Source organism: Aulonocara sp. 'chitande type north' Nkhata Bay, linkage group LG6 (genome assembly GCF_057382095.1).
Source record: "Aulonocara sp. 'chitande type north' Nkhata Bay isolate Kocher_YH1m ecotype deep benthic linkage group LG6, A_spYH_male_GT1.1, whole genome shotgun sequence".
In the NCBI taxonomy this organism is placed as follows: Eukaryota; Metazoa; Chordata; class Actinopteri; order Cichliformes; family Cichlidae; genus Aulonocara; species Aulonocara sp. 'chitande type north' Nkhata Bay.
In genome coordinates this window covers 31,397,407-31,684,189 of record NC_141349.1, presented here as the reverse complement: position 1 = coordinate 31,684,189, position 286,783 = coordinate 31,397,407, and the positions used below count along the sequence as shown (strand labels likewise).

The window sequence follows — 286,783 nt, the reverse complement described above, 5'->3', positions numbered from 1 at the left end:
TTTCGTCACTCATCCAAGTGACTTTTTCAGTCTCAGCTGACTGCGGCTTTCCCCAAACTTATAAACAGTACATTTGCACAATGACTGAAACTAGCACCACTGACTAACAATGAGGTCAGTTTCATGATCATTAATATGCAAAGTTTTGTGACCATTGATCAATTGATCTGTACCATTCACAGAGAGCTGGGGAATAGCTGCAATCACAGCATTGTAGGATACTAAAAGATGTACCCTTAGGCCCCCTCCTCGATTCAAAGATGGTCGCATTCCTCCCTGTCCAGGATGTGGACATCCTCATCAGTGAAACAGTATCCACTGGCCTGTAGGTGTAAATAGATTGTCCTTGCCTAACAATTTAGAGTTTGTTTGGTTTCCCCAATGTAAAAAATCATTGCAATCCTCTTAGTGTAGCATTTCATCTCCACTTTAACAGCATACACTATATTACTCTGTTTGTGCTGGAGAATTGGATCCTTGGGGTGGACCAATTTTTGGCGCGGGAGAAGCGGTGTTTAGAGAAAATGCGTGTCAGTTCCGATACTCGTGACATATAAAGGACTGCTGGTGGTGCTTGTTTCAGTCATTATGCAAATGTACTGGCGTTCAGCCGAGAGTGAAGAAGTCATTTGGATGAGCGACAAAATGTTTCTCCCTCTGAAAACGCTTTGTCCAGATAAACAGAATCCAGTTTTTGGGGAACCACTTATTTCTCTACAATTTTCTTCCAAAGGAGCCAGACTTTCTTGTAATTGTTGTGGGTGAAGTGGTCTTGAGTAATAGTTATCCAGACTTTCTGAAGTTATTTTAAAGATTTTGTGCATTGGTTGCTTTTTCACGTTTTCAGCCCAGTCCTTATACCTGACCATTGTTAGAGGAACGCTTTTTTTTTTCTTTTTTAAATTATTTTGCCACCTAACACATACATATGAATTACTCAACCTTAAAAAGGCAGCGTACATAATGGTTGAACCACTATTGTGTCTCCAAAAACACACAACATAGCAAAGGACTAACTCTTAAATTGTATCTTTAGGCACTTCTAGTAGCATCCTGCAATAAACCGCATATGTTTGTTTATAAAAATGCCAAAAAAAACACCAAACACAGTTTGGCAGACATAAAATAGTTTTTGCACCCACAAAGGTATTCCCATCCCCTGCATGTTGTGCACTGTCCATAAAAAATTTGAGGATACTGGGCAGGTGGAGGACAAACGAAGTGGCAAGCATAAAACACGATCCACAGCAAATGAACATTATCTGAAAGTCATGTCCTTAAGAAATAAAATGTAGTGAAGACCTGACACAGAACCTGAGAGGTGCTGGTTCTTCAGTTGAACCAATTGAATCTACCAGCACTGAAGCTTCACTGGAAATAGAAGAATGGCTATCAAGAAGTCTTGCTTAAGGAAGGGAAATAAGAAGAATAGGCGGACATATTCTAATTTAAACAAGAACTAGAAATCAGTGTGTAACAGCAGCTCTGGTGAGGAAGGAGTAGCTAGCAGGTTTAGCGGGCATGTGATGTGGAGGTTACCCGGATAACTCAAAGCTACTCAGTTAAATCAAACAACAGACCTTTATTTGACGTTAGCAACATAAGACCATACAAGCCAGGTCTCCACAGCTCTACTCGGTCCGTACATGCATGCGCAGAGGATGGTAGTCGCCGATGCCTGCCCGTTACAATGGTGAGGTCCCTCTGAACAGACACACAAGCAGCATGTAATGGCTGCCACACACTATACTCACACACCCACTTGGGTTGTTACAAGTGGAAACAGGTTTCAAGGAGTGATCGATCCAGATTTTAAATCGTTGGTTCAAAATGTGATCAGTGTTTACAGAGTAGGTCAATAGAGGTACAACAGTGAGTGTCTACAGCCATCGGTCGATCAAAAGCACAGAATCTGATCCACAGTGCCATCTAGAAAGGATCTGATTGTGAGTGGCTTCACTTTTCTGCATGACAATCAACCCATACAGTCTACCTGGATTTTTTTTTTTAATCACACAATGGTATATTACCAGTCATGGATTCCCCCACTCCCCACATAGCCTCATCTCAACGTTATTGAAGCAGTGTAGGATCATCTTGACAGCATACAAAACAAAATGGTGCCTGTTGGGTCTGCGCTTCCACAGGCCCCGCTGGTTTAGGGACTTATTCCCGTTAACGAAGCAAGACGAACAGCAATTGATCGATTTTACTTGCTAGCAAGGGAGGCTGGTCGGAACCAGACTCTTTGAGCTGAACGCTCCTCACCTGTTTCCTAGCCAACTTCAAATTTGCATTTATCAAGACTTTTAACCCCAGATAGGCCAATTATGGATCTTCGGATCCACATTATGTGAGCAACTATTCTCTACCGTGAACTAGGTTAAAAACAAACGCCGCTCACGCCTCACAGATGACAGCTTACAGTCCTGCGTAAAGATGAAAGTGATTTTGTACCACGGCTTTTCAGCATCTCTTTATTGACCACTTTACACATACGGTTGCTGTACGCATACACCCGGCTGTAGCTTTTCAGCTCACAGCCCGACAACACAACAGCAGAGAGTGCACAGACTTTAAGGCGGCGAGGCATGATTGCAGGTGCAGCTGAGGTGCGTCCGACTCCCATGCAGCGGCACTGCAGACCACGCCCCGCCACACACATTAACCAGGTAAAATACATATTTAGGCAGAATTTTGGAAGTATCTATTTTTCATTTTTTAGCAGCATAGTGCTTTTTTTCCAATTACTTTTTAAAAGTCAGGTCAAGGCTCCAAAAGCCCAAAGGCGATATAATGAATGAAAAGGGGGAAAAAAACCCAAATTGCTTGGACACTGCTAGCACAGGCGCCTACAGAAACACAAAGCAGGAGATGATGCATAGCTGAATATGTTTCCAAACCAACTTCATTCTAAGCCAAAGACTAGAAAATATGGTGAAGCATATCTGACCTTTGGTCTCACCTGCACAAGTGCCAAGGCAGGTCTTCCCTGCATAATTGGTTTTCCCTTCGTTGGGAGCAGCGCTGGGCTCTTCAAATCACGGACAAACAGTATCCCACATTCGTGAATTTTTGGTCACAAACACTTGTAATGACTAACTACTCCTGACATTTTGGAGATGTTAGCTTTTCATACAGTAAAGTTACAGCAGGATACAAATAATATCAGGATGATCCTGCCACAATTTGTTCCCTGGTTCAAATCACGGACAAACAGTATCCCACAGTTGTTTATGTTTTCGAACCTATTTTGCACAGAGAGGCATTTTTTGAAGGTGCAGACGTAGCATAAAAGAGTTAGTAGTTACTTTCTTACTACCTGTAATTTATTGCAGATTACTTGTATTTGCTTAATTGTTTACTAAATGTTTGAGATGTGAAATAAACCGCAATGGAGCAAAATATGGGTGTGTGTGGTTGGAGGATGTGTTTGTGCGCACACGTGCGTGATCATTTTTCTTGTAAAACAAAGGGGGGCCTAGCACTGTCCTAAACAAAGTATAAAGAAATGAAAAGTGGATCAAGGCTTTTTTCACTGCATTGTATAATATGTTCCAAATTAAATCTAGCACTTGTAAAAGTATTATGTATTTCTAAGACTTAAGGTTATGGAAACAATGTCTAGATAACCAAGTCTAATTACCTACTTCAAACACATTAGTTCCACAATGATTTTTATGAGTTATTACTTGTGTAATGATTGACTCTGAGTCAGTGTATTGACTTTTACTCTTCTAAAGAAGGCCCTTTTAAATGATACACAATTATAAAAGTGTAATGTAGTCATGAAATAATGTAATAAAGATATCAGTAAAAAGCTGCAATACTTGCTTTCATGATGAAATTGTATTTTCTGGGTTTGCACTTCGTTTTTTAGGTGTGTGTGTGTCTCAATTTGACTGAGCCAACACAATAACGTAATTCCTTTTTCTTTTGAAGTGTCAATTTTTTGTCAATTCTATTCCTTTCTCAAACATTCTCGAGTATTAATTTTTTCTTTCGTTTGGTCTTCCTCACCTCTTGTCCAGCCCTGTGGCCTCTCATCGAGGTCTCTCTGTTAATATTCTGAGGATCCCATCAGGTCTGACCTCAGGGCAAGCCTCTGAAAAGATTTCATTTTTACTGGAAGCTTGCAATAATTCCTTCATAAGGTTGTAAAATAAGGCCAGAAGAAAAAAAATATTAGGACAGGCAAAACCCACAAAAAAATACAGTGAATAAAATACAAATAAGACATGTTTACTAATACATGCTGCATATTGCAATAACGCACCTTCGACCACTTGAGCCTGTGAGTGTGAATGAATATAATAAATCTCCTTAACATCAAAAGCACTAAAGGAAGCTTTTCAAAATAAATGCAGCGTGGTTACTTCCATTTGAAAGAATTTATTGCACAATAATGCAAAGACTATTGCAGCAGATAAATTTAAGGAAAGCTGGACTGTTATCTATGAGTGCTTTCTTGCTGTTGTGGTAGGCCTGCACGAGGACTGAAAAACAATGACTTCAAACAAGATGAACGTTTCTCTCTGAGATTCTGTTGTTATTGCTCTCCTCAAGACCTCGTTCCTGCATACAAATACTAACTGGAAAGTGTTTGCTTTTCTCTCTGAACATACTGTGTAAGCATATAATATACTGCATGAAAAGTGGTCTGTAAGTAGCACTGTGAATTACAGTAGAAGTACAGATTAATAGCAATTCATAAAAATTTGTAGTCAGCACAGAAAACGTCCAAGAACTGTCAGGAGCAGGTCTGCCAGTTTGAAAAGCAAAAAAAGCTGGACAGGTCATCTAAGATAAGATAAGATAAGATAAGACAAGATAACCTTTATTAGTCCCACACGTGGGAAATTTGTTTTGTCACAGCAGGAAGTGGACAGTGCAAAAGTTATGAGGCAAAAATTAGGATACAATAAGAATAAATACAGTACACAACTGTACAGAATAGAATAAAATAAAATACTATATACAGTAGAATAAAATAAAATAAATATACAATAAGATAAAAATAGAATACAAATACAAATACTATATACAACTGAGTAAAAATACAACGATGACAGAAAAGATTATTGCACTTAGTATTATTGCATATGTGTGGATGTGTATGTGTGTGTTTGATCAGTTAAAGTCTTTATTATGGAGTCTGACAGCAGTGGGGAGGAAAGACCTGCGAAATCTCTCCGTCCCACACCGTGGGTGCCGCAGTCTCCCACTGAAGGAGCTGCTCAGTGCTGTCACAGTCTGCTGCATGGGGTGGGAGATGTTGTCCAACAGGGATGACAGCTTAGCCGCCATTCTCCTGTCACTCACCACCTCCACTGGGTCCAGAGGGCATCCTAGAACAGAGCTGGCCCTTCGGATCACCCTGTTCAGTCTCTTCCTGTCCCCGGCAGAGATGCTGCCGCCCCAGCAGACCACACCATAAAAGATAGCAGAAGCCACCACAGAGTCATAGAAGGTCTTCAGGAGTGGGCCCTCCACTCCAAATGACCTGAGTCTCCGCAGCAGGTACAGCCTGCTCTGCCCTTTCCTGTAGAGGGCGTCTGAGTTATGAGTCCAGTCCAGTCTGTTGTTCAGATGAACACCAAGGTACCTGTAGCTGTCCACAGCCTCAATGTCCATACCTTGGATGTTCAGTGGTTGCAGTGGAGAATGCTTGTGCCTGCGGAAGTCTACCACCAGTTCCTTGGTTTTACTGGCATTGATCTGGAGGTAGTTCAGCTGGCACCAGTCCACAAAGTCTTGGGTCAGTCCTCTGTACTCCTTGTCGTCCCCATCAGTGATGAGGCCGACTATTGCAGAGTCATCAGAGAACTTCTGCAGGAAGCACTGGGTGGAATTGTGGGAGAAGTCTGCAGTGTAGATGGTGAAGAGGAACGGAGCCAGAACCGTTCCCTGTGGGGCCCCCGTACTGCAGACGACCCTGTCCGACACACAGCCCTGAGTCCTCACATACTGTGGTCGGTCGGTAGTCCAAAATCCAGGTAGTGAGGTGATGGTCCACTCCAGAGTTCTCCAGCTTGTCCTTTAGAACCGAGGGAAGAATGGTGCTGAAGGCACTGGAGAAATCAAAGAACTTGATTCTCACAGTGCTTCCAGCGGTCTCCAGGTGAGCGAGGGAACGATGTAGGAGGTGAATGACGGCATCATCCGCTCCAATGCCAGGCTGGTAGGCAAACTGAAGTGGGTCCAGTGATGAGCTTATTAGGCGCCGAAGCTGAGCCAGGACCAACCGCTCCAGGGTCTTCATCAGGTCAGAGCCACCGGTCTGTAGCTGTTGAGTTCTTGGGGCATGAAGTCTTTGGCACTGGTACAACACAGGAGGTTTTCCAGAGCTGTGAGACTCTTCCCAACCTCAGGCTCAGGTTGAAGAGGTGCTCCATCACCCCACACAGTTGGTCCGCGCAGGACCTGACGACCCTCGAGCTGATGCCATCTGGGCCCGCTGCCTTCTTGCCATTAATCCTCCTCAGTTCCCTCCTAACCTGGGTGGTTGAGAGAGACAGGCTGGAGGCTTGTGTTGAGTGTGTATTGGATGCTGTTGTTGGGGGTGGGGAGGAGTGAGCAGGGTGGATAGAGGAGGTGTGAAGAGTCTGAGGTGTCAGAGGTGGAACAGCAGCAGTGGGGGTGGGTGAGTCTGCAGCCGATGTTGCAGACTGCCTCATGGCTGAATCAAATCTGTTGAAGAAATGATTCAGTTCATTTGCCCATCTCACATCCCTCCCAGGCAGAGAGTTCTGCTGTTTGTGGCCCGAGATGGTTCTGAGGCCTCTCCAGACTTCACCAATGTTGTTTTGTTGAAGCTGGTTCTCCATCTTCTGCCTGTAGCTGTCCCTCCCATTCCTTATCAGTCCCCTCAGCTCTCTCTGCACCCTTTTCAACTCCTCTTTGTCTCTGGATTTGAAGGCCCTCCTCTTCTGCTTGAGGACTGTTTTAATTTCTGGGGTAATCCAAGGTTTGTTGTTGGAGAAACACCGTACAGTCCTGGTAGGTACGGTGTTATCCACACAGAAATTTATATAGTCAGTAATGCAGTAATCTACCATCCTCATGCACAAGGGAGATGTTTGTGTGTAGCTAAAAACAGTTGTACAAATTATAATCCTGATAGTAGGGGGACACACTGCTCCAGAAGTTGAACCATTTTCTAAAAACTGCAGGCATAGATCAGACTCAGTTTAATTAAACATGTAAACTGTGGCTTAAATAGATTTGCCGTATTTATTTACGTCTGTTTCGAATGATCTTATGTGTTACTTAATGTGGTTTGATAGGTAGAGATCACTTGAAAAAAATGAGAAATAAATTAAAGTAAACAATATGATTAATAATTATTAAAATCTAATTAATCCACATAGCATGGTAGAAGCCCAACAATGGCAGGAAGTAAGACCCAGAGTCTAGACACTGATAGTGTTGGAGATGATTAGGGCATTTGAGTACCAGGATGAGGTAGAGGTGGAAAGGAGGAGAGCCATGTAAGCAAATTACTGAATCATGTGATGACGACAGGAATCAGTTTGACAGTGTGGGAAAACAGAACTGCCAAAACTGATAGACCACCAGGCTCAAACACCCAGCACTGCTGGACTGAACACAGATCTTATATTGAACTCATGCAATATAATAAACAATATAATAAACAATAAACAATTTAAACAATTTGCATGTTTAAATAGTTTTTTAAACATGCAAAAGGCCCTATAAGTTATTCTGGCGCTTTATATTTATTACAATTCATAAGTACTGTTATGGCTAACATTTAGGGACTTGAATATCACACTGTTTCTGTATTTGCTGTGGATATACAATTGTGAAAAACAAAGTACATGTTCTTTCAGTTAAAAGGGTTTTCCATATCAGGACAAAATAAAAAAAATCATCTTATTTCTTGCAGGTTTTAAAAGTTCATCCATCTTCATCCGCTTTATCCGAGGCCGGGTCGCGGGGGCAGCAGCCTAAGCAAAGAGGCCCAGACCTCCCTCTCCCCAGCCACCTCCTCCAGCTTGTCCGGGGGAATACCAAGGCGTTCCCAGGCCAGCCGAGAGATATAATCTCTCCAGCGTGTCCTGGGTCTGTCCCGGGGCCTCCTCCCGGTGGGACATGCCTGGAACACCTCACCCAGGAGGCGCCCAGGGGGCATCCTTGTCAGATGCCCGAACCACCTCAGCTGGCTCCTTTCGATGTGGAGCAGCAGCTGCTCTACTCTGAGCCCCTCCCGGATGGCCGAACTTCTCACCCTATCTCTAAGGGAGAGGCCAGCCACCCTTCGGAGGAAGCTCATTTCTGCCGCTTGTATCCGCGATCTCGTTCTTTCGGTCACTACCCACAGCTCGTGGCCATAGGTGAGGGTAGGGACGTAGATCGACCGGTAAATTGAGAGCTTCGCTTTTACACTCAGCTCCCTCTTCACCACGACGGACCGGTGCAGCGTCCGCATTACTGCAGCTGCAGCCCCAATCCGTCTGTCGATCTCCGGCTCCCTTCTCCCATCACTCGCGAACAAGACCCCGAGATACTTGAACTCCTCCACTTGGGGCAGGAACTCATCCCCGACCCGGAGTGGGCACTCCACCCTTTTCCGGCTGAGAACCATGGCCTCAGATTTGGAGGTGCTGATCCTCATTCCCGCTGCTTCACACTCGGCTGCGAACCGTTCCAGTGCGAGCTGGAGGCCTTCACCCGATGAAGCCAACAGAACCACATCATCTGCAAAAATCAGAGATGAGATTCTGAGGCCACCAAAGCGAAAGCCCTCCGCCACTTGGCTGCGCCTAGAAATCCTGTCCATAAAAATTATGAACAGAACCGGAGACAAAGGGCAGCCCTGGCGAAGCCCATCACCCACCGGGAACGAGTCCGACTTATTGCCGGCAATGCGAACCAAGCTCTTGCAACGGTTGTATAGGGATCGAATGGCCCGTAGCAATGGGCCAGACACCCCATATTCCCGCAACACCTCCCACAGGACACCCCGAGGGACACGGTCGAATGCCTTCTCCAAGTCCACAAAACACATGTAGACTGGTTGGGCAAACTCCCATGCACCCTCAAGTATCCTGGAGAGGATAAAGAGCTGGTCCAGTGTTCCGCGACCTGGACGAAAACCGCATTGTTCCTCCTGTATCCGAGGTTTTAAAAGTATTTAGCAAAATCCTCAGATTAACAACAAAATGTAAGATATTACACTGTGCCATCATTTATTTAAGAAAATTAACCCAAGCTACAGACGCAGTGTATAAAAAAAGTAAACCATTACTGCTTAATTAAGTGAGTAAGCAGCAGCTAAGTGTTGTTAATAAAATGTACCTGATCAACTGATCATTACTCAGCAGATGTTTTGGCAGTTTGCTGCTCTGGAGCATTCAGGTCCGTGTTAACAAAATGGCAAATAGAAAATACATCAGCAATGATCTTAGAGAAGAGCTGATTATCCAGAAATCTGTGAACGGTTATAAGGCCATTTCTAAAGACTCTGAAGGCCATCAATCTACAGCGAAACATCCAAGACATTTGGAAATCTTCACAGTCGCTATTCCAGCAAAAAACAAGAAGCTGCAAAATATCCGAGAGCTGCATTTCAGACTCTACAGGCCTCAGTCAGCATGTTGAAGTACACGATAGGCTACAGAGCTTAGGTTACAATTTTGAAGCTAGAGGACCTGAACACCTGGCAGTCACTGAGTGGATCATGAACTTGATAAGGACCAGAAGAATTTGGTCCTGGTATGTAAAAACCTTAGAAATCCAAGAGGATTCCATTTTTTACATGAATATATTGTCTTGCGAAATTCTCCATGTGACTTTCATCTTGTGTGACTGGGAAAGTTTGAGCTCCTTGTAGGGCAAGCAGCAAATGAGAGATGAGATGCTTTGGAAGTGCTAAACTGCAGGTCTACTATTAAGGAGAAGACATGAATGGCACACACCTACTAAAATTGCAGTAAGATTTTTTGATAACCTTTGCATTTTGACTAGAACAGAGAGAAAAGTAACCCTAACAAAAGAGACAATGCTGAGAGGAAGGGCAGGTAGTTTCTTCACAGAAGGCACTTTAAAAATAGGCTGCATGGAATCTGCTCCAACCTTATTAAAGCTACAATTAAGTGTGCTAAGTTGTGGGCTATAATGGCGAAACAGCGTACAAGATGGTAAAATATTATATCTAACATCTTTTTCTTTTGCAGCATTTTAAATTGTGTAGTGCAGCCTTCTACAATGGAGAAGCATTGTTGCCGGCCATGTCCACAAACAAAATATGTTTTGGGTTTTTTTTTACATGAAAAGAACAATCACACCTTCCATTGTTAGCTATACCACATCCTGCTTTTTCTTCATGTTTTGATGATGCCGATTTTGACAGTGACAGTCAATTATATTTTTCAGTTGAAAAACTAAGTGGGGGAAAAAAGCCAATCCTCATTTAAAGAAAAGAGTAGATTCCTATTAGAGTCTACAATGTAATGGTCAGACATGGAGTGGGAAGAGACAATAAGTGTGTCTGCATTTGTGTGTGTACGTGGGCGTTTAGATGGGTATCACTGTAGGCCGTGAAGGCCTGGGCCGTTTATTTAAAGAGCCACTATAAATGTTGAAGCTGTGATAATGGCTGTGGGGCTGAGGGATGACATTTTGACAAACACTGCTTATTATAGAAATGGTTTTATCAATGTGTTTACAGTGCCATCCAAGTTGCAGATTGTGTGTGAGCCCGTGTGTGTGAATGTGTATGAAAGGATGTGTGTAAGCGAAAATGTATGTACTGAAGTGTGACAGAGTATCTTAGCTTTGCTGTGCGTATGTGTGTGTGTTGCTAGACCTCTGAATTGCCATAACTGGGGAGTGAGAAAGACAATAACCACTAAATGTGCTTGTTTTCTTTCATTTATTTTCTGAAGTGGGAAGATGGAGGGGGAGGAGATGAAGAGAACAATCTTACAGCTAAAAGCAAAAGATAAAATGAGGGAGGAAGAGAAGAGGAGGGGATGGCCAAATGAAACTTAATAACTTTTATACATCTTGTTTCGCTGTCTGTAACTTTCCTGCTCCTAGTTTCTGAAACTAGTAGGCATCAATTGTTTAGGCACAGTCCTGCATGCAAAACACCCAACCTCTCTCACACACATACACACACACACATACACGCACGCCTGCACAGACACACATTAGGCATGCCGGCTGTCACGTTCAAAAATATGGAGCACAGATCTCCCACTGCTGCCAGCTCGCAGTGAGAATGTCAGGTCATTTTAACTTATCCATTGTGTTTATATTTACAGGAGGTGAGTCAAGATGTTCTTATGATAGTCATCTCAGTGAATGACCATTTATTACTCTGCCATGTTAGAGCTTACTTTGTGTTTGTTTGTGTGTAAATGCAAAAATATGAATTAGTCCATCTCGGTGGAAAAGCTGATTTGTATTGTGACTGTCATGATTTCTCCTAGCTTCCCATTTGCGCTCTTCATTCTGACAGTGTATTGCCTCAGGCCTTTATTGGGCCAATAATATGTGTACGTCCATGTGTAGCCTTCTCTTTCCAATCTGTCACTTATTTTCCTCCACAAGCATTCACTGTCTGTGATGTCACTTGATTACCTTCACAAGAATTCGCTGCCTGGGAATGCTTTAAAAAACAGTGTATCATCCTTAAACACTAAGCAGGTTTATTATCTCTGGGATCATTGTGGGCACACAAAACCATTTTCAGCATCTCAGATCTGACAACAATCTCTGGAGCTTAATGAGGAAACCCAAAACACACTGTATTGGCAAGGAAGCAGTACTTATGGCTGCACCGACGACTGAGAAGAGAGGCTTGTAAGTGAAACGGTGGCTTAAAAGACTAAAATAACAACTTTGTGCTATAATAATGCTCAAGAAGGCATCTCAAAATACATGGACAAACAGGGTTTTGATTAAATAAATAGAATGGAATATAAATAGATATATAAATAAATAAAATAAAGCAGCAGCAAAGAACAACAGTTTGTGTTTCTCAGTGAAGAAGAATGCACCCAAGTTTAAAAAAGAAAAGAAAATATGGTTTCACTTTCACTTTTGTTTTGTGTTTTTGTTTTGTTTTTTTTGCTTAACTGAGTGAGTGGTAGGTAATCCTGTCTGAGGTTTAAATAATGTTGTGCCATAGGGTAGGTATACTATTACCATCAGTCCATAATAAGCATATTATTTTCAGGCAACAATCCATCTTTCTTAATATGCTGTGCAACAAAACTTTTTGTAGACGGCAAGTCTTATGAAAACAGTGCAGTGATACACATGGTTCCCAGCCTCCTTGTTGTTGTGTTTCCATGACTTTCCTTTTTTTTCTAAAGAGTTTTTAATGAGGTATTTGTACCTCAAATTAACTCATACCTTATCTCAAGGGGGGGGGGGAATTATCTCAGCGACCAGCTTCATCAATATAGATTGTCAGCTTTATTCAAGTAAGGAGAATGTGCAACAAATTATTGATGTTAATGACTCACACTTATAAAATAAGTAAAGCATCTGCAATGCAGACAGCAAGATGACAGAGAAAGACCTCAAGATAAAAGACACCAGAATAACATCCCTGTTTAGATGACAGTAGAGGCTGAAATAGTTATTACACCTTTGAGAGGAAATAAAAAAGACAACAATATTGCCTTAAAGGAGTTAGATGGTACTTTGAAGAGATTCCCGAGTTCTTTCATTGGCTGCAGCATAAAATGAAATTAATAGGAAAGATGTTGATATGAACTGACCTCACAGCCCATTCTTCATTCAGTGGGCTGGTTTCAGTCATTATGCAAATATACTATTTATAAGGTTGGGGAGATCTGCTGTCAGCTGAGACTGAAGAAGTCACTTGAATGTGTGACAAAACGTTTCTCCCACCGACAACACTATGTCCAGATGAACAGAATGAACTTTTTGGGACTTAACAAGTCATGCCACAAAATGAAAACTACTTCTAAAACACAACTCTGCTTGAGCCAGATGTTGCTAAATGCACCTGCTTCAGCAATGAAAACTCTTTTCTTTCTCTCATTATTAAAGGTCCTGGTATGAGATGGTAGTGTGTTGACAATCACTGCTAGGAGCTTTGCAGACCCATTTCTATGTGCCACAGCTGTGTACTGTCACTTAGGGGATTAGAAAGAAATAAAACAGTGAAAGTAACTATTTTTGTTCATGTTTGCACTGTTATTTGCTCTTTAGCTTTGCCTATAAGGGAGAGGAAAGTTCTATTCACTGTTTATTGTTGTTTTTCTTTTTTGTGGTAAACCCTGTTTCTATGCAACCAAATGTATCTATTGAACATCAAAATTGCTTAGAGAAGGCTTGGGAGAAAGTACTGTGGTCACATGCGTCAACTCGAACCACCGTATTTGGAGAAAGTGAAATGCTCCAAAGAGAATTAGTCATTAGATGTGTGAAAACCAGGAGATCATGTACCTGGTGAACAGGAAACAGAAGATGGGTGATGGATAGGTCTTCAGCATGACAATGACCCAACACATACCAACAAACCAACAAAGGAGTGGCTAAAGAAGAGGCACACTGAGGTCATGGAGTGGCCTAGACAGTCTCTAAATCTCAGTCCTATAGAAAATCTGTGGAGGGAGCTGAAGCTGCCAAGTCAGTGGAGATTATTGTGGACTTCAGGAAGCACACAGTCATCCTGACTGACACCCTCATCACCTCTGTGGACTTATTCCGCTTCCTGGGTACCACCATCACCCAGGACCTGAAGTGGGAGCCCACCATCACCTCCGTCATAAAGAAAGCCCAGCAGAGGATGTACTTCCTGAGGCAGCTGAAGAAATTCAACCTGCCAACACGGACGATGATGCAATTCTACACCGCAATCATCGAGTCCATCCTCACCTCCTCCATCACCATGTGGTACGCTGGAGCCACTATCAGGGACAAACAGAGACTGCAGCGTGTTGTGCGCTCTGCTGAGAAGGTGATTGGCTGCAGACTCCCATCTCTGCAGGACCTGTACACCTCCAGGACACTGGGCCATGCAGCCCGGATCACAGCTGACCCTTCTCACCCTGGACACAGTCTGTTTGACCTGCTTCCCTCAGGCAGGAGGCTCCGGTCCATTTGCAATGAAATACTATATTTCAGATCCAAAGTTGTTGTTCCCAGAGAAGCACAACATCCTGAAATATATTTACATATTCTAGTTGGAAGCATTACTGTCATGGCCTTGCTTTAAAGTCACTTTAAGTAAAAGCTGGCACAACTCACCCCACTCTCCCCCACTGAGAAACTCATACAGCATGTAGCTGTAACTTCTGATCAAACCAAAAGAGGTTTACGTTTGGGTTTTTAAGAGCAATATGTTGACTAGAAGATTGACTACCATAGAATTCAGTACACACTAATGCCCTTTTTAGATGTACAGGGACACTTTTGTCTAAATTTTGTTTGTGCTACATTCTTTGGTTTTTAGTCAAATTTTGATACTCTGTTGTTTTTCCCATGTTGTGTGTCTCACCTCACTCGCACGTCTGTTGTCAGTCTACTCCAGTGATCTTCATGGTGCCAAAACTATTAATGTAATGTCAGTTTTTTGAACTTGCTGCTATTTTGTCTGCCTTTCACACGATTTACATAATATCCTGTCAAATATGATTTGTACGTTTTCACTGTTGTTTCTGAATTATTCACTTAGCACTGCACTGTGCTACACCTGATATACTAGAGTTGTAGGCTAGGGCTGTGTGTAGTCTAAACAAGTCATTAAGTGCTTCTTAGAGAATCATTTATGTCTCTAACTAACCATAATATACAAAATAAACTTTGTATTTTTTGGTATTTGATATTTTAATCTAGTGATTGAAACAATAAAATTATCTGGAAAAGTAGTTACTGAGGTCACAGAGCAAGTGAGTGAATCCAGGTTTAAGGTACTTTTGGTAGCTATATCTACAGTCAGGGAAAAAGTTATTTGAGCCCCTGCTGATTTTTTTTTCCACTAAAAAAGAAATGGTCAGTCTATAATTTCAATAGTAAGTTTATTTGAACAGTGACAGACAGAACAATAACAGAAAAGAATCCAGAAAAATGCATTTCAAAAACATTATAAATGAATTCACATTTTCATGAAGGAAATAGGCAATTGATTCCCTATCAATCAGCAATCAGCAAGATTTCTGGCTCCCATCTGTATTTTATACAGGTAACAAGCTGACATTTGGATCCTTCTCAACTCATTACCTTTATAAAAGACAGCTCTCCATGGAAGCAATCAATCTATCCAAATTTTAAACTTGCATAATGGCCAAGACCAAAGAGCTTTCCAAGGATGTCAGGGACAAGATTGTGGACCCACACATAACTGCCAATCTCCCTCGTTCCAGAGCTCCATGCAATATTTCACCTCATGGAGTTTCAATGATAATGAGGACAATGTGGGACCAGCCCAGGACTACTCAGGAGGAACTTGTCAATGATCTGAATACAGCTGGAACCATAGTCACCAAGAAAACAGTTGGTAACACACTACACCATGAAGGACTGAAATCCCAAGGGCCCGCAAGGTCCCCCTGCTCAAGAAAGCACATGTACAGGCCCATTTTAAGTTTGCCCCTGAACATCTCAATGATTCAGAGGAAGACTGGGTAAAAGCGTTGTGGTCAGATAAGACCAAAATCAAGCTATTTTAGCATCAGCTCAGTTCATCGTGTTTGGAGGGGGAGGAATGCTGCCTATAGCTCCAAGAACACCGTCCCCACTGTCAAACAGTTAGGTGGAAATAATATGCTTTGGGGTGTTTTTTCCCAAGGGGACAGGACAGCTGCACTGCATCAAAGGGAGGATGGATGGGGCCAAGAACCATCAAATCTTGGGTGACCCAAGAAAATGGGTCACGGGTGGGTATTCCAGCTTGACAATGATCCAAAACACACAGCCAAGGCAACCAAGGACCGGCCCAAAAAGGAGCGCATTAAGGTCTTGGAGTGGACTAGTCAGTCTCCAGACCTTAATCCCATAGAAAATCTGTGGAGGGAGCTGAAGGTTTGAGTTGCCAAACATCAGCCACGACTTTAATGACTTGGAGAAGATCTGCAAAGAGGAGTGGGACAATATCCCCCCTGATATGTGTGCAAAACTTGTAGCTAACTACCAGACATAGCTGACAGCTATGATTGCACACAAAGGTTTTGCCATCAAGCACTAAACAGCTTTTTCAAATTGATCAAATACTTATTTCCTTCATGAGAATTGTGAATTAATTTATAACTTTTTTGAAAGACATTTTTCTGGATTTGTTTGTTTTTTCACTGTCTCTCACTGTTCAAACAAACCTACCACTGAAATTATAGACTGATCATTTCTTTGTTAGTAGTTGAAGTGGTTCAAATAATTTTTTCCCTGGCTTTATACAGTCTTTTGATTTACGCCAACACCACTGCCCAATCTCTTCTTATACTTTCTTTAACACCAGTGTGTATTAACTTTAATTACAAATCTACAATAGCCATCCAAATACAGCCATTTATGAATGCACAACTGTATTTTTAACTATTTACAAAGATTAATAACTTGTGCGGGATTTTTACACATACTTTTTGTCAGACAGACAAGAGTAGTTTAATATGCTAACTACATTTCTAGCTATACCGATTGCTTGTACTGTTTAAAGCTCTTCAGAGTGCTTGCCCAGCTTGTTCTTAACTTGTGGTAGACACATAGACAAATGTTTTAGAGTTTGGGTTTTGGGTTTTTTTTTTCAGTTATTTGCTTCCAAGGACAACAATGCAAATGGTTCTCTGTAATGTGTCACATTACTTTTTCCAGGCACAAGTCAAACTTATATAAATTACAATATTTGGAATACAATTTTAAATGTGTCATATGAATGGGGTGTCCTTCTAAAGTGTCAAAAATTCAAATCATCTCTCAGTGACTGATTCTTTCAGCACTTGTTGAATTGACCGGTAGAACCATTTACATTTACTGAACCAATGCACTCTAATCTCAGGCTAGGCAATGGCTCACTGTCTCTAACAAATAGCAGCAAGGTGGGGGAATGGAGAGAGAGAAGGAAAGTGTCTGTTTTGTTTCATGGGTGACTGCAATTCCGCTTTTGTTTCCTGCTCTAAGCCCGGTGGATTGGAAATACATTTTAACCCAAGAGTCTTCAACTCCCCGAAGGCTCCTATACAAGCACTCACTCACACACAAGCCACGCACAGAAATGCCTGTCAAGAAAAGAATAAGAAAGAAAGAAAGAAAGAAAGAAAGAAAGAAAGAAAGAAAGAAAGAAAGAAAGAAAGAAAGAAAGAAAGAAAGAAAATACTTACACACAAAAATTCACTTTACTCTTTTCCAAACTTTCTAGGACAGTAGGACACACTGTCTCTCTACCTGTCTTTCACATAAATAGCCAAAGGCCAGTAGTAAACAACTACTTATACTGGCCTGCCATCCTGATAATCAACCTCTTATCAAGGGTTTCTTGAATCGTTAAGAATCTTTAACGCTTGTTAGGGCTCATTGACACTGGCGTTTACCTCCATCGACATCGAGAAAAGGCATTAAAGGTGCGTTAAATGTAATTTTGGTTGGACTATAAATTCATATTATCATATAAAAGCCAGTTCTTTAATCATTTCATAGGGTATAATCATCACAAACAAAAACACATTAAACACAAGCCTCCATCATATAATGTCCAGGAAAGTTAAGCATGTAGCACTATTTTGATAAGTTCAATATTCAATCCAGCAGTTTTTCCATATAGTTTCCCTTCAAAGGTTTTACACCTCTTACATTTTACAAGAGCCCATGTTATAAAATGAAGGCTATCTCACACTGGATGACTTGAAATTAAAACATAAAGGTTTGACGTTGTATTAAAACAATAATGTGGCAACTTTAATATGACAAATGAGAGTTTAAACTATAGAATTGCTACAGTGAAAAAACAACAATTTGTTTTATAAGTAATCAAATGAAGGCTTGCTGCTTTCTTCTGAAGTAAATGTAGTAAATATATGTTTGAGTAAATACTCTAATTTAGATTAAAAGATTATAAAACAGGTTTGTGTGGAAGAAGTACAAATTTTAGAATGTGTCACAAGCAACCATTTTGCATTCATAAATGGCTGTATTTGGATGGCTATTGTAGATTTTTAATTAAAGTTAATACACATTGGTGTTAAAGAAAGTATAAGAAGAGATTGGGCAGTGGTTTTGGCGTAAATCAAAAGATTGTATAAAGCCAGGGAAAAAACTGTCTTTTCAAGATCTGCCGCTCCAGTGATCCTGGAGAAGAATGTGCAATATACATGAATAGCCCGTTTTTGGTTAAATGTGCTCTGCTATCAAGATGGAGGCTGTCTATGCATAAGGCTGTTTTGTATGGCCAAACTTAATTAAATACTTCTGCGTAAGACAACCTAGTCCACTAAATATCCTTGCTGAGGGAGCTGACCTAGTCTAAAATTTCCTTTATAATATGCATAGTCAAACCACAGCGTGCCTAAATGACCAAATTACACTTTAATTATTATGTGAAAATTTTCAGTTTGCATATTTCAGTGTAATACAACTTTTTTGCAGTCTTATGCAAATCAAAACAAAAGCAGACAGAAGCACATGCTTTCTTTTCAACGGTTTCCTAATCCACTTACTTTAATACCTATAACTAAATTTAACTTGTGTTCTCAGCTGACACCATTCCCAGTAACGCAGACAAAATTACCGCATACCACGAGACAAACTCTTTCGACACAAGCAGTGAATGCTTTGAGGCCCTATTGTGTTTCTGTATTCTGAACCAGTGGTGCAGAAGACAGCAAATGAAATCATTATGCTAATTACAAATGCATATTTAAAATGTCCCCAGCTTGAGTGCAAACGTCAACAAGCAAAATCACAGAGCTGATGACAGTCTTAACTTTATAAATTCTTTGACTCTTATAACCTTCTCAACAACACTGGGCTTAGGCAACTCGCTGAAGATCTAAATAAAAATGAATTACAAAGCAGGGGAAAGCTATAATTAGAACAAATCAGCAAACTTCCACCTTACAATTTCCTGAAAGGAATAGCATTTAGAGAGAAACTGCAAGAACAACAACCTTTTTACTTTTTAATAAAAAAGCAAAGAAAGCCCTGATATCACTGGAAAGGAGTAGTAAATTTTACCTGGCAAAGACTTGGTGCTGCTTCCCTGGATGCACAAACAGAGCGTCAATAAATCATAGGGCATTTCTATGATGTCATAGGATATGTTAATGTGTAAATCTGCAGAAGGACACTGGCATATTTTCTTAAATGCCTATTCTAATATACTTTTAATATATGTGCAAGTGGATAAAAAGAATGGCCATTGCAAATATAGATTTTGTAGATTTTGTGTATCTTTTGTGTTCACTGGCTCACTTACTTTGGCTTTATTTTTCCAATTTAGAAGTATAAGGCGTCTTGCAAGCAATGTTATAAAACTCAGAGCACGAATTTGTTTATTATTTAAGTTTTTAACTGTAGCTACACCAAATAGTGCCATTACTGGGTCTGGGGGGAGTTGTTTTTAAAAAATATCAGACAGAGTTTTAAATATTTTAGACCAGTAGGTAGCGATATTAGGACATGTCCAAAACATATGTGACAATGAGGCAGAATTCTGGCCACATCGATCACATCTTGAGTCAGCCCCTGGAAACATCCTTGAAACCTTCAATTTCAAGTTGAGTGTGGAGTAAGTGCATATGAGAGCATGAGGGTGGGAATGGATGTTTGTATATGTGTGTGCCTGTATTTCTGTGTCTATATGTCAGGTTGGGTGTCAGGCGCCACCTCTCTGGGGACATCTTAGGCCCTCCAAGGTTTGGAGGCCTATCTCCCCCTACCACCACTTCCCCTGCCAGTGGCGGACTCCCTCAGACATCGGTGCGTTGGTGGTTCTTTGTGTCCGGCTCACTCCTTGGAGGTCGCTTATCGGGGCCTGGAGCCTGGGGCTCGCTCGGGCCACTTCGGAGGTGGGGTGCCCCCGGCCTCTCGGCCTGGGGCTCGGTCACTCAGGCACGGCTGGCTGCACTGCAACTCCCCCTGGCTTCTGCTCCGCGGCTGCTGAGTGAGCCCTCATCTGGGACTCTCCTCAGCTCTTTCTGGGACAGTGGCGCGGCTGCCCCTGTGTTGGTCTTCCTTGGTCTCTTGTGTTCTGGGGGCCTCTGGATGTCTGGAGTTTTGATCTCCGCCATACCTGCTTCATGCCCTGGAGGACAGGGCTGTGGCCCCCCCACACCCTCTAGCAGATCATTACATGAAGGAACCTTTAAAAAAAAAAAAAACAAGCGCGTCCATGCTCACAGATGTACACACGGGTGATCACACCCACAAACTACACCCTTTTTGGCTCCTACCTCAAAGCACACTGTGTTCTGTTGATCTTATGTGCTGCACAATAATGTTTAACATTTAGTATTTACTGTCATATTCCCATATATCATTGTGATGTTGTTTATTCTATTACTCTTGTTCTCTTCTGCTTGTTTTCTTTTTTCTTTCTCAGCAGGTGATCCAGGTGATTGATATATGCATTTTTTTCTTTTTTTTTTCTTCTGCTCATTCTGTTGGTTTTTGTCTTTTGCCCTTCTCCCCCGTCCGTCTTCTCAGCTGTTTCTCTTTCCCTCTTTCTTTCTCCCCTTCTTTCCCCCAGTCAAGTCTGTCCCGTAATCAGTAAGTGAAAATAAAATAAACAATAAAAGGTGAATCAAATGGACCATTACGGCAAGGCTGGGATGGTCAGTTTGGTAAAGTAAATCCGTTGGGCATCTTTCTTTGCCTTTAGACAACAATTCTGAGGGCAAAAGAGCCAAACGGGACAGGCCAAAAAAAAAAGAAAAAAAAAAAAAGAAACCTTCAATTTAGACAGATGGAGCCTATGCAAGACCTTAAATTGTAGTAGTCCGTGCCTGCAGCAGACAGAAGTGGAGTGAACCAGTTCTTGTGCCTTAGTCCATTGATCTTTAGTGATGTTAGTAGCCAGTTCTTCACTCCAAGCATTTCTCAAGTGGTCCAATGTAGTTGTACTGTCTATTTGCAAAAGTTGGTTGTAGATCCTAGAAATAGCTCCTTTCTTTAGCGGGTTCATTAAGAATAAATCATCTGAAACTAGCTTTTGTGGTTCATTGGGAAAGGATGGAAACGTTTCTTTAATAAAATGACGTATTTGTAAATACTTGAAAAAAATCTCTGTTTTCTATGGAAAATTTTTGCTGAAGTTGTTGAAACGAAGGAAAAAGATTATCAATAAACAGATCCTTGATTGTGTGTATCCCTTTGGAAGTCCATAGCTGGAATGTTGATCCTGAGAGCAATGTGTATGCTTGATTATGAATTAATGGTGTAAAGATTGAACATTGACGCCAATGAAAATGCTTTCTAATTTGAGACCAAATTTTTAGTGAGTCAGACACTACCGGATTTTTACATTTATGCTTACCCAGATCTGAGTTTGAATGAACCAAAGATTTAAGAGTATTGGAGAAAAAAGTCATACTTTCCATCCGTTCCCAATCAGGTCTATGTTCCCCGCCCCAGAATGACATTCAACGTATATTACAGGCCCAATAATAAAACTGAAAAGAAGGCAACCCCATTCCTCCTGTAATCTTGGCTCTTTGGAGAAATATCTTTTTTATTCTGGGTGTCTTTTTGTTCCAGATAAACTGAGAGATTAACTGGTCTATTTTCTTTAAAAAAGTTTTTGTGATCAATATTGGGATACATTGAAACAAAAATAAAAATGTGGGTAAAGTGCTCATCCTAATGATATTTACTCGGCCAGCAAGCGAGATGGGCAGTTTAGACAGTCTTTCCAAGTTCTGTTCAGTTTGATGGTATAAATTAATAAAATTATGTTTAAAAAGGCCAGAGAATTCACGGGTTACAGTTATTCCAAGACATTTGAAGGTATTTGAGATTGTATAAGGAAACGAGATCAATGTAGCGCTATCTAATTTTTCTAAAGAACTAATCGGAAACAATATGCTTTTTGTTAAGTTGATTTTGTATCCAGAAATTTTCCCAAATTCAGTTAAAACTGTCATAATTTTTGGCAATGATTTAGTAGGGTCAGTGATATATAGCAACAAATCATGTGCATAGAGAGACACCTTATGTTCTACACCAAATCTCCTTATTCCTTTATAATCTTTTGTAGAGCGTAATTGAATGGCAAGAGGTTCTATGACAAGTGCAAATAGCAATGGGGACAAAGGGCACCCTTGTCTTGTAGAGCGGTGGAGGAGGAAAGGACTAGAAGTTATATTATTTGTATTAACCAAGGCCTTAAGTTTTGTGTAAAGCAGCTTAACTTTGACAGGGTCGAGAAGAGGAAATCCCACTCAACTCTGTCAAAGGCCTTCTCTGCATCTAATGAAAGTAATATTTCAGATTGATCAGAAGTATTATGCATATTTTTTTTTAAGTATTATGTGTATATATAATATTGAATAGCCTTCTAATATTAAAAGATAACTGTCTACTCTTTTACAAATCCCGTTTGGTCCTCCGACACAACTGTTGGGAGAGCTATCTCTAATCGCATAGCCAGAATTTTTGCCAATATTTTATTATCTACGTTCAATAGACTTATTGGTCTGTATGAACCAGGTTCCAAAGGATCCTTACCAGGCTTGTGGATTAGAGAGATAGTGCTATCATACATGGTTGAAGGTAAGCATCCTTTAGTTAGAGCTAAAAATTTTGTTACTCTTTAAACATTATTTCATAAAGCTTTGTGAAGTTTGTTTAAAACAAAATCCCTTATGGCTTTTTAGAACTCAGCAAGCCAAACTTAATGCTAACGCATGTGTATCACGTTGAGGCCTGGCCAGTGCACACAGGGGTGCTCAACTAATGGCCTTTTAAGCTTAATGACTTAAACCAAGCAGAACTGAATGTTTATAAACCTCTCATTTATCACTGGAGTTTATTCAGCCAATCCTAATAGATGTCTTCCAATGCCATGCTAAATGAGGTGGTGGTTCTTTAATTCTACTGGGTAAATGGTATTCGCATCTTGGGTTAATGCAAAGTGAAAGAGGAATTGTTTGAGTCATTTCCTTTGTTTGTTTTTCTCCCAATAATTTATTAGCAAAACGTTTCACTGAGAAATTAGGCTGTAGATGCCAGCGAGCAAAGTGAAAGAAATGTAAACGGGGAAAAGAGAAAAAACTTGATAGAATTTAATATATGAACAAACTAGAAGTTATATTGAAATGGGATCAAACTAACTGTGAGTGAGTACTCAACACACACCACAGCCTTCTTTAAACTCTTCATTTATTTTAATTTTAACTACACACCTACAGCTGTGATCATAAGTTTACATACACTGAACATGGGCATGAATGTCATTGTAACTTGAGGGCTTTAATGCTTTATCTGAACTCTTCTTTTGCCAGGAGGAAATGATGGTCCAGCATCTCTAATGACTCTAAAACAACAAGAATTGGCTAAAGTATACATGCAGGCTCAAATATCTAGTCTTAAAATCACTTTGATATTTTAATAAGTGATGCTGAAGGTTTTAGAGTGTCTTTTAAATTGGCAAGGCCGAGGCCTATTAAGTTCTCATTAGTGATCATGATTTAATACAACTAGTAGTTGCTCTTTGTCATCATAAATAGTATTTGTTTGACAGCATTTATTAGCTAAGGTGTTAGAGCAGGTCACCTACTAATCAGAAGGTTTGTGGTTTGATCCCCATCTGCTCCGGTCTGCTTGTGCAAGATACTAACCCCAAGATGCTGTCTGATGCATCCATCTGTGGTGTTAGAAAGAAAGCGCTTGCATAAAAAAAGTGTTTGTGCGAATGGGTGTTAATAGGTTAATGAGGTAAGTTGTGTAAAGTGCTTTGAGTGGTCAGATAGAGTAGAAAAGGGCTATATAACAGAGGTCCCCAAACCCCAGGCCACTGACCTTTACCGGTCCGTGAGTCGTTTGGTACTGGGCCACGAGAGTTGAGGCTTATCAGTTTTTATCGTTATTTTTTTTTTACTCGGTTTCCCTAGGTCTGTTCCTCTGTGTTATGAATAAATCTTTTTTTGGTGCTGGTACTGGTTTTATTCTGTTGTATTTACAGTATCCACGACACCTTAAGTGAAAATATTGTCGGACATAAACCGGTCTGTGGCGCAAAAAAGGTTGGGGACCGATGCTATATAAGAAACAGTCCATTTACCATTTACCAATTAAAAAAACAGTGTAAAGGTCTTGGTGTAGTTCTTAAAAGGACAACTATAGATTTACAGAAGTTGTGAATGCCTCCTGGAGAGAGTTTCAACTCTCATCTGAGAAGCTTCTTCAGTTCTAATAGCAATTGGTGAAGAGTCCCAGGTTTTAAGCCCTATGGGAGTGTCCCCAAAAGGGTCATGGACTCCCTACTGATCCTCTGCCTAATCACACAAGCCAAGGTGTGAAAACGGGTGTGGATCACAATCAGCCAAGGTTTTGGGTGGACCCATGGTGAAATCTAGCCCCACCCTATCATGTGATTTACTGAGGTCAAATGCCGCAGAACATGAATGAGCGTTAAGGCATCTGGGAAGGGATCTCAAAACTGGATTATAGAGGGCAGACAGTTGCTGTGGTAAGGCACCACTTCTGTTCAAAGATGGTCATTCACAGTGGACACAGATGGCTTCTTTCACTCCTGATTCAAACCATCTCTCTTCTCTGTCCAAAATGTGAACATTGGCATCCTCGAAAGAGTGTCCTTTATCCTTTAGATGCAGATGCAGACGCTTTTCTCCTTATACTACGATGCCCTGTATGACTGAGAACCTTCACAGACAAGACCTAAATTGCTTTCTCAGATGAGAAAAAATTGGTTATGATTCAGGAAAAACCCAGGTGACCTGCATTACTGTCCACAGCATTACTGTCCACATTGAGTTTTCCATTGCCATGGACTGAGAAGGTAACCAAGAAAGAAGACCCTGCTCCAAAAATGGAACTTTCAAGCTTGACTGAAATATGAAATTTGCACCTCTAGGTAATCTTAATTTATGCTATTGTATCATTGGAATAACCTTCCAGTTGATACTCATATGTATGTATTGATTTAATTCGTAAATTATCTTCTGATACTCATATATTTAACTTGCATTCCTGGGTAATTAGAGCCTTCCATCTGTCAGTGTATTTTGTACTTTGCAATTGCCCCATATGTAATTCAATTTAAATTTATTGTATTATTGAGAAGCACTTTGGTGTACCTTTGGTTTTTAAATGTGCTATATAAATAAAGTTGTATTGTATATGCAGTTGCTTACATTGATGAGCCAAGACTTCTAGAGAAAGGATTTAATGGTCAGATATGAAAAACATTGAGCTATGAGGACATTTGCTATCACTGCTATGCAGATGATATTTGGTTATATATCTCTTTTACATCCCAAGATGTTTCTAAGCTGCATAGGTGCTTTGACTCCATTAAATGTTGGATGACTGACAGCTTTCTCCAAATTGATGAAGAAAAAACTTAAACCCCCTCTTTGCTCCCTGACTGATTTGAGCCTGGGGTAATGTAAGCTCTTGGTCCCCTTGCGACATTTGCTAAATCATCTATCAGGAACATTCGGCTAATTTTGACTCTGCTCTCACATTGGATGCTAATGTCAACATCATCAGGGAATCTACCCTCCCCTCCCATGGCCTGTTCTCCCTCCTGCCATCTGGCAAGAGGTATATGAGCATCAGCTGCAGAACCAGCAGGATGCTGGAAGGGTTCTTTGCACAAGCTATGAGGTTGATAAATGGACTGTTCCCACTCCCCATTCACACAGCCACTCACACAGCCAGACTTTAAGACCCACAAAGGACTGGGACCCCCCAATCCATACACACACACACATACAGCATACTCCTCATATACACACACTTAGCCAATCTTATATCAGCAGTCCTCTTAGTGAAAGTGGTCAAATATTCATCCAGAACTGTGTCTAGTAGAGGTGCAACTAGGTAAGGGTCATTTATGTATGTAAATCCAACACCAAAAGAAATCTTTTTTTGCACCTATTTTTTTTTAAGTTATTTAAGATGTATGATGTACAGTCATTTCAGACTGGAAAAAGAACATTTTAAAAAAATATAATTAAAAGCCCAACATTACCATGATATCAATCCCCATGATTATTATGTGTAAACCTCTGACTACAACTATATAAACTTTTAGGACTGCATGTTGAATGTTGGGATGGTATTGAACTGACACAGTCTGATCATAACCAGACAACTGTCAAATCTCTTACTCACAAATAATTTGTGCCATACTCACAAAATGACTCACAAGAAGAAAAATATACCAGTTACACCATTATGGTTGGTTAGAAAAGTGTTAGGCGAACCCTAAGTGTGCATGCTACCAATTGTAACGTAATTTTGCAAAGGCTGTTACAAGACTCCTGGGGCAATAGGTTGTGCCCAGCACTACCCCTTTCCGAGTCTTACATAACGTTTTAATTCATCAAGTAAGAAGAAAAAAATATATACTGCTTTATTGCAACCAAAGGGGATAAAAGAGATGTATGTCTGAGTAAATGTAGAAATCCAAAGCAAAGAACAGCCTTTTCCCTCCAAAGCGTCATGGTGAGAGTCTTAACAGGATTTCATTGATTTTAAGCCACTCTCTGCTGCGTGCAGTCAGGGCAATGAGCTACAAACAAGTTACTTTCTTTTCTTTTCCTTTTAATGGAGTTTCAAAGGGTAAACGGGTAAATCAAAGCAGAAAAAATGTTGGTTAAAAAAAGTAGTTATGGAATAAATAAAAGATCTGGGGAAAATAGCAAGTTTAATTGGGTTGATGAATCATCGTTGTTTTAAGATAAGATAAGATAAGATAAGATAAGATAAGATAAGATAAGATAACCTTTATTAGTCCCACACTTGGGAAATTTGTTTTGTCACAGCAGGAAGTGGACAGTGCAAAAGTTATGAGGCAAAAATTAGAATACAATAAGAATAAATACAGTACACAGCTGTACAGAATAGAATAAAATAAAATACTATATACAGTAGAATAAAATAAAATAAATATACAATAAGATAAAAATAGAATACAAATACAAATACTATATACAAATACTTCAGTATTTCAGTGCATTTGGAACATATTTCTTTTTTTTTTGTTTTTCTCTGTTTTAGATTTTCTTCCAAACAAGATATGCATAAATAGAGCAACAGAAACATGGACAGGGTGTTATATAGGAAACTCCAGGACTCCACTTTGTAACAAGCTATAAAATCTCCCTGTGCTTTCCTCTGTTTCTGTTTCTGCCAGTCTGAGTGTTTCAGTCAGTCACTGTATGATTTCGTTCTTTTTGCTTGTGAGGGCTTAGACAACAATCCCAGGACTAACTGACAGAAAAGCTAATAATATAGCTTGTGCTGCAGATGACGGCTGTTTAAAAACAATATGGTTATAATAACTTTAGCATTGATTCCACAGGCCTAGGAAATGATTGAGGTAACACACAACTTTTTTCTGAAAAATAGTTTTTGAAGGCTGATATTTTGTATATATAATTCTATCCATTGCATACATTTATTTTTTAACTAAGATTTGAATATTTTTATTTTTATTCATTAGGAATGACAAAAATTTAACTCATGAGGAAGCATTACAATTGTATTGATGTATTTCTTGGACATGTGGAATGCAGTGGTTGAAACAGAGGTTGTGGTATTGCAGTGCAGTTTAGTACTTCAAAGCCTCAGCTTGTTATTCAGCCTCTCCTCTGATGTTGACTGGATAGCATGCTCTCTATAGGTTTGCTAATGATAAGGTCATGAGGTTATGTTTGGACTGCACCGGCATATGAAGAGGGCAAGTATCTTGTTTGTTGCACCAGGACTTCAGTGTTTTTGAGAAATGTCTAAGGGATGAACTTAAGGGGATAAATAAAATCTTCTTTCCATTTTCATTTTGCTGAGTACAAATTTCCAAAATATAATTAAATATAACATTGCTACTGTAGAAGACTAATGGTCAGCTGTCTTCGTGTGTCATTTCTATGTGAGTGCAATACATATCCATATCGCTCTCTCTCTCTCTCTTCAATTACGCCAATTTTTCCAGTTATTTATTGCAATTCAAATCATTCAAGGGCTGAACTGCCAGCCACTTGATTATGGTGTTTCATTTGTGCCCTGCCTGCTAGCATCTTGCACCCTGTGAATTGTCTCAGTGGCATCTTTACATAGCCTGCACCTGGGGTCTTGCCTGGTGTGGCAGATCTCAGCCTCTATGGATTTTGTGCTGAAAGCTTGTTCCTTTGCTGCCATGATTAATACCCCTGTGCTTTCTTCCAGTCTAGCTTTGTCCAGCCACAGGTAGGATTTCTGGATGACAGACACTTCCTCTATCTGCTGGTGGTGGGGCCTATCCTTCCATGATGGCTCCTCTTGCTTCTCTTTCTTGGGTTTCTGCTGCCTGAGGTATTCACTGAGCATGCGGTTGGTCGTGGCCATCCTTCTGATGTACTTTGTAACAGCAGTCTGGCAAGAAAGGAGCTGGTAGCAGGTCAGATGGGCATATGGTGTGAAGGTTAGTGGGATAACTCAAGCCAGTCAGCTAAATCAAACAACAGACCTTTATTTGACGTTAGCAGCATAAGACCATACAAGCCAGGTCTCCACGGCTCTACTCGGTCCATACATACATGTGCGGGGATGGGGAGTCACCGGTGCAAGCTGTTACAATGGTAAGGTCTCTCTTGGAACAGACACACGAGCAGCATGTAATGGCTGCCACAATATACTCACACACCCACTAGGAGACTCATCCAACTACTACAATAGTAGGGCAACCCCCCCCAGTGGTGCTATAACAGAATAAGGGGTTGCTACAACTTGTGGATGTTCGTTGTCTTCTCCTGGACTGTGGTACTGACACTAACTAGTCCCTGGCCTCCTTCTTTCTGCTTAGCCTACAGTCTCAGGGTGTTGGGCTTGGGGTGAAATCCTCCATGCATTGTCAGGAGCTCCCTTATCTTGAGGTCAGTAGCTTATTATCACAACAGGCGACTTCATCACAGGCAGGGTGTAGGTGTTGATAACCTGGATCTTCTTCTAACCATTCAGCTGACTCCTTGGAACCTGCCTGATGCCTGATGGCGAACAGTGCTATGGGCTTGAAGTTGGCTTCCAGTGTTGTATACCACATCCTCACTGAGTTCCTGATGAAGGCTCTTAGGGTCCCGTTGAGCCTTTATAGGTCTGGGCTAGGGATGTCAAACTCCAGGCCTCGGGGGCCGGTGTCTTGCAAGTTTTAGATAACACCCTGGGTCAACACACCTGAATCAAATGATTAGTTCATTACCAGGTTTCTGGAGAACTGCAAGACATGTTGAGGAGGTAATTTTGCTATTTGAATCAGCTGTGTTGGATCAAGGACACATCTATAACCTGCAGGACACCGGCCATTGAGGCCTGGAGTTCAACACCTGTGGTTTAGGCATTCCAGGATTAGTCAATTTGAAAGCCTAACTCTTACCCTTGCCGAACTGGAAAACTCAAAAAACAGTATGTTGTCATCTACTGTCCACTCAGATTTATCTTTATATCTCATTTAATGCTCAATTCAGATAAAATATTTATCCATATAGATGCTGAAAATGACACCCTTAACCCAGAATTTTGTCTGTTATTAGACTCAAATGGTATCTTTCAAAATGTTAAAGATCCCAACAACACGTCTAATCATACTCTGACTCTTGTTCTCACATATGAAATCATATAGGAAATAAACGTTTAATAGTGTTCGCTGTAAACTCTCTTTTGTCACACCATTTCTTTATAATATTTAAATTGAGAATAATGAAATACACAGCAATTGGGAATACATACATTACAATAGATGTCTTTCTGAAATTGTGGTAACTAAATTTAAGGATATAAATGTTATCTTCTTCAGTGCTATGTGCCAAAACAGTGCAGAGCAGTTACCTAAACTCTACTCCCACTGAGGTCGCTTATCTTACAAATAGTGTTACATCCTCACTGCATACGACTCTAGATACTCTGGCTGCTCTGATACAGAAAGCCTCAAATCAGAAGTACTTGACTCCATGGAATAACTCTTAAACACCTACCCTAAAGCAGATAACCTGTAAACTGGAGAGGAAATGATCTCTCACTAATTAAGAAGCACTTCATTTAGCCTGAAAAAAGAAGTTGTTGCACTATAAGAAATCCCTCTGTAAGGCAAGGACATTTTACTATTTGTCACTGTTTCATCACTGAGAACCCTTGGGTTCTTTTTTTAGCACTGTAGCCAGGCTTACAAACAGTCAGAACTAGTAATGACTTCTGAATTTGTTCAAAAATAAAATTTTAACAATTTGAGAAAAAAAAAATCATAATCATAATAATAGTTAGAGTAAGACTTAAGTAAGATATTTCCAGATGACCTCAGTGAATAAATAATCTTGGACAGGACTACAATTATGTTCTTTCTAAACTTAGTGTACTAAACAAGTCTTAATCGTATATTCTGTATCATCTCAGTAAGCATGATGATGTTGAATGAATTAGTTAAACATCAGTAGTTGTCTAGTTAGGGCTGTTCAAGACTTAGTCTAATAGCAAGGCCACAGTTTTGTTGAGTCACTCATGTAAACACTTTCAGTTAAATGAGTGTTCCTGGAGTTTGATTTGAAGACATTGCATTGTTTTCGTAAAATGCCTCCAAAATAATAGTTTTTCAAGTCCTGCCAACAGTCCCTTTTATGTGAAGATGCTCAAGGCTAGTTTAATAAACCTTTGGTTGACCTATCAAGTTAATGACTTTTGTGACAGGTATCCTTGATAGGTTAAGCTGGCTTCACATTACAGGATAGAGGTTGTAGTGAAGTGTTTTTGACATTTACAACTTGTCAATGGTTCGTTTTTTTCTGTTTCAACCTGTTGAAATGAAACTAAATCCAGTGACTGAAATGAATTCTCTCCAGAATAGCTCTGCTTTTGTAAAATGTAATTCTTAAGTCAAAGTTGCGCTTAAACACCACTAGCAAAATGTACAATGTATTCACCAAAATGAGTGGGAAAATGGTGTGAAATTATATGCCAAATATGAATAAAGGGTTCAGTAGTAAGGTATTTCTAAATGTGAATGGACAAGTGGTGGGATATAGTAAACATGCAAAAAGAGTAAGAAAACTGTGGTGATATGTGAAGAGAACTGATAAAAGTGATTGGATGCTATCTGCCTGGAGAAACGAAAGGTTTGAAGACTGGCGTGCTAAAGTGCAAACTGCTGTGGGGTGAGAAGTAAGTTTAAAATAAGAACCTTTCATCCTACGTTTTTGTCATGAAATCCAAGTATCACAAGCTCACACACACACACACACACACACACACACACACACACACACACACACACACACACACACGTATTGGACATGGTACCACTCAAATCCCAGAGTGCTTACAGCAGGTACAGGAAAAGACTGTAAAATACTAAATACACTGACACCCAGTCTCTTGTGCACTTTCTCTCTCTCTCTCTCTGTCACACACATATTCATTCTATGGAAAACTTCTGATCTGATCTTGCTTTGTAAAATGCAATCATTCATTCACAAACGCGAAGGTAACACACTAGGAAAATATCTGCATTTGCAGCAAACACACAGACACACAGGCATACTGGTTATGTGTGGTTGAATGCATGTGGGTGTGCAAACCCCCACACATGTGCTTTGACAGCTACAGCAAAAGTCTCCACACTAAAACTGAGAGCCTGTGTTTAAAGCTGTATATTGAATGAGGAAGATTTATTTTGAAATCATGCAAAAGTGAATATGTATCTCTGCAGTGGTACATAGACTCACCTCAAACATAAAAACATGATCAATCACCTTGTTGTGGCATGCCAGTCTCCAAACCAATATTAGCACATGATCTTGAATGGAAGACTTTGATTGGTTATAATAATGTTATTTCTCTGAGTTGCAATTTACTTCATGATGTGTTATGACCTTGGGCCCCAGCGATATTTGAATTATCGCATACTCGTTCATTTTCTCCCCGAGACTGGAGAAAAATGATTTGCTACATTGAAGGATATGAATAAGGGGAAATTACAGGATGACAGGATGGGAGGGTGTGAATCTTAGGACAAAATGTACATGGAAAGTAAGAATTTTAGAGAAGGAAATGAAGGAAAATTACCTGCAGTGTGTTTAACTTGCTACATTTTGAAACAATAGCCATTAAGTATGAATGATAGAGCCAATTAGATAAGTACATTTTAGAGCTCATTAAAGGCTTGGCAGGGTGGCTTATTGTTTAAAGATACCAGCCATTAATGATAGGGTCACAGATGGCAACTGTGACATAAAGTTATAGTAAATTGGTAAAGAATGCTGGAGTCTCACAAGGGCTGCATATTTTTGTTAAGAATCACCCCCCACCCTGCTCCCCAAGTGGACATTAACAAGCCAAAGAATGAAAACAACCCACTGATGAAGGAGGCAAAACGAAGCTGGCACAATCTGTGCCAAGCAACAGATGTTAGCTGGCAGTCCACCACACAAATGGTTATAAAACAGCCATGACGGAATCTGCACCCTATCGTGCCCTCACAGAAGTGCGGTAGCCAGCCAGAATTCTTGCAGAAATTCCTCTTCAGTAAGCACATAAACACAAAATTACACAAAGAAAAAGAGTAACACATTAGGTAATGAAGGATGATTCTGTGGTGTAGTGTGTTGGGTTTTAGTGCCTTCTGTTGGGTGGGAGTATTGTGTTTGCCACACTGTGAATTGGCTGTGGTTGTGATGGATGAAGTTAAACAAAGTTGCTCTCCCAAAAGCTATGAAAAACATAGAATCAAAACTAAGCCAATGCTTTCTTTTCACATAAATAATAGGTCACATCTAGTATTAGTGATGTAATAAGAAAGGTTGAACCCAGCAGTTCGTTTGGGCTATTCAAAACCTTATGAACAGTATTTTCAGATAAAAAACCCCCCACCATTGTGATCCACGCTCAGTGGTCTCATTAATAGTGCTTTTGGACACAGCTCTTTTTAAGAATAGCAACAACCTCTAAAACGTAATCTGACCTGTGTTTATTTTGAAAATAATTAGATAGATTCAATAGGCAACAGTTTACTAACATGCAAAATTTAGGAAATTTAGCAGGTGATACCGAAGTGTTAACATCCAGAAAGGTCAGTTATTATGAAATATTTAGTAAATTAGGAATTTCATAAGTAAAAGTCATTAATCGGAACAGAGAATGATCTGTTTCCCTTATAGCATCTGAAAATTACTGTTTAAGAAACATATTGAAACAATATTAAAAGTATCCATCCATCCATCCGCTTTCTTCTGCTTATTCAGTTCAGAGTCACATGGGGTACTGAAGCCTATTCCAGCTGCCACAGGACAAAAGAAAGCACACACCCTGGACAGCTTTCCAGTCCATCACAGAATAAATACTGTATATAATAGTATTTCCTTGTGATTAAATCTCAACCTGCTTGCAGCTATTGTGTGATTTTATGTGTTATTATACATATGTATGTGCACACAGTGTGATGATTATTAGTTTTTGTGTCCTGTAAAATGCTATAAGGCAAATTAATTGCAAAACAATACAATGTTAGCCTTGGGTCGTTCTTCCCCTTCTGGTCTCCATGGGGGTTGAGAGTATTTATCAAATGGTGTCATCAACAGCAGCATTTTGGCCCGATGTTAACTTGTGTGTTTGTGTGTGTTTCAGAGATGTTTACTTTCCTTCAGGCAGACAAAGCAGAACCCCTGCAGACCCATATGGCCTGGCATATGGCTAACTCTCCTTCTCGCTCCTCTGACTTGCAGCACACACACACACACACACACACACACACACACACACACACACACACACACACACACACACACACACACACACACACACACACCAAAGTGAGTTGAATCACACAGTTATAATGTAACCACACAGGACACCACAACATGATGCAAACAGACAGACAGACAGAACATCCTTTTCTGCCCTGAATCTAGTTGCAGTATCTGGACTTAGATGGGTGGGTGTTCAGAATATTCCCCTTCTTTCCATTTCTTCTTTTAATTTCATCTCTGTCAGTGATTCAGGTAGATCTGTCATTGACTTTGGATTACTCTCCTCAATTTGATCTCAGCAGCTGCCTCTTCTTCAAGTTGTGCATAACTAGTGAATCTGCAGGACTTTGATAAATCTTTGGCAGCCTTGTAGGCATAGTAACTGTTGCTATGAAAAGAATTTGGAGGGAGGTTAAATACTGGTATGTACTCACTTGAGAACATGCACATAAATATGTAAACGTAATTTCCCATATGGATTCATTACTCTGCAGTGTGCAAATCCTCTCTCTGATTCATATGTGTAGCAAATCCCCTGGTGGATTTCTGTGTTTGTGTCTGTGATCCTTCATTATGGATTCTAAAAAGAACACTGACTAACATAACTGTAATTAATATGCAATAAGCTCTAGCACTAACACTAACAACACACTCAACATTTTTTACAAACCTATGTCTCTCTTTGTGAGGATTAACTGACTTCCTAATAAATCACTCCCTAAGACAATTATCCACACCCTAACAATCACAGCAACCCTTAACCAATGACTTAAACTTAACCCTATCCTTAAAAAAATGCCTTATGTACACTTCCTTGAATTTTAAACAGAACGTGAGAACATGTTCTGACTTCCTGCAGATGTGCTAATTTCCTCAGGTGTAAAATTGTTCCCTACAACAATGGATTTACATGGATAGACAAACAGAGACACTCATCTTTCATTTTCTCCTCTCATTTGAAATTTTAGAGTGAATATGACTGAATAAATTTGCTTATTTGCATTAAAAAGCTACACACAAAGAAACACTAAGTGTATGTGACTTGCCCATTCACCATGGAGGTATTTTCAACTCATCATGAATGGTACAAAACAGCCACCTCAATTAGAACACCCTTGCACCTAATCAGCTGAGCAGTATCAGCTGACTATTACCTGTGCTAATTACACTGAAAACAAGGCAGTGATGTGTGATTATCTGATGTACTCACTTTTTCACCTCTCTGATCCTTCATGTCACTGACTGTTTCTACATGTTACAAGTTGTTATTCCTGATGACTCGTGCTGCCATTACTGATTATCCTGATGTCTGGATGTCTGGCTTTGCCGTCACAGCTTCCTCTCATTGTTTTCATCGCACTTGACTTGGTATCTTGTGCCTTTTGAGTTGCATGTGTTTGTGCATGTGTGTGTGTGTGTGTGTGTTTTCTGTGTTACTAATGTGTTGTGGTCTTCCTACTCCTGAGAGGTCTCTACCACCAGTGTTGAGTGTAACACTTTGAACTACATACACTGCATTGCACATTATATTTGCTTGTAATGCAATAGTCTGCAGTTACAGTTTACCTGACTTCATTTTGAGACAAAAGATTGCAAAATATTCTAGAAATGCAAATTACTTTAAATTTACTGTGTAAATAGGGTAAGAATGTGATGTTACAGTGTTTAGGAACACATGGTACCAAGGGTCAAATTATCTAATAGTCTACACCAACGCAGTAACTTCTTTTGAGGGTAAAATGTTAATGAAAGATATCCAAGAATAGATTAATGTGGACCACCAGTACTAATGAACTTGTACTCTTTAGAAACTACCGTTTGAGCTGTTTGGTACAGCTCAACCTACAAGCAAATGACATGCATCTAAGTGGTAGAGAACTGATTATTAAACAGGTTCTCAGATGAAATGATATTTCAATATTAAAAACCTCAAAAATATTTGATGTGGTCAATATTACCTGATTTCAGAACTGATTTCTGGGGAAATGGATCCAGGGGCATTCGTTTTCATACTTATGAATGATTTCTAAAACTCAGATGCTTTTTCCAGAGATAGCTTCCAAACTCTAATTAAGTTTTTATGATAAATGTGAGACAGTTATTTTGTTGTTGCTCAAATTTTGCCATTCAGATGACTGGTAGTTTGGTATGGAACGCCAGGACTGCCATAATGAATTAATTAAATACACCATTAAATAATTAATTAAATGTGGCAATAATTAATTAAAATTGGAATTAATTAATTAAATAAATAGTTATGATATATGTAATTAATTAATTATTGACACATTTAATTAATTATTTATGTATTTCACGTTTTAATTAATTATTGACACATTTAATTAATTAATTATTGACATATTTAATTAATTATTTATGTATTTCACATTTTAATTAATTATTGACACATTTAATTAATTATTGACACATTTAATTAATTATTGACACATTTAATTAATTATTTAATGATATATTTATTTATTTCATTTTGGCAGTCCTGACGCCTGGCTCTCATCATGAAATAATTTTATCTGTCAGCCTCACCCATCAAACTCAGGGGGCGGGGTTAACGCTGATCGAGTCAAAACCATTGCTTTGGCCTGGTGGCCATTGTTTCTAGCACACAACAACCGGCATGTGGAAGCTAACAGAACTGAGCTTTGAAAAACCCTGTTTGTGTGTTACCAAATACAGTTTTAATATTTTTTTAGCCGAGAATGTAGTGGTTTAATCTTCATGTGTCTGGTCGGTTTGTCAAGATACAGCCTCTTTGCAAAAGTGTTTCGATGATTTCGGAGATGTCGTCCCAGTCTCACGGCAAAGCGTGGGATAGACCCGCTCGCCTCACAAGCAATCCCACCGACAAAGCGCAGGCCCCGGTACACAGCTGTAGTAACCCCCGCTGACTTCTTTTACTGAGGTTATATTTATCGGTGTTTTATTTCCTGATGTTCTTATGTGTCCTACGTGTTTCAGTCGCCAATTCTGAATTATAACTAACATTAAAAACATGTTTAAGGAGGAGAGAGAGCAAATAAATCTGTTTAACACCTGATCTTTGGGTTTTTGTTCAGTAATCAGCGTGACCTGTGTATAAACACATAAAAGAGATAACGTTGGTGTTTCCGTCATGTAGTAACTGCTGGCTTTAACTGTACAAAGGTTGTTCGACACTATGAAACACATACAGACTTCATGATGTTCGGCTAATATTTTTATTGTGAATATTAATCATGCTGACCTCGCTCTGTACACCACGCAGCGAGGTCAGCATATCCACGATATCCTCAGCTCCATGAGTTAACACAAAGTTTCCCAGCTGACTATCTAACTGCCAACTATTCCAGAGACGTGAAAATATACAGCATAAAGAAAAGTGTAAGAGACTCAGCAGCAGATTAGAATAACAGTTTGTGGCGTGAATAAGACACGGCGGGACCACGGAGCAACGTTCAGAGTCATCTTTATTTACATCTCACCACACCACAACACCCCCAAACCCCTCAGTCCCCGTGTTTTTAACTAGGCGGGCGTGATTAAGGATGCCGTGCAGGTGCGTCCGCCCTCCCTGCACGGCACCGCAGACCACGCCCCACCACATACCCCCATCGCCTGATTGAGGCCGGGGAGCCATCCGGCCGAACCTACTCCCCCACCGCCAGTGGGAGAGGGAATCAGCCCGGACAGCTGGCACCCCCAGGCCCCGGCCAAGCGACGGGGAGGTGCGAGTTCAGGCGGCCGCCCGCGAATCCAGCGGCGCAGGCAAAGCTGGTTCGGAAGTCGGACACGTGACAGGTGCACCCGGCGCGGCCGGCACAAGCGTGAGCCCCAGCTCACAGGTGGCTGGGCAGAGGTGTGGCGTGTACAGGCCTCTGGTGGTGGTGAGGCCGTTCTGGCGAGCACGGCGATCTCAAGCGTGGCGCCCGCCTCGCTCGCCAGTTCCACTCGAGCAAGCTCCCCTGGCACTGGGACCTCCAGCTCCTTGCGCGGCCCCTCCGTCACCGCTGTCGCTCCCTGCTGGAGCAGCCCATAGCGCGACTCCTCCGTCACTACTGCTCCCTCCGCCGCCACTCCCGGCTCGAGCAGCCCCTCGTGCAGCTCCTCTTTCTCCAACCGGCGCAGACCCTCGCGCACCTCGTCTGCCGCCTCCGGTTGGAGCGGCTCATCCACCACTCCCGGCAGGAGCAGCCCTTCACCTGGCTGTTCCCCCTCCTCCGGCAGGCGCAGATCCCCGCGCGCCTCGTCTGCCACCTCCGGCTGCTGAGGTGCCTCACGCGGCTCCTCCACCGCTTCACTGTCCTCGGGACACACCTGTGGGGGTGGCGCCCAGGCCCAGAGCAGCGCCGCCAGCTCCCCAATCCTTTCCAGGTGCCGCTCGGACTGGTCCTGCAGCTCTTCCTGCTGGCGACGCACCTCCGCCGCCTGCTCCCGCTGGGCGGCCGCCATTTCGGCCACCCTCTGGGCCAGCTCCTCCATTCCCTGGCTCCGATATGGACCCGCCGTGCTGCCTCCTGGGTTTCGGCACCAATGTGGCGTGAATAAGACACGGCGGGACCACGGAGCAACGTTCAGAGTCATCTTTATTTACATCTCACCACACCACAACACCCCCAAACCCTTCAGTCCCCGTGTTTTTAACTAGGCGGGCGTGATTAAGGATGCCGTCCGCCCTCCCTGCACGGCACCGCAGACCACGCCCCACCACACAGTTATACATTTAATAAATCACCAAATGAATCCAAGAAACGAGCAAACCTGTTCCGACAATTTGAATTTGTATTCCCTCAGCTGCAGACTCGCTGCTGTTTAAATGTTTGAAAAGGAAGATTAGATATAAACAAACGTCAAACATAGACTCAGTCTGCCTTCACATTTGATATGAGGCCAGCACGTATAGTGGCCTCAGCAGGCTATTACTGAAATACACGTGCTATATCATAAACTATGATATAAACAGGGAGGTCCTATTAACATGTTTAGTTTTAAAGGACACCTTCCTGCCTTTAGTCTCATTCATGAGCAGTATTCGTTTTCTTCTAACATCCAGAAGTCTGCACAATGTGTTTCATAGTTTGTAACAAGCCTTTGACAGGTAAACATAACATGACCGAAAAAGCAAAAAAAAAAAAAAAAAAAAAAAAAAGAGAGAGAGAGAGAGAGAGAGAGAGAGAGAGTGTGTTGACATAAGAAGAGAAAATGCTCTCAATTATGGAGACAGGCAAATGGTTCATTTATGTTTGATGTGTGTTTATTCCTCCCTAAATATCGTCGGTGAAGTTTGCCATGCACGTCAGATTTTCCTGCGCATTTTTATACCTCTGCCAACAGAGAGAGAAAAAAAATCACATTCTAACAGACAGCTGGTGCTTAGAATACAGTTGAATAACTATTAAAAAACAGATGATATTTAGATGATAGTTCAGTCTAACACATGTGCCAGTGGTTCATTAAACGTCTGTGAAACTATGCAGTTATGAAACGTAACTTTAACCTCAGCCAAACCGATTTGCTCAGTTGTAAATAAAACAGCGAAGTAAACGTGACCCGACAGACAGAACCTGAGTGAATGAAGTCCAGCGTTTAACCACTGAGAGCTAAAACTCAGCTGAGGTTTGAAAGCTGTGTGCCGGTGATTGGACATCAGCCGCTGATAAAGCTGGCTCGCCTATAAAGTGCTCTGTAAGGAAACAAGCTCCAGCAGCTCTGCGCTCGGGGAAAATACTATATTTACTTATCTTGTGCAGTTAAACTGTGACTATCACCAGGTAACGTAGGCGTGTTTCTTGAATTAGCAGCAGGTGTTAAACAGCTGACAGATGAGGAGGAGGATGCATGCAGGTAAACTGAGGGTCTGCTGAGCTGATCGCTGGTTTCGTGAGAAAAATGTCAGCTCGTTCTTTATGTTACAGAAGCACAGAGACACAAGACCAGGCGGAAAGAGACGATCGTTCGGTGAAAATGAGAATCTGCGAATGCAACATGTGGAACACGGAGAGTGGAATATGTAAACAAACCGGTTAATGTACCCCCTCGGTGCGCTCTGCATGCTAACTGTTAGCAGAGCTAGTGAAATCTCTGAAAACATCTGAGCACTTTTGCAAACATGTTCTATGTTGACAACCTGACCAGACATACGTCGCGACATTCGCGGCTAAAACACTGTTAAAAGTGTAGCTGGTGACAGAAAAACGGCCTGTGATTTGATCTGCATTCTGGGATAACTGGCTGCCCCAAGTCTACACAAGCAATCGATTATCTAGGATCGACCTGTTTTGACTTACTTTGCACGGCAACCAATCAAATGTTAGAGAAGCTGCATGGGCAGCGTTAACCCCGCCCCCTGAGTTTGATGGGTGAGGCTGACAGATAAAATTATTTCATGACGAGAGCCAGGCGTCAGGACTGCCAAAATGAAATAAATAAATATATCATTAAATAATTAATTAAATGTGTCAATAATTAATTAAATGTGTCAATAATTAATTAAAATGTGAAATACATAAATAATTAATTAAATGTGTCAATAATTAATTAATTAAATGTGTCAATAATTAATTAAAATGTGAAATACATAAATAATTAATTAAATGTGTCAATAATTAATTAATTACATGTGTCATAACTATTTATTTAATTAATTAATTCCAATTTTAATTAATTATTGACACATTTAATTAATTATTTAATGGTGTATTTAATTAATTCATTATGGCAGTCCTGGCGTTCCATAGTTTGGGTCATTTTCAAAACTGAATTTCTAATGATGACAGCCTTGGAATTGTTTTGGAATTTTTCTTTTCTTTTCTTTTTGTGTGTTTGTTTTATTACAGGAATCATGTTTTTATATGTTATTCTTTAAAAATTCTTCAAAAATAAAATCTTAGTCAGGGAAAAAAATATTTTCAATATGTTACATATCAAACTGCTGCAAGTCTGTTAGAAATTTTTTTAATTAATTTTTGTTCGTCACTATGGATAGCTTTCTGTTTAAATGTGATATAAATAAAACAGTTTCCATCTCTGCATCAAAAAGGAAAAACCAAATCTGGGTGCCAAATAGGATGAGTCTAAAACAAAACAGGTGTTTTCAGTGCTCACTTTCACCTGTGAAGCAACTGAGCCTGCATAAATAATGTTTATCTTTTATGTTTTTGACCCATGGTGATTTGATTGTATTCCATCCCAAAAAAACTAAAATAGCTAGCAAAATGAGTCCATATGTGGCAGAACGAAATGAATGGAGTTCAAATGTAGTGGTTTCTAGAACCAACCAATGCTGCAACCCAGTGCTGGAATCAGACTACTGACCAAGTTGAGTAAGGTTTTGCTTCAGAAGCTCAAACTGTTAGTCTGCAGTGTTGTTTGTGCACAGATCTGGCACGAAATCTCTCTCTATGGGATCCTTATCTAACATACTGGAGATCTCATTTTCATTATATTTCTGTTAAGGCCCTGGACTGTGCCTTCAATAGGCTCAGTATAGAGTCAAGAGCTGGTATCCTCTGGAGGTCTTATAGTAATGGAACACGACCGGGGATGGTGGTGTCATTATCCATTCGTACCAAAGTTAGGAAGTCAATATTGTACTGTTTCAAGTTGTGGACATCAGGTTGAGAGGAGCCCAGTGTTAGGGTGCCTGGGTCGTCGACCCAGTGTTTTGTGTTTTTGGTTCTTTGATTTTGTTTATTTCATTATATTCTAGCTTTGCCTTATGGGTTATAAGATTATTCTTAGTTTAGGTTCTCTGTGTGGGTTTTGTTAGAGTTTTAGTGTTCCGGTTTTCTGACTGTGATCCATAGTTGCTGTATCCCCATGTCAAGCCTGCGTCTCTGTGTTATGTTTCCTGTTTTACTTTGAAAGTCCGTGTCTCATATTAATGCATCTGCTTTTGCTTCCTTTGTCTCGTCAGCCCTGATTTGTCCCAGCTGTGTTTCCCTCCTGCCTCTCATTCCCCGATTGCTCCCTCTGTGTATTTAAGCCCTGTGTTTTCCTGTGTCCGTGTCGTCATCTACCCTCACCTTGCTGTGTGGCCTGCCTGCCTGCCTGCCTGCCTGCCTGCCTGCCTGCCTGCCTGCCTGCCTGCCTGCCTGCCTGCCTGCCTGCCTGCCTGCCTGCCTGCCTGCCTGCCAGCCAGCCAGCCAGCCAGCCAGCCAGCCAGCCAGCCAGCCAGTTCAGGTTATTGTTATTTTCAGTTTAGTACAATGGAACCCCAACTTATGAAATTAATTTGTTCCCGAGGGTCTTGCGCAAGTCGAAAATTGTCTTAAGTCGAAGCACCCATCGCGCCTTTTGAGTGAACAATAGGCTATAGGCTAATTGCTAACTGCAACAATATGTCGTTCAAGTGGAACAGCGAAGTACGAAAGCCAAGGGGGTTGTCACATGATTCGGAAGGCATTGTGGGCATTGTAGGCATTCTGGGCTCAGCCAATCACAACCAGCGGATTTCGTTACGCGGGCATTTTGCCGTAACATGGGCAGAAATATTGCCGTTAATTGCCTTCGTAACTTGAATTTTTTGTTAAATGGGGTATTTGTAAGTCGGGGTTCCACTGTATTTGTATTCTCAGTTTTGCTAGTTCGCTGCTTGCCATCTACCAATAAATCTGAGTTTGAGTTTACTTTCTGCCTCCGAGTGTCTGCGCATTGGGTCCTTCTTACCACCATTCCTGCCTGCACACAGCCTTCACATGACACCCAGAGCAAAAGGTTTTCTAGAATAGGCGGTATGGACACCTGAGAACTTCACAACAAGTTATTCTTTCTGTTCAGCTGTTCAACCCATGAAACAAGTCGGTTATTTTGGTCATTACAGAACCCACATGCAGCCATCAGGTAATATCAGCTGTAGGGCAAAATGTAGATAAAACCTTTAAAATAATTTAAAATATATGAGCCAGAAAACTAGCTAGATAAGTAGTTTTAGAATAGTAGTGACTCTAGATGTATATTTCTTTCAGTTTAAAGAAAAATATGTCTCATTCTTTGTAGATCAGAAGAAGAGAGACACTGAAGACACTGAAAGTAAAAAATAAAGAATGTGCATCACTGTAGTGGTAGATGCTGTCAGTCTTAATAAAATTCTAATTTGTATTGGGAATAATCTAATTGAGTTAATGCCTTACATTTAAGGCAGCAGTGTTTTATTGATTGGTAGATGTGAATAATGGCACAACTTTCAAGGTCAAACACTCCACTGGCCAAATCTACCATCACAATAAGTGGTATAACCTCTTAAAACTTGTGTTTTGTGTGCATGAGTCATTTCGATTTCTAAACTAAATCAGAAGCGATTTCCATGATCTCTTTTTTTATTTCCACTGTGTGATCTTTAAATTGACTTTTTAGAATAATAAATGGACCGTAGAGTGACATACCATATAGTTTATATATTTCAGAAATGTTCCATCTTTTCAGTCAGCAATCCATTAATCACACTCTGCTTTGAGCGAGGGAGTGTGAGCAGGACAAACAACCAAACATTGGGGAAATTGGTGAGAAATTGAGTTGGTTGGCAAGTCAGTAACATTTATCCATGGCATTATTTGTCAGGGCTTTACGATTTTGTAAATAAAATGCAAAAAGGTGTGCAACTTTTAATAATTAGGAGAAAATATTAGATGGTGAAAGAAAAATGTTGGTGTGTATGGTGGAGAGATATTGAAATTGCAACTTAAAGTCTATGATTGGGGGGGGGGGCGCGTTAAAAATGTTTTAATTATTTTGGATTTCTGTGTGATCAGGAGTTTGTAGTCTGTGTTTATTTGGTTCCACATTTCCTTATGATATCCTGCTAACTGAAATGTAGAAATTTAAGTCCTCACAGTAGCATTACAAGACCTAAAGCAGAGGGGTTTTTTTGTTTTTTTTAAGAAATAGGTATTTGATATATGTCAAACATATACTAGTGCTCAATGCTTGTAACTCACCTCAGAATTTTTCAACCTCTATCGTCTTTTTTGTTGCTATATTTGTTTCTATGTGCTGTATTGTGTAATTAATGTAACAAAGGATACGTAATGGCAGTTAAGCCAAAGTATTTGGGTTCAGCTCATACTTACAGTCATATATGAGCTGATAGTTTTCTTACTTTGTTTTTGTTGTTGGCTTTTGTTTGTTTATTGTTTTGGGTTTGTTTGGTTTTTTTGCTCTTTGTATTTATTGACTTTGTTGGTCTCTTTCTTATATCTGTCTGTTCACACTGCATTTTCATAAAATTGAGCGAGCCTGTGCCTAATTGTCACCAGATCTCTCTCTATTTTTTGCTCTTTGTTTCCTTCCGGCCACTTCTGGCCTGGGGCTTGGTTTCATACTCATCCTTGCAGTCTTCCTGCCAACACCTCTGCCACAGCCATCTTATCCTCATCACCCACCACCAGCTCTCCCTGCTTCCCATTCAACTACACTGATGCATCATCTGCAGTAAAGTCAGTCCTCTGCTTCTGCCATTATCTCACTTTTATCTCTCTTTCTATCTGAGGACATAGAATGTGCATGCCTATATTACTGCATTTATACTGCATGATATCGTGTGATGGAGAATACAACACAGCTTGAGGTATCATTTCAACATGTTCAATACCAAGAGTCCTTATTGAGACTGTGGGGTAAAATGACATACAAGAAAAGAAACGGGATGGGTTTAATCGAACAATATGTGACTTGCAATATGTGCAAATGGTCGACTTTAATTTAAGAGGTTTAACTGTTTAGGAATTGCAGCCATTTTTATACATAGTTTCCCATTTTCAGATGCACAAAAGTAATTGCACCAGTAACTGACAGTTATGTCATTGTTCAAAAACATATGGAGCTAACTGTCAAGATGCACTCAAACAGAGAGAGAATGTCATAATTAAAGTTTGCTGAATTCAGTTGAAATATAAATCAATATGAGCCCTGCTTTGCTGTGCCATGCCAATACAGTGAGTAATTTTTGTGGTTTCATCCCATTAAACATACTATCTTTGTTGACATAGAGCAGTTGATAAACTGTATATAAAGTGGGTTTTTTTTTATGCTTGCAAGCCAATCAGGCACAAATATGTTCTGGTGTGTGCAAAGCACAATGAATGAATAAAGGAGCTGATTGTATAGCATAAATTAAAGCCAAACAAATCTTTCAAATTACCTTTTAGAAATGCTTCTTCAGTGGTGTATACTTATGGCCTGATTATGATCACAAACACCATTGTGACAGTGGTGCAATTCTATTAATATAACTAATTTGTGCTGGTTGTCTCAGATTGTAATTGCCCCTTGTGAATTATAGTAATTTCTTATTGGGTTTAAAGTAATTATCTTTTTTGATGTTCATCTGCATTATCTATGTCACAATTAGAAACTTTATACAGTTTTTATAATTAGCCCTGGCTCAACTATATCACATTAGATTATCTAGTTGTTTTTACAAAAATGTCCAAGGTGCCAAACATAAGCTATGTAAAGTCCTTATAGCAGTTCTAATCTTTAACATACAGAATGAGAGCTTCACATATTGGTATTGTATATAAAATATGCATTCAGAGTAGTAGGAGAAGTGGTTTCATTTTGTAATAAGCTTTAAACACAAAGAAAACACCTGATATTCCCTTAAAACACAGGAACCTATAGCAATATGATCAGTCCCATCAACAGGTGAGCTGACCTTTTTAAGGCTTGCTATAGAATCACAATGTACATGACTCAGATGTGAGTATGCTCAGCTGTATCTGTGGGTTTTTTTTCCTTTCTCTTTTTATTGCCAGTCGTTTCTATGCATTGTTGCAAACCTTTGTTTTTTAAGCATTTAAGTATGGTAACAATGTCCGAACTATTGACTGATATTGTATTCCCTAAATTTGAAAATATCCCAATCTAAGGAGTTTGGAAAGAAAAGTGATTGGACTTCTTTAAGTTTCTTGAAGACGTTTCACCTCTCATCCGAGAAGCTTCCTCAGTTCTAAGAGCAATTGGTGGAGAGTCCCAGATTTTAAGCCTTATTGGGAGGGTCCCTTAGAGGGTCGGGGAGCCCCTATTGATCCTCTACCTAATCACATGAGCGAAGGTGTGAAAACGGGTGTGGGTCACTATCAGTGTTGGGAAGGCTACTTTTAAAATGTATTCCACTACAGATTACAGAATACGTGCCTCAAAATGTATTTTGTAACGTATTCTGTTACGTTACTCAATGAGAGTAACGTATTTCAAATACTTTGGATTACTTAACATATTATCATGCTTTTTTACAACTACATAAATACACACAGTACTATTGCTGTGTGATTTATTACTATTACCGAAGGTTATTCGCCATACCAATACCAACTAGATTTTTAAATCTTAATATAAATGAGTAACAGTAGGGTGGACATTAGGTAAGGCTGCACTTTTTGCAGCGATCTCATATAGAAAACTATTCCGCGCGTATATAAAACAGGTCCGCGGCTCTGAACCGTAGTAAAGGGACCTCTGGCTAATAAGTCGGGTTCTGTGTCGGTCTCCTAGCCGAAAACTAGCATTACATTGTTGTCTGGGTTAACTTTGCTAGCGAGAGACAGAGAGAGGCGTTGAAAGGCTGCTCCAACGGAACTTATTGTTTCGGAGGAAAACACGAACACAGTGTACAGTCGAGTCTTAATAGCTTACTTACAACTGGGCTCATCAGGTACTCTTCTTGGCTGCAGTGGTTATTATGATATTTACATGCTTCCAGCTCCCGTTTCTGCTCGATGACAGCTCGTACTTTTCCTTTTTCTCCCTCCCTCGCGCTCACAGACACATAACGGGTATAGCAGTCCATTCTCCCTGCAGCATGGACTACACTACCCATGAGGCTACATTCTTTCGGCGATGCCTGTAACACTCTGCCTATTGCCTTTATTAAATCATTTTTTAAAATACTTCTTCACGTCATTATGAGACGCAAGATTGAGACACAACACATATTGAGATACGTGTTTTGTTGACGCAGGCTTGACATGGGGATACAGCAACCCGCGTGGAATTACCAAAAATAGAGAGGGCATAGCCGAACATATCAAACAGGAAAAGACCGTCGTGTAATCATCATAAGTCATATTTTGTATTTTAAATACGTAACAGCAGTACATGTATTCCGTTACTCCCCAACATTGGTCACTATCAGCCAAGGTTTCAGGTGAACCCATTGAGAGACCTTGCCCCACCCTTATGTGACTTACTGAGCTCAAATGACCCAAGATGTTGGGTAGTCTGTCTTCAAGAAAATTAAAGAAGTCTAGTCACTTTTCTTTCCAAGCTCTTTAGATTACCATGACCTGGATGACACAGACAAAATATCCCAATGTTACAATTGTTAGAATTTACTTTTTTAAAAATTCTATAAAAAATATCCCAGTTTTTTAGGAATTGTTGCAATATTATTTACAAATTTGAAAACAAAAATTAACAAGCCTTTCACTTTGTATCAAAGTTTATCGCCTAGCACATTGAAATGTTGATTTGCATTATATTTACAGTGGCTTGCAAAAGTATTCGGCCCCCTTGAACTTTTCCACATTTTGTTACATTACAGCCACAAACATGAATCAATTTTATTGGAATTCCACGTGAAAGACCAACACAAATTGGTGTACATGTGAGAAGTGGAACAAAAATCATACATGATTCCAAACATTTTTTATAAATAAATAACTGCAAAGTGGGGTGTGCGTAATTATTCAGCCCCCTGAGTCAATACTTTGTAGAACCACCTTTTGCTGCAATTACAGCTGCCAGTCTTTTAGGGTATGTCTCTACCAGCTTTGCACATCTAGAGACTGAAATCCTTGTCCATTCTTCTTTGCAAAACAGCTCCAGCTCAGTCAGATTAGATGGACAGCGTTTGTAAACAGCAGTTTTCAGATCTTGCCACAGATTCTCGATTGGATTTAGATCTGGACTTTGACTGGGCCATTCTAACACATGGATATGTTTTGTTTTGAACCATTCCATTGTTGCCCTGGCTTTATGTTTAGGGTCGTTGTCCTGCTGGAAGGTGAACCTCCGCCCCAGTCTCAAGTCTTTTGCAGACTAAAAGAGGTTTTCTTCCAAGATTGCCCTGTATTTGGCTCCATCCATCTTCCCATCAACTCTGACCAGCTTCCCTGTCCCTGCTGAAGAGAAGCACCCCCAGAGCGTGATGCTGCCACCACTATATTTGACAGTGGGGATGGTGTGTTCAGAGTGATGCGCAGTGTTAGTTTTCCACCACACGTAGCCTTTTGCATTTTGCCCAAAAAGTTCCATTTTGGTCTCATCTGATCAGAGCACCTTCTTCCACATGTTGGCTGTGTCCCCCACATGGCTTGTGGCAAACTGCAAACGGGACTTATGGTTTTCTGTTAACAATGGCTTTCTTCTCGCCACTCTTCCATAAAGGCCAACATTGTGCAGTGCACGACTAATAGTTGTCCTATGGACAGATTCCCCCACCTGAGCTGTAGATCTCTGCAGCTTGTCCAGAGTCACCATGGGCCTCTTGGCTGCATTTCTGATCAGCGCTCTCCTTGTTCGGCCTCTGAATTTAAGTGGACGGCCTTGTCTTGGTAGGTTTACAGTTGTGCCAGACTCCTTCCATTTCTGAATGATGGCTTGAACAGTGCTCCGTGGGATGTTCAAGGCTTGGAAAATCTTTTTGTAGCCTAAGACTGCTTTAAATTTCTCAATAACTTTATCCCTGACCTGTCTGCTGTGTTCTTTGGACTTCATGGTGTTGTTGCTCCCAATATTCTCTTAGACAACCTCTGAGGCCGTCACAGAGCAGCTGTATTTGTACTGACATTAGATTACACACAGGTGCACTCTATTCAGTCATTAGCACTCAACAGGCAATGTCTATGGGCAACTGACTGCACTCAGACCAAATGAGGCTGAACAATTACGCACACCCACTTTGCAGTTATTTATTTGTAAAAAAATGTTTGGAATCATGTATGATTTTCGTTCTACTTCTCACGTGTACACCACTTTGTATTGGTCTTTCACCTGGAATTCCAATAAAATTGATTCATGTTTGTGGCTGTAATGTGACAAAATGTGGAAAAGTTCAAGGGGGCCGAATACTTTTGCAAGCCACTGTATCGGTTTTTCACTGAGAATAACTTTACAATCTAGTATTATAATGTTTCTGTTTTTTAATACATCCTGTTCCCATCCTGTCATGACTTCTGGCGTGTTCCTGAATAAATCAAAGTTGAAATTTCATATCTCAATTAAATCTGGAACACCACCTCAACTCGGATTTCCTACTTGCAAAGTAGGAGCAGCAACCTGAGTTGGCCACAGTGAACCTAATAAATAATAATAATAATAAACTTTATTTATAAAGCACACTTAAAAACCAAGGGTATCCCAAGGTGCTTAACAAGTAAGATAGAGAATAGGAGGAGGATAATAGAAATAGGACCAAAGAAAGTACTAAGTATGCAATCAGATAACTGTCACTGATACATAAGAAAGCAACAGGTACAGAGCAAACAAGAATTTAAATGAGCATAAAAGTGCATGATATAAAATCATAAAATCATAAAAGAAATATTAACTAGAGGGAAAGGCAAGATTGAATAAGTGGGTTTTTAATCATGATTTGAACAGTGCAATGGAATCAGATGCGCGGAGGTCGAGAGGAAGCAGTAGTCACACTGTCATCTGTAAAGCCACTGTTGTTTGACTAAATAATCTATACACAGAGCAATGTGCTGCAGTGGCATTTTTTTTAAGTATTATGCTGTATTCCCTGTGATAACTGAATGGCTCTACCTTGCTACGATGCTAAATAAATCCATTTTTCCTCACTTTTTCTGGAACACACTAACACATTGCTCGAGAGTTCAGAGATGTCTAGAATGGGGCATTCTAAACATGCAGCTCTTAATGCATTACCTTTATGACAGAACGGAGCTCTGTGCAGCACAGCCAAAGTAAGGACATCTGACTGGTGGACATCCCTGCCTAGGAAGCCAGTGTTTTATAAGAAGTCATTTGTGCAATCATGAGTGCTATGAACAGAATATACAGGGGAAAAGGTAATGTAAGTAACTCCATGAATGACATTACAGGCTTAGGCTAATAACAAGTGAAGTGAGACTGAACTTAAATTTAAAACGCTTCTTAAATATTTTATGATATTTTGGTCCCAAACTCAACTGAGTGTCAAGGAAACCCTTTATACGTTATATCAGTGTCAAGTTACAACCTTTGAAAAATAAATGTGAGCCTTAGCTGCTTGAGAAATTTTCTAAATTGGTATCAATTTGATGAATACTTGATACAGAAAATGTAATGCATATGAAATGAATTGATCAAGAACCAAAGAGCATTCAAAGCAAAATCACTGACTCCACACTTCATAGGGAAAAGCATTTATTAAAGTCATATTTTATGTAGATCTTTTGTAATTTATATGAAAATTGTACAGAAAATATTGGACTCATGGATAATGGCACTTAAATGCCTTGAAACTCGTTTCTTAATTTGCTATAGTGCTAATCTAACACTTATTTAATTCATGAAAATCCCATTTTGAAAAGTTTCTGTTTTGCTCTATGTCAGGTTTTTCCCTCGTTCTTTTCTTTTTTTTTTTTTCTTCTCTGGTTTCCATTATCTTCTTGCAGTTTTTGAAGCAGCAAATTAATGCAATTCTTATAAGCAAGGTGATAAAAATGTATTATGAATCTCCTGCACTTTTGAACCTCACCGTGTGTGAAAATGCATTAAACTTAGAAAGAACAGAAGAAGATGAGAAACCAAAAAAAAGAGTGAGAGAATGGGGGAGGACAAAAAAGGGAAAACTTCACAATAGTGCATTGTCAGCAGAAGGACCAGGGTGATCTTTCATATTGAGATGTTTGTGCATGTGCGTGTGAGTGTGTGTGTGCGTGAGTGCCACACGCACACACACATTATCTTTGTGAGGTCCTATTTAAATATTAGACCCTGAAAGTCTTCAATTGAAAGATATTTTCACTGTGTGGATTTTTCTTTTGTCCTGTCTAACTCCCAACCAGTCACACAGCAAATGGCTTCCCTTTCCCAAGCCATGTTCAACCAGAGGTTTTTTTTCCTGCTAAAAGAGAGTTTTTCCTTCCCACTTTTACCAAGAGCTTGCTTAGGGGGATTGTTTGATTTTTTTTTTCAGTTTTCTCTGTGTTATTGTAGGGTCTTTACCTTAGTATAAAGCAACTTGTGGCAATTGTTGTTGTGATTTGGTGCTATAAAATAAAACTGAACATTAAACTGAGTATTTTTGGAACATGAGAATATTTAGATTGTTTGTTGTCAGAAAGAACTTCAAGAGTCTGGGATTTGAGTTAGTGGGTTGAGGCATTTATGGTAAGGAACTCGTCAAAGTATTATGTTAGTGACAGGTCCTCACACATATATAAGTACAGATATGTGCATAAAACCTGTATGTCAGACATAAAACAAGATTGACTAGCAGGGGTGAGAAGATGATGAGAGGAAAGAAATGCAGCAGGTAACAACATTTATCAGGACAGATGAGAAATACTGTCAGTGTGTCTTTTTATGTTCATGCATAGTGTGCAAAAAGAGGGTACAAGAGGGAGTGTAGGGAGCATAGTATGGAGTCACACTAAAGTATGCAGATTAATATGTATGAGACCATCATATGGATAAATATAGTAATATCACACTTCTGGTCCTGCATACTTATCTGAAATGAACACTCGCAATAAACACATTTATTAAATAATGCACACACACACACGCACACACACACACACACACACACACACACACACACACACACACACAGAAAGTCTATTAGAAAGACTTGTAGTTTATGTCACTCCTTTAGTTCTGTCTCTATTGCACATATCCCATGAACAACTACTTCATTCCCTCCTCTTTATCTCCTCCTCCATCCCTCTTACTAAATTAGATTTTCACCATTTAAAAAATGACTGACTTTTTTTTAGAAAACACTTTCTGCTAGTTCATCCTACCATTCTTTTTTCTTTCTTTTTTTTACTCTGGACTGTTGACATAAATTTTAAAATACAAATGCAGCCATTCATCCATCCATCCATCCATCCATCCGCTTATCCTTTTCAGGGTCGCGGGGGGCGCTGGAGCCTATCCCAGCTGTCATAGGGCGAAAGGCGGGGTACACCCTGGACAGGTCGCCAGTCTGTCGCAGGGCTAACACATAGGGACAGACAACCATTCACACTCACATTCACACCTAGTGGCAATTTGGATTATCCAATTAACCTATCCCCACAAGCTGCATGTCTTTGGACGGTGGGAGGAAGCTGGAGTACCCAGAGAGAACCCACGCAAACACGGGGAGAACATGCAAACTCCACACAGAAAGATTCCGGCCTGATGGTGGAATTGAACTCAGGACCTTCTTGCTGTGAGGCAGCAGTGCTAACCACCGTGCCACCATGCTGCCCCCAAATGCAGCCAATAATGCCAAAATTCTCATTAATTTCAATCCAACTGCCTTACCTTTTCCAGAGTATTCATCTACATATCACAACATTTTTTTGTTTGCTTGCTCAGTTACTTAGATGACTCATATGAATACAGCAGTCTGGAAAAGAACATTTTAACAGGAATCTATGCATTTCTATTAAAAACTAACTACACCCTATGATTCAATAGCCTATAGCACCACCTCTAGCAGCAATAAGTCGAAGTAGTTGTTTTCTGCATGCATTTGTCAAGCTCTTATATCATTGTGGAGTTATAGCATTGCTTGAGTTCACTGAGGTTTGTGCAAACCTCTTTAAAGAACTGGTCGCAGCATTTCAGTTTGCTTGAGGTCTGGACTTATCCTTGCAAAACTGAGTCTTGCATCTCCACTTTGGCCTTGTTGGTCCAAAGTACATTATTTTACATGTCTTGCAGTTTGCTGAGATGCAATTTTTCAAAGTTTAGCAATGCTGCAATATTCTTTTTGGCAAGAAAATAAGCCCATCCTGGAAACCCTTACAAGCAAGCTGTTTTTAGTCTTTTTCTAATTCTGTCATGAAAGCCCAGTTAGGATAATGATATGTTTTAAGAGCTTTCTTTACAAGTAGACGTGTACACCTTGCCACATGTGGCCTCAATAGCGCACATGGTGATGGGATGGGGCAGCATCTCACAGAGGTTTCAACTGTCAGACCAGGTGACCGTAATGGCCCATGCCTTTTTTTCACACCTTGGCTTGTGTGACAGCTCACATGATCACGGCCATGTTCATTTCTATTACCTAGATCACCAGTTGATTTATAACTGAAGAAACCTCTCAGATGAGAGCCAAAATGTCGTCAAAAACCTGACATTTTTTAGAGCAGTTGCCTGCTGACTTTTTTTCCTCCTTCTTGTTGCCAGTTTCAAGCACAAGAGGATAGTTCACATTATTTTTCAGTCTTTTCCAGTAGAAGCTTATCTCAAGAACCAATGCTTAATGTATAGCATGATGATTCAATTAAATTCATTGATTTTATATGAACTTTTAGTATGGAGTGGTAATTACAGTGTTGGACTACAGACACCCTTTATTATTCCCTAATTAAATGTGGAAAAAGGTATGACAGCACAAGAGTTCAGTTTACACTATTGTATATAATCTTATGAGTCAATCAGCATTCTTTCACATGAATGGCAAATCTATACTGTGTCTGCAAAGGTGTACAGTGTTTGCCTGATGGTGTGTGTTTGTGTGTTTGAAAGTCATGTTGGTGTACAAGGGCATTTGCAAGTGATCACTGGCGAATTCGTATAAATAAATGCACTCATGTGTGAGTTTCCCTTTGCAGAAATGATGATCTGCAGGCTGGTAATCATCACCTATCTACCTTGAGATTTGAGCTCAGAGTGGCAGAGTCATCTCAAAGACAATCAGAAAGCTTTTGCATGGCATGAGCCTGTGCTCTGTTCTAAGGCATTAGTGTTTTTCACAGTATGTTATTGTCTCTTTATTACTATCTATGAGCTGATGATATGTGTTTGAGTGGCAACAGCCAGCAGATTGTTAGTGCTCTGTAGTTTTATATCATCTATCTTAAACTTTGATAAAAAAAAAAAATTATACCTTTAGACTTCGTGTTCTCCATAAGTGCATACTCCAGACTGAGAGCTATGGAACATGGTTGTGCTCAACTATGAAAATCAATGCAGCTTCATTTTCTGAACTTTGTCATTCCAAATGCTATTTCACACAAGTTACACCCTTTAATAGGTTTCCCCTACTCTTCTCTGTGGATCAACACCAAGAATAATGCATGCAGCACTTCTTTACCCAATTGGGACTCTTCCAATTTCTTCCTGGCACTGGCAGCAAATAGATAGGATTCTTAGGCCACTGTATTTGCTTCTATCAAAACAAATACAGTTAAAAATCATTTGAAAATGAAATTTAAAAACATGATCAGTCTATTCATCCATTTTGTACAAGGAAGCCTTTTCACCTCTGTGACAAGTGTTTACACAAACCGTTTGACTAAGAGAAGCTACATGTATGTGGAATTAAGTATCGTATGAAGATCAAGCTTTTTTGATGTGAAAGAAGAGTAAAAAAAAGTTCTGTTACGGGACTCAGGAGTGGTGCCACAATAATAAAGATAAAATTCCTGCAATTGCAGATAAAGTTCAGGAGCAATGAAGACAGTGCACTCGGTTTGCCTTCCAGATTGGATCTGAGTAGTGGCCGGAAGTCAGCAATTGGGGCACACCTGCCTTGAAATCAATAATTCCACCTGTGGTGTTGCTCCATTTTTTCTGTTCTTCTGTAGAGTCCCTGTGACAAAAATAATATATTACAGATATTAGTCATTTCCAAAGTCGTTTTAAGTCCTCATAGTTACAGAAAATAGCCAATAAACAAATTAAATCAATTATATTAAAAGATTAACACAAACATGGACACATTTTTGGGTGTGCCACAGTTTGCAATCAGAGTATGGCATGAATGTGCTTATCTGGGCCTAGATTAAGGAATATATATTATATATGAGCTGCTGTAGTGACACTATCCTCTTTTCTCACACAAACCCCTCTGCATGTTCTCCTTCAATACAGCCGTGAACCTCTTCTGGGGTTTTCTTCTTTTCCTTGCCAGCTCCATTTACTAATTGGTGTGTGTGATCTGGTTTCTTGGACAGATAAAGCTGGACATCATCTGCATGGCACCTGAATCCTGTGAAGAAGAACAAGACCTCCCCCATGGTCCATTTACATGAACAAATTGAAGTTGGTTAGACAGATATGATTCAAAACCACTATACCACAGTACATTTAATACTTATGACGTGTTTTAATCTCACTAGTAAAATATTGTGATCAACACTGCACTGAGATCTAGCACGACAAGCATAGACTACTTCACTGTCAGAGGCCGTAAGAAAATCATTTGTAACTGTCACTTGCGTTGTTTCTTGTGGGGACCTTTTGTGATCAGAATTTTTCAGCCCTGTATTAAAAGTTTGATGACTGCCTGCTGTTAGCAGCCCCCTTATTTGAGCTGCCAAATGATTGTGGAGTGCCATTAACTTCTTAAGTCAGTACAAGTAGATCATATCAGACCCTGTTCAGTTTTTCATTCCACAGATTCATTATTGGAAGTCTACTGTTGTAATGTTAACTGGCTTTTGCTTCTTGTTGGGTGATGGGTCTTTCTCCCATATGTTCTTCAAATGTTGCTCAGTTTCAACTCTCAGCTATTATTCCCTAATAGCTGAGAGTACATCTAGGGGGAATCTTTGGAGAACAGGTTTATTCTCTTCGTCTCTGCTTCTCTGGTATATCTCTTCAACCTAGTGACCAGAGCTTTGAGCCTTTGTTTGGCAGTTCTAGAGCCTCAGTGATGGACATCTTGTACCTCTTTTTCTTTCCAGGACCTGTCTCTCATGATACCCTTCTATATCTCCTTGATCTTATAGTGTAGGAAATGATTATTTGATCCCCTTCTTTGTTTGTAAATCTGCTCACTTACAAAGAAATGAAATCTTTATTTTTTGATAGCAGTTTCATTTTAATGCAGAGACTAAATTTGTGCATTTGTGAAGCCTGAGCTTACATCATCTCTGACGGTGAAAAAATGTAAAAGCAATCACTGAAACTTTTTATTTTTGTGATGGTTTTGTTTTTGTGAGAACTGAAATATCTGTGTTAATTTGCCCGTCGATTTTTCTGTTTATTGAGTATTAATCAAAACAACACGTTGTGGATGCTTTACTTAAGTTTCACACCCAGCAGTCATCTGATTTTTAAAAGTTAATGTTCAAAGCTACTCATCAGGAAATGATAGTAAGAATGGAGGCCGTGGAATCGAATTAAACCAGTTATGTTGTGTTGTATTGGATTTATAATTTCTAGTGATAACCTCTAATATAACAGCATTTGATGTAACAATAACAAAGATCCCATAACACTGAGGCTGTCCACAGAGGTATAAGACATTCAAAGGTTGTAACAACAGGCTGAAATAGAGGAAAATGAAGAAGAGACAGAAAAAAATGTTTATATCCAGATTTTTTAGGCCCCTTCATAGTCCTTCTCATTGAACCTAGAATAGATAACCTTCTGCCTTCTAATGATTCTGAATGGTATTCCAGCAGTCACTGGTATAAAAACAAAACTGTTGCACCACACCATCACTTCTTTTCCTCATAATGTAGTCACCATCAAAACAGCACATGGAATGATGAACAGAAGAAAATAACTATGTAAACTACATTGAGAATTCATTGAAAATTCAGCCTTTCATTGCCATAACTCCTCCGACACTCCTTATTTTACAAAGAGGAGGATGGAAAAAAAGTATGTTCCTTATGCTTTTTTCATAAAACAATCCCTGAGTGGATCCTACTTGTTCTGTTGTTAGTCATTTGTCTAATTCTAAGAGGCAAATGCTTCTATTCTTCAAACTGAAGTTACAGGTCATTGATGGCTGGTACTTGCTTACTTTTAAAAGAGCAGTCATTTTCGGGACATAGACGGTTATCAACAGGGCTAACACTGCTATTGTATAAAGCAATACAAAGTAAAAAATATATATATATACTTTTAAACTCCAATAATACAGTTGAGTAGTATGCTAAGGTCACATGAAAAACCAAGTTGGATGACAGTTGGTTGCCTGTTTTGAAGCCCTTCAAGAAAAGAAATGGTTCTTATATACCACTTTTCTACTCACGCACTCATACCACTTTATACAACATATCTCATTCACCCAAGCACTTTTTTTCTACACTTAAGTGCTTTCTAACATTCACACACATTCATACTCCAATTAAAGCATTGAAGAGGAACTTTATGTTCAGTATCTTGCCCAATGATACTTAGACATGCAGACTGGAGACAGACTGGAGCCAGGGATCAAACTACTTAGATGACTTGCTCTATCTCCCGAGCCACAGCAAACCAAAAAAGTCTGTTCAAAAGCTGGTGGCAACAGTGAAAAAAGATGTATAGACAACCAATCCAGGCACCATTTCCCAGGGCTATTAAAAAGAGTAAATATGATTGATTTTATAATAAAAAGTTAAAGCAAAAATGTTTGAACTCGCAGAGTAGTCAGTATCAGCCAGAGAGCTGTGGCGCTTCCTGGTATCTTAGACTCATTTTCTAGGTACTTAAGTATCATCCTAATTAATACATAGGACTCTATTTTAAAACTATATAATTATGACTTTGGGGTTTTTTTTACCATTAAAAACTAAAAATCAAAGTGCAATACAACAGTTCTCTGACAGCGCAACTCCCCCCGGTGTGCAAAGACTATACTAAAGTATTTATGTTTTATGATGTTTTTATTACAATGTGCTGATGTCATCATGTTTTGATTTGATATTTAATATTATTTTTTCAGTCATCACATATTACACAGACTGTATAATAAATTCATATAAGATCCATGACTTTTTTACAAATTTATATAACAATATGACGACACTTGGGGGTCATATTGGGCGCAGTGAAGTGAAGGTCAAGGTCAAATACTTAGGCACATGTACAAGGCCTAATATATTGTTGTTGTTGACCTTGGCTGGACCTTCTCCTAAATTAAATCTGCTTGAGCTGGTATTGGTGTCTATCATCACACACAATTTAAAAACGATATCTTGAATCTTGTATATATATATTCTATCTCAGGCTCTACTAGGTTTTATGCCTAACTGAAAACAGGAACAGGGAATATGGTAAAGTATAGTGTACATTAGAACATATTTTCTTGTGTGTGCATTTAGCTAATGCATGACCTGGTATTCTGATTTGGTGTTAATGGACAGGTGCATCATTATATTCCTGAGAAACCTAGTTAGAAGTTTGCGCTTTTCTCCCCTGGACAAAATTCCCTGCAGTCCCGCACTCCCACTCACAGGCAAATCTGGGGCAGAGAAAACAGCCAGCTCTAATGTTGTTAGAATATGATGAGCATTGACTAGTGAAGAACCTGTGAAGTGAAAAATGACTTCTGAAGGTGTTCAACAATCCACCTCACCCAAAAGTTATCCAAAGACATACAGGCCAAAGTTTCACTGAACTTTACTTGTTAGAAATTTGCCCTGAAAAAAGACCCAAACTAATATTTTTTGAAATGTTTAGTAAACATATTGTGAAGTTCTGGTGTGAGGCGCTCTATTGTTCATCAGCTTTCAAACCTCCTACCTGTTTCCTCTTTATCAGGTCCACTTGTCATAAAGTCAGTTTCAATCTCTATTTCATGGGTTTTTTTGACAAGACATATTGTTTCAAATTCTTCTCAAGCCACTGAAAAATCTTTTCTTTTCCTATTTTTTAATGTATTCTCACACATATCAATCTCTAGGTATTTCCACTATTTATGACTTCACTAAGCTATTTCTGGTATTTACACTACAGGGATGGTAAAGTCAAAGAAATAATTTAAACACAGACTCAATATTGAGTCAATATTGAGAGATAGCACTAATACTTTATACCATATGAATTGTATTGTCTGAGTTCTGTAATAATAATAATAATAATAATAATAATAATAATACAACTTAGTGGCAGTTAATTGCTGGTAAATGCTACTGACTGGCTTACATGTCTGTTTTCTGCTTTTCAAGAAAAAAGCTACACCCCATCATTCCTGCACAGCTCTGTAACAGAATTTGCATTTTCTGGAAGCAGAGCATCTGGGCTTTGTGCATACCCAGTGCTTCTATTTTTACCCTCCGCTTATTATGAGCCTGAGGTCTACACTGGTGTTGCTTTGTCAGAAATTACAACCAAGGAAATTATGGTTGTGTGTATGTGTAGGAAAAGCTGTATGTGTGCAATGTTATTACTCATACTTGACTAAATTTACATTGTCCTCTAAGTCAGCAGGGTGGCATAATATATGTATATATATCTGTGTCTGTGTGTGTGTGTGTGCATTTGTGTGCGCTTGTGTGTGTGTGCACGCTTGCTTGTGTGTTTCACTGTGGACTACTTGACCTCCTCTCCACCTCTTCCCTGGTCCTACTGCCTTCATTACCATCAGCATACTTCACACTGCTGCTGTCTGCCCACACACTGAGGCATATATAGGACAAAAGACAGATACACACAGAGGCACGGCATAGAAGGACAGCTTCGCTTTGCTGATCACATCACACTCTGGATAGTTAGACAACAGTGAGTAAGGGTTCTGTCTAACTAAGTAGAGGACATTACAACATTAAATGCATGTCAGCCTTTATTATTTACATGCTTTTTTTTTTTTTAAGTTTCTGAGCAACAAGCCATGGACAGTTTAAAAACTGAAGTATATTTTATAACTTTTATTTAAACAGAAGAAGAGATGGGACATTTTTAGACAATTACTCCTTACAAAAAATGATTCAGTTCAGTCAATATTTTTAGGATTCTTGCTTGAACAGCCTCCTTCATGTGAGTCCATAACATCTTGATTGGTTTAAGGTCTTACCTTTGAAATACTCATTGTAAAACCTTTAAAGGAAAAGAAAAGGAAGTTAATTTAGAACATGTTTGAAAATTAGTGTCTAATAGTGAGATGGTTTCATTATTTCATATCTTTTATTGTTTTTTTGAGTGTAAAGTTGTGGTTACTGAGAGTGTTTTTTAGTTGGGATGTATGAACTTTCATAATCTCACTTCATGATCTCATATAACATTCTTTTCAGCTTATCTTTTGCAAACTTGGGACATATTGCAGGGTTGTTTTTTGTTTGTTTTTGCTTTGTTTGTTTTAGATTCTGAGTTGTTGATGCCTTCCCATTTAACAATATCAAATTAATCCATTTCATAGTTAATGCATCGTCATGACGTGACGAATCCTGCTTCCGGGCCTAAAGCAGTCTGCGTTTAATATGGCTTTTGTGTTGTTAACATATTTAATGTTTTGTATTTTCTTCTATTTAATCTCAAAAAGCTCCTAAAACAGTCAGTGATCCCTGTTGACCTCCCTCGGCTTTTATTAATCATTTATTTAAGCTCAGTTTTTAAAACCTTAGGATGTAACTACAGCCCAGCCCATGCAGCAGTATATGAATGACTAACCTCGTATTGTGGATGGATTATCTCAGTTGTTCTCCTGGCTGAAGTTTGGTGCCTTTACAGCATCCTGTCATGAGATTACATTTGTTCCTGACCACCGAGAACACTCACGTTAACTTTTATCGAGTGGAAAAAAATTAGCGTGTTCATATTTTGCTCACATAGCTGTGTCGCTAGCGGTCACGTAGCACATCATTACATACCAGCTAGCCAAACTTCAGTAACCCTACAAACGTCACTGCTGTTTAGTTTTGTCTTCATTTATGTTGGAAGTGATAACAGAGCTGTACGTTTTAATTTGTTTCCAAAACCCCGCAGTCAGGACATGCTATATTGTATTTAGATGGAAGCTAGCGAGCTGACTTGCTACTAATTTCTAACTTAAATGTCATAAATTCCGTTTTCATGGATGCCTGGATGTTAAACTCAATTGTTACACATGGTAGCGCAGAATGCTGATCATTTTATTACAGATGAAAGACTTTAGACAGTTTTTCAACTCTCAGTGATGCCACAGTGATCGTTTGATTTATGGACCTGCAGCGGAGTTTAGGTCCAGAGACGGCTAGTGGCTTCAGACTTAACGACCGGATTTCAAGATTCCCCCCTTTTTTAGCAAGATCTTGGCAGGATCCCCTTTCGAAGGTAGAAGAATAAAAGCATTCCAGAATTTCCCCCTTTTCAGACAGCTTTTCTCATTACAGACTGATGATCACCCAGGTCTTTAGAAATACTTTAGTAGCCTATCCATCCATCCATTCGCTTCCGCTTATCCTTTTCAGGGTCGCGGGGGGCGCTGGAGCCTATCCCAGCTGTCATAGGGCGAGAGGCAGGGTACACCCTTGACAGGTCGCCAGTCTGTCGCAGGGCTAAAACATAAGGACAGACAACCATTCACACTCACATTCTCTCGCACATTCACACCTAGTGGCAATTTGGATTATCCAATTAACCTATCCCTACAAGTTGCATGTCTTTGGACGGTGGGAGGAAGCCGGAGTACCCGGAGAGAACCCACGCAAACATGGGGAGAACATGCAAACTCCACACAGAAAGACCCCGGCCTGATGGTGGAATTGAACTCAGGACCTTCTTGCTGTGCGGCAACAGTGCTAACCACCGTGCCACCGTGCTGCCACTTTAGTAGCCTATTCTAGCTTAATTCATCTTTATATTGCATCTTCACCTAAAGGTCCTGTTTTGATGAAGACAGCTCAGACCAAACACTTTTTCAAAAACACCCCACTCATTTATCATATTCTGTATGCCTTTTTTGTAATGGGTGCTTCAGTAACCCACACTTCAATTCTTCTCTCCTTAATTGTCTCGAGGGAGTTTTCAGAGAAGCTATTAGCGCAAAAGTTTACTTAGTTTTTCAACCTGCCCCCCAAAATAAGTCAGTCCCTTCAATTAAGACATTAAATGTACAAGTGTTTGTGTGTTAATAGGAAAGTCAGATGTATTTTTTTGTTTTGTTTTTTGCTATAATCATGACTCAGAAGATTAGACGAAGTCATTTTTTGTGAATACAATGAAGAAATCTTTTTTCTTCGTCTTTTTGCTTGTGCATTTCTTTATGTAAATAGATGACGTGAGAACAGCGGCTCCCATTAACCTGCCATTTCACAGTCCACAAAGTGCTATAATCTGAGAGAGAACACACACATACACGTAGACACACACACACATGCTCCTTTAACACACACTGCAAAAGTGTAGGAGGTGATTGCTTTGACTACACCTGTAATCACACCACTTCACAAGGCGTCTTTACAAGCTTGTCCCACACACACGGACAATACTGTATACGATATTTCCCTCTGGATGTTGTCACCATATCGCATTACATCTGATTTAAGTTATTAAAGATTAGGCGCTTGATGCCTAATAACCTTCAGATTGCAATGGGTAATATTAAAGTGTGTGCTATTGCAGCTTTGAGTTTTTGGTGTGTGTATATATGCATGCAATGTATATATGGGCACAATTGAGTAACAAATTAATTATTTATCTAACATACATGTAGTAAGTGAGCATAGTTGCAGCAGCCAGACCAAGCCCAGTGAAACAATGATAGGCTCCAACACCCCCATCACCATGAAACTGGTAAGCAGTTAAGAAAATGGTTGGCTAGATGGATGGATCTGTTGATTTAAAATATTTTTTTCATGCTAGTTATGCTACAAATAACAAAAGATTATCAGGACTATTTTTGCTATTTCTTGTGCTTGTTTGAAATCGTTTTGCACCACTCAAGATGGAGTAACTCGGCTGACAGTGGACTCATTTCTCATGGAAAAAGAGACTATGTGTAGGAAAGAAAGTAGAAATAAAATGGAAAAAAGGCCGTGTGGGAAAAAGTGAGATGGGCAGGGAGAAAATCAGTTTAGAAAATAGAGAAAAATGAGGAGGATGAGAGAGATTAAAGGTGACGTTAGGGATTTTGCTGGAAGCTTCAGCACTCTGCAGAATGTCAGTCAGCAAATTTTTACACGCTGGGACACGATCCAAACCTAGCATCCAGTCTCTTGAGGGAGGACACTACGGACTTAACAGATCATTTTCCAAATGTATACGCCATAATAAATCTTTCCTTTGCATGGATCAAACATTTGCATTAAATTATTCTGGCAATAATTTAATACCTCTATAATAATCAAAAGAAACCACATGAGGTCCTGTATTCCTAACTAGACGGTCAGGTGAATGTTAAATGCCATAACCACAAACAAAACCATAAACAAAAACAAAACTCCCACGTCATCCACAAGTACAGTGAATTTAACAGCTTCTAAATAGCCCCTCTTTTTGTGAAATCATTTGGAATGGCCTTCATGACAAATGCAAAATCATCCCATTAGTTGTGTGAAAAAGTACAGCCCCTTTCACTTCTAAGGTTCTACTTTTCAAGACGTGAAAAGTCATCTGGTCTTTACCAGGTCTACAATTACATAATGACTGCCTTAGATGAATGAAAGTACATGACATATTTTACAGTGTTGCTAATAGTTTAACAAAAATTAAGGTGAAATGCAGAAACAGTGTGTAATAAACTAAGCACATGCCATGACTGAGCAGTTTATATAATCACTTTTATAGGTGATAACTTGAAGAACTGTGGCCCACTCGACTTTACAGTGTTGCTTCAGTTCATTCATTTTTGCATGCATTTCTTTATTCAAAGCTCTTTTAATGTCCTGCCACAGCAGCTGGATTGAGGTCAGGACTTTGACCGGGCCATTGCAACCCCATAATTCTTTACTTTTTCAGTCATTTCCTGATGTGCTTGGTAATCATTGTCCTGCTGCATGGCTTAGTTTCAGTCAAGCTTTAGGTGTTGGACAAATCGCTCTAGCATACTCTGGTATACAAAGGAGTTCATGTTCCACTCAATATCTGCAAGGTGCCCAGGTCCTGTGTCTGCTCATGTCATGGCGGGGTGCGCCGGTGTGTTTTTGAAACAGGACCCAAAAGCAGATGTGGACGAGGTGTTGCAGGTTTAAACAGAAAGCGATCCTTTATTTGGATGATTGCAGGAGTAAACCAGGAAACCAAAGTAAACTGACAAGACACTAAGAAACAAAATACTAAACGGTACTGAGACCAAAACCTAAACTATGACTGTGGTGGAAAATAACAAGCAAAGACCATGACTAATAATACATAACAGACAAAAAACCGTAACTAAGACTGAGGTCAAATAAACAGAACCAGGCTAGAACTAGGGCAGAATAAACAGACGACCCGACAATGGCATGAAGAAAACAAAAGGCTTAAATACAGACATGAGGTGAATCAGGGGAAGTGGAAACATATGGGGAAACAGCTGACAGCCATAAACCTAATGACAGGACCAGGAGAGAAAAGCTAAATACAATTAACAGAGAACACATGACATTGTCAGAATAAAACAGGAAATACTAAAACTAAACATGACAACACAACTCAACAGACCCAACACGTGATGAATAAATACCAAACCCCAAAACATAGAAAACCCAGGAACAATAACCAATAACTGCCTAAACTAAAGGCAAAATAGGAAATAACACAAAAACTAATAACATATCAAAAAATACAAAGAAAACTCAGAGTGCTGGGTCGGAGACCCAGCCTGTGACAGCTCATAAGCTCAGTCACTTTTCTACCACTCTGTGTGACAGTTGGTATGAAGTGTTTCTGCTGATATGCTGTGTATTTTAGCCAGATGAATCTACTTTGGTCTTTTCTCTCCAAAAGACATTGTTCAGAAGTGCTTGGACACTAGAAAATGGTTCATAATTGTTCCATGTTTTACCATCTTTTCCAATAAAAACGCAATGCACAGTGGTACTGTACACATTCATAAAGATATTTTTACTTGTAGTCCCTGGATTGGATTAACATGTGCAATGTTGGATTTTGTAATTAAAGTGTCATATTTAAAATACACATTTTCTTTCTGTTTACCCAGTTGATAATCAGCTGCAGGGCGCAAAGAATAAGATGGAATCTTCAACTCAGAGTTTACTGCCAGGGTCAATGACTTTACAGTTGAGTTTACTCAAGAAAGAAACAAAGAAATTACATTGATTTTCACCATTCATCTGTTTTAGATAAAACTCCTTTTAACCTTTTTCTTTTTCTTCTCTGAATGAATTACATTACTCACATCCACTATCTCTCATCACACTAATTACAAATCAAACCTGTGGCAGCCACACAGTCCAGTGGAAAATATGGGGTTCGTGGGCTTCATGAAACTGCAGCGCGCAGTGGAAGTCACAAAAAGTGTGACTGTGGGGCACACATTTTGAAGTAAAAAAAGAGTCAATACATCCAGATAAAATACTTCACCTCTTGAAAGCAAAATTTCTTTCAATACTCTAGACATACCAACGCTCAGCATGCTCCGTTCCTCCCACTGTGTTGCTCTGCAAACAACTTTCAGAATCCAACAGAATTACATTCCAAATCAAACCAAACAACAATATGGACATGTTTTATTGAGCTGCAATGAAACTCTCAAGAAGTTAGGTATCAGAGGCAGATCAGTATTATCTGAGCAAGGGCTATAAGTAGCAGTGACTAGATAGTGTAGATTTATAATTAAAATTTGCATCATATATTGATTTCAAGTGGTCAGAGGATTTGCAGGGGGCATACTGCAAAGGCCAAAGCAGTAAATATAGATGAAATAGATACGCTTTTACATATGATTCCCTGAGATGTGTTCTTTCAACTCTGTGTTTAACTTGCAATGTATATTTAATCAACTTATCCTGTCAGAGTCAAAGATTTCTCGTCATTTTATTCAAAGTACCTCTGCACTACTTGTTCCCTGAATTTACATGAAACAATGTACAGCTGACTGCAGTGCTATGATTCTGCAGTTATTTAACTGTTTCAATTGTTTTTTGTTACATGTTTTTCTGAAGAATGTTTTCCAATTTATGTGTACTCAACTAAATTGTTTGAGTGATTTAGTCACCTCAACGAAATCCATAGAAGCCAATTAAGTAATCAAGTTTTGCTTATTTAGCACTGGAAACAAATCAAATGCAATTCAAAGTGCCACACAAAAGAGAGTCAACGAGAGAGACTTTTGGATTAATGCAAATTAAAACACTACAGAATTGTAAATAGGTAGTTAAAATTATAAAAGGTCATAAAAACAATAAATCAATATCAGTTAGAAAAAAAAACCTCTTCTGTCTCACCAACTTTCTACATGTCTTCCTTCACAACATCCATGAATCTTCTTCTTGGACTTCCTCATTTTGTCCTGACTGGCATCTCCACATTTAACATCCTTTGTCCAATATATTCAACATTACTTCTCTGTATAACCCTAAAGTAAATAGTAAAATGGTAAATGGCCTGTGTTTGTATAGCACTTTTACTAGTCCCCTCTAGGGACCCCAAAGCGCTTTACACACCCAGTCATCCACCCATTCACACACTGGTGGAGGCAAGCTACAGTTGTAGCCACAGCTGCCCTGGGACAAACTGACAGAAGCGAGGCTGCCATATCACACCATCGTCCCCTCTGGCCAACACCAGTAGGCGGTAGGTGAAGTGTCTTGCCCAAGGACACAACGACCGAGAATGTCAGAACCGGGGCTCGAACCGGCAACCTTCCGATTACAAGGTGAACTCCCAACTCTTGAGCCACGATCGTAAAGCGATACTAAGGGGCCCAAAGTGTGACAAAATAGCATAATTACATCACCACCAGCATGCTGAACTTTTGATAGGCAGAATGGATCCATGTTTTCATGTTGCTATCGGTCACCAGATATTTGCACTTTTTCAGACCATTCTGTATAAGCTGCAGAGATGGTTGTGTGGGAAAATTCTTGCAGATCAGCAGTCTGTATAATCCTCAGACCTGCTCATCAAGCACCCATAGCTACTTAAATCAATGTTTTTCCATATTCTGATGGCTGATTTGAACTAAAGAAGGTCATCTTGACCAAGACTCTTGACCATGACTCTAAATGGTTTGAGTTGAAACCAAAGATCACTAATTCAGTAATGACCACGAATAGAGCCACAGATTAAAATGTTTTAACCTGGCCATAAATTTATTTTATAAATGCTTCAAGTTCTGACTTATTCTAACTTTTTTTTCTCCTCTGTGTATCTTGGAAGTATAAAGTTGTGTCAAAAACTCTGATTGTTGAGTATTACCCTCATATGGTGACGTGATCATTTCTGTCGTCACTCTCTGTTTCTTTTAATTTCCTCTTTGGTTTCTATCTTGTTTCATTTTCCATCTATGTCTCCTTTTCATCTTTGGTTTTGTTCTTGGATTTGATGACAGCAGTTAGAGGTTTCTGAAACCCACAGATCCTTACCACGAGCCAAGGGTACTTAGAAAAGATTTTTTTCTATTCTTTGCACAATGCCATGTTTCCAGTAAACCCACAATGACACTGAATTATGGTAACATCCACACTAACACAGTTTCAGCAATATTCTGACCCACTCACATTCATGATTGATGTGCAGTGGCATGTATCAGTTTAACTGGAAAGCATGTTTGCTGTTTGAAGAAAATATTACAAAGAACAGCAATAGCAAACGGTAGTTATTCTGTAATCAAATAGAATTGTTACCAAAAAAAACCATTGTGACAGAAAACAGATTACGAGCCAGTAAGCGAGTATGGTGGCATTTTAATGATTGTCCATAAACACAGAAAGTAAGTGTAAGAATAGTAATGGGAAAGGATTATTCACATAATGTGGGTGAAATCACAGAATATATGAATTTTGTTTAAATAAGTTTGGTTGCATTAATTACAGATTTAAAAAGCCTTTCTTCCTTGCAAGTTTTAGTCAGTGATGTTTCCAACGTCGAAAGATGTCATGGCAGTGTAAGTTCTTTTCAAACCCACATCTATACTTGCATGGTCAAGTAGGGATAATTATGCAAATATCAAAAGGTGCAACATGAAGACATGACTTGATTGAGCCCCTGATTTCTTTGGGCAGAGTGCTTGCACAACATCTTATGTAGCATGACTGTTAAATTTTGATTTGTCACATCCTACTGTTTTAGAACATTTTTTTTACAGTCTGTGAACAGCAGTGTAGGTATTGTAGGTAAACAGGGGAACTCTGTTGGGTCTCTGGTAGTGCAGATGAGGTGCCATTGTCTCCTGAATCACAAATTTAAATGGTTGGATGAAAGTATCTTTATATAAAACTCTTGCTGGGCCGTAAGAGTAAGGGCATTTGTGTTTGGTCACTTATTTTTTTGTTGTGACAATGATTCTTGGCAATACAGTACATGTAAATCTGTTAATTATGTCTGTTTAAACAGTCTCCAATGATTATTTTCATGTTGGGTTGAAATAAAATAGTTCCCTCTGCTGTTACTGCAGTGTAGTGCAACTTCCGCATGCGTGAAATGGACACAGTGGGCTGTATCTAATACATACTGTGATATTGGGTTGGAAAGCGTTACCTATCAGTGCAGCAATCAGCATAGCATTATCCGCATCTTCTCCACAGTTTGACCCTGCAATCCAGTTGCCATATTCAAAATCTGGACTATCACTGAACATAACGTTCCTCCACATTTTCAGGTTCCAGTGCACATGCGGCTAACACCTGCAGAAAAAGGCCTGATGGTGAAGTGCAATTCTGGCAAGCCTCCTAGCACCCCTATAAGACACAAGATCGGCTGCTTGCAGACTGTTTCAAATTGTCTTGGAAGAGAGCCGTTGGCCATATCAACCTGCAAACCTTCACATGCACAACAAATCTGTAAAAGACTGGTTACAGTTCCTAAGTGCTAACAAGGTGAGGGAATGGTCCTCTTGTGGTGTCATCTTCTTGGGCGCCCACTTTGCGTCTCTCACGTCCCCCGTTATATGCAACTTGGCTTCTAAATTGAAGATGTACCAGTGCTCATTTCAAATACTACTGCAATTTGGTTTTGCAGGATACCAGCTTGAAGTTGCCCTATGGCACAGGTCCTGTCAAGATCAGTTAAACGTGGCATGCTTGGCGCAGACAAAATTGACCAATGTAGGAGGGCCCATGCTCATAGATGCCGCTAATCGGACATCATTCAGGCACCTGACTGTCAGCACCTGGGGTACCAGATGCTCAAAACAAAAGTCAAGATTTGACAAGTTTTTATGTGGGCATAGCCCACATACTCAACTGTGTTGCTCTACACACAAATTCATTTTGCTTACAAATGTGACACCATTTAAGGGGAAATAAACAAGCTTTCCAGTTATAAAGGGCTTATTGACAAAAATCACTTTTTAAACAAAGAAATAATTTAACTTTTGCATTTAGACCGCAGGTACAGCATATTTTTTTAGAAGCCGTCTGTTTTGAAAGTTTGTCCCATTTGTTTTGTATGTCAGTCATCATCCATGTTTTCTAGGGCCAGACTGTAGCATGTCCTCATGTTCATTTTCATCAGCTGCAGAGCCTATACCTCTGTTGCCACATGCTGTTCTATCAATCTTTGTCAGTCTGTTTTGAAAAATGAAGAACAAGCACGCACACAAGTTACACACACACACTGTGTGATTATTGTTATTTCCTGAAACTTCACTGTGACTCCTGACTCCTGACCGCTGTTACTTTCAGCGGAGTTCATTTGAAGTACAGCAGGAAGTGAGAGTGATAGCACTGCTCTGGGGACTACTGCTGTTGTCATTGTATGCTACCTGATAGTAAAGTAAAGAGAAATAGAAGGAAGAAAGAAGTCTAAAACCAGAGGAGACAAAAAGGGGAAGAGAGAGCATTAATGTGGTACCAAATGTCCCAGTCACTCGGGACAAACATTACCTTGGGACATTCACTGATTTTTAATGAGTCTGAAAAAGTTGTCTTTAAAACTGGCTCAACACAGAAGTTAGTGCAACATTTTGGCTGTGGAGTGTTGCCATAGGCTCCTTGAAAACATGTCATTTACAAAAGTCTGATGTGCCTTCCTTTGTTTTCTTTTGTTTTGGGGTTGTTGTTTTGGGTTTTTTTTGGGGGGGGGGGGGGGGGGTATGATTGTAGCTGGAAATTGTTACCTAACATAAGTACAATGTATTGTTTCGCAGTTTATATTAGCCATCTGGTTATTCCGAGTAGCAAACACAGACTCTTGCATTCTCCCTGTGTAATGGAAGTGATGCATGTATACATTAGTGAACCTGTAAAGCTTTGTGTTGTGTTCTTTATTTGTGACTCGCTAAATAAGCCACATACATAGCACTGACCAGGCTCTATCACTGAATGTGCTGCAGCTGTGTTTTCAAGCACTGGGCTGTAATACCAGTGATGCATGAATCACTCGGCCTTGCTATCGATCAAAACAAATCCAGTTTTTCCTTGCTTTTTTGACTTTACTGCTAGAACACATTCAATTCAGGAGTGATGTCACTTCCAGCTCCAACATCTTACCTTTAAAACAAATGGGACATGTGTTCAAGCTATGTGTGGAAAATGGCAACTAGTACAGTTATCAACATAGATCTGCCTTAGACCTTTTCTCAGCGATTAAAAAAGCAATGGGCAATATCCTAATTATCCTGCCATGTTTTTCAGATCTAAGGAGTAACAAGTTGTGATATACCTAAAAGATAGGTTCACAAAACCATTCAACAAATTCAAAGTGAGTTTAAGTTCGATGTCCAATGATATCAAAATTTAGTCCTTCTTATATTCTCTATTCTCTCTATTCCCTTCTTAAAAACTCAAATTGGGTGGTCTAGTATCTTGACATTCCTAATCCAGATTTCTTTTGAATATTCTATACATCTTACTACAGGGCTTATTCAAGTTGTCCTTATTTCAGAATAACACAAATCACGCATAAACAGAGCTTTTGAAAATATAAAGGGAGAGAAAACATAAAATAGGGACAAAAATTAAGCAAAATTAAATCCCAAAGCAGAACAAAAAATAGAAAATGGAAAGACAAAAGGGAACGGTCTTGTCTCAATTTGCCCTCTCAAAGCTGTTAGACTTAGTATTATATGGATTCATACACTACTATGAAGTAGAGATAAAATAGGAATAGAGGATACATGTTTACACACACGACAGTACACCAATTTTGTATGATAAATGTATCTTTCTGCAGTCTCTGTGACTCGCCTGAAGAAGATATCTTCTTCCGTTTCAACAAGGACTTACTCAACACACCATATCACTTATCCATGTCCTTTCCCGCCTCTTTTGTTGCCTTTGCCATCTATCCCTTTCCACTTGCTTCTTCTATTTTCAGTGCATCTGCCACGGTCAGATTCACATAAAGTGCAAACGTTCATTCAGTTTGCTTTTTGCAGTCTCCATCATCAGTTTTCCAAAGCAGTCCCTTTCAGGCTTTCACATCTTCCTGAATTTCTTATTTTATTAATTTTTTTGGTTTAACCTTTTAGATCAGTCTATCATTGCAGTATAACTGTATTAGTTTGAGGTAATTCCCTGAAAAGTCCCCCCTTTGTGTGTATTTATACTTAATGTGTGAAAGAAAGTACTGACAAAACCTTAAAGAAAAAGATCTGTATAAAAATATATATTCCCTACATGTATTTTCTCTGTGGAAAAGCTGATTTAATATATCTATAGACTGCATCATATTGCCTTGACATGCCAGTCTCTTTCTTTCCCCAGTTTCTCTCTCCCTGTCCATCTTCCCTTTCATCTTTGCTGCTATCAGCTGGAGCAAATCCACCAAAAATACATAAAAAATATCCATCGTCATGCTTCTCAGAAGGTGGTAAATCACTGTTATCTCTTTTATGTACACCTCCTCCACTCTGTAACGTGTTGCCTTTTTATCCACCCAACCCTGCATCTGTCCACATCATCTCCATCCCTCCTCCTCAACCTTCCTTTGCTGAAACTAAAATCCATTTCTAAACTCTGTCCATTTCATGTGCCTCTACAGCCATCTATCATGTCCAAGTGGAGCTTGAGATCAAAACACGAGGTAAATTTGTTTGTTTTCTGTCACGATGAATATTTCATGGATTGCTTGTCTGGCTTTAGTTACATAATATGAGATAGCCTTGATTCCAATTTTTGCACTTTTTTCACCAAAGGTTCATTTGAAGGCTTCTTACGTTCCTTACTACCTGGACTAGAACTAAATTGTGTCCTGGGAGTTTCTGTTCATATGTGACATTTCTAGACTTGTGCAATGGTCATTCGATAATTCATTTACTGACAATCACACAAGTTATGAGCTTGAAATGAATTCATGCGATTTGCCTTTTTGTAATTGATTGTTATATAGAACTAACAAACTTTTCAAGATGTCAGACCTTAACCAGACTCTTTCATCATACCACAATTTCCATATACTGTCGAAACTTATCTACAGAAAGTTATTCTCTCCAGGGTCATAAATGGGGAGTAATTCAGAAACAAAGAAACAATACATCATGGCAGCTTACCAAAAGTGAATGAATATCCTGACATAGTCTCATTTTCCTTATCATCTTGGGTAAATTCCACATAAATGATGCCAGTACTGTGAACCTTCCTCATCTGTAATGCATCCTTCTACTATTGCTTTAACAGTCAGCATTTCTTATTTTACTTTCACCTTCATCCCTTTCTTGTTTTTTCATATCTTCCCTCTTTTGTCTTGTTTATTTTTATTCTTTGAGCCCCTGTCCTTATTTACAAAATCATTTTTCTTATCCCATTTTTTTTCCATCATTCTTGATGATTTCTCATTTCTTATAGCTATACATTTACCTATTGTTCTCCTATTCTCCCACCAATCCCTACTTTTTGTCCTCAAACTTTCCTTTCCCTGTTATCTTTATTTCTTTCATTCCTGTTCATTCACTCATATTCTCACATATTTATGTCTCTTTCTGCCCATCTGAGTTTTCTCGATCTCTCTTTTGCTGCTGTCCCTTTTCCTAAGCATCAATTTTCTCTCTTACTGCCAAAGCTAACTCAGTATGTACTCTGCGTTTTCATTCTCCACTCACTTCCTTCCCAGCCATACTAACCCCTTTCTCTGTTGGGAATGTTTGAGTAATTCACTTAACACTACACCCTTTGCACCCACACATATACTCTTACCTTTGTTTGTACTCATTCTCCTGTTCTCTATTTTTGTTTTTATTTTTCCTCTTCCCCTTTGCTATATTACTATGTTTCCCTGCTTCTCTCTTAGGTATGAAGCAGCTCAATCACATAAACACTACAGATAAAAAAAATCTCTTCACCAATCCCTCCAATCTTCTCACAAGGATTACCTTCATTGTTAGCTTGATTTCAGCTCAGTCTTCATACCTGGTCTTCCTGGCTTTGCACTTCTGTCTCTACTGGGCCTTATATGTAACACTCAAAGCTTTTCTGATACCTGTTGAATATCTCTCTCTAGCTTTCATGACTTATCATTTCTCTTCCAAAATAAAAAAATTTAAAAAACTCCCTCACTTGCAGTATTTCTGTGTTTTGCCTTACATCAGCACTCAGAGCATCTTACATCCCTTCTCCCTCCTATTGGCTTTGCAATTTCTCTCTTTCTCTCTGCTCTCCACATTTCTCCAACCACCTCTTACTATCTGTTTTCTGCTGAGAATAATGAAATGTTATCAAAATGCAATAGGACCAAGATATACCAACAAATGCACACAGAGAAACTTGAATCTGGGCACTAACAAACAGCGGTAGGTGTTGAGAACATCTCAGCATTGCCCAGTGATTTGAGGCCAAATCATTGGCAATGCTGCCATCCACTGGAATTTGTTGATAGAACATATCTTAAGAAGTCAATAGTTTTCACAGAAGATTATTTGATATCACTGCACTGCATTACATAATCGAATAGTGATTGATCAGTTCCATTTAGCTGTTGTAACATCAGGGTCCAGTTTTTGTGTTTTTGAAGATAGAAAAGCACTGATCCATTCAGTCTTTTAAGTTAAAAACAAACAAACTGAAAATCTCCACTGTCACATGCTCATGCATTTGGACAATTGTGGTTCAAATTGCCAGAGGCATTAAAGACACTTAGATATTCAGACTAGAGGAGTCAGAAATCAAAACACAAACTTTGTGATTGGTAGATGATGTCACGGCACGGGCCGTATAGGGCGAACCGGACTCTAAACTGATTCAACACAGACACACAGGTGAACGTGACAAGAATTTATTACAGCAAGTGACAAAAACATGAATACACACTAATGTGGATTTTTGGGCTACGTCCACACTAATTGGTTTTCGTTTGAAAACACATCGTTTTCTCTCCGTATTGGCCTCCCGACCACACTGAGACAGCGTTTTCCCTGAAGGAATACGCAGCGTTTACAAAACGCTCTCGAAAAAGAATACATTCGAAGACGGTGCTTTTGCGGTGTGGACAGCGAAACGTGGGGACACTACACGAGTACACTTGGGCTGGGGATATACAAAGGTTAAGGCTGATAAACACACACTGTGTCCTGGAACTGCTCTGACTGACACCTGGAAAGAAAACAGGCAATGAAGGGCTATAAAATTCACTAGCAGTAGACTTTGACTATGAACAGGGGCTTGGAGACTATGACTGTGGGAACTATGCAGTGTTTGGGGAGTAACGGAACACACGTACCACCGTTACGTATTTAAAATACAAAATATGAGTAACTGTATTCTGTTGCAGTTACCGTTTAAAAAGGTGGTATTCGGAATACAGTTACTTTGTTGAAATAAAGGGATGACACCACAGTCTTTTCCTGTTTCATATGTTCGGCTCTGCCCTCTTTATTTTTGGTTTCCACACCCCAAACAAAACACGCATTAAGAGGCTCTAATCCCTGCGTCTCAATCTCGCGGCCCATGTCACCTCTACTTGCGGCCCGCATAATGACGTGAAGAAATATTTAAAAAAATTATTCACAAAAATTATTTAATATGAAGGTAATAGGCAGAGTGTTACAGGCATAGCCCTAAAGAATGTAGCCTCATGGGCAGTGTAGTCCGTGCTGCAGGGAGAATGGACTGCCATACCTGTTATGTGTCTGTGAGCACGAGGGAGAGAGAAAAAGGAGTCGAAAAGTCATCACCGACCAGAAGCGGGAGATAGAAGCATGTAAATACATGTATAATAATAACCACTGCAGCCAAAAAGAGTGTCTGACGAGCCCAGTTGTAAGTAAGCTATTAAGACTCGACTGTACACTTTTTTCGTGTTTTTCTCCGAAACAATAAGTTCCGTTGCAGCAGCCTTTCAACGCCTCTCTCTGTCTCTCGCTAGCAAAGTTGACCCACACAAACAAAGTAAAGCTAGTTTTCGGCTACAAGCCCGACACAGAACCCGACGTATTAGCTAGAGGTCCCTTTACTACAGTTCAGAGCCGCGGACCTGTTTTATATATGTGTGAAACAGATCTCCATACGAGATCGCTGCAAAAAGTGCAGCCTTACTTAATGTCAACCTGCTGTAACTCATTTTATATTAAGATTTAAAAATCTAGTCGGTATTGCTATGGCGAGTAACCTTTAGTAAAAGTAATAATTCACACAGCAATAGTACATTCATGTAGTTGTAAAAAGCATGATATAATAGGTAATCCAAAGTATTCAGAATACGTTACTTTCACTGAGTAACGTAACGAAATACGTTACAAAATACGTTTTGGGGCATGTATTCTGTAATCTGTAGTGGAATACATTTTAAAAGTAACCTTTCCAACACTGGAACTATGACACTAAGGCTTGGAGGGGTTCTTATCTTCTGAGCAGGGATCTAAAAGTCCAATGGAAGACAGAGGGCGCTGGTCCTCTGTAATCACAGAAGAGGAGAGTTAAAGGTAGCTGGGTGGATTTTGAAGATAGGATTTTTCTGTAGTGAGTGTGTTCAGGCTTACTTGTGAGCAGGTGGAGATTGCTTCGGAGGGAGGCTAGGTCCAGGTGAGTTTGCAACGTCGTGAATCCAAATGGGGTCGAGCGCTGAGGTGGGGGGAGCAGGCAGGTGAGGAAAAGTAGAGAGATCCGTACCTGGCCAGGAATGGAGTGGGTTGGCAGAAGCGACTAGCGACCAGACTGAATTAACAGTGACAGTTTGCAGGCATGGTCCATGGATTTATCTGAGGACAGAGAATTAGGCTAGCACAAATACAAACAACAGCAAGAGACATGAACAGATTAGCACTAATGGTGATTAGCAGACATTCAGGTGACAAGTGGTTTCAAACGCTGGTCTTAAATACTGCCAGCATAATCAGCCTCAGGTGTGAATCCTACGTGGAATGAAGGTCTCCGCCCAGGGGAGGAGACCTAGAGCACAGCAAACCAACATGCCACTCACCCGGACCATGACAGATGACGTGCTTTGGCTCCAAAGCCACAACTGCCTCAAAACACAACAGTCCACCCATCCATCCATCCATCCATCCATCCATTCGCTTCCGCTTATCCTTTTCAGGGTCGCTGGAACCTATCCCAGCTGTCTTAGGGCGAGAGGCAGGGTACATCCTGGACAAGTCGCCAGTTTGTCACAGGTTTTACACGTAGACACAGAAAACTATTCACAATCACATTCACTCCTGCATTCAAACCTATGGGCAATTTAAAGTTTCCAATTAACCTAACTCCAATGAGTGCATGTCTTTGAACTGTGGGAGGAAGCTGGAGTACCCAGAGAGAACCCAAGCAAACATGAGGAGAACATGCAAACGCCCTCTTCCATTTTCCTTTTCTTCAACAGAAGCATCACACACAGCCTTCAGTTATCACAGTTGCAGCACATTAACACACACGCATGCTTACTTTCCTCTTCAGCTATTCACTAACTATCGATCCACTGGTAATTAATGATATATATATTATATATAAATATTATATATATATTAACTGCTCCCTTTCACAAATAATGTTTTCTAAAGCTATTCTCTTTCTTTGGCCGTTGATGTTATTTACATTGCATTTTATATTTTATGGAAATACCTTGGCAGTTTGCACTAAATGCTATCTTCTCACGACCTACCTATTCACTGTCTCTTTCTCTTTTATCAGGCTTTTAGTCTGGTGTTAAACCAGCAGAACACAGCTCAGGTTGGCTGAGATCAAATGACTGAATGGGAGAGTCAAGGGTACTCTACCACCATGAAAATCTCTTTGGTTGCTTTTGTTGTAGGTTTATGTCTCTCTGAATAATGAAATGCCATCCACTGAGTTTTATTACATTCATGTTGCTTCTGTCAGCATTGAAATTATTATGTACAACAAAAAAAGTGTATTTTTGGGTCACAAGCTTTTTTGATTTGTTTTGTTCTTATTTTATTAACCTATATTAATATTAATATATTAACATGCATTCACCTATATTAGCATGGATTGATCATGTTAATTTTTAAGAGATAATCTGGAGATAAAATTTATGTATGTTTAAACTGCTAGCAATTTAAGCTTTAGGTAGCAAAAGAAAAAAAATGTTCGTCTAAAAAGTAACTTCCTTAAGTCAAAATCAGCTTTGTCCTGGAGAATTTCTGCAGAGGTGAAGTAACTCTGCACTTCTCCCACAGGCAGAGAGAGAATCCTAATGACCTTGTAAACATTAAGTGTAATCAAAGGAGCTTGCAAAGAAAAGCGTCTGGACTTCTTTAAGTTGCTTGAAGACGTTTCACCTCTCTGTCCAAAATGTGAACATGCCAATGTTCACACTTTGGACAGAGAGGACAGATGGTTTGAAAGAGGAGTGAAAGAAGACATCTATGTCCACTGTGAGCGACCATCTTTGAACAGAGGCGGTGGTTTACGACACCAACTCTCTGCCATCTATAATCCAGTTTTGAGTTCCCTTCCCAGACGCCTTAACGCCCACTCACATCCTGGGCCATCTGATCTCAGGAATTCGCATAAGCTGGGGCCAGGTTTCACAATGAACTCACCCGAAACTCTGGCTGATGGGGACCCACACCCAGTTTCACACCTTGGCTCAGGCGAGTAGAGGATCATCAGGGGGTCCTTTTGTCCCTCTGTGGGGGGATACTCCCACTAGGTTTATATCTGGGACTCTCCACCATTTGACCTTAGAACTGAAGAAGCTTCTCGGATGAGAGGTGAAACGTCTTCAAGCAACTTAAAGAAGTCCAGACGCTTTTCTTTGCAAGCTCCTTTGACTACGATGACCTGGATGTCTGAGAACCTTCACAGAAATTGTGTGTAATCACTCAAGCTTGATTCTGTTTTGAGGAATGGGCTGTGGCACAATCCCTGATAAGATGGAAAACAATGCCAGCTTCATTATCAGATAACTAGTAAGATGGTGTTTGACCTTCCTAAAAAAATACAAGAGTAGTTCCAAAAACTCAACTTTTCTGACTGGATATGAATTTAAGTATAAACCTATCGACAATTGTGTATAACTAAATGCCATTCTTGATATTACCATCAGATGGTGCTAAAGGAAAAACTGACTTCACTGTCCATAGATTTTTTTGTTTTAATTTTAAGATCCTAGTCACGTTTGTTTCTCTTCCTAGTAAACCTGGTCTAAAAAACCCAGGATGTTGTCCAGTTTAAAGGATCTGTCCTGTGCAATTGTAATTTCATCTCTAAAATAGAGATGAATAAAAATAGCCTTATTTTATAAATTAAACAATGTCTGAATATATCTTTTTGCTACATAATTTTGCATAGTTCCATTCCCAATTTATTTAGCATGTGAGGTAAAAGGACCCATCCCTCTTCATTCAAATTTGTACGGCATATCCATAGGTTTTGCATGCCTGTAAAGAACTTGTGCGCATTATCTGGTTACAGTTCAACACATCTAAAGTCATTGATGGAACTCCTACTATACATTTAATAATAAACTTCAAACAAATTCTAGGTAGGACAAAGTTTTCCTTTTTTTTATGCTACATCTTTTGAAATCTACTCAGTAAAGCAATAACAAATTATGAAATTGTTCTCTTAGGTAGCTTTTTTTTTAACAGTATAACTTTTTGTTTACATATTAAACAGACAATTGTCACTTTATTAAATTCTTTGTTTAATCGTGTTTTCTTATCATTGTGTATTTAAAATTTACTTTGAGTGTTTTATTGTAGATTTGTTTTAACTAAATTTAGTGATATAGTCAAAAACATAATGACTGGTTTTATACATTTGTCAAATCAGTCTCATGATTAAAAAGAACTCCTCTGCACTACATTTATTGTTTTTTCCACCACAATTTACAGGAACCATGAAAAACCTACCACCGGGCAAACAAAACGTCACAGATTTTGAGTGTGGTTTCTGTTTGAACCCTCTTCTATTTAATTCTGCAGTCATTCCTTATGTCTTGATCTCTCTGCCTGCTAACAGCTGGGTGCTATGGCTCATGAAATCATCTCCTGTCTTCTGGACAGATCAGATGGAAGTCTCTGAGTTCCACTTGGTCCTTGCAGAGCTACTTTTTGGATTCCTGGGGCCACCCTTATTGATTATAAGTTTTTATTTTAATACCGAAATAATACAAAGCCATCAACACAATATTTACAGCTAGGGTTCAGTTTCAGTGCAGTGTCTGCATAGAACGCTATATTGCAGTGGTGCATCCCTTGTTGTATCTCAGGTATAAACCTTTAAGGTACAGGATGAGCTTTTGTTGTGTAATGTGGTTGCAATCCATCCTGCCTGTTTTATCAGAAATATACTTGTGCAATCGCATAACAATGGGCATTTATACCACTTGTGTTGTGTTTATCGTCATCATCAACTCGTTCTGCTCCATATCAGTTCTTAAAGCACTGAAACAGCCATCACCAGGCGAGGGAGAGAGGGAGAGATCCAATTTGGTAAAGAGAAGGGCTTTCAATATAGTCCTGATATTCCAGATGACTACAATTGTTGGCTATGTACCTTTGATCACTGTGTTCTACTTAGCTGGGAAATTGGACAGGAACACACTATGTATTTGGCAGCCCTTGACCTATGCTTTAATGATTTGGCTTGGTGGTTTCTATGCTCTCTTCTATCTCCGCAGAGCTGGGAAACTCACAAGAAATTATTTATTTGCAAATTGTTTTCAGCATAGCTACACTTGAAGCTACTTTTCTTTTATTTGTAAAATTTGCATTTCAATTCCTTTGTTTTAGAAATACATGGCATTGAATAGTTAGTATTCTTGGTACTATTTGTTTGGCATTTAGTTTTCAAAGTAAAAACTTGACCCAAGAATAGCCAGCCTCTAGGTTGCATTAAAAATTGGGTGCTGTGTGGAAAAATCAGCAACATTGTATTTTAGTTATTTAATGTTAGGTGAGCTTCCATTGGTATTTTGCAATTAAAAGAATTGCACATGTGTATTCTGAGGTCTGTTGCATTGTTTTACTTATACAAACAAATATTTTATACTCCAAAGAAATGTATTCAAGTAGATGTGATTGTGACATAGTGATATGTTGATTAAAAAATTAATACAAAAACTACATAGTAGTCTGTATTCTGTATTATTACTACTAGAAAAATAGAATAAATAACTACAATAGATGGATATGTATGTGGATACTGGGCTACTATGATGGAATCCAAAGCAATAATAAGTACATTCAGATATATAATTTATTGTGCAAATACTAAAAGGAATGCTACAACGAGTTGCAGCAGAGCAGCTATGTAGCCAAATGATTTGAGGCAAAAGAAGTGTTTCACAGATCTCGAAAGGTAAACTTATTGGGCCAGTGTGATACGATACTGAGTAGGGCTGTGCGATATGACCAAAATCTCATATGCAAATATAAAACATCTACCGTCCCGATAACGATATAAATCACCAAATTTTAATATTTTCTGTAAATTTTGTGAATCTAGGGCAGCTCGACTTGCATGAAGCGTTTCCATTTGGGCGTCGTGTACCTGCAGTTGAGTGATTTTACAGATGAAACTATACATTTTCAGACATAAGTTGTAACAGCCGCCGTTTTCTTTGTGAGTATTTATTACACGGCGTGCTGCGGGGAAAAGCCTGTTCTAACGTTTGAGTCTAAGGTTTATTTTTTAGCACCTCACGGCTATTTTTTGCTTCTCATCCGTAATTGCTCCGCATACTCTTTCACGTGATTTAATTTATCTTGAAAAGTCTCAACAGGATCTTGAGCTTTATTGTGAAAGGTTTATGTGGAAAATAAACAAGCAGACACCTGATGGTTTTACCGTCATTGCTGCTAATGTAAACGTATAAAAATAGGCGCTTGTCCGTCTGTAGTGTGGTTATATTAAATATGAGAGAAAGAGAGAACTTTAAGAAATTAATATAGCCACTACAGTGACCATCAAAACGATGAAAAAATAATGCCGTAAACAGTTTATTTTGCGACACCACGAAACAAACAATAGCGTAAAATGAAACAATAGATGTTTTTTTATCGTCATCCGATATATATCTTTATATCGAACAGCCCTAATACTGAGATACAATATGTGAAATCTACCATACTGTGATGGTAAATTAGGCATAACAGGGTTAGGACTGGAAATAAAGCAAAAGAGGACTGGATGAGAAGTGACTTAATTTAAAACATCATCTATGTGCCAAATAGACAAACAGTTTCTTGTATCCCAACGGATATGTTCAATCATGACATCATCATCATAAACCCCTACATTCTCTTTTTCTTGTAACAGAAACTTAAAAACATTTCTAAAATGGTCTTTTCTTGATTGTCCATGTTTTTAGGAGTTTTTCTTCTAATATGGCCACTCATCTGCTCAATCAACCTCTGTGTTGCTAAAGAAGGAGCGGGCGTATAGTCAGGGAAGACAGAAAATATACATTCAAGAATATAAATTTCACTTAAATTTATTTTCATTATATTCTTCTGCATTTTTATCCCCATGCTTCTAAAACTTTCCATGGAAACTATAATTTAAATCTTGGCACTACAAAAGCTAAGAAACATCATCTTTATTCAAATTATCTGCATACAGGTTCTAGATTACCTTTGGCCATTAATTTGGTTACAGTTCAACAGTGTTAAAGCCCTGAAACACCAAGGGAATTCTGTAATGATTTGGCTTGCATGTGTTAGTCTTCTCGACAATCTCAGCAGAACTCAAAAACTCAAGAAAAAAAATAAAATTGCTGCACATTGTTTTTCACATATAATTCAATTCAATTCAATTCAATTTTATTTATATAGCGCCAAATCACAACATAAGTCTCCTCAAGGTGCTTCATAGATACAGAGAAAAACCCAACAATCATATGACCCCCTATGAGCAAGCACTTTGGCAACAGTGGGAAGGAAAAACTCCCTTTTAACAGGAAGAAACCTCCGGCAGAACCAGGCTCAGGGAGGGGCGGCCATCTGCTGCGACCAGTTGGGGTGAGAGAAGGAAAACAGGATAAAAGACATGCTGTGGAAGAGAGACAGAGGTTAATAACAGATATGATTCAATGCAGAGAGGTCTGTTAATACATAGTGAGTGAGAAAGGTGACTGGAAAGGAAAAACTCAATGCATCATGGGAATCCCCCGGCAGCCTATGTCTATTGCAGCATAACTAAGGGAGGATATAATGACCCCTGAGACTGTAATTATACCAGTTATACTGTATAGAATTATGTACCACATGGTATATTTCTTCAAAAGGAAAACAAGGAGGACAAATAAGTGCTTTGTAATTATATGAAGTACACTTCTTTGGATCTTTCATGTACTAGTTTCACTATAGACTTCTTCAGACCTGCACTCCTTTCTATTTATCTGATGGCATCTTAATGTGTCAACTTCATGTGTAGTTGCCAATCTTGGTCACTTTTCTGTAAAAGTCACAATGGCAAGTTTACCAAGTCAGAAAAAGATAATATTTACATATCACTTTTAACACATCGTAATTCTGAATGCATGTCTTAAGTTAAGTGGGAAAACATGCACAAAATTATAATTACACAGTACTGTTGCATCTCTGCAGCATCTTGACTTGCTGGACTCATGAAAGATGAATGAATATTTTAACTGTTTCAACTGGTTCATCTGTTCACTCTGTTTTTTGTTTGTTTGTGTTTTTTGTCCCTACATTGTGGTAGTATTGAACCACAAGTATTTTTCTTGTATTTCCTCACCCATTCTGATGTAGGAGACTATTTCACGGAGAGTTGCTATGAGTATATTGCAAAGAATTTAATTTGACTAAGAATCCATGTATTTTCATTGTTTTATCTAAACCCTTGCACACGTTTACATACTTCTATGGAAAATTATAAGTGGCCACTTATGCCAAAGTCTGAAAACACCAAACCCTGTTTATTCAAATTATGTTCTCACATCAACAGGCTTTGCATGCCAGGAAGGTACTCATAGCCATTATTTGGATGCAGTTCAGCGCATTTTTCCCCACTTATATTATAAAAGATGCAGCTCCAACTTTACATGTTAAATAATCTTCAAGAACTAGACAAGGTTTGTACTTTCAATTATTTGTACCTATCAGTCTTTCTAGGAAGCAACTAGAAACAAATAAATGTCTTTATATGTGGCTTCCATCCTGCATTTTCTGCATTTTCTTTCAATTTGTAAAATGATCTTGAGCAGTCGTTCTCTTGGATTTTCTAAAGTTCTTTCAAAAATATTCCTTGAACATTGGCTTCCTTTTCACTTATTTTCAGTCCAGCACTTGCACCTGACCATATTCAGAAATATGTTTTTTGTTTGTTAAGCCAAATACTGACCTATAAATGAATAAAGCATGAAAAAGGTTGTGTTGCTTTTACAAAACCAGTGTTGGTTGTAATCACATTACATTTTCGATTCATACTGTAATTCAGTAATTAATTACAGAAAGTCGTCGAGATATGTCGTTACTTGTGTTATAATAGGGATTTGTATCATAGGGACTGTAGCCTAAGGTTTATGATTTTAATTAGTAATTATGTGATAATGAGTTGTTGGTTTTATTACAAGTTAGCAAGAAAGTAATGTTATGAGAAGTGTAACATATGACTTTGTCTGGTGAGTAAGTGACACTACTTTTAGAGTAACAAGTAATTTGCAATGTATTACTTTTTGAGTAACGGTCCCTACACTGTACAACCAACAACTTGACAAAGAAGCAATTTTTAATTGGATGTTTAGGAATTTTACCAACAGCCTGTTACAAAACTCTCTCATTCAGTTACAGGAAATCCACATAAAATGTAGAATAAAATGGCATGAAATGACTAAAATAGTATTTTTGCACCAAAGAACTATTAGCTAAAAATGTGGCATATTTCAGCATGTTTTTCCAAAAAATAAAATAAAAAAGACTCTTAGGAACCTGGACAAATGGAAGACAGAAGAAGAAAGAGCAGGCAGGAAATCAAAAGCAGGTGAACAGTATCTGAAAGTCGCATCCTTAAGAAATAGGTCCAATAAAGACCAAACATGGGTCGTGAGTGATATATATCTGTCCCAGACGGCCGTAGTGATCGATGTAGCGGTTCTGAATGACAGCAATATCAGGAAGAAGGAACACGAGAAGCTGGAGAAATACCAAGGGCTCAGAGAAGAGCTTGAGAGGATGTGGAGGGTGAAGGTAACGGTGGTCCCCGTGGTAATCGGAGCACTAGGTGCGGTGACTCCCAAGCTAGGCGAGTGGCTCCAGCAGATCCCGGGAACAACATTGGAGATCTCTGTCCAGAAGAGCGCAGTCCTGGGAACAGCTAAGATACTGTGCAGGACCCTCAAGCTCCCAGGCCTCTGGTAGAGGACCCGAGCTTGAAGGATAAACCGCCCGCAGGGGCGTGCTGGGTGTATATATACCCTAAGGACAATACCTACAACCATGATTACCGACACTAACAAGCTGATCTACAATACGGCAGCAGTGATCAGTGAGATGCTTGGCTACAAGTTGAACAGCCACAAGGGGCAGTACCCTCCATGGAGAAGGAGGCTAGAGGGCAAGATCAAAGTAGCACGGAGGGAGGTTAGCCAACTAACGGAGTTGCAGAAAGGTGCGACAAAGAAGGTGCATAAGAAATACAGCAAGCTGTCCATACCTGAGGCCTTGGAAACTGCCAAGCAAAGACTCACAGCCGCTTGAGGAGGTACACCAGAGAGATAGAAGGCAGGAGAATAAACCAGCTGTTCTCCACAGAACAAGCAAAGGTGTACTCTCAGTGGCAAGGGAACAATAATAATAAGAGAACAGCACCACCAAGGCTGGAGACGGAGCAATACTGGAAGAGCATATGGGAGAAGGACGCAACCCATAACGGCAATGCTCAGTGGCTAGTGGATCTGAGGGCAGACCACAGCGACCTCCCTGAACAGGGTCCAGTAACCATCACAGTGGCAGATATCCAAGAAAGGGTCTCCAGTATGAAGAGTTGGACAGCACCAGGGCCTGACATGGTTCACGCCTACTGGCTAAAGAAGCTGACTGCACTCCACGAGCGTCTGGCAGCACAAATGAACCAGCTGCTAGTTAACGAGAGACACCTAGAATGGCTAACCGAAGGTCGGACGGTCCTGATCCCCAAGGACCCCAAGAAGGGACCGGTCCCCTCCAACTACCGACCAATAACCTGCCTCAGTACTACATGGAAGCTCCTGTCAGGCATCATATCGGCTAAGATGAACAGGCACATGGGTCAATACATGAGCCAGACACAGAAAGGATTTGGCAAGAATACCAGCAGCGCAAAACACCAGCTACTGGTAGACAGAACAGTCAGCCGAGACTGCAAGACCAGACTGACCAACCTGTGCACTGCCTGGATTGATTACAAGAAGGCCTATGACTCAATGTCCCACAGCTGGATACTGGAATGCCTAGAATTGTACAAGATCAATGGGACCCTAAGAGCCTTCATCAGGAACTCAATGGGGATGTGGCGTACAACACTAGAGGCCAACTCCAAGCCCATAGCACAAGTCACCATCAAGTGCGGGATCTACCAAGGAGATGCTCTGTCCCCACTGCTGTTCTGCATAGGCCTGAACCCCCTCAGTGAGATCATTAACAAGACTGGCTACGGATACCGACTACGGAACAGAGCAGTTGTCAGCCACCTCCTGTACATGGATGACATCAAGCTGTATGCCAAGAGTGAACGAGACATCGATTCACTGATCCACACTACCAGGCTATACAGCAATGACATTGGAATGTCGTTCGGACTGGAGAAGTGTAGTCGGATGGTAACAAAGAGAGGGAAGGTAGTCAGAACTGAGGGGATTGAACTACCAGAAGGCAACATTGCAGACATAGAGGACAGTTACAAGTACCTGGGGATCCCGCAGGCGAATGGGAACCATGAAGAGGCCGCTAGAAAGGCTGCAACCACCAAGTACCTGCAGAGGGTCAGGCAAGTCCTGAAGAGTCAGCTGAATGGTAAGAACAAGATCCGGGCCATCAACACGTACGCCCTGCCCATGATCAGGTACCCTGCTGGGGTAATAGGCTGGCCAAAGGAGGAGATAGAAGTCACTGACATAAAGACAAGAAAGCTCCTTACCATGCATGGAGGGTTTCACCCCAAGTCCAGCACCCTGAGGCTGTACGCTAAGCGGAAGGAAGGGGGCCGGGGACTGGTGAGTGTCAGCACCACAGTCCAGGATGAGACAACGAACATCCAAGAATACATTGGGAAGATGGCCCCAACTGACCGAGTGCTCAGTGAATACCTCAGGCAGCAGAAACCCAAGAAAGAGGAGGGAGACGAGGAACCATCATGGAAGGACAGGCCCCTGCACGGTATGTACCACCGGCAGATAGAGGAGGTGGCTGATATCCAGAAATCCTACCAGTGGCTGGACAAAGCTGGACTGAAAGACAGCACAGAGGCACTAATCATGGCAGCACAAGAACAAGCTCTGAGTACAAGATCCATAGAGGCTGGGGTCTATCACACCAGGCAAGACCCCAGGTGCAGGCTGTGTAAAGATGCCCCAGAGACAATCCAGCACATAACAGCAGGGTGCAAGATGCTAGCAGGCAAGGCATACATGGAACGCCATAACCAAGTGGCCGGCATAGTGTACAGGAACATCTGTGCCGAGTATAACCTGGAAGTCCCGAGGTCAAAATGGGAGATGCCCCCAAGGGTGGTGGAGAATGACCGAGCTAAGATCCTGTGGGACTTCCAGATACAGACGGACAAAATGGTGGCGGCTAACCAACCGGACATAGTGGTGGTAGACAAACAGTAGAAGACGGCCGTAGTGATCGATGTAGCGGTTCCGAATGACAGCAACATCAGGAAGAAGGAACACAAGAAGCTGGAGAAATACCAAGGGCTCAGAGAAGAGCTCGACAGGATGTGGAGGGTGAAGGTAACGGTGGTCCCCGTGGTAATCGGAGCACTAGGTGCGGTGACTCCCAAGCTAGGCGAGTGGCTCCAGCAGATCCCGGGAATAACATTGGAGATCTCTATCCAGAAGAGTGCAGTCCTGGGAACAGCTAAGATACTGCGCAGGACCCTCAAGCTCCCAGACCTCTGGTAGAGGACCCGAGCTTGAAGGATAAACCGCCCGCAGGGGCGTGCTGGGTGTTTTATATACATAATCTTGATTCTACAGGTGATTACAGTTATTGGTCATTTACCACTGATTACTATATCCTACATGTCTTGGAACATAGTTTGGGATACACTGTGGATCTGGAAGCCCTTAAGTTATGTTCTAATGATTTGGTTTGGAGGCTCTTATCCTGTCTTCTACCTCCACAGAGCTGGAAAACTCACAAAGAGCTTTTGAGTGTGTGTGTGTGTGTGTGTGTGTGTGTGTGTGTGTGTGTGTGTGTGTGTGTGTGTGTTCCTGTCTAGCTATCTTTGTGAGGACTGACAGCTGCATTCTACTATATTGTGAGAACCAACAGTCACTTGTGAGGACACACTCACTGGTCCTCACAAGTTTAAAGGCTTTTTGAGGCTCAAAATGTGGTTTTAGTGTGAGGGTTACAATTAGATTATGGTTAGGTTCAGGGTAAGGGGGCTAGGAAACCATTATGTCAATGAAGGTCCTCACTAAGATAGCTGAATGGGCTTGTGTGTGTGTGTGTGTGTGTGTGTGTGTGTGTGTGTGTGTGTGTGTGTGTGTGTGTGTGTGTGTGTGTGTGTGTGTGTTGCATTTGTATGGATTTGTATTTGTTTGCTATTCAAACATTTAAATGACTAGCACATTACTCAATATTGCTTTTATTTAACACACAGGCATACTCTTCTAGAAACATGCTGTAAAATATACATATTTTACATACCACTCTTTGTTCTTCGCTGCTTGGTGTTTTTTGTTTTTTTGTTTTTATTAATAATCAAAGAGTGTTGCACTGTGTTCTTTCATGCCTATTGCATTTTTCTAAATAAACTGTTAAAAACTATTAATTTCATACTATGAAACTATGATGAAAATAATGGGCACTGATTGGTCATGTAACAAAGGCACTGAAATATAAAATGAAAAGCTCGCAGAGCAGCTACTGAGATAGCGCCATTCTTGATACCAGCTATGTTTTTATCCTTTGCATTATGATTAACAGAGCATAGCAATGTATCATAGTATTCACACTAACGGCTATATGTTTAGTAAGGCACAGTGTATAGCAAAGCAGAGTAACAATATGAAGCATGTAGTTTCTTTTTTGGTTCCAGCAGAAAATACACAGAACACTTTTACTTGTACATGCTGTATACATCATGAAATTCCCACTTTGTTTTGTTTAACTAAATAAAACAGGCATTAACTTCTGTTTAGTACCCCTATCTAAGTTATTGGTGAAACACAATAATGGCTAGCAGTGTTATGCCTCTTTCACTTTGTCTTCGTAAGTGCCGCTGCCCTTGTAAGCTGCCACATAACCACTGGTGTCTGGGATGTCTTCACGCCCAGCCTTTCCTTTGCCTTTTCCTGTGTCATCAAACCGCTCCTTGTGTGAACCAGTGTACTTGGAGGTGTCAGTCAATCTGTCCACTGCTGCTGCCTTGGTAGCTTTCTAAAAAAAATGGAAGACAGAATACTGATATAATAAACTTTTTTTTTAATTTTTTCCCCTTTTAACCCAGTAAAACAAAAACTCTGTATTGTAGTGTCTTTTTAAAGATGCAATGATTTGTATCTAGAGTTTCTTTGGTAATCCAGTTTTAGATCCAAAATAACACACTGACAGTCACCTATTTTTTCTGATTTGTGACCTAAACAGTTACACAAAGATTTGGTCATCAAAAACAAGTAGCACTTTCTATTCCAGCTCAGTAATAAAGTGATAACAGTGGGGTGACAAGGTGGAAACAAGAACATAATAATGTGGTCATTTCTACATTATTACTACTCAATTACCAAGGTAATAACCAATTACTATCCTTGTAATATCATGGTAGCATCATTATCACCTTATAACTGAGGTGTATTTCCACAATCTTGCCCCTAGTTTTTGGGCACTTATTATCCAATTACATAAATTTCAGTGTAATACATGTAACCACTGCTGCTATCATGATATTACTTGGAATTTAAGTGGTTATTACTATGATGATTGAGTTGTAATAAGGTAGAAATTACCACATTATTACAGTCTTGTTTCCACCTTGCTACCCTACTGTTACCACTGTATTACCAAGCTGTAATAGGAAGTGCAACACAAGAGAACAAAACATGTTAATACATTAATCTCACTTAAACAAATTTTACCTAAGATGATCTGTTTTACAGTTTAAATTTAATTGTATGGTTGAGGGTCAAACTACTACTACATATATAAGTTTAAAGGGATGCATAAGTGTAGTAGCTGGTTGCTGCCGACTTCTAAGCAGCAAATTTTGAGTTTATTATGACTTAATACTCACAGTAACACCAATGTTGGCAGGTTCTTTACCAACAACGAGACCATAAAGCTGCTGAAGTGACTCTTCCTTGTTCTTGCCTTTAAAACGTTTGGGAGCCAACTCTGTCAGGGCCTGGTTAAACTGCTCAAATGTGATTACACGAGCTGACTTTGCCCTGAGGAAACACAGAGTGTTGCCAACTATATTTTGAGAGAAATAACAAAATGAATAATATAATATACACTGCTCAAAATAATGAACAGAAAACCTTTTAATCAGGGATATTAATCTGGTCAGTTAAGCAGCAGAGGTTGTTGTTAATTAGTTTCAGCTGCTCTGGTGTTGATGAAATTAACAACAGGTGCACTAGATGGGTAACAATGACACAACCCACAAAACTGGAATGGCTTTTCAGGTGGACACCTCTGACATTTTTTCTCTCGTCATCTTTTTTTGAGTTTTGTTTCACTAGTTTTCCATTTGACTAAGGTCAGGGTTACTACTGGTAGCATGAGGTGATATCTAGATCCTACAGAGATTCCACAGGTACTCCAACTCCTCCAGGATCACACATTAATACCTGCCTGTCTGATCAAACAATCAGAAATAGTCTTCATGAGATTGAAGAGGAACCATGAGAGGAAACAACATCCTCTAGTGGCCCCTGTGTGCACTGTCTGTCACCTTAGAGCCTAATTGGTATTTTTCCAGTACAATACCAGGATTGGCAGGCACCCCGTGCACACCTTCCCTTTGTTGGCAAGTATTTGCTCAGAGGTGGTCATTTGTTGGGGTTTTCTCTGTAGTATTGTAGGATCTCTACCTTACGATATAAAACTTGCCTTAAGGCAACATTCTGTTGTGATTTAGCGTTATTTAAAACTGAATTGAATTAACATCACTCAGCATGATTGCTTTAGTGGAGGATCAGTGATTGTCTGATCTACGGATGTGACGCAAAGACCTCGAGCATATAACCCCAGTGTTGGCCTCTTCATGCTGGTGGCTTCCTGTTCCTTACAGGATCCAATTTAAAATCATACTTTTTGCTTTAAAATCACTTAACGGCCAAGCTACCTCTTACCTATCTAAGTTCCTATTTATTTATGGTCCAGAAAGAAACATGAAGTCCAATTCAAAACTAATGTTATCCAACAGTCTACACATAAATCTCATGGCAACAGAGCCTTCTCTGTGGCACGTCGCACACTTTGTAATAGTCTGCCTCTAAATATAAGATATCCAGAAACAATGGAACATTTTAAATCTTTAAAGACCCATTTTTAATGACTGGCTTTTAGCTCACGTTGACCCATATATTATTTTATTTTTTTTAACCACCTTAGCTGTAGTTGTTTTAGTTGCATTTAATGTCTTACTGTTTTATTCCTCTTCTTTCATATTTTATTGCATCATTGTCATGCATTTTACTTATTTTAGTTACATTTTAGTTTTTAAAGCACCTTGTGCAGCATGAACTGTTGGAAATGTGCTATATAAATAAACTTCACCTTGACCTCGACAGACTAGGCAACAGCACCCTGACTGCCACTAGGTATCGAGGTGAAATCTTTGGACCCACTGTCACACACAATGCTCGGTCTCATGTGGCGAAGGTATGCAGGCAGTTCCTGGAGGATGAAGGAATCAATACTACTGGCTGGACCTCACACTCTCCTGACTTACATCCAATAGAACACCTCTGGGACATTACGTTTCTGTCCAGCCAATGCTCTCTGGTTGGACCTCACACTGTCCAAGAGCTCAGTGACGCCTTGGTCCAGATCTGGTAGCATATTTCCCAAGGATACCATTTGTTGTTTCATTAGGAGTATAGCCCAACATTGTTAGATGTGCATACAAGCACATGGGGGACAAATAAACTACTGAGTACCATTCTTACAATAATTGCTGCAATGAACTTGCAAAATGGACTCAACTACTACATCATATTTTTTACCTTGACTTTCATGGTGTCTTTGAATTCAGTCCTCTGTAGGTTGATCATTTACACAATGATGTGAAATTTGATGCATTTTCAAAGTGTTCCTTTCTTTTTGAGCAGTGTATACTGTCAAGGGACAAGCAATGAGTAGATGCTACAATGCTATAATGTGATTATGAGATGTCTTAAACCCTTTGCATTTACATGAATCATGAAGTTTATTCTGTAAGGTAGTCCCAAAACAACAGAGAGTCACTAACTAAAAATTGACTGTTCAGTTACTGAAAACCAATAACCACATTGTGACATACATTCAAACCATTATGTTTTTGCTGTGCAAAGTCAAAATGAAATCTTACTTGACTTTGCTAAAAACGATGTCCACGTCTGTGGTAGTCACATTCTTCCCATCAGTGATGTTACAGTCTTTGCAGAGCTTTGCAAAATTCTTGCCGTTCATCTCCTTCCCTGTAGCTTTTGTGTCTCCGTGGACTGCAAACTTCTGGAAGGAAGTCTTGACCTCTTCTAGAGACACCGAACCCTCGGCCATGCTGACAGATGAACACATGCAGTTTTTAGTCAATTCAAATACAAAAGATTGTAACACTTTGTTCTCCTGATTAAAATAATAATCTAAAAAAAGGCCCTTAAATAGCTTGGATAAAATATCCTTTGTGAAGACATTTTGTAAAAAAAAATTAAAGTAATAACTATAGGTTAACTGGCTGCTGGCCTGCCAAGACATAGCTGCCAAGATAGTGCATCTAATTTTCTCTCTGTCTTACACACACACTTTTACTGTGTATCCATCAATTATGCTAGTGTGTCTAAAACTGCGCTCAAGCCCATTTAATTCAATCAACTCAATTTCCAAATGGCTTCTCTGCTGTTCAGTCTATAGTGAATGAACAAACACATTCCTTCTCCTTCTCTTCTGCCCCGTCTCTCCATCACACTCACTGACACTTACTTATTCATGAGTTAAGTGTTACCAAATGTGGCTTTTGATCGAGCTACACTGATATGAAATTTATATTAAATATTCACTGCATATAAAAATAACCATAAAAACAAATAGCACAGAAAATGTTTCAATGAACACTTTAAAACTAATGCATTTTAGTATGGCGTCATCTCAGTTTACGAATAATCCTAAAAAATAATAATTATAATAATAATAATTACCAGTGCTGGTGGGTGTAAAAATATACATCAAACTATTATTACATGTAATCTTTCCATATATTTTTTTTCAAGATTATTTCTACTGCCCTCTCACTGCAGCACTGCAGGTACTAAATGATACAACAGTAAAGCACTAAATCACAAAAGTATAAGATGTACCTGCTAAATGGAAGGATGCCGTGTGGATAGTTAGCCAAATCCGGAATTGCTAACAGCTGCTTGATCTCTTTCTCCGCTTCTGCCTCTCCTCCTTCTTTCTCCGCTTCTGCCTCTCCTCCTTCCTGCCACTCCCAGGCTGTCTGACAGTTACGTAAAGGATGGAAGGATGCAGAGAGGCAAGGAGAAATGGAAGGCAATGGGAGGGGGAGAGAGTACCGACAAGCACAGTCAATGACATCATGGGTGCTCAGCCTCTCTTCTGTCTGCTCACTGTTATTAGCTTCCTGCCTCTCTCACAGACTTGCTCAAGGCTTTGTTATGTTATACAACATTCTGTGGAGTTAAACCTTTACCAACATTCTCTTGTACACAAATACATTTTGCTGTTCAGTTTTTTACCCAAAATGATTTTTTACCATGCTCTTTTTCTGACTGGAATATTTAATTCAACTCACAGATATATATCTGTCGTGCTCTTGCTGTCATTTTCACAATAGCCTTCTTGTTTGAGCAAAGATGAGAGTGCCCCTTGACAGAACAAAGACCAGTGACAACATAAATCTGACACTTTACAAGAATAACTATTCTCTCTCGCAATGTCATATCAACCACATAGAATAATGGTTCTGTATTAAATATAATGCATAATAACGTGCCTGAAGATTCAAAACTATACCTATGACTGGAAATTTTTTGGACAGTAGCAATTTTTATGCCACCAAAGTTTGACACAAAAATACAATAAATGTGCAGATGATTAATTGCTTGAGGCTGCTGGCTTTCACTGTGTGAAAGCTCATTCGATTGTTTTGGCCACTTGGAGATATCCCATAACTTCAAGGTTTAATTTTATTTCAGTCATTGTTCTTAGTGTTTCACAGGCAGGCTGGGTTTATCCTAGCTATAGGCATGCCTATAGCCTTAACTATGTTAGGCAGTGCTTGGTTAGACAGGCTAACACAGATACACACACACACACACATGCATTCTCACATGCTTGGCCAATTTATAATTACTATTTGGCTTGCATGGATGTCTACAAACTGTGGGAGGAGGATAGTGTACACAGACATAACGTACACACAGGGGGAAGAGAAAACATATTCAAATTCAAATAAAAAGGCCCCAATCTTACATATTTATATATTTTTTTTACAATAATGATGTAAAAATTAAAGATTAATATATTGTTATGTCAGCACTGTTTTTGTTTTCTTTTCACCTTTTTGTTGACGTGCCAATGGAGGCATGTGGGAACCCACGTTTTGTATTTTGTTCACAGCAATAACAGAGAAAACTGTTTTGACATCACACACCATCATGAAACTCAGTGCTCAGTCAAATGGAAAAGGTGCAAGGACTTTACATGTTTTGTTTAATGATCTGAGACAAAGGTCTCAAGTCTCAAATGAGTTCTTTGGTCAGTGGAGACTTTCCCATGGATAATTTTTTTCGTCCAGTCAGATGATTCATTGACGTGTTCTTGGAGTACTTTTTGTAGGCCAGTCACTCCTGGGGGGCTTTGCTACTGTTTTCTTCATTTGTGGATGGTGGCTCTCACCGTCTCTCCACAGTGACACATTTGTCCATGCGTCACCATGCACAAGGTTTAGAAGTGGCCTAGAAAACCTTTCCAGATGGACAGCTGTCAGTGAGTTTGGTCTCATCTGTTGTTGAAGTTCTACAGATCCTGACATGTGTGATTTTTATTTTAGCTTTGTCTTTAACTTCTCTTTGTCCTCCACACCAAAGTGAAATACTCATTGCCAGTTATCACAAACTCATGATTGCACTTTCTTGCTGCCAAGGGTGGTATAACCAGTTATTAGGTTTCAGAAGCAATAAATATTTCATGTAGAGCTATTGAAAACTGAATTTTACATGTAATCTGGTTGTTTTTTTTTCCAATATTAAAATTATTTGGTCTGAAACATGTAAGTTTGACAAAAGAATGAAATTAGGGCAGCAGTAAATATTTGGAAATTTGACTAAGCCTATTGATTTAATTAAACCATTTTAATTGAGGATGTTAGAACTTCCGAGGCTCGTTTTTAGCACAAGGAGCCACAGGGAAAATCACAGAGCTATGAGGGAGACTACGACACTGACAAAGAGAAACACAGGGCTTAAATACACTGAGGGATAACAAGGGAATGAAAGACAGAAGAAGAGCACAGCTGGGAGTAATCAGGCTAGACGAGAAAAGGGAAGCAAAACTAGAAACACTGACATGATACACGGACCTTCAAAGTAAAACAGGAAACACACTGACTGAACTCTAGACACGTAAACTTAACAGCAACTGGGGAGACAGAACATAGGAACCCGAAACATGGTACAAAAAGTCACAGTAGACACAACATGGAACACAGGGAAGCCATATTACAAAACCTAAGAACTAAACTATGATGACCATAACTGAAACCTAGGGAAATAAGAAACAGTACAACAAAGGACTCAAAACATAAGAACAAGAACTTCTTGTTCTTATGTTTTGAACTCAAAAAGCTGGGTCAGAAAGACCCAGAACCGTGACAGATAGCCAACGGTAAAGTTTATTTTGCTGACAACTTGACCTCACTGTGTGACCTGAAATCCCTGCTTGGTAGGCCAATTCCAGTGTATAGTGAAGACCAGAGTGATTTCACTCATGCTGGGAAAGGTGTTGTGTGGGAAGACATTATCAGGTTGTTTACTGTAGAAACAAAGCCTTCCCTTTAAATGTCAGCAGAAAGCAGTAGTATCTGGTTTGAAGAGAGGTAGGATCACAGCAGGTTATCTGGATGGACGTTTTCTGGACATCATTCTGACTGACAACACTGGACTTACCAGTCCAATATTTGATGGACTTCTAGTCAACACAAAGAATTCTTAATAATTTTCCATATTGATCTTATTGAGCATTATGGCTGATTCTGGGTTCCCATTACCACCAGAGGCTTTCTGTCTTCTATGTGCGGACACAGTGAGAGATCCAGTCACTATCCCCTGTGGTGACACTTTCTGCCTGGAGTGCATCAAGATTTACTGGGATCAGTTCAACCACATTGGTGTGTACAGCTGCCCACAGTGCCGTGCAACATTCACACCTCGGCCTGTCCTGAAGCGAAACCTGCCAGATGTATACCATGAGCCACAACGAGAGCTTCCAGAGCTTACTCCTTTCCCCTACTTGAATCGTGAAGTCTACTGTGACTTCTGCATTGGCCGTCGCAACAAAGCCGTCAAGTCTTGTCTGATGTGTTTGGCATACTACTGTGAAACACATGTCAAGCCTCATTATGAGTCATCTACCTTCAAGCGGCACAAACTCGTAGATGAGATGGGTCATCTGGACAGAAAGATTTGCCCACAACACGAGAAAGGTTTGGAGCTGTTCTGTCGCACTGACCAGATGTGTATTTGTGTGCTGTGTACTGTCAGAGAGCACCGCAGCCACAACATTACCTCGGCAGAAGACGAACGCAATGAGAAACAAGTGAGGGTTTTTTTTATTGTTGTTATTGCTGAGTCTATCTCAAAATCTTTTAATACTCTTTTTATTTTGATATGACATTTTCATCAGTTTTTGCATACATTAGATGATGAAAAGAGTCATTCTGGAGTCTAGAGCAGGAGTCTCAAATGAGCTGTGGGTCACTGCTGTCACTGTCATCTCATTGGAGGGCCGCTTTAGTGTTTGAGAAGTACAAAAACAAAAAAACAAAGAAGAAAACACTGACAAATATGTAGTCTTTTATTTTTTTCAAAATTTCAAATATTGTATAACAAGACAAAACTGCAAACAAGACCGCAAATTGTTTTCTCGCTCTTAACTAACTGAAGCCTTTCATTGAACAACCAAATAACAAACTTTTACCCTCTTTCTGGCCAGACACATGGCAGCATTTCTGCTATAATTTTGTTCATATTTAACAAAATAAAAATGCAGACACAAGTGTACACTTTAGTTTTAACTGCTTTTGAAGATTGTTTTCTTTACAAATAACTCTCTCACTGAACTAACACAGCCAATCCCTCAACATGTTTGCACTCTCTGCTTATATTGCCTTCATATTAAATCATTTTTTGCCCTTTGAATACCTTATTTTAACATTACGCTTAACAACATACAAATCCTCCCTAATGATAAAAGTAACTTCAAAGGCCAAATTGCATTATATTTCTTCACGTCAATATACGGGCCACAAGTAGGGGTGACGCGGGCCGCAAGTGGCCCCCGGGCCAAAAGATTGAGACCCCTGCTCTAGAGTGATAAAATCCTGTATTCTTGTCTTTTATCAGAAAGTCCTGGTGGTCACCCAAACTGAAGTCCAGAACATCATTCAAGAGAGGATGAAGGAGCTCCAGGAACTTAAGCATAATATTGATGTTCTAAAAGTAAGATCATAGCCTGGTCCAACATAAATTACTTTTCTTCATAGTAAATTTGACATGGTCTCATTTTTTTTTTTTACAGAACTGTTACATGTTAATACCACTATATAAAGGAATCCAGTGGTAATATCAAGGATGACTATTGTAACTAAAAGCTCCTGGAAAAAACTGTCTTTACCTTTCAGAGTGCAGCCCAGCGAGCACAGGCAGAAAGTGACAAGACCTTCCATGAAATGCTGCAGGCAGTTGAACGCTGGAAGTCTGAAATCAATCAGATGATAATGGCCAACATGCAATCAGCAATGTCACAGGCTGAAGGCTATGTGGATCGTCTGGAGCAGGAGATAATGGAGCTACAACGTCAAGATGCAGAATTACGGCAGATCCTCGAGACGGAGGACAACATTTACTTTCTGCAGGTACTGGAAAATCAGCCAGAGCTACAATAATTCATCTCTGTCTTTCTTGCTTTGTAATGTAGCACAGAAAAAACAGTTAATGTACTTATCACTTCCAGCGCCTGTTGCTATAGCATGCTCAGCATTTCTTGCTACCTCGTTACACTGACTAACACAAAACAACACCACGACTTCTTTATGTATATATTTATGTTTTTAGTAAAAAATCATTACACTTCTTTTTCTCGATAAAAAACAGAGTTTCCCAACCCTGTGTGTTGCTCCTGAGGCCATGGTCCCCAAAGTGCTAATTAACCCTCAGTTCTCCTTTGGAGAGATGAGCAGAACGGCCAGTGACATGAAAGAAAATCTGGATGACATCTGTAAAAAGGAAATGGGTAAACTCTCCAAGACAGGTTTGTTCCACTAGTCATTGTTAACACTTCAATTACCTTTTACTGGCTCACTAGTTTTTGCTGCAATCCATATATACTTGAATTTATATTTTTACAGTGAGCGAAACTCCCGTGTACATATTGTTGCCAAGAAATGGAAGCAAACGACTCAAAGGTAAGTGAGCTGAATAATTTCATTCGTGCTATTTTGTACATGGCTGGCAATTTTTTTTAAACATAATATTGTTGCACATTTTATAACATATGTTATGTTTTTATATTTAAACAGTTCCTTCGAATGTAGATTTTCAGGAGCCAAAAAACAGAACAGACTTCTTGAGATGTAAGTAAATTTTATGGTTCAGAATTAGTACTCAAGAGCAACATTTTAATGTTATCTAAACAGAAGACATTTATAAATGTATGTTGTGGCTGTGTTTTCAGATGCCTGCAAGCTGTCCTTTGATCTTAACACAGTTTATAAAGAGCTGGTTTTGACAGATGGGAATCAGAAGGTCACCCGGAAGAAAACAACCCAGTTTTACCCAGATCATCCAGATCGCTTTGATGGCTACTCCCAAGTTCTGTGCAAGGAGCCTCTCACTGGTTTCAGGTTTTACTGGGAAGCTGAATGGAGTGGAGAATTTTCCATAGGGGTGGCTTACAGGAGCATCAGCCGTAAAGGGAAGAATTCACACAGCCTGCTTGGCTACAATGACAAGTCTTGGAGTCTCCTTTGCTCAGACTCTGGTTACTCTGCCTGGCACAAGAAAGTAGACAGAGACCTTCCTGGTGCTGGTAGGGCTACACGCATTGGTGTGTACCTAGATTATCCTGGAAACACAGTGGCCTTTTACTCAGTGTCAGGCACTATGACACCTATCCACAGATTCAAAGCTCAGTTTACCGAGCCTTTGTATGCTGGCTTTGGTGTAGGTTCCTCAGTTACCCTCTGCCAGCTAAAACAGCCTTATTAACTAAAAAGTGCAAAAATTACCCATTACCAGTAAAGAATTTACACCGATACAATATGTAAATAATAATGACATACATTGCAAAATACAATATACTACCAGTTATACTAGCAAAATACACAGGATACAACAACAAAATTTACACCAGGAAAACTTCGTAGTAAACAGTTGCCTGTTTACAACAAATGTGGACCAAGTTTGGGGCAACGGGGTCAAATTATCTCTGACCACACCCAGCCACAATCTTTCCTCTGGCTTAGTCTGGTCAGAAGGTGATCTATCTTTTGCACATGTAAACTGATATCACTGGAGTCATGGATACATCTCAAAATCACTCCTGCAAAGTAAGAAACTGAGCCACTGGTCAGTACGGGACGTTAAATTACTTTGAATTATAAATGCGTTTTAAGGTAAAACTTTCTAGAATTAATGTATTAAATGTAGAAATGCTATAAATCTACAAATATTTGCTTAGAGAAAAATACTAGGGTTAGATAATAATAATAAAAAAAATCTGAATTTGTCATTTGCTAATATTAGGGGCAGTCTGTCAGTCATTAAAAAAGACAGATACACGTGTCCTAAGCATAGCATGTGCTACATTTTATGTTATAACAGCTTTTATTATTATTTGGTATTCATTGCTGTACTTAAAAACAATCAATTTTACATTATATTTAGCGAAAGTGCTGTGTCTTTGTTATTGTTTTGTTTCTGTGTGTTTGTGATTTTGTTTTCTAATATCTTCTTATAATAATTTATCATCTGCTCATGGAATTTCAAATGGACACTTTTGTTTTCTCTGTTTTCCAGTAAATCTAACCAGTCAAACCAGTTAATCTAGCATCAAAGGATGCTAACAACTGAAGTACCATTTTAGAAACGAATGAAGTATTTGTTTTCATTTCGAACAATATGCAAGTCATTTGTAATGTCCTCTTAGATAACATTAATTACATAAATAATAATGTTTTGAGAGGAAATTAATTAATATGTTGCATCATACAACATCTCTTACAGCAGTTTTTTCATGTGGTTTACAGGGACCTCATTCAGTAAACAAAAAGCCTATTTCTTTTTCCTCTTTTCTCTCTGATGCTCTCTTTGGCTTTTTCTGGTCAAGGATCTGAGTGGCAGGAGAACCTTATCAGCAGAGGGAAAAAAGAAAGATAAACTTTCTCATTTAATAATAATGATTACCTTTATTGTTCACTGTATATTTTTTTAAGCTATTACCTTTAACTTCCAATTTGGGTCATAGGACACGCATTCAATTTGCTTAGATGATTTGCATGACAAATTACCCAAAGGTACAACAAAACAACAACAACAACAACAACAATCTTTATTTATAGAGCACATTTAAAAGCCTTGGGCATACCAAAGTGCTTTACATAAAACAATAAAAAATAAAACAGTTCACACATTAACATCAAATACATAAAAGTAACGGATTATGTTCACAGATAAAAGCCACCAATTAGAGTAAACTGCAGCACATAGGTTATAGCAAGGTAAGACTGTACCACCATGATAAAAGACACCAATAATGGAAAGATAGCAGAGAATTTAATACAATACAATACAATAGGTCAATAGGTCACTGCAAGCAAGCCAGCATTTAACTGGTAGAAAAGGCAAGTTTAAAAAGATGTGTTTTTAGCCGTGATTTAAAAGAATGAATAGAATCAGACGCCCGGATGCCAATCGGGAGATTGTTCCACAGCACAGGTGCAACTAGAGCAAACGATCGATCACCTCTAGTTTTCAGTCGAGATCTGGGCTGAACCAACAGTAACTGTGAGGATGACCTTAAAGCCCTAGCAGGAGCATATGGGTTTAAAAGTTCCTTAAGATAGCTTGGTGCAGTGTTATTGGTAATTTTAAAAGTAAACAACAAAATTTTAAATTGAATACGATATTTGACAGGCAGCCAGTGCAGATCAGCAAGGACAGGAGTAATGTGGGCAAACTTCTTGGTTTTAGTTAGAATGCGTGCTGCAGCATTCTGAACTGTCTGTAATCTATGTAAAAGGGAAGAGTGGAGACCACAATAAAGTGAATTGCAGTAATCAAGCCTTGACGTTACAAAGGCGTGGATGAGCTTTTCTAGGTCTTTATACGGGATATAGTGCCTGGTCTTAGAAATAAGGCGAAGCTGGTAAAAACTGGATCTGACAACAGCAGACACTTGTTTATCAAGTTTAAATGAGCTGTCAAATAAGACACCCAGATTCCTAACAGTGTCAGAGAAAGAACTAGTGAGAAAACCAAAGGCATCCCGAAGTTTGGCACGAAGGGCATTACTACCAAAAATCATAATTTCAGTTTTCTTATCATTGAGGATAAGAGTATTTGCCAAAAGCCATTTCTTGACCTCACACATGCAGACATGAAGCACGGCCATACCCCCATATGCAAATGTTCAAGCGTTAGAGGCAATCAGTCATCACACTACTCTAGAAGTGTTATCAAATGCTACACTGTACACATTTAGTCTAATAATATTTGTGGTCTTATTACAAACTTAACTGCTATAGTACGTATTGCAGTGTTGTATGCACGACATGTTTATTGTGTGCTGCAGTGTAAAACCTTAAAAGAGACCTTACAAGTGGTCGTGGGTTTCTGCAGACATGCCAAATTAAATTAGATAGTCTGAATGCATACAATGCAGTCAACAATATCCTGGGTCTATATGTATATGTATATGTTATTTGGCAAATATCAAAATGAGACAGAGGCACTTTGACACCATGTTCTTCTAAGATATAGCTAAGATATATTTTGTCTCTATTCCTTCATTCTACATCCTTTTTGTAAAACTGACATTACTAGGCTGATTCAAAGCATTCATTTTGCCATTGGTCTTCTGACTTAATCTATATTGAGTGTTATGTTAATGTTGTCCACCTTGTTATGTTGCTTGTAGAGAGTGGTGCATAGTTGTTTGCTTGGCTGATTGCCTCTGTTTCTTGCATGTACTCTATGTACACATATTCAAACCCTTTGCATGTCTATGTGGGTTTTTTCTTTCAAAATGTGTTTTTGTTCTTTGTAATGCTATTCTATTGCTATTCTATTGAAGAACAATAATACACTGAAGAGATGAATGATGAAAATCATGCCAATTATTATAATTTTATAATTGCTCCTTTCCCATTGTATTGTTTCATTGCTGATGTTCCTAGTGCCTTTAACATTTGCATAAGCTTATTTTTAATAACTGGGTTTCTACAGCTCCTTCTCTACATTTGCGGGAATGGAAAATTCTTCTGTTTTAGGAGCTTTAATTCTTTTTAACAACATCAATTCATTTAGATCATACACAGGACTGTGAATGATCTAAATATTTCAGTATGAAGTAAACTGTTTTGTTTTTGTTGCTGTTGTATTTCGGTGGCTTTTTAAAAAATAAAATTGCTGTTTCTAATGTAATGGCATACAAAAATGAAAAACAAATGGGAGTACATTTGTGTTATGATCACTCGATGGCACTGTTTCTAAACTGCCAGTACACTGATACATGGCTCTTTTTTTCTAGGCTTCAACATCACCCTAACTAGAGGATCACAATCTGCACATATAAACATAACCCTTATTTAGTCTGCTTCACATATAAAACAATGACATTCTGACAGGATAAGATGAAAGCTCTACTTATTTTATAGGAGAGTGTAGCTGTCTCTGCTTTGTTGGTGTTTCCATCTCCAATTAACAATGACTTAAGCTTGGCAAGCTGAGAAGCCAGAAGCTTTTTTTCTTGTTTATGCATGCACAGTATGGATAAACCTCTGGTCTTTTATAGTAAACTGATGGAAGCCCAGCATGTAAGGCAAGCTGCCACTGGATCTACGTTTATTACTCTTGCTGAAGTAATGACCTCACAGCCCCTTGTTCGCCACTGGTGCTAGTTTCAGTCATTGTGCAAAGGTACTGTTTATAAGGGTGGGGAAACTTGCAGTCAGCTAAGACTGAAGAAGTCAATTGGATGACGCTGCGTCCCTTCTTGGGATTTCCTTGCCTGGATGACTGAGCATGCATCAGGACAGAAACTCTTATTGAAGTAATATGAGGTTTGAATATCGATAAATATTATACAATAGTAAGTGCAAGCACGTGTAAAAAAGTATGAAAGAAATCTGATGCTGTGTGCAAATTCTTCTACACTCACAAAGGTTGGAGAGCTAAAATGGATCTTAGATTGCATGAGATAGCTACGCAGTATTTTGTGTTTGTTGATTAACTTCTTCGCATTCAGTGAATGGCTTTTTACAATTTTTTTTAATTTTTACTTTGAACTGTTTTCTCAGTTTGCAGCAGATTCACATTCACATGTACTTACTACATGTGGGTGAAAACTTTCCTGCACACTTGTTCTGTCAGTATCACTGTTTACATTCAAAGAGGGACGTCCTACAGGTGGTAATACTAGCTAATCCTGTTTGGTGACTAGCTCAAGCAGAAAACCAAGGCAAGTCTTTCAACCGTAAAACACAAAAAGGGAACTAAAGCATTTTCACTCTGGAATTAAAAGACCACCTTAAACTGTAGTGCTGTTCATAATATTGTAAGTAATAAAGAAAAAGAAAATAGACAGAATTTTGAAATGCATATTTTAAATGTCTTTTCTAGCCATTCCACATAAATACAGAGACATTACAGTATGTTGTTACCCTCTGTTTACTGTGATATGTTCAGATAAATCTTACAGAGAAAAATTTTATTTATTTAATTTTCTATTTACATTTTGGTTTGTCTATGACAGTTTATAAACATTGATGTTAGAGGAATTACGTACTTACAGACTGTGTCAGGAATTTAGGACCTACGTAGTTCTCTCATTGTGACAAGCTGCAACAATATCAATTTGAATATAACATTTAATGATGTGATCCTCTGGCAGTGGTGTATTTTATTAAACATTTCAAGTTTTGTTTTGTCTAACACTGGCAATTCGTATTTTCTAAAGAGTTTAGTTACAAAGACACACAACACAAGCTGAGTTCATGCAAGTAGCTCTTTTTTCTCTCACATAGTAGGACTTTGATTCACCACAGTGTTATCACACAACCCAGCATGCCTTAAACTAATATATATATAGGGCAAATAGATGTCTAGACATATGTGTATATATAGACATATAGACTGAAACAGGCTTTTATTACACTTCTATTGTGTAGAGCAAGCAAATAAACTGTACACAGTCATGTTGTGAAATATGTGGGGGGTGGGGGGTTTGTGCCAAGATACATGACATACACTGACATTTTACAGGTTTGCCAATTAATTCCACAAAAGAAAAGAAAACACAAATAATTCACTTTAAACTAAATTCTCTTTTTTTTTCAGATGAATTATGGCTTCTTCAGTGTCGCGAGTGTGTCAGAGAAAAACAATCATATGTGCCATTACTACTCTTATTTTTGTTGTCACACATCTACCATTCAGCCTGCAGGATACTGTTAAAAAGGTATACCACTTTAAATTATTTAATACTGCATAATTTACACTATTTTGTTTTTGATTCAAGCTAAAGTTAGATGTAAAATAAAGGGTTTTCTATGTTTTGGTTTCTTTTATGGCACTTTATCATAATATTCATAGCCAGTGTTTTGAAATCTTTACACCTTTAATGTGATTCTTGAAGCCATTATCTAAAAAAGACTAAAAGAAGATGAATGCTGGCTGTTGATTTAATGCATATCGCCATCTGCTGGATATTTTTAACAAGCTGTTCCTCCTAATTTCAGACATCTACTGAGAATTTGACTTTTTACCAGAGTGATGCCACATTTTATGACTGCGTATTTGAAGTTACAGTTTTAAATGATAATTCCATGATGCAAAAATGGGAATCCTGCTGTAAAAACTTCAGTGAAGCCTGGAGAAATGCAGAGCAACACACCAGAAAGCCTCAACACAAGCACCTGGAGAAAGATCATTCTGCTGCTTTATATATGTACACAAAATCTATGTTGCAATCTGTAAACCTCAACTTCAAGTCTGCAAATAGAACTGGGAAACCAAAGGAGACATTTGAGTCACGCTCACTTTATTCTTTTCTAACTGAAGGCATTCAGATTTTAAAACACAGCCAGGTGACATGTGTTAGTACACATTTTCAAGCAGAGACACTTTTACATCTGAACATCTCTAACAAACAGGTTCGGTTTAGCACCTTCATGTTAGGCTCTGATGAGTGGGACTTTGCAAGGAACATCTCATGTTTTGAGGTGCAAACGTGCTTTGGCGCTGACATAACATATTACTCTGCCCTGAAAAAAAATAATCAGGTGCTAATTCCCCCATATGAGATTTTCAAAGTCACTGACATCCAGACAGAAACAAAGGAATGCAGAATCAGCTATAGACTCACGAGCAATATGAACTGTGTTTATAGCAAAGAAAGCAATATGTTGCATCCAATATCTGCAGTAGTAGATGGATTTTGGGTCATTTTTACTATTATTTGTATTGTTTTAATTTGTCTTTTGTTGCCTTTTGTTTTGGTGAAAGTGTACCATAAAACCAATGCTGTTTATGGTTCTTCCTTTCCATCTAAGTTACAGCAGCCACATTGTGGATTATATTAGGCTGATCTTTGCATTTTGTGTTTTATTCTTCATGTATATGTTTTGTTTTTCATACATTCATGCAAACATACATAAAAAATAAAATCATTTGTCACATCATGTACATTGTTCTTTTGCCTTTGTTTTTTTTGACAGTTTTTTGCCTCTTTACATCACCAAAATGACTTTTAATCCAACAGTCACAGAAAAAATATTTAAGAATTATAACCGCTGTCTTTCACAGTTGAATGGCAACCATTTAATGACCCAGTGAGGTTTGTTCTCTTGTTGTTTCAAATAAAGTATTTTTGTTTTGATAATATATTTTTTAGGAAACTACCAGAAGTATGTATTTCAGTTGTGCCTGTAATTATGCCAATATATATACTCTCTCTCTCTCTTTAATGAACTTCTACTTTCAACTCTGTCATGAACAAATATTCATAACAATTAGTAAAATAATATATAATCATAGATTACATTTATCGTGTCCAGTTCAATTATGACACACAAACACATCCAAAAATCACTGAACAGGCCTTTTACCTAAAAAGCCTGTTCTATTTATTACGCTCTTTTCCTTCTTTGACTGCTCCCTTTAGGGGGCAGCACAGCACAGTGCATCATTTGCAACATTGCCATTTCATCCCATCTCTGGGATCTTCTGTCACAACAGCCTTCTGCACGTCCTCCTTCACTAAATGTATTGATCATCTCTGTGGTCTTCCTCTTTTCTTCCTCCTGGCAACTAATGCTCAACACCCTTTTGTGTTGTCCTCCTAGTGCTTGTTAAAAATAACATAGCATCCACTTATGCTTTGTGAGCTACTCCCCCAAACAATTTATTATACAACACCACTGATCAGTCTTCTTTTATGTGCTCCCCTTTTGCCATCCATAAGCTTTCTTAAAGACAGTGCCCCTGCTGATTAACCTTATCATTACATCAACATCGCACTGTATATCAACGCACCTTTGTCCAATTTCTTGTATCCGCTATCCCTTCTCTGCACATGTACAAACCATCTCAGCCTTGCCTCTAACTTTTCCCCCAAAGTGCTCTACCTGAGCTGTCCCTCTGATACACGCATTCTAATTTTGTCCCTTCGTGTCTCTCTCAGTGCAAATCTTATAGAGGGGGTTATAGAATACTTCTAGTTCAGCCGTCCCCAACCTTTTTTGCACCACGGACCGGTTTATGCCCGACGATATTTTCATGGACCGGCCTTTAAGGTGTCGCGGATAAATACAACAAAATAAAACTAGTACCGGTACCGAAAAAAAGAAAATTTATTCATAACACACGTGAAAAGACCCAGGAAAACTGAGTAAACGATAAAAACGATAACAAAATAACGCTGAAAACTGATAAAAACCTTGAAAACTATACATTTCACACCTGAGCCTCAACTCTCGCGGCCCGGTACCAAGCGACTCACGGACCGGTACCGGTACGAGGCCCGGGGGTTGGGGACCGCTGCTCTAGTTAGAGGATCGCTAACCTATGTATTATCTGCTTTAAGAGTTGTGAGTCAAGTATATCTTATTTGTTGTCTTCTTTTTCAGAAGAGCCACAGCATTTGGGTTTGAACACATGAGTATGTTATTTTATTAATAAGATAATCTAGCATTGTAATAGTAGATGTTAGATAGCTGATCAGCATTGTGTTGGCACATATTTAAAAGGATAACAGTGAAGGAATCAGTTTCTATGCAGTATATCAGGACAAGGTCCAGAGTGAGACTAAAGCAGTGCATGAGCTGATCTAAATTTTGATCGATACCAACTGAGTCTTACACTAAATTAACTGCAGAGTTGAGGCTGTTGTTTTCAGCATCTACACCAATGTTAACATCATCTACTATAATATTTTTTATCTGAACTGAGCACTAAATCAGACTAAATCTAAAGGTCACTATATATGGGCATATGGTTTCCTGCTCAAACAGTGAGCAAATGGCACTTAATTTCTATACTTAATGACCCGTTTCTCCTTCCTTAGAGTCCAGCCTCACATATTACTAATTACAAGCCTTTTCCTGTGCTTATGACATCTATCTCATTGCTGTTCACCTAGCCTCCCACTGGCCCTGTCTACTTTCTTCATCTATCTAACTATCCCACTTTTTCTTTGCTAAACTCTTCTTTTGAATACTTTTCTTTACTTCCTCATTCCACCTCCAAGTCTCCTATACTCTGTCCAGAGAATACACCAAACACCTTTCTGACAATTTCCCTCACCACCTAAGCTGCACTGTCCCAGTAATCTGGGAACTCTTCCCTACCACCCAGAGCCTGGCTCATCTCCTTCCTCTTGGCCAAAAGCAACAGAAGCAGTCACTGCTAACCCAGGCCCAGAACAATTCTGTATGAAAATTACACTTTTTGCAGGTTTGATTTGCCAAAGGTTTTATGGCAAATGCCCTTCCTGACACAACCCTGCTTATTTATCTGAATTTGGGGCTAGCACTAGAAGTATGTGCTAGTAGTTTGTCCCACCCCATAAAACACAACATAGCTTCCTTGTGCTTTTGTAGTATTGAACTTTCAGTTTGATAGCTTGATTTATTATATGCTTTGGTGGTATGCAGACGCAAAAGTTCAAAAACTGTTTTTTCTTCAACTAAGAAAAATTCTACAAGTTGGCACAATCATGCACATACTGTATTGCTCTTTTGCGATATCTCTGATTATGTAATTCTACACCATTGAGTGTCAGCACCTTTGTGTATGAGAAAAAGTAGCTTAGTTAGTTCACTAACCTCACCATAGAGAGAGAAGAGATTATCTTTGAAATCTTGTTTTAGTTTTTGCCTCATCAGTCAAAGTCATAGAACGATGTGAGATGTGATTGTCATAAGACTCTGACAAGGCAAATCCTTTTGAGCTCTTTCACTAATGCATTAGAAAAAGAGAAATTGGCACAAACAACAATGGGAGGTAGGAGAGGCCAGAGCCAGCAACAGCAAGAGTGTTTTGCCTGTTTTGTTGTTGTTGTTGTTGTTTTACTGTTGTTGTTGGTGTCAGATTATTTCTAACCTGATACTGATGAATGCTGGTTCAAGCTCTGTGACTCGAATTGGGACCAGTGATGATCACAATTTAGTAGGTAAAATAGGGGTTTTTTTGTCCTGTCAGTAACTTGGTAAATAACCAGTTAAATCACATGGTAAGCTTTTTATGTATATAAATGTCCTTTTGTGAGCCAGCAACTCTTTCATAAATGGAAACTATCTCACAATATAAGGCTTTGAAAGCTGGGGAGCAGTTGAATTAATAGGTATTAAAAACAATACCTTTTAAAGTGAAGCAGTTTTTAGGCTGACAAATATATTTGTCTAAAGATCGCAATGGGGCACTCGTCCTACTGTTGTGTTTGGCATAACCACAGTAGAAAATCTCTTTACAGTCTGGTACACCGCAAATGTTTTTTTTATACTACTTGTTTGTTTGTTTGTTTGTTTGTTTGTTTGGTTGGTTGGTTGGTTGGTTGGTTGGTTGGTTGGTTGGTTGGTTTTTCTGAAGTTAGCCTTAGCTGGTCCCCATCCCAGATGAGAAAGGAGGGGGGCTGGCCATAGGGCTAGCAACCCTATAAAACCCAAACTGCTGCACAAATCCCAAAAAAGGAGACTCAAGGAGGCTTGGTTTTGAAAGAACCTGCAAAGACTAAGTATGTCATGCAGTGAAAGCCAGGGATTTCTGAAAAAACAACAACACTTTATTCCCTTCACTGAAGAACACAATTCTGTTTCTAACAGGAACAGAAAGAGAAGAATGCACATAGCTCAGCACAAGTACAAATACATAGAAGTCAATACTGTGACAAGGTGTTTAATTCACAGTATCTGTTCCTCTTACTACTAGCCTGTAAATTAGACTACAAGCTGGGCCATTTATATGGATACACCGTAATAAAATGGGAATGGTTGGTGATATTAAAGTCCTGTTTGTGGCACATTAGTATATGTGAGGGGGCAAACTCCTCAAGATGGGTGGTGACCATGGTGGCAATTTAGAAGTCGGCCATCTTGGATACAACTTTTGTTTTTTCAATAAGAAGATGGCCATGTGACACATCAAACTTATTGGTAATGTCACAAGAAAAACAATGGTGTGCTTGGTTTCAACATAACTTTATTCTTTCATGAGTTATTTACAAGCTTCTCTTTGTTCACAGCCATTGACATGTCGAAGAGGTTAACATGTGAGGAGCGGATCGAAATTGTGTTGATATCTGGTGAACGCAGTAACCGGGTCATTGCAGCAGATTTCAATGCAAGACACCCTACGAGACCACCCATCTCCCATGGGTGGTCTCGTAGGGTGACCTTAGCCAGCAGTCAGCAAACTGCTTGCTAAGTTTCCTGAAACTGGTTCAGTGTTGGATTTGCCGAAATGTGGATGCAAGAAAACTGTCACTAATCAAGAAACATCAGCTTCTGTCCTAGCTTCATTCAGCAAGAGCCCACAGCATAGAACTCGCCGCATGTCACTGGAGAGTGGCATTAGTTGAACATCCCTTTGGTGGATATTAGCTACTCACAAATGGCACCCTTACAAACTCCAGCTACTGCAGCATCTCAACGAGGATGACCCAGATCGGCACACAGAATTTGCAGAATGGGCAAAACAAAAATTGGAACAGGACCCTCAGTTCACGCAGAAGATTTTGTTCAGTGATGAGGCAAACTTTTATGTAAAGAGTGAAGTTAACAAACAAAACACTGCTATTGGTCTGACACTAACCCACATTGGATGGATCCCTCCAAGACTGTTGGAGCAACAAAAGTGATGGTTTGGTGTGGTATATGGGATACAATGATAGTGGGTCCATTCTTCATCAATGGAAACCTCAAGGCCACTGGATATTTGAAATTGCTACATGATGATGTGTTTCCCTCTTTATGCACTGAAGCTGGCATGTTCTCTGAGTTTTTCCAGCAAGATGGTGCACCACCACATTATGGGTACCAGGTCCGAGCATTCCTAGATGAACAGTTTCCTGGAAAGTGGATTGGTCGTCGTGGGCCAGTTGAATGGCCCCCAAGGTCTCCCGATCTGACCCCCTTAGACTTTTATCTTGGAGTCATCTGAAGGCAATTGTCTATGGTGTGAAGATACGAGATGTGCAGCACCTGAAACTACGGATACTGGATGCCTGTGCTGGCATTTCTCCTGTGGTGTTGCTATCAGTGTGTGAAGAGTGGGAGTAGTCTTCATATACTCATATGACTCTTTAATTGCTTATCTGTATGTTTTTATAAGTTACAGATGAATAACATGTGTAAGATATGTTGTTTTTACAGAAATATGCATTCACTCCTTTGATTTCACTGAAGCATACATAGAAAAAGATTTTGTGTGGGAGTTCTTCCGTGGAAATATGCTAGCTTAAAGGAAAAATTTATATTATGTCACTCAGTCACTCATAATATAAAAAGGAATGAATGACACAGTGCACACACAGATAAAGGGCTGGAGTTTAAATAGAAAACACACGTCTGTATACAACATAATCTAACTGAGAGTCTAGTCCTGAAGAAATGCTTAAAACTGAATACGACAAAACCACCTAAGAGCACTTTATGCAGGTAAGATGAAAAACAAACTATATCTACACTATATTATAATTATTTTGATGGAAATGTTAAAAATATATTTCACCATCTGCAATTTTTTTCCAGTATAAGCATTTTTGTGTCTGTATTTCCATTGTGCTCTTTCTTTATTATTTTCTGTATTAAACTCATTGTATGATGTAGCTCTGATCTTATCAATATGTTTATTGGCATTACTCTGTTTACTGAAAATATTAAAATTTTGATAACATGATTTTCCTTACTTTGCAATTTTTCTCTTTCTTTTTTAAGACGTTTTTAAGAGTCAGACTGTTTCTCAATCACTGCAGAAACATCTCTGTCCTTGATTATATGTTCTGTCTGCCAGCCTGCTGTAAAATGAATGTTGAAACATCCATAAAAAGAAGTTAGCATGATAAAGGTTTAGAGGCTGTAACCATATAGATTTGTATTTTTCTTTCAGCATTACCATCCTGTTTTCCTGCTTTTGAACTATGACTGCCAGACAGACAGTGATGCCTCTGGTGGTGCCGATCCTCTCCCTGCCAGGTCTTGTTCAGGGCTTCAAACCACTCTTCTCATCAGATTCCATCACTCACCGTTACATTACACGAATAGCAATCCTTCGAAAGACAGCAGAAGTCTGCCGAGATATCGCTGCTTCTAATAGACTGGATTTTACCCTGACTGTGAGTTGGAAAGACACTCTTAAAAAGAAATATTGTGAGAGCAGTGATGCATTCAGACATGTGTGCTTTGCTGAATCTTTGACGGTAACTAAAGACTTGAATGTTGCTGAGTGGAAAAATGCATGAATTAGTCACAACACCAAAACCAGTGACAAATGAAGTGAATAACATTTTCCTTGTTATAAGTTTGTGTTCTACTATAAAATATTGTCTATGGAATATTGTATTCATATGGGTGAATATACATATGGGCACACTTTTGGCAAAGGCAATCCCTGATAACATTGGCTTCCCAAAACAGGTTTCCAGATTTCCTAGAGCACTAAACAATTCAGTTCAATTCAATATTATTTATACAGCGTCACTTACGGATCAAGTAAGTGTACATTTTTGTGCTGTAAAAAAATCACATGACAAATAAACGGCATCCCTATTGCTGATGAGACAACTCCCACTTATAGTGCTATAAATAGAACAAATACTGATTAACATATGAGTGGCATGTTGTAATATACAAATTCCTTGTTTTCAGATTGATAATAGCTTGTCAGTTGGAAAGGTGCAAAGGGCCTGTTCGTCTATAGCTACCTTCACATCTTTCGTTTCCACCATCAAGTTTGAAACTGCCATTGCTACTATGTACCTCAGCAATGCAGCGGTGGACGCGATTTTTCTCCTGAGTGCGGCACGCCATTTTGACGATGAGACCTTCAACAGAGGACGGGATATCATCACAGAAGGTACAGCAAAGCTTAACAAGACAGCCCAGAACAAAATTAACACAACTGTTTTATGCTATATATAACTAACTGATTTTGAATATAGACTTTGGTTCATACTAGTTCTGACAGAAGCCTTACGTACTTGAAAGTTATAATATCTAGGAAAGTAACACTGAGTCACAGGGTCATGGTAAATTATAATTTATTACTAAACAAACCATGAAAACTGGAAAAGAACTTAGTATTGACCTGATGCTGTGATTGCAGCACAAGTCACACTATGGCAACTTGTGAGAATGCTCTTTCTGGACTTTAGCTCAGCATTCAATCATATCATCCCGGAGATCCTGGTCCAGAAACTGTCTCACCTGGGACTCTCCACCCCCATCTGCCTCTGGATCAAGGACTTCCTGACAAATAGACCACAGTCTGTCAGACTCGGCCCCCACCTGTCCAGCACCATCACACTCAGCACCGGGTCTCCACAAGGATGTGTTTTGAGTCCCCTCCTGTTTACACTCTACACATCCGACTGCTCCCCTACCCATCTCTCAAACACCATCATAAAGTTCGCGGATGACACCACAGTGGTTGGACTCATCTCAAGGGAGGATGAGTCGGACTACAGAGATGAGGTCAACAGACTGACTGAGTGGTGTTCAGTTAACAACCTCCAACTGAACACCACGAAAACTAAAGAACTTATCTTGGAATTCAGGAAGGGCAGAGCAGACCCGGCCCCACTTTACATTCACGGGAACTGTGTGGAGAGGGTACACTCCATGAGGTTTCTGGGCGTGCAGATCTCTGATGACCTCTCCTGCCTCTCCTGGACTGCAAATACCACGGCGGTGGTAAAAAAGGCCCAGCAGCATCTCCACTTTCTGAGAGTGCTCAGGAGGAACAACCTGGAGGAGAGGCTGCTGGTGACATTTTACAGAGACACCATAGAGAGCATTCTAACGTACGGCATAACAACATGGTATGCAGGGTGCTCAGCTGCGGACAGGAAAGTACTGCAGAGGGTCATCAACACAGCCCAGAAGATCACTGGCTGCTCTCTGCCCAGCCTGGAGGTCACTGCAAACTCTCGGTACCTCAGCAGAGCTGGCAATATCATCAAGGACTACTCTCACCCCAGCAATCAACTGTTTGAACTATTACCGTCAGGCCGACGGTACAGGTCACATAAAACCAGGACAAACAGATTCAGGGATAGCTTCTTTCCCAGAGCTATCACTGTAGTAAATAAGCACAAATACAATTGAACCTGCTTAGCTATACCATACCGTCACTGCCATTATATTATGCTGCTATTCATACTGTCATTATATTAATGCTGCTATCCTGTATATAAAGTACTTAATATTGTTTGAGTACTTGCGATTATTTTATTGTACTTTTTATATTTTACATTTATATTTATTATTTATCTTGCACCAAGGGAGTGGCACTCCAATTTCGTTGTACTCTGTACAATGACAATAAAGGCTATTCTATTCTATTGTATCTAACAATCTGTTGTATTTTGATGATGAGGTGTGTCTGCGGTCAAGGCCAGTGTCAAGCTAGAAAATTTTTACAGAGGGAGGTGGACTCTGGGGCAAATCTGTCACACCCTACAGGTAGGAGTGATGCTTGTTTTACTGCCAACTTTTAAGAGAGTATTATATGACACTGGGGTATCATTAAAGCAAAATGCAAAAGTGATTTTCTAAATTTGTTTCATACTCTGTACATCAAGGACTTTTACAGCCACAGTAACTGGGTGGAGCTGGGATATAAAACTCCATACAGTGCTCTGATCAGACCTGAGCAACCTCTTGAGAACCTGGCAGGTAGGTGCCCTCCCCCCATTGTCTGTGATGAGAATTGCAGTTTAACTACTTTAGCTAACTGCTATCTAGATTAAAATGTGCAGTTATCGCAGTGCATTCAGTAATTGGTCGATTGTTTGTCTCATGCCACTAGATGTTGAAAAGCATGCATTTATTGTATAATAAATAATAATAATAAATGTATACATTTAGAATGTTTTTTATTTCTGTGTTGCTTAATTTTGCTACAGGACGAAATATTCCAACTTGCAGAAGTTGTGTAGGAAAGAACAGTATCAACAACATTCTGCCTCACGTCCTGAACCGGGGACTTCTGACTTCAGGCTACTTCAGCATTTTCTTCTCAACAAAACTTACTGGTAAGTTGGAAAAATCATTTGTTTTAGTGTGTTGCATTTAGGGGTTTTTTGAGAGGGGAGAGGGGGGGGGGGGTATATTCTTTGATAAAATGCTAAAAATGTTATCCTTGTTTCAAGGTAAATGCAGCCATGGTGGATTTTTTGACCGCACAAGCAGGAAGGATCCAGTGGGAGGTATCAGTAAGGATACACTTGATTCCAATCATGGCATCTTTCAGATGAAACAGCTGTTCTGGCTATTCATGCCACTATGGAATTACTGGAGGACATCAGATTAGCTGCTGGAGAGAATACCTTCTTGAGGTATAGGCTAGTGATATCTGAGCCATTTTGTAGTCTCACACAAGAGGAACAAATAAATGCTTTTCATTGTCTTGATAACAATTTTTAGATATACACTCATCAGTCATTTTAAGAGGTACACTTTGCTGGTACTGGTTTGACCCCCTTTTACTTCCAGAACTGCTTCAGAAACATTCCTCAGAGATTTAGGTCCATACTGCACACCCATGATATGAATTTCAGAGAAATTATGATATTTTACTTTTTCAGGGACACACCTAACCCCTAACCATGCTTAACAGGAAGCAGATGTGAAAGCAGTGACTTAGTAGAAAGTCCCCTTACTTCCTTAAAATCTCAAGTCGAGCGTGCTTTGTGGGCAGAGAAGAAACCGGAATCTTCATTGCTGAGTGATGGTTAGTCATCCTGTGTTCTGTACTTAAACCCTAAATGCAGATGATGTGCTTACTCACCATGGAGAAAGGAAAGACTAACGATGAAATTTTTCCGATATAGCATTTGTATATTTTCTCATGAACTCACTCCCCATCTGCTCTTGTCTTGAGCAAGCAAGCAAGAGGTGCATGTACACCCTGTGAGTCAGACATCCTGGGCTAAGACAGTATGGTGGGGAGAATTATTATTTGATCCCCTTCTGTTTGCTCATTCACAAAGAAATGAACAGTCTCTAATTTTTTATAGTACTTTCAATTTAATGGAGAGAGACAGAATGTCAACCAACAATCTGGAAATCTATGATCTTGATTTGTTTCTTCTTTACCCTCTTTTTTGTTGCATTGGTCATGATGGACAACCAATACAAAACCCATCTTCAACATTGTCATTGTCATCCTGTACCCTTAGTAGAAAAACGGCATCAAAGAACAATGTTTCCACCTGCTTGACTGTGAGGATGGTGTTCTTTGGCTTATACTAAGCATTTCTCTTCCTCTAAATAAGGTGGGTCGAATCAATGGAAATTAAACTCAATTTTGGTTTCACCTTAGCATTTTCTCCCAAGCCTTCTCTGAATAATTTAAGTGTTTCCTGGCAAATCTAAGACAGGCCTGTACATTTGCCTGCTTTCACCAATACATTTCCTGGTGACTGTGCTGCCCCTTCAGATTATTACATAGCTGGTCACATGTCATTTTCTCATGATCATCCTCACCCTATGAGGCGATGTTTTCCATTGAGCTCCAGACAGAGGGCGTTTGATGGTAATTTTATATTTTTTTTAAATTTCTGAATGGTCCAACCACCAGTCACCTTCTCATTAAACATTTGGTTGGTGAGCCAACAGCCCATTCAAGCTTTGTTCAGGCCTATAGTCTTGTCTCTGACATCCTTCGGCAGCTCTCTGGTTACCCATGGTGGTGGAGAGGCTGGAATGGAAGAAGATCATTCTATGGAGATGTGTGTTTTCTACACATAACAAGTTGAGATCAAAAATTGAGTGATTGATTGAAGGATCGTAATCTATGTGCCACATGAGCACGATGTAGAAGCAAAAACTCTCACTGCATCATAGGGGATCAAAAACTTATTACACTCAGTGACAGGAAAATCTATTTATACCTTAAATGCAATGTGATTATTGGTTGATGTTCTCTCTCACTTTATTAAAGTGAAGCTATAAATTAGAGACTTACAATGTCAAATAATTATTTCCCTTGTTATAGAAAATTAGACTTTATTCAGAATTACATTAACTGTGTATTTTTTTTGTTGTTGTTCATTTGTTTGTTTGATTTTTATCATGTTTGTTTCTACAGACTGATGGGCCTCTCCCAGTCTCCTGTGCTGTGTTTTGTCATAGACACAACAGGAAGTATGAGAAATGAAATTGATGAGGCAAAGAGGGTTTCTTTTGAGATCATTGACAGAAAAAGAGGAACAGGACAGGAACCCTCCGGTTACATATTGGTACCTTTCAATGACCCAGGTAGATCATTTACTGGGTGAATTTGTACTTTATTAAATAGGAACATGTTTGAAAAGCATCTTGTAAAGTTATGCTGCTTGTGAAAAAAAAATCATTTGTTTTTTTCACTTTCACATAAATAAGAATAAAATGGCAGCACCGTTTGCAATTAAATGCTTGGCAAACAAATGCGCAATTTAGTAGCTTTTAAAATGTTTTACATTATACTGTATGTGCAGATTATGGGCCGTTGGTTATGACAGCAAATGCAGACGTTTTCAAAGAGCGCATCAACTGTCTGTCTGCAAGTGGAGGAGGAGATATCCCAGAAATGGTCTTGTCTGGACTACAGGTGATATAAACAGAGATACATTTTACAGAGTCATATTCAAATTTTGTAAGGTGGAGATGGAGTATCATCAAATTGTTATTATACAGTTCGATTTAAATTCCCCAGGAGATTGACTTTTATTATTAAACACGTGTATTTGCAGGGGATAGAAATGTCTCTTTTTAGTCGGAGTGGTTGATTGTATTTTACATTTTGAATTATTAATTTTTCATTTGTGATACTTTGTATGCCTTACATATAAACAAAAGCTTGCACTGACAGCAGCTCCACCCTTCTCCGAGATTTTTTTCTTCACTGATGCTCCAGCTAAAGACGCCCACCTGAAAAACACCATAGAGAGCACCAAATCTCAGGTAAGCGTGAACTTTATACCATCCTTCCTCTTAAAAATATAATATAAAAAATATAATACATTTTGGCATGTAACATGAGATTATTTTTACAGTATTTGTCTCCATGTAACTCTCAAACGTTATCTGAAGGGACCACACTATTTATAAAGGACTACATGTCCCCACACACCTGTATTCTCCATTCTTTTCATGTTTTTCAAAGTTATCAAGCCTGAAATCTGCTGCCTCTAGCCTAGCTCATTGATTCTCATTCATCTTCATTCTCAATAAATGTTTTACATTTAGATCTGTGTATCTTAATCTTGAATAAAAGGGGTTTTTTTCCTCATGCTTGCAGGTTACTTTCATGCTCACAAATATTGCGGGTGATCGACGTCGCCGCAGAACCTCTCAGGGTGTGGCTCCACGTGTAATGAGTCGATCTGGTACCCAGTTATACCAAGACCTAGCTGAAGCTTCTGGAGGTCAGGCCATTCAGGTCACTAAGTCAGAACTCTCTCTGGCTACCAGTGTTATAGTAGACTCATCAGCCAGCGCTGTGGTAAGACATCAATCAAGAGAATCATATCTGACTGAAGATCACACTGTGTGAGTAAATGTGATGTTTCTCTCCTTCTTTTAGGTGACAGTTTTTCAGGCAGCAAGGAACCCTGGAAGGCCTGATCATTTTACTTTTACTGTTGATGGTTCATTAAATAATGTAACAGCTTACATCACAGGAGACTCACCTCTCACCTTCAGCCTCACCAGCCCAACAGGTTTTGTCATCACAAATGTCTCTTAATACTTCTAAGATGCATTTTTTTATGCATTTGTTTAATTTTTTTTAACCTCTTATATCATCATATTGAAAATATCTTTGTAATTGTTTGTCCCTCTCCTCCAGGTGTTTCTCAGACTTCCAATCAGTCCAGTGGGCCTTTGGCATCTGTCACCAGAGCAGGAAACTTCCGTCGTTTAAGCTTTAACACTGATAATCAAACGGGGCTATGGCAAATCAGTGTTAGCTCAAACAACCCTTACTTAGTTAAGGTCACAGGTCAGTATCTGTCGCGGCCTTTTACTTTCCAAACAAAAAAGATCCGAGGAAAGGCCGTGGGTGGCAACGGGAGGTTTGTTTTGCTACGCACTTCTGACTCCATTGTTTAAAATCATATGCCGTTTATTTCGTGAAAAAAAATACAAACATAAATCAGCCAAATAACTTCTTTAAACTTAAACATAAACGAAAGTTAACTTAATTTGTTTTAACAATTTCAAAAGTGGTCAAAAAATCATTTTTTAACCCTCCCGTCTTCCCATCTGACATTTGGCAAACAAAACAAAAAACCTCTTTACCACACCCATCCCGGGTGCTCTTAATCTCTTAATTAATGGGAGGGTCCATAAACTAATAAACCAATCACTTTTCAAATGCTTATCCAATAAAATTTATTACAAATTAAGGTCAGTAAATTCTTACACCTTCAAGGAAAAAACAAAAAATGAATACAAATTGCATTCTAAAAACATTCAACAAAAATGGCCACAACAGTATCATTATTGTTAACTTTTAACCACTGAGTTATATGAGATGTTTTTCAAAGATTTTATTTGTCTGTGTCTACTGTTGTGCTTTCATACTCAGGTCAAAGTTCAGTGAACTTCATTTATAACCTCGTTGAAGAGTCTGCCGGAGCCCATGGGGACTTTAGTCTTAAGGAAGGACGTCCTCGCTCAGGTCAGGGTACTTTTATGGCGATTGTTTGTTCATTTTTATAGTTTGTAAAGTTCTCTTGTGGTAATCACTTTTCCTCACTTACTTTGGGTATGGCCTGGAAAAGGTATAAAAAGGTATAAAAATTTGGGTAGAATGGTCATTTTAATCGAGTTGATACGTCCTACCAGAGACATAGAGAGTGGTGTCCAGTGGGTAAGGGACCGCTTCACTTGGTTCAGCAATGCACTCACATTTTCTGTGCAGTGAGAATTTTTTATATTAATACCGTCACTGTTGTGTATATAATGTATCATGTGAAAAACAAAGTTTTCACAGGTCTCTATGCAGTCCTGTGACAAACTGAGTACACCCTTACTGCTTCCAAAGGAATTAAGAGGAATTAAATTCCAACCAGGTACAACTGTACAAATGCACGAGATTAATCAGCAGTTGTAACCCCTTCTATACAAGCGGAAGGTTTGGCAGTTGGCTGGTCTGGAACATTCAATTGTGTGTCAGTGCAATTAGAGTCTTCCTAGTAGCAAATAAACAAGCAAATTCACCTCAAGGTCTGACTAAAACTGCAAATAATGTGAGTTCTAAACCTCAGACTCTACAGGCCTCATTATGCATGTTAACTCATTCACTGCCAGCCATTTTCAAATCAGGTAACTCCCCACTGCCAGGGTTTTTGAGCATTTTTACTCATTTTTGAAGAGCCACAGAAAACTGTGTGTTATGATCATATAAACGCTGAACCTACCAAAATGAAGAACAGACTCTCTTCTTTCATCCAAAAAAAAAAGCTTGTTTCTACCATTTTCCATTCTTTAGTAATCAGCTGTAGAAGAGAGGTGGGTTCCACCAAAAATGCCTGTCTTGACCAAAAAAAGGGAGAAAACGAGCTTTTTGTGAAAAATACATTTCAAGCAGAAAAGTGCCTTTGACACTAATATTTCTTGCTTTGTGACACCTCTAACATATAAAATAGTTTTTCACTTCTATAAAACAGAAATAACACTGAGAAAGGTTATGTTTTATCAAAACAATTTATTTACAAATATATGTAAAAATAAAATTCACTGACAAGCTGCCCGAGGTTGTATTCTAGCCCCTCCCATTGAAAAACGTAATTGACGTCTATAGACGTCAATGGCAGTCAACGTAAGTTTTTCAATGGCAGTGAATGAGTTCAATGCTAAAGTTCAAGACAGAGAAAACATCTGATCTCTAAAAAGAACATGTCAGCACAGATTAGATCTGCAAAGTTGCATCTGAACAAACCACAAGATTTCTCAAACAATATGCTTTAGACAGGCAAAATTCCTTCACGGAGATATGAGGGACTGATAAGAAAACAACTGCGTCATATTTTTGTTAAAAATAGTTCTGCGAGCCATGGGCTTTAGGTAGTTTTCCACAAGCCTGTATTGAGTCACATAAAAACTTTCATTTTCAAATGCCTTCAGATTGATCAGATTCCTTTTTAAGGAAGGAAGGTCTATTAAAAAGTTAAAATTTTAGCATATAGCCAAATATATAGATTTATTTAGCACTGCAGAGCTTAATTAACATTGTATCATATGCCAAGGAAATTAATTCAACACCCTGAAGGCAGCCATTTCTTGCAATAATATTTCATTGAAGGTATTTCATGGAAGGTAATATTCATATCTTAAATATCCTGCAAAAATAGTCTTTGCACCTGCCCTACTCTGCAGTAAAGATTTAGTTATATATTATTTTGTCATGACTGTCAATCTGCTGACAGTGCATATTACTCCTGGTCTCATGCAGTCATTAGGAAGCAACGATTTCCTGGTGACATTTAGTGGAATCCCAGCAGGTGAATTTGTGCTTATCCTGAAAGGAGAGGACAGCAGCTCCACTTCCAGGTCCACTTCCAGGTCCACTTCAAGCAGCTTCCAGAGACAAGCGTCCACACGGATGTGGATGTGTCCACATGAAGCCTGTGTCAAGGCCCATATGGTTCTTCAGAATGTCACCTGACCAAATACAAACAAGGCCCCGACTCTCTGAAACGACGATACTGTCTCGTTATGTGATTCAAGCTCTTGAAAAGATGCTCTATTAAGATTCTTCTGCCAGCAGAAGTAGAATCTTTGAGGTGTAGCACTGTCGGCCACCAGTATTTTTGTATTTGTTTTTGTCTCCTCATGTCTTTCTAGTTTATAATGGGGTGCTGTTAGAAAAGTTGATGTTATGTTTTTCTGTGTAAATTTTCTGCACCTTTGAGATGCCAAATATGAAAATACCTAAGATGTAAGCTGATCTTACATAAAGGTCAGAACAACTAAATAAAAAAGTCATTTCATCGATCACTGTAGCAGCATTTGAAACAGAGTCTGATTACAGTTGTGAAGCTATTTTGTTATGCTGCAACCCACTGTCAGTAAACTGTGATAAATTCTAATCAATACAATCTTGAGGTCATTTGTTTACCTTTTAAATGCTGAATAAAAAATACCTGTATTAACAATAATAGCTATCGTTACTCTGTTTACGTTATCGTCATTAGAAATGTATTAATTTTATTTTGAGACACAACATGAATTCAGATTGTTTTTGTTTTAAATCATATGCTTACGTTTTTTGAAGAAACTCGTGCTTTTTCTGTTTCCCTCAGTTAGGGCTATTAAATAAGATAATACATGTCTATTATATGTATAATTCTGATTATTAGTTCAGTTATACAATTTTATAGTTGAAATTAAAGGTTAAATGTGAGGTTAGCCTTCTAGTTCAGATTGTTGTTTCACTTTTGAAACTGCATTCCTGACCTGTGTTGGTGGGTTATCTGTTTCTTAATGTGTGTATGCAAATTCACCTGTGCAGGGGCCCGGCTGTGATTGGTGGACCGAAGGAGCGGCCTGATGTAACTGGTTCCTGCTGTGGACATGAACTATAAAAGGGCGACCGAAGAGCAGCGGTGCGGGGGGTGTGGCAGACTTCCCGTGCACTTGCCTCAGGTCCAGATGGAGCAGCCGTAGCAATAGCTATTTGGTTAAAAGGTCGGGTATGTGTGTGAAGTGCGGAGCAAGTAGGGGTGAGCTGCCGATTATGTTGGGAAGCCTTCTTTTCTCCTGTGTTTTTAGACCAGGGAGGTCAGACTGTGTTATTTCTTTCTTTTCTTTTCCGTAAACAGGTCAGAGGGGAACCGAAGCCTAGGTTGAGTTTTGTTTGTTGTGTTGGCCTTAGCTCACCCCGAAATTATACACTCCCACTACCGTGAGTGCCATTGTTGTCAATAAACTATTGTTAAAAGTCCGATGCTGTGGCTGTGTCTGTTTGGGCGTGGGAAGTCACGGGACACCCCGCTCTTGTTACGGTGATTTCTGCTGATGTGGTTAGTATCGCAGATACGTTTGTGGCTGGGGAGCAAAAACCTTCTGTACGGGAGAAAGACATAGTGGGGGATAAATGCAGTGTGCTAAAATTAATACCGGCATTGAGCGGCAATGTGAATAAAGAAACTTTGGTAAGAGCTCAGGAAAACGACAAGTCTTTGAGTTCCTGTTTTGCAGCCGTTGTCACGGCTGGGGAAAGCACCCTTCCCTGTTTTTTCCTGCAGGATGACGTGTTAATGAGGCGGTGGTCTTCTGATCAGAGTGGAACATCAAGTGTTACACAGGTGGTGGTACCATCTCAGCATCGTGATCAGGTGCTAAGCTTAGCACATGATGCCGGCATGGCTGGGCACCTCGGAATAAATAAAACTTATTACCGAGTGCTGGGCAATTTCTTTTGGCCTGGCTTAAAAAACATGTAGCTGCTTACTGTCGATCTTGTGCCACCTGCCAGTTGGTGGGCAAACCCAATAAGCCCATTCCACCTGCGCCGTTAACTCCTATTCCAATAATGAGTGAACCTTTTGAAAAGGTAATACTAGACTGTGTGGGACCGTTGCCGAGAACAAAAGCCGGTCATCAGTATATTCTTACTGTAATGTGTTCAGCAACGGGATTTCCGGAAGCCATTCCGCTGCGTACGGTGAAAGCCAAAGCAGTAATTAAAGCTTTGATCAAATTTTTTTCTGTGATTGGGTTGCCAAAAATCATTCAAATGGACCAAGGCACCAACTTCATGTCCAGAGTCTTTGCACAGGTTGTTAAAGTACTACATGCTAAGCATGTTACATCAAGTCCATATCACCCCGAAAGTCAAGGTGCTTTGGAAAGGTTCCACCAAACTCTCAAAGTTATGTTATGTAAGTTCTGTTTGGAGTCTGGTAAAGAGTGGGATGAGGGGTTGCCCCTATTGTTGTTTGCCATTAGAGAGGCTAAACAGGAGTCGCTGGGATTTAGCCCTGCGGAGTTGGTTTTCGGACATGTGGTCCGAGGCCCTCTCCGACTTTTGAGGGAAAAATGGCTGTCGGAGGCCCCGGAGGAGCCGTGTAGTGTACCTGACTATGTGACTCAGCTTCGAGATAGGCTTCGCCTAGCGTGGAAAATAGCCGGGGAAAACTTAAAGCAAGTGCAAACTAAAATGAAGGCTCGTTTTGACAAAAAAAGCTGTGGATAGAAGTTTTCAACCAGGGGAGAGGGTGTTGATGTTACTGCCTGTAGTAGGGTCCAGTTTACTAACACAGTTTGCTGGTCCTTACAGTGTTGAATGTAAACTCGACAATAACCATTATGTGATTTGCACTCCAGATCAGCGGCGAAAAACCAGGGTTTGTCATGTGAATACGTTGAAACTGTTCTATCCCTGTAAGCAAAATACAACAGCGCCCCCGGTGTGCGCTGTTGCCATCCTCCCCGCCTACAAACTGTGTCTGTTTGGGCGTGGGAAGTCACGGACACACCGCTCTTGTTACGGTCATTTCGAGCCGGATCGTAACACTTCCTGTAGCATTTATGAGAGAGGTGTTACTACTGAACATTTTTTCCCACAACTGACATATATTATCTGTTCTGCACATCACACACCCAACAATGTAACTCTTCTGCATATTTGTACCATGAATAGAAATGGGAGGCACACAAAAAAGCATATGTTGAATAGAAAATCCATTAAAGCATTTTTATATAGTTACTTTAGTGTTTAAAACACTACCATAAAAATGGATTTGAACAATCAATTATCATTGCCCAGATCAGCCAGTAACCTTATTGTTGTGATGTGGTTTCGCTATTAAATAAGATAATACATGTCTATTATATGTATAATTCTGGTTATTAGTTCAGTTCTACATTTTTATAGTTGAAATTAAAGGTTAAATGTGAGGTTAGCCTTCTAGTTCAGATTGTTGTTTCACTTTTGAAACTGCATTCCTGGCCGTTTGAATTATTTCCTGTAGCATTTAAGAGAAATGTGTTACTACTGAACATTTTTTCCCACAACCATTTGCCCGGTGGGCCGATGGTGATTTTTCGTTTTTATGGGCCGATGATTTTTTATTTTTTTCTGGTAACGGTATAAACAATGAAAGGTGGTGGATTGGTCAGATGCTAGCTGGTGTGTAAAAATAACTCAGTTGTTTGGTGATGGCTATCGCGATGCTTCCACAGATTCAGTAACATTAGCAAGTGGTGGAGGACAGCAGGTGGATGAGAGAAAGGGGAGGCAAGAGAAGGAGAGACCAGAGGCAGCCGCCGGTTATGACCTGCAGTCTATCTGGGTCAGATATAAACCAAGTTTAGGTGGAGTTTATTTTTGTTGTGCTGTCAGTTTTTGTTTTGTTTTTTACAGTCAGTTTACAATAACTCGTACTGCGTACTAGCTAGCATGACGGAGTTTCTATACAGCTGGGTGGGTGCTATGATGTTACTGATAGTGAACTTTATTTAATTCATAAGGTTTGTTAGTAGAGTTGCCAACCGTCCCGTAAAAAGACGGAATCGTCCCGCATTCAGAGAAAATATTACGCGTTTTGTATTGAGCTAAAAAAGGAGCACAGTTTGTCCCGGACTTCAGCTACAATGGAAAAGACACAAAGCTTGAGTTATTCTGTCTTTATGCTGTCAGCTGCCTCTTCTTCGCTCATTTTTCCCCCTCCCTCACCTGTTTCTACTTCAATGAACATGATCATGAATCTGATCAATGATCAGCTTTTCTCTCTTGTTTGTTTATCGCCCACTTTGCGCCAGAAAGAGGAAACCAGCGGATGTCGCGTTAAACAACAGCTGCACGTTTAAGCTTGATCAGCTGTTTTTAGAATTGATTTAATATCAATTTCAAGTATCAGCTGATGTTTGCTGGAGCCACAGCTATTAAGCTGCTGGTCATGATGTCGGTTTGATATGTGGTGAGAGGGAAACATGAAGATGAAACCAGGAGATGTCCTTACTGAATCATCAGAGCTGAACAGGTGATGGACAAACAGGTTTACCTTTTAGGTGACAGGAATGAGTTAAAGGGAAGTTATGAACTGTTTCTGAGAGACAAATAACACCAGGATCCTTTTTTACGCTGACAGCTGGTAACTGTGCAGGGGCGGATCTAGCAAAGTTTTGCCAGGGGGCCAGGTAGGGCATTAACAGGGAAAAGGGGGCGCAAAGAAATACGTTCTTATTCTCATTTAAAATGTCTCGCTTTTATTAAATAATTATCTGAAGATTACAACCAAAGTTTTTATCTGACCTAAAATGTATGGAAATCATACATATACCAACAAGACAGTGTACATCACTTTTACAACAGCGTCTGTTTTCATTCAAAGGCTTTATGGCTTTTCCTATAATACCTGGGGGGGCCAGTCTCTAGTCAAAATGCCTGGGCCAATTTTTTGTCCCAGTCCAGCCCTGCCCACAACTGACATATATTATCTGTTCTGCACGTCACACACCAAACAATGCAACTCTTCTGCATATTTGTACCATGTATAGAAATGGGAGGCACATAAAAAAACAAACATATGATGAATAGAAAATCAATTAAAGCTGTCACGGTTTGGCAGGGCAAACCGTGAGGATGCAGGGAAGGAGGACCCAGGCGCGGAGCTCTGTGTGTAAACAGTGCGTTTATTTACAATGTATGGAAACCAACAACAATAAATCCCCGTGCTCTCCCGTGACGTGTCGTGTCGCAATAATCCCGCGTCGGTGGGAGCTCCATCGGTCTCCTAAATAGCTCCCCCGACGAGCCTGATCAGCAGCAGGCATGGCCAATCCTCTAGCAGGACCACGCCCATCAGGCCTGCAGGTGCTTGACATCCACACACATATATACGCACACATACACACATACGGCTACACATACAATAAGTGGAACACCGAACAGAAGCATAGAATTACAAATACATATCACAACATAATTCATAACTGCTCGGGGACCCTGGGTCGCTCCGACCCAGGACCCGGACAAAAGCATTTTTATATAGTTACTTTAGTGTTTAAAACACTACCATAAAAATGGATTTTAACAATCAATTATCATTGCCCAGATCATCATCATCATTTATGTAAATAACACTTTAAAAACACACCTGGTAGACAAAAGTGCTGTACAATACAAATATGCACATAGTAATAAAACCAGACACAGCAATAAAATTACTTTAAATTTAAAAAAAAAACTTGTTGTTAATCACAAATACCATTCTTTTTTGTTTTTTCTTTTTTACTGTGGAACCATTATATAATGGTTGTTATTGTTTGTCGTAAAAGATAATACATGTCTATTATATGTATAATACTGATACTGTAGCTCCTGTGAAAACTAAGGTCTCTAATCAGAAGTACCTGACTCCGTGGTCTAATTCTCAAACACGTACCCTAAAGCAGATGACTCGTAATCTGGAGAGGAAATGGCGTGTCACAAATTTAGAGGATCATCATTTAGCCTGGAGAAATAGTTTGCTGCTTTATAAGAAAGCCCTCCGCAAAGCCAGAACATCTTACTATCCATCACTGATTGAAGAAAATAAGAACAACCCCAGGTTTCTCTTCAGCACTGTAGCCAGGCTGACAAAATGTCAGAGCTCTTTTGAGCCAACAATCCCTTTAACGTTAACTAGTAATGACTTCATGAACTTCTTCACAAATAAAATTTTTATCATTAGAGAAAAAATTACCAGTAATCATCTCACAGATGTAATATTATCTACAGCTACTCCTAGTACCATTGATGTTAAGTTAGACTCTTTTTCTCTAATTGATCTTTCTGAGTTAACTTCAATAATTACTTCCTCCAAACCATCAACGTGTCTTTTAGACCCCATTCCTATAAAACTGCTCAAAGAAGTCCTGCCATTAATTAATTCTTCGATCTTAAATATAATCAACCTATCTCTAATGATCGGCTATGTACCACAGGCCTTCAAGCTAGCTGTAGTTAAACCTTTACTCAAAAAGCCATCTCTAGACCCAGCAGTCTTAGCTAATTATAGGCCAATCTCCAACCTTCCTTTCATATCAAAAATCCTTGAAAGAGTAGTTGTCAAACAGCTAACAGATCATCTGCAGAGGAATGGTTTATTTGAAGAGTTTCAGTCAGGTTTCAGAGCTCATCACAGCACAGAAACAGCTTTAGTGAAGGTTACAAATGATCTTCTTATGGCCTCTGACAGTGGACTCATCTCTGTGCTTGTCCTGCTAGACCTTAGTGCAGCATTCGATACTGTCGACCATAATATCCTATTAGAGCGATTAGAACATGCTGTAGGTATTACAGGTACTGCACTGCAGTGGTTTGTATCATATCTATCTAATAGACTCCAATTTGTTCATGTAAATGGAGAGTCCTCTTCACACACTGAGGTTAATTATGGAGTTCCACAGGGTTCAGTGCTAGGACCAATTCTGTTTACATTATACATGCTTCCCTTAGGCAGTATCATTAGAAGACATAGCATACATTTTCACTGCTATGCAGATGACACCCAGCTCTATCTGTCCATGAAGCCAGATAACACACACCAATTAGTTAAACTGCAGGAATGTCTTAAAGACATAAAGACCTGGATGGCCGCTAACTTTCTGCTTCTTAATTCAGATAAAACTGAGGTTATTGTACTCGGCCCTGAAAAGCCTAGAAATATGGTATCTAACCAGATTCTTACTCTGGATGGCATTACCTTGGCCTCCAGTAACACTGTGAGGAACCTTGGAGTTATTTTTGACCAGGACATGTCCTTCAATGCACATATTAAACAAATATGTAAGACTGCGTTCTTCCATTTGCGCAACATCTCTAAAATTAGAAATATCCTGTCTCAGAGTGACGCTGAAAAACTAGTTCATGCATTTATTACTTCCAGGCTGGACTACTGTAATTCATTATTATCAGGATGTCCAAAAAACTCACTGAAAAGCCTTCAGCTAATCCAAAATGCTGCAGCAAGAGTACTGACAGGGACTAGAAAGAGAGAGCATATTTCTCCTGTTTTGGCTTCCCTTCATTGGCTTCCTGTTAAATCCAGAATTGAATTCAAAATCCTGCTCCTCACATACAAGGTCTTAAATAATCAGGCCCCATCTTATCTTAATGACCTTGTAGTACCATATCACCCTATTAGAGCACTTCGCTCTCGCTCTGCAGGCCTACTTGTTGTTCCTAGAGTATTTAAAAGTAGAATGGGAGGGAGAGCCTTCAGTTTTCAGGCCCCTCTTCTGTGGAACCAGCTTCCAGTTTGGATTCAGGAGACAGACACAATCTCTACTTTGAAGATTAGGCTTAAAACTTTCCTTTTTGCTAAAGCATATAGTTAGGGCTGGACCAGGTGACCCTGAATCCTCCCTTAGTTATGCTGCAATAGACATAGGCTGCCGGGGGATTCCCATGATGCATTGAGTTTTTCCTTTCCAGTCACCTTTCTCGCTCACTATGTATTAACAGACCTCTCTGCATTGAATCATATCTGTTATTAACCTCTGTCTCTCTTCCACAGCATGTCTTTTATCCTGTCTTCCTTCTCTCACCCCAACCGGTCGCAGCAGATGGCCGCCCCTCCCTGAGCTTGGTTCTGCCGGAGGTTTCTTCCTGTTAGAAGGGAGTTTTTCCTTCCCACTGTTGCCAAAGTGCTTGCTCATAGGGGGTCATATGATTGTTGGGGTTTTCTCTGTATCTATGAAGCGCCTTGAGGCGACTTATGTTGTGATTTGGCGCTATATAAATAAAATTGAATTGAATTGAATTGAATAATTCTGGTTACTGATTCAGTTCTACATTTTTTTAGTTGAAATTAAAGGTTAAATGTGAGGTTAGCCTTCTAGTTCAGATTGTTGTTTCACTTTTGAAACTGCATTACTGGCCGTTTTAATTACTTCCTGTAGCATTTATGAGAAATGTGTTACTACTGAACATTTTTTCCCACAACTGACATATATTATCTGTTCTGCACATCACACACCCAACAATGTAACTCTTCTGCATATTTGTACCATGAATAGAAATGGGAGGCACACAAAAAAGCATATGTTGAATAGAAAATCCATTAAAGCATTTTTATATAGTTACTTTAGTGTTTAAAACACTACCATAAAAATGGATTTGAACAATCAATTATCATTGCCCAGATCAGCCAGTAACCTTATTGTTGTGATGTGGTTTCGCTATTAAATAAGATAATACATGTCTATTATATGTATAATTCTGGTTATTAGTTCAGTTCTACATTTTTATAGTTGAAATTAAAGGTTAAATGTGAGGTTAGCCTTCTAGTTCAGATTGTTGTTTCACTTTTGAAACTGCATTCCTGGCCGTTTGAATTATTTCCTGTAGCATTTAAGAGAAATGTGTTACTACTGAACATTTTTTCCCACAACCATTTGCCCGGTGGGCCGATGGTGATTTTTCGTTTTTATGGGCCGATGATTTTTTATTTTTTTCTGGTAACGGTATAAACAATGAAAGGTGGTGGATTGGTCAGATGCTAGCTGGTGTGTAAAAATAACTCAGTTGTTTGGTGATGGCTATCGCGATGCTTCCACAGATTCAGTAACATTAGCAAGTGGTGGAGGACAGCAGGTGGATGAGAGAAAGGGGAGGCAAGAGAAGGAGAGACCAGAGGCAGCCGCCGGTTATGACCTGCAGTCTATCTGGGTCAGATATAAACCAAGTTTAGGTGGAGTTTATTTTTGTTGTGCTGTCAGTTTTTGTTTTGTTTTTTACAGTCAGTTTACAATAACTCGTACTGCGTACTAGCTAGCATGACGGAGTTTCTATACAGCTGGGTGGGTGCTATGATGTTACTGATAGTGAACTTTATTTAATTCATAAGGTTTGTTAGTAGAGTTGCCAACCGTCCCGTAAAAAGACGGAATCGTCCCGCATTCAGAGAAAATATTACGCGTTTTGTATTGAGCTAAAAAAGGAGCACAGTTTGTCCCGGACTTCAGCTACAATGGAAAAGACACAAAGCTTGAGTTATTCTGTCTTTATGCTGTCAGCTGCCTCTTCTTCGCTCATTTTTCCCCCTCCCTCACCTGTTTCTACTTCAATGAACATGATCATGAATCTGATCAATGATCAGCTTTTCTCTCTTGTTTGTTTATCGCCCACTTTGCGCCAGAAAGAGGAAACCAGCGGATGTCGCGTTAAACAACAGCTGCACGTTTAAGCTTGATCAGCTGTTTTTAGAATTGATTTAATATCAATTTCAAGTATCAGCTGATGTTTGCTGGAGCCACAGCTATTAAGCTGCTGGTCATGATGTCAGTTTGATATGTGGTGAGAGGGAAACATGAAGATGAAACCAGGAGATGTCCTTACTGAATCATCAGAGCTGAACAGGTGATGGACAAACAGGTTTACCTTTTAGGTGACAGGAATGAGTTAAAGGGAAGTTATGAACTGTTTCTGAGAGACAAATAACACCAGGATCCTTTTTTACGCTGACAGCTGGTAACTGTGCAGGGGCGGATCTAGCAAAGTTTTGCCAGGGGGCCAGGTAGGGCATTAACAGGGAAAAGGGGGCGCAAAGAAATACGTTCTTATTCTCATTTAAAATGTCTCGCTTTTATTAAATAATTATCTGAAGATTACAACCAAAGTTTTTATCTGACCTAAAATGTATGGAAATCATACATATACCAACAAGACAGTGTACATCACTTTTACAACAGCGTCTGTTTTCATTCAAAGGCTTTATGGCTTTTCCTATAATACCTGGGGGGGCCAGTCTCTAGTCAAAATGCCTGGGCCAATTTTTTGTCCCAGTCCAGCCCTGCCCACAACTGACATATATTATCTGTTCTGCACGTCACACACCAAACAATGCAACTCTTCTGCATATTCGTACCATGTATAGAAATGGGAGGCACATAAAAAAACAAACATATGATGAATAGAAAATCAATTAAAGCTGTCACGGTTTGGCAGGGCAAACCGTGAGGATGCAGGGAAGGAGGACCCAGGCGCGGAGCTCTGTGTGTAAACAGTGCGTTTATTTACAATGTATGGAAACCAACAACAATAAATCCCCGTGCTCTCCCGTGCTCTCCCGTGACTCCCGTGTCGTGTCGTGTCGCAATAATCCCGCGTCGGTGGGAGCTCCATCGGTCTCCTAAATAGCTCCCCCGACGAGCCTGATCAGCAGCAGGCGTGGCCAATCCTCTAGCAGGACCACGCCCATCAGGCCTGCAGGTGCTTGACATCCACACACATATATACGCACACATACACACACACGGCTACACATACAATAAGTGGAACACCGAACAGAAGCATAGAATTACAAATACATATCACAACATAATTCATAACTGCTCGGGGACCCTGGGTCGCTCCGACCCAGGACCCGGACAAAAGCATTTTTATATAGTTACTTTAGTGTTTAAAACACTACCATAAAAATGGATTTTAACAATCAATTATCATTGCCCAGATCATCATCATCATTTATGTAAATAACACTTTAAAAACACACCTGGTAGACAAAAGTGCTGTACAATACAAATATGCACATAGTAATAAAACCAACCCCCAAATGACCAAACTGTCCATCTCAAAAGTCCCAGAGGCTCAACCGCGACTCCAGCGGAGGCACAAAACAGTTCAATAACCCCCCAAAACTGTGGCGGGAGAAAAATAGTTCAGGCGGCCAGTAACTATAACACAAGAGTTCAGGTGGCCTACCTCGGGTCCCGTGAAAGCAACAGAATACTTCAAGCGGCCTGCCACAGGTGCAATGGCGGCGGCGCTGCAGCTCCGGCGGGCGGCCACGGATCCGGTGGCAGCTGTGTGACAGCTCCGGCGGGCGGCCACAGGCCCGGTGGCGGCGGCGTCGCAACAGTTCCGGCAGGCGGCCACGGGTCCGATGGCGGCGGCGTTGCAGCTCTGTTGAGCGACGGAGTAGAATGGCCCATAATCCCCGACGTGCTGGACGTGGACGCTGTGGTGGGCGCGCTGGACGTGGAGGTACATCCTGCACACCGACCTCCGGCTCTGGCTGAGCGGGTCCCCCCTGCACGCCGAGTACCTCCGGCTGCGACGCTGGCTCCTGCTCACTGGGCTCCTGCTCGCTGAGCTCCACAGTTGGCAGCGCAGGTCCCTCCTTCAGCGGCGGTGCAGGCTCGCTGAGCTCCGGCGCTCTCTCCTGCTGCGGCACGCCGAGCTCCTCTGCAGGTGGCGCGGGCTCCTCCCGCTCGCTGAGCTCCTCTGCAGGCGGCGCGGGCTCCTCCCGCTCACCGAGCTCCTCTACAGGCGGCGCGGGATCCTCCCATTTGCTGAGCTCCTCTGCAGGCGGCGCGGGCTTGTCCCGCTCGCCGAGCTCCTCTGGCTGCACTGCAGCTACGGATGGTTGAGCCGGTGGCGAAGATGGTGATACGGCATCCGCAGGCGGTGGAGATGATGGTAAAGTAGGTGATGTGGATAGTGAAGCCGAGAGTGCTGCACTCGTTGCAGACTGATGGGACGCTGGTGGAGTGGGTCCAGCCGGTGTATCGACCTCCGACACAATTGGCTGAGGAAAAGTCAGGGAACCTGGCAGTGGTGAGGCACGCCGGCGGCGCCAACGTCGCTTCCTAAACAATGCCGGGGCCGGTGTCTGACTAAGGTTCCACCAGCCGGCCGGGCAGGACAGCAGCTGTGTGGTTTTGAGCTGCCGGTCCTTCGTCTGCTGACTCAGCAGATGCCGCGGGGGTGAGTGGAGATGTGGTGAGGTGCAGAGAGCGTGGGAACTGTTTCCCCCACAATGGAGGGTCCAACAAGTGAGCTGCAAGCGACGGTGGGGAAGCTATCTGCCTATGAAAAAAGAAACAGGCAGCAAGGGCTCCCAGGGAGGTCGCCACATCCGCCTCACCCGGACAGCCCAAACCAAAAAGCTCAAAGCTGGAACTTGCCCTCAGTATGGTTATAATCGAAATTAATCTCTTAATGTCCAAAAAGCTTACAGAAAAGGTGGTTGAAGACAGGAAAGTATCAAAAAATACGACCTGTATGTGTCTCTGATGTGGGTCTGCCGCCTGGATAATGCTCCGACAGTAATTCCAGAGCTGGGCGAGCAATTCCTCCTGTGAGACGGTCCTTGAGTCCGCTGGGCCCATAATGGCTGGATTATTCTGTCACGGTCTGGCTGGCAGACCGTGGTGTCATGACCCTGTGCCTTCTCGGCTGACTCTGTATGGCTACAAGTGTTTTTGTTGTGCTGCATCTCTTTCCCCACTGCGCTCTACCGGGGCGGAGTCATGACGGCTCCAGCCCCTGGCTCGGACACCTGCAAACAATCATCTCATCCACTTCTTAAGGCGGCTGCTGAGAGTGCTTCTTCGCTGGATTATTGTGTAACACTCGTCAGTGTCATCGCCAATCTGAGCTTTTTCCCGAGTTTCTTTCGTGCCGCAACTTACCTGTTTTTCCTCCCTGTGTCAGATTTCTCGCCAGCCTGAGGACCGCCGTTTGGTGAGCTAAAAGCCGGAGTCCGAGCTACCTGAGCTTCAGTGAAGGATTGTGTACATAGCCATCCCCTTCCCGTGCCTGTGTTCCCCGGAGACCCTCTTCCTGTGCCCCCTCACCTGTATATATCCGCACCTGGTGTCTGTGTGTAAATAAATTGTGAACTTAAGTGACGGTCTGCCTCCGAGTCTCTCCTGATCCTGACACGTGGGGAGATGGGGAAATAGGACCCAACCGCCGGACTATTCAGTGCAACAGTGTTTATTTCCAAGGTGGTGAAGTAAACAACAATAAATCCCCAGTTTCCCAGACTCCCGTGTAGTGTCTTCTTCCCAAAAGTCCCCGTGTAGTGCTCTCTGCCCCAGTGTCCCTGCACTCCCCGTGCTCACTGCTCCTTCTCGTCCCACACTCCTCCTGAGGGGAAAACAATAGAGGCAGCCGTTACACACTTGTCCCAGCGGGCATACACTCACACTTGACTATGCTTGAAGATTGACGTGTAGTCAAACGCAATAATCCAGCGTTGGTGGAAGCTCCATTGCTCATCTAAATAGCTCCCCCGATGAGCCCAGATGAGGAGCAGGTGTGCGGCAAGAACTTCGGGTGTGGCCAGCCCTCAAGTCAGGCCACGCCCCCAGGGCTGAAGGTGCCTGTAACTTGGCCACAGAAGAAAGGCAACACACACACACACCTGCCTACATACAGATGTGCACAGGGGCAGTGCAGACAACACACCAAATAATAATAACAACAACAATAATAATAATAATAATAATAATAATAACAACAACAACAACAACAACAACAGTCATAGTCCCCACTGCCCACGGACCCCGAGTCCCCAGAGCCGGGTCCGTGACACTTGCACAAAGTTTAGGGGTGTGTCTGTGGGAATTTTTGATCATTCTTCCAGAAGTGCATTTGTGAGGTCAGACACAGAGATATTGAACGAGAAGGCATCATTTGAACAGGTTTTCAGTTATTTTTTGTTGTTTTTTAGTTATATTCCTTTAGTTTCATTTAATTTTACCAGAAAAGATCAGCTTATCCTTACAGGAAAAATCAGCACATGCCAATGTCATGGCATTTTCACTCAAATGCGCAGCAGGAGAGAGCGCCGGAGCTCGGCAAGCCGCAGCAGGAGAGAGCGCCGAACTGAGACTGGATTGACTGGAGAGATCGGGCAACCTCTGGACATTGCAGTGTCAGCAACAGCGAGGAAAACGCCCACAACGGTGAACGGAGCAAGTGAGACAGCAAACTAAATGGGGCCTAAGAGAACACCGACCGCTGAGGAAATTGAGGACATCAAAAAGTCACTGGACTTTTTAACTGAAGAAACATCAGCTATCAAGCTACAGCAGAAATATATCCTGGACATTGTCGAGGAGATAAGGTCGCTTCGCAATCAGAATGCAGAGAAGCAGAAACGGATTGTCTATCTGGAGAGCAGGGTCGTGGACCTGGAGCAATACACCAGAATGAACGATGTGATCATCACAGGGCTACACATAAAACCCCAGTCATATGCTCGGGCTGTGACTGCTGACAGCAAAGAGGAGCATGGAGAACTGGATGTTAGCTCTGCAGAGCAACAGGTAGCTGGTTTCTTGCAGTCAAAAGGGATCGACCTGGACTGTAATAACATCGAGGCATGCCACCCTTTGCCCAGGAGAAACGCTAGTGATAAACCAGCTGTCATCATAAGATTTGTAAACAGGAAACACAAGAATGCACTGCTGAAGCAGGGGAGAAAACTAAAGGGATCGAACGTCTACATGAATGACCATCTAACCAAATACAACGCTAAGAAAGCACGACACCTAAAGAAACTGGATAAAATTCAAAATACCTGGACTGCAAACTGTAAAATATTTATTAAACTCAACGGCACACCGGAGGAAGCCAAAGTGCTGGTCATCAAATGCATCCAGGATCTGGAAAAATATTAACAAGTCACATGACTACAAATGCAAGGAGCTGAACAAACAATCTACATCCATCAAAGCAGGTAATAGAAGATAACAACGGAAGCTAAAGCACAACATATTAAATCATGAAACAATCAATTAATTTAACATCTGGGAATTATACACTGCTATCACAGAGGATTGCTAATCATGAGAATCTGGAGTTAAATTCACCACAAAACACGGAATACAATACACACTTCACAGAGCAGGACATTGATCCAGAATTGAACTTTTTTAACATCAGAAACACCTGCTGCTATTATACTGAAGAACAATTCAATAAAACTGTCAAGGCTGACTGCAAAATGTCCATAATCCACTTTAATAGTAGAAGTTTATATGCCAATTTTCACAAAATAAGGGAATATTTAAGCAAATTTGCACATCCATTCAGTGTGATTGCAGTATCTGAGACGTGGATTAATATGGAGAAAGGAGTGGACTTTGAAATAGACGGATATGAATTAAATTTTATGAACAGAAAGAATAAGAATGGTGGGGGTGTGGCTTTGTTTGTGGACAAAAATTTAAAATACAGGGTGGTGGGAAAAAATGACGGTGGTGGTGGATAACATATTAGGCTACGTTCACACTGCAGGCGAAAGCGCATCAAATCCGATTTTTTTGACCCTATGCGACCCATATCCGATCATGCTATGACAGTGTGAACGGCGCAAATCCGATATTTTCAAATCCGATCTGGGTCACTTTCGTATATGGTACTGAATCCGATACATATCCGATGTTTTAGAAAGCGACTGCTGTTTGAACGGTCAAGTCGCATTAAATCCGCCTTTTACGTCACCGACACAAGACTGAAGCCAATTATCAGCGCCAGAGAAGCGCCCGAGAAGACATCGTGAACGCTTCCTGGCCATCCAGTGTAGATGTCAGTGAAACTGTTGGGAAGACAACGTAAACATTTTATTTGTACTGTATAATCTGCAGATTCTGACAGAAATCTGCAGCTATCCTTTGAAGCACCGCTCCTCTCTTAAACAGCAATAAGGATCATTATTAGGTTATTTACATTATTATGTAAATAACAAAATAACTTAAAGCAAAAATTGGGAAACGTGAAGTCCAAAGTCTTTATATTAAGGGCCATCAGTCACACAATACTGTTGCTCTGGGTCTAAACAGAGCGCGTTGTGTGTGACATCTTCTTTTGCGCATGCGGGCCGCTTTGAGCGTTCACACTAGAGCGCGTTTGCTGTCGCATTTTATTTGTAGTGTGAACGAGCAGGCAAAAAAATCGGATTTGATCAAAAAATCGGAATTGAGCATTAAGACCTGCAGTGTGAACGCAGCCTTAGAGTGTGTAACTGTAGTGTTTTCAACGAGGATGTTGGTGACACCGAGTTAAACCACAAATGAAGACCCTGGAGTTTAGTTGCAGCTTGTTTAATTGTCTCCATGAACATGTGGTGAAAACTGAAATGACAGAAAATAAACTCCATCTCAACAGACAGAAGCATGTTTACATCAATAAAGTGCATTACTCTCACTAAAACATTCATGTTAGCAAAATATACATTAATATCCAAAGTTATCTATATAAACTGTCATATAAAGTAACTTACGGCGTTCCACCCTGATAATTCGGAGAAGATGGCATTTGATTACATCTCCATACTGCCTTTAGCATGAGGAGCCTGTTTCTCAGCAAAACCGAGCGCTTGACCAAAACCGGAAGTGCTTGACCGGAAACGGAAGTGCCCCGCCAGAACAGGAAATACATTTTAGCGATATTTTCCTTTTAACTAAAACGTATGTAAAGCATGAATTATTCATTTTAACAACACATATTAATTTTTTAATGGCAAATCTTTTTAGAATTATTTATTTCAAACTTATGAACCCACTTAGTCAGAGAAATGCCTTAAGGGCAACACAGTAACAATAGAAATTAGTATGGAAAAAAAGAAAAATGTCATTGTAAGTTGTATATGTAGAACACCAGGTTCTAATATTGAAATATTTAAGGAGTGGGTAGATAAAACATTTATTAGGACAAATCAAAAAGTTATGTTCATTTGTGGGGATTTCAACATAGACCTATTAAATCCAAACAAACATACTATGACAGATGAGTTTATTAATACAAAGTATAGCATGGGACTCTGTCCAGTGATCACTAAACCCAGCAGGATTACAGCACAGTCAGTAACCTTAATAGACAATATATTTACTAATGAAATAGAAAACAGATCTATAAGTGGTCTCCTAATTAATGACATCAGTGATCATCTACCTGTTTTTGTAGTGTATAACAGCAATTACAGGAAGGTCAAACAGGAAAATACAACAAAATACAAACGAGTGAGAACAGAGGAGTTCATAAATGCATTTAAAAGTGATTTACTTAAGCAAGAATGGGAGATGCTGTATAAGGAAAAAAATATTGATAAAGCTTATGAGATTTTTTTAGGAAAATTTAAACTGTTATATGATAGTCGTTACCCAGTAAAGAAATATAGTAAAAAACAAAAATATGCAGCGTGCCCATGGATCACAAAAGGATTACAAAATGCATGTAAAAAGAAAAATACCTTATATAGAGAATTTATAACGAACAGAAGTACAGAAGTTGAAAATAAATACAAGAAATATAAAAATAAATTAACTAGTATTTTGAGGTCATGTAAAAAGGAATATTATGAGAAATTATTAAATATGAATAAAAATAATATTAAAGGGATTTGGAAAACATTAAATACCATCATTAAAAATGGTTCTAGGCAGTCAAATTGTCCTTCGTATTTCGCTAATAATGATAGAAATATTACTAACATGAGTGATGTGGTTAATGAGTTCAATAAATTATTTGTAAGTGTTGGGCCAGACTTGGCTGATACAATTCCTGATATAACAGATTCTGCAGAGAAAGAAACTAAACTCATTGACTGTAATCCTCATTCAATGTTTTTAACGGTGGTAGAAGAAAAGGAAATCATTGATATTTTTGGGAAATTACAAACAAAAAATTCTACAGACTCTAATGACATTGATATGGAAATTGTTAAGAAAGTGATAGATGGCATCTCCAAACCCTTAACACACATTTGCAATTTGTCTCTACAAACTGGTGCATTCCCAACACAAATGAAAGCAGCTAAAGTAATACCACTGTTTAAAAATGGAGATAGACACCAATTCACAAATTATAGGCCTGTTTCTCTACTTTCACAATTTTCAAAAATACTGGAAAAAGTTTTCATTAATAGACTTGACAAATTTATAGATAAACACAAAATAATAATGGACAGTCAGTATGGTTTCAGAACAAATAGATCAACATCTATGGCATTAATGGAACTAATTGAAAATATCACCAACAATATAGATCAAAGACAAAGCATAGTTAGTGTTTTCATTGACCTAAAAAAAGCTTTTGACACAATTAATCATGAAATATTACTTGATAAACTGGAGTACTATGGCATTAGAGGAGTGGTGCTAGAGTGGGTCAGGAGTTATTTGAGAGACAGGCAACAATTTGTGAAGATTGGTGAATATCAATCAGAGTGCCTGGACATTGTTTGCGGAGTTCCACAGGGGTCAGTATTGGGACCAAAGCTGTTTATCCTCTACATCAATGATATATGTAAAACATCTGATATATTACAGTTTATTTTATTTGCAGATGATACAAATATTTTTTGTGCTGGAGAGGATTCACAGCAGTTTTTGGAAATTGTCACACAAGAAATGATTAAACTGAAAACATGGTTTGACAGAAACACGTTATCACTAAATTTGAAAAAGAAAATACATTTATGTTATTTGGAAATTGTAAAAAAGATGCCGGAGCAAAATTGTTAATAAACAATGTTGAAGTAGAGCAAGTTTCTGATACAAAATTTCTGGGTGTGATAATAGATAACAAAATCTGCTGGAAACCTCACATAAAGCATATACAAGCTAAACTGTCAAGAAGCATCTCTGTACTGAGTAAAGTTAAACATTTTTTGCCTTCCAAATCACTCCGGGTACTTTACTGTTCACTTATATTGCCATTTTTGGAATACTGTGTGGAAATCTGGGGAAATACATACAAAACTTCACTTCAACCACTATGTAAAATTCAGAAAAAAGCAATCAGGATGATTACTAAAGCAGGATTTAGAGACCATACTAACATCATGTTCTTGAAATTAAAAATTCTGAAGTTTATGGATCTCATAAAATATAAAACTGCAAAAATTATGTACAAAGCCAGATACAATATGTTACCAGGAAATGTACAGAGGATGTTTTTTTGACAGAGAAGGGGACTATGAATTGAGGGGAAAATTAAATCTGAAGACTCTTAAAGCACGGACAAAGGTTAAAACCTTTTGTGTTACTATTTATGGGGTACTGTGGACCTACAGCAATGTTCAAGCATTAGTCAGTTTATAAAGATGTTTCGAAAACTGCTTTTGGAAGAATATGAAACTGATAAAGTTGATCACCCATTGTATATATAACTATACTAAATTGTATCTAAATTATATCTATCACTGTAGCTATGTTTATACATGTTCTCCTTGTTTATTGTGTGGGGTAAGTGATGATGGTAATTAGGTGAATAGTGGGATTCAATAGAATGTTGAGCATGGGGTAGGGATTAATAAGTATGTTATACTTCTTCCTACTCCATTTCAGACCTAATAATTGTCATTTCATGTCATTTAGACTTTGTTTTATTTTATTTATTTTATTTTTTGTTGTTTTATCTGAGCACATACGTGTGTGTATTTACATATATATTCGTATTTGTAAATGCAAGTATGTGTACTTGTGTATATATTGTTTTTTTCTGTATATGTCTGAAATAAAGATACAATACAATACAATACAATTTCACTCAAATTAATGGCCAAACACATTAACAGATATTAAAAGTAAAAATTTCTTACATAAAACACAAGATACATACATTTCTTTTTTTACAGTGATTATGGCTTCTTTTTTTCCTGGTATTTACTTTACATTTTACGGTCAGTTCTTTACGACATGTGATTCCAAGCTTATTGTTTCTTTTCTGTTGGCATGTTTTGCTCATAATTGCACCTTTCAAAAATTGCCAAAGAAGGTTTTGCACACCTTAGCCATATGCATGTTTTCTGCATGTGTTTCTGCAGTGTTTTCAAACACAATAAAATGTGAAATATTTTATGATTAACTTATTTAGCTTAATACTATGTACATTGTTTCCTCTCACCCTGACTTATACTCCTATGGTTGCTAGAGGCCATTTTCTCAGTAACCTTATTGTTGTGATGTGGTTTAGTACAGGTGTTGTTATGGATTCAAATATTGGGGATGGATACAAGAGGAAAAACCACAATAACAACACTGGTCCGGCCGGGTTGAGTCAAACAATGATTTTAATGATCACACGCGTGGGAGATGGACACCGTACACAGACAGCATCAGATCTCAAAATGGTGGAGCATTGATCAACCTCTTATAGCCTCTAGTGGCCCCCACCTAATCATAAAAGCCTAAACATTCACATTCTTTCTCTCACACGGCGCCTAAGCTACAACCTTGGCTCCCTGTTTATCTGCTCCTGCTGAGATGGGGCAGAAAACTCCAGTATGTTCTGTTCTCTTCTAATCAGACAAATAAGGCAATGACTTTCTGCGAACAGTATTTCTTATAACTCAGCAGTATAATGCATCATAAAACAATATCATTCATTCACAATAAATCAGCAGTCTAATGTAATGCAAATCAGTTTAACAAATGCAATAGTTATCACCTTCTAATTCAGGAGAATAATGCAAACTAAAACCACATAATAATTCACAATCTTTAATTAGGGGTCTAACATGGCATAAAATAATATTATAATCCCACAGTGTTCAACAGTCTACCAAACAGGTTGTTATTTTATTGGAGTGTTTTTTCTGCTATTTTCTTACTAGTTTATAATGGTATGCAGTCATAACGGCATGTTTTTCTCTGTACTTTCTGAGATGCCTAGAAATTTACTGGATGCTTGTTCTTATCTGAACTTCGGAACAACTAAACAATTTAATTTAATGGCACTACCGCACGCTGTCCTACTTAATGATGCATCAATCATTTCATTGATCACTTTATTGATCACAATTAAAATAGAATCAAATTCAATAAAAGGACTAGATTTTATAATCCCTGATATTGCATTCCATCAAATGGAGAAAGTCTTGAGGGGCGGCTGCAATGAGAAAAGGCAGCCCGGAAGCTTTACAAGCAGGACGCATCATCAGTTGTGCGCCTAAACTTCACAGGGTGTTTTGGCCTTTTATCACAAATTATTCTACCAATTTTTATTTTCAATTTCTTTTTAAATTCCTTGGTTAGGTAGATTAGAAATCTGATCGAGATTATAATATTTAATTCAAATATAAAACTTTTAAAGACGCATCATCAGTAGTGGACCTTGGATTCATTGTGTCACAGCCAGACCGTATGGAGCGTGAGTTGAAGAAATGAAAGCAGACACAGGAGAACAGAATTTGAACAAACAAAAAGCAAGCCTTTATTGGGCTGAAACACAAGAAACAAAAACAATGTGAGATGCCCGTGGGGCGAAACTAAACTAAACATAAGCTGGGCAAAACCAAATACGTGACAAAGCAGTGACTAGAGTGTGAGACTGTGAAACAAGTAAGATTGCCATGATAGCTATGAGGCTATGACGATAACTATGACACTATGAGAGCTGAGACAAGAGGTACCAAAACTGGGTGATAAGAACAGAATTCCTGACAACGACTGAATGACAACACATATACTAAATACACACACAGGAGGTGATCAGGGGCAGTGGAAACACATGGGAAAACAGCTGACACAAATGAACGTCATGACACCTTGGGGAACGTGAAACTAAAACAATAAACATAGAACACAAGACCTCTTCGAAATAAAATAGGAAACAAGGAGAGATGTAGACATGACCCAGGCTTGACAACATGGAAACACACAGATAGGAAATCCATGACCTGACACAGAAGACCTAGGAGAAACATAAACTAAACTCAAGTTCTAGCCTTAACATCCTTTCACATGAGAAATCACAAATACAGAAAGGAACACATTAGGGTGTTTCGGCCATTATCACTAGACACCCTCATCCAAAGATAACCCTGTTGAGGTTGATCAGACTCTGCAGTTTGTCTCTGGCATATGTAAAATATTCTTATTAATCAATTTTTATTAGTATTATTAAACTTTTATTCCTTTTTAAATGTCCTTTTATATTTGTCTTTTGTTTTCTATTTCAAAGCGATAGAAAAGGTGATAGACAGAAGCAAGAGAGAAAAGAGACAAGAGAGAGGAGAACCAGAAGGGGGGCATCTGATCTGGCATCCCACACCTCCCCACCAGATCGGGCTGTAAGCTCTACCTCCCCATTGCATTCCAGAAAAGGGAAAAAGAACAGAGGGGAGAAGAATAGAATTTTTTTCTTTTTACATTCCTCCATTAGGTTTCACTATCATGAGGTTAACTGCAAAAGTCCCCAGGAGACCCTGAGACAGCTGTATCAGTGAACCAGGGTTCTGGTTTTTCACTGTAAAAATTCTGGTGTTAGGTTTTCTACCCTTTTGACACCCTCTGCTGAGGCCAGCCCACCACATGTTGACTGCCTTAGTGGCCTAATGACAGTTATGAAACTATTTGTTTACACTGCAAGCCATTGTCAGTTAAATCGTATACAGGGAGTGCAGAATTATTAGGCAAATGAGTATTTTGTCCACATCATCCTCTTCATGCATGTTGTCTTACTCCAAGCTGTATAGGCTCGAAAGCCTACTACCAATTAAGCATATTAGGTGATGTGCATCTCTGTAATGAGAAGGGGTGTGGTCTAATGACATCAACACCCTATATCAGGTGTGCATAATTATTAGGCAACGTCCTTTCCTTTGGCAAAATGGGTCAAAAGAAGGGCTTGACAGGCTCAGAAAAGTCAAAAATAGTGAGATATCTTGCAGAGGGATGCAGCAGTCTCAAAATTGCAAAGCTTCTGAAGCGTGATCATCGAACAATCAAGCGTTTCATTCAAAATAGTCAACAGGGTCGCAAGAAGCGTGTGGAAAAACCAAGGCGCCAAATAACTGCCCATGAACTGAGAAAAGTCAAGCGTGCAGCTGCCAAGATGCCACTTGCCACCAGTTTGGCCATATTTCAGAGCTGCAACATGACTGGAGTGCCCAAAAGCACAAGGTGTGCAATACTCAGAGACATGGCCAAGGTAAGAAAGGCTGAAAGACGACCACCACTGAACAAGACACACAAGCTGAAATGTCAAGACTGGGCCAAGAAATATCTCAACACTGGTTTTTCTAAGGTTTTATGGACTGATGAAATGAGAGTGAGTCTTGATGGGCCAGATGGATGGGCCTGTGGCTGGATTGGTAAAGGGCAGAGAGCTCCAGTCCGACTCAGACGCCAGCAAGGTGGAGGTGGAGTACTGGTTTGGGGTGGTATCATCAAAGATGAGCTTGTGGGGCCTTTTCGGGTTGAGGATGGAGTCAAGCTCAACTCCCAGTCCTACTGCCAGTTTCTGGAAGACACCTTCTTCAAGCAGTGGTACAGGAAGAAGTCTGCATCCTTCAAGAAAAACATGATTTTCATGCAGGACAATGCTCCATCACACGCGTCCAAGTACTCCACAGCGTGGCTGGCAAGAAAGGGTATAAAAGAAGAAAAACTAATGACATGGCCTCCTTGTTCACCTGATCTGAACCCCATTGAGAACCTGTGGTCCATCATCAAATGTGAGATTTACAAGGAGGGAAAACAGTACACCTCTCTGAACAGTGTCTGGGAGGCTGTGGTTGCTGCTGCACGCAATGTTGATGGTGAACAGATCAAAACACTGACAGAATCCATGGATGGCAGGCTTTTGAGTGTCCTTGCAAAGAAAGGTGGCTGTATTGGTCGCTGATTTGTTTTTGTTTGGTTTTTGAATGTCAGAAATGTATATTTGTGAATGTGGAGACGTTATATTGGTTTCACTGGTAAAAATAAATAATTGAAATGGGTATATATTTGTTTTTTGTTAAGTTGCCTAATAATTATGCACAGTAATAGTCACCTGCACACACAGATATCCCCCTAAAATAGCTAAAACTAAAAACAAACTAAAAACTACTTCCAAAAACATTCAGCTTTGATATTAATGTGTTTTTTGGGTTCATTGAGAACATGGTTGTTGTTCAATAATAAAATTATTCCTCAAAAATACAACTTGCCTAATAATTCTGCACCCCCTGTAGAAGTGTATCCATACAGTCTGAACATAGCAAATTTGATTACCTTTTAAATGTTGAGTATCTAACATAATCTGAAATAATAAGAAAAAGAAGAATAGCTATCATTAGTGTTAATTTATCAAGTTGTCTGTGAGGGCCTCCAGCTCGCACTGGAACGGTTCGCAGCCGAGTGTGAAGCAGCGGGAATGAGGATCAGCACCTCCAAATCTGAGGCCATGGTTCTCAGCCGGAAAAGGGTGGAGTGCCCACTCCGGGTCGGGGATGAGTTCCTGCCCCAAGTGGAGGAGTTCAAGTATCTCGGGGTCTTGTTCGCGAGTGATGGGACAAGCGAGCCGGAGATCGACAGACAGATTGGGGCTGCAGCTGCAGTAATGCAGACGCTGCACTGGTCCGTCATTGTGAAGAGGGAGCTGAGTGTAAAAGCGAAGCTCTCAATTTACCGGTCGATCTACGTCCCTACCCTCACCTATGGCCACGAGCTGTGGGTAGTGACCAAAAGAACGAGATCGCGGATACAATCGGCAGAAATGACCTTCCTCCGAAGGGTGGCTGGCCTCTCCCTTAGAGATAGGGTGAGAAGTTCGGCCATCCGGGAGGGGCTCAGAGTAGAGCCGCTGCTGCTCCACATCGAAAGGAGCCAGTTGAGGTGGTTCGGGCATCTGACAAGGATGCCCCCTGGGCGCCTCCTGGGTGAGGTGTTCCAGGCATGTCCCACCGGGAGACCCAGGACACGCTGGAGAGATTATATCTCTCGGCTGGCCTGGGAACGCCTTGGTGTTCCCCCGGATAAGCTGGAGGAGGTGGCTGGGGAGAGGGAGGTCTGGGCCTCTTTGCTTAGGCTGCTGCCCCCTTGACCCGGCCTCGGATAAAGCGGATGAAGATGGATGGATGGATGGATGTCTGTGAAGGTTCTCAGTCATCCAGGTCATTGTAGTCTAAGGAGCTTGGAAAGAAAGGCATCTGGACTTCTTTAAGTTTCAAGAAACTTAAGTTTCAAGAAACTTAAAGAAGTTTTTTTTTTTTATTATTTTTTAATTCACAGAAGTAAAACATTCTAACTATGCCAATGTCATGAGTTTAATAAATAAACATTTCAAAGAGCTTTAAGGGAAGAATGGAGACATAGACACATCCCATATATTAGCAAAGGAATTACAGTGATTTACAGCAAAAACACATGCCAAACATGCCATCATCAGCACAGTCAACGGTAAGTAACGTCTACATCACGTAAGCAAATGATCAAACACGTAAAAAAATACTTTAGGGAAAGAATGAGGATATAGAAGTGTTCCTTATAAAAGTAAGCCATCAAAGACAAACACACACTGATGCACACTGCACACGCAAACGTCTGCTACAGTCTTATTCAAGAAACTGGACTGGCTGCTACCAAAACAATCAAAACTCTGTGGTATGTGTTTAACAGTATTCTTTTGTATATAAAAAAACATTAATTTATTGTTACTGTAATATTTAAAAAAAAGATAATTAATAATCCATGGTAGTTAACAGATTAAATGTGGGAAAATGGTGAATTTGGCCAAACTATTAGTGACTTGTATTGGGCATCTTAGAGTAGTCTTAGAGTAAATTGGCACAATTACTGCTGGCTAACTGTTGTTTGAACCTTAAGAGCCCTAGGTGCACATTTGGGAAACTAGGTGAAGGTTAAGTTTAAGATCTTCTTTCCCTTTTTATTGTTGTCTATTTGTTTGCATATGTCTTTTGTGTCTCTATTCAGGGTCTTGGGTTATTTTATATTATTTGTCTTCCTTTTTCTTTTTTCCTTTTTTTGCCTGGTTCCTCCAGGATTTTTTTTTTACTATACTTTATAATATTCTTTTTCTTCGTCCTTATGGATAATTAATAAAAAAAAACAAAAGGCAATGATACATTCATGTATGACAGTGACTCATTAATGTAATAAACTCATTAATTAATTAACCTATTAGTAGGGATGGGTATTGATAAGATTTTCACGATTCCGATTCCATTTTCGATTCTGTTTAACAGTTCGATTCTTTATTGATTCTCTTATCGATTCTTTTTTTAAAAAGGAGAACACTAAGGTCGATTAGCTTAGAACTTTGTTTTATATCTTCTCTTTGAACAAGACAGAAATTTAGGAGTAACATGGCCTTACAAACCCAGCAGTGATATCTTAAGAGATCCACAGCCTACGGCTCTTCAATGGGGTGTCACAGGGTCCCCAGGAAAAAAAAAGTGTAACTGTAAAACAATAAAATAAATATTCTTCTGTAGCAATAACAAAGTATAACATAAATTATTCTGTAGCAATTACACAAGAATATCCAGTAATGTCCCTGCCTACAATTAAACACATTCACTTACCGAAAATCGGGGGCATCTGCTGTGGTAAATGGGTGCAAGCCTTTTACCACAAACTTAGTCACTGCTCGGTGACATTCGCCTATCCTAACATAATGTGCACTGTTAGTTGATTATTTACCTGCCGCATTAATGGGAGAGGACGTGCAAACGTTACCGCTGCTGGGTTGAGATTCACGAGTCCGGAGCGGAATTAAAAACATGATATTCATTTAAGGTCATCGTGTGTTTTGTGAGCAAATGCTTTTTGCATATTCGTAGTGTTTCCTCCCTTAAATGAAATATCTACTTTGCAAGTATTGCAAGTTGCCCTGTTGTCATCCGTTCTCGTGAAGTATAACCAAACTTTTGAGCGTTTGAGCCGCCATGTTTCCTCCCAGGTAAATGACACTCCGCAACGTGGTGACGTCATTCGGGGCGACTAGAATCGATAAGGAAATCGTTTGCAAAAATGGCAAACAATTCCAGGGAACTGAAACAGTGGGAACTGGTTCTCAACAAGAACCGGTTTTCGATACCCATCCCTACCTATTAGTCAGTTACTTCACAAATTAGTACATGCAAATAGATGCAGAAAATGTTGAGTTGTTGATAAACTAACTGTAACAGAGGGGGAGCAGATTAAAACTGAGAATAGGTGGATGGAATAAGATAAGAAAGAAAAACAAAAGAGGGTTCCTTAGGTGAGATGAATAAAAGCTAGTGGCTATAAAGATGATTTTTTTTTTTTTAATAAATCAGAGTGTTCCTAAATTTGGTTAATTTTTACTTTTTACTCATAAAGTTTTAAACCAGCAGCTTGCAGTGACTTTTAAGGTGAGATGTTGGTTTAAGCAGTCACTCAGTTTCAGATTGAACATTTTAAATATCTGTTTGATAACTTGAGCATGCAGTTTGTCTATTGTTTCAGTTACATATAGCATTGCTTTGTTGCATTTCCACAGAGGACCGCACTTCAGTGATATTGTGGACGATGTTAACTTTATCAGTAACTGTATAAGTTGAATAAATACTCTGTGTGGATATCAAGTTATTTTAATTTTAAGAGAGCAAATTCACCCTATAGCTGTCAGCGATCATGCTCCTGTATCTTTAACACTAATGAACAAGAATAATACTATGCCAAGTAAAAACTGGATACATCACTACTTAAAGATGAAGACTTTATTAAATATTTTAAAAAAGAATGGACTTCATATTTAGACTATAATGACACTCCCGGAACATCAGCTTCTGTTCTATGGGAAGTAGGGAAAGCTGTGATGAGAGGTAAAATAATTTATTTCTCATCACATAAAAAGAAAGAAGAAAACAAAAATATTCTGGAATTAGAAAAAAACATCAAATCCCTAGAAGAAGCCTACGCGTAGAGCTGGGCGATATATCGAGTTTTTAAAAAATATCGATATATTTTCATACGAGATATAAGATGTGACAATATCGTTTATATCGATATAGTCTATGTTACGTTATAATTATACTTGTGGAGCCGCAAGTTTGCCTCTCTTTCGTCCATTTTTGTCTCTATGCTGCGTTACTGGGCCTCACCTCTCCTTCACTGAGCACAACTCCCCCTCCCCTATAGCTTCACCTGCAGGCAACGACAAGATGAACACGGCAAATCTCCGTTAATGAGTTACCGCGGATCGCCCCGTGCGTGGGGCTGGACGGCGTCGACGTGTTAGCGAGCTAACCACGCTAACGACCTAAAATCCTTTCATTTTCTCAAAACTCGACAGTGCACCTTATGTGCAATCTGTCAAAAAATGTTTTAGTACGACTTTGGTGAGCTACGGAGCCGCACCGCTTGATGGATTGTCGGAGCATTACGGCTACCGTAATGGAGCCTCGCGGAGTAATAAGTATTGTGCTTCAAGGTAATATTACTGTATTGTGTGTATATAAGGACCATAAATGGCACCTGTTAAGAGACACGGTTACAAAGAGGATTTCAAACTCCAGGCTGTCAGTCATGCAGTAGAACTTGGGAACAGAGCAGCCGTGAAATCTGTCTGTCTTTGTTATTATGCTAAGCGTCTTTTAGTTTACATTTTGACTGCACAATTGTGAGCTTTTTGTTGTGCACAAAAACAACATTGCGTTCTTTTATTTATGGAGCATTACTATTTAATAAATGCTAATAATTTATTTTTGAGTAATTTCTTCATGTACATCTATGCTATATGTTAATAAAAGTGCCTGATTGACATCTGGGACACAGCTTTGACTAAACTCTCTTTTTGTTCTTACCTTATGGCTTAAAAAAAAAAAAATCGAGGTATATATCGTATATCGCCATCCAGCTAAAAAATATCGAGATATGAATTTTGGGTCATATCGCCCAGCTCTACCTACGCGTCCCACCAAGATCAGGAAACACTGAACAAAATACGCAAAACAAAACTAGAATTAAATGAGATAATTGATAAAAAACAAAATTCTTAGTACAAAGACCATGCTTACAAAATTATGAACATGGTAATAAATCCGGTAAATTTCTAGCAAACCAGCTAAAAATAAAGAAATAAAAAACAACTACAGGTGCTGGTCAAGATTCTGGGAACACAGTTGTACTGCCTCTGCTATGGTTGGGCCGTCAGCTAAACTCCTTCCCCACATCAAGACTGATGACACGATTTCCGGTTCACAGGTTTATTGACAGAGGGAAAGGTGAAACTGTAACAAACAGTACAAGGCATAATCACTGTATTTATTCACCATTTACATATATAACGATAAAAATATATTAACCCAGTTTTTTAATATGTCAACATGCAATGTTCATATGAATTACTTCCCTTTTTAACTCAAATACAAACATCAAATTATGATTTTAACAAGTCTTGCTATAATGAATGCCTCCAATTCGTTTGTCGTTCCCCTTTAACTAGCTCCATAAGCGATTGCTAGCATAAACCGCATAAGCTTGGTTTTATCATTAAACTTACAGAAAAATGAACTTATTTGAAAAAAAGTGGTCTATACATGCACATAAAATATAAAACAAGTCTATACATATCCACAATGCTACCAAAGGCATAGGATGTATGTGGATGCCACTGGATTTATCTGGCTAAGGCCACCATGCTGCACATGCCTTCTCCTTAATTCACAGACTTACTTCCTGTTTACCGACAACATCATGTCCTATTACAGACTACAGGTTTTAAGGTGACACCACAGAGTTACAATTGCATATTTAAACATTTACCAAATCCAAGAAAACAGTCTACCTTAAAAACTTTTGATATCAGAACAACAGTATATGACAAATAAACAACATTTTCAGGGATTTCTATAAAACGTCGTATTCACCACAAATAAATCCATCTAAAAGGGAAATTGATCAGTTTTTAGACAACATAACTCTTCCAAAATTATTAGACACTCAAGCAATGGCACTGGATTCGCCACTGACATCAGGTGAACTCCAGGAAGCCCTGATAAGTATGCCCAATAATAAGGCTCCAGGTCCAGACGGCTTTCCTGCAGAATTCTACAAAGAATTCTGGACAATTCTAGCATCAGTTTTTTTCAGAACGTTGTTGGAAATCAAAGAAAAGGGAAGACTTCCATCAAATATGAATTCTGCAAACATTAATCTCCTGCTAAAACCAGGCAAAGACCCTGTATATCCCTCAAGATATCGTCCAATATCCCATATAAATGTAGACCTTAAAATAATCTGCAAAGCTCTCTCAAAGAGATTAGAGAAAATAACCCCCCTCTTAATTCATCCTGACCAAACTGGTTTCATAAAAGGTAGGCACTCATCAACAAATACACGCAGATTACTTAATTTGATAGACTACTCATACAGTAAAAACCTTGAAACTACAATATTTCTCTTAGGTTCTCTTAGATGAACCTTGGCTAGATGTAGAACAAGCACTTTGCAATAATCTAGAGATTTCAGATCTATCATTTATCAGCTCAAACATCCAACGACATGAATGCTTCAAAAGCATCAACATCAGCTCTTCTCTGACAGCATGGTGGGAGTTTCTAAAATTGACGGAGTCTTCATTAATCCCATGCAAACGTACACCTATCTGGAACAACCCTGACATAGTACAAAACAATAATATGATAAACTTTTCAGATTGGAGTGGTAAAGGAATAAAATATTTAGAACATATACTAGAAGGAACAGAATTTATTCCATTTGACAGACTAGTTACACAATATGGGATCAACAAGAAAAGCTTTTTAGAATATCAACAAATTAAATCCATAGTAAAAAAGAAATTCAAACCGGGTCAAGTTGAACTACAAACGCCACCAAGTGTGGTTCAATTTCTTACTCTTAAAACCCCCCAAATTACTTTCCAAAATTTACAGAATGCTTTCTAGAACAGATGAATCAATATCACTTCCTATTGCAAAATGAGAAGCGGATTTATCAGTTAACTTAGACCAAAACTTCTGGTCTCAGATTTGCTTAAAAACCTTTCATCTAATTAGAAATCCTAGTCTTCAATTAATTCAATACAAAATACTACATAGAGTGCACTATACAGGGCATCAGTTGTTCAAGATGGGTTATATGTCTACCAACAACTGCTCGCACTGCCAAACCAACTCACCAGACAATTATATCCACGCTCTTTGGTTCTGTCCACCAGTTCTGAAGTTTTGGCGCAAGATATGTGAAGACTTATCAAAGTGTCTGAAATGTAACATTCCAACTTCCCCTTTAGTGTGTTTGTTGGGCAGCTTAGATAATGTCACTACAGATAAGAATATAGCCCATATGGTTTTCACTGCCCTATGCATAGCCAAGAAAACAGTCCTCATGAACTGGAAAAATAAAAATAATCTTAATTCTAACCAATATAGAAATTATCTATTAGATTACATTAGTCTTGATACAGCCTCTGCCACCACATCAGATCAATTGCTCTGGGCTCCTTTGATCAGCTCCATCACCTAGTGTGGGTGGGGGGTCATAGTTTGGTCCCACCTTCGCTGTTGTGATTGGTGTGGGGGTAGGGACAGGCTTAGGGCGTCGGGGGGTTCCCCAGGAGCATCTTCCTTGGAGGGCTCAACCTGGGGTAGCGGTCATGGCCTATTAAGGGCTCTGTTGGCTCTTAGGTGACGGTTTCCTCGTGGCTGCGTGCAGCGGGGCTAGGGGAGGGTCTGTGCTGACGGACGTGGGTTACTGACCTGGTAGCCTGGCTGCCCCGGGGTGGGTCCGGGATGGGCGTGGGGTTGTGGGGGTGCTCCGTCTCCGGGCTGGGGCCCTGGCTGGGCCTCGGGGGCTTGGGTCCTGGTTGGTGTGTTGCCGGGGTTGTGAGCGGGTGGGTGTATGGGGGCCCAGCCCTGACGCAGGGTGCCGCCAGTGCATCGAGCCACCTGGGGGGCTCTTCGACTGGTGGGGGAGGTTGTTACATCTTGCAGGAGCTCTCCTCTCTTCAGGAACTCACTCTGTAGTCTGGAAGATGAGTGGGTGGGTGCAGTTTTCTCTGAGGTGGGGTCGGGTGGGCTGTCCCGGACTCTGTGGGGCCAGGCGGCGCTGCTATACTGGGCCCCGGTCCGGATGGGCCTGGGCCCCCTTTCCCTGGCGGGTTGCGGAGTATGGGGGTGCCTACTGGGGTCAGCGGGGGAGCTGGCCCCAGGGAGGGGTCACTTGCCCCTCCCTTCCTTCCCTCCCCATCTCCAGCTGCCTCCCTCTTCCCGCTCCACCACAATCACCCACACATGCAGGGCCTTGGGGTAAAGGTGTGTCACCAGGGTGCAGGGGAGGCATCCCCCCCCCCCCCCCTCTGTCCCCTTCTGGCTGCCTCTGCCTCAATTTTATCTCACAACTTAGACATTCACATTACTCACACTCTCATAACACATACATATAGGATCTTGGGGGTGGGCACGCTACACGGACGCTTGGGGAGTGTGATTGTGTGTACAGTGTCTCTCTATGTCTGTCTCCACGTTGGGTGAGTGTTGAGTAATCACATATGAGAGCATGAGGGTGGGAATGGATGTTTGTATCTGTGTGTACCTGTTTGTCTGTGTCCATATGTCAGGTCGGGTATCACACACCACCTCTCTGGGGACATCTCAGGCCCTCCAAGTTATGGAGGCCTATCTCCCCCCACCACTTCCCCTGCCAGTGGCAGACGCCCTCAGACATCGGTGCGTTTGTGGGTCTTTGTGTCCGGGGATGGGCATCTAGGTACACACTGGCTCACTCCTTGGTGGCTGCTTATCGGGGCCTGGAGCCTGGGGCTCACTCGGGCCACTTCAGGGGTGGGGTGCCCTCGGCCTCAGTGGCGTGTCTAGAAAATTTTTGTTGGGCCAGGTAGGGGCACAGATTTGGAGAAGGGTGGCAGATGTAATTGGCAGATAATGTTAAAAACAATTCTACCAACCGTTAACCATAATTCAATAATCCTGTAAACCTAATAACCAAATGCGCTTTTAACTCTTATTAGAATGAGATTTTAACCACTACGGTGCAAAGTTTTTAGATACTGCGTTGATAAAGTACAAGAGATACAATCAGTGCTTTGTCAGTGTTTACTCAGCATTCAAGGACAGCAATATTTGCATAGTATTTTTACTGACATGTAGTGCACATATGTTTTGGGCAAAAACAGTTTTGAATATTAAAATATGAACATTTTTAACATACAATTGACAAATTAGCCAATGCAAAACTTTATCTGTCTGTTAAAAAAAGAAGATAATCTTCTCACAAACTGGTGTTTGATTTTGAAACAGGAAAAAAGTGGAGAAACAAATGAAAAGACTAACATTTGAATAAAACCTGAAAGCAAGTAAATACTTTCTATGCTTCCTTATGGTAAACTTTGGTAATATTGATAAAGAACAACACTGGCTGATGATGAAATACAGTCAGCTGGCATGGTGACACTGCCAGTATTAACCTGCAGGGCTGGACTGGGACAGAAAATCGGGCATTTTCACTACAGACCGGCCCCCCAGGTATTAAAGCCATAAAGACTTTGAATGAAAACAAAGGCTGTTGTGACCCATATGGAAAAGAAATAGTAAAACTTATATGATTTACTCATGAAAGTGGCCACTTTCTCATTACTTTCATATATTGTTTTAGTAAGTATCCAAAACATACAAGATTCATTATATAATCTTTCAAGGGATCTTATATCTGTTTTTACTCTTGTATGCTTTTCATACAAGTTTCACACAAGACAGATACAAACTTTATAAGATTTATAAATATCTTTTCCATATGTACACTGTCTTGTTGGTATATGTATGATTTCTATACATTTTACGTCAGATAAAAACTTTGGTTGTAAGATTCAGATAATTATTTATTAAAAGTGAGATATTTTAAATGAGAATAAGAAAGAAAAGTATGTCTTTATGCCCCCCTCTCCCTGTTAATGCCCTACCTGGCCCCCTGGCAACACTTTACTAGACCCGCCCCTGCACAGTTACCAGCTGTCAGCTGCTTAGAAAAGGATCCTGGTGTTATTTGTCTCTCAGAAACAGTTCATAACTTCAACTCATTCATGTGACCTAAAAGGTAAACCTGTTTCTCCATCACAGCTCTGATGATTCAGTAAGGACATCTCCTGGTTTCATCTTCATGTTTCCCTCTCACCACATATCCAAACCGACATCACGACCAGCAGCTTTACAGCTGTGGCTCCAGCAAACATCAGCTGATACTAGAAATTAATATTAAATAAATTCTAACAACAGCTGATCAAGCTTAAACGTGCTGCTGTTGTTTAGCGCGACATCCGCTGGTTTCCTGTAGAGATGGACCGATCCGATATTACGTATCGGTCCGATACTGACCTAAATTACTGGATCGGATATCGGAGAAAAATAAAAAATGTAATCCGATCCATTAAATATCACGAAAGCACCTCGCAAAACTTGCAACACGCCATAACTCACCTCAGAACGTTAGCACGTCGGAGCAGTATGCATCACGTGATAGAGCGGCTGTGGCATGCGGGACCTGTCGGTGGTCTGGATAGCATTTGGAGCTTCGCTAGCAACCCGGCATTTCATCTCCGACAAAGTTATCCCCGAGAGAAGTAAAGCAAGTGTGTAAGTCCATCTCTAAATGTTTGTAAAGCATTCCTTAACAAGCGACTGCCTCTTCTTGCTGCTATCATGAAATCATCATGAAACTGCTTAATGATCAGCTGATCGGCTTTTCTGTCGCGAGTCCGTCTCTCTTGTTTGTTTTTGGCCCACTTTGCACCAGAAAGAAGAAACCAGCGGCTGAACAACAGCAGCACGTTTAAGCTTGATAAGCTGTTGTTAGAATTTATTTAATATTACTTTCTACACCAGGATCTTTTTCTACGTAGCTGACGGCTGGTAACTGTGCAGGGGCGGATCTAGCAAAGTTTAGCCAGGGGGGCCGATAGGGCATTAACAGGGAAAAGGGGGCACAAAGACATACTTTTCTTTCTTATTCTCATTTAAAATGTTTAGCTTTTAATAAATAATTATCTGACACCCAAAGTTTTAATTTGATGTAAAAGGAATAGAAGTCAATTACTGTATATAGTGACTATTAAGTCTAATATATAAACCCTAGTAAGTTATAGTACTTTTTCCTTTGGGAAGGTACCATCTGTGCAGTCTGCAGTTTTTTTGAAGAAAGATGTTGAATCTACTTAATATTTCTTGAAAAATAATTGATTTCTGTGCATTTTTTTTCACACTGCATCAAATTAAGGTTGATTACGTCGATTAAGCATCATGAGGTGGAGCGTGAGGGGTGGTTCCCTATTTTTTTATTTTTTTATTTTTGTTGTTGCTGGGAGTTGGAACCCTATTAGTTAGGTTGCTTAATATTAATAAGTACTCTTTAAAATACCAGAATAGGGAGGATGGTGTAGGTTTAAGTTTATTAGATTGATCAGTATTGCTGAACTATGAAATATTTTTTTTTGCATACAGGTATAACAGAATAGCTTTAGTTTAGTTGTTGTTTTAAACTTGAGTATGAACTTATACAAAATGCAGCAAGATATTTAAAAAAACAGTTTTGTTGATTAAAAAACACTATATCGGATTCATATCGGTATCGGCAGATATCCAAATTTATGATATCGGTATCGGACATAAAAAAGTGGTATCGTGCCATCTCTAGTTTCCTGTTTCTGGCAAAGTGGGCGATAAACAAACAAGAGAGAAAAGCCGATCAGCTGATCACTGATCAGTTTCATGACTGAAGTAGAAACAGGAGAGAGAGGGGGGAGAATGAGAGAAGAAGAGGCAGCTGTGCAGCAAAGACACAGAATAACTCCAGCTTTGTGTCTTTTTCATTGTAGCTGAAGTCCGGGACAAACTGCTTTCCTTCTCAGCTCAATATGAAACGTGTAATATTTTCTCTGAATGAGGGACCATTCCATTTTTAAGGAGCCGTTGGAAACTCTACTAACTAACCTTATGAATAAAGTTCACTATCAGTAACATCATAGCACCACCCTGCTGTATAGAAACTCCGTCATGCTAGCTAGCACGCAGTACGAGTTATTGTAACTGACGGTAAAAAGTCAGCACAACGAAAATAAACTCCACTTAAACTTGGTTCATATCTGACCCAGATAGACTGCAGCTCATAACTTCTTACCTGAAGTTCACCTGACACTCGGACTGGTGGCTGCCTCGGGTCTCTCCTCCTGCCTCCCCTTCCCTCATCCACCTGTTGCCTCTGTGGAAGCTCCGCCACAGCCACCACCAAACAACTGAGTTATTTTTACACATCGACCTGCATCTGGCCAATCCACCACCTCTCATTGTTCATGCCGTTACAAAAAAATAAAAAATATGCCCGGTATGCCCGATGGCCAGTCCAGCTATGTTAACCTGCAACCAAATCTGCAGCTCCATACAGCAATGTTACGACTTAGATTATATCTTATAACGCATAACTCTTATGTTAGCTGCCCTCAGTAGCCTACCGTCTGAAATATTCCACAGCTGCAATAATTCTTTAAGTGTTATTTTTTCCTTGGGATTCTAATTTCACCGAAGTTTACTAAACTCAACAAACTTAATATTACTTACCGGGACATTTATTCTGTCCTCATTTTCTTTCACCGAAAAATTGTTTCCTGCAGTGCCTCTTTCGTGCTTGGCTCTCCTACCTTTGCTAACGTGATGCACATAGCGCAGAAGCCGATGCTGCATTCACTTACACTCGGATATCTGAGCTTCACCGTGAAAACATAATCGGACATTTGATATTTGATTGAATTTTATTGTTTTACCTTTGGGGTGGCACCTGGGGTGGCCAGTCTGGTTGGGGGGGTGGCCTGTGCCCCCCCCAGGCCACCCCGCTGGACACGCCACTGCTCGGCCTGGGGCTCGGTCACTCTGGCGCAGCTGGCTGCCGGCGGAGCTCCCGGGCATGTCACTGAAACCCCCTCCGCGGCTGCTGAGTGACCCCTTATCTGGGATTCTCCTCGGCTCTTTCTGGGATAGTGGCGCGGCTACCCCTCTGTTGGTCTTCCTTGGTCTCTTGTGTTCTGAGGGCCTCTGGATGTCTGGAGCCTTGATCTCCTCCATACCTGCTTCATGCAGGCTCCCCTCACCCTCTAACAGATCATTACATGTAGGAACCTTTTAAAAACAAGCGCGTTCGTACACACGGGTGCTCACATACACAAACTACACCCTTTTTGGCTCCTACCTTAAAGCACACTGTGCGCTGTCGATCTTACGTGCTGCACAATAATGTTTAACATTTAGTATTTACTGTTATATTCCCTTTCTCTTGTTCCTTTAGTAAAACACTGTCCATCATGGCTGTCAAACACACAGTCATGCTCCTGGTGGCAGTTTGTCTCTACCTACCAGGTCTAACCCATGGATTTCAACCATCCTTCTCTGTTGATGAAACTCATCGTGACATCACCAGAAAGGCAGTTCTCAGAAAGACAGCTGAGGTTTGCCGAGACCTTGCCGCCGCTGATGGAAGAGACTTCAACTTGAATGTGGGCTCATTATCATTTAAAACAGGGTCACTGCTTATGCATTCATGTTTAGTCTAACATAAATGTGAAATTTAACATTTTGAGATTTTTCCAAATGTCCAGTTAAGCACTTGGCATTTCTTTGTCTCCAGATTGATGACAACCTTTCAGTTCAGGAGGTGCAAAAGGCCTGTTTCTCCTCATCTACCTCCACCGCTCCGCTCTCTACTGACATTTTCCAAACTGCCCTTAATGAGATCTACGGTAGCAACGAAAAAGTGTATTTCTCATTGGTCGATTTCCCTGAGTTCCATTTTCACAGTGAGACCTTCCTGGGAGGACGGGACATCATCACAAGAGGTACACTTTAAAGTCCTCAAAATTAAACATGTTTACGTTCAGTACAACACAGATAGTAGATTATTTTGAATTTTTAATTAATTTCTATTCCTATACACCAATTAAAAAACATTTAAATGATAGGTGCAACAAAAATCAGAATTTTGCTTCATTAGGTTTCACTTATACTGGATTCTTAAGGTTATATGTTTTGTTTGAGATATGTCTGCCATGAAGGCTAGTGTGAAGTCGGAGAATTTTGTTGCTGCAAGAGAGGTACTTGGACAAATTTGTCACATAATTCAGGTGAGAGTGATAATTATTGTTTTTATTTAAACTTGATGATGTTAAGATTTTGGAAGTAGGAAGCAGTGATAGGATTGGAAATAATGTTAGATTTTCCATACATTAAGGACTTTTACAGCCACAGTAACTGGGTGGAGTTGGGGAAAACCACTCCTTACTCCGCTCTGATCAGACCAGATCAACCACTGCAGAACTTAGCAGGTAAAAGCCTTCCAGCAACTTTTATCACAGTAAGAAACACATTTGTCTCCACTTGTTTTAATTAATTTACCTGGTGGGGTGTGTACGGACACACACTTGCAATAAGGGAGATAAAGGGGATAAATAGGAAAGATATAATAGCCAAAATCATTTTACAAAAGCACAGTTCAAACCAAGTCTTATCGCCAAAGCATAGATGGCCCACCTTTAAATACTGTATGTCACAACCTGTTTCCAGATGGTTTTATGGATAACCTTTCTCTTGCTTTGCTCCAGGTCCATCTACTCCAACTTGTAATAGCTGTACAGGAGATGCCTGCACTGATAACATTTTGCCTGAAGTGCTGAAACAGGGGCTCCTGACCTCAGGGTACTTTAGCACATTCTCTTCTTCAAAGCCTACTGGTAACAATCACATTCATTTGTGTATAACAGCAAACTATTAGGATTTGTATTATTATTTTCTTTTGTTTGCTTGTTTCATAGCAAATGGACTGTTTATCAAACCAGCAGAATGAGTAAATTGTAATCAACACTGAAACTAAATTGGCTTCTGTAGTTTTGTTTGTTTTTGGTATTTGTTTTTTGATTAGAAAATGTAAACAGCATCTCACAGTAATGAATTCCCACAAGCTACAAATTTAAATATTACAACAAATAGATGTGTTGTCCCACCTTGAATTTAATTTAAAGATTAACTAAACTCACCTATTCATTGCCATACCCCAACTATAAAACTCTTTGGATGTTTTTTGTCTTATTGATCATTTATTCAGCTATTTAGCTAGGTATAATTAAATGTAATTTGTTATTTTTTTGTCCAGGTAAATGTAGCCATGGTGGTCTACTTGACAAGACAAGAAAAAGGGACCCAGTTGGGGGCATCAATAAGGATTCTTTTACATCAGATCATGGCACGTTGCACAAAAAAGCAGCTAATCTGGCAGTGGATGCTACTATGGAGCTGCTGGAGGACATCAGACTAGCTGCTGGAGACAGGAACTTCTTGCGGTACGGGAAAAATTGATCAGAGACATTCTTGCACTCATGAAATGGTTACTAGAACTCTAATAAATTTGAAATTGAAACAGTTTATATTTATTTTCATGACACAGCTTTCAAGGAAAAAATAGTAAAAAGCCTTCCTCACAGAAGATAATATGTATCTTAAAAGTGATGCTTTTTATGATGCACATGTTTCTGCAAAGATACCTCGGCATCATTCTGAATGTAGAGAAATTGGGTTCCTTACAGAATAACAAAGGGATGATTTTGTTTTTTCACTTATGTTCCTCCAGGTTGATGGGCCTCTCCCAGTCCTATGCACTGTGTTTTGTCATTGACACTACAGGCAGTATGGCTGATGACATCGATGCAGCAAAACAAGTTGCCTTTAACATAATTGACAGTAACGCAGGAACGCTACAGGAACCCTCTCAGTACATACTGGTACCTTTCAATGACCCAGGTACTTCCACTTTTATGGATATTCCCCATGTTGCCAAAGACAGCCAACAAACAAAGCACATATACAGTGGGGCAAAAAAGTATTTAGTCAGCCACCGATTGTGCAAGTTCCCCCACTTAAAATGATGACAGAGGTCAGTAATTTGCACCAGAGCTACACTTCAACTGTGAGAGACAGAATGTGAAAAAAAGAAATCCATGAATTCACATGGTAGGATTTGTAAAGAATTTATTCGTAAATTAGGGTGGAAAATAAGTATTTGGTCACCTCAAACAAAGAAAATCTCTGGCTCTCACAGACCTGTAACGTCTTCTGTAAGAAGCTTTTCTGTCCCCCACTCATTACCTGTATGAATGGCACCTGTTTGAACTCATCATCTGTATAAAAGACACCTGTCCACAGCCTCAAACAGTCAGACTCCAAACTCCGCCATGGCCAACACCAAAGAGCTTTCGAAGGACACCAGGAAAAGTATTGTAGACCTGCACCAGACTGGGAAGAGTGAATCTACAATAGGCAAGCAGCTTGGTGTGAAAAAATCAACTGTGGGAGCAATCATCAGAAAATGGAAGACATACAAGACCACTGATAATCTCCCTCGATCTGGGGCTCCACGCAAGATCTCATCCCGTGGGGTCAAAATGATCATGAGAACGGTGAGCAAAGATCCCAGAACCACACGGGGGGACCTGGTGAATGACCTGCAGAGAGCTGGGACCAAAGTAACAAAGGTCACCATCAGTAACACACGACAACGGCAGGGAATCAAATCCCGCAGTGCCAGACGTGTTCCGCTGCTGAAGCCAGTGCATGTCCAGGCCCGTCTGAAGTTTGCCAGAGAGCACATGGATGATACAGCAGAGGATTGGGAGAATGTCATGTGGTCAGATGAAACCAAAGTAGAACTTTTTGGTATAAACTCAACTCCTCGTGTTTGGAGGAAGAAGAATACTGAGTTGCATCCCAAGAACACCATACCTACTGTGAAGCATGGGGGTGGAAACATCATGCTATGGGGCTTTTTTTCTGCCAAGGGGACAGGACGACTGATCCGTGTTAAGGACAGAATGAATGGGGCCATGTATCGTGAGATTTTGAGCCAAAACCTCCTTCCATCAGTGAGAACTTTGAAGATGAAACGAGGCTGGGTCTTCCAATATGACAATGATCCAAAACACACCACCCGGGCAACAAAGGAGTAAGAAGCATTTGAAGGTCCTGGAGTGGCCTAGCCAGTCTCCAGACCTCAACCCCATAGAAAATCTGTGGCGGGAGTTGAAAGTCCGTGTTGCTCGGCGACAGCCCCAAAACATCACTGCTCTCGAGAAGATCTGCATGGAGGAATGGGCCAAAATACCAGCTACTGTGTGTGCAAACCTGGTAAAGACCTATAATAAACGTTTGACCTCTGTTATTGCCAACAAAGGTTATGTTACAAAGTATTGAGTTGTATTTTTGTTATTGACCAAATACTTATTTTTCCACCCTGATTTACGAATAAATTCTTTACAAATCCTACCATGTGGATTCATGGATTTTTTTTTTTTTTTTTCACATTCTGTCTCTCACAGTTGAAGTGTACCTCTGGTGCAAATTACTGACCTCTGTCATCATTTTAGGTGGGGGAACTTGCACAATTGGTGGCTGACTAAATACTTTTTTGCCCCACTGTACAAAAATCTGCAAGTTCATGTATTTCTCTGTCCCCCAAAAAGAATTTGGACCCGTGATAAAGACAACTGACAAAAACTACTTCAAAAAGGAAATCAACAAGCTCACTGCATCCGGAGGAGGGGATGAACCAGAGATGAGCATGTCTGGACTGCGAGTGAGTGTACTTGTATTCTATCATTGGGATGCAGAGGTGTGGACTCGAGTCACATGACTTGGACTCGAGTCAGACTCGAGTCATTAATTTTATGACTTTAGACTTGACTTGAAAAAATGTTGTAAGACTTGTGACTTGACTTGGACTTTTACACCAATGACTTGGGACTTGAATTGGACTTGAACCGGTTTACTTGAAAAGACTTGATATTTTACCCCAAATATAAAATCTAACATGCATATTATATGGAGATTGAAAATGTGACGTCATTCACGGGTAGAACCGCAAAGGATTCTGGGAACTCGTGGCAAGCGGTACTAGCGCACGCAGGCTTTCAATTAAAATCAGTTATACAGCGATAAAAAGAAACACAAAAATGTCAAGAAGCTGTTGTATTATTAACTGCAATAGCCGGTCGCATGACAGCCACGGGAAGCCGACGGGTAAAGAGATCGGTTGTTATCGGATTACGTCGTTGAAGAGAAATTGTTCGAGCCATGTTTCCGAAGTAACAAAGAGGCGACGGGTGGCCTGGATTGCAGCCATTCAAAGACCAAATATAACGTCCTAGAACACTCCAGCTCACAGGTTAGTCTGCTCCAAGCATTTACACAAAGGTCAGTCTGCTGTTGTAGTTAATGCGTCATTTTTCTTAACATAATTGGTGATATAGGTTACAAGTAAGTCTGGCGCTGAACAGAAATTGTCGCGCTATGCTCCTTTATTTATTGTGCATAAATAGTGAATTGTCCTGACACAATATTGCGTTTCGCTTCTGTTATTATGGTACACTGACAAAAACACATACTTTTATTCACAGGATAAAACAGGTTTTTTGTATCACTAATTGCCCAGTACGATTACAGCATACAGTATTATTGTCACTGCTACATTTCTGTGATGCTACCAGAAATTATTTCCACTACTAATTAATTACCGTTGAGCTCAAAGGTCCTATTAATAAACGGTTAACGAATGTGTATTTATGACGACAATTTGTGAGACTGGTAAACTTATGATACGTACGATGGTCTTTCGTTCTACACGGTGCATTTCAAGGTCCTGCACCCATCCGTCGGTAAACTGTACCTGGGCTTGTTGCAGTGACCTGAAGTTACTAAACTTCATGAGTGTATGCACTCACTCCAAGAACCGTATGATTATAAATATGCATATAAATATGCTAAGATGAGATAGCTGACTTCATCTAACTAGCAAATGTTGTCCAGGCTACGTTGGTGATACAGTTTTTTTTAATGTGTATGATATTTTTGTCATGCGATTTTAAAGCTGGTCCTACAACTGCATCCAAGAATAACATGCAGCTTATCTCAGAACTGTCGGTGAAAATTATTCTTGGAGCTAGGTTTAATTGAGCTGCATTTTAAAGAGGTGCAATTTCACAATTTGTGTATATTTTCTAAGTTCACTATTTTGTATGTGTTGAGAAAAACACAGATTTTAAAATTACATGGTCTAATATTTACATTTAGCATAACTGCAACATTATTTTTTCGTTTGTTTTTTTTAAAGACTCGAAAGGACTTGAAATTCAAAGTTTCAGACTTGTGACTTGACTCGGACTTTTACACCAGTGACTTGAGACTCGACTCTGACTTGCCTGACATTACTTGAGACTTGACTTGAGACTTGAGGATAAAGACTTGAGACTTACTTGAGACTTGCAAAACAATGACTTGGTCCCACCTCTGTTGGGATGTGTGCTTACACAGTAATTAGTGTGATGTGAATTATGAACTTTTAGGATGAAGAAATGGGGTATTTGCAGGTAGTGCAAAGGACATTGTTACGTTCCCCTGAGGGGTCTAGGCGGTGAGGGGAGAGTAACAAAAAGTGACCGGGTTAGAAAAAGGAGTCAAGGAGGCAAAAGGGTTAAATCAAAGAGTTTTATTAAAGTAGCTCAACTAAAAGAGACGGACAAGCCGCTATCACCATTTAAGAAAACAAACAAAACTCAGGCGTGGTCAATAAAGTAAAACGTAAGCCAAAAAGAAAGAGCAGCTCACTAGCTGCAAACCACAATAACACAGCTCATTAGCTGTAACCACTCACAAACACACTCAGCTCACTAGCTGTAACCACACTCATGGCACTCTGGCCCAGAGCTCACCTTTCCCTGGGCTTAAATACTTTTAATTACTGATGTGAGTCAGCTGTGTAACAGGGAAAGATGGCACCTCAGGCAGAAGAGGTGGTGGGACACGCCCACACAGGCACCTTCAGGAGGAGGCCCTGCTAGGGCCGTAACACCCCCTCCCATAAATACAAACCCGTGGTTTGTCAAATGATTATGATAACCAAAAAAACTAATCAAGTCCGTAACCGTCGCATCAACAAATTGCAGGCTTTCCACCTACCAAACCCCATAACAACAGTTAGGCATTGCCTGCGGAAGCTGCCAACCCCATCTCAATGGGTTCAAAATACTTACTGAGGGTGGCCGCAGACCCTCAAAACAATGTCTCATGTGATAGCCAGGGCTTTTTTGAGCCATCACATGTGGGCCCTGCTATTGCCGTAACAACATAGTTAGGAAATTAATATGAACCTATTGTGTCCTATTATGTAATAACAGAATGACTGTGTGCATGCATTATCAGAACTTGCTTTTTTGTTACTTTTTTAATCGCTTTCTGAATTACAGTTTTGCACATCTGGTAAATCACAACAAATAATGTTTAATTCTTCTGTCATTTGTATAACTGACAGCTTGCGCTGACATCAGCTCCACCTTCCTCTAAAATCTATGTCTTCACTGATGCTTCAGCCAAAGATTCCCATCTAAAAAGCACCAACATTGCCCTTATAGAGAGAACCAAGACTGAGGTATGTGTGAGGATAAGTTGCATTTTTGTTGCTGTTGCACTTTAGATGTTAGTGTGTGTGTATCTATCCATGACCGCTTATGTAAATGAGAGTGTGGGGAGTGAATCGGGGGGTGGGATGGGGTGGAGTGGGATGGGCTGCTTTTAACCATGTGCAGCACTTTGTGCTACATTTCTGTATGAAAAGTGCTTTATAAATAAAGATTGATTGATAAATGCCAGTCCATTATCAAATTTTACAAAAGCTTTTTTTTAAGCTTTTTTTTTTTTTTTTTTTTTTTTTTTATACAAAAAAGTCAGTTTTACTCAAGCTAGTCCCATTCTAGAGCAACACCTCAGTAAATAGTTTCATTTATCCATGTACTGAATGGTCACTTTAGGTCTCTTTGATACTTTAGATAGAACTTATCCAGTTTCCACTGAGCGTGATATATATAAACTGATGCATTTTTCTATCCCTACACTTTCAGGTGTCTTTCCTGTTGACAAACATTTTTTCCATTCGGCGGCGCCGCAGTATTGATGGTCAAAATTTTTCACCTCGTGCAGTGAGGCTATCAAATGTCCAGCTATACAGAGACCTGGCCCAAGCTTCTGGAGGTCAGGCTATTGAAGTCAGGAAGTCAGATCTTTCCTTGGCCACTACTGTTATAAAAGATTCATCAGCTGGTGCTGTGGTGAGACACTGAGCATTAACAGGAACTACTTAACACGTTTACAAATTGTGAAGGACTACATTTTGATAAGATATTTAACAGATTTTCTTTCAAAATTGCTTTCTCACTGGAGCTTCTGTTTCTTTGTCTTTCAGGTGACAGTTTTCCAGGTAGTAATGGATCCAGGGCAACCTGATAATTTTAATTTTACTGTTGATTCATCAGTAAGCAACGTCATCATTTACATCACCGGAGTTTCATCTCTCACTTTCACACTCAGCTCAGCAGGTTCAGTTCAACGATATTTTTTGGACATCAGTTTTCTAAAACATAATATTTCACAAAGACAAGGCACTTCCCACCTTGTGTCAGCTTTGCTTTATTTCTTTGGCTCTATGGAAGTTCCTCATCTCTGGTCTCTGCTTTTTGCCTTTTGATTTCTCCTGTGCAATGCTGTTGTTTGGGCAGTCAGGTGAAGGTTAAGAATGTACAGTAGTGGTACTAGTCATAATTTTACTTTCTTATTTAGTAGTAACTGTGCAGGTGGATCGGAATTCATTTGCCTATTACAGAAGTGGAGTAATTTGCAAGTGTCTCACACCCATGAATTGCAGTAATAGCACAGTAGTAATAAAAACAACAACAGTCACAATTACAAATTTTGGAGAAGGAAGAAAATTCCATTGTCATGCTGGTAAATAATTCAGCCATTTTCCTCTTTTCAGGAGTGTCTCAGGAGTCAAGTCAGACCAGTGGTCCTCTGGCATCCATAACAACAGTGGGAAACCTACGCAGAATAAGGCTCAATGCTGGAAATCAAACGGGTTTTTGGCAAATCCACATCAACTCTAACAGTCCCTACTCTATTAAAGTCACAGGTCTGTAATATAATTAGGAAATAGTCTGTAGAAAATGTTTTCAGTGGTATAATATTTCTAACTTAGATGTGGTTTCTGTGTGCGTAAGGTCAAAGTTCAGTGAACTTCATCTATAGCATTGTGGAATTACAAAAAGAAGGTGGAATCAGACCCAAGGAAGGCCGTCCTGCTACAGGTTGACTAAACAAAAATGTATCATTTGGTTTGTGGGAAATTGAGATGACCTAAATAGTCATGAAAAATGATTACATTGATTTATGTTTCTGGGTAGAAAACTTCCAACTTTTTTGTTTAGATAAACATAAACTTTCAAGTTTAAAGAAGATTTCCCCTCAGAGGTCTTAAAAACACATGTGGTGCAGGCATAATTTCAGTACTTTTGAATGACTAACTGCAGAAAGGCAATTGGTGTCCATCCATATACATAAACATATGATTTCTGTACTGTTAGCATTATTACAGCCCTCTATCAAATCCAATAAAGGCAACGTTATCTACCCTATCCATTTCTAACAACATAACAGCATTTTTACATGTTCACGTACAGTCTAAAGATCTGTTGTAATAATACTCTTTTGTGGCTTGCTATCATTTTCAGGTGGTAATGTCACTGGTCACTGTGACAGGAAGTGATACAGTAACAGTCACAAAGCTCACGCTCTTCGACAGTTCAGGGCCAAAGGAGTTGATTGGATCAATACAGGCATGTCATATTTTACACCTGATAAATGTAAAAGGTCAAAATTACAACTGAAACTACAACAGACCACAGCAAGCATTCCTAGACTTAGTCACTTTTAGTCTGTGCTAACTGCACTGTCAAACATAGTGTTATAAACATAACTTTTGTAGTTCTACAACAGCTTAAGAAAACACCAAGAAGTAAAAGATACATAAATAACGTTGGTCTTTGGTGGCTGCTTGTTTACTCTGATTACTGATTGCGCTTTTCTAGGCACCCAAAGCACTTTACAATTCCACTATTCATTTACTCTCACATTCACACACTGGAGCTGCCCTGGGGCAGACTGACAGAAGCGAGGCTGCCATATCGGGCCATCGGCCCCTCTGGCCAACACCAATAGGCGGTAGGGTAAAGTGTATTGCCCAAGGACACAACGACCAGGACAAAGAGAGCTGGGGGATCAAACTGGCGACTCTCCGGTTACAGACGAGCTTCCCAACCACCTGAACAAAGGTGCCCCCCCCCCGATAAGCCGGTTCTCTAAAAAGAGCCGGAATTCCCATCACTAGTCGTTTCACACACATTTTATAAGTAATATTCAAAAACAAAAGAAAACGCTGAAAGTATGAAAGAACAGAGATATAAGGTAGCATCTATACCAGATTTTTTTTGTTCCTGTTCTTTTGCTGTTCTGACTACTTGATCTCCTTTCTCTCTCTTTTTTCAGGCCACAGATTTGTCCAGTCCAGTGTGCCAGGTAGTTAATATATCAGGTATCTGTAATGTCTCTTCCATCCTCTGTGCATCATCTCAGTGGGAGTTCATTGCTAATCTCACTGACGGCATCAATGGGACTGGCATCGCAAGCATCACCCTCCGTGGTATAATAACGTACATTTTGTTTATTTGTTTTATCATTGCCTGCTAAAAAAAGATCCAAGTAAACATTTATATTGAATTCACTACATAAATCAACATTAATACCCTCTCTTACATAGTTATAGTTAATCTTTTCATAGATGAAATTGTATAATATTTGATTCATTTTAACCTGTGCACATAAAGTAGCAATTTCTTAGTTTCCAAAGCTGCATTTCATTCCCCAGTATAATGTAATAAGCAACTACTATCTGCTAAGGGAATGATGATTTAGACAACTTTTAGAAACAAAACTCCATTTGGAACATCCTGAAATGCCACCAGTCAAGACATCACTTCCGAATGAGACAGCTTGGATGCCTTTTGATGCTACTGTGGAAGATTTACAACAGGCTATTAATATATAATTTATATTTAAGAATTTTGTCAGAATCACAAAACAGTTTTAATGTGTTTAAGCAATAAATAAATGTGATTTCATTAGTTTATAACTGTCTCATTTCATTGTCTCATTCCTAAAGAGATTACCATCATGTGCTATACTTATAGGCTATTACAGTATGAGGTGACTGAATTTAATATTTTTCTTGCAGTTTCAGTTTGCCACATTGACTGATGATTAAACCTGCCTCCAGCACTATGTTGAGTTTATCCCTTTGACACTTTTGCTTCTGCAGTTTGGCTTTCCAGGAACTACTTGGCAACTGAAGGCACCGAGATTATACAACAAAGAAAAAACATGCAACAAAGAAAAACATAATTTAACCTTTGTTAGAAGCGTGTGCTCAGTTATTTTTAAGTGGTTTAACTTTAGTGGATAGAGAATAAGCAACAACTTCTAACTTTCCACAAGTACTCATTTATTTCAAATATCAAAAATAAAAGTGCTACCTCTACCACACATTACTTGAACGCACTCGTCCGCGTACACATGGAAGAATCCATTACAAAAAAGAACAAAAGGGTGACCCACCAGTCATGAGACAGGAGGCACCACCATGCAGCAATACACTGTACTACAACAGCAACTGTTACATAGTCCCCACAGCTAAAGAAGCACACACCACACCTAACAGTACCCTGTACATAGAGGTTACAGCTAAGATCACAACACACACAGGGCAAAAGACCATTTAAAAATGAATTTGGCAAAAATAAAATGAAATGAATATGTACAGTGCAAAATCTGTTTTCTTTGTTTTTCAAAGAACGTGAACCATAACACACTAAAGAGCCATACAACTGGATTAAGAAGAGTGAACAGAAAAGTCTACACCTTCATGACTCAAAATTGCAGTGCACCAAGACAACATGAAATAGGTTTAATCAAAACATTTCACTTCAGATCAAGCCCAGTCATGTGAAAATCATTTGTCCATCTTTTGGGGGCAGGGTGGGCCTGAGGGTCAGTGTCCAGATCCTTTGTGGTCTCTCTGACAGCATGAGATGAAACAGAATGTTCCTTGGAAGTGAGAGAGTCCCAGTTATGGAACAGTTGCATGTTCACAACATGATAAACACCTGCATCCACACCGGAGTCCACCCAAGTGAGCCTGTAGTTAACATAACTGGGTCTCTGAGATACACACAATGGTCCCTCAAACAATGGTGCAAGTTTAACAGTAAAGTTAGACTGAGCGTCTGACCTTGCTTGTGTCCTAACTCTAACAAGGTCACCAAAACGAAATGTGGCATGTTGACGTCTCAAGTCATAGTAATGTTTTTGTCTGCCATGGCTATAGTCAAGATCCGCTCTGGTTTGGTTGTGAGTTCCCTGTGGGGAGGCTTTAAGAGTCTCAGGGTAAAGTACACCCGGTTCATCAACACCTGCTGTAAAAGGCTGAGTGATAAGGTCAAGTGGGGTGTCCAACTCACGACAAATCTGAAGGAGAAACTTGTCCCATGATGTGTGCTTATCACCTACATAAGAGCAGATTGCAGTCTTCAGAGTCCAGTAGAAGCGTTCAGTAGCATTTGTCTGAGGGAGATATGCTGTAGTGAGTCTGTGCACCGAGTCTAAAGCAGAAACAACCTGTTCAAAAAGCTCACTCACAAAAGGAGACCGTCTGTCAGAAATCAGGTAAGTGGGTGTACCGTGTCTAGCAAAAATGTCAGTAACAAATTTACCAGCTGCTACCTGAGATGTAGCTTCTTTGACAGCACTGGCTTCAACCCACTTATTTAAATAGTCAACAAACACGATCAAATATGCATTACCAGCGGGGGTGCAGGGCACTGGCCCAACAAAATCCACATAGCCTACTCTCAGGGTTTCTGGGGGACAATGGGAACCATAAGACCTGCTGCTTTTTTTCTGATTTGGTATGGTGAGTTGGCACACTGAGCATAAAGTCACATGGTGCTTCACATCAGTAATAAAGTCACACGGTGCTTCACATCAGCTGCCATTTTGGGCCAGAAAAACCTAAAGCACAGTCCAGCCAGTGTCCTAGAAACACCCAGGTGAACTGCTGTGGGGTGATCATGGTAATAGACTAGCAAGGCGCCTCTCATGGAAACAGGGGCAAACAGTATCAGCTCTTTCAAAGGGTGCAAAGCACATGTAGACTTGGGGTCTCTGTGATACAAAAGAGAGTCATACTGTAACGTGCGGTGGAGATGAAGTCAGCCGCGGAGGTGTGCAGGTGGATAGCGAATGAGCAACAGCTTCTGCCTCTCCACAAGTAGTCATTTATTTAAAATATCAAAAATAAAAGTGCTACCTCTACCACACATTACTCGAGGGCACACTAGTCCGCATACACACAAGAGCATCCATTACAGGGACAGTGCGAAGAAGAACAAAAAGGGGGTGACACACCAGTCATGAGCCAGGAGGCGCCACCATGTGGTGATACAATGCATTACAACAGCAACTGTTACAATACACAACATACTGTAACAAGGTAGCACTGTCTTAGCTGTTCAGAGAGCTAAGAGTCCAAAGGTCCAGGCTGCCTATGACAGCGTGTTCTGTTGGCCTCTCACAAGTCAGAGGTAAACAGCGCATCTGGAACTTTGTTATGTGCGCCAAGTTTGTGCACTAGTGTGAAATCAAAGGCCTGCAGGTGAAGTGACCAGCGGGCGAGTCGGAGTGTTGGGTTTTGATGGGACATGAGCCACCTGAGACTGTTGTGGTCAGTGAACATAGTAACATGAATGCCTTCAACATATGGGTGAAAGTGTTCAAGGGCCCATATCACAGAAAGGCACTCCTTCTCTGAAGTACAGTAGGGGAGTTCAGCTTTGTGAAGGGAGTTATACATCACTGGAGGTCAGGTCACTGAGGCAGTTAAACAATTCCTTGGTGGCATGGCCCCTGGGGTGGATGAGGTTCGCTCTGAGTTCCTTAAGGCTCTGGATGTTGTAGGTTTGTCTTGATTGGCACAGGTCTACAATGTCAGGTGGCAGTACCTGAGAACTGGTGGACTCGGGTGATGGTTCCCATCTTTAATAAGGGGAACCATTAGGTGTGCTCCAACTATAAGGAGATCACACTCCTCAGCCTCCCCATCAAAGTCTATGTCAGGGTGCTGGAAAGGTGAATCGCAGTCCATTAGATCCCATTGAGATCTGATATGTTTTGAGAATGTTCCTTTAATTTTTTGCAACAGTCCATTAATACAAAATCACCCATTTTTATTGTCATTCAAAAATTCTACTGCACCTATTTCCCCTCCTGCTAAGATCATTCTTGATGGTACATGTCTCCTGTTGTGCCATATATGATGACCCTGCTGACTTCCTGTTTACAGCATTACTGCATTTCTCTCATTTAGACAAATTACAGAATCATTATTTTTAATCATTTTATTGCATCTGTTAATCCTAAATACTGCATTTTTTAAAATCACCGGTACTGTAATTTCATGTGTACATATTTTGGAATGCTGTACTTTATCAACTATCTTGGGGCTAGATATTAAGTCCCTCATTTAGACAGTGCTAGGTGGACGAGGCCTCTGGGTTTTCAAGCATACTTCATTATCTATCAAAAACAGTGGAGGTTATGTTATGGTAAAGCATGACTGTTTGACAGTGGAATCAGGTCATTAGTATTTATTGAAGCTATGACTGCTGATATAAGTAGCAGGATGAATTGTGAAGTATAAGCAAAGCAATCCAATAGTTTCTCAAGGCAAAGGAATGTAGTATACCTCAATTGCCAAGTCAGTTACCCAATCTCAACACAATAGAACTAAAAAGCTGCCTGAATGTTTTTTAGTTCTTAAACACAAAACTACAGGCAGGAAAGCATTTCAAGCAAACAAGCAAGAACTGAAGATGATCACAGACAGTGTTTAACACAATAGTGCCCTGCAGACTGTTCACAAAGCTCAGGGATCTGGGACTTAACAGCCGTCTGTGTGCATGGGTGTTGGACTTCCTCACTGGCAGAACTCAGGTGGTGAGGGTGGGCAGGTGCTTCTCCAACAGCATCACCATCAACACAGGAGCACCTCAGGGATGTGTCCTCTCGCCACTGCTCTACTCCCTCTACACTTCAGACTGTGTGGCCACCCATGGCTCCAATACCATTGTGAAGTTTGCTGACGACACAGTGGTGTTGGGTGCCATCTCCAACAACGATGAGGCGGCCTACATGGATGAAGTGAAGAATCTGGCATCATGGTGCCAGGACAACCACCTCCAGCTGAACGTCGGCAAGACCAAGGAGCTGGTGGTGGACTTCAGAAGGGGTCAGCACAGAGACTACAAGCCCATCATCATCAATGGAGCTCCAGTGGAGAGGGTGCAGTCCTTCAAGTATCTCCACATCTCCTCAGACCTGACATGGGCTGCCCACATTCAGGTCCAGACCAAAAAGGCTAGGCAGCGCCTGTATCACCTACGACAACTGAGGAAGTTCAGGGTCTCTCCAAAGATCCTCAGGATTTTCTATACAGGCGCTGTGGAGAGCATCCTCACACAGAACATGACATCGTGGTTTGGGAACAGCTGTGTGAAGGACCAAAAAGCTCTCCAGAGAGTGATCCGTACAGCAGAACGCTGCTGCAGGATTGCTCTCCCCCCGCTTCAGGACACCTACACCAGGAGATGCCGGACTAGAGCAGCGCAGATACTGAAGGACCCGTCCCATCCTGGCAACAAACTGTTCCAACTTCTGCAATCTGGTAGAAGGTTCCGCATCTTCCGGGCAAGGACAGAGAGACTCAAGAGGAGCTTCTATCCCCAAGCCATCCGTGCCCTAAACACACACACCCGCCCGCTCACATCATCTCACATCATCTCACATCATCTATAATTGACTGAGACAGGACTCTCTTCCAGACACTAAACCAAGGAACAATGTACATTTCAAATTCCTTTAATTTTAAACATGTTTATATTGTCTATCCTGTAAAATAGTCAGACGTCTATTCATATTAATGTACAGAATTCACCTGCTTGCTGCTACTACTGCACATTCACCCAATGTATATACTATATACAGTGGGGCAAAAAAGTATTTAGTCAGCCACCGATTGTGCAAGTTCCCCCACCTAAAATGATGACAGAGGTCAGTAATTTTGCACCAGAGATACACTTCAACTGTGAGAGACAGAATGTGAAAAAAAAAATCCATGAATTCACATGGTAGGATTTGTAAAGAATTTATTCGTAAATCAGGGTGGAAAATAAGTATTTGGTCAATAACAAAAATACAACTCAATACTTTGTAACATAACCATTGTTGGAAATAACAGAGGTCAAATGTTTATTATAGGTCTTTACCAGGTTTGCACACACAGTAGCTGGTATTTTGGCCCATTCCTCCATGCAGATCTTCTCGAGAGCAGTGATGTTTTGGGGCTGTCGCCGAGCAACACAGACTTTCAACTCCCGCCACAGATTTTCTATGGGGTTGAGGTCTGGAGACTGGCTAGGCCACTCCAGGACCTTCAAATGCTTCTTACGGAGCCACTCCTTTGTTGCCCGGGTGGTGTGTTTTGGATCATTGTCATATTGGAAGACCCAGCCTCGTTTCATCTTCAAAGTTCTCACTGATGGAAGGAGGTTTTGGCTCAAAATCTCACGATACATGGCCCCATTCATTCTGTCCTTAACACGGATCAGTCGTCCTGTCCCCTTGGCAGAAAAACAGCCCCATAGCATGATGTTTCCACCCCCATGCTTCACAGTAGGTATGGTGTTCTTGGGATGCAACTCAGTATTCTTCTTCCTCCAAACACGACGAGTTGAGTTTATACCAAAAAGTTCTACTTTGGTTTCATCTGACCACATGACATTCTCCCAATCCTCTGCTGTATCATCCATGTGTTCTCTGGAAAACTTCAGACGGGCCTGGACATGCACTGGCTTCAGCAGCGGAACACGTCTGGCACTGCGGGATTCGATTCCCTGCCGTTGTAGTGTGTTACTGATGGTGACCTTTGTTACTTTGGTCCCAGCTCTCTGCAGGTCATTCACCAGGTCCCCCCGTGTGGTTCTGGGATCTTTGCTCACCGTTCTCATGATCATTTTGACCCCACGGGATGAGATCTTGCGTGGAGCCCCAGATCGAGGGAGATTATCAGTGGTCTTGTATGTCTTCCATTTTCTGATGATTGCTCCCACAGTTGATTTCTTCACACCAAGCTGCTTGCCTATTGTAGATTCACTCTTCCCAGTCTGGTGCAGGTCTACAATACTTTTCCTGGTGTCCTTCGAAAGCTCTTTGGTGTTGGCCATGGCGGAGTTTGGAGTCTGACTGTTTGAGGCTGTGGACAGGTGTCTTTTATACAGATGATGAGTTCAAACAGGTGCCATTCATACAGGTAACGAGTGGGGGACAGAAAAGCTTCTTACAGAAGACGTTACAGGTCTGTGAGAGCCAGAGATTTTCCTTGTTTGAGGTGACCAAATACTTATTTTCCACCCTGATTTACGAATAAATTCTTTACAAATCCTACCATGTGGATTCATGGATTTTTTTTTCACATTCTGTCTCTCACAGTTGAAGTGTAGCTCTGGTGCAAATTACTGACCTCTGTCATCATTTTAAGTGGGGGAACTTGCACAATCGGTGGCTGACTAAATACTTTTTTGTCCCACTGTGTGTATGTATGTATATATATATATATATATATATATATATATATATATATATATATATATATATATATATATATAATGTTCTTCCTCTACAGGCCCCCCCCCCCCCCCCAATTTTTGCACATGTCAAGGAGTGTGTCAGGCTACATTTCACTGTGTGTTATACTTGTATAACTATGCATGTGACAAATAAAGAACCTTGAACCTTGAACCACAGAAAAGGGTTAGCAGAGATTTCCAAGAAAAAGAAAATGTGGTATGGACATCACCAAATGTTGATGTCCATGGGTTAATGTAAAAATCTTTGTAAAAACCCACTGCGTTAAAGTATGGAGAATCAAGGCTGAAAGCGTGATTGATTGTTTGATTTAAAAGGCACTGTGGTTGTGTGCAGAAACTAAACTACGAGAAATGTTACTCTACAAGTGGTCACTATCATATCCTTGTTCTTTTGCCATTTTCTGTTAATAGCATTCTTTCAGCGTCAGCATCTATTGTCAGAGCAAAGAAGTAAAAGCAAACGCAAAAATATGTCAGTTAGTGCACTACTGTCACTATAAACATAGGTTATCGAGATTCAAGATATTCAAGACAAAATATGACTTTGCTTAATCAACAGAAGGGAAGCTCATGAATGCCTTTGTGTGGGTTAGCAGGTCTTTTGTTTATTATTAAACTAGTGAGACTGTGAAAGCTTCCATCATGTCAACTGTTGTGACACACCCATTTGAAGTGCTGATAAATGTATTTGTCTTGAAAGTGGACAGTGGTATTACTATGTGTGGGGCAAGAGCTGTGTGGCCATTAGCACAAAGTCTCTGCACGATGTAGCTCACTGTCTTTTAGTATTTGGGAAGTATTTTATGTCTCTTTGTCGTTCTGTTTTTTCCCCTCTGCTTAAGAACCTTTTATACCTCTATTCATAACAGGTTTTAACTCTCACACAGTATTCTTTGTTTTGTTTTGGGGGGGGGGGGGGGGGGGGGGGGGGTTATTAGGTTTTATGGTCCAAAGTAAAGAACATGTTGTCTAAAACTTGCATTTAAAGTTAACATTCTGCATGTTCTGCTGTTAGTGTGTGGTTTAATACAACCTCAGAAAGTTAACAGTAAGTGTAAAGAAACTGTTAGGACTAAATCTTACATTTGGGTTCAGGCAGTGTCTACTTCTTAACTGATATCTTCTAATAACTTTAGGTAATATCAGTTATTGTTTTATGTGAATTAGCTTAAACTAGAAGTTAATTTAAAATCTTCTCTGACTGACAACAACATAAAAATGAACTTGTTCATGAGGGGAAATTGCCCCAAAAAAAGAAAGAAAGAGAAGAGAAGAGAAACATAAAACCATGTGTTTCTTTCCTTTCAAAGAAGAATATAATTCTAGTTCTAACAGGAACAGAAGACATCACCAAATGCTGATGTCGATGTAAAAATCATTGAAAAAATGCACTGAATGAAAGCTGATGTAAAATCATAGCTAAAAGGCTGCACTTCAATGCTGATTGTTTGGTTTAAAAGACACTGTGGCAGTGTGCAGAAATATGACTATAACAAATATGCCTGTCGAGCTGAAAAATGTTACTCTGTAAATTGTCACAATTCACACGTTGCTCTTTTTGTGATTTTCTATTGATAAAGTTCTAGAGCATTCTTTGAGTATTAGGCCCTTCTGTCAGACCAGAGAAGTAAAAACAGGTCAGCCAGTACACTATAGGCTACTGTTGCAAATAAAGAGAGATTATCTTGGCTATCTCGTTTTAGTTTGTACTCAATGATTCAGACCACAGTTAATACATGAAACAAAGATTCAAGACAAAATATGACATTGTGCAAGACTGTGAGGCTGAAATTGCACAGTGCAGATAAAATTCTTACTGAAAACCCGTCTGAAGGGTTCTTGTGCAATTATTTGTAAATGACTAAAAGTTGAGATTCCAAGTACATCGGGTTACAGTTTATTCACTTAGAGATTCATCATAGTTTCGTTGTGCATGTACAATGAAAATCAAGGGCTATTTTATTCTATTCTGTATCTGATCAACTCAAAGCTTAGACTTCATTACCATCACAAAACAGCCGCACCATCACAGATGTAGCCGCGCCAAAAAGAAAAACAGTGAAAGTACACACATCAGGGACAAGAAAAAAAATACACCTCAGCACAAAAAAGCACACGAATATTCACATTTACACCATGTAAAGCACGTGACATGCATCGGAGGCATTTGGGGTGGGTGAGTGCGTATCTGTTTCAGTGTACATGCATGTGTATGTGTGTTCTATGTTCAGCATGAGAGAGTGTCCTTTCACCCAGTTAAGCGAAAGTTAACAGTACCCATCGTACCCTTGAAGGATTTTTTTTAGTGATAGATGACAGCGGAGTGTGATTAAAACAAAATGCAAAGGTCAGTTTCATATTCTGTGTGTCACAGACTTCTACGGCCACAGTAAGTGGGTGGGGCTGTGGAATAAAGCTTCATAGTAGTAGTATTTACTCGCCCCACTTTCTGTGTTCAGAAATTTCATTTCATTTCATTTATTTATTCGTTTATTTCACACTTGGTACAACAATTCAAACAAACCAACCACACTTTCTATCAAAAAGCACTACAACCATGTGTGAAAAGGAGCAGGAAGAAGAAAATATTCTTATTAAACCCTGCCCCCTATCTACAATCCAATTTATATTACAAGTTGGCACCAAAAATCAAGGAACAAACTAACATTAACATTTATCTCCGGTCCTAACCCAAACCAAACAACAAATTTACAATCAGAATATACCACTCCACGTAGTAACAAGGTAACAATGAAATGAGAGTTAGATTACTACATTCAACTCCATACTCAAACAACTTATACGCTGGAATATTCCTTTAACTGAAATTAGTATTCATAGATAAGTGACAGATTAGCAACCAGTACAATATGTGTCATTTTGTTATACATTTACTCATACTCTTGATGTCACACTAAGATGCACAGATGATAAAACAAAAGCAGTTTGTGTGGGTGTTCTTTGGAATTCATCAGCTTAAGGGAGGCACAAATATAAGAGGAATGATTCAGAGCACACACACACACACCCAAAGCACACTCAGATGCAGCCTAGAATTGAAGCAGAAAACACACATCTGACTATAGACTATAATCTACTTGAGTAAACAAAGTCTCACACTGAAGAAGTTCTAAAGACTGAATCCTACAAAACTACCTAAGAACGACCTAAGAACGGTTCACACAGGTAAGATGGACAGTGAAACCTTTTTATAGTGTATCATAGAATTATTTTGGCATCTTAAACATATGTTGTACCATCTGTTTTTTTCCTAGTATCCCATTTGTTTTTTCTATATTATTTTCAATATTAATGAATGGAAGTAAATGACCAATGCATTTGTATCAATCGTTTTTACATCTAAGTAAAATGTGAGGTCCAGTATAAAATTATCATATGATGTAGTGCTGATGTTAATAGCGTTAATCTGTTTAATAAAATATCAAACATGATCATTTCCACTTACTTTCAATGTGTAATAGTTGCACTGCTTTACATTAACTGCAAAGGCAGTCTCTGTGCTTGATCACATCCTTTTTGTCCCAAAAGGTTGATTCTGTTCAAATTGTCATGACCATTGATGAGAATAAACATTCATGGGGAGTTTCCATCAGGATTTCTTTTTCTTTCAGCATTACCATCCGGCCTACCTGCTCGACTATGACTACCAGGCAGTCAGTGATGCTTCTGGTGGTGCTGGTCCTCTCCCTCCCAGGTCTTATTCATAGCTTTAAACCACTCTTCAATTCGAATTCATTCACCCACCGTGAAATCACACGAACAGCAGTCCTTCGAAAGACAGCAGAGGTCTGCCGAGATATCGCTGCTTCTAAAGGACTGGACTTCAATCTGATTGTGAGTTAGACTTACAAAGAAACACAGCAAGAACAGTGATACATCTGTGCTTCGCTTAGTGTTTAACACTAACGAAAGAATATATGTTATTCTCATTCTAATGTTGTTGAGTGGAGAAATATATCAGTCAGCCACAACATGAATTACATTTTTCTTCGTACAGTTCAGTGTTGTGCTATAAAACCTCGTGTCCTACTATTCATGTTGGTGTCACTTTGATACATCCATCTGCATACATAATGACAAAGATTCTGTTGGATTGTGCTCAAGCAAGCCCAGTCAACAGAGGCCACACTGCTGCCAGTGGCCTCTTATCAAAATTAGCGGTGTCACCAGTGGGACCTGCACTTTATTACTATGTACTATATTACGCACAAACTATTTAGATGGTCATAATTGCTGATGATGAGATAAGACTACTCTTACCTTTAGTGCAATAGTTAGTACTAATTTTGGTTAACATGCGAATAAGATACATAATACAAGGAGTTGTAATATACAAATTTATTGTCTCCAGATTGATAACAACTTGTCAGCTGGCGAGGTGCAAAGGGCCTGTTCGTCTATGGATACCGTCACATCTTTCGTTTCCACCATCAAGTTTGAAACTGCCATTGTTTCTATGTACCTCAGCAATGCAGAGGTGGATGGAGTTTTTTTACTGAGTGCAGCGCGCCATTTTGACGATGAGACCTTCCAGGAAGGACGGGATATCATCACTGAAGGTACCTCAAAGCTTGTCAATAATAGTTTTATAATGAAAATAATAATGTTATACTATGTATAACTAACTCATGTGAATACAGATCTATAGAATTCAACAGCCTAATGAAGAAAAGTGTTTAGAATTAGGGTTTGGTAAATAACAGAAAATCAAAAAACAAAAACTGAAATCTAGAAAGAATTTTTGTAACATTTCTCATTTCAACAAGGTTTGTAGCAATTCCCACAAAAGTCTTACATACTTGAAAGTTCTATATCTAGGGAAGGAAAGTGATGTTACAGATTACTTCAGTACTCAACAAACAAGACTTGTTTGTCAGTTGGAACTGCCAACTTCAATCAGAAATCTTGCAGAATAACATCTTCAACATTCACACACACACACACACACACACACACACACTGTAACACTGCTTTGAGTGGATAAAGACTGGTGATGTAATGCTGTAATTCAGGTTTTGCAGCTTGTGTCTAATCTGTTGTATTTTAATAATAAGGTGCATCTGTGGTGAAGGCGCATGCTAAGATAGAAAACTATATCCAAGGGAGGTTGTCTCTAGGGCAAATCTGTCACACTCTACAGGTACCGATACTTAATTTACTGCTAATTTGTTAAGACTGCTAGATGACAGCATTGTGTAATTAAAACAAAACGCAAAGGTGATATTCTAAATTTGTTTCATTTTCTGTATATGAAGGACTTCTACAGCCACAGTAACTGGGTGGAGCTGGGAAATAAAGCTCCATACAGTGCTCTGATCAGACCTGACCAACCTCTTAAGAACTTGGCAGGTAGGAGTTGAGAATTTCCAGTTTAAATATGATCTAGATTAAATTTGTAGTAGTATTTGTAATGTTTACTTTCAAAATATAAATCAATATTTTTTTTCTTATTTATTTGATATTTCTGCAGGACAAAATACTCCAACTTGCAGAAGTTGCGTAGGAGAGAACTGTACCAACAACATTCTGCCTGATGTGCTGAACCAGGGACTTCTGACATCAGGCTACTTTAGCATCATCTCCTCATCAAAACCTACAGGTAACTTGGAGCAATCATCTCTTTTGATGTGTTATGATAAAGTCTTTGTATGTTTTCAATATCTCTTGACAAAATGATAAAATGTTATCCCTGTTCAAAGGTAAATGCAGTCACGGTGGATCTGCTGATCGCACAAGCAGGAGGGATCCAGTGGGCGGGATCAATAAGGATACACTTGATTCCAGTCATGGCTTCCGTCACAATGAAGCAGCTAATCTGGCTATTCGTGCCACCATGGAGCTTCTGGAGGACATCAGATTAGCATCTGGAGACACAAACTTCACGAGGTAAAGCTAGCTCTCAAGTGTCACACGAGAGGAAACAAATGTGGGGAAAATGGAGCTGCAGCACATGATAAAAAATAAACACTTAAACATTCCTGCACCTCTTGCTTTTTATTGAATTGATCATCATTTTTAGATTAGATTTAGATGTGCGGGATAAAAAAAAATGGTTTGTCTGAGGTATTTCTGTGCATGGAGCTATATTTTTCTGCATCTCAAATACAGACGTTGTAGACTGCCACCATTTCTGTTTCAGTTTCTAGTGGCCTTTTTATAAGCTTCATCTTAGCTGACAGAGAAGTGTCAGAGCTGTGGTCTTCTGTTGCTGTAGATAGCCTACTTCAAGGTTAGAGGTGTTGTGCATTCAGAGATGGTCTTCTACATAGTGAGTGGTTATTTCTTTCTTATTCACCTAAAGCACTCTGGTCACCAGTCTCTTGTAACCTCTGACATCAACAAGACATTTTCACCCAGAGAACTGCAGCTCACTGGATATTACTGTCTCCGTAAACACTGGAGATGGTTATGTGGCAAAATCAAAGTCGAACAGCAGTTTTCTGCAGCACTCAGACCAACTTGTCTGGCAGCAACAACTAAGCCACGTTCTAAGTCACTTAAATCTTCCTCTCCTTTTCTGATGCTCGGTTAAAACTTCAGATCATCTTGGACATGTTCACATGCCTAAATACATGGGGTTCATGCAATGTGACCTGATAGTTAGATAGTTGTGTTAACGAGGAGTTAAACAGGTGTTCCTAATAAGTGTATTTTTCCCTGCTAATGAATTAAGCATCAATGAAACCATAGTTTCATTGATGCTTGTGAAAAAAGAAAATGCATAGGCTTTGACAATCATCATACTCTTAAAGACTACTGCGTCATCATGCGTAGCTGCTGTTAGCACCACTCCAGTCTGTGTTCTCATCTCTGCTTTTTGCGGATGATGTGGTTCTGTTGGCTTCATCGGGTGGGGGCCTCCAGCTCGCACTGGAACCGAGTGTGAAGCAGCGGGAATGAGGATCTGCACCTCCAAATCTGAGGCCATGGTTCTCAGCCGGAAAAGGGTGGAGTGCCCACTCCGGGTCGGGGATGAGTTCCTGTCCCAAGTGGAGGAGTTCAAGTATCTCGGGTCTTGTTCGCGAGTGATGGGAGAAGGGAGCCGGAGATCGACAGACGGATTGGGGCTGCAGCCTCAGTAATGCGGACGCTGCACCGGTCCGTCGTGATGAAGAGGGAGCTGAGTGTAAAAGCGAAGCTCTCAATTTACCGGTCAATCTACGTCCCTACCCTCACCTATGGCCACAAGCTGTGGGTAGTGACCGAAAGAACGAGATCGCGGATACAAGCGGCAGAAATGAGCTTCCTCCGAAGGGTGGCTGGCCTCTCCCTTAGAGATAGGGTGAGAAGTTCGGCCATCCGGGAGGGGCTCAGAGTAGAGCAGCTGCTGCTCCACATCGAAAGGAGCCAGCTGAGGTGGTTCGGGCATGTCCCACCGGGAGGAGGCCCCGGGGCAGACCCAGGACACGCTGGAGAGATTATATCTCTCGGCTGGCCTGGGAACGCCTTGGTGTTCCCCCGGATAGGCTGGAGGAGGTGGCTGGGGAGAGGGAGGTCTGGGCCTCTCTGCTTAGGCTGCTGGCCCCGCGACCCGGCCTCGGATAAAGCGGATGAAGATGGATGGATGAAACCATAGTTTCAAAGAAATCAGATTAATAATACGAAAATATGTAATTTGTTGTTGATTTTTCTAATGTTTGTTTCTACAGACTGATGGGCCTCTCCCAGTCTCCTGTGTTGTGTTTTGTCATAGACACAACAGGAAGTATGAGTGATGACATTGATGAAGCAAAGAGGGTTTCTTTTGAGATCATTGACAGAAAAAGAGGAACAGGAGAGGAACCCTCTGGTTATATATTGGTACCTTTCAATGACCCAGGTAGATCATTTACAGGACGAATTTGTGCTTTGTTATGTAGAAAAGATGTTGTTTGAAAAGAATATTGTAATAATGATTATTACATTATTATAGACTTAATTTGGGAGTTAATTTTCTGTTTTCCATATGAATGAGAATATAATAGCAGCTGTGTTTGTAGCAAATCTTTAAAAGAGCAAATGTGTCACTTTGAACATTTTTTTTAAATTCTCTATGTTTTCTATATCTTTTCTTCCATGTGCAGATTTTGGACCGATAGTTATGACATCTAATGCAGACATCTTCAAAGGAAAGATCAACAGTTTGACTGCGGATGGAGGAGGAGATGCCCCAGAAATGGCCTTGTCTGGACTGCAGGTGTTAACAACACAACAAACTGTTTTCCACTTTAGACAAAAGTTTAAAAACATCATATTTGATTTGGGAGAAAAAAATGGTATAGAAAAAGTATAGACACAGTATTCTCAGAATGACCTTTTATTATTAAACACGTGTAGTTGAGGTGGCCAGAAATGCCACTTTTCACTCAGACTGTATTTTTTATTATTATTATTAATTATTAATTGTTGATACTTTGTCCTGTCTTTCATACAAATAATATTGAAGCTTGCACTGACAGCAGCTCCACCCTTCTCTGAGATTTTTCTCTTCACTGATGCTCCAGCTAAAGACGCCCACCTGAAAAACACCATTATTGCTCTTATAGAGAGCACCAAATCTCAGGTAAGAGTAAACTTTGTATCATCCTTGCTCTTAAAAATGTCATTTTTGGCATGTAACATCTGATAATTTGTATAACATTTGTCTTGAAATGAAGAACATTATCTGAAGTTCGGAGGGACCAAACTTTTTAAACAGGTGCCCCACACACCTGTATGTGTGTTTTTTTCTGTGCTCCAACCTCCTTTCCTTTGCATGTTTTTCATCGTCTGTCAAGGCTGCCAGGCCTGAAAGCTGCTGCCTCTGGCCTAGCTCATTGATTACCATTCATCTTTCATCTTCATTATCAATAAATGTTTTCCACTTAGGCTTGTGGTCCTAACTTTTAAGATTTTTTTCCTCATCCTTGCAGGTTACTTTCATGCTCACAGGCTTTGCAGCAGGTCGACGGCGCCGCAGAACCTCTCAGGGTGTGGCTCCACGTGTAATGGGTCGATCTGCTGTCCAGTTATACCAAGACCTAGCTCAAGCTTCTGGAGGTCAGGCCATTCAGGTCACTAAGTCAGAACTCTCTCTGGCTACCAGTGTTATAGTAGACTCATCAGCCAGCGCTGTGGTAAGACATCAATCAAGAGAATCATATCGGACTGAAGATCACACTGTGTGAGTAAATGTGATGTTTCTCTCCTTTTTCTCTTAGGTGACAGTTTTTCAGGCATCAAGGAATCCTGGAAGGCCTGACAGTTTTAATTTTACTGTTGATGGTTCATTACAGAACATAACAGCTTACATCACAGGAGACTCAGCTCTCACCTTCAGCCTCACCAGCTCCACAGGTTTTGTCATCATGAATGTCTGTTTACCCTGTAGCAAATATGATAGAAATTTAAGCTCATGTATGCAAATTGAATGCATATAGTATATTATTATACTATATTTAATATTTATAGTATATATACTGTATATATACATATTATTTATTTATTTTTAATTTAATGAGAAGGTTCACGAAACACATTTTCTGCCGAGTATTTCATGGTTCAGGCTTTTAATTCTAAGGCTCTATTTGATGCATTTGTTTTATTAAACTTCTACTTCTTACACTGTCATGTTGAAAACACCTTTATAATTGTTTGTCCCTCTCCTCCAGGTGTATCTCAGACTTCCAGTCAGTCCAGTGGGCCTTTGGCATTTGTCACCACAGCAGGAAACTTGCGTCGTTTAAGCCTCAACACTGATAATGAAACAGGTCTATGGCAACTCAGTGTTAGCTCAAGTAACCCTTACCTAGTTAAGGTTACAGGTCAGTATTATGGAAGCTGATTTTTAGGCTCTGAGTTACATGAAATGTTTTAGAAAAAATGTATTTACAAGGTCTGTTTCTACTTCTGAACATACGTATTCCATCCCTTCTGATCTATTTTCTGTATCAGGTCAGAGTTCAGTGGACTTCATTTATAACCTTGTCGAAGAGCATGAGGGAGCCCATGGGGACTTCAGTGTAAAAGAAGGACGTCCTCTCTCAGGTCAGGCTACTTTTATTGTGACTGTTTGTTCATTTTTATAGTTGTAAAGTTCTGTTGTGGTAGACAATTTTCTACATTGTCCAAAGGGTCATCTTTTAATCATCTTTTAATTCAGTGTGCCCCAGGGTGGCTGTGGCTACAATGTAGCTTGCCATCATCAGTGTGTGAATGGGTGGATGACTGGATATGTAAAGCGCTTTGGGGTCCTTAGGGACTAGTAAGGCGCTATATAAATACAGGCCATTTACCATTTTAATCAACAATCATCTGTCTTGAAAAAGTTGCTCTGTGCCCAAAAGGTTTATGCTACATCATGTTACAGTTAGTACAGTTCAAACTTAACTATTCTGTCCTACAGCTTACCTTTTTTATTTTTGCAGGTTGTGTTTCACTTTAAGGGCATGTCATACTGATACTCATTTAGTTACCTTTTTTTCTTCACCTGTCTTTCAGGTGGTGATACCAGCTTCTTGGTCACTGTGACAGAAAGTGAAACAGTAAAGGTCACAGAAGTCACACTGTTTGACAGCTCAGGTCCGACAGAGGTCAAAGGATCATTGCAGGTGTGAGGCCATCTATCTGACAGATAAGGCTTAGTTGAAGTTGGAGTCATGCATCAATCCCAAGTGTCACCAGCAAATCTACAACACAGTGACTGAAAAAGAAATAAACCCATAGTGTTCATTGGTCCAATAGAAATCACGAGCTGTGAATAAACCTCAGTGAACTGAATAAGCATTTCTTTGAAATGATAATATTACTACATACTACAGAGATATTGTTGGCATTTCAGAGCTTAATTAATATTGTGTGAATTTACAAGGCAGAAGTTTTCATTTTAATTAAATGAAGGCCGCTATTTTTTGCCACACTATTTACTAGCAGCCAATTTTCAAACCTTAAATACATGAATGTCCTGCAACATCCACAAATACTCCTCGCACTCGCCCTACCCTGCCATAAGGATGTAGTCATATATTGTTTGGTTTGGTTACTGTTAATCTGTTGACAATGCATGTCGCTGCTTTTTCTCTCATGCAGTCATTAGGAAGCAACGATTTCCTGGTGACATTTAGTGGAATCCCAGCAGGTGAGTTTGTGCTTATCCTGAAAGGAGAGGCCAGCAGCTCCACTTCAAGCTCCACTTCAAGCAGCTTCCAGAGACAAGCGTCCACACAGATCAAGACCTCCAGCATCTCTGTCACTGTGAGATCAGTTAATGTGTGCTTTCTGAAGAATCCTTAACCTCACCATAAGTAAACTGAAACATTTTTACATTGATTTTTTTAACTTTATATAATTTGTAATAGCCATCTATGTAAATAAGTCTACAATCATAAACAACAGCCATTCCTACTGTGCTTCTTTCAGTGTGAAGTCATGTCATTATGCATCAACATATTATTATCTACAATCTTTTAAAAAAAAAATTCCCCTGCTCCTCTCTCCCTCTCTCTTCTTGTCCAGGCTGAAGCCAATAATACCAACATCGAGCCGGGCACTACTATCTCCATCCCCTTCACAGTCGCCACAACTGCTGATGGAGTTATAACTGACTCTGCAACTGAGACATTTACAGTGCGAGTCAGCAATGACCGCAGTTATACTTCCTCTTCACCCAGCAGTGTTACTACTGTAGCAGGCAGTGGAGGTAAAACCAATGGCACCGTGACCCTAACGGCTCCATCCAGTGCTGCATCAGGAACAGACGTGACCCTCACCATTGAGGCAGAAAACGCCGCTGCCACCGACATCAACTATGTAGTTCTCAGGTTTTCTGTGACTGCTAAGGTGAGTGATAATGGTTAGAATATTTTTCAACATTATTCTTAATTCTGTAATAATTAATGATCACGTACATAATATATCAAAAAGAAATTTTTGTTATTTTTATTTCAAATGAAAGATTAAATTTCACACGCAATTCGTTTTAATATTGTTGTCTTGCAGTTACAGTTAGGCTTTATGTGTCATACTTCTCTTGTGAATCATTATACATTAATTGAAACTGAATATGTTAAATTGTTTGTCATGGGTTGCTAGACAAGGACACAAATGCCAGACTGGCTGAAAAAAAATAAAACACACCTTTATGTATAAGAAAGACACGAGAAGCACATCACAAAAATGAAAAAGGGAGAACTGAGGATATTAATACTCAAATGATGATTAGGTGAATGTGGAACAAGTGGGTAAACAAACAAGTGCAAACAATCAAGGACGAGATAAAGAAAGTAAAACTAAATGCAAGACAAAAATAGTATTAAAATAAGACAGAAATGTGAGAGCAAACAGCACAAAGGCAAATACCCAACAAGAAAGACATGGGAGGCGGGATGAACTGAATCTAACTGACACGCAAAGATCTAATTAGTGTTCTTTTCTTTTTATCTTTAATAACTGGTGTGACACATACCCAACCACCCAGTACTTTTCATTCTTTTCATATTTCTGTCTCCAGGTGACAGATGTTAACCGCCCAGTTTGCCAGGTAGTCAACACATCAACCTGTGATTCCACTTCATTGCTTTGTGCTTCCTCCCAGTGGGAGTTCATTGCCAATTTCACTGATGGCATCAATGGAACTGGCATTGAGAGTGTAACCATCAGCCAAGGGAATGGTACTCTGAATATGAGCACAGTGGTTGAAGCAGGGGGTGAGAATATTACCCTGGTTACCTACACTGCCTCCTGCTGCTCACAGATTGTGGAGCTGACTGCTGTAGATAGTGTAGGAAATGTGGGGACATGTGTGGGACAGGCTAGAGTGCTTACCACACCTCCTCCAATGACAATGACCCCTGCAACTACAACAACCCCTGCAAATACAACGACCCCTGCAACTACAACGACCCCTGCAACTACATCTGCAGTTCAAACAACATCCACCGGAGGGTACACTTTGAACATATCAACCATTGTTTGGCTCACTGTTGTGTTCTCTGTACTTTGGAAGTAAAAGAGAACAAATGGAAATTGCACTGTATTTGTAATTTGTGACATATGAGCCAAGTGACCCATCTTTGATTGCTGAGCTGAAATGGCTATGAAGCAACACACTGAGAAAAGTATCTTTAAATACTAACACCTTCTATTACCCAGGCATGTTTTTGTGTTTAAATTGTAAACACTTTAAATACATCAACTTTTTGGCCTGTTAATTTCTGTAATTTCCTAGAATAAATTATTATGTAGTAAACAAGATTATAAAGTGATTCCACTACATAAAATCAGCATTAATGTTCTCTCTTATATTTCTACAGTCAGTCTTTGCATAGGTGGAAATAGAGTATCAAATTCTTTTCAAACTGTCCACTTAACGGAGCAATTTCCTAGTTTTGAAAGCTGCTTTTTCATTCCACAGTATCATGTAAACAGCCATTACTTCCTTTTCTTACCTGCTCCTGGTATCTCTTTCTTATCTCTGAGAAGTCACCAATCCAGACATCTCTTTCTTTGTGTGTTACCACTGAAGATTTGTAACAACCTACTGAAATACAACATTATATATATAAGAACACATACATATAAAAAAATGTTGACTTTAATTAAAACGTAAATAAATGTGATTTTAATCAATTTACAAGTATCACTTAATTGTCTCATTATTAAAGAGGTTACAGATTATAATGGTGTTCCTGCAGTCATTAATGGAGAATTATTTTATATTATTGTTCCAGTGACAAACCAGAGAAAGCATCTGGATTCTCACTGTAGCACCAAGAAAAAACACCATTTAATATGTTAGAAGTGTGCTAAATTATTCTTGAGTGGTTTAACTTTGCCTTTATATTTGGATTCCAAAGCATATTAATAATGTAGTTATTATTACTCAGCTGGAGACTGGAAGGTCATTTTACAATGACAGTTTCTTTCTTTTGAAAGTACTCTGCAATGTTTTGGTTATTCAACAATGCACCAATAAAGTTGAACAGTATGATTACACTATTACACTAACAACAATCTTACGCTAACATATTGCTGAGTAATTGTAATTCCATTACATAAATGGAGTCATGTGAAAAAGAAAGTGCTCAACTTTCAATTGTAATGTCAATCAAATGCATTTGATTAAATGCTCATCAGTGAGTGTGAGCACCTAAATGAAGAGCAGATGTTTTGGTAGTTTACCCATCTGGAGCATACAGGTGTGTGTTAACTGCCGCTACGCATCATGCACACCACACCAACATGTCAGGACAAACACTTCAGACAAAATGTCAAGCACGGTGGTGTAGGGCTGATGATTTGGGCTTTAGAACTAAGTTTCACTTTAAGGGCATGTCATACTGATACTCATTTAGTTACCTTTTTTTCTTCACCTGTCTTTCAGGTGGTGATACCAGCTTCTTGGTCACTGTGACAGGAAGTGAAACAGTAAAGGTCACAGAAGTCACACTGTTTGACAGCTCAGGTCCGACAGAGGTCAAAGGATCATTGCAGGTGTGAGGCCATCTATCTGACAGATAAGGCTTAGTTGAAGTTTGAGTCATGCATTAATCCCAAGTGTCACCAGCAAATCTACAACGCAGTGACTGAAAAAGAAAAATAACATAGTGTTCATTGGTCCAGTAGAAATCACGAGCTGTGAATAAACCTCAGTGAAATGAAGAAGCATTTACTTGAAATGATAATATTACTACATACTACAGAGATATTGTTGGCATTTCAGAGCTTAATTAATATTGTGTGAATTTACAAGGCAGAAGTTTTCATTTTAATTAAATGAAGGCCGCTATTTTTTGCCACACTATTTAATAGCAGCCAATTTTCAAGCCTTAAATACATGAATGTGCTGCAACATCCACAAATAGTCGCCCTACCCTGCCATAAGGAGGTAGTCATATATTGTTTGGTTTGGTTACTGTTAATCTGTTGACAATGCATGTTGCTGCTTTTTCTCTCATGCAGTCATTAGGAAACAACGATTTCCTGGTGACATTTAGTGGAATCCCAGCAGGTGAGTTTGTGCTTATCCTGAAAGGAGAGGACAGCAGCTCCACTTCCAGGTCCACTTCAAGCTCCACTTCAAGCAGCTTCCAGAGACAAGCGTCCACACAGATCAAGACCTCCAGCATCTCTGTCACTGTGAGAACAGTTAATGTGTGCTTTCTGAAGAATCCTTAACCTCACCATAAGTAAACTGAAACATTTTTACATTGATTTTTTTAACTTTATATAATTTGTAATAGCCAACTATGTAAATAAGTCTACAATCATAAACAACAGCCATTCCTACTGTGCTTCTTTCAGTGTGAAGTCATGTCATTATGCATCAACATATTATTATCTACAATCTTTTAAAAAAAATAATTCCCCTGCTCCTCTCTCCCTCTCTTCTTGTCCAGGCTGAAGCCAATAATACCAACATCGAGCCGGGCACTACTATCTCCATCCCCTTCACAGTCGCCACAACTGCTGATGGAGTTATAACTGACTCTGCAACTGAGACATTTACAGTGCGAGTCAGCAATGACCGCAGTTATACTTCCACTTCACCCAGCAGTGTTACTACTGTAGCAGGCAGTGGTGGTAAAGCCAATGGCACCGTGACCCTAACGGCTCCATCCAGTGCTGCATCAGGATCAGACGTGACCCTCACCATTGAGGCAGAAAACGCCGCTGCCACCGACATCAACTACAGTGGGGCAAAAAAGTATTTAGTCAGCCACCGATTGTGCAAGTTCCCCCACCTAAAATGATGACAGAGGTCAGTAATTTGCACCAGAGGTACACTTCAACTGTGAGAGACAGAATGTGAAAAAAAAATCCATGAATCCACATGGTAGGATTTGTAAAGAATTTATTCGTAAATCAGGCTGGAAAATAAGTATTTGGTCAATAACAAAAATACAACTCAATACTTTGTAACATAACCTTTGTTGGCAATAACAGAGGTCAAACGTTTACTATAGGTCTTTACCAGGTTTGCACACACAGTAGCTGGTATTTTGGCCCATTCCTCCATGCAGATCTTCTCGAGAGCAGTGATGTTTTTGGCCTGTTAATTTCTGTAATTTCCTAGAATAAATTATTATGTAGTAAACAAGATTATAAAGTGATTCCACTACATAAAATCAGCATTAATGTTCTCTCTTATATTTCTACAGTCAGTCTTTGCATAGGTGGAAATAGAGTATCAAATTCTTTTCAAACTGTCCACTTAACGGAGCAATTTCCTAGTTTTGAAAGCTGCTTTTTCATTCCACAGTATCATGTAAACAGCCATTACTTCCTTTTCTTACCTGCTCCTGGTATCTCTTTCTTATCTCTGAGAAGTCACCAATCCAGACATCTCTTTCTTTGTGTGTTACCACTGAAGATTTGTAACAACCTACTGAAATACAACATTATATATATAAGAACACATACATATAAAAAAATGTTGACTTTAATTAAAACGTAAATAAATGTGATTTTAATCAATTTACAAGTATCACTTAATTGTCTCATTATTAAAGAGGTTACAGATTATAATGGTGTTCCTGCAGTCATTAATGGAGAATTATTTTATATTATTGTTCCAGTGACAAACCAGAGAAAGCATCTGGATTCTCACTGTAGCACCAAGAAAAAACACCATTTAATATGTTAGAAGTGTGCTAAATTATTCTTGAGTGGTTTAACTTTGCCTTTATATTTGGATTCCAAAGCATATTAATAATGTAGTTATTATTACTCAGCTGGAGACTGGAAGATCATTTTACAATGACAGTTTCTTTCTTTTGAAAGTACTCTGCAATGTTTTGGTTATTCAACAATGCACCAATAAAGTTGAACAGTATGATTACACTATTACACTAACAACAATCTTACGCTAACATATTGCTGAGTAATTGTAATTCCATTACATAAATGGAGTCATGTGAAAAAGAAAGTGCTCAACTTTCAATTGTAATGTCAATCAAATGCATTTGATTAAATGCTCATCAGTGAGTGTGAGCACCTAAATGAAGAGCAGATGTTTTGGTAGTTTACCCATCTGGAGCATACAGGTGTGTGTTAACTGCCGCTACGCATCATGCACACCACACCAACATGTCAGGACAAACACTTCAGACAAAATGTCAAGCACGGTGGTGTAGGGCTGATGATTTGGGCCTTAGAACTAAAAAAAAGAATAGATACACATTTGTAATAGCTAATAAAGTTTATTTCAGAAAAAAGTAAAACCATAATTACAACAAAGAACCAAATTAACCTTGAACTGCAATAAAAATATAGCAAATGCAATAATAGTATAAGTGGAAGAACTAAGAGCAACTTCCAGCAGCTAAACAAGAATGGCACTTCTGGGGCCTGTGTCACAAAGCACAATTAACGAAGAAAGTTTGATGAGCCAGAAACGTACACATGCTGCAGTACACTGAGCTGTGCTTTTACTCAGTGACAGATCCCAAATAACTCCATGACTCTGCTTTGTGACACAGGCCCCAAATATCAGGAGACAGCACGACAGCCTGGCCGAATGCAAACTACATCAGGAAGAGGGGAGGAGGAGTGAAATGTTTGGTCCTCTTGACAAAAGAAATGGTGATAAACTCATTTTTAAAACCATTTTTCTCTGAACAATACATCATCACTAAATCAAAGTACAGCAGGTTTACTACATAAAGGAAAACAGAAGAGCCAATCAACCCTCAATAAACATGGCGAGTAAACATCAAAGCAGCCACACCACTAAAAAGAAACGCTTCATTTTGTTGTACGACTTGGAAAATAATATTGCCCCGCAGGGTCATCAAAAGCAACCGGAGTCAAAAGTGCACCACTACGATGAGGAACTTTGATACTTAACTGAGAAAAGTAAACATAACCAAATTCAGTATGCTCAATAGATGACAGCTTCATTGATTAGACACATATCAAGCCTAGATCTAGAATAAAACAGACATTTGAATCCATGTCTGTGAAAATGCCATCCTAATCACACAAACACAAAAGAGTAACCTTCTTTGTCTGCTTTAAGCACATTCATGTCACATCAGTAATGAAACTTTGAACAGGTTCAATATAAGAAATCTACTATATTAATCATTAACAACAGTATTTACAATACCTAATGTGTTACTCTTTTAAACAGAGCAGAGCTTAATGTTACACAGTTGGATATTTTGCATTTTATTAATAGCCCATGGTAGATCGAACATGTCCCTGGATCTCTTTGTTCCTGACAAGAGAGGTGGTCAATACCAGAGTTGTAAGTATGTATAAGCTTATACATAACAGATCAACAAAGGGCCAATAACCAGAATATAGCATTTGTATCCTCAGAAGGCAAAGACAAAAGCTACAGTTACAGATAAATGGCTACAGTTTTTTTTTCTGTTTTTTAACAAAAGCAAGTGAGAAACTGTACAAAATAGTAACAATATTGTAGGAGAAGACCATCGAGGATCTTCTCTTTGACCTTCTCTCTCTGAAGTTAATATGCTGTAATATGGGACTTTGGTCCAACAAACCCAACAAGACAGTAATGTAACACATTCCTTCATTGTCAAATAAGGTGTCAAAGACTGGAAAGTGCAAAATGCATTGCGCTGTAGGTTGGTAATCGCATAAGGAGGGGGGAAGCGAACAAATAATTTCTTTACTAAAACATAACAAGTTAGCCCTGTTACTTGAAAATCTGGTGGTGTCATTTGATATGATGGACTTGATCTGATTATGTTGCAATTCAGCTACTTTATGTGACGTTTTATCCCATTTTTATTCTTAAATGCAGCATTTGAGCCAGGAAAAAGCCGGGAAAGAAGAATGCAACAGCATTTTGTGTGTCTGTTGCTTAAATATAAGAGTTTGGTTTACACACATGTCGGTAATTATATAATTCTGCATGCAGAGGCACTGAGTTCAAAGAGTTTATAGGCCTACAGAGTATATTCTCTGGACATGCTTTCATTTCACTTCAAATTTGGATGTTATATTTTACAAAATGACTACAGACTTCAAATGTAAGCATTCGTTATTCTTACGCGGTTCAATCACCAAATATATCAAATCATCCATTTACATTATATCCATCTACTTCATATAATATGTGGTGTGAAAAATCCATGCAGCATATATAAAAACCTGTCTTTGATTAATACCATTTTTTTATTCCTTCACAGGACAAATTGTCATCCTGGCGGTTTTGGATGATAATAGCTCACTACAAATGACACTTCTGTTTTAAAACTGTTTTCTGCCAACACTGGTGAGACAAAAAAGTAAGCACTTCTGCAAATACTTTGCACCTAATGAGGCACATACTCAAGTCAGCTTGACGCACGTGCCCTTCTCCTCCAATCAAACACTGAGTTGCTGCTACCTCCACTATGCACAAAACAAAAAGAAAAACCTCCTCAAAAATGGCCTTGTTCCTGCATGTGACGTAAAAGTGACTCGCTGATTTGATCAAAAAGGATCACATTTATGTCACATGTGATGTCCAGCATTAGTTTCAGGCAACACTTGACTTGGTTGTAATGAAGTACTTTTGTTGTACTGACCTCTCAGTCAACTTCAGTAAGATATATGCAGTACCTTTCAACACTGCAACTGTCACGTTAAAACGACAAATGCAGTAATAACAACAGCTTATTCTGAACATGACTGCTAATATGCAAATGCTCCAAGGTTTCTGATGTGTAAACATTTCCAAGGGTTAGGCAGACTAGTATAGTACAATAGTTACTGTATTATGTCAGCGGAGGTACAAAATGCACGTGTTTGGCAATAACCAGGGAGAGAAACACACAGTACAATCCCTGTATTTGGAGTGCGTGCCAGATAGAGTTGGGGGAGACCTGAGGTGTTTACTCTATGATTGTACTGCTCTTGCATCACTTATATTAATGGAGTTCGGAAAACAAAGGAATGGGCAGAGTCTGATCCAACGACTAGTTTGGACGGCTCAAGAAACGGGAGCATCTTTTATGAGGGTTCTTGGCTGTCTTTTCATTTCAATGTATGATTTTTTAACAAATTACATCTACAGTGCTACTCTAGTGCATTTCAATGATTACATTTCTAATTGAATACACGACAGCCATTTTACAAATTCATTCATTTGCACATGTCGTCAAAACTATTAAACACCAATGGCTCTGTGGTGTTAAGGCAACTATTCAAAGTTCGATAGTTCATAGCCAGCCTTTATGGTTGACGATAACAACTAAGGAAACAATGCCAGGAATTTATTCCGATGAGTTAAAGAACTGCTGGTCAAAAAAATAAAATACAATTTGACAAGCTTTGCTTTAATTAAAGACCGTGGGTGGTTGTTAGATTAAATGTGGCTGGTTAGAGTCACAGGAAGAAGAAGCCTGCCACGTCACAGTGGCTTAGCCTACAGCTGCCCTGGATGGTATCAGTGACACTGATGAGGCTTCTAGAGTGATTGTTGTAGAGTGATTGTTGTTTTTTTTCAGGATTATGGCAATTCATTGGATATGGCTAAGGAACTTGACTGTCTTGGGCACTGGTGTTTGGAGGTTAGGCTAGTCTCATTTGGGCACATAAGACAACAGGTACTGGGAATAAGTAAAATAAGGGGTAGGGAAAGAGATTCCAAGTTCTTCTACTGGTCCTCCACTTCAGCAAGCTCAGAATTAGAGGGCGGTGTGGATGGTTGGAGGTGGTTTGAAGTGGGTAATGGGCTTACGGTTGAGCCCTGGGGGACGTCACTTGGAGCTGGGTCAGGAAGGGTCAGGGTTTCTGGGGCAGACTTTTTGCGGGGTCGGTCCTTGGGGACAGAGAGTGACTCAGGCGCATCGGTGCACATGGGTGTGGAGGGGGCGCTGGCAGGGCCAGTGAGGGCACAGGAGGACAGGGGTGTCTCACTGATAGAGATTGACGGGGGAAACATCCCAATCTTCTGGTTCGTGGCCTCCTGGATGGCGCGCTCAAACTCTCTCACCTCATCCATCGTCATGTCTGGATCAGAAATTTTATTTTATTAAGACCAGTGACAGAAAGGTGGACACAACTTTTTAAGCCTTTGTATGAATGTAGAAACGTTAAGCTGGAATGTGTTAACACAGCCACACCTAGAAAATGGTACATGGTCAGTAAAAGACTAAAAAACAAAACAAACCACATATTTACAAAAAAACGTGGATAACGTGAATTTTTTAAGAACCATTTTTTTAGAATCATCATAACTGTTAGTTCAAATTAAATTTCGTTTTTTGGCTTTGTGTGTGAGTAGTTTGACTCAGAATAAGTCGATCCATGAGAACATGTAAAGTCAGCTGTGAACGCTTCAGAGGAGAGTCATCATCAGTTTAAATATAAGAAAAGAGGGGCAATGGAGTAAAAAAAAAAACAATGAAAAAGACACATACGCTTGCTTTGTCATGGATCTCTATGTCATCCAGTGAAGATGCGTTTGTTGTGGAATGCTCTTGCTGTTCATGGCAAACTTTAATGTTGGTTTTCTCATGCATTTTTCTCTCGTAATCCCGCACATCATCCAAAGTCATATCTGGAAGAAGGGGGGAGGGGTGGAACGGGGGTCGAAATGTTGGTAACTCTCCTACAACGTTCTCCAATTGAGAGACAGGTGGGGGGGCGAGAGCGTTAGGTGGCAAAGGCAGGCTTTTTTTGAAGTTAAAGCTTTAGAGGTTAAGCTGCCAGCTTCCCAAGACCCAAAGAGTTTGTGGGATAAAACCAAACAAATCCGAGGCACACAAAGAGGAAAGGACTGATAAGGTCAAGGATGTTTCAAGACAAAGGAAAAGCATGGAGAGGCTGGATCATTGCAAGCATAAAAGAAACACCTGCAAAACCGATTCCACAGGCAAAAAAAAAAAAAAAAAAAAAAATCATTCCACAGTGAAAAGATTTTAGGAGTATTAAAAAAGTGCAGGCTGCAATGGTTAGTGGTTATAGAGAAGGGGAACATTTCAGGGCAAAGACAATGGGCTCATCTATGCACCCTACAGTTAATGTGCTGCAGCCACTTATACGAGCAAACAGAGCTGCTTCTTGCACAACCACAAAATTCACAGAAACAGACAAAGGTAGCTTTCATGTTTCAGTAAGGACCACACTCATCACCAAGGAATAAAGGAATAAGTGGAAATTTAACCACAACCAGCCAGTCAGATGCGCTGCATGCATTTTATTTTGCTGATACTTTGTTTCAGTTTTAGAATACTGTTTCTACTCTTTACATTTTTTTATTTTTTTTGTTGCATCAACTGGTACATATGAATGTCTCCATTATGAAACATGAAAGAATGTGGTTGAAATATATTTCTATTGTGCAGGTCTCAGTTGAAACAAACTTTGACCATGCTCAAAAAGCGTTTATTATTAGTGGGTTAGTTGTGAGAAGAGGTTCCATGCTGTAAGAGAATAAACAGGACTAGCAGTGGCCGGGTTTAGCTGGAGGCCGAATGACTGTTCATGCATGGCAATGAATGAGGCAGGAAGTAAACTACAGTGATCTACAATGCAAAGTACAAGAACATGTCAAATTCAAACATTTGTTAAACTATGGACGTGCTACCACTGCATGTAGCACTGTGTACTATTACTTAGACAAGAAAACTAAATACTTTAATGACATAAGTTCAGCAGTGACCTACCTATCCACTCATCCACCCAGGCAAAAGCCTGCCTGTGTCCCAGCAGCAGCACATCCCGAACCACCTGTAAAAAAATACAAAGACGGTCTGAAGTCCAGAAAAACTTTATAAACTAACACACAAATAATATAAATAGCCACGCCTTACAGTTTGTTAATATTCAACCCATTTACCAACCATAAGATGAACATGTGCTGTGATAAGTTGGAAACATTCACGTTTCAGTTGTAACTATGGAAATTTACTTCATCCAGTACTAGAATTTGAAATATGTATTTTATTAAGACTTGCGTCTGACGTCTCACCTTGTGGACAAACTGCTCAACTCGTGTCTGCAGACCCCACACCTCAAACTTTACTGAGACAAGTTTGTATGAGCACATGATGGGATCCTGCGTGTCCCTCCAGCCCTCCTGAAGAATCCCTCGTGACGTCTTCTCAGACTTGAAATATCGTAAGTCCTGCAATTGTAGAGTGATCACACATGTGACACTGTAACCCAAACTGGCATCGTGTCTGCAACAGACTTGGGAAATAATCAAAACTTTGAACTGAATGACAGTAAATAACACCTTTTCACATTAACCCTCGTCCTTGAGAAAATCTCAAGCTTTTATTAAACAGCTATGAAAAAAGATAGATGCCAGATAAAAATGTGTGAGATGGAAGAGTCATTTGAGGTAAGTGCAGCTCTGAAGTCCACATAATTTACACAACTGAACAGATAAAAATAAAATAAAATGTATTCCTATTTTCCATCTAGAAACAGAAGAACCTTTCCATTAGAAGTGATTTAATAAATGACACAGTTTTTACTACTGTTTCCACCAGTGTGTTTACACCTCTCCAGGGGCGTTTACTCCTATTAGCTAACAGCCTTCAAACACACACACACACCTACACAAACTCACCTCAGACTCTTTATAGTAGCGCTCCGGGATCTCATCGTAGGCGATGTCGATGAAGCAAACTTCCCTCTCCTGGTCCTTCAGCTCAGTGTCAAAGATCTGAAAACAGACGAGGTAGATTTGCCCGTCGTCACATAAATACATCTCAGAAAGGTACTTACTGGTCACTGCAAGAGTTGGAATAGAATCTTAACACTGCTTGACTTGTACCTTGTCACTCTAAAAGCAGAGGTGGGCAACTCCAGTGTATCGCAAAGTGTATTGCAAAGCCATAGCTCTACTTATGGTCTTACACTTTCTCTGTCATTCTGTCCAATGGCGAAGACACTGCTTATTTCTGCTTAACATTAACCAGCTGTAGGGCTGCTCGATTATGGCAAAAATGATAATCACGATTATTTTCACTGAAATTGAGATCGCGATTATTTGACGATATTTATTTAACCCTTTAAGACCTACTATAGAACCAAGTCCGCCAGAGCTCATATTATTTTTTTTACATGTCGGGCGATCGTGGCTCAAGAGTTGGGAGTTCGCCTTGTAATTGGAAGGTTGCCGGTTCGAGCCCCGGCTTGGACAGTCTCGGTCGTTGTGTCCTTGGGCAAGACACTTCACCCGTTGCCTACTGGTGGTGGTCAGAGGGCCCGGTGGCGCCAGTGTCCGGCAGCCTCGCCTCTGTCAGTGCACCCCAGGGTGGCTGTGGCTACAATGTAGCTTGCCATCACCAGTGTGTGAATGTGTGTGTGAATGGGTGGATGACTGGATATGTAAAGCGCTTTGGGGTCCTTAGGGACTAGTAAAGCGCTATATAAATACAGGCCATTTACATGTTGTAGTGCCGTTTGTGGGAGCATTTCAATTTGCTATGCAACTGTTATAGCCCATATTTTAATAATATGTATGCATTAAGTCCATAGTAACTACATTAATTGCAAAAAAGTGCAATAAACTACAAAAAAATTGAAAATCGTTTTTGTTTTGTTTACATATATTTCTACTTGGAGAAATTTAAGAGGTTTATCCCTCAAAACTTTAAATACAAAAAAGTTGCAAAAAATAGTTTACAACAACAGGAAATTTATTTTGAGTGTCTTCATAGTTTTATTTTGGAGATACACCAATTTTTATATACTGCAGGAAAAACGAAAAAACAATCCTATGATGCAAATTTGCAAAGAAAACAGCATGTGCATCAAAATAAACTATTTCCAGCAGTGCAATTTGAGTTCTAAGCATCCCAGCAACTATTCAGAAAGGTCAAACATGACCAGTATAGGCTTTTAAGGCCTACAAGTAAAAAACTACAATTTCCGCGAAAATGACGTCACTTCCGGTTTCGGCCAGGAAATGGCGGACATACAGTTCGCGCTGACGTCTGTTTCACTGTGGGAAGTGTTACGAACAGCTGATAGGAACGGCAAAGCGTGTTTCTGGAATATTGTGTTTTTGTTCCTGCAAGAGCTTTTTATGCAGTTTTTGCAAAGCTTTATGTGGAAGGAAACTGTGACCGAGGACAAGCTGATGGCATCAGATGTAAGTACAACTCCTCCGGTTTCATATGCAAAACAAATTATTGCGCTAGCTTACACGGTTCAGATTCTACAGGGATTTAAAAATAGTTACACAACACGGAGCGTGCTGCTCTGACCGGCTTTAAAGGGTTAACAATGACTTTAAAAAATAATATAAAATAGTGTGCAACACCACTGAAGTTTTTTTTACCTCTCTTTTCAACCAGCGGCAGTCACTCTCCTCTCCAAATAACTTCTGCTTAGCTTTCCGGGCTTCCCTCGGGTCCTCTTAATCAGCGGTCTCCAACCTTTTTTGCGCCCGACAATATTTTCACGGACCGGCCTTTAAGGTGTCGCGGATAAATGAGGGAGGGGCTAATAATCGGCTCAGTCATTTTTAATGATCGTTGAAAGCCCAGATCGTAATCGTGATTAAAATTCGATTAATTGAGCAGCCCTAACCAGCTGTATTCTATTTTTCATGAGACTTTATGAGACATGAGCAGCTTTTTTTTTGTTGCATGATCTTATTATGGTTACAGTTTCCCTGTGTGAAACCTCTCATGCATTTTCTTTTACCACACCCTCAATTCAACGAGTGCATTCTGTCCAGGCACATCTACTCATTTCCTGTCCTTCTAACTTTCAAGATTCCTTGCTTTTCCTTTTTTGTTTCCATTCATGCTTCCTCCATATTCATGCAGTTGGCCTTCCTCTCTTTCACTATGTTTTACAGCTTAGTTTATAAACAACAAGCTGAGTGGACAAATGCAAGTTATGTCGTAAGATTGGACCAGGGCAGAGGTGGGCAACTCCAGGCCTCGACGGCCAGTGTCCTGCAGGTTTTAGATCTCACCCTGGGTCAACACACCTGAATCAAATGATTAGTTCGTTACCAGACCTCTGGAGAACTTCAAGACATGTTGATGAAGTAATTTAGCCATTTAAATCAGCTGTGTTGGATCAAGGACACATCTAAAACCTGCAGGACGCCGGCCCTCGAGGCCTGGAGTTGCCCACCCCTGCTCTAAAGCCTCATCACTTGAACCACATGTTATTGTCTAAATAACCAGTAGGGGGCGCTCTCTCCCATGTTTTGAAGCACTGCCAGTGCTGACTCCAATAACTGCATCAAATGTTGAGAAGTCATCGGCCCTCCTTCATTCTTTGTGTTGCTTTCTTATTGCTGTCGGTCATTATTTCTCATGTTGAATAAAGGGATGTTGCAGTTAGTTTATAATACACTGCAATTTATGCATGCATCTACTTGTCGATTTATCAGTTCTTCTACAGTCAGAGCTTGTGAGCATCTTGCTGCAAAATTTGTGTGAAACTAAATCAAAAGCTTGATAAATAATGAGTTGACCTCTAGAAATAGTCCTTTCTACTACAACAGCAACACTGTGATACATCACAAACTAGACACTGTGGCACTTAAATAATTCCAAGGTTACAATTACATTCTGAAACTGTTCTGATAATGACAGACAGGGAAAGCAATAAAAGAAGTGACAGGAAATTGATTTGTGTCAACAGATGAGAAGAAGGAAAAATAGCTGCACTTTGTCACTCTGCAAAATATAAACAAACATCTGCAGTAATGAATGAGTGAAATGTTTTGGGGGTTTTTTTTTTCACTCGATGCTGAATATTTTTAAAGATACTGATGCAGCACCAGCACCTAAAACTCTTAAGAGACCATTTCAATATAAACATAAGCAAGGAAAATACTCAAAATACTCTAATAAACTTAGGGTACGTCTTTAGCTATGAGAAAATAACATTTAATCTTTTTTTCTAGATACACTAACAAATGGTATTGAATGAAGACTTTTTACCTCTCATCTGAGACCCTTCTTTAGTTCTACAAGCTGATGAAGAGTCTCATGTATCAACTCGGACGTGGTCCTGAGAGTCATCAATGACTTGGATAAAAAAACAACTTCACAAACATATAAAGAAGTCCAAATGAATTCAGTTCAATGACTTAAGACTCCTGTGACCTGAATGACTGGGAACCTACAGACCTATTTTTATGGGATTGTTTTGATAATATTAATAATGATAATAGCACAAGCCTTATCCATCAAGAATAAGGCTGGATTTTCAATTCAAATCATTAAGATGTGATTGAAGCTCAGGCTCTCAAGTTTAATTCCCTGGATTTTACAAACACATTACATTAACTGTTTGGGAAGTACAACCTTTTTAAATGTATAGTCTCCCATTTTCAGTGGATAAAAATAATTAGCATAATTACTGAATGTATATTTAGTACAGAAAGAGGGGGTAAGAGATGACAACAAACAGTAAATATATCACTGCCCAAGATTTAAGTGTATCGCAAAGCCATAGCTCTACTTATGGCCTTACACTTTCTCTGTCATTCTGTCCAATGGCGAAGACACTGCTTATTTCTGCTTAACATTAACCAGCTGTATTCTATTTTTCATGAGACTTTATGAGACATGAGCATGTTTCATTTGTTATAAGATGTGTTGTAACTTGGGCAATCCCAAAGTCTACATTCCTTGAGCTCAGCCCTGATTCAATCATATCTGTATCTTTTTTCTTTCTTTCTTTTTTTTTGTTGCATGATCTTATTATGGTTACAGTTTCCCTGTGTGAAACCTCTCATGCATTTTCTTTTACCACACCCTCAATTCAACGAGTGCATTCTGTCCAGGCACATCTACTCATTTCCTGTCCTTCTAACTTTCAAGATTCCTTGCTTTTCCTTTTTTGTTTCCATTCATGCTTCCTCCATATTCATGCAGTTGGCCTTCCTCTCTTTCACTATGTTTTCAGCTTAGTTTATAAACAACAAGCTGAGTGGACAAATGCAAGTTATGTCGTAAGATTGGACTAGGGCAGAGGTGGGCAACTCCAGGCCTCGACGGCCAGTGTCCTGCAGGTTTTAGATCTCACCCTGGGTCAACACACCTGAATCAAATGATTAGTTCATTACCAGACCTCTGGGGAACTTCAAGACATGTTGAGGAAGTAATTTAGCCATTTAAATCAGCTGTGTTGGATCAAGGACGCATCTAAAACCTGCAGGACACCGGCCCTCGAGGCCTGGAGTTCCCCCACCCCTGGACTATGGGTGGGGGAAGGTTTGTTGAAGTCTTAAAAAACACACACACACACACACACACACACACACACACACACACACACACACACACACACACACACACACACACACACCAAAGCAGCTGCATTCTTATCATTTCACAGCATCCTTTATAGAAACATACATAACTCAGACTGGTTACTGTTTGTCATAAAAAATGCAAAGCCCCTTGTTTACTTGCCTTAAAGACGTTATACAAAGTAGCAAAGCTGTTTTATTCCATTACTAAATCTAAGTGCTAAATCTGCGTGTGTGTCCGTGTGTGTCCACAGGCATTTCAAATTGAAACCAGATATTTATCCGACACAACTGTGATTTCTCTTAGTTTTCATCCACAAAGTGCACTTGCTGAAGGCGATTTCTGCTCTTTAGATTTCATTTAAAAACTCTTTGGTCTATCACTTTGTCTTGTCAGATGAAGCAAGCATCAGTCTAACGTTTCATGCATGCATCAATGAGCACTGACAGTCTGGTCATTTCCGTCTTCCTGCTTTAAGGGTACAAGTGTGGTTTGTCTCAGACACAAACAAAGCACTTGAAGCACTAGGAACCATCTTCTACGTATACATCGCAAAAACCACACATCATTTTAAAACTCGAGTGATCTTAACCTGCTTACCAGTAACCACAATACATTTAAAACTATCTGTATGTAGCACACCACTCCACGATTTCTTTTTCCTAATGTCTGAGCACTGGCAGCCTTTCATTTGATGATTAATACCCATATAAATGGGAATACAGAGAGTTAGCAATTCCAACAACCCAAATGAAATTAGGTGTCCAACAAGTGGAGCCGTTTTTTGGCAGACTCTTGAGGCTCATGCACTGTTGGCATTATTACATGATGGGATTGCACAGAAAGAGTCTTTGCTGCCAGATCTGCCTGGATAATTTTACTCATATAGCCTTTGTAGAGATCTTGTTTTTTATGTGCTATTTTATCTTAGACAGGGTTATCTTGCTTTACATATTTCTCTATGAGAAAGAGAGCAAACAGTCAGCAGTGTTACATTAAGCTGAAAGATTTGCGTGGGAGTGAGAGCCTGCCTGATTAACTGACTGGGCATATGGGCTGACAGCAGTATGGGTGTTCGCTGGGAAACCACAAACAGTGCATTTCACGATAAAGATAAAACTAAAAGTTTCATTTTCTACTTTGTTCCATTGCGCTGCTTATGGGTCACCAAAGTGCATATGCTACAGTATTTATATCAGAACAGAAAGCCCAGAAGTAACGGAACACAAGGCCATTACTAATAACACATCATGAGGTCAAATCAATATAACTTGTATAGCCCAAAATCACAAGTTTGCCTCAAAAACACTTTAAAATCTCTGCAGCATGGAAAACTATTTGCCTTTAGACCATCTGGAGGAGGAACACAGGAGGCGTCCATCTGCTTGCAGAGACATTCATGCAACAGACTGCAGATGTACAGAGCAGTCATACTATACTGTGTTCCACTCAGCATGTGACTAAAAGGAAACACCCAAACCACAGTTCAAAGCTCCTATCACACCTGCACACCATGTACTTACATTGTCATTGCATCCTTTGTTGTCCTCATATTTTGTCTCTATGTGGATGGAAAACTTGGGCAGGAACGAGCACTGTGGATTAAGAAAGAAAAAAGATGCTTAATCACTTGTAAAGACAAATTCATCAACTAATGTCCTTAACAGAAGCGGTGTTGCTTTTATTATTCTTCTGCATTCCAAAGCTGAGCAAAAATAGAAGCAACGAGCTTATGAAGTCTGTTCTTCATGAGGCTAACATATTCATACGTGCCTTGCTGTAACACCTCAAGTGCTTTTATGAGCACCGTGTCTGAGTTGGGAAGGTTTTTTCTCCATTTGTATGTTTATCACTGTATAGTTTAAAATGAGCTGTAGCAGTGCAGTACTTAAATCTCCCTGTCAAAAGTGACAAAAACCAAGACAATTTTGCTAGCCTGCTTAAAAACTCATTTTGCATGGGTGTATTTGCACTGACTCATACATAAGCACAGTACGCTCCCACACATGCACATAGACAATATCGAGCATTCCTTCGCTGTCACAACATTGTCCTCTTTCCCCGTTTATCCCCACACCCAAAAGTGTCGTGACTCACGCTACTGACATTTCTCCCTCTGCATAACAGAAGCCCTATAGCCTAATCACATTCATATGTTTTAAATTATGTATCAAGGTTAATCATGGGTCACAGAGGCCGTTCTGATTATTGGGGAAAACTTAGTGCGTGTGTGTGTGTTTGTGTGTGTGGTTGCTATGTAAGTTGTTTTGATCATTGCAGAGACTAACAAACCCTTCTGACAGAACTCAGCTGCCACCACTGTACTGCGGCTACGCTGCATACAGCAGAAGACTGCATAATCAGTAATCGGAAAATTCTTTAATATGTAAATTCTGGCATTTTTCTACAATTTGACATGTTACAAGCAGTCAGATGTTTGAAATGAAAGACGAGCAGACACAATTTAGAGAAGGGATGTCAAAGTCATTTCACACTGTGGGCCGCATACAGCTCACTTTGATCTTGAGTGGACCAGACTTCACGAGTAAAACTATGTAATAAATTGCTAAAGCTACTAAAAAAAGTGCTGAAATTTTTGTTAACTCCGGGAAAATGCTTCCCCCTGTGAACTCACTGTAAAATACAAACAAACAATCAAATTATTGTCATTGTTTATGTATTACTTATTTACTTTGGTCTAGTATGAATTTCAGTGGCAGGGAGAGGTCTAAATCAATAGGAAAAGGGAAAAATCTATGCAATTCTTCACAATTTCTAAAGCTCAAAGGGCCAGAGTTGAGTCTCTGCTGGGCCTATTATTAAGTACACAATACTTAATAATCAATTTTTCTATGTGCTATTAATTAAAAGAAATGGAGAAAAAAGATCTTTGTTTGAAATCTACCGGTGAGGTAAACATAAATGTTTGCCCCTTCTATGATATTCAATTAGCTCCTAATATTTCCACAATAATATTCCACAATGATTGAGGATACTTACAGTGTATTCTTCAGAACAATGCATGAGGTGACATCGGGTCAAAGCCATGGGAGAACACAAAAGAAAGCAAAATCAGTTACACAACATCAAAGAATATAAGTGAAGGCTACAACATATAAAAAATGTCTGTCAAATATCTGAAAACCCAAATCATCCCTCCTCACTAGAGTGTGTGTTTTCATTCCCTTTAATCTGTCCTCATCATCTTGTAACACCGCTTTTTAATGATCAGAATCATTAAAGCATCACAGAAATGTTCTGTTCTGGCCACTGTGCCTCTGATCTTTGGACTCCTGATTACTGCTTGCTCGTAATATTGGTAATATTGGCTTATTCCACCGCTGTGCTCAATGCGCATAAAAAGCACTGGCGGCTGTAAGCATGTAACTATATGCAGATTTAAACGTGGTCACGCGTGAATGAGTGACACGTTCATACTTTTTTACATAGTTTTGTGTTTTGCTACCAAACTGAAACACTGGCAACCAGAAAGCTGCAACGCTGTCACTGATGTAACATCCCATTCTGGTTGACCTTGAATGTTGCGTGGAGGCATTAAGGGCACTCAGGAACTTACAATGTCTGCAGTTTGCTTTTTGACTGAAGATGCTGTCCCATGTAAATGCCTTCACCTTTTATAGAGTTTAAGATTGCACTTTATTGATCAACACTGAAAATCCTCCCTCATCTTTCATCTATGGCAGTCACCGACCTTTAACACTGAATTAGCATTTTGCTCAAGTTGCTATAAAAGCGCTTATTTCCAAAGTCACTGCATCCAGCTCATGATCACTGTGCCCAAATCTGCTATAAGCCTTAATGTGGTGAAACCTCCAAATGTCCTTCAGAGATTACACATGGAGCTGCTGGAATCTGACCATAAATTACGAGTTAGGTTGCATAGTAACTTTGATGGCTCTGACCACTTATTCGCTTTTTCTTACAGTGCTGTGCAAAAGTCTTGATCCAACTCTCATTTCTTTATATATTGTAAGGAAAATGGGAAATAGGTACAGTTGCCAGAGTTCAAAGAGAAAATCCACACAACCACACATGCATGGGATTAGGTTACGTAGGTATTCTAAATTGGCAATGAGTGTGAATGATTGCCCTGCGATAGAGCCACAGTGTGCCCCACCTCTCACCATATGGCAGCTGGGATATGCCAGCACCTGATGAATGGAAGGTAAAAAGAGAGTTTCTACAATTCTAATTAGCTTGAAATGCGATATTTGGTATAACCACAGCACAGCCTGAACTCTCTTAGGTAGGTTTTCTTGTAATTTCTTTAAGTAGTCTTCAAAAAAAGTCCTCCTGGCTTCTTGACAGCCATTCAAATCTCTCCTTTGGATGTTTCTGCCTTTAGTTCTGTTTTCTGTTAAGCTGATCCCACACTGCTTCAATAATGTTGAGGTCCAGGCTAGGGCTGCCACAAACGATTATTTTGATAGTCGACTAGTCAGCGATTACTTTTGCGATTAGTCGACTAATCAGATCATCATCCATTGAACATACAGCATACAGCTTATTGCACCAGCAGCATCTGCTCTTATATAACTATCATTAGCTTTCAGCTTTAAGTGTTTAAGGTATGTGCTAACTAAAAATAAAGACAAGATGATAGTTTATTAAATTTTAATGACATTTGCAGAGTGTTTCGGTGGAGTTTAATAAACTCCTTGCTATCTAAAATATAACAGGACACCGGAGTAAATTCTCCAGCATCTCACACTTCTGATAATCAGCTGTCTGCTTGACGTTTATTCAGCTGTGTAAAAACTATAACTTTAATCTCATCCAAACCGATTTACTCAGGAACAAATAAAACACTGAAAAAAGCCAAACAACATTTTGAAGTTATCTAAGTGACTTATATATCATGTTTAACCTGAGTAGTGAAAGACAGCGGTGGGTTTGAAAACGATCTGCCGGGAGTCCGGTGTTCTCACGGCTTTAATTAGCCTAGCCCCCGGCTAGCTATCGAGCTAGTGGATAACAGATGCCTCCGAAAACGTCGGAGCGCTTTTGAAAATATGTGGTGTCTTGATAAACTGAGCAGATATTTGAGGTTTACACAGCTACATTCTCGCCTGAAAATATGTTAAACGTTTATTTTGTGACCCAGAAAGAATAATAAGAATAATATTAAAACTAACCAGCTGCCGCCATTGTTGGAAACTAAGCAGGGCCGCGATGGGCCGCGCTATGAATTCTGGGACACAGTTTCTTCTTCTTCGGGGTTTAACGGCAGCTGGCATCCTTGGACATGCAGTGCTGCCATCTTCTGTTTCAGTCCATTATTACACTCTTAAATCCTACTACTGATTCCTGCGTCTTTTGTGATCTTACAAAGCTTCAAACGACGCGTCGACTATTAAATTAGTCGTCGACGATTTTGATAGTCGACGTAATCGTGACTAGTCGACTAATCGTGGCAGCCCTAGTCCAGGCTAATTTCTTTGCCTCAAACTTCAACTTTTCAGGGGACTTTTTATGAATCTGTAACAAACCACTAACCTGCGATTTTAATGAAAGTCTCCTGGCTGCAGATTTTAACTGGCACTGCTGCCTCAGACTGTGTTACATCTACAGGGGTTCATATAATCTTTCACAACTAATTAACAGATCAAGTCATCCAAATCTCGAATACTCAGAAAAATTGCTGCTTTAAACTTATACGCTGCATGAACATGTCTTTATTGGTCTTTCTGGAAATTGTGTCAGTCAGAATGGAAAAAGAAGGCTTTTAAATATGCTGCTCCCTTTTTCTGGAATAATCCGCAGACGGACCTGAAACTGTTAGAGTTGGTTATGACGGATAAGTTTGAGTCCAATAAAAATTTAAGGCAAGAAATTATTTAAATAATGTGTTAATGCAAATGAATTGGATGTTTGTGTTCACCTGCACTGAATATCGGTTGTATTTGTTTCTTTACTTATGTTACTTTTGCTGTAATTTCAGCTTTCTTTGGGCTCTCAGTGACTTTTACCTACATTAAAAAAAAGGATATATGCTTTTGCACAATCTATTAAAACTGTCCATTAAAGATTCACAATCTGGGACCAGATTTTATCTCCAAGCTTCTTAAACCTTTATATCTTCTTTTCACACTCCTCCAGTTCACTTAAAACATGCAGCCAAGTGTTTATAGTAGCTGGCGAGTCCTGAGAAGCTGACCTTTAAAAGAAATATTGTGCTTACAATCTGACTGTAGTTCTAGGCTTTAAACACAGAGTATTAAGAAGGCAAAAGTAGGCCTCCTTCAGTTACAACAGCTAACTCAATTCTTGATATAGCATGAGCTGTGAACAGCATGACATCCTGAGAAATACTTTTAGACGGTTTACTTACCGGTTATGGTGTAAGGGTAGTAGTTCCATGCCTTCTCTGTTACATAGAAGATTTTAGGAACCACTGCTCGAGCCCAGCTGGGTAATTTACTGCAGAGAGGCATTGAGAGAGACAAAGACAGATGTGGAGCGCAACTGTGAGCTTGTGTTAGTGAAGGAGGTTGAAAGATTGAAACTGCTTCCTTTGGCACAGCAATCATCGAAAACTTGTTTTACGCATGAAAGGAAAATGGACTCGCAGAATAAAACAGTTGAATAAAAGAGTGCTTCTGTAAAGCTTTGATTGAGGGGAGTACAAATGGCAGCTTAGGATTTTCAGCCACTCTAATGTAATAAATGAAACCAAAAGACCAACAAAAGAACATACGGACAAAAAAAAAAGTTATAACAATTTATGCTGCTGATATAAATGTGGTCTATAAAGGAGCGCTCTCTCTTTTTTTTATATATATACACACAGTTAAACACATTCATTCCAAGGATGGCTGAAGCAGTTGGGCTTTAAGGACCTAAAGGGACCAAAAGACACATTAATGGCAGCAATGAGGAAAAAACAAGTGGTGCCTTCCCTTTTTCTCGTGAGCTGTGCAGCAACATAATTTTACAACATAATAATTTTATTTCATGACATTTCAACAATTCAAATCCTCGACACTGACGGATAACTTATTCCGACTTGAAACATCTCACAGCTTTGTTTCACTAATGTATTAATCTGAGTTAATAAAGCTACTTCTGGCTTTCCCCCCTTTTTCACAAGGAATCAGCAGGATGCTTCTAATGCAGGTTAAATTATGTCAAGGTAGTGTCATACTTATCCCACAAACAAAATAGTCATATAAACTCTCAAAAATTTATTAAATATCGCACTATTTATCAGTTGTAGCGGCAGACATATGAGTTTTCTGAGCCTGAAAGCACTTTGTTGAAACTTTTAATCTCGGTATCATCCAGCATGAGGTCACTGTTTCAGTACTCTACCAATATGTGTATTCGGGAGACTTATTAATGCATGTCTGTGCTTGACATTCACTTTTCTTCGATTATGTACTTTGGAAAGCCGCCACATACTTTGACTGACATACTCTCCAAAACAGGACAAAAATGGCACTCCGTGAAATACGTGACTGCTGTGAATAAAAATTTGTGAATGCTGCCAGATATTCTCTCTCTCTTCCAACAAAGAGACTGACACCCCTCCTACACCTCCATCTGTTGAGTTCTCCTATTCCCTCCTTCTTCTTCTTGTAAAGATCTTTGCCAGCCCATGTTGCCAAACGTGCGAGCGTAATGGATGTCTGCTTTATTTTATTTATTTTTTTAAAAAAGCATCCCGGTTTATCTGAACGCATCTGAGGAATGGTAACAATTGTTCATAATCAATCAACTTTAACAATAGTAATAGTAATAACAATAATAATAATGATAATAAACAAGGAAAACAGTATTCATGAGATGAGATCAGGCCAAATAGTAAAGTACTGTGTGAAGCAGATTGTGAGGGCTAATGAGGCGGTTAAAGTGTGACAGATTGGCAGCTTGATTCCCTGCTGGTGACTTAAAGTTAATGTTTACTTGTTGCAGCTCCAGATGGATGACCAGTTAAGGTAAACAGAACAGTAGTTAACTATAGTAAAGTTATGTTGTTGATTCTATACAAGCCTAACTTACATCCATGCAGTTTCTTCTTGCCACGCTTACCACGTTTATACAAAGAACATCATTAAAATATAACAATATTACTTGTGGATTAGTTTTTTTTATGTCTTCTGGTCAATTTGATATCTCAAGAACGCCTGAAGGGAATTTTATTGCATTTGGTAGTAGAGCCAAACCAAAACACAAACAGACTTCCCCAACAATGGTTTTGTTTACTTATTTATTTACATGTTTACACTGTTGGGTTCTGCTGATATTACCCAGGTTTGTGTGTTTGTTTGTTTTAAGGCAATAAATTAAGAATGCCATTTCACTTCATGTGAAAGCACATCAGTTGTTTTCCATGATTATGCACCATCTAGTAAGAATTCCTTGATCATTTTTTCACTACAAATATTGTAAGACAGAGATATAAAAGGCAGCTTGAGTGGTTGACAGAGGAACGCAGCTGTTATTTCCATTGAGAAGTGAGGGTTTCGAATTAAACCACAGGGATGTTCATCATCAATATGTGGAGCTTTTGAATTCTGCCAAACACAGACACACATTTACGCACTCATACATTTCACTCCATCAAAATGTCAGCTGCTGTGGAAAGGTTAGTGTTTTCTAGATCTCCATCTAACTGCAAATGCAAACATCCATCAAAGCTGAGAGTTTAAGTGTTTAGAATACAATTCTGTCCCTCTTTTTTCTCCTTGCCTGAATGACAATTTTGTTGGTGCGCATGAATGAACTGCTCTGAAATGAGTAAATATCGCTCCTTAGATATTGGCAAAATTTCACAAAAATTTCACAGAACTGCTCCACCTTACAGTGTGAATGAAGATTATAGCCTAAGGTCTTTTTTTTGTACAAAGCAACTGTTGCCTTTCATTTCTGTTTAAACAAAGCTCCAAGCAAGTGTCTTCCTGAACACTGTTGCTCAAAATACTCAATTTATCTATATAAATTTCTAGTTCAATACAAAGCAAACCGACTGAAAATATCTGAATGGAGATCCAGACGATCTCTGTATGCTGCCTTTGCCTTCTTCATTTCCTCTGCAGAGCAGAGGTGTGCTGACTCAACATAATTAGTTCCCTGGCATAGCGAATGCTGACACGGGTATTTGTGCTCAGACAAATGGCCTACAGCATCTCTGCCTTCTTCCATTTTCTCTCTCTTGACCTCGTTTAGGCTCTGTCATATTTTTTTCCGCAAAAAAATTTCCACCTTTTCATTTTTTAATAATGTATTTCTTGCTAACTTTCATTTTAATTCGTAATAATAATTATATATATTTAAATGACAATTCATTATAACAAATAAGTAATTAATCATTCATTAAAATAAAAAAATTAACAACAATACTGCCAGTCTTGTCATTAAACAACCAAAGATACAATGAATGGACTTGATGCTTCTCGATGCTTCTCGATGCAGAGGCCATTGTGATTAGATTGTACATCTTTGCCTCAGACAAACAAGAACAATTTTAGGTCTAATCATTTTTTACCGAATTACCTGAAATTACCACATCCTGCAAGCACTCGTGTCATCGGGAAGAAATGCTGTAAATATAAGCAAATAGTTCATCACCAGGAAACACTGCAAGCGGTGTTTAGGCAATTTGAAGTATTTCTTGTTAAACTATATCACGATTTTAACCCCTGCATTGCTTTTTTTTGGATTGACTGCATTTAGGAACAGGGAATTAGGTCCCAGGTGGCGAGAATAGCCTTTAAAACAACAATCCCACAAGCATTTGGCTTTCTGGTAAACTTCTACAGAGTTTAGTTCTGCCAGTCAGTGTGGGAAGTTTTTGATTCATTTTGATTCATTGCATTCACTGAGTAGTCTTTTCTGTAAATATTCAACCATAGGGATTGAATTTGTTCGTTCCATTTCTGAAACAAACAAACAAAATATGTTCTGTGGGCAAGAAGATTCTGCCAGAGAAAGACAGCAAACAGAAATGTTCAGGAACTGGTTGGAGACCAAATGAAAATTAGATTAGATTAATGGTGGCCAGCATATAAAAGTAGCCCACACACTACTAATTAATCACATGTCGGGCATTCAACTAGCAGGAGAATATTCCACTGACCTGTTGAGGTAGACTCGTTTCTCTGTGTACTGTCCTTGGCCATGTGCCGGGTCTTCATACGGTTCGTTCTGGACAACCTCCACCCCTTCCCCTCGATCGCTCTGCTCATGGCTGTGTTTACTGATCATGTACAGCTGCCCAATCCGGTACTAAAAGACAAAACGCACAGACAGGGTGAGTTCACACTCCGAAGCAACCAAAACTGTGACAGAATCAGAAAGAAACACTGATAACAAAAGATTTCACCGAAAAAGTTCATCCACAGTTAAATTACAAATGAAAAGGTGCGCCAGTCGTACTTTATTTTTTATTTCTAAAAGCAAATATCCAGTTGATAATGTCATAACACCATTATCAGAATCTAATAACACTAACAAAAAGTACAAGAAAAAAAATCCACAGTTTGTGATTCACTAATGACACCTAAAAAAGAGCCTCGAACTGTGCTTCACTAACTGCACCCTTGACTCAGTCTAATTTGCTGTTATCACTGCAGCCACAGAGAAGCATATGCCAAAAGCAGTTATGGTCACCTTCCTTTTAGTCAGCGATTACATATGTAGAGCTTAAGAGAAATAGAATCAAAGGGAACTCAGCAGGGCATCAAAGCACCCATGCTAACAGCAAACTTGGCTTATACACTTCTACACCTTTTGATGCACAAGTTACCTCAGTAATACGTGCATGGTACTTTTTTTCCTGTGGAGTTTAGCACTGTAGATCACCTCAGAGAAATGTTACAAGATGAAGCAGATAAATACATTCTCTTAATCCATTAGCCTTAACATTTGAATTTTTAATTTTATAACTAATTAATAGCACATGCTATAGTATTGTGTGGTCTGTGATTTCAGTCTGTTGCCAGGTGGCTGATAGGCAACATGAGGACATCCTAATATCTGATCTAGATAAGAACCTTCAGGGCCTAAGATGTAGCTACGTACCAATTTGGGTTGCTCAACTCCTGCTCATGTGGGACTTTCTGGGCAAACAACCAGACAGGGACTGTGTTCTAGTAAGATGACGTCAAGAATTTCTACAAAGCTAAAATTATAAAAGAGTAATTAAACTGTGACTGAAGAGACACTTTAGTCAATCACGAAGTAAAAATTATATGTTTATGCAACAATGAATTCCACCTGCTTATCTTGCAGTCAACAATCATTGTGTATTTACTGCATTTAATGTTACTCCTGATTTCACTGAAAGCAAACATGGAAAACAAAATGAAGTCTCAGATGCTTCTTCTGCAATAATGGATCTCTGTACAAAGGTAAAAATTGCTGTTGTATGGCAAAGGAACTTCTGTTCTATAGAACAGCGGTCTCCAACCATTTTTGCACCGCGGACCGGTTTATGCCCGACAATATTTTCATGGACCGGCCTTTAATGTGTCACGGATAAATACAACAAAATAAAACTAGTACCAGTACCGAAAAAAAGAAAATTTATTCATAACACGCGTGAAAAGACCAAGGAAAACCGAGTAAACGATAACAAAATAACGCTGAAAACCGATAAAAACCCTGAAAACTATACATTTCACACCTGAGCCTCAACTCTCGCGACCCGGTACCAAACGACTCACGGACCGGTACCGGTCCGAGATCCGGGGGTTGGGGATCGCTGCTATAGAACATGTCTCTGCAGCACACTGGAACGTTTTCAATTAACCAAATAAGTGTAGCTATGCATAAATCCAAAGCATTGTTCTGTGTAAAAAGACAAAAAAGGAGAAAGACTGATTTTTAAAGAGGAGGTCAAGAGCTGAGTGTGAGAGAAAGACTGAAGAGGATCAAAGGATGGCAAATCAAAGAGATACAGAGGATACAGACAACTGTAAATTCTAGAGTGATTATAATTAAATGAATAAGGAAACATAAAGGTGAGGCATAAACAGTCTGAGCTCTTCACTAAGAGATACTAGCTTCACAAAAGATTCAAAAACCAGGAAAGTTTGCCCTGGTAAATCAAATTAACCATATTTCTGTGGATTCAGCTGACCTTTTCCAGCCTCAGCTGTTAGCTAAGCTGTGATGTCCTGTCGAGGGAAAATGAGAGGTGCTCAGATAGTCGCCCAAACAAACTCCCAGCAGGCCTCTAAATTTTCTTTCTTTCTGTTTTTTTAATAAACAGGCATAAAATAAAACGACATGAAACGGTTAAAGCAGAGATTTCATCATGGAGGCTTTGCGTGTGTGGTTTTTAGAAAGTTAACTTTATCACTCGCGTGATGAATATTTAACACGGAAGATTTTCTAGTTTGTTATTTCCAGGCCGCCATATTTAGTCAAATACAGTACATATGTACTTGCACACAATACCTCAAAGTAGCTGCATGGGGGTCAAATAATATACATACAACCTATTATGTTAGTGTGAGTGTATATTTCTGACTTAATTAGCCCAATTAACTAATAGTCTGGTGAAAACATAAAATACAACACCGTGTTATTATCGCTTTACAAACATGTTAATTCCCTGAAACTAATAAGTCTAAGTGTCCTGCTGAGGAGAGGTGATGGTGATTGTTATGCTTAACAGAGCTTTCAGTGGCCAACAGAGCCTCAGGGACAAGAGTGTAATCATTTGAAAAATAGACACTCCCACCAGAGCAGGACACATACACAGAGTAGGACACAGATGATGAATTAGTATAGCTTTTGATTAGTTCTGATTAAGCATGGGCCACGAGGAAAGAAAAAATCCTCCCTTTTGAATTTTAAACACTTGAAACCCTCATGTAATGCTATCGATTTAATGAAAAGAAGACTCTGTCTAAGATCATGATACATGATGTCGTCAACAGGGGCAGAAAGCCACATAAATATACGCAAAACATGTAGGCACATAGGTAAGGCACACAATAAGCCTATTTTACATACATTTTCTGTTATGACACCAAAGCAACAATTAAATAGAGTGCTTTTGTTGAATGAAACCTGACATAATGTGTTTCCCGTGCTTACATTCCTTAGCTATATCACTTTTCCCCCCCATGCATTCATGCAATCTATGCATTAAAGGTCATAGGCACAGCTGCATCACGTTGGCTCTGCATCCTCTGTGGTGGACTAGTTTCACTGTGAAAGTAACACAATGACTCAAATCCTTTGTGGCTGTTTGGCCCACACACTGCTCTGGGCAATGATATGTATTCGTTGTTTCACACAGATAGAAACATGCATGCATGCACGTACATTACATCCGTGAACACACACACACCATGCACACATACCCACTAACCATAAAGATAGTTGTCTAAGCACAACACTAGCAGAGTGGAGATCTGGAAGCAGAAGCAGGCTACAGTGAAAAATTAAGACGTGCGGGCATTCTCCCTCCTTCCACTGGTCAAATAAAAGCCAAAATGAAGTGAATTTTATTTTAGCAAAAAAACAAAATACAAAAAACCCAAACCTCTGTATTCAACATAACACACACTGGCTCAGACGGATGGTTTTGGTTAAACACTCTAACCTAGACTACAGTTTAAGATTCCTCATAAAAACTTGAAACGAGATGAAGCTAAGTTTAAAAAAGTATTCCAACCACTACTACTGCAGCACTGATAAACAGTAAGAAAAAAAATGCCTTGTACTGCGTTGCTCTCACATTAAAGCCAAAACAGTAATAATTGTGTATAAATCATAGTTTCACAAAAAAAAAAAACCTTCCTCTCCAACATCTCAATTTACAATAATACCACATTTCACATTTCAATTCGCTTTCAATTTTCAAAGTACTGGTACTGCACAGTTTTTGAATTTCAGTGAGCCATGAGGAGAGACAGGCCAAGCAGTGAACCAAACACCATGTGACATTTAATTCATTACATAACATACTATGGTCAATGCCTCAGATACAGCTCACGTAATTAGTGTTAAATGGACTGGCATTTAGATAGCACATTTCTAGTCTTGCTGACCACTCAGAACTCTTTTACACTACAAGTCCTTTTCATACACATTAACACAGGATTGCATTTTATGACATTTTTAAGTCATAAAAAACTGGTTCAACACTTGCTGAAGAACAGCAGATATGTTGAGGTTGGTGGGATTGAACCGCCAACATTCCAACATTCTGATTAGTAGGCTATCTGCTCTTACCTCCCGAGTCACCGTCGCTCATTTGGAGTTGGGTTTCTGGTTACCTACTGAAAGTTACAGCCAATATTAAATCTCTTTTTAGCTCTGGAAATATATGATTCTAACTGTTCATGCAGCTCAGCACTAACAGCTGCACGATGTCCATCAAATAGCCAAAGTTGCTTTCAACTGACAACAGTATACATATAGTGAGTGTAATGTAATGAAACAAACAAAAACTAAGCTGATAATAATCACAACACGTAGCCATTTTAACAGCCACTTACGTCTAAAAAGCACCACTGCTGCTAAGCCCACTTTAGCAGCAGCAGTGCAGAACCCACTAAAAAGTTCAGTGAAGTTCAATGAAGTTCAGTGAGTTCAGTCTAGCACAGGGCTGTCATGTTGCAAGATTATGAAATTCATCAGGCATAGGACATTTTCTGCACTCACAGCATACCTTCAGGACATTTTGACATCAGGCTTAGTCCTGAAATAACCCGTGTACAGTGTAGTGCTCTGTACTGCACAACCTCTGAAGTCCTGAAATGCATAGCCAACCTTCAAGTGTTATGCAAGGGCAGGCCTATTCAATCTTATGTAAACAGTACTTAGGCATTTATTTCCTTGGTTATAACACTTAAACGAGTCAATGGTTTCATTTACTCTGCTTGTAATATGTTGACTTTCAGATAGCTCAATCACAGACAATAAATCTGTCATGGACCGTGTGTATACACCGTGATAGACTAGCTACCTGTCCAGGCTGTACCCTGGCTCTTACTCTATGACATCTGGGAAAGACTCCAGCAACCCTGAATTGGTTAAGCAATGAGAAAACAGCTGACTAGATGGAATGTCCATGAGATCAGCAGTGACAATGGACACTATATGAGTTTTTGGGCTATAGAATACTTTTTACAAAAATAAAAAGGTTTGTGTTAACTTATTATTACAGCATATACCCAAAGCTGAATCATCTAAAGTTATTAATTACATTAAGTTCTTACATCACTGTCAAGAAGCCATTACAGTAACATCCAGGGCAAAATGCATGTTATTTTTGCATCATATCAGTTTTGTCTCTCCTAATCTGAGTCATGGCCTGCTTTATTAATAAAAGCTCACCTCTTCAATGAAGTCTCAAAAGCTTCTAAAAACAGCTCTGGGCTGTGGAAGAGATCCAGCCTGATAAGCTAAGAGCTACTGTAAATAATGCATATGCACTCCATTGCTTTCCTGTGCGCCACACAAAAACCAGTGAGGTGAGTAGTGTCAACTGAAAGACACTGCAGTGGCAGAGGACAAAGTAAGGGGAGCGTCACAAAGATATCTGGAGTTTTGTGAGTAATGACAAATTAAAGTAAATGCAAGTGAGGTACTGTCACCTTGAAATAAAAGCTTTGAACACAAGTGTGACATCATCTTAATTCACTATTCATTTAGACAAGACGTGTCCTCGTCCATTCATTTTGACATTGATGAGTTGTAGTGGCCTTTAAAAATATCAAGGACTAGCATACGTCATCGTGCCCTCTTTTGTGGGTCAGTGTGATGATTTTAAAATATTAAAAAAACACCCCACCATTAATATCCTCAATCACGAAGAAGCCAAAAAGAGGCTACCCAGTACACCGAAAGGTTTGAACAGCAACAACAACAAAAACAGAATAAAAAAGTCTTGTACTGATTAGTTCAGTAACCTGCTATTTTCTCCCTTTGGAGTAATCACTTCTGTGAAAGCTGTTCTGTTGAGTTACACTCATTCTTTCCCTTTTCTGGAAATCTTCACAGCGTGATCAATCATTTAGCTTTATGACACAGCTGGCCAGTGCTTGCCTTGCCTTTATTTGATTTTTCTGATAACAAGGCACTCTGGTTTGTTGTTGCTCATTAATCAATAATAATAAACTAGAGTGTGTTGTCATCATCGCCCCCAATTACGAGGTCCTGGGCTAGTTCACTGAAACCCAAACTCACAAACTAAGATGACTACATTCTTACGGACGTGAGATGAGCCAACTACGGCATCTTGCTTGAGTGCCTGTATGTGCAAACTGCATAATCATCCCTAAATTTCCACGTAAGGCAAATAATCTAATTTAATCTCAATTATTTAGCATTCTACAATTAAATGAACATGATCGACCAATATTGGAAATCTGCCAATAAAAAATCACTACCTGAAGAAGTGCCTGCATGTGCTATTTACAAATGTCCCCTTGAAGTTTCCTGAATGTCGTATGAACACTACATCACAAAAACGGATAGTCAACAAATGATACCACTTAATTATGAATCATTATTAATTAATGTCTTTTGTCCCTTCTCCCTCCACTCAACCCAACCAGTTGTAGCATATTTCGTCCTGTTAAAAGGGAGTTTTTTCTTCCCACTGTTGCAAAAGTGCTCACTCAAATGGTGGTTGTCTGATTGTTGGGTTTCACTGTATTATTGTAGGGTTATTACCTTACAGTGTCCTCGGGATTCCCATATGCTTGTTTGCCATTCACCTAGGGACCATCTTTGATCCGAGGACACCACAAGGGTTACGGGCCTCAAGGTAACTGTTGTTGTGATTTGGCGCTATATAAATAAAACTGAATTGAATTGAAATTGAATAACGTACCATCGACACGAAAACCAAATGTCTGGCATAGCAGATAGCGGAGACTTTGTCCCTTGAACTTGATCGACGTTACTGGAAAGTTAGTTGTGTTTGCACCACAAAGCAACACAACTAACTCATTCAACTACCTGTAAACAGACCACAAAATGGCACTATAATGAAGGCCAAAACAAACAATACAAAGGCTGCTAACATGAATCAATCCAACATCAGCTCAAGTGTCCATAAAAGCAAGCCTGTAGAGCACGTCAGCGTATCCATCAAGACGCACTGAAGTCACCGATGCAACTGCATTCCATATAGTGACCAATGAAGGAAAAATAGTCAACAAAATGGGCAAAAGTTATGTTATATCTTAATGGATATATTATAACTTTTGAAAAGTAGTGATATCTGCACTGAACATAGTAGGAGACATATAGAAGTATATACAGCCATTGAATACTTTGCTATGAGTTTTATTTACATCCATAAGCTACAAAGAATGGAGTGACAGACATTATTTTGCTGGTTCTTTCATCTAATGTAAAAGAATAATAACACAAATATCTAGAGGGGAATCATTGCTGTGAAATAATAAAATCACTGTCATTGATATGAAGTTCTTAATTATAAAATATGAGGAGTCATTTAGCCCTAAAACATCTAGCGCTAATTTGCATTCAGCATGTCTGAGCTCACCCTCAGAAAAATACTATTATCACTTGATTATCACATAATTTCAAATATGCATTCTTCTTTTTTTTTCCTCCCTTTCCCCCCCATCTTACTTATGCTTCACTTTTCTTCTGCCAACCTATTGCCTTAAAGAAATAACAAAAGCTTTGTCCAAAGTTGCAATATCTAAAGACACCATAAACAGAAATCCCTCATTAACCAAAAAAGGAGTACTACTGCTACCAGTCCTAACGGCTTAGTGTCTAGACTCAGACATGCTTCTGCAGTGGCAATACTGATAAAATGGTTGATCCTTGTATCGTCTGTTGCTGAGAGCGATTGGGAGTGGACATCGGATAATGAGGGAGAAAGATAAAAGAGAAGAAGAGGGAAAAAGGGGAGGGATTATTGAAGTAAGGGACAGGGAAGGGATAGGGAGACAGCAGAAAAGGAGAGAGGGGGTATGATTAGCAGTGTATGTCACTCTGTTTCCAGGCCTCTGCATACAGAGTAGAGGGAACTGAAATGAACGAGAGCAATAAATAAAGGCCGACCAGAATGGATTGGGGAAAATATAGAATTATTAACTGTCTGAGAGATTATCCCCCTCCTGTGTGACAACATCTCTCATCAAAGACGTGGAGGTCTTGAGTACTTTGGCTCCGCTTGCACCCTCAGAACGACACAGTGATGAAAGATCTTGAACTTAGCTTTTAATTAAAGATAAGACTTAGGCTGTAGCACTTAAACAAAAGACCCACTGATTCAATTTAGCATGAAAGTTAAGTCTAATGTTGCTGTTAAGAATTAGTTTTAATTGTGCTAAAAAAAAAAAAAAAAAAAGACTAAGTGTAAGAGTAGCAAAAACATCACAGAAAATTGTTTGTCATTTTCTTTGGCCTTTTGAAAACAAATGTTCAGCAAAAGGTCAACAGTTGGATTTCGAGTATCTTCAAAGCTCTTGCAGATATAGCAGAAATAAATAAATAGCTTGATATTATGATTTTGATGTCCAGTCAACATCATCATTGGCACAAAATAATGTTACAGTATAAACCCTGATTCATTCATACCACACATATCAAATTTCCAAATATGTGATTAATAAAGTTGACAATTCATTTAAAGGTGTGCTTAAAATAAAAAAAAAGACAATTAACTTAATATACTAATATTACATTACATATAATGTAATTAAAGTATCAATATCCCTTACTATGTAATAAATACTCAGTCCACCTTTGCAAACCTGATTTTGTATGATGAAGCTTACAAAATGCTATTATCAAGCAGTTTACTTACCCAGACAGGATTTCATTTATTCCATGATTCGTTTAACTGTAATAAAACTAGGCACACGCTACAGTATCAAGCTCAGTATCAAGCTTGCTCTATTGAGTTGGCTTAAAGAGCCTGACAAATGAGACAAGTTTAAATCTACAGCACACTTTACCATCGTTGCGTAATTAAGATGAATCCCATTATTCAATTGAACCACATAATACGCTTGTTTGAATTATACTTTGCTTTCCAAGCGCAGATTACTGGTTAATCTGATGTAGTGCAAATTATGTTTTGCAGAGAAAATGAAATTTGCCTTCACTTATGAGACACACGGTGATTTATCATTAGCTGAGTAAGATAGAAAGATGTAAGATGGAAATATGTAGCCTTTCCAAACACCAGACTCCCATCAAATTGAGACAACAATAACTCGAGAAACTTCTCATTAATAACACAAGGTCGCACTCGTTAAAATGAGACGACTTTTTGTTACATTTAGAAATCTATAAATCTTTTAGATGTTTTTTATTCCCAGAGCAAGTAAAATAAATGACCTTCCACAGAGAGCTTCTGACATTAGCCAAATACTCTTCTAAATGAGTATGGAATCAGTGAGCACATAATTAACCTGCAGTTTAACAAGGCTGCTCCTCGGCAGCCTTGTCAGCAAACCTCTCAATTTGAATGTCAATGTGAGGTAACAGTCTACACTAAAAGCTCTGATAATCACTGTGCTCCACTTGCACAGGGCCACGTTAATGCCCTCTGGGAGTACTGTGGTAGCCAAAACTGAGAGACCATTTTGTGCTTGGCAGGTACTACAACACTGACAACTTGTACGAGCAACTTTAAAAGTAGGGTTGTGAGCTGATTCGCTCAGTGTGTTTCTCTTAGCTGCAGGGTGAAAGAGCCTGTGAGGAGAAGTGTACGTGTAAAATAGTGACTGCATATTAAAGACCTGTGATTATGTAGGCTTCAATGTGGGTTACTCACTTTGTGAATACTATTGGGATCTCGACAAAAACTAAGAGTTTAGTGTAAGTCCCGTAATTAGTGATGCACTGGCTGCAGCTTTCTTGGCTGTTTTCCAATTTTTTCGTAAGCATGAGCTGCAGACGTTTATTTTTCCCGATTCTAATTTTCAAAAGTACGTGCAAACAAAAATCAACTATTCAATTGCTCATAATCCCAACATTTTTTTTAAATATGCTGGAATCCACAGAAGTCATTCACATTTGTCCGGTATTTCATTGCTCCATTTTTACACAATAAACAAAAAAAAGGTTTTTTTCTTCCTTCTGTTTTTCAGCTTTGCAATTCAGCACATTTAGATAATTCTGCTCTGGGCTTCAAAATAGTTTAATTTAGTTTTCCAGTTTTCTTAACCCGTAAGAGAAAATGTCATTGTACAGAAAAATCACTAAGACGACACATACATCTGGTACACACACATAGAAATACATACATCCACAATCCTATACTGATGCCACACCCACAGGGCCGTTTCATTACCTATCATGGCAAATATACACAAACAAACTCACATTGAGCGACAGACACATGCAGCCCTTCTTGCCCTGTTCTGTGCGCATTTAATCAACTGGGTGGCAGTGTGCACTGCTCTGAGCTGCACTCTCCAGATAAGATTATCCTTTAGCTGTAGGCCTGACAGTCAATAGGTTAGACAAGGGGCATAATTAGTGTTTGTGTGTGTGTATGTGTATTAGGCCAAGGGAGAGAGGGTAAATGAACAACACAGATAAAGATGGTAAAGATAGAAATTGAGTGAATAAGAGAGAAAAGCACAAAGACAAGTTATCAGTGTTGCCCAGCAGAGCACTATAAACATGAGAAATCAATGTGAAGGATGCAAACACATCTGCAGTGCCATCTATGCTTCTGCTTCTCCTACCTTCTCTGCTCCCTGTTAAGTGGGCACACGGAGAATGTGTACTGTGTGTCTTTGTTGGTAAGAAGTCATTTTTTTCTGCACTTGCACTTGTTTACAAAAAGGGTTTAACAAAGGGGTTAACTCGCAAAATTGATCAAAAGTATGAAATGAATTTTCGAATCCGTTTGTTTTGAGTTCGAAGTTTCCTGTTATTTGGAGGCAGTTGGTAAATGTTCTCGATGTGTGCCGAAGTTAGAACAGCGGTGTTCTTATTTCGTTTTCAGACTATACGCTGTTTGCCTGACAACCTCAGTCATCAGTCAAAACAGAATGAGTCACAATCAATTTAATGCCATAAACAAGGCGCAACATCCATCTATGTGAAAATGTTGACATTTTTCACATTGGCTGAAGTGCACAGATGGAATATTAAACTATAGAAAACAGGAAGAACGGAACAAATGCCAATTCCATTAAACCCTCCTGAATTATCATTAGCATTTAAAAAGTAATTATTTAAAAATGTTTCAGTTGTTGTGCATTGCTTTCGAAGGCTACTGCCTTGACCTTTAAGTAAAACAAACTGAGCTGAGGTGTCCACCTGTGACTTAACCTGATACCTGTCAGCTCCAAGTTCCCGCTAATGTGGGATAAAGTGCTGTCCAGCTGAGGCAAAGGAACAGGATGCACGTCTTGCTGCAGACAGTATGATTAATCACCCAACCTATTATTATTCATCATATCATCACCTAAGCAGACAGGCCTTAGCACCCACATGATGCACTGTAACATTTATACACACAAATCCAATGCCAGAGACAGTTAGATGGCTGCTTTTGCTGTGGCTTAGATGATGGCTCTGACACAATAAAGAAAATGAAGAGTCATGGAAAGTGCAGGACCAGGAAATGTTGTCGACTAGTATTTTTAGATAATTGTTTTTTCCAGAAACAGAGCCTGAAGCATTAAAGAGATGCCGGATATTTTGGCTGATATTTCCACATTAAAATGTCCCTAATTCAAATGCTGGATTTCCTAGATAATATTACAGCTGGACAGAAAAAAGTTCAATATATTAAGGAAAGTTGAGTCGAATCTCGAGATGGGCAGGGTGAAGGTCATGGTAGTGTGCCATGAACTGCACTATTTTCCTGTCACATGAAAATAGTGCACTGCAGTCTCTAAGGTCACTGCTTTGAACACTGCTGTTCATTTGACTGTGTGTCTGTATCTGTGTGTGTATGTGTGGTAGGAACGTCATATTTTGGCAGATTAGGGCAAAATATTTTCACTGTGTTTACTATATTTAAGTGTACTCGACTCACTGTTCGGTTGGGTTAAGGCAAAACTTAGGAACTACTTTTTTAGGTTTTAGTTAAAAATTCACCCTTACAAAGCATTACCACATGCATAGGAGATTTATTTTCTTGGTGATTTGATTCGGGGGGGGTTAATCAGGACAGTGCATGTTGCTAAATATCAATATAAAAATACGATAGAGATATTTAGCAACACTGCAAATTTATATCTGTGACCTGCCTGTGGGTAACATAACAAAAATGTCGAATGTCGTGATAAAAGGGATGATAAAACAGCAGAACCTAGTAAGTTAAGCGAGAGTGTATATTACTTAAAATTATTAGCAGAAATTCTAAATTAAATGCGTTATCAGTCATTCTGTCTACGGGTGATTTATACCAGAAAAAGGTTGGCCGTTGTCTGTGCCTGTTCTAAGACCAGAAGACATCAGCAAAACCTCAAAATAAACTTCTTCTGTGCTGTTTTCGGTCCCACAGAGATGTCTGTCATTCTTAATTGCAAAAATGTAATTACTGACTATTCTGAACTGGCCTAAATAAAATACATTTAATATTAGCTTGCAATTTGCATGTCATAATACGGTACTCTATCCCTTTACTGCACGTTAATCGCACTCCTGTAAATACTGGGGTAGAGAATTGAAGATTATCACTGGAGCAACACAATGTCAATATTGTATTGTGGTTGCTGATTGGCCAACTCTTTGGAGCATAATGTTTTGTGTCTTAGCCAATAACAGATTAGAATGACAAAAGTAAGTAGACTCAATTGATGTTAAAGGTTACACTGGGTGCCGGTTTAGCTCAGTGGGTAAGGAGACCACCACATGCTGCATAGCAGGAAAGCAGGAAGGGAGATGGGGCGACACGCAGCAAAGGGCTGCAGATTGAAGTCCGACCGACTCCTCTCTATCCTGTCTATCTTCACTTACTGTGCAATAAAGGCAATAAGCCAAAAAATAATAAGAAAAAAAGGAGGACCTTACCCCTTTGCACGGCTTTCAACTCTGTTGAGATATTTAATCAGAGTCTCAATAACAGATTCTTCAAAAAAGGCAGGAAAAAGCCTCATCTCATGTGGAGAGAGAGGAGGGAACTGAGGAGAAGCATAAATCACGATGGAGGAAGAGGATGCAGATAAGGAAAACTGTTCTTGATTCAATGGATCCTCCCTCCTTGTCCTTTCTGGCCAACATAGGGACTGTAAATCCCCCCCGAAACTTGAGAGGATGTAAACAAACCCTTAGCTCTGTTTCAAACCTGTGCTTTTGCTGGGAGACACTGTCACCTCACAACAAGTTTATGTTAGCTTAATTGGTGAGTCCAAATTGGTTGTAGGTGTAAATGTGTCTGCCTCTCTGTGTTAGCCGTGTGACAGACTTACGAACTGTGCAAAGCGCTCTAGATCCCTCCCCATTGGACAAGTGGTAAGATGGATGATTATCAACCAAATCAAATTCTCAATTGTATATATCCAGAATCTTGCAAAAGAGCTTTGTAGAATCTACACGATTCATCAGAGTTACTAAGATTGATGTTGTTTTAACTATAAATATCTCAAGTTCAGAAGCAATCCATCCCACAGTTTTAAATAAAGCAGTACAGCTCCTGATATACATATACCACTCGTAAGTAAGATTACCAACAGCGCCAGAGGACTTTATACCATGAGAATAGCAAAAAAAAAATGTGGATTGGCTTCAACACTGAACTTGGCTTTAACCAGTACAGCACTTCTGGCGAAATACAAATTTTTAGGGTTAAATATATTAGGAGAATGTATACAAATGCTTCCCTACCCTAAAGGCATTTGTTCTCTATAAACAATTTAAGAAATGATATTATGTTGTAGAAATTACATTAGAAAGCATCTAACTTCTTGAAATGTGCAGTATTTTATCATTATTCCAACTACAAACGCATTTCTTGGACAAGAACAAAAAGCTGTGATTCTAACGACGTCACGGACAGTTGCCATGAGAGGGCATCGAATCCAATTTTAGGGGGCATGAAGCCTGTGTGGGAGTAGATGAGGTGCTGACCAGGACACCCTTGGTGTCATCTGAGCTTGTCAGTAACTATAAGCTAAAACTAAAACTATATATAGTTTATATAGTCTATCTCTATAACTTACTATAATCATATCATCGGTCTTCTGTCACTTCATTCACTCCACTAATATGTCTTTTCACCACTGCCCTATAATCTAATTCGATTCACTTCCATGTCAGTGAAACTCTGAATCTGTTTTTCATTTTCACAAATCGGTGCTTTGCTCTTCACACTGTCACTGTGCAGATGGTCAAGAGTTCTTGGAGTTGTGAGAACTTCCTGAACATGGAGAATAATAGTTCATCTTGACATGTTTATTTTTACTCTCCAGACTAAAAGAGCTAAACGTAATGTATGAGCTGCAAAAACACATAAATGTATGCATGTGTGAAAGTACTTCCTCTTCACTGCTCAGAGACATTGCACACAGTAGCCAAAGAGGTACTACTGCAGACTGACGACAGCAGCTAGACAAAGCTACAAAGTGACAGCTCACTGCAGAACAAAGGTTTAGAGGGTTACCTGCTTGTAATGTCTTTTTTCCACTTATAACAATACTTCTTACATATAATTATCTTTATGTAATTAACCTTGTAAAATGCCATAGTTTTACCTGAGATTTACTTCTGATTTACAACTTACCGCTGGTGTTTCAACCCTCTATGCACTAAGTCTCACTGAGTGCACCTTAGAATTAGTAACGACAAGTGAAAAATAATAAGTGAATTGTGACTGTAATATTGTTACCGTAACAATCCAAAGCAGATTTTGAAGCGATACAACAAACATAAATAGAGTTAGACAGAGTGTGAGTGCAAGCACCCAAGACAGAAAGAAGCTGAGAGTGAAAGTGTCATCGCATACTGATATAGCCTTGTTCTACCTGGTTCTGCTGGAGGTTTCTTCCTGTTAAAAGAGAGTTTTTCCTTCTGGCTGTTGCCAAAGTGCATACTCGTCTGATTGTTGGGGTCTGTCTGTATTATTGTAGGGTCTTTACCTTAAAATATTAAGTGCCGTAAGGCGACTGTTGATGTGATTTGGCGTTATATAGATAAAACTGAAACTGAAATTAAAATGTAAAGACAGTAAGCAGAGAAAATCTGCCAGCTGGGCACTTTTCAAAGGGAATCATTTCTGCCAATCAGCACCTGTAAATCCAGAAACATCATACTAATGACAATCCTTCATTGCTGACAGTGGTGTTAATCATAACATCTATCTCCAAGAAAGATAACATGTATATTTTATTATTTCCCCAAGTGCAATAGAACTTCTTTAAAGAGAGACTTTTTCCTTTGGAGTGCAAAATGTGTGTATGTAAATTAAAGTCACTGTGAAGTAATATTTTTACTGCCAGACAAGACGAGAAGTTCAACAGCTTACGAAATAAGCATTATATTTCGAGCATTTGCAGATGTCCAAAAGGGCCCATATTATGTTTATTTTCAACTTCATACTTGTGTTCTTGGACTAGCGTCTTTGCATGAGTCACAGTTCAATTGAGTGATTTTTTTTTTATATCCTATGCTGGGCCTCGAATAACTGTTCTAACAGAAATCATGCAGAGTAGAAACAATGTGTAAAACTGAGCCTAGATATAGACACACACACACACACACACACACACACACAGTTTCTATAATAGCCCTAAAGTGATGGCGATGGCTGAAACGTTAAATTTTTCAAAATGAATTATCAACTTGAAGCAACAAAGAATCCCCTGGGGCTTCACTGTTCTCTCCCATTTCCTTGGCTATACATTGCAGAGTGGGCTGTGTGCTCATTTAAGATAATTTGCCACTTTGCTTTCTCTTTATTTAAGCATTGTCATTGCAGTTTACTACATGTTGAGGGAACTAATATAAAAGCAACTCAACTGTATTTTCAAAGAACAAGTCCGCTGTGGAAAACAGTAAATCACAGGCCTCCGGCATATAGGCAGGGTATGAATAAAAGAATAGCAAGAAGCCTGTGTGTGATTGCTTTTGTGTCTGAATCCGTTAGTGTTTATGAATGTAGTGGCTGGGTGTAGGAGTGCAGGTGAATGGTTTGTATTGCACGGGGAGGTTGTAAATATGAATGGTGGATTGAGAGAGTGAACAAACATAACTTAAATGAAAAGGTCAGGATGGCAGATAGCAGCTTTGATGGGAATCCCCACTGGGGGGGGGGTGTGTGTGTGTGTGTGTGTGTGTGTGTGTGTGTGTGTGTGTGTGTGTGTGTGTGTGTGTGTGTGTGTGTGTGTGATATCAGCAGGGCCACTCACTGTACTATTTTTAACCTTGCTTGTTGAGGTTTTACTTCATCATTGGGGACTAAAGACAATCAATTTCAGCCTCCTCCACTTTCCTTTTCCTTCGTCTTCCTCTATTCTTCATCTCACAATTTTTCTCCATATTTACCTCCATCTCTAAGACTTAAAAAAAGTAATCTTAACCCTGTTAAAAAACTGTTAAGTATATGTAAAAAAAAGAAGTCTTAACATTAGAGCCAGTTTCTCTAGCTTAAGAAAGGAAAACAAAAAATGACTATTAAACTGATAACATCTCAACTAACAGCTGATTAGATTAATTAAGCTGTTAAATGTCTGATTAAGTCTGAATGAGATGCTCTGAAAATCTGACAGCGAATAAAATCTAAATAACAGTCCTTTGCCAGGATGAGCTTATTGATTTCTATGAATGAAATCAGGAAATTTATTGGCACTTTAGCAAAGGCATTTATCCCTTTAAAGGTAAGAATAGGTCTTTATGGATATTGTTTCTTTCCACTTGTGGGTTAGTCACAGAGCAAAAATAGCACAGCAACCTCCTTCCCACTAAATTTGGTGGTTGCCCAATGATTGCAAAGAATTTCTTTAGCATTTGGCAACCAGTTGCAAGCAGCTTGCCATACAGAGGTTGCACATACATTTTTAGACATAAGTTGTAACGGCCGCCTTTTTATTTGTGCTGCAGGGAAAAGCCTGTTCTAACGTTTGAGTCTAAGGTTTATTTTTAGCACCTGGCGGCTTTTTTACTTCTCATCCGTAAACAATTTGCTCTTTCACGTGATTCAGTTTATTTTGAAAAGTCTCAACAGGATCTTGAGCTTTATTGTGAAAGGTTTATGTGGAACATAAACAAGCGGACATGCGAAGGTGTTACCGTCGTTGTTGCTAACGACAACGCATAAAAACAGGCGCTTGTCCGTCAGTAGTGTGGTTATATTACATATAAGAGAAAGAGAGAACTTTAAGAAATTAATATAGCCACTACAGTGACCATCAGAACGATGAAAAAAATATTGCCGTAAACAGTTTATTTTGCGACACCACGAAATAAACTATAGCGTAAAATGAAACAATAGACGTTTTTATATCGTCATCCGATATATATCGTTATATCGAACAGCCTAATTGCATGAAATTGCTATTCGGATCCATCGAAAACAACCAAGCCATCTGCTACAAATAAGATCGAGTAAAATGTATTCATGATCAGACGATAAGCTTTTTAGTTGGGATTGATTGCAACTGAAATTTCTGACACATCATCCAACTGTAGTGGCTGCTGTATAAATGAGTGAATGAAAGGGTTTATTCTGAAAGAAGAAAATTGTGTAAAGCTTCTGTGAACTGTTTCTCATCTGTGTCACTCTCATTCATCATGAAACTGATCTTTCCAGTTGCTTTGTAACATCCTGAAAGTTTACACTAGTTCACAAACTGTGCTGCACTGCATTATCCACCAGTGCAGGGAGAGTAACGCAGTGAAACTTTGCTACAAATCTTATTTCTGTTGCCGATGTTTGTTCACCAAAAATCAAATCAAAGTATGCCCATCAAATAAAAATCCCGGTCTTCCGTTTCTACAATAAGCAGACAAATTACACTGGAGAGACAGATTTACTTAAGAGACCACTGCACTGGCTGATGGAGGCTTTCAGGTCAAATCTAATGAAAAACAGACAGTCCATGTCTTTGGAAACAAACTGCTGCATTCAAATCCTTTTCAAGAGTAAAGATTCACATTCACTGCCTCATTCATGCCAACAGACTGCTCAACACTGATGACTCTCAAATGTTGCTCAATATTTATTATTCATTTTACACACTGACTTTGCTGATGAGCTTATGACAGATTTAGCAGGGTGTGATTAAAACAGGATGAAACAAAACTATTAATGGTAACATTTAATTCTTTAAGACTTAAGTATTTAAGACTTTTAGACATTTAGCACACAGCTTTTGGCATTTTACCACAGAATAGGATTTAGGAAACGATAAACCCTGCTTCCATATAGTGCGGATACAGCCATGTGAAAACACTTTTACCAACTTCTCTCCTGACTTTAACGTCACCTCTTATCTGTTTAATGTGATATTGCAATAACAATAACCCCCCCATTTATATTGCTATATTCCACCCCCTACCATCTCCATGCCTCATACTTTCATCATGCATTAATGCATATGGCACCTCACGTGACCCGCGCATTACTGATTCAGTGTACTTGTGAGTGGCATGCTGGGCTATTGCATAATGATGGTTCAGATAGCATTACTGTCCATGGTGGTGTAATTCTACACACGTTAATGATTCCCAATGCAGCATGACGGCATAGCAAGTAAGCCGAGGTGGATTTCTCGCCACCCATGTTCACTTACTCCTCGGTCATCAAAGACATTGTTTTCAAAAAGAGAAAGGGAAAAGAAATTGCCTTTCATTAATGTACTTTCTACCAATGCTTTATTTATTTATAAACCACATTAACTACCTGTACTTCAGATTTATTTTCAGTGCAAATGTAGAAGATTTTGGTATTTTAATTCTCACCACCTCAAAATATTAACTCAACTGTAATGGAAGAGTTCATAATGCTTCATATCTGTTTGATGCCATGCCAAATCTACCACACAATAAGATCTTTTAGCTGTGAAAGGCCAGTCAGGACTTCCGTCTCCATTTTTAATTGTGCACTTTCCATCTGACCTAACCACTTTAAACCAGCAATGTGACCAGGTGAGAGAATGAGTGTTAACAACTACACCATTCCAAATTATGTCCAAATCTATCGATGGATATAATTTTGTGCTCACATAAAACATTCTGTACATGGTTCAGTCTCCAGTCACACTGGTGTGTTAGTGCAAACCAGCATTTATAAACAGTTTCCATTCCCACAAGTAGCAAAATTATAGGAGAGTAATCTGGCAACCGGTCGTCCTGGCATCAGAAGGGAACGTCAAAACAAATCTGACTCCAGTTACTGTAACTTAAACTAAACACACTGACTTGTCTCGCCTGTACTCTGTCGTTAATATTATGTCCGTGTTAATCCCAGGAAGGAACATAGCAGAGGCTCTGTGCAGTTTGCCTTTTTTTTTGTATTGTGCTCATTTTTCCAAGCCTAAGAAACTGCTAGCATGCTTTAATACTAGTCTCGAGACACCTACAAAACCCTGCATGTCAGATTGGATAAGAGTTTTTTTCTTAATGAATGCACTGTGGCTCTCTTGGATGAGGACCAGATCCTTTCAGGTGCTTTATTTGAGTAAAGTGACACCAGAGTTTAACTGGCACTACTCCCAATAACCTTGGAAGGTTGTGAAAGTGCAAATAAACTGCTACAAATATTACTGATGTGAATTCACTCTGTATCTACTCCAATTGCTGAAATTGCTCAAACAACTCCCAGAAAAAACATTTCCTTAATTAATCAATCCAGTTTCATCTTTCTGCTGTTGTTAACATGAGCATCACGTGCTACCCCGAGAGCAGCCCTCTGTGCATTACAGGCTTGCTTGGCTTAGTCCCTCATGCCACATATATATGTAAGCACGCTGCTGAACAATAAGGGGAAAATGCCACAGCGCACTTGTTAAGGCAAATCCGCTCACACATTCACACACAGCCACAGTCACAAGGACTTTGTGGCGTTACCAAGGCAACCAAAACACAAGAGCTAATTATAGTTACAGCTATAGACTCTGGGATAAAACTCAGGCACACTTACACGGACAAGCACACAAACCAGCTGTCAATACATCCCAGTCCTTACAGGTTTTAAGTCAACAGGCATAGTGCTTATGTGAAAATGAACACAGCTGCTCAACCTCATACTATAACGAGTCACATATACATGTGTACAGACGATTTTAATGATTGCAAGTACACATGTACAATGCTTTCAACATATTCTCAAAGTATTTTATTTTACTTGCAGAAGTTTCTCCTAGAACACAAGCACACATCTGAATATTCCTTTTGTATATTCTAATAAATGAGCTGTACTGTGTAATGTGGTATTTTTGGTAATTAGGAGCCATCTGTGGCAATCCAAGCGCATGTAACTGTTAAATTCTCTGATAATATGCTAATGAGCATCCTATATTTCTTCTACATGAACAGCTTAAGGAACAAGTCACTAAAAAAATAAGTCACGTATCCTCGCTGAGCTGTACTGAAGGCATTTCATAGATGGAAATGGATATAAATAGCATCAAAATACAAAGAAATACGAAGACATGTAAGACAGGGTCCAGAAGGACTGGAAAAAAAACACAAAACAGTTCCATATGTTTAAACTATGGACGTTTTTTGTATATACTGCAGCCTCAGTACTAGAATGTGGCAACAATATCAATCCCATCCCAAGTATATAGCCAAATAATTTCACAATAAGTGACTCTGATGAATCAGAGTGTGTAATTGAGTTTTTTTATTGCCCTTTCAAAAAACTATTAAGGCTGGGCTTTTCTTTATAGTTACGTTCAGCTAATGGGGCGACCGTGGCTCAGGGGGTTGGGAAGCGTATCCGTAACCGGAAGGTCGCCGGTTCGATCCCCGGTCGTTGTCCTGGTCGTTGTGTCCTTGGGCAAGACACTTCACCTACCGCCTACTAGTGTTGGCCAGAGGGGCCGATGGCACAATATGGCAGCCTCGCTTCTGTCAGTCTGCCCCAGGGCAGCTGTGGCTACAACCGTAGCTTGCCTCCACCAGTGTGTGAATGAATAGTGGCATTGTAAAGCGCTTTGGGTGCCTTGAAAAGCGCTATATAAATCCAATCCATTATTATTATGACATTATTAAAAGATTCAATAATGTAAAAATACTTAAATGCAGATTTCTGACAAAATATGCCGGAGGTGCGTTAAACTACATCGGGGTGGGCAACTCCAGGCCTCCAGGGCCGGTGTCCTGCAGGTTTTTGATGTGTCCTTGATCCAACACAGCTGATTCAAATGGCTAAATGACCGCCTCAACATGTCTTGAAGTTCTCCAGAGGCCTGGTAATGAACTAAACTAATCATGTGATTCAGGTGTGTTGACCCAGGGTGATATCTAAAACCTGCAGGACACTGGCCCTCGAGGCGTGGAGTTGCCTACCCCTGAACTACATAAACAATCAGCATTTCACAGCAGCCACAAAAATATTCCAATCATCCAACTTCTGCTTGTAAATTTCAGGAAATATTCTTTTGGGTGCTCAACATACATAATACATGTTTATTACATTTAAATATCACATTTTTAGTCTTTACTGCAATGGGCCTCTACCTTATGGCACATGGATCGCCTGTTTAACCTACATTGGCACCCCAAGTAAATATTAAATCCACAAAGTAAGTATTAAAATAAATAAAGCAGCTGGAAGATTTCTAAAATTTCTCTACTTCTTATTTTCTGCTGAAGCACACATTACCCGTGGTTACTGCTGACAGAAATACACTAATCAATGTTGAAAAAGGAAGTGCAGGGATTGGATTAAGCACAGCAGACCTTCAGACCCTTTCTGCCTTTAATATCCTCCAACCAGCCAGAGCAGCTGGACGTAACACTGTAAGAGGTGCGATCAACCCACAAAGAGAAAAAGAGAGCTGGCATAAGAGTTACGCTAAATCAGTTTGGACCCAAGGCAAGAAATAAGGCTATTTCCTCTGACCAGCCTATTTCTGCTCACTGTTATCCAACCTCTGTGGTGCTTTTCCTCAATTTGCATCTTGAAGAATGTAATCAGCAGTAGCTCAAGACAAACCACATGGCCAACATTTTATCTCTGAAAACTGCACATCTAGTAAACACTTCCCCATCTTGCTGCATAACAGCAGAGCTTAAGTTCTGTCAGCATGGAAACTGGAACAGTGAAATACTTTGATCTAGGTTCTTTTGATAGATTTTAAAGCTTGAATTCTTAAAGTTGAGCATCTGGTGAACATTTCAAAAGTATCAATTTTTAATTATTTTTTTTTAAACTTTTCATTTTATTTTCATTGCTTCTTCTTGTGCTTTTCCTCTTTTTTAATCTTTGTTTTCTGAAAGAGCTGCATTATGCCACAAAACATCCCCTTTTCACATTTCATTACATACCCAGTGTGCAACTTTTTCACCCTAAGCCAGAGTGTATGCTGGTTGTCCTATGTCTCAGTTGGTCTCATATGGCTGAGGTATGCTTTTCACTAAATAGAAAATAAGGACTGCGGGAAGGAATGTGAAAGGCTAGTCCATGCAGAGATAGATACACATACACATTTTTTTTTAGATAGATAGATAGATAGATAGATAGATAGATAGATAGATAGTAGGGGTGCAACGATACACAAAATTCACGGTTCGGTTCGGTTCGATACTTTGGTGTCACGGTTCGATATTTTTTCGATACAAAAAAATGTTCATGCCTTTTTAATTTGTCATTTATTAAAATTATAAATATATATTTTAACTCAAAAGTACAGTTTTTAAATTTAACCCTAACCCTTGTGCGCGTTTTTTATTTTGACAGCGAATGCGCACCTGCGGACCACTTATGTGCAGCCCTGGTTATTTAGCTCGTCATATTGCAGCCACAGAAATTCTTTTGTCCATGAAACCATAAAGCTGCACTTTCTTTTTGCCTTATAGTCTGATTTGTCATAACTTCTCCGTTTTGTGGTAAGCTTTTCTTTGGCTGTCACTTCTTCACCCCGACCTGTCTTATTTGGCTCAGCAGAACTAAAATATATATACTGCTACTTTTACACACGGACTCACATAAGCTCAGCGATTCTCTGCGCGATCAACCTCTCACATGTTTAAGCTTGCTGCGGGAGATTTCACTTGTCATGTTTGCATAGTAAGCTAACGATTAATAAGACGATGTCAGAGGAATTGGTGCACAAATTATCATCACTCACAGATCAGTGCTGTCATTGCAAAGTGAAAGCAAAAAAACAAGCGCAAATTCAAACGCGATTTCAATATGTCACATATTGACAGTGGCTCACCGATGCCAATGACATAATTACCCAGCTACATTTCTGAAAGAATGCAAAAGCATTGACATATATTTTTCCTACAATAGCCCGACGGGCAGGGCAGAGAGATTTTTGTAGCCCGACTGGAAAGATCGCTAGCTCCGGGACGTCGGGCTAGCGATATTGCGAGCCCTATATCTGATTGAGGAATCACTCATCTTTGGAAAAGAGAGTTTATTACAGAGAAATGTCTCTTTCCAAAATAAAAGCTATACTATACGCTTCTTCTGAGCTATATTCTCAGCAGCATAAGGAGAATCATGTGCTAACAGCTGTCTAAATGATAAAGTTAGTAGCATGCTTGTTGTTTTTGTCTTTGCACTAGGATGATGTCGGCGTAAATGTGCAGTCATATTCGTTGTGTTCCCACTAGTGCTGTCAGCGTTAATCTCGTTGAAATGACCTTAACGCCACAACACGGCAAATCTCCGTTAACGAGCTACCGCCGATCGCCCCGTGCATGGGGCTAGACGGCCAACACGTTAACGAGCTAACTGCGCTAACACACTAGTTCCCACCCATGTAATTAAGCATTGCGTGGCACATCCAACATACTGTTTTACTTTAGTCCATGACTCGCTTACCTTCAGGGTCATACGTCACATGAAAACCAAAATAATTCCAAACGCCAGATCTGAATGAGGGTGGGGGAGGTCCATCTTGCAAGGAAAGCTTAACTTCTGTCTCGCTAGCTTGCCCTGCGCTCTTCCTCCTGACTATGCTGTCTGTGTTGAGCGCTCAGTGGATCTGCGCTCGACAGTGCAGCCTAGGCGGAGTAGTCAAACGCAGATTCACTGAGCGCTCAACACAGACAGCATCGTCAGAAGGAAAGTTGATAAAATAAATTACAAATGTTGTATTGTTCGATACATATGCGTACCGAACCGAAAGCACTGTATCGAACGGTTCAATATCGATACGAATATCGTTGCACCCCTAATAGATAGATAGATAGATAGATAGATAATGGTGCAGTCAAAAAAAGTACAATAGTTTTTAAATTTAAATTTAAAACAAAATAAAAACATAACAACGATCATCACATAACACTGTTGATTGGCTGGAGGTTCTCAGTTTATACTACAAGGATCTGAGTGTGCCTGTGTTTGTGTTTGTGTGCGTGCGTGCGTACCAACCCCTTGGGCTGTAAACACAGTTCAGTACCTTGGACAGCTACCATTATCTTCTGGTGGAAAAGTGGGTGCAGTCATCCATAGCCATCTTCAACAAAAACCTCTTCGCTTTATATAAACTGGCATCTGCGCAGAATTCAAACTTGTTTTTTAACTTTTAAATAAATCCATTGCCTTGCCAGATACAGATGCAAAGTGTGATCTACTACTTAGGGGAGCCAGAGTTTCAGTATTCCAGCCACTGCTCAAAGCTCAAAATGGTACAGGGATGCATTTACACATATACGCACAGTGATGGCACAATATGTTGCTCAGCCTTAAAAAGGCACACTTCTGCCTTTTTATGTCTATTTGAGCGCACTGCTATTATGGGAATTATAAAAATTCTAAGTGGACCGAAAACCATTAGGTAATTTGTTTAGATTTGATATGGCAGATGCCTAGTGGATTACAGCTGTGGATGGATTAATAATAATTAAAATTACTGAGCCCACTATGGTGAATCTAACCCTGTTTAAATTGGACTCACGGATGAGAGTCTCCTCATGGAAGTGCAGCCAAACAGCACTTTGATAAGTCCATATATAGAGTCTGAACATAAGAAATGAATGGTTATGTTATATTCTCTATTTCATTTATTGACGTTCATAATCTTTCATTCCTCTTAGGGCTACACTACTCAGCGTAATGTAGCCCTAAGAGGAATGCTCCCACTACTTTGCTTAGCTTTGCATTCGCTATTTTATTAGCTTAGTTTTCAAGTACTTTACTCACTGGTTAAGTTTATGTATCAAAGGGTACTTGTTTAGATTAAGGAATGAAAAACTACTTCTGAAAAGTGCACTGGGACATTAATCAGTCCCAATAATTTAGGTTACCCTGTGTTTAAAAGTGTAAGTGTGAGATCTGTCTCACTATTAACTCAGTGTATCACAGAGCGAACACTGTAGGACACCTTCAGTATGCTGTGGGATGCCAGTGGGTTTGACAAAACAGCAGATATGTAACCCCCATAACACACGTATTAATATAACAGTACTGAGAGAGTTTATTCATTTCTCAGGAAACTTAATTAACAATCTGTTACCTGTTTCAGTCGGGTTGGTAAAAAATTCAACTTTAGCCTCTCAAGTATGAAAACTCACAGCTCTTCTCAGTTTTATGTTTTACATTTCAACAAAAATAATAATAATAATAAGCTAATTAATGAAGTAAAAGTAATAAAAGAAAACATTCACTGGGACCTTACAGATAAATATTTTAAAATGCTTCATCGCAAACAGTCCCAGCATGCACTGGTGCTGACCTTATCAAATAAATAAAAAGCTGTACCTTCTAGAGTTGGGGTGTGCCATTATATCTTCAAAATTAGATTAGAAGGACATTTGTAATAACCATATTTATAACAATATTTTTTTTCATTAACGAGGTTTCATTGGAGGTTGTAGTTTGCTGGCAGCAGCTTTTATTAGCACAAACAAAATGAACGTAATTTCCCATTCCTTTCCAATAACCCACTGTCTTTGATTACACCTAATTCCCACTTTGAATTAACCTAATTCAAAGTGAGAATCTATTGCCACACGGGAGTAGCAGCAGAAATGCTATAGTGACACAGCATACAGTGATACAGCATAGTGACACAGCTACTGTTTAACACCCTATTTTAACAATAATAATCACTGAAGTATCTCTTTAGTGAGAAGTAACTTGCTGCACAATATTGTCATATAATAAATTTGTAATTGAAAAATATTTTCTGTTGTTTTGGGCTGGGTTTTTAAACAAGCTACTGAAAGCCCTCTTTTGGCACCGTGTAACTACATCAGTTACTTCCAGCCACTATATTTCCACCTTAAGCAGGAGTAGTTTCTTGCATCTTTTGTAAAGCTGTGTGCTTAGTTGGAGGTTACTGTGGAAGTAGCTCGCCTTTAAGGTACTAAATCATCATCGGAGGCTGAGACGTTGCAATGCTGCTCTTGGTCTCAGACATGTCTGAGCTTATGTTATTGTAGAGCACCATAGGGAATGGATGACACTATATCACTGATAATGCAATATTACACTTTTACATCACATCAAAATTACTGTGGACAGTAGGATATGGCACAGCCCTAGCAAAAATACCATGAACTGATCCAGTGCCAATATTAAAATAAAAAGAAATAATAAGAAAGTGTGGATTATTCTTAAATGTATAAGGCAACAACTGACTCAAGCTTATTTTTAAAGTAGCAAATGAATCAACCTTAATGCATACATTAAGTGAAAAGGGTATTTTACACAACAAACATAATTATTATTGAAGGTCATTTTAGCTGAGTGAGTCATTAGGCTACTGCATACTGATGTCATTTAGAGCTGCCCTAGTTTACTTTTTTCCCTGTAGTGTCACTGTGAATTGTCCTCATGCACATGCATGGTGGATGAAGAAAGTGGTGAGCATACCAGTGTCTTCTTAAAGCATCAAAGTGACACCGGCTTTGCAGAGATCTGTAATTTTGGCCATTAGCTTTGATTGGAAGTTAAAGGATTTGTATTTAGGTGAATTTATGCACAGCTAATGATTGTGAGCAGCCATGTGGTGCCAGAGCAGCTTCAATTTCTTTGATTTTTGATATGTCTGTAAACTTTACCTGAGGGATGGAAAAAATATATTTTCTTTAAAGTACTGTCTTATCACACTCATGAAATTCACAGCACTGGACTTTTGGGAGATGGATGTTGTCCGATGTAGGATTCTAGCTGTCTTCTTTGTGGCATTTTCCTTTCATGACGTACCGCACGTTTTTTGTTAAAGATCGGGACTGCAGGCAGGAGGGTTCAGCATCTAGACTCCTTTACTATGGAACAGATTCAGTATGCAGTTTATCATTTTCTTGCAGAAATATGCAAGTCCTTCACTAAAAAAAAAAAGTCATCTGGATGGAATCATATGTTGCTTTAAAACCTGTATACATCTTACTACATGGATGATATTTTCCAGATGTGCAAGGTGCCACTTCCATAGGCACTAATGCTCCTCCATACCATCAGAGATGTAGGCTTTTGAACTGAGTGCTGCTAACAAGCTACATGGTCTCGCTCCTCTTTAGCACAGAGACTACAATGTTCATTGTTTTATAAAAAGAATTTCAAATTTCAATTCACCAGACCACAGAACAGATTTCCCACTTTTAGATGAGACATTCAAAGTCTTTGGAATTTTAAGTTGGAGAACATTATTCTGAATTGTTCCACTATTTGCAGGCAGTTTTGGTGAACTTCTGCTTATCTTTAATTCTAAGAAAATCTGCCTCTCTAAGATGCTCTTTTAATACCTAATCATGTCACTGACCCGCTGCTAATCCAGTCTTTTGTTTCCCCCGTACCAACTTTTCTCAGACGTGTTGCTGCCATGAACTTGAAAATAAGCTAATATTTTTCTTAAAACAGTTCAAACATTCTGTGTTCAAATCATTTTTTTAATGTATATTTCACACTGTGTCCTAACTTTTTCAGAATTAGGTTTAGGTTTTCCTATATTAGTGGTACCAGCTGTTTTGTATTTCTTCTGACTCACCAACACCGCACATAATGCAGCAGGAAAAGGAGGCAGAGACCAAGCCAGCCAAAGTCTTTTCAGAAATAGTTCTTTTAACGCCTACATTTTGTCAGGATCCTGGGTCTCCTGACCCAGCGTTTTTAGTTCTTTGTGATTCTTGTATTTGTGTGATTTATTCTATGGTTTCTTGTTTTGATCCCTTGCCCTTCATGTTTCTCTGTGCCCCCTCTGTTCTGTGTACGTCTGTGTCTTTGCATGTTTGAGCTTCTTGTTTTCTATTGTGAATTATGTTCTCATGCTGGTCTTTTGTTACTCCCTCTAGTCTAGTTTCTTGTGTTCCAAGCTTAGTATTTCCCTCTGTGTATTTTGGTTCTCAGAGTCCTCTGCCTTATGGTTTATGTCTGTGTTTCTTAGTTGCTGTCTCCACCATGTCAAGTCCGCGTCTCTGTTTTATACTTCCTGTTTTACTTTGAAGGTCCGTGTCTTATGTGAATGTGTCCTGCTTTGCTTCCTTGTCTCGTCAGTTCTGATTTCTCCCAGCTGTGCCCTCCTTCTGTGTCTCATTCCCCTCGTTACTTCCCAGTGTATTTAAACCCTGTTTTTCTCTGAGTCAGTGTCACGTTGTCCCTCAAGCTGTGTGTTTCCTTGTGTGCCTCGCTGTAAAGTGTGAGTTTATATTTTCCCAGTTTAGTTTAGTTTTGTATGCTTTTCCCCTGTCAGCAAATAAAGCTGAGTTTTTTGAGTTCATCCCTCGAGTCTGAGTGCCTGCATCTTGGGTCCAACTCCTGCCTGCCACACAGCGATTCATGACACATTTCCACTGACAACCAACTAAACTCCAAACTTTTTGAGCTTCACAGGACCCACTGCCTGGGTAACTGAGCTACAAAAAAAAGAGAGCACAAAAATCCCCGCCAATGAAAGACGAATAACCAGCCCTGAAAACCGAGGAACAGTGAAAGCACAGAAATGAGCTCAGCTGGCGGTGTATCAACATGGGAACCAGAGCGTTTCCAAATCGCCCTTCTTTCTTTCCCTTGGAGCACTACAGAGCTTTCTGGGAAGCAATGAATGACCTGATTTTCCCAGAACTGCTAATTGGAGGTTTATGCCGATTGCCATGGTAATGGGTGAAGGTCAGAGGTGAGGAAAGGTGCCACAATGTATGAGTGAAATCAAAGTGAGGATGCAGAAAAATGGGACAGTAGCTTTACAGGATATAACTCTATATAAGAATAACAGCAAAAAACTAAAGTATGCACGCCAATCAAAGCCTATATAGGCACAAAGCCCATTCAGTAATGCCAGTCAGCAGGGTTAAGGTATGCTGGGAATCTTGGAAAACAAGATCATTTTGAGACATGCACTCCTCCTCTCCCTTCCCTGTTTTAAAGATTTCTCGATTTAAATCAAGACATGTTTTTCTTAAATGAAACTTTAATTAAGAGAAAAACAAAATTACAATTGGCTGGAGACTGTCTTGGAACATAGCAGAATGTAATGAATAGTAGCAGCACATGATTTCAGTCAGTCAGTCAATGCACCATGACAACAGCCTCAGTGTCAGTCACTAGATGATGCTGTACACGGCTCAGGCTGAGTGACAGGACCGGCTAAGTGCTACAGAGTGTGTACGACAGGCCGACACAAAGTGAGACTTTGTTATTAAAGCAGTAATGGGGTCTCTTTTACCTCCCCACCAGCAGGTAGATCAGTAGAGCTCTCCTCATTGAGTGTCCACTGTAGTGGCTCCCTGAGGGGCAGTGATCACGTGTGAGGGAGGATAAGAAAGGCAGAATCTTTGTGCGTTTCTGGGATACGAGTCCACACATCTCTCTATTTTAGAGTCTAAACTGATGCAACAAGAGCAACAGATATTTCTGTAATGGACTAGAAAGAGCATAAAGTGCCTCTGACATTATGCTGAGTAACAGAAAAATATAATTTGCAAATCTGTCTCCATTCCAAGCTGACCAGTGATTCCCCAGTGACTCACAGTGGGTAAGCCACTGATGCTGCATTTTTATCATTTGACACTGCCGTTTTCCACTCACGAGACACCTGTTAGGTTTTTATGAATGGAATTTAACTATTTAAGGTCCACAGCAATACTTGCGTGCATTTAAATAACTGCTTCAAACTTATGGGATCGTTATTACATGAAATTTTAGAAGAAGTTTGAATATGCACATCAGATCAGAACTGAAACCAAAAACAGGACAAATAATGTACATTTTCATATCTGCTGTTTGTGAATATTCTATCAGCATTTTCCATAAAATGAACATCTTTCAACTTGTATTGAGATTCTGCTGCCAACTACAGGTACTGACTGAAAAATCATTAATGCCGACAACTTTGCTGCCTTCCAAAGAGCAGAGGGCTTCTCCATGTTAACCTTCCACAAAGAGTGACATTTCATACAATAACATTAATAACAGTCCTGCTGTGATTTAGTCTATATATGGAGCAGAACGAAACAGTGAGAGCTGGAGAGGGAGAGAAATGCGACATGGGCATAAGCAGACTGTTGGAATCCAAGAATTACGAGTGTAATGGACTCTATCTATGAACCAAAATGAATTAAATAAATGCATCAATTAATAATTCAAATAGGAAATATACATGTGTGTGTGTTTGTGTGCATGCGTGTCTGTCTGAGAGGACAAAATTGAAAGTTATAGTGGCATGAAAGGCATGAGGTCATGTGATCAGAAAGGCCATCAGCTGTTAATTGCTGATTGTGTCATCAAAGACAGTAATAGCCTGGAATCACAAAAGGAGTAAAGACTTCAGTAATCTTGTGTGAGAAGAGAGGCTGGAATACTTTACCAACTAAATCCTGAACAAAAGGGTTTATTGTTAATGTTATAAACAGGAAGTGACAGGCCCAGTTCCCCATTACAGCGTCTGTAGCCAGTTACATGGGGAACAGTGCTGAGTGTTACGCTTTACTATAATCACATTACATTTTTCTGTAATGTCATAATGCAACTAAATTCAGTAATCCCATTACAATTCTTAATCACAAAGTTATCCTGTTACTTGGGTTACATAAGTTCCTTAATCATCTGCAAACTGGGTACACAGAAAAAAAAGTAGCTGATTTTTCCCATGCACCTAGCACTACAGTCAGATGATTTCAGTTTGTGTGGAGGAGGAAAAAGATGGCAGAGTGGCAGACGCTACTTTTAATTTGTCTTTTTACACAAAGCACAAGAATGTGACGGTTAAGTGGTTAAGTGCAAACTGCACCCAAGCCAGAAACAAGTGTGCGTTACTGCTAACGTGGCAACTCTTTGAAAGCATCTGGAAAGACAGTGATAACACAGAGCTAGTAGGAAAGAATCCCAAATGTCGACTCAAGCCAAGCAGACAAAGCTGCCAACATTTTTAACACGAAACAAAAGCAGCCAGACTTGTAGCAGTGTAGCCTCCATTTCTGTTTCTAGAGTTTTATCTCTATGGCCACAACACTTTTTTCTGTGGACTGCTCTTTCGTCTTGCTTTCAACTTCGCTGTCAATTTAGTGTTAAGACTTAAGAACGAAACAAAAGAGCCCGTGCATCCTCACTGGGCCACAACTGGTAATTATAAGAAATGAATCTCAAACCATGTTGCAGAGAGATGCAAAAGTAATCTGAAGAGTAGTTAAACAAATTACTATATACGGAGAATAATTAGGTCATTTCATTTGCATTACATAAACATATGTAACTACACTATGCTGTACATTTGGTTGAACGTACAAAAAGTCATGCAAGCACTAAAAAAACTAACTTACTCACTAAAAAAGCTTATTCACCTCCACATTTACTTCTGGATGTAGGTGAATGTAAAGTACAGTAACACCAAAGAAATGTTTGGAAGATGTTGACAGCACTAGACCACGGGAGAGGTACTTCAGTTGCAGCATACAGGTGCTTTCAGAGAGTCAATATCCGGTCGTTAAGTGATGACGTGACGAATCCTACTTCCAGGCCTAAAGTAGTCTGCGTTTAATATGGCTTTTGTGTTGTTAACATGTTTAATGTTTTGTATTTTCTTCTATTAAAATCAAAAAGCTCCTAAAACAGTCAGTGATCACTGTTGACCTCCCTCAGCTTTTATTACCACTAATCATTTATTTAAGCTCAGTTTTTAAAACCTTAGGATGTAACTACAGCCCATCCCATGCAGCAGTATATGAATGACTAACCTCGTATTGTGAATGGATTATCTCAGTTGTTCTCCTGGCTGAAGTTTGGTGCTTTTACAGCATCCTGCCATGTGCCAACCACATTTGTTCCTGACCACCGAGAGCGCTCACGTTAACTTTTATCGAGTGGGAAAAAAGTTAGCTTGTTTATATTATGCTAACATAGCTGTGTCGCTAGCGGTCACGTAGCACATCATTATATACCAGCTAGCCCAACTTCAGTAACCCTACAAACGTCACTCCTGTTTAGTTTTCTGTCTTCATTTATGTTGGAAGTGATAAAAGAGCTGTACGTTTTAATTTGCTTCCAAAACCCCACAGTCAGGACATGCTATATTGTATTTAGATAGAAGCTAGCGAGCTAACTTCCTGCTAACTTCTAACTCTGTTAAATGTCATAAATTCCGTTTTCATGGATGCCTGGATGTTAAACTCAGTTGTTACACCTGGTAGAGCAGAACGCTGATCATTTTATTAAAGATGAAAGACTTTAGACATTTTTTCAACTCTCAGTAATGCCATAGTGATCGTTTGATATATGGACCTGCAGCGGAGTTTAGGCCCAGACACGGCTAGTGACGTCAGACTTAACGACCGGATAGCATAAAAGCAAACGCAATGGAGTCTCATGTTTCCCCCCGAAAGTGAAATGCAACACATTTGGTTTTTGGGGGGTTTTGCACACACACACACACACACACACACAAAGCTAATTGCAGAAACTTTGGCTACTGATTCTACTACATCAGCAGGAAGCCATGTACAGAAATCAATATATCTCCAGCACTACTGTATCTATTATAGCAAGAACTACTAACCAGCATCAGTGATTATTTTTTGAATTTTTATAAGACTCCCTGCTTTGTTTGGTCAGCAAGCAGAAAGAAGCTGCCTCATGAAGATATTTGATTCTTCAGCAGCAAAAATGTCTGACAAACAGCTGCCGGTAAAGTGTGGTGACTGACTTAAAAGCTTTCTGTCCACTGGCCTCGACCTTCTGTCTGTTGATTTTTTATCTGTCAAGCTAACCATGTTTCCATAACAGTGTTGCTAACCAGGGCCATTGTTCCAAGGTCAAAAACACTAAGGAGGAAGAGCGTAAGAAACAGGCAGTTAAGAAGTCCAAAAATATTTTTAGAAAAGAAATAGAGCAGGTTGACCGTGTGCAATGTCTACACCCTCGGGCCTGCACACTTTTGTGGTAATATATAGTTTGTCAAAATATGTGATTAAACGTAAACTAAAGCCTGTGTTCATCGTTCAAAGCAACAAACTGTGTTTCAGCAAAACACTGGCTTAGGCTGTGATCTTTGTTTGCTCGAAATAAAAGGAAATCCTAAGAAAATAATTTTTACCACAAACCAACATTCATTTCCCTACCAGTAGGACTAAAATAGAGACCAAGATTCCAGTGTCTACAGTGTGTTTCTTGTGGTTTAAGGAAATGTGTTTACAGCAGGCTATGCAAGAATGATGTTTATATAACGTTTAGAACAAGCAGAGAGGTCTTCAATCTTAGACCACATTAATAATTCTGAGACAGAGTTCATTCTTATGTGACTATGAAACTGCTACAGGGCAACAATGTGTTTAAACATTGTCGTGTTTAAACAGGTTTACAAAAGTTACTTGCCATTAATCGCATCTCGTTTATCCAAGTCGCATTAATAGTTGATAACGTGCGAGTCACCAGCTCACTCTCTCAAAATTACATGACAGCTTTACATCCCTAAAGGCAATTCCTGAATATGCCCACCCTCGTGTGCTCCCCTAAATGATTTTCCATGATGCTGAATTAGTGGCTTCATAAATTGGATTGTTATTTCACACAGATCATCGAGGCCTTGTGGCCATTGCTTCAGCTTTCGCTGTGTGACGACAGGCCAATAACCACAAACCACACACATAAACAATTATTGCTCAATGCACGTATCTCATCTCTCCATTAAGTATTGGCGTCATGAAGGTGGCGAAAATAATCTTCTGGCAGTCACAAATCCAAGCATCACTTCCTTCTTCTCAAAACCCAGAGCCCACAAACTTAAACTAACCCCAAACTTGAGGAAATCATGGGCAAATGCAAAAAACAAATCATGTCACAAGAAGAGAACTGTCAGTAAAGAAAGAAAGCATGCTTTAAGACCTTAAAGTGGGGTTGATCATTTTCCAAGTAATCAAGCCCAAAGTAGAAACTCAGGGTAATCATTTAAGTGAAACACTAACAACCTCCTACAAAACCCTTCAAAAAACGGTTTCCTTTTTTGCTTTCTTTCTCTTCACAAATTCCCCCCCCCCATAACTTCACACTGACCAGCAAGAAAACAAACCCCAAAAAACAAAAAAACAGAAAAGGGAGCTTGACATTCAGAGTAAGCACTCTGGCACACTTCCATAACCAACTGCTTGCGTCATCCTCCGCAAATGCAATGCGACTGTGCTTTGTACCACAACACAGTCTGTGAAATGACGACCTCAAAGTTAATATAAATCCATCTAATTTTGTATGTAATGTTATTTAGGTACACAAGACAGTCAGACAAAATTCTGGATGCAGGATCCTCGACCAAATCTACTTTTATCAGTTAAAACTTCATATCAGTGTGAAGTTAATAACTGACTAAATTAAACTTGATGGCTACTGCAATGTGTTCAAAAGACAAACAAATGTCACTTTAACTACAGGTTTATTAAGTTATAATGAAACTGTTACCTCACATCGTGAACTTTACGTTTGCAGTTCAAGTGCTTAATTTCAAGTGCTGTTTTTACACTTTTGGAATTCTGTACAATCCATTCATAACAACGCTTATCAAGTGCTTGACAAAAATACTGGAAACAGTAACAGGAAAAAAAGAGAATCCAATGGATCATCCACTGAGGCCTCTGGGTCCTGTTTTCAGAAATGCGTATCGGAGTCCAATTTCACCTCCCACTGACGTCAAGTCCCTGCTAAGGCCAAAACAGCCCAGCAGCAATGCTTCTCTTCCCTTCTGTATTTCGAGGAAATTACTCAGCTTTTTCCAAAGTATCTGCACTGTTGATCCTTGGCCAGCATGTGTGAGCATGTGAGTTTGGATGTGTGTGTTTAGCTGCGTGTGGCTCTTTGCAGTGACATCAATGGGGGTGCAAAGGGGAAGGAAGTTAGAAAATGTTTGGAGTTGGAGAAAAGACAGAGCCGATCTTTGTAATCACAGAGCAACAGTCTCAGAGTGAGCTTAAATGATGGCTTGACTCAGTTTTATTGCCTCTGCATATCTCAAACTGGTGCTAGAACCAGTACCGAATTATTAATACTAATATCTTGGAAGACATTACTGTGTTATGCAATACATCATACTACAATTTATGTTAAGAAGATCAGGTTCAGCAGGAACTTGACTGTATTACCACACCACAAAGTAAACTCCAAAAAAAGCATGGTTAAAAATGATTTCTCGAGCAAAAACAAAACCTCATCAATTAGTCTCAGACGTTCCCCTCTTGTGTTTCCCTACTTTCGAGCTGATAAAATCACTGTTGTGTCTCTCCTCCCAAAACGGAGCAGACTTCGACTTGACGTCCATCATGTAGGACTACAGCTGGCAAGAACAGCATTTGTCCTCAGATGTAAAGGTTCAGTTTAACCAAAATCTGCAGGAAGCAGAGAACTAGCTCATATGCTGCTACACTGAGCTCACCGAGGCTGCAGGGCATAACAAAGACTGCCGTCGTTAACTGCTCTCCAAGACTGTTCAGTTGTCTCATGGAGAGACAGCTCATTATTGCTCTGTTGTTTAGTTTTAACAACATGGGCCCACCTGTATTATTTATTCACCCTTTTAAGAAAGGACCACAAATAGAAACCAATTCTGGATTCTCCATGAATAATGCATGGGTAGCATTGTCAGGAACATGACCTCAGTAATAGGTTACTGTTATTTTGTTTAAAAAAACAGGCTGATAAGAAAGATCTCAACGCCACAGTCTTATATTTCTTCAGCAACTTCTTCTGACTAATTGCAACAGTAGCAGTTAATTTGTGATCAATATTTATAATACTGATCCTGCTTTTCAACAGAACTCCCACATTTCCAAAAGAAGCAACACACCAACTTATATTCTCATGTAACTAAAACAATATTTGATTAGTGCCTAACAGTGTCTGCATGTGTATCACCTCTGTTTTCAGCTACCTTTCTAACCTGAAAACACAGCCCAAACACTGTGTGAACACTGTGAAGCAAAACACAAAGGACATTTGCTGTTATGTAGTGTTTTTAGAGATTTAGCTCAATACAAACTGAAGAAATGAAGACCATTCTGAGTTAGGCTCACTGGTATCTCTTAGATGTAGTCCTTTATTTGTATCATTAGAAGGAATGCCCACACACATTCCCACAGAAACACAGAGGAAAGCCTTTGTGATCATTATTAAGCATGTAGAAGATGAACTGGCAGCTCGATAGTCAACATCCTTTGTCCAATATATCCACTATCCCTCCTCTGCACATGTCAAAATCATCTCAGCCTTGCCTCTAACTTTGTCTCCAAACCGCTCAAGCTGAGCTGCCCCTCTAATCTACTCCTTTTGAATCCAGCTCCTCCCAGTTACTCCCAATGAAATCTTAATATCTTCAACTTTGGCTCAGAATCCTGTAGTTTTGCAAGTGTCACTGCCTCCAACTCATAGATCATAGCAAGATTTAACTACAACCTTGTAAACCTCCCTTTAACTCTTGCTCACCCCTGACACTTGTCTCCAGCCACCCCACCCTGTCTCCACTCTCTCCTTTACCGTCCTTTACCCTGGATGGCTGACCCCAGGCATTTAAACTCACCTACCTTTACTGTCTCTCCTCCTTGCAAGTTTACAGTTCCACCCGTCTCCCTATCACTCACACATATACTCTGTCTCACTCCCACCGACTTTCATTCTTTTCCACTCCAGTGCATACCTCCACCTCTCCAGGCTCTCTTCCACCTGCTCTCTACTCTCACAACAGATCACAATGTCATCTGCAAATAAGAGCCTCCTGCCTGACTCATCTGTCAACCTGTCCATCACCATGGCAAACAAGACAGGGCTCAAAGTAGATCCCTAATGTAATCCCACCCCCGCATTGAACGCATCTGTCACTCCTGCCGCACACCTCATCACTGTCTCTCTGTCCTTTGCATGTCCTGCACCACCGTCACATACTCCTCTGCCACTCCTGACTCCCACCTACAGTACAAGAGTTCCTCTCTTGCCACCCTACCATATGCTGTCTCTAAATCCACAAAGATAGTGAAGCCTCTGACCTTTTCTAAACTTCACCCTCAACACTCTCAAACTAAACATCATATCACTAGTGTGCTTCCTCTGGATAAAGTCTTACTGCTGCTCACTGATTGTCACCTCTCTTCCTAACCTAGTTTCTGCAACTCCTTCCCATTTCTTCATGGTATGGCTCATCAGCTTTATCCCTCTGTGGATACTGCAGCTCTGCACATCACCAATACCAGTACACTTCTTCTCCATTCCTCTTCATCCCTTCACTCCTCAAAATCATGTTAACATGTCCACTGCCCTCTCTCCTAGTCATCTGGATCAACTGCCTTCCCAGTTCGTCCTCTTCACAGCTGCCCTCACTTCCTCCTTACTAATCCTCTGCATTTCCTGATTCACTAACTATCCTCCATCCATCCTCTTTTCTCTCTCATTTTCTGCATTCATCAGCTTCTTAAAGTAATCCTTACATCTTCTCAGCACACTCTCTTCACTGGTTAGCACATTTCCATATTCTGTCTTCAATCACCCTTAATGCACATCCTTATGACCTGTTTATAACCTGCTGTACATCTTCTCTGTGTTTGTATATATGGAATTTATACACCTGTCAGCATGGAGATTTAAATATACCAGTATTCATGCATACTACCGTGTGGGTTTCTCTATATAGTATTTTATGTTTTCTATACTTTCAAACACCAGAAAAAAATCTAAACTTGCCTTTCTTTCCCTTCCCTGTTGAATTCTGGGATTGTGGTAGTGGACTTTGAAAAGGGGTTGTCCTTTGAGGAGAAGGATGTGGGATGAGAGTGAGTCATGCACATACAAACACATACGAGCGCGCACACTGAGAAAAGAAATGTGTGGGAAGTGATCAGCAGATGTGTTAGCACCAAACAAACGCTACACTTTGGGGGCCAGAACGCAACAAGCGAGAGAGTCAAAAATTAGCACAGGTTGATCAATATGAGATGAATCATCCCAGGAGCCGGTGAGTCCATGTAACCTCTATAAGTCCTCAAAAAAGACTCAGGACTGAAACCACGGAGACTTAAAGCAGCAAGAACTGGAAACGCTGTGTAAAAATAGATCAAGGATGTGACATATGCCATATAAACCTTTACCTAGCAGGCTGAATCTACTTTGTAGTAGACCTGCCCTTCCCACACTGCTGGCTTGTTCAATCAGTATTAGAAGTTCACACTTGCGCTTCAGTGTTTGGACTTTGTGGGCATTACGTACATGCTGGTTTTTGTATTTACACCAAATCAATCACTTCTCTGCTTGTAGCAACAATTATATTTCCTTAGAAATGGCACCAGCTGCTCTACAGCAGACAGATAACAGGTGTACTAGAAGTTATGGTATTAAAAAGGGAAAATAAAGTAAACAGAGAATAAATTACAGCAACTGAGGGGTTTGTGGAATTTCTGAGGGGCCATAAGGGGCAACCAGACTTTAACAAGAGCCAGAGCTAAGTAGCCTGCTTTTTAAGGCCTCTTTAGGTCTATTTAAAGAGCCTGCACATCTGCCCCCTGTTTGCCTTTCTGGGGCTGTAAAGCCTGGAAAAAGAAAGGAGAGTAAATGGTGATAGAAGAGAAGGGAGATAGTCTTTATGAGATGCACACTTGGATGGCTTGAACCAACAACATCAAATGAACAGAGTGACTTGGGCATACAAATCAAACTTCCCCAGTATTTTTTATTTTTTTCATTTTCACCAGGTGCTACACTGAGGGAGGCTGAACAGAAAAACTGCAGTGTTGTTATGGAAATTCAAATAAGAACGAAAATGAAAAGCACACAGTAGACAACTTAAAGCAGCATTATGTAATTTTTATATGTTAGTGATCCCAAACAGCAGCTGTTTGAAACAGGAGGACATCTCTGCAAACAAAGCTGGTAGTTACCCCTTTTTAAACCATTATGGAATCATTTATTTAAGAAAATGATATTTAATGTCGAGATTTTTTTGGTTCTGGTTTTTGTTTTGGTTTGTTTGGGTTTTTTTTCTTTATACTGAACAGCTTCCCCTCCATTGGATGTTCATAGTGACCTATACCAGTCTCCAAAATGAACCGAAACCACCAACATGTACACTGTACAGTGGTGTTTACTGTATCACTTCCATTTCTTATCAGTAATTCTGATTCTGTGTATAGGTGTATGGTAACATTGCTGGTCATGATGTTTGCTATATTTTTCAGCAAAAATTCAAATTTCAAATTAAAACCTCGACGTATAGATGTTCTCTGTGTCTAGGGTGGTGGTGTTTGGTTTAGGTTCTATCAAGCTACATCCAGACTGGAAGCTTTGAAGCTGATGCCCAGTCGTTTGCAGACGTTCCAGGCTTTAGTTTCCTAGGTAACCCTGTCGTGCATATACTATCAGGTCATATGTCAATCAGCGGTATCCTGTGCTGGTAGCTGCTTCGATTGCTCACCTTCAAGGTGAGAAACGTTCATTTCAAGTTGTGCCCACATGTCCATGCCAGCAGTTATTTTCCCTGGAATCACTTTTAGTCACCGTACGTCTGTCGCTTGTCTTGGTCTTTGGTCGCCACATTGCTTTGAATCACTTCCAGTGTGGACGCAACTTTAGATTGAAAGCAGTTAATTCATTGTGCATTGCTTTGAAGCTGACAGCTGGTTACTTGTCAACATTCTAGGATCGGGTTGCCAAACCAACTAATGTATTTACTACCAGGTCATGTGTCAATTAACAGGACACTGTGCTCTCACTGGTGATTATTGCAAACGCTCGTCTGGAAGCTGAGAAAAGATTATTTCAGGTCCCCCCCCTTGAGGTCAAATGTCTCTGGTCACCACATTGCTGCAAATCTCTTGCAGTGTGGACACAGCTTTATAATTCAACCGTAAGAATTTCTCTTTGCATGGGCAATTAAAATTCTTGTTGCCATCTATCATGCCATATAATTGTTGAACAACTACTTCTAGGATTTTTCTTTTTTTTAAATCTGAAGTTTAGCAGAGACAAAAAAAAAAATCCTTAGAATCATTGTCTATGAGAATGCTCAAAAAATATGAGTTTTTAAAACATGATTTAACCGTATATCAATGTTGTTGCAAACAGAAAAGTCTAAAAGGGAACATAAAAGTCTGTGAGAATTACTCTGTGGCTACGTCCATTTGTAGTGTAATGTAGAAATTATTCAAACTAAACAACAATAAAAAATAACACGTTTTTTAAAGCTTGAAACAAACAGACAACAGTCTTCTTGAACCCTACTTAACTTTCCTACATATACAAAAATAAATCTTGTCCGCGTTCCTTAGTAATCCCTTGAGAAATGTTACACAGTATTGCTATAATTGCATTCCTAGGGGTGGGGGTAGGGTCTCTTTGGGTCATTTAGCTTCAGCTGCCATGTACAGTCCTCATCGCTGATTATCCTAGCTGGGCCGAGTCTGGTGATTTTACCATTGCAGAACTTTACAACCCTGTCGTAGCACTTTCATCCATGCAGGGCCTCCACGGGGGCCACCAGCAGGTAAAATATTAAATTCCTAATCCTGCCAATTATAAAACATACTGGATGAGTTGGCACAAAAACTGGTATGACCTCAAAGGACCCACCTGGGGAAATTGCACTACTTCAACAAGCTCAGCTGGTTAGCGCCAGTTAGCGAGCATTAGCAGGCTAATGTTAGCAAGTAGCTCCAAACCACTGCTATACCCATGTACAGTTTCACAGAACCACTAACATGGTTCTGATTTGCTACAGACTACAGTCTCTTTAAAATGTTACAAAACAAGCCACTTATAGGGTTTCCAACAGGCAAGATGACCCCTTTTTAGGATAAAAGCTACAACTGTTAGATTAGCTAATGTATCTTATTAGCCCACCGTTGCCATTAACTGTTTTTACACATATAATTAAAAAAAAAAAAACAGGTCAAAAGTCTAATTTCTTTCCTTACTGGGATTCCATTATCATTTTTTTTCTGTTTGTTGTCAGAAAGGAGAAAAAAACATAGAAATATTTATTTAACCAGGAGCGTGACCTTCACACATAAAAAAAACTAAAACAAAATGAATACTAAGTGTTTAAAACACAATCAGAATGACAAAAAAGAGAAAACAACTTCTTAAACCAACAATTGCCAGCTTTACAGAAGAGCCATGCTTTCAAATATTAAATGCAAATATATAAATAAAAATAAAAATCATTATTCTTATTATCTGTTCTTTACCCACATCTTTTTATAAAACTGCACAGAGAAGCACATGTGCTCAGTTTCTAATTAAAAACATCGATTTCCTTTTGTACTTTCCTACAAGCTGACTGCCAACTATCAATGTGATCAACCATTCTGTTATCTAAATGATTAGACAAGCACATCTCTCTACTTGCTCCTCCAAACATTATCCCCTTCATCCCCCTACTCTCAACCATGTAGCTTCCATGTATGCACGCACACACACACACACACACACACACACACACACACACACACACACACACACACACACACACACACACACACACGGTCAATGCATCTTAGCTGGCATTTTCGCTGCTTAATCCTGCAAATCACACAGCAAATCAACCGTGGTCAGGGCTGACTCGGTGGAAGAGGACACTAAAACAGGGGAAAATTTACACACACACACGCACCTGCACCAGTGAGGGAAGAAATCAATACCTACTCTTCTTTTTCAAAGGAGGAGTTCAAAACATGACCTACCTTTACAATTACGTGGGGAATTGTAACTCGGTGTGGAAAATAATTTGCCCTCTCTCTCACACTCAGGCAGTCCCTTGCAGAGATTGCCTGAGCGTCATTGTGAGCCCATTAAGATAAGACATGACGTTTATTAGCTTCATTCAGCAAGTGATCTCTGTGTTCCTTCATCAGAATTCCTTCATGCAGAGGCGGCAGGGGAAATACTGGCCTTACATCTAGCCCAGGTTAGTACAAGACAGCACTCCCTTAAAAATCTTGTACCCAAGGAGAGCTCAGCGTACTTGGACAAGGCTCATTTTCAAGTTGAGAAGTTCAAAATGTGCACCTGAATAGCAGTTATTGTGCTGAAATATTCAATCAATTATAAAACAAACTGCAGAAGTTGTTCGATGCAGAGATGATGGTAAATATCAAGCCTTCATTATAATCACTTAAAGGCTATGTAAGCTTTTATTTCACATCCAGATAAAAGCTCTTACCATCTGAAAGCTTGTTTTACTCCTGTGGCATTTCTTGTCAGCTGGTTAAATAAAGAATCATCTCTTGCAAGTAAAATCTAGTGTCGGAGTATTGCAATGTCATTCAATCAGTCCAACACTTTGGATGCATCTAGGATTTCTACCAGTTTAATCACAAGCGGGAGGACCCCCAGCAAGCCCAAAAGCCTTTTAGCACAAAAATATTGATTCGTTCATGTATCTTAGCCCACTGTTCTCATTAACAGTTTTCATGCACATTAACAACCACTTGAACGTCTCATTTCTTTCCTCACTGGGGCTCCGTCATGCGTTGTCTTTTTGTTGTCAGAAAAGAGAAAGAAGCTTATGACATTTCATGGTTCATTTAAATTTTGCTGCGTTTAGAGGTATGTGCTGGATTGAATATACACCCTGCTGAAACATAACATAAACAAATGCTTAAAAAAAATAGCAGAGCCTATTAACCTTGGCATCAATGTGTCTAAGCTGAAATTATCCACACTGCAAGCAAGTGATTGGTGCTAAATCCCAGGTTTGGGGTAAAGTAAGACTCATTCAACTGCCTCATTATTTGACAGTTATCCTAGGGATAGCCTTACACCATAATCACTATAATCCAGTCCGCGATCAGGGTAATGGTAGGGAAGGATGGTGCTGGTTACCATAGAAACCAGAGACGATAATGAAGCGTGTCAGCATATAGCTATCTATAGCCTGTCTAATTTGTGTGCGTGTGTGTATGTATGTGCGTGTGTAGGCTGAGATGATAGTTCTTCCAAAGATGCGTTGCACCTGTGTGTGGGCTGCAGGCGTAGCAGCACAGCATGATGACCAGTGTGCGCAAGTGTATTCTTATCCTGAGTGTAAAAGCAGCTCAGTTACACATGGCGGGAGCAAGCTGAAACTTTTCTAAAAGCGATAGAAATAGATTCACTCATAGCCTCATTAATGCCAAATGCGTTTTTGCACACACATGGACAATGACGCACCTGAGAAATTAAGCCTTACTTATTTCAGAAGACGGCAAAGTAACTGACGGAAGTTTGCAAAGTGCAAAAAAACAAAAAACCAAAGCACATTATATTGGTAAAACACTCTTAAAGCTGCTATAATTTCAGTGTCAGGCAGTGAAATCATCCTAATGTAGCAGCAAGCAGCACTAAACCAAAGATGACTTTTTAAACGTATCCTTCCTTCTCCATATTTCATGCAAGTACACCATCTCAGTCTATCTTTGTTCTCCCCCTTCTTCCTCTTATTTGCATGTATTTTACTGAATGAAAGCCTCTGGTGAACCTCCACTTTCCATCTCCATCTTAATACCCTAACCCCATCTTGGTAAATCTTTCCTTCTCGCCTCTTCATGCACTAATGGAGAAAAAAAAGGCAGAAAAAAAAAGAGGGAGCGGGGAGGGGTTGTGGATTTATATTTTCCATTTCTCTGTAATCCTCTGTTGCACTTTCTGTCTAAGTATCTCTGTGGAGAGACAGCAGGGACCAGCAGCTACTGTACAAATACAGGTTCAGCTCTATGCCTGTATACACATACACAAATACAAAATACACATGCACAACATGTGAAACTACAGACGGTGAAAGAGGACCACCGGAACATTAAATTGAATCAGATGGCAACTCACTCTTCATAGATTATAGAGCTAAAGGCTATTCAAGAAAGAAAGGCCAAAGACCTAATCAGGGCAGAACACACAGAACACAGTAAATAGCCAGCCACAAACAGTGTAGCCGAACAAGCACGAGGCCACTTTAAAGCCACTTTCATACTAAAGGTGATAGCGTTATCAGTTTGGCATTTGCTTAAGTATTGAAGATATAAGCCTAAATCAAGCTTTAAGCACCTTGTTGTATTTATTTGGAACTTGTGATAGAACTTTCCCTCTTGCCTCTCAAAACCAGAGCACTACAGTTCAAAAGGAAGTGATTAAAAACATCGTTTAACATGTTATGTGATGCCGTCATTTTTATTTTGCGCTCTTCTGCAGCAAAACACCAGTCTGTGTTGTAACAGGTCTTAGCTGTCGACAGCAACCAACGCTAGTCTATGGTCATGTGAATTTAGACTCATTATCCACAATATCACAGTACAAGTGCAAAGTCTATATTTGAGTTGCTAAAGTGTGTTTGTACATATTCAGTGGACCGTGAACAAATTCAAATCTGACAGCAGAGGCCACAAGTCAATAGAGGTAACCTTCCCAGATAGCAGTTTACTTCATGTAAACAGACAGTTACATTTGTATAAAGTTAATGCTGGCATGTTATAATTCTTGTATAAATAAGCACTTGTGGAATATAACTGATTTGAAGACATTGCGTGATCTTGAAATTCAAAACAGATTGTTCACTCGGATAATTTTACTCTCAAAAGATGGGACAGCAAGTCTGTTAATAGTATAATGTTAGATCAGCATCACAACTGGATTTAGCACCATGTAGCACTACAAAACACATTAAGGAGCTTCCTAAAAGGGAAATCAAATCACCCTTGAAATTTAACAGTGCTAATAATTGTCCTCTCAGAATCACTTTCAGCGTCACAGCCAGAATCTAGTTTCCTGTGTGCGTTTGTAGGATCATAATTTCCAACACTTTACTCAGACAGAAGTGATGTGTTTACTCTGTTTATCACGTTAACCCCCCCAACCACTCAACCCCTCTATCCCCCACCCTGCACACCCACACACACCCCTCTGCTTTTGGCAGGAATCTACTCAATAATTCATAAAACACAAAAAGGGGGTGTGGAAATTCGGTTGTGGCAAGATAAATAATAGAGCGTGCACGAGCTTGGTTAAAGTGATCATTGGGAAATGCAGGGGTTGCTGTGGAGAGCAGAACCCCACTGACAGCTCAGACATAAGCGCATGTGCGCGATATGACTCTGACACTGCCGTACAATCAATCAGTTTTAATCACCCATTCCCTCATATCGCCTTAACATCGAAGCGAGAGCGACAAAGTTGATGTCTTTTGAATGAATGGGGATGTTTTTGGCACCGATGGTAAGACAGGGGGGGACATTAAATGGCGCCAACTCGAGTGCAGGAAAAAAATTAATGGGAATTTTCCACTGTTCGCACAAATGATTTGGAAAAATGGACAGATTTACTAATGAAATAATATTGAGTGTCTGCCCTAAAATCTATTATTAATAAATACCACATATTGTGTGTTTTGAGTAGTCTCTCGGGACACTCTAGAGGCTCCACAAAGTTCTCTGCTACACCTAAGATATAACAAAAAAAAAAAAACAGAGCTGAGCTACATCATATCGTCTTTAATAATGTAGGTATACATTTTTACGTGATATAAAAAATGTCATACTGTGATATTGTTGCTATAGCAATGTGATGCATTTACTTCCTGCAGTGCATGCAATAATGAGATAAGCCCAGGCACGTCTGGAAGCAAGAGCCACATCTCGTGCTTCGACGACAATTTACTACCAAAGAAAGGAGCCAATTTGGGCACCAGTTTAGCTCTTGGGGTGAGCGGGCGACCATAAACTGTTCCCCTTAAAGGTTTCAATTTCAAATTAGTTTAACCACTGGGGCAACAACCTCCGAGTAAAACCAGGCTACGAAGAAGAAGATATTAGCAGCTGGTGATGTGCAAACAAATGGCTCAACCAAGAATCGCTAGCTTCATCCCACATGACAGGAAGAGCAAACGGTGGATGGAAATTACTGACGTGTTGGAAAAACAGGATTCTAAGCAGCTGTTTAAAAACTCGACCCAAATGCAACATCCCAAAACGATTCTTTAGTTTTTTCAGTTTTCAGTTTGTGACATGCAGCTCCTCAAGACTTACAAAGTTAAGTTGCTCAAGCTATTGTTAAAATAAGCTGCGTTAGGCAATTATGTCATACTTTTATTTAAAATTTGCAGCCAGAACACTATCAGGGCTACTTTTGCTCTTACATCTGACTTGTGCTGTGTCACTGCTTTTGCACTGTAATTGACACTGATGGCAGCTTATTGGAAAAGGACAATTTAAATGCCCTTTATTTACTTATCGATGCTGCTATGTGCAAGCTGCAAGCATCAACAAAATGCTGTTCAGTTTTGGGGGGTTTCTGTACTACATTAAATATCGCTATCACAAATTCTTTCTGAAATGTTGTGATATAGTTTTGAGGCTACATTGTCCACTCCCAATAAAGAGAAACTAAAAAGGAGATCTTCACATACGTCAGCTGCTGCTATAGTGCTTCTATGTGTATGCATATCACTTCACGACGATGAATGCACACACTCCACGCGACTACATTTGCGTTCCCCATGTCTCCATGCGTTATTAGTAGTACACATCATGCATATCAACACTACATCATCATCAGCTCGCCTCTCATCCTTAATTTGTCATACATTACTTCTCTGATGCCCTTGCTGTCTGCTACTGGCACTGACTAATTCATTCACGCAGACCATTCCATGTAATTCCTGTCATCTTTCCTGCAAAATCTCTTCAACCACACCCCTGCGAAAGCTCTCTCGATAAACAACAACGAAAATCTGCGCAAACCCACTTGAGAGCAGCAAATGAATGCCTGTAATGTCAAGTGCTGTAAAGAGTCTGTGTATATTAATTTACACTCATCTTCTATCTAGATTCTAGCCTCTCATCCTTGTATCACATTTGTGCATATTTTGGTGATTTTATACAAGGCATCATTCGCAATTACACTGAGGGCCAAAGAGAAGAGCAACCCTTTCAACTCTTGTAGCAGGATGTAGAGCAAACAATAAAAAGGAAGTTTACATTTTATTCTAATCTCAGCATGTTTTTTTTTTTCTTTTTATAAAGCATCTCCGAGACACGGCATTAGCATATGCACCCAAAGTAGCAAACAGTAAGCATTTTCAGTGACATTTCCCAAATTGAACACAGCAAGAAAGTTGCTTTGGTGTAAAGAATCAGCTGCTTTGTCTCTATTTATAGCCACATTTTACAGATTTAGCAGCCGCCTTCTAACTGTGGCTGCAAGTAGAAAACGTCTCTTATCCCTCCTGTGTGATTTGCTAGCGCGTTGGAAGAAATCCTTTTTTTCTCCATGGTGACACGAGGTTGTTTTATGCCAAGGCTTGATCAAAAAGAGCCTGCGCTGCTCTCATTTAACTCCATTACTTATTTTTATGTGACTTTATGGGAAAACAGAAAATGATTAAGCAATACTCCTAATGATATCCGAGTGGGGTTTTTGTGTGTCGTGCAAATTTCCAATAAGTGATCACTGGGTTTTCACTCTCTCTCAAAACGTTGGGAACTGCTGTCCATCATTTTGAGCTCATTATCAGTCTCGCATAAGCGTCTCAGGCTTCGAGTGCTTGATGCTGCTATAGAGCACAGATCACTGAAGAGCTTGCAATGATCATGTGCCTTACTGTTGAAAACAAAAAAGAGGCACAAATACACTCGTTCCAACTAAAAGTATGGAACATAAAGGAGAGGATCGGTCCAGATGAGGCTGTCAGTGTTGCATGACGACATCATGGAGCTCTTATGTTATGAAAAGACCTTTGTCTCAATACAATCCAGATACACTACCACACCGGCACACAAACACACACACACACAGCCATTTAGGAAATGAGAATAGTCTTCATCCGAGGATAATGGTCCGTCACAACCCATGATGGTTTCCTCTAGAAGAGTAAATGGCAGTAAATGAGACGCTGATTGAATCATAGCATTGTCATGTATACCAGATGGCAAAAAGGTCTTGCACCTTACCACGAAACCAACTAAATAAACAGCATGTAATGGGCCCTGTTTCCCAAACAAACTCTGGGGTGGTCTGGAGGGATCTAACAATGAAGTGCGAAAACAATATACTGAGTAAATGTGCAGCTCTGCTTTTGAATTAAATACTGGTGTTTTGATACAGGGATATCATGGAGCTTTGGGGTCATCTTGAGGTTACGTTAATATACTACGGAAGGCAGGTAATGAATCGAAAACTCAAACTTCCACCTCACTCATCTAACAAGCGCAAAAAGAGAAGTTCCCTACAGCAATCACCAATATCTCACTTTGCAACTTTATTACATTATCCATTCAAACCACAGGAACACCAAAGAAGCATTGCTGTTTTCATTCAGCCATAACAGATTTGTTCTTACATATTTTCTGCCTTTCATCCTGTGGACACATGGAAAATAACTGCTAGTGTCATAAAAATTTGCTCTGGGCCAAAGTATCACTTGACAATGGCAGCCAATCAAGTTAAAGAGACTGATCTTTTTCTGTTCCTCCAACACAAATTAGATATCCTGGGGAAACAGACAATATTTCCAACACATGTAACCCTTTACTGTCTATAGAACAGTTTTACTGAGATAAAATTAGTACATCAAGCGATGGAAGCCAGTGTTGCGTGAAATTGTTCAAACTGCCAAGCTCGAGGGCTCATACAATGTCAGAACAATATGAATGCTTCCATGTGCATTTACAACTGATATTCATCAGTCACAAAATGACTCAGCAATTCAAAATCCTATCATGGTGCTTTGTAAATATCCGCTACATTACAGCTAACAGATGCTAACTGCACTTCTGTGTCCAAGTTGCTTTTAGTCAGCAACATCAATGGTAATCTCAGCTGTGTCGAAGCAGAGCAGGTGTTCAGCTGAAATTAAGCTATGCAAACATAAATTACACTACAGTAAGGTATGCAGGTTTCCTTTGGCAAGTATGTGGGCATGCTACATCAGGATATGCATTCTGTAATGAATTTATACAAAACTGGTAATTGCAAACATATGAATACCACGAAAAAATGTCGAGTTAGAAAACCACCTAGGTGTCCTTTGAACCTACCATCCAGACATCCCTTCAAGCAGTCAGCCAACCCTAAGTCTTCTCATTTATTAAGTCACCCTTCTATATATCAAGCCATCCATTCTCTCTAGCACCTAAAAAAAAAAGCAGTTTCTGCAAAATCTGGCTTTACTACTCCCTCCAAATGATAAACATGGCGGTCAATAATGGATATACCTCTGGGTTTCCTCTAAATGTGTCATTCTTTTCCCAAAAAAGCTGTTATCCCAGCTCAAGTCTTTCAGGAGATTACAGCATTTCACAATCAGATGCTGTCATAATCCTTCAGTTACTGCCAGCGCTAACACCGCATCAAACAGGCATTCAGCCAAAGGCTACTACTGTCTGTCGACTACACCAAACAGACTAAAAACTCATGGATATTCAGTTAATTCAGTTTTGAGAGGGTGTGTTTTTCACTATCCTCTGCTGAATGTCATTATCCTCTGAGTCACTACAGTTAATAAGGAAAAAAGAGGCAATGAGGCCCTGCATCATTTTGTCTTTTCCCTTGAAAACATCGTGCGCTCTTGTGACAACCTTATTCAAATGATACGGTCTAGGTCTACATCTGAGCACAATTCAAAAAGATTCTCCGGTTCCCTTTTCATGACACAGATAAAGCTATTACAGTGTGAAATTGTACTCGCAATGAAAACTTTAAATTCATCCACCAGGGCTACGATCTCAAACAACTGTGCCGATGGTGCCACATAGAGACTCGGGTTAGCCAAAGGTTGACCAAAAATACATATCAAACAAAGACACTGAGGCACAAGTGAGAGCTGCTGCAGAAGGAAAAATATATAATGACAGACAGACAGAAAGAGGAGAAGGAGGAATACATCCATCTGTGTCCTATCCTTTACTGGAAAGGATAGAGAGGTGGCTGATGAATTGTCGAGCGCCACGGTGGCTGATGAATGGCTCAGCTCGTAGGAGAAGAGAGCAGATTTATTCCCAAGGCACTTAAAAGGGAAAATGATTATTTCTTGGCTAAGTGGCTCTGGTTAGTATTACATGTAAATCTTCTGAGATGGAACTTTAAACCAAAACAGAGAAGCTACGCTATGAGTGAACTGCTTCAAAGGCTTGAGTTACACCGAGTCATCCTGGCCGTTATTATTACACTGACAAAATTAAAGTTAATATTAGAGATGGCACGATACCACTTTTTTATGTCCGATACCGATACCGATATCATAAATTTGGATATCTGCCGATACCGATATGAATCCGATATAGTGTTTTTTAATCAACAAAACTGTTTTTTAAATATCTTGCTGCATTTTGTATAAGTTCATACTCAAGTTTAAAACAACAACTACACTAAAGCTATTCTGTTATACCTGTATGCAAAAAAAAATATTTCATAGTTCAGCAATACTGATCAATCTAATAAACTTAAACCTACACCATCCTCCCTATTCTGGTATTTTAAAGAGTACTTAGCATAAATATTAAGCAACCTAACTAATAGGGTTCCAACTCCCAGCAACAACAAAAATAAATAAATAAAAAATAGGGAACCACCCCTCACGCTCCACCTCATGATGCTTAATCGACGTAATCAACCTTAATTTGATGCAGTGTGAAAAAAAATGCACAGAAATCAATTATTTTTCAAGAAATATTAAATAGATTCAACATCTTTCTTCAACAAAATTGCAGACTGCACAGATGGTACCTTCCCAAAGGAAAAAGTACTATAGCTTACTAGGGTATATATATTAGACTTAATAGTTACTATATACAGTAATTGACTTCTATTCATTTTACATCAAATTAAAACTTTGGGTGTCAGATAATTATTTATTAAAAGCTAGACATTTTAAATGAGAATAAGAAAGAAAAGTATGTCTTTGTGCCCCCTTTTCCCTGTTAATGCCCTATCAGCCCCCCTGGCTAAACTTTGCTAGATCCGCCCCTGCACAGTTACCAGCGTCAGCTACGTAGAAAAAGATCCTGGAGTAGAAAGTAATATTAAATACATTCTAACAATAGCTGATCAAGCTTAAACGTGCTGCTGTTGTTCAGCCGCTGGTTTCCTCTTTCTGGTGCAAAGTGGGCCAAAAACAAACTAGAGACACTGACTAGCGACAGAAAAGCCGATCAGCTGATCATTAAGCAGTTTCATGATTGAAGTAGCAGCAAGAAGAGGCAGTCGCTCCATATATCGTTTGTTAAGCTTAACGCAGGAATGCTTTACAAACATTCAGAGATGGACTTACACACTTGCTTTACTTCTCTCGGGATAACTTTGTCGGAGATGAAATGCCGGGTTGCTAGCGAAGCTCCAAATGCTATCCAGACCATCGACAGGTCCCGCATGCCACAGCCGCTCTATCACGTGATGCATACTGCTCCGACGTGCTAACGTTCTGAGGTGAGTTACGGCGTGTTGCAAGTTTTGTGAGGTGCTTTCGTGATATTTAATGGATCGGATTACATTTTTTATTTTTCTCCGATATCCGATCCAGTAATTTAGGTCAGTATCGGACCGATACCGATACGTAATATCGGATCGGTCCATCTCTAGTTAATATGAGCAAATCTTTTCATTTGCTAGGTGAGTCCAATCTACAACAAGGCTTGTGAGCATTTAGGTGGAAACTTTTGCCACTGCAATTTCAAGACTTATGAATACTTACTTATAAAATCTAAGTTTGAGGCTAAAATGAGCTCATCTCTGAAGCAAATCTAACAATATTACCACTTGGAATGTGTATAAATCCAAGCCTGTGATAAACACAGTTCTCTCTTTCTGCCCTGACTTGTCCACGCCACATGTTTCACTTTGTTTGTCCATCGGCTATTCAGTCCACTGACTAATACATGGTGCCTGACTTTAATCTCCTCTAACATCACGACGCTCTTGTCTTCCAAAAAGACCCTCTTTCTGTCTATGGCTATTGCTGACAAAAACCGTAATTTATCATAAAATTATACAAGGGATTGGTCTGTACTATAAATGTATGTAGACTGACTTCACTTAGCTACATAACACAAAGCAGTAACAAGAACCTGGATATCAAGATATCCTTTTTCAGGAAATAAGATACTGCTTTCAAGAGAACTGACTGGACAACATGTATTTTTATGTGTCATTTTCTTACCTCGAAAATAACCTGCACCAAAGAAGTTTAGGTTTACAGAATAAGTTACTATGGGCGTGTAACCAAATAAACTAAGTTACCTCACCAAGACTGAAAACCCCGTGCAAAAACCTTCCACTAACAAAGCTTCATAGTACAGGCCTTGGGTGTTAACATCTAGATGAGAAGCAGCAGCTAGTGTGACTGATCATAAATACTGAAATGTCTAGTTAAAGTTCAGCTAGTATAGCCAACCCGCCGTCTGGTAATGTCTATTTCTTGGCTGAGAGTTGTGACATCATCTGCTGCCTGCCACTCAAATGTGTGGTCAAAAGATTAGATTTGAACAGAGAAAATAATCTCCTATAAGACCACGATGTGCTGTGTTTACACTTCATATTTGAGATTTTAAAAAATGGTAAAGATTGGAAATTAGTGAGCTTTAAAGGTTCTGTGCAAACTGGATTTCTTTCCTTTCTCTCTAATCTTTAAGCTAAGCACAGGAAAATGTTCGCGTGAACATAATAAGGTGTTCTCTGTGTGGTTTCTTTTTTTCTAGTTTCGTGTCCAAAGAAATTGGGAAGACCACTTTCCTCTGTTTAAAGTTGGAAAAAAGAATGAGAAAGGCAGAATATGGATGGAAAAATGCTGCAGCAGTAATACGTCAGGAACACATCCCGCAGGCATCTTAATCATCACCCAGAGATGATTAAGAGGAAAGAGAACTGAGCCTCACAGAGCAGCTCATACACTCTGGTATTGCTAAATGATTCCTTCAGTGCGCATGATGTTTGTTAAACTTGTATAAACACAGCACGGATAACCAGTCCAACCTCAGTAGTAGGGCTCGAATGACGCAACACAGCAAGCAGCAGACAGTGATCTCTTCCCAGAGACGACACACAGAAAGATGTGACCTTACATGTCCCCACGACTCTAAGAATCTAAGTGCACGTACGTACGCAGTATCGGTTTATGACACAAGGGAGCTTATAAGGGGAAAAAAGATCTCCCAGAACTTCCCCCATTACCCCCACTCCACTCCACTCTTCTTGTCCTCTCTGCCATCCTTTCCCTTCTGCTCAGCACATCAACCGGCAGCACAACGCGGTTTGTCCTTATGCCTCATCTGTCTACTCTACCCTTCCGTCTTTCATTATCTTAATCCATCCTTCCTATCCCTTTGGACTGGCAGGAAACTGGATTTTCAGGAGCGAGGGGACGACACTCAGCTCAATGTGTGCAGGCTTGATAAGAATAGTAAGAACAAACAGGCCAAACTACAGCCTAATATGTTTTTCCCCCAGATCATTAAGGAGGTTCCTTTCTGTAACAGGACTGTCAGCAAACAATGGTGCCCTGCTTCCTGTGTTTCATCCAAACATGGATTTATCTTCACAAATAAAAAAAGAAGCAAAGCGCGGGGCCTGTGTGAGCAGTAGTGGATGACCACTCTCCTCCTTGTTTGCTGAAAAGTAAGAGTAATGTCTCCATCCCTGTTTTCTTTTTAACTATCAGATTCTGAGTACAGTACAAAAGCATCAGTGTTTTTGAGCATTTTGGTCCATATTATTTTTTTCTTCACCTTTAACTACATACACGCTACACTCCTTATACTTCCAATTTTACTGTATTTCTAAGAGTATATTTAAGTATTTTGTTTAGCTTCATTGCACCTCATCATACAAACCTCAATAAGGGTTTTAAAGCTTGACAATAACCATAAATAGCAGGGTTTGGGGTTTTTTAAGTTCACTCTGAGTTTACGTGTGCTTTTCATAGTTTGGGTCTAGCCCGACTGCAGAGGAAGGAAAAAATAGCAACAGGAAGTTAAAACAGCAGGTGCCAAAAAGTCAAGCCTCACTGTAAAGTGTACGAACTGGTAAATGAAAGTGTCATTGGCTCAGCATATTCTCATAAATATACACATAAGCGGTTGTCAGGTGCTCCCACGTATCAGCAGACTTGTAAATAAAGGAAAAAACAGCAGCATCCAATGTGGTGCTTTGAATTTTTCGTGCTAGGGTGACCCTCTTGTTGAAAACGCGATTGCAGATTGAGCCTTTGATTACACTGTTCTTGCTTCTCATAACTACCATCTGTTCACAAGTTAAACCGACGTGACAAGAAAGTGCTCGCTATTCCTCTAAGCTTATAAAATGTTCACAGGAAAGGCTGCTTTACTGAATGGAAAAAAAAGCATGTGTGAACGCTAAGACGCATTATCACCGCACACACACACACCACCACAAAGGTGTTTAAGAACACAGGCATGAGCACACTGTCCCTGTAACACCCTTGTGCAAGAAAATGACTTCTCCCTTTTAACCGCAGGTCTCTACATGAATTGTTGGTGTGAAACTTTGCGTAGTCTCTGTGTTGAGAAAACTGCTGCTGGCCATGGCAAGAAAAGTGAACTTATTACATGCGGCAAGATTTTCCCAGTGAATCTAAAATTACTGTGTAAGGCTGTACATGTAAACGGGAGATGCGTGTAACTGCACTTCAGTGCAAAAATCCTCTCTTCCTGCATCTCTAATCATGATTTCCTCAAATCCTGAAGGTGTCAGAAAACAAGAATATAATGAGGGTTACACACATTTGCTGTTGGAGAACTCAATCACCACATCCATGTATGAATCAGAGAGCAAAAATGAGGAAAATATGAATGAATAAGTTCCCCGTAAAAGGCCTGACAAAAAAATGGTCTCATTATCTGCTCACGCTTTACAATACTTGTTTCTTTCCTCAGAGATGACCAAGTCTCATGTGGATTTTACTCTTAAAGTCTGGGGTTGAGGAGATGCCACTGGAAAGCATTGTTCCACGTGACTATACCAGCCCCCAGCCATAAGAACACCACCCCCTATACCCACACATCACAACGACAAGAGGGATGGAGATGAATGAGAAAAACAAAGGCCTGGGTGACAATTGATAAACATGCTGTTGTGCTGTACAGCAAGCATGCCAGGACAAGAGAGCAGCGATCGTCTTCACCTTCTAATTTTAGACTGTGTCACGGGACCAAACAGACAAATAGGTTGAATACAGACAATGGACAATTCTTTCTGACATCGCCGCGTGCGGCACAAGTGCATGCAGGTATCAGTGTGCCGACCCCTGCTCTGCATTGTGTTAGTGTCATCGTGTGCAGCATTACATCAATGCAATGTAATATGCATGTAATTGCCTGCATGTGAGCAAGTTAGAGTGTGCGGCCGTAAGAGGAAGAGTGAGAGCACACTGCCACTGTACGCAATTCTGCCACCAGCTGATCAAACAATCGGATCTATGATTGGTTTTATATTTGATGGAAGCGTTTTACGAGCTGTGCAAAGGCACCTGCTTGTATTGGGAGTTCTTTGTGTTGCTATGCGTTATCAGACAAAAAGTAGTGATTTAAAGTGCGAGTAGAAAAGTGCCGATAAAGGCGGAGAAGTGTGCATAAAGCGCAGATAATAGATTAGTCTCCAGTGAAGTTAACCTGAACGCATTTCTCACTTCATATGACCTCCTGCCACATGTCTGGGACAAGCAAACCCATGGCGTTAGCCGCTAAGGTCGTCCGAACAGCACTGAACCCCGCTCGTGATTTAAAAAATAACAAAAGAAACAAGTGGTGGAGAACTTACCTCCTCTACTGTGAGGGGCATGCATATCCTGTACTCCTTCATCAGCATCTTCCCCCCTCTTTTCTGTTTATTCACAATGTGTCAAACCAGCCGAGTAAAGGTTCCCTCCGCCGACCGACGGGATGTGTGTACAGTCTGGAGACGTGTCAGAGCATGTGAGGGGACGCGTAGCCCGAGTTATAAAACGCTCCCGGAGTTCCGGCTCACTACTTTCATCAGAACCAGAGGACGCAGTCTTAGGCGCTGAACGTGAGAGGAGAAGTGAACTCGGTTCTGGGTTGTTCCCTCCCAACACACTGATGACGCGTCAAGTTGAAGCAAATGACGCTGGACACAACCGGAAGTGAGCATATGGACCATTAAAATAAGAGCAGAAGTGTGCGACTGCAATTTGAATTGATCCCGTTTTCTACACATACACATCATTGTTGTTGTTTGGCGACATATTTTTCACTTAACTATTTATACTTTATTCTATTTTGTATTGCCAGAAAGTGGAACGCCATATTCCAAAGGGTCAAAAGGCACAGGTTACTTTTTTTGCAAGTTTCAATTGGAAGTGAGTTTGAGGACAACATTAGGAAAGGTGGTTTGGGCATGTGCAGAGGAGGGACCGTGGATATACTGGACCACGGATGTTAACCATGGGGCTGTCAGGCAGGAGAGGGGGGGGAAGTCCACAGAGAAGATGAAAGTAGTGAAAAGTTGATGTTGGTTTCACAGAGGAGGATATTTTATTAAGAATAACAATTTTTTAAGAACTTGCATCACTATGGTGTTACATGAAAATGTTGCCCTGTGTGTGGCTTCTTCTTCTTCTTCTTCAGGCTGCTCCTTTTATGGGTCACCACTCACCACAGTAGACCATCTGCCTCCATCTCACCCTGTCACTAGCATCTACCTTCACTACCTCTGCTCCTTGCATCTTCACTGTTTCACCCGTCTTCCTCTCAATCACACACATGTATTCTGTATCTGATGCCTGATGTAATGCCACCCCCACTGTCACTCCTACTGCACACTCACCACTGTCTCACCGTGCTCATATGTATGCTTCACCAACCCTTACATCTTTCTCTGCCACTCCCGGCTTCCTCATACAGTACCACAGTTCCTCTCCTTGCACCCTATCGTGCTTTTTTTTCTAGATCCATTAAAACATAGTGCAACTCCTTCCTCCTTAATGCCTTTAATTTTTAGTCTGAATGTGTTTATATTATGCGAGTTGTTTAATAATTCTGTTCATCATCAAACTGCCAAAACTAATTATATCTGTGGGCATCAAACACTGGTCGAACTTAACTTTCAGTTAATTTGTAAATGACTAAGTACAAAGATGCAAAAGCAAATTTCTTATTTGCACTAAAAACAAAAGATCTTTAATTTATATTTTTAAAGAAAAAGAAAAAAGTGATTATTCAAGATTTAGTGGATTACATTTTATTTCCATTAAATAAAAACCTGCTTTAAAGTTTAGGGTGCGATTATTTAAGCTATTATTTTGAAAAAGCTAATTCACCGGATGTGGCATTGCCTTTTGCATGCTGGCTGCACAGCTTTCTGTTGGGGATGCCACAAGAAGTAAAAAGCTAAACTGCTGACGAGTAAAGCTGAAGGCTTCTTAAAGCAGCGTTTGTTAAGCAGCCTTCAGCTTGTAGGCAGTAAAACTGCGGTTTAAACGAGTCCTTCAGTCAGATGAGAACGAGGCCCTCTGCAACCCCCTCCGCCCCCCGGACACAAACACTCACACTTGTAAAAACAGCTCGCAGGGGTATCGGAAAATGTAAGCACTTAGCAGCAGTCTAGGCCCCCCTTCTTTCCTCTGCTTGGCCGGTTGAAATACGAAGCGGCTTGCTGGAAACATCGGTCTGCTCAACCACAGCACAGGAAACATCAGCTCACTGCTGCACTCCCCCCAACCTCCTCTCACACGTCTACATAGTGCTTTTGCTTCTCGATCAAAGACGCATTTAGCACATATGCACACAGACCACTGAGAGTGAGCTATAAAGAGTTTTAGATAGTTTCAGCAGGGTGAGTATGATGGGAACATTTTGAGAGGATCAGACACTACAGCATTTTAAAATGAGTTAGGGGTTATGCTGTGTACTGCGTTCTTAGTCCAGATGGCTTCAGATAGCTGGAGAGGAACTAAGGAGAAGCTAAATACAAGGGTTATGGTTCATTTGTTGTTTTCAGTAGGACCATCACGATACCTGAGAGCCAAGACAGCAAACATGTGTCCTATAAACTGCAGCTACTAATGTTGGCCTTTCAGTGGGATGTAAACGAACTGTACAGTTTGCACAATTCACCCATTAAAAACACACAGGTTTCACAACATATCTGAAGAGAGGAAGTCAGGATTGTTAACTCACTTGACCAAACATTTGGCCTAAAGGATCTGGGAACTATTATTATACTGTTCCATAACCTTCATTTATTATTTTAACATTGACAGCCAGTGCCCTCTTTTAACACAAGCACAGATCTTTGTCTCATCCTAAGTAAGGGTTGAAGGGAAAAACTTTGCAAGACCTTCAGAATATTGGTGCTAATATTTCTGACTCCAGTAGAGTTCAGTAAGTACCTTCTGGTACTTGTATAACACTCTGTATTTGTAATTGGATTTCTGTAGTTTGTGAGTTCCTTTTGAAAACAAGACATTTTGTCAGTGACAGTAATGCTGCTGTCCATTAGTGTCAGCTACGCCTGCTAGAATCCGCCATACTTTAACACAGAGAATAAATTCAAATAGATGTCGTACATTATTTTAAAAAAAATGTTACAGCATTGTAAGAATATAAAAAAATTGCAAATGTGACCAGTTTGTGCATGACTGTGGCCTCGTTAATGTTAAAGTACAGATCACACACCTAATAGCTAAAACATTTAATGCTCTTAAAGGCATTGATTGCTTTAAGAGCTCTGAATGGTTTAGGACCAAAATACATCAATGACCTCCTGACCCAGTATGAACCATCCAGATCCCTCAGGTCATCTGGATCCGGTCTTTTATCAGTTCCCAGAGTCAGAACCAGACACGGAGAAGCTGCATTCAGCTTTTATGCTCCTTATATCTGGAACAAACTCCCAGAAAGCCTCAGATCAGCTGAAACACTCAGTTTATTTAAATCCAGGTTGAAGACTCACCTGTTCTCAGCTGCATTTGAATAAAGCACCAAATCCACACTTTAAGCTTAAATTTCAAAACTTACATTTAACTACTGATTTTATCTACTGTTCTGATTTTATCTGTTTTGATTTTATATACTGTTGTTTGTTTGTTTGTTTGTTAATTAGTTAGTTAGTTTATTTGCTTGTTTTATTCAATTTTAAATCATGCTTTTTATTTGTTCTTGTTTCTAATGTCTCTGTAAAGCACTTTGAATCACCTTGTTGTTGAATTGTGCTATACAAATAAACTTGCCTTGCCTTGCCTTACAGGGATACATTATTAAGTGATCAGTTAACATTAACTCAAAATATCTGGTGGCACAGTTGCTACAGAAGAGCTATATGAAAACAAGCATCATGTAATGTGAGTTTCCTCACAGCAATGTAAGTTTTTACACCATATATTGGGAATAACAAAAGATAACTTTAACACAAAGCTTGAGCTCCTCATCAACTCAACTCATCTTTCTTAATAAACTTAACTGAATGAAGATTCAAGTGATTAACATTGATTCAAAACACTTTTTTGAGAGAAATGTTTACAGTTTTCCTTGTTGTGTTCTAGTTAATGGTCTAACATTAAGTAGCACCATTTTACTTGGGCCTTATGAACAAAATGAGTCACATTTTCAAAGAAAGAACTTGCATAATACAGCACTCAAGAAAATTAACCCCGCTGGCACAGCAATAAAGCATGTGCCACTTCTTTGTGAACCTCGGGAAGCTGCAAATATTAATTTAAGTGCTAAATTTACCTGAGCTTGCACTGAAAAGAACGTCTTATAAAATACACCGTGATTCACATATTTGGCTTTCAAACAGCCCAGTAAGGTAAAGGATTATTAAACCCAAAGCACAGAAACACATCCACGGCTGCTATATTAATAATGGATTGCATTGACATAGTGTATTTCGAGACCCTCAAAGCGCTTTACAACTCCACTATTCATTCACTCTCACACACTGGTGGTAGGCATAGCTGGCCTGGGGCAGACTGACAGAAGCGAGGCTGCTATGTCACGCCATCGGCCCCTCTGGCCATCACTAGTAGGTGGTAGGTGAAGTGTCTTGCCCGAGGACACAATGACCAAGACAAACAGTGCTGGGGATCGAACCGGCAACCTTCCAGTTACAAGATGAGCTTCCCAACCCCCTGAACCACGGTCCACAGTACTATAGTACACTAAATTGAATTTAATCATTGCTGTATTCGAATTCTGTTACCACTCCAGAGATGCATGGGTGGTATTGTTTTTTTTTTTTATGGATTTCAAAGGGGAATACCAAAAATGTGCTTCATGCCTCCATTAAAAAGAAGCCTAAGATACAACTGTGTAACTGTTTTATAGCCATGTCCTGGGTAAATATGACATTCTTTTAAATGCCTCAAAACCATATGATAAGACATGTCTTAAGACAGGTCCTAAGATATCACAAAACTCATTCCTTGCATGAAGCACAGTCACACAAAGGTTTAATTCATTAGTCAGTGACACATAAAACAAGGAAGAGCTTCTTAAAATCCAAAGCCTGTATTTAATTTCTGACAGTCTGTGTTTATCTTAAACCCCCCCGGCTGTCGAACAGTGATGGTCTTTCGCGTAACTACTTGACCTAAAGACGGCCCAAAAATTTCAATAACGTCTGTGTTGATTAGAAAAGAGATTAGCGCCCGATGTCATCTGATCTACAGATGACATCAGGCGCTGCATTATTAACACAAAAATAAATAAATAAAAATGTGAGCTTGGAAAAAAGCACAAATTTTACTCACTGCAAACTAGTCTGTGCATTCAAAGCAGTGGCGTGTGTGGGATTTGGACGTTTCCAAGACATTTAAATGGCAGAAAAGGTGCTTTTATAATCTTATGATCCCTCTAAAACTCTCTTTTGATCTCTGTTTTAATCTCAGTTCAGGTTGTTTTGAATTTGCTTACTTTTACAGGTTTTCTTATATTGTGGGTATTTGTGCCTGCAGGTTCACAACAACAGAATAGTTTTACTGACCACTTAAAAGGCTTCCGACTGCAAGTTACACTTTAATTACACAATTCAAGAACCTCACATCCACAGCCAGTTTAGAATCACCAATTAGCCTTACGTGTATGTCTTTGGTCTTTAGTAGGAAGCCAGAGTAACCACAGGACACCCACTTGAAGTACACTGGAGCATGCCACCCCATTTCAGAGCCTTTCAGTACCTTTGTCAATGCACCCTCTGGCCTCTGTATGGGCTCTGTTCTTCATGTGCACCACATATGATCACTTCTGCTGTTTTACTGTTACAGTGTTTAGAGAATCTCCCACGATCCTTTAAAGACCAGCAGATGCCTGTCTCTGTGGGATCGTGGGCAAGTATGGTGGGAATACAGTTCTCATTACAGTGTCAAGGTACCCACTGAACTCTGTAATCACTGTCCTATAAAAATTATACACAGGCATACCGTCTAAAGTTTCACAGTTTCAAGATTCCTTAAAAATACAATTTTCCTTGATTTGACCCACACTGTTGGATCTAAAATCCTTCTCGGTAGATAACAATGAACTCTGATCCACAAAAATATTTTGCACTTGTACAACAGTATGCTATGTTAAAATCGTCAAATGTCTGGCTAAAATAATGACATTTACGACATTTTTGTTGCTGACTGTACTGATGATCACAATAATGATGAGACCATCTGAAGCTCAATCTCACGCTGAGCTCTTCCTGATGGTTTTGAAGTCTGGAAAGTATGCTGAGATTATTTTTATGCCTTCGCAATCAGAGTTCTTGTTCCATATTTGATCTTTCTCTCAACAGAGCCGAGTCATGTTCAGTTTACCAGGCCTCTGAGGTCTATGCTGACTGAGCCTGCCCTGGGATCAAACTGATTCTAGTTCAGGGCTTAGGGGCTTTCTCTGCCAGGAGGAAGAAAATCACTGACCCACATTGGCTCTATTTACTGGGAGCCTTTCAAAGCACACATCAATGCACACATTAAAAGGACACCTCCTGGTGGACTGCTGCAATTACACGATGTGTTCATTCAATCAAATCCTGTCCATTCACAAAGTTCTTCACTCACCCTGACCATTTGATTGATGATTGCCAAGCACGTGAGGCTTTATTCTGTGAATGGTAAAATAATGTGTCTGTTCCATTTCAGTCTTCACCACCGACATGATTTCCACTATTATTCTTTAAAGTATGGCTTCTTATTTCCTCTAAGCTATGTGGTCAGTGGTGATTCCACCAAAACGCTCAACCATTACTCTTAGCCTTGTCACCATTATAGTCCTCGTGTCTAAGAGCAAATTAAGTAAAATATATGAACAGCAATGTAAAACAGCATAGTCTTACTGCCACAGGAGTGTTTTTTTGTTTGTTTTTTTGTTTGATTGATTGTTTTGTTTTGTTTTGTTTTGTTTTTACTGTGGAGGGAAAGCCATACCAGGCAGTTCATATCCACTATACTTTTTTCACTTGATGCCAGCGGCGGACAGATATGGCAGTCTCTTTCAGTCGGCCACATAACAAATATACTGAGCATGTCAAACATATATGAGCAGGCTTTTTGCAATATCTATGAAATAAAGACTGATTAGTTTTACTAGTATGTATGCCAATATGTGAGTATGTTCTTCAGTTAAAGCAACAGCAAGCAGCTCATCATAAGGAACTATTCAATCACATGAAGCCAAATATTTAAACGGTAACAATAAGGTTTTAATGGAGCGTCCGGAATAAGTAATTAGTGCAGCGACAGGTCGCCTACACCCAACTACACCATACAAACACTTATGTCCCAATTTAAGCACGTTTGGCTTCATCATTAATGTAATAAACTCGAACTCACTCAAGATGTTATTTTGCGGTTTGCTTTGAGTAATGAATTGAGCTATAAAATGGTGAATCAGCACATCCTGCTGGTGATGCATGGTTATATCGTCTTTTTTAATGTCAAAAGAACAGCTTAGACAGATTAAAATGACCGTCTGAGTAAACGTATTTGAATTTAAATTGTATTATTAATATTATTCCGAGAAGGTCGTTGGTCTAAATCTAATCTGGTGCCTTTCTGTGTAGTGTTTACATGTTTTTTCTGGGTACTCTGTCCTCCTCCTTCAGGCATGGGTTTAAGCTAATTGTTGACTCTAATTTGACCATAGGTGTTAATGTCTGGCTCTATATATAATATTAACACTGGGGCAGACTGGTCACCTGTCCACGAGTCCCTAAAATCTATTATTAAGGAAACTTTTATTCATTTATTTATTGTATTCTGTCTCTGTAACTAACATAAATAGATTCGTATCCATTCTTCTGAACTTTAGTCAAAGACTAAAAGATTCCACTCAACGTCAGACTCTTTAAATTATTTAACTATAAACTTACTGACCAACGATCAGGGAAAATCAGGATTTTACCAGGTCTGCCTGACAAATACCGGGGTCCATAGTCGGTCCTTCAGGCGCCTCGGACAGAAGTTTAGTTCTCGACTTTGATTGGTCGCTTTCGCAGCATCGTTCGTTTGACAAGTAAAACAGTGGTCCGCAGGAAAAGAAAGCTCCGTGCGCTATCTTCATTTGTACACTGCAAAGATGTCTGAGGAGCGATCTGAAAGATCCGATGGGAGGATTGTCAAGATGGAGATCGACTACAGTTCAACTGTAGACCAGCGTCTCCCGGAATGTGAAAAAATGGCTAAAGTAAGCGGGTTGTAAAAGAGGCCAGCGCCGGCTGAGTCATGGTGCAGCGAGATCAGTGTTAGCATTCAGACTAGCATCTAGCGTTACTGGCTTTGTCTGGATAGCTCTTATGACCAAATATACAGTAAATATACTTTACTTTGTAATTTGAGGATTTTTTTACTTCCATAAACTTCCAGTGTACTCTGTTTACACACACACGCAGGTATTTATTTGTTATTATACTCGCTAGCATGCTAGTATTCTTAGCGTTAGCTAAACCTTTAGCTAGTTTGCCAACCTGGAAAAGTGACTTAAACATTTTGCTGGTACAAAAGCAGGACTTACCTGTTGTCAGCTTACAGCAATAAATATATCTGACACTGTATTTGTGCATTCTTCTGTCGCAGGAGGGCAAGTTGCAGGAAGCTATCGAGAGCTTGTTATCATTGGAGAAGCAAACCAGAACAGTAAGTCGATGTACACTGTTGCAATTTGTGTTCTTGACCATTTAGCTGCAGAAATACATCTAAGAACTCGGGTCCGATGTGACAGTAACATAAATAATATAAATTGAGATTAAAACACATTCTTAAGTTAAAGTTGTTTTTCCATTCTCAAACTATTTGTAGATGTCAGATTCAGACCCAGTCTTTAATAGGTGCAGCTGATCATAGGAGTGTAAACGAATGGACACGGTTAACCAGAGAACAGTGTCGCATAATTCTCTTTGCAACGTCTTTTTTGTAAAACAGTAAAACTGAAAGATGTGTTGATGAAATAAGAAATTATTTTTAATGATTGCAATGTATATTGGTTAACATGTATTTTTTTTATTGTTGTTGTTTTTGGTTTGTTTGCTTGTTTGTTTGTTTTTTTAATCTGCCTTTAACCTTTGTGCAGGCATCAGACATGGTATCAACCTCCAGAATCCTTGTGGCTGTGGTTCAGATGTGTTATGAAGCCAAGGACTGGGATGCACTCAATGAAAACATCATGCTACTCACCAAACGGAGGAGTCAGCTCAAACAGGTTACATACCTCTTTTGTCTTGATTCCTGTTTTGTATCAATTCTGTCCTAAAACATTCTTCTGAATCTACAGTCTTAATACAGAAACATTTTATCATGCTTCTAAAGCCTTTTTTCAAATTGTATTACAATGTATAAATATATTGCTCAGTTACATGAGCAATCATAATTACTGGTCATGTAACTGTTTTTAATGAAAACATGCTGCAATGTTATCTATAGTGTAAGATCAGGATCTGTTTTGAAATGATTTCCTCTGAGGGGTAAAATGCTAAATACACTTTTTTGGAAAGTACCACTCCGACAAAATTTAGTCAAGACAAGTCCTTAAATTCAGAGCTCTTTTAATAAGCTTAACTTAATAACCCACAACCATTCTTTGAAAGTTAATACAACCTGAATCTGTTAGTTGTTTTTGTTTATTTGTTTGTTTTTCCTCTATTAGGCTGTTGCCAAAATGGTCCAAGAATGCTACAAGTATGTGGATGCTGTGACTGATCTCACCATCAAGCTGAGGCTAATCGACACACTTCGCACTGTGACAGCTGGAAAGGTCTGGAATATATGTGATTTAATGTTGATATCTGAAAATTTGTATAGATTTGGAAAGCTATCAAAGAAGTTACAGCTAAATAATGAGAGATTAGGCTAGCTTAAGCATTGCAGGTTGAATACGGTCACAGTTACCTAAAATCTGAAAGGTGAATTTTTTTTGTAATCAATGAAATTCTTGAAAAATTCAGTTCAGTGAAAAACGGAATGAAAAATTCTTTTTTTTTTTTTCACATGCCTAAACTTCCAATCACAAATTAATGTGGTCTGGTTTACACACAACTATTTTGCAAATGTCTGTTGTCTGTTGAAGGCAGGTCATAGTAACTATTTGCTTAACTAACACTCTAAATTTGTCCACGTCACAGATCTATGTGGAGATCGAGCGTGCCAGGCTAACAAAGACCTTAGCTAATATCAAGGAGCAAAATGGAGAGGTCAAAGAGGCAGCTGCCATTCTTCAAGAATTACAGGTAAGGAACAGATGGTTTCAATTTTATACCTTCAAGATGACGAGGTCTGTGCAGCAGTTGTTGTTTCCTTATTGCTGTTGGGTGTATGGGGGAGATTTTATAATTTGTATGACTATAGTTTAAAAATACATAGATTAAGATTAAATAAATATTCCCATTCATTACTCACGCATGTTCTGATCAGGTGGAGACATATGGCTCAATGGAGAAAAAGGAGAAGGTGGAGTTTATATTGGAACAGATGAGGCTTTGCATTGCTGTCAAGGATTACATTCGTACCCAGATCATCAGCAAGAAGATAAACACCAAGTTTTTCCAAGAGGAGGGCACAGAGGTATGAAACAGACCAGGAACTGGGAATTAATTAATTAAAGATGGCAATGAAATATATTTTAATGTATTTTCATGGGTGGCATCTGTACCCTCTTGTATCAGTTTGGTAGGTTTTAGCTTCAAGGGCTGACCTAATCAAACTTTTTTCTCATGAACAACTCAGGAGCAGAAGTTGAAGTACTACAACCTGATGATTCAGGTGGACCAGCATGAGGGCTCCTACCTGTCCATCTGCAAACACTACAGGGCCATTTATGATACCCCTTGCATCTTGGAGGACAGCAGCAAGTGGCAACAGGTGTGTGTGTGTGTGTATATATATATATGTATATATATATATATATATATATATATATATATATATATATATATATATATATATATATATATATATATATATATATATATATATATATATATTTACTGTCAAGAGTATAAAGGTTGTTTTAACGGATGTTTAACTTTGTGATTAGCAAATTCAGCTTGCTGACTTGTTTACAAATAATGACAGGGGTTTCCTGTAGAAAATGATACTGGGTTTTTTTGTGGTTTTGTTGTTTTTTGTAATATTTGCAGGTCTTAAAGTGAGATAAATACAACCTCAGATGAGCAATAACAGATGACGTATTGCATCATGTAATTATTTAACAAAAGTTAGTGTGTGTGTGTCTGGGGAGGGGGCACAAAACCCAGTACACGCACCCCAGTACGCCCTAAGATTCAATGGGTAGTAGAACTACTTTTGACAGGAATAACTTGAAGTAATAGTTTCTGTATAACTCAGTCTCTCACAGTGTTGTGGAGGAATCTCAGCCCCCAAAACTGCTTCAGATCACTAAGCTTTGTGGGCATTTGTTTATGCACAGCTCTCTTAAGGTCACCCTGCAGCATTTTAATCTGGACTGGACTTTGACTGGGCCATTGCAACACTTTGGCTGAAAAAAAAAAGCGTCAATCTGTTATAGATTTGCTGGTGTCCTTGGAATCATTGTCCAGCAAACCATCCACCATTAAAGAGGTGATCGTGCTTGCTGATGATCAGTTAATCAAGTGTATTTGATTAACCTGACTAAATGTGTCCTAAAGTATTGGAGGGAGACGTTCTCTTAGTCCTGTTACTGAAATCTGTATTTATGTGTAACAGTTAATTAGGTCTTTTTTGTTTTTCCTTTTTTTTTTTTTTTTCTTCCTGTATGTCTAGTTTGCTCGTTGCTTGTTGAGTGCTGCAGCTACTTTTTTGTCTTTCAGGCCCTGAAGAGTGTGGTGCTCTATGTGATTCTTTCACCCTATGAGAACGAGCAGTCAGACCTTGTGCACAGAATCAGTGGAGACAAGAAACTGGAAGAAATCCCGAAATACAAGTGAGAAATAATTTTTGCTTCTTTTGGTGCTGCTGTACTCTAAAAAAGTAAGCTACAGATGTGTTGTGGCTAGATAATAGAAAAATACAAAGAAAACACAATATATGTTACAGTATAATGTAGCTTGCTACCTTTTCTCAATTACTATATGAATCTTTGTGGACAGTCCCACACACAGTGGGTATTTGCTATTTTAGCGAAGTTGCTAAATGTTTTTATCTCAAGAAAATGCTAAAAACTATTTAAAAATGTTGCTGTTTGCTGATGATGGTAATATTTTCTGCTCTGGTGATGATTTGCTGGCTTCACCTTATTTAAGCTATTGTGCAGAGGTCTGGGGCAATAACTACAAAAGTACATCACATCCACTGTTATTGTTTATTTATTTATTTATTTTAAAGGCAGTAATGATCATTTACAATTCAGGTTACAAGGACTTTATAAATTGACTATTTTTAAAGATTAAATGATTAAAATTTGTAGATCTTGTGAAATTCTGGACAGCACTTTTTTTTTTTTTTTTTAAGAGCAAAACATAATCAGCTACCAGGAAATATTCAAAGCATTTTTTTCTGAGAGAATGAAGTTATAATTTAAGGGGTTTTTGCAACTTCAAAACGGAAGGTGTATACTACCAGGAAAAGTTCTAGTTTGAGTGTGTGGAGTCAGACAGTTAAAGGTTGAATCAGTGTCCAAACATGAAGCAGGTCAAAAAGAGAGGTATGGTATGGATATGGTCCTCAAGAGATGTAAAGAAGGGGACAATGTTGAATTTCAGTGAATGTCTCTGGTTGTTACTTTGTGCTTATTTGGATTTTGTAATTAACATTCCCTAAGTGGAGTTACTTGGCTTTCATGTGCAGATGTGAACTTATGGAGTTGTAAATATAAGATGATCAGATTATTATTTTGTGTATTTCATTTTGTTTATATTCTGTGTTATTGGAAGTGTTTATAATGTTGTTGTTGTTGTTGTTGAGGTTTATAACAATAATTAAGTTGGTTAAATAGTATCTTATGAAGGAAGAATGTGATTAAATAAGTGTGCACTTCTTCCCACTTATTTCAGATAAGTAAACTGAGTCAAAAAAAGAGGAGCAGTATTGTACTGTGTTTTGCTTCATTTTTCTTCTTTTGCCGTTGTTTTCCTACATAATTACGTAATCAAACAATCCAAACAAATCAACAAAACAATTCAAGGCAGTACTTTTTCCTAAGCTACTTGGGAGAGCTAACCACAGCAATGTTCACATATGTTGATACTGGGTGTGTACTCTCCGTAGCAAGGTGTAGATACAAGTTTTATTGGGAGGGGTTGTTAATAAATATTCTTCTTGTCCCAGGGACCTTCTGAAACAGTTCACTACCATGGAGTTAATGCGCTGGGCCTCCTTGGTGGAGGATTATGGGAAAGAGCTGAGAGACGGATCACCCAACAGCCCTGCAACAGATGTCTTCTCTTATACAGAGGAAGGGGAGAAAAGGTGGAAGGACCTGAAGAATAGAGTGGTCGAGCATGTAAGTCCTATTGTCGAGAGCAGGGGCTTCTCACTTGGAGTTTGAACACACAACTGTGACACTTTGTTAGACTTGTTTTAGTTTTGACGGTTTTCTGAGTGCTTTCTTAGTTTTAAACTTGTCAGTGGGTGACATGTTTTCCCCTCGTTTTTTACTAAAGTAAAGTAGTTGGCAGGACCATTCAAAACCTTTTTTTCTTATAATGAGCAAGAGACTGAGTTCAATTTAAATAGATACAAGGACTAATCCCAGAAGGTTGATTCTCTTCATCTGGACGTAGCGTTTTCAGTGGGAGAAACATTTTGTCAGTCATCCAAGTGACTTCTTCAGTCTCAGCTGACTGCAGGTTTCCCCAGCCTTATAAATACTACATTTGCACAATGACTGAATTTAACCCACTGAATGAACAATGGGCTGTGAGGTCAGTTCCTTGATCATTAATATGTAATAGGACTAAATGGAACACAATTGGACATACAATAGAAATACGATGGAGGCAACTGAGATAAAGATGACTCTGAAGCTTTATGCAGATTGAGTGGATAAACTGTCTGGCTCTTATATTTAGGTACATTGTATGTGCACTGATAACCGTGATATGATTTTCACGTGTTTTCTGCTGTCCCCAGAACATCCGAATAATGGCCAAATATTACACGAGAATCACAATGAAAAGGATGGCTAACCTTCTTGACCTCTCTGTTGATGTAAGTAAAACAATATAGCTAAATAACTCATTTAAATGTAGTTTTTGAGTGTAACTCGGAACTGCCGAGTTACACTCAAAAACTATAAATAAGAGGCACTAACCCAGGTCTCTCTCTCTCGTTAAATACTTTATCAGGAGTCGGAGGAGTTCCTCTCCAGCCTAGTTGTAAACAAGACCATCTACGCCAAGGTTGACCGGCTGGCTGGCATCATCAACTTTCAGCGGCCCAAAGACCCCAATGACCTGCTCAACGACTGGTCACACAAACTCAACTCACTTATGTCTCTGGTCAACAAGACCACACATCTCATTGCCAAGGAGGAAATGATTCATAATCTGCAGTGAAATGTTTATGTTTTGATTCATATTTTGTTTTTCCCTCTGTGGAAATGTTTTTGACTACACAGTATAATGGCAGCCTGTGAAAGCAATCTAATTCCAATGTGATAGAATTAGCAAAAAAAAGTCTTCAACACACATGAACATGCAAACACTTATCCTTTGCATCTCACTCTGGACTGGATATTCAAAGTGTTACACATTGCCATTTGATGTAATATATACAGTAGTTTAGCCTCTGTTTCTTTATAAAAACCTGGTTTTCAATGTACATCTAGCAATGTAAACAATAAACTTCTGACATTTGGTTAACAGTTATATATGTAGGTGTTATTGTAGCCTGACTTACATTGATTCTATTATGACAAACCATGAAAACATGAGTGCATAGTAGGTGATAAAAGGATTAATGTGAAAAACACCAAGGGCGTACAGCGCACAAAGTTCAATGAATAATATGTGCCGATGCTTTAATTACAATGGGTTATCCAGATTGCAGATCCCTCTCTTCACTTTGATTTTAATCTCCACGGGGCCCAAAATGAAATGTTTGACACATTCATACACCACATAAAAAGATTTTTTCCACCAGCAGATATATTGACAAAGAAATTGTTGGCATCCAGTTGTGCACCAGTAAACACCACAGTAGGCATTTTGAGTGGTAATAGCACAAAAGCACAGGTAGAACTAATGACATTAAATGTGGCTCGGGATAATAAAATGTCAGGGGTGCCATAACAATGAGCTAGCATGCATAATAGCAGAATACTGGAACTTCTTATTTGAATGGAAAACTGCTTTTAATCATAGCAATTACCTCTGTGCTTTACTTACTATGTGTATGTGCCCTCATTTCTTGGCTTATGAGTGCGGAAAATACAATTTTAACTAGCTCAATTATATTTTCCCTCTTTTTTTATGTCCACAATGTAATGTGGCAAGTCAACATAAAGATTCAAATGTTATTATTGTGGATATTTTCAATACATCACAGTTTAATCTTACACACACCACTTATTGTTGTGTGTGTGGTCATTTCGGGTTTTTTAAATATGTTCTATGAAGCAAATGGATTAATTTTGGTCACCTCGAGGACTTGATTGGATTTATTAGAAACACCTCATCTGTGTCACAAAATCGGCTCATATCATTGTACATCCCTGAGAGTTATAAAAGGCTTGACTGGATGGATGAGGAAAAATACCTTTAGGTTAAGGGAAGATAAGTGACGTTCCTAAAATGTCATAAACTCAAAATGCTTTTTAGTTTTATACTAAATTTTTTAGTTTAATAAACATAATTTGATGCAGATTTCTTTTTTAAACCGTAATGCTACATTTCAGATTTTATATTTTCAGACATCCATCCATCCATCCATTCGCTTCCGCTTATCCTTTTCAGGGGCGCGGGGGGCGCTGGAGCCTATCCCAGCTATTTTCAGACATATAGGAGTCAATCCTACAGTTGTAGAACATTGTCTGTCCCACTCATGAATTTGAAAATATCTATAAGATATTAAAACATGCATTTGGGGGTTAATTATATCTGTCCTGGGACAAAATGTAAACCTAGTTGTTGATAAAGTGGTTCCAAAATTATTATTTAAAATATAAAATAACTCTTGAGAAACCCCTCCCCCAAAAGAAAATGGCATTTTTCTCTTATCACAACTTCTTAATAACCGAATTGCATGTCAAATACAACAATTAAAATGTTATAAACGCACTTTTTTGTTTTCATTTTGTTGGCATGTGTGTTACAATTGTTAAACAACTTTTTAAAACACCAACATACTTTAAAGAAGAGTGATTGTATCCCAGGTCATTTGTTCAACTATGCCCATTTAGCCTGGAAAAGGAAAAGATAAAGTAGTTAGAAGGCGACAAAAAAGAAGTAATAAAGTAATATGAACAAGTCCTGTGATAATATTATGGATAGTCCAAAGGTCAGTTCTCTTTGGCAAATTTTGTATTTTTCCAATCTTTTCTGACTAGACTGTGTCACTCTAACCAATGCAGCACTGTTACCTGTATAACAAAAAGAAGATAAATTAATTTTGGTGTTTCCTTCCTTTTTTAAATATATATATTCACAATCATTCATGACTGTTGCAGTCCATTATGTTACTCAATTCAATATATACTCAATATATATAGAGATATATCTCTATATATATGTGTGTGTGTGTGTGTGTGTGTGTGTGTGTGTAATAAACTTTCTAAATATATTAAAAGTATATAAAATATTCTCATTATTATTATTATTAAATGTGTGAACAGTGTATTTGAGATAAATACTGAAATTAAATGAAAACGTTGGGGAACGTAGATTTCAAAAGTTGCTTAAATGAATATAAATTAAGTCTTAAGAAT

General features: G+C 39.6%; 8 protein-coding genes and 2 pseudogenes across 9 annotated transcripts; 7 read left to right on the top strand and 3 right to left on the bottom strand.

Moving 5' to 3' along the window:
- Positions 1–87,921: 87,921 nt before the first annotated feature.
- On the bottom strand, positions 87,922–92,994 carry tppp2 (tubulin polymerization-promoting protein family member 2). The gene is made up of 4 exons (XM_086296317.1): positions 92,850–92,994; positions 91,865–92,056; positions 89,582–89,735; positions 87,922–88,731 (listed from the first exon to the last, which is right to left on the bottom strand). Exons 2-4 carry the CDS (start codon positions 92,053–92,055, stop codon positions 88,540–88,542), a joined length of 537 nt encoding a protein of 178 aa, XP_086152443.1. The 5' UTR covers position 92,056; positions 92,850–92,994; the 3' UTR covers positions 87,922–88,539.
- A 2,641-nt stretch (positions 92,995–95,635) lies between these two features.
- On the top strand, positions 95,636–102,412 carry ftr84 (finTRIM family, member 84). Its single transcript, XM_086296316.1, has 7 exons — positions 95,636–96,327; positions 97,134–97,229; positions 97,412–97,645; positions 97,884–98,040; positions 98,138–98,194; positions 98,309–98,362; positions 98,464–102,412. Exons 1-7 carry the CDS (start codon positions 95,755–95,757, stop codon positions 98,994–98,996), a joined length of 1,704 nt encoding a protein of 567 aa, XP_086152442.1. The 5' UTR covers positions 95,636–95,754; the 3' UTR covers positions 98,997–102,412.
- A 1,940-nt stretch (positions 102,413–104,352) lies between these two features.
- On the top strand, positions 104,353–105,688 carry LOC147328144 (ecto-ADP-ribosyltransferase 4-like). The gene is made up of 2 exons (XM_086297645.1): positions 104,353–104,466; positions 104,747–105,688. The coding sequence occupies exons 1-2, from the start codon at positions 104,353–104,355 to the stop codon at positions 105,587–105,589; spliced, it is 957 nt and encodes a 318-aa protein (XP_086153771.1). The 3' UTR covers positions 105,590–105,688.
- A 5,954-nt stretch (positions 105,689–111,642) lies between these two features.
- On the top strand, positions 111,643–121,376 carry LOC147328143 (von Willebrand factor A domain-containing protein 7-like; annotated as a pseudogene).
- A 10,778-nt stretch (positions 121,377–132,154) lies between these two features.
- LOC147328142 (uncharacterized) lies at positions 132,155–134,323 on the bottom strand. Its single transcript, XM_086297424.1, is given in 2 exon segments — positions 132,155–133,309; positions 133,311–134,323. Coding segments are annotated over 2 exon segments (1,539 nt in total). The 5' UTR covers positions 133,814–134,323; the 3' UTR covers positions 132,155–132,273.
- Positions 134,324–135,427: 1,104 nt separating this feature from the next.
- Positions 135,428–136,114, top strand: LOC147328141 (uncharacterized). The gene has a single exon (XM_086297644.1). It carries the CDS (start codon positions 135,428–135,430, stop codon positions 136,112–136,114), a length of 687 nt encoding a protein of 228 aa, XP_086153770.1.
- Positions 136,115–158,513: 22,399 nt separating this feature from the next.
- Positions 158,514–169,478, top strand: LOC147328140 (von Willebrand factor A domain-containing protein 7-like; annotated as a pseudogene). The gene is made up of 16 exons (XR_015130003.1): positions 158,514–158,705; positions 158,837–159,044; positions 159,244–159,329; positions 159,437–159,530; positions 159,807–159,935; positions 160,355–160,541; positions 160,829–160,998; positions 162,714–162,826; positions 165,557–165,673; positions 166,143–166,349; positions 166,484–166,616; positions 167,054–167,206; positions 167,295–167,398; positions 167,805–167,909; positions 168,619–168,782; positions 169,448–169,478. The product of XR_015130003.1 is annotated as a von Willebrand factor A domain-containing protein 7-like (transcript).
- A 9,446-nt stretch (positions 169,479–178,924) lies between these two features.
- LOC147328139 (von Willebrand factor A domain-containing protein 7-like) lies at positions 178,925–189,548 on the top strand. The gene is made up of 18 exons (XM_086296315.1): positions 178,925–179,072; positions 179,519–179,741; positions 180,259–180,466; positions 180,962–181,047; positions 181,163–181,256; positions 181,378–181,506; positions 181,607–181,793; positions 183,557–183,726; positions 183,971–184,083; positions 184,333–184,449; positions 184,799–185,002; positions 185,087–185,222; positions 185,537–185,689; positions 185,820–185,912; positions 186,366–186,475; positions 186,954–187,118; positions 187,380–187,703; positions 188,374–189,548. The coding sequence occupies exons 2-18, from the start codon at positions 179,547–179,549 to the stop codon at positions 188,869–188,871; spliced, it is 2,982 nt and encodes a 993-aa protein (XP_086152441.1). The 5' UTR covers positions 178,925–179,072; positions 179,519–179,546; the 3' UTR covers positions 188,872–189,548.
- Positions 189,549–193,049: 3,501 nt separating this feature from the next.
- Positions 193,050–270,540, bottom strand: LOC147328138 (cytoplasmic phosphatidylinositol transfer protein 1-like). Its single transcript, XM_086296314.1, has 9 exons — positions 270,246–270,540; positions 214,164–214,312; positions 210,417–210,505; positions 207,065–207,072; positions 205,588–205,659; positions 199,402–199,497; positions 198,796–198,951; positions 198,491–198,554; positions 193,050–196,832 (listed from the first exon to the last, which is right to left on the bottom strand). Exons 1-9 carry the CDS (start codon positions 270,291–270,293, stop codon positions 196,477–196,479), a joined length of 1,038 nt encoding a protein of 345 aa, XP_086152440.1. The 5' UTR covers positions 270,294–270,540; the 3' UTR covers positions 193,050–196,476.
- A 7,330-nt stretch (positions 270,541–277,870) lies between these two features.
- psmd12 (proteasome 26S subunit, non-ATPase 12) lies at positions 277,871–284,726 on the top strand. The gene is made up of 11 exons (XM_086296313.1): positions 277,871–278,113; positions 278,503–278,562; positions 278,996–279,124; positions 279,569–279,676; positions 280,044–280,148; positions 280,333–280,482; positions 280,645–280,779; positions 281,730–281,842; positions 283,186–283,360; positions 283,990–284,067; positions 284,205–284,726. Exons 1-11 carry the CDS (start codon positions 278,006–278,008, stop codon positions 284,412–284,414), a joined length of 1,371 nt encoding a protein of 456 aa, XP_086152439.1. The 5' UTR covers positions 277,871–278,005; the 3' UTR covers positions 284,415–284,726.
- The last annotated feature ends 2,057 nt before the right edge of the window (positions 284,727–286,783 follow it).

What these genes read in the sequence shown, in the direction of transcription:
- tppp2 (XM_086296317.1), bottom strand. Translation starts at nt 92,055, where the DNA reads ATGGCCGAGGGTTCGGTGTCTCTAGAAGAGGTCAAGACTTCCTTCCAG. An exon ending in ATCGTTTTTAGCAAAGTCAA is followed by an intron (nt 89,736 to 91,864) that starts GTAAGATTTCAT and finishes GTGTTTCCTCAG; the next exon opens with GGCAAAGTCAGCTCGTGTAA. An exon ending in CTGCCAACATTGGTGTTACT is followed by an intron (nt 88,732 to 89,581) that starts GTGAGTATTAAG and finishes CATTTTTTTTAG; the next exon opens with AAAGCTACCAAGGCAGCAGC.
- ftr84 (XM_086296316.1), top strand. Translation starts at nt 95,755, where the DNA reads ATGGCTGATTCTGGGTTCCCATTACCACCAGAGGCTTTCTGTCTTCTA. An exon ending in ACGAACGCAATGAGAAACAA is followed by an intron (nt 96,328 to 97,133) that starts GTGAGGGTTTTT and finishes GTCTTTTATCAG; the next exon opens with AAAGTCCTGGTGGTCACCCA. An exon ending in CAGAACAGACTTCTTGAGAT is followed by an intron (nt 98,363 to 98,463) that starts GTAAGTAAATTT and finishes CTGTGTTTTCAG; the next exon opens with ATGCCTGCAAGCTGTCCTTT.
- LOC147328144 (XM_086297645.1), top strand. Translation starts at nt 104,353, where the DNA reads ATGGCTTCTTCAGTGTCGCGAGTGTGTCAGAGAAAAACAATCATATGT. An exon ending in TGCAGGATACTGTTAAAAAG is followed by an intron (nt 104,467 to 104,746) that starts GTATACCACTTT and finishes TCCTAATTTCAG; the next exon opens with ACATCTACTGAGAATTTGAC.
- LOC147328141 (XM_086297644.1), top strand. Translation starts at nt 135,428, where the DNA reads ATGGGGCCTAAGAGAACACCGACCGCTGAGGAAATTGAGGACATCAAA.
- LOC147328139 (XM_086296315.1), top strand. Translation starts at nt 179,547, where the DNA reads ATGACTACCAGGCAGTCAGTGATGCTTCTGGTGGTGCTGGTCCTCTCC. An exon ending in AAATCTGTCACACTCTACAG is followed by an intron (nt 181,048 to 181,162) that starts GTACCGATACTT and finishes CTGTATATGAAG; the next exon opens with GACTTCTACAGCCACAGTAA. An exon ending in TTACCTAGTTAAGGTTACAG is followed by an intron (nt 185,690 to 185,819) that starts GTCAGTATTATG and finishes TTTCTGTATCAG; the next exon opens with GTCAGAGTTCAGTGGACTTC.
- LOC147328138 (XM_086296314.1), bottom strand. Translation starts at nt 270,293, where the DNA reads ATGCTGATGAAGGAGTACAGGATATGCATGCCCCTCACAGTAGAGGAG. An exon ending in ACAAAGGATGCAATGACAAT is followed by an intron (nt 199,498 to 205,587) that starts GTAAGTACATGG and finishes GTCTGTTTTCAG; the next exon opens with ATCTTTGACACTGAGCTGAA. An exon ending in GCTACTATAAAGAGTCTGAG is followed by an intron (nt 198,952 to 199,401) that starts GTGAGTTTGTGT and finishes CTACAATTGCAG; the next exon opens with GACTTACGATATTTCAAGTC.
- psmd12 (XM_086296313.1), top strand. Translation starts at nt 278,006, where the DNA reads ATGTCTGAGGAGCGATCTGAAAGATCCGATGGGAGGATTGTCAAGATG. An exon ending in GGAGGAGTCAGCTCAAACAG is followed by an intron (nt 279,125 to 279,568) that starts GTTACATACCTC and finishes TTCCTCTATTAG; the next exon opens with GCTGTTGCCAAAATGGTCCA. An exon ending in GAAGAAATCCCGAAATACAA is followed by an intron (nt 281,843 to 283,185) that starts GTGAGAAATAAT and finishes TTCTTGTCCCAG; the next exon opens with GGACCTTCTGAAACAGTTCA.